This window comes from Pangasianodon hypophthalmus, chromosome 13, assembly GCF_027358585.1.
Source record: "Pangasianodon hypophthalmus isolate fPanHyp1 chromosome 13, fPanHyp1.pri, whole genome shotgun sequence".
NCBI classification, from domain to species: Eukaryota; Metazoa; Chordata; class Actinopteri; order Siluriformes; family Pangasiidae; genus Pangasianodon; species Pangasianodon hypophthalmus.
The window spans coordinates 12,595,847-12,839,639 of NC_069722.1; the positions used below are offsets into that span (position 1 = coordinate 12,595,847).

The 243,793-nt window shown below is 38.3% G+C and overlaps 6 protein-coding genes across 8 annotated transcripts in view; 3 read left to right on the forward strand and 3 right to left on the reverse strand.

Annotated features, from left to right (window-relative positions):
* zgc:171844 (uncharacterized protein LOC100151763 homolog) overlaps window positions 1-8,840 on the reverse strand; it is a 20,457-nt gene extending 11,617 nt beyond the window's left edge. The window contains exons 1-2 of the mRNA XM_026916918.3: window positions 8,587-8,840; window positions 1,873-1,996 (exon numbers count right to left, since the gene is read on the reverse strand). Of these exons, the coding sequence (XP_026772719.1) occupies window positions 1,873-1,996; window positions 8,587-8,665 (203 nt within the window). The 5' untranslated portion in view covers window positions 8,666-8,840. The remainder of the gene's footprint in view (window positions 1-1,872; window positions 1,997-8,586) is intronic.
* A 2,878-nt stretch (window positions 8,841-11,718) lies between these two features.
* mfsd6l (major facilitator superfamily domain containing 6-like) lies at window positions 11,719-17,728 on the reverse strand. The gene is made up of 2 exons (XM_026916093.3): window positions 17,549-17,728; window positions 11,719-15,972 (listed from the first exon to the last, which is right to left on the reverse strand). The coding sequence occupies exon 2, from the start codon at window positions 15,932-15,934 to the stop codon at window positions 14,195-14,197; it is 1,740 nt and encodes a 579-aa protein (XP_026771894.1). The 5' UTR covers window positions 15,935-15,972; window positions 17,549-17,728; the 3' UTR covers window positions 11,719-14,194.
* A 1,956-nt stretch (window positions 17,729-19,684) lies between these two features.
* On the reverse strand, window positions 19,685-35,884 carry pik3r6b (phosphoinositide-3-kinase, regulatory subunit 6b). 3 transcript variants are annotated; one of them, XM_053239038.1, is made up of 20 exons: window positions 35,693-35,884; window positions 32,683-32,772; window positions 32,471-32,572; window positions 32,166-32,257; window positions 30,920-30,988; window positions 30,610-30,742; window positions 30,297-30,366; window positions 29,304-29,487; window positions 28,620-28,764; window positions 28,444-28,530; window positions 27,936-28,344; window positions 27,732-27,831; window positions 24,994-25,128; window positions 24,722-24,832; window positions 23,560-23,674; window positions 23,380-23,447; window positions 23,141-23,231; window positions 22,964-23,019; window positions 21,061-21,164; window positions 19,685-20,127 (listed from the first exon to the last, which is right to left on the reverse strand). In XM_053239038.1, exons 2-20 carry the CDS (start codon window positions 32,693-32,695, stop codon window positions 19,977-19,979), a joined length of 2,235 nt encoding a protein of 744 aa, XP_053095013.1. In that variant the 5' UTR covers window positions 32,696-32,772; window positions 35,693-35,884; the 3' UTR covers window positions 19,685-19,976. The 3 variants fall into 3 exon arrangements, with proteins under 3 accessions (XP_053095013.1, XP_053095012.1, XP_026772030.1); XM_053239037.1 differs by having other exon boundaries at window positions 32,471-32,575; XM_026916229.3 differs by having other exon boundaries at window positions 19,687-20,127; window positions 24,994-25,113; window positions 32,471-32,575.
* A 6,554-nt stretch (window positions 35,885-42,438) lies between these two features.
* On the forward strand, window positions 42,439-87,765 carry ntn1b (netrin 1b). The gene is made up of 6 exons (XM_026916033.3): window positions 42,439-44,133; window positions 65,633-65,821; window positions 75,191-75,340; window positions 76,908-76,961; window positions 79,700-79,774; window positions 85,556-87,765. The coding sequence occupies exons 1-6, from the start codon at window positions 43,107-43,109 to the stop codon at window positions 85,876-85,878; spliced, it is 1,818 nt and encodes a 605-aa protein (XP_026771834.1). The 5' UTR covers window positions 42,439-43,106; the 3' UTR covers window positions 85,879-87,765.
* Window positions 87,766-121,553: 33,788 nt separating this feature from the next.
* On the forward strand, window positions 121,554-206,611 carry usp43b (ubiquitin specific peptidase 43b). The gene is made up of 15 exons (XM_026916965.3): window positions 121,554-122,345; window positions 136,519-136,671; window positions 157,449-157,549; window positions 166,917-167,009; window positions 174,423-174,558; window positions 176,031-176,175; window positions 181,302-181,470; window positions 186,886-186,997; window positions 193,070-193,173; window positions 196,030-196,107; window positions 196,380-196,509; window positions 198,471-198,816; window positions 199,015-199,173; window positions 199,835-200,002; window positions 200,280-206,611. The coding sequence occupies exons 1-15, from the start codon at window positions 121,740-121,742 to the stop codon at window positions 201,419-201,421; spliced, it is 3,642 nt and encodes a 1,213-aa protein (XP_026772766.3). The 5' UTR covers window positions 121,554-121,739; the 3' UTR covers window positions 201,422-206,611.
* Window positions 206,612-210,686: 4,075 nt separating this feature from the next.
* On the forward strand, window positions 210,687-243,555 carry grb2b (growth factor receptor-bound protein 2b). Its single transcript, XM_026916610.3, has 6 exons — window positions 210,687-210,858; window positions 212,168-212,488; window positions 234,297-234,394; window positions 239,848-239,970; window positions 242,331-242,499; window positions 242,680-243,555. The coding sequence occupies exons 2-6, from the start codon at window positions 212,411-212,413 to the stop codon at window positions 242,863-242,865; spliced, it is 654 nt and encodes a 217-aa protein (XP_026772411.1). The 5' UTR covers window positions 210,687-210,858; window positions 212,168-212,410; the 3' UTR covers window positions 242,866-243,555.
* Window positions 243,556-243,793: the final 238 nt, after the last annotated feature.

A 243,793-nucleotide genomic window follows, 5' to 3' on the forward strand; every position in this document is an offset into this window, starting at 1 on the left:
AGAAGAAGACAAGGTCTAGAAAGGAGGATCTCCTGGGAGCACAGAACTCCTTGGTCAAGTTGAAATAATTCCTCTCTGTATCTTTTTGCTGAGATGCAGAATTCACTGAAAGACCAACTTTGAAAGAATAAGGAACCAGCAAAAAAAAAAAAAAAGTTTCAAGGAACAAACCAAAAACAAAACCATAAGCAAGACAGGGTCTTACACCAAAGACAAAATTTGGTCTAAAGAGGAAGGGAACATATCACTAATGAGGGCCAAATCACAAACAGGTGAGAATGATCAGTTGTAACCATGGGAACATTTCAGTATACTGGCGAGAGTGACTTCTGGAAGCAAAACATGGGATTAGAATTTTTGGCTGTGATAGTTGTTTTTTTCAAGAAGGACATGTGTGATGCTGTCATCATATATAACCAAATAAGGAATATTAGAGTTAGAAGACATCTGTCCTTATGCTGCCTTGTGAATGTGACAGACCTTAGGTGCACAAATCCCATCAAAAAATATTGCCTGCTAGATAGGCAATTCCCGAATGAAACCAGTGGTATCCATGGTAACAATATCATGTACGTTGAACAATATAACAATATAATGATAATATCACACTTTCAACTTGGACTCAAGCAGATGTGGAGTAAATATATGTGCTATATACCAGCTATATAGAGGAATGGCAGTAGAACCCCACTTGACTTGACTTGTTGCAGTGTGCATTTTGTGTATTCATAATGTACAGACAAGTGTTAAAACAGATGGAGGCAACATCTTTATCACTCCAATGGTTAATTACATGTGACATATGGTTTCATCTATTTTAAATTCCTTGATGAATGAGGTGTGCACAGGACTGTGTTTTTAATCCTATTCCAGGGGTGGAAATATTTGGCGTATTTTGGCGTATTTATACTTTGCTTGAGTATTATTGAAACTGAATACTTGTACACTTAATTAATTACATTTCCAAAAAAAAGTTACTTTAGTACTTTAGACTTTAGTATGTTACAGCTCCTCACTCCTTGTTTGTGTGTTTGTGTGTGTGTGTCTGTGCGTGTGAGTGGGTGTGCTTTAACACATACCACAAATAGCCAAAAAGCTCAACTGGAATTACAGGTTTTCAGCTGTATAATTATCAGCATGTGTCCACCACCTAATTCATGCTCTTTTCCAGCACGTTCACTAATAATCAGTGATAAAACCAAGCTCGAATAATGTTTGCTTTCATGTGTCTTGCAACACCTAGAATTCTGCTTGAATTGTACTTTAAAGCACATCATAGCGTTTACTCTGTTTAGGTTAATGATTTATACTTTCAATTGAATCCAATCTTCTACTCCAAAACAGAGAAAATGAATAATGTAATTCAATGCAAATAAAATTTGATGTGATTTTGATGTGATGTGCCATGGCTGAGAGGTTTGTTTACGCAAATGGAGATTGTGTACTGCTATACAGCTGTAGACAGGCTTGAGTAATAGTGCTACCTTGCTAGATAACTGGGCTGCTGTATGTACTCAAGTGGCTCTGTACCCTGTCTCAACAGATAGTGCTCTTCCTCTCTCCTGCCCTCTCTCTCTCTTTCTTTCTCTCTCTCTGTGTTCCTAGGAACAGCTGTCATTTTCAAAAGTCAGATATGACTCATCTCTGTGAATGCGTACACACTATGAGGTATAGATGGAGACTAGTGGATTTTTCCACCTTCAGCAGCATTTCATCACAAAAGAATCAACTGAGTCAGCTCAGAGATGCTGAAACTGAAATGCAACATTGACTATATTTAATAAAATGCATTAACGAGAGTCAGTATCAAATAAGCCTGTCAATCAAGTATTCATTGCATTTGTTTATGAAGAGGAGTGAAAATTAGCTCACATGTATCTCAGCTCAGACTCTCTCCGCACCAGCACATCTCGTATCCTCTCGATTTTGAACAGCTCGCCCTCAATGTCATCCACAGTGATGGTGGAATCCGCCATGGACACAATGCCGTCTTCATCTGGGAGGGAGATATGAGGGGAATCAGCAAGGCCATGGAGCCAAAAGTCCCTCACAAAACAAGAAAACTATGCAACAATGATATTGTTTTATATTTCATTTCTTCATAATTTAATTAATAATTCTTCGTAGTAGCAAACATGAATAATGCAATAAGCCACGACAGTGCTTTTAATGAGAGTGAGGGTGTTCTGGCTAATTGCTTTTATAAAATGTCAACAAAAATGATATGACAAAATCCAATCCAATGTTCAATAAATAATTACATTTATGATACATAATATTTGCTATAAACAATTTTTCAGCCACGCAACATAGTCTGTTAACAGTATGCTTTGGTTGCTAAGCACTAAAATGGGCATTATGGCATTATGGCATTATGGTATTATGGCATTCTATGGATAGAACAATGGCTAATATATAATCCTCTTACTGATTTAAAACGTTGTGTGTTAATACAAAATTCAGAATACAGAATTATTGTAATGCGGTCACATGCGTATATCGAAGATTTTACAGAGGCTACGATTGCTGCTATCTGCTTTAAATATTCTGTCAAATATTAAGTATTAGAGCCTCAAAAGGTGGACTCATTTCAAGCTGTTTATGAGTTTTACTGAACAGATGAAGTAAATTCAATCAATTTCCTGAAAATTCTGCATATTATGAATACATGTAAATTAGATTTCTGAATGAAAGCTAAGCTGACAGATAAAACAATGTCTAATCTTGCATGCTTTCATGTTAACAATACATGCTTTCACTCCAGAGGCAGTTCTGCAGGGTATACATAGATATACCCTGGTGGCATGTAGGTATACATGTGTGGCCCCTTTCACACATGCACTTCTATGGGAATTTAACAGCAATTAAAGAGGAGGTTTAGTGTCCACAAGCCAGGGTTGAAAACCTAGGCTGATTGACGTTTTCTGGAATCTCATACAGTTCCCAGCTATGCTAATTATTGGAAGGCTCATGTCTGAATAGAAGCCAACTGACACAACTTTTGAGGCAGTTGAAGGAATAGCTTTGATGGCCTGTGTGCTTTAGTACCCCTTTTGTACCCCTCGAGAACCAGAGACTACAAAAAAAAAAAAAAAAAAACCTCTATCAGTCAATAAACCATGTTTTGCAGTCTCTGGTTCTGTATGCTCTATGGATCAGTCCACTGGTGTAGACCAGGGACATTCCACAAACAGACTGGCATTTCTCCTTAATCCATCTCCACGGAAACAAGAAGGAAATTAGCACTGGTTCTGCCATACGCTACCACTCCATAATTGAACACAGGGCTGAGGGAGGAAAACACATCAAGCACTAGATTCCTCATTGAACCATGACACAGAACCATGTGGTGTGTGTCCATATGTGTGTGTTGTGTGTGTATGTGTTGTGTGCATGTGTATTTATGTGTGATTCAAGCTGTTAATGAGTAGCTAATGGCATACAGCTCTATGTAGCAGTGGTGGAAAGCAACAGGACACATCATAACTTCATTAAAATGGGTTTGTTAGTGTGATTGTTATTTTGTATTTTGTTTCATACTAAATTTCACTAAAAAAAACTTTTTAGTCCCTGGGTATCTATGAACAATATGAATAGGAGCAATGTGAAGAAACTGGTAAAGAAAGTGTTGCCCTGTTGTTCAAAGTTCACTAAAAACTCATGCCGGTAATCATGAGACAAATGAAAAAGGCTCCTGCATATAAAGAGGATGAGGAAAAAGCAAATAATAAGTCACACGGTCACATATACAGCAATCTCTTTGCCTTTTGCCTCTTCTCCGCTGGAGACCTACAAGTCCTCCTACACCTGCTGCATGACAAAGCCGATCTCTCTCACTTTACCTTATTTCTCTCTGTATTTCTCATTAAAGCTTTTTTTTTAATCTATAGCAATGTCACTGGGAAAAAGTATGAAAAGAAAAACAATACTGCAAACACAATATCACAAAAAGATGAGGATAAGCAAACACTGTCTAATATATATTCCATGACTGGTCAGTGTATTTACTGTGTGTGTATGTGTGTGTGTCTAATATTCTATGTCCTCATTACTCTTGTGTACCTTCCAGGCTGATTTCTTTCTGTCATTCTGCTTATCAGAGTAGCACATCCTCCTTGCTGCTCACTCCACACTTTGCCACTTTGGCTCATGTCATCACCTCTGTCTATTACAATATCCCTCTCTATTAAAGAGAAGCATGGATTGTGGAGTAAAGATAGTCCTAATTTGCAAGTGTTTAGAGTTAATAAACACCCTTAGAAATAGCAGCATGACGAAATGTGTGAATAACACATATAACTCCATGAGAAACCATCTCTGCTTGGTGTTTATGCTTATACAAACAGTGTATTACATCTGGTCTTACACTAAGAAGCTGTTTCCCTTGGTTACAGTATGCCCTTTTCCTGACATTCACTCCACAGTCTGGGGTAAAATACCATAATCTCTTAATTAATTTGATTTCATAAGAATCGTATGTGTGAAACAAGCACAAATGGGGAAAACTTTCTGACTGTGAACATGAATGAGGTGTGTATCACCCGAACACTGAAAAGGCTGAAGTCACACACACGAGTGTGCACACATAACTGAGCTGCAGCATCGATGCATCCTGAGTCATCGTACCTGAGAGACACATTCACAGTGTGACTGCTCATCACAGCGGCATTCACTTCAAACACACACGCCCATGCAGAAAAGCAAGACCCCTGTGGACTTCAGGGTGTCTAAACATGGGAATGTTATCATTTTTTAACTCATACAAAACATTAATTTTTAATAGTTATGTATTTATTAATTCATTTAGCTAGACTCCACGTACAAGAACGCTAAAGCCAGCATGCATCTTCTGAAGCAGTGCGGCTTATTTCTGGATAAATTCCAGAACATTAATAGTAGGATAAAATATATATTTTTACAACAAGAAGAGAGGAATGCAAACAGTGTGAACAAGGATAATCAACGATACCATACCATTTCCGTTACACTGGTCCCTCATGTACTCCTTTTCCATAACTTACATTAGCAATAATAGCAATAAAGGTTGTGGCACAAGATGCAATGAAGAGAATGTAAGAAAGAGGTGTGTTTGAAGGATAAACTGATGAAGTTGTCATGCAGTTTCTCCAGAAAAGTTAGCATAAAGAGTGAATATCCCACCTTAAAATGTAACCAGATTCCTGATTTTAAGGCTATATAGATGTATAGATGTGTAGTAAATGTACAGAGTTTTTCTTCTTGTCATATATTAGGTATTTGGTAAGAGTTATTAAGCCCTGTTTATTTTGTAATATTTTTTGCATCTAACATATGTTTGCCTCATTTTCTTTTAGCCTCCCTCTTAGAACAGAATTGCCCTTTTGCTCATCGCCTTCAGCTTTCAGAGCTAATTTACAGTTGAAGCATACACCTCCTGTTGCGCAGAGCCTATCAAAGAGAATGAACAGCTTCATGCTTGCGTGCTGCCTCGTTAACCGGCCACAACATGACATGAGGAATGGCATCTGAGACCAGGTTGTTCCCATCAAATTTCATCATTCATTATTCACTGTACGGTTTATTTGTGTATGTTTGTGTCCTTTAATTAAATTTGTGAAAAAAAAAACACAAATAAAATTTGTGTTTTTATGTGTTTATTACTTCGCTTTGGTTACCAGCCCTTCCCATCAGTGTTCCCCCAAAAGCCAGTCCCTCAAAACACCTGCCTAAGCTGGAACACTTTAACACTACTGCAAGATGGAGAACTTGATGTATTGACAAGAACAATGATTATTGACAAGAACAATGATTATTGACAAGAACAATGACTGATAGGCAAGTAGAGACACCTTCTTGTTCTGCTTAGCTGGATTTTGGTTGTTCATGGCATGTGGTGGTTTTGTTGCCTGTTTAGAGAGCCTAAGGAGCCATAAACACTGAGGTTTTTCCTCTGAGCAGATATTTTATTGACAGCTGTTTGCATGTGTAAGGAAACGAATACCAAAATCTGTGCTAATTTAAATTCACTGACCCAACTTTTACATTGCTAATTACATTGACTATTTGATTTCCTGTGGATTTATGACAACCAGGCCATCAGTTCAAATGAAGTCAGGAAAGCTCTAACTGCTCACCCCAGACCTGTCCCTAACCTTAAAGCTGACTCCAAATCACTCATTATCATATGAATTCTTGAGTGTCGGCAAATGTGAGATAATGTTACAAAAACACGTTGCAAAAACTCATACGCTAATGCTATGTTCTTTATGTCCTTGCATTTTATTTGTGCTTTGGGGCCATGACTCACTGTGGATTGACCAATATAAGATTATGTGTACATTATGTATACAATATAAGATTATGTGTACATCATTATGTGTACAATAATGATGTCAGAACAATTTTTCTGTCGATGGTTGGCTATAGGCCAACATTCTCTGCGAAGGTGCATTAGTGCTTAGGGCAGATTTACACTACAATAAATTGGCTTACATACAGTTGTAACTGCCTGGTTTAATGTTATAAATTCTAATTTATAGTCTCTGTCTTCACTCATATTCAAAGAAGGGATGACTGGTATTGAAGACTAATGTGTGATGAGACATTGAGACATTTTGTGTATTATAACTAATTGTTATGCTAATTAACCTATACTTATATAAAACTAAATGAGCTTCATTTAATAAACACATGATTCATATTATTGCTTTCAACAATCACACAGAGGATGAACTTATTAGATATCTTCTGTTCAAATTAGTAACATCCAGTCCAAGATTAATACATATTTATTCACAGTTTTTAATCTCAGAGTTCTATTGAAACCCTAATGAAGTGTGTAGGCAAATTTCAGTATTCGTTGAAATTTGTGAAGATCTAGTTACATAAAATTCCTTGCTTATAAAGGAGTGGATAAGCAAATGACCAAATGGTGACAACTGTTACCTTTTAATGCTTAACTCGTTAGTTTATGGCTATAAATCAGACAAGTGAAGTGGTTATATTTTGTCAAAGTGGCGCTTCTGACCACTTTTGACTAGTGCCATGGCCATGTTTGGAATTTTGACACAGACAGAATAATACTACCTTGTTCTTTCATCTTTATTGTGTTTCCATTCTTAGCTTCTCTTTATACAAGCCATGTTGTCAGTTTGCAAATCAGACCTGAGAGGGTAAATAAAATAAAAATCTATGAAACTCTCCCCTTTCTGACCTCTGTCTCTAGCCCTGTACCTAGTCTCTGGCAGTGTTGCCAACTCTTTTTAAGGGGAAAGTAGCTACTGCATGCTCGAAAAGTCCCTAGAAGACACTAGACTAATTTGTATATTCACTGAATCATCTTTGATCATGATGATTTGATTATATCCTGATCTTAGAATAGAATTAGATTCTATAACTAGACTGTAACTTCTTATAGAAAGAAGAAGTCTTTGGTCATGGCACCACAAACTATTTACATATTTACAAAATAAAATTAGAACAATTTAGATATTTTCTTCTTCTTGTGGTCAGCTTTTGATTTTCATGCCTTGGAAAAACGGTGAGCTTTGATTACAGTGTGTTTCTACTGTGGCTCTAATTGGATAGAAAAGAAAATAGAGGAATTCCTGAAATTCCCAAAATATACAGAATAGATAATGTCATGAAACTATGATATTGATCCAGCACAATTAGTAATATTTGATGTAATGAAATTAAATGTTTCTACATTAAATAAAAACACTATAAAAGCAGTAAACAGTAATAAATGAAACAAAGTCAATATTTGATGTGATAATCCTTTGCTTTAAAAAAAAAATAGTAGTCTCAGGAACAATGTGTGCAGTTTTATAAGGAAATGAGCTGTAAGTTTCATAAGGATCATCTTGCAGAAGCAGCCACAGTTCTTCTGGAGACTTTGACTGTCGCACTTGCTTCTTATTTTTGCAGCAAAACCCAGCAGCCTTCATCATCATCATCATCATCATCATCATTATTATTATTATTATTATTATTATTATTATTATTATTATTATTATTGTGTCTGAAAAGTGGTCCCTTACGTAATATGCTGCTTTCTTTACTGATATACAATAATTAATGTTTGGAAATCTTAAATGTTTTTGTACTGACTCGATAATGTAGAAATCATACAATAAAAAATCTATAACAAAGTTTGTATTAAAAAAAATAGGGTGCCTAAGACTTTTGCACAGTACCATATATATATATATATATATAGGCTAATAATCCAGTTTACTGACGTACCATATATATATATATATATATATATATATATATATATGTATATATATATACATATATCACAGTGTGCATACGTCAGTAAACGGGATTATTATATATATATATATATGTATATATATATAGGCTAATAATCCCGTTTACTGACGTATGCACACAGCTTAGGCTGTAATAATAAGGACAAGTGTTCGGCTATACTTTTTCCACACTGTACACCCTATTTGCATTCAGATTGGGGCAATCAACACTTCCAGTCGCCTCAGCATTAGGTAGTAACTTAGCACAGTGCGCTGTACAGTCTATACTAGGATGTCATCAGTTATCCTCCTCACACACATGCCATGATCCACAGTTGCAGTTGCTCACCTGTTCTGTGCGCGTCCTCTCCCAGCTCCACTCGCTCCACAGAGCCGTACAGCTTCCCACATCTGCGCTCTTTCTGCATTCTGCCAGAGCGCTTCCGCCTAAAGCACGACTTCAGCAGCGTTCTGCAGACCTGCAGCGTGCCCAGATCACTGGCATTCAAATCAACTTATCACTGTGATTACGCGCATCACACTCGCTTGCATGAATGTGAGTGTGTGTTAGAGACAAGTGAGTGAGAGAGAGAGTGTGTGTGCGTAAAATACAACTACTGAATGGACTCAAAATACTGAAAAACGCCACCTTGTGACTGGCTGCAAATTATACAGCTGAGTGTTAGAGTGCAGATGTTTGCACCCTTAACTTAAAACGATGCAACCACTTCATATGACTTTTACAGATGTTTCTATGATGGTAAGATATTAAGAGTTACCCCCTTTCTGATGAATAGTCCCACATGGATATCTTCAAGACTGTCCTTGTCCAAGACTCACCCTCGCTTTATGTATAATCTGATCTGGATACTGTCAACTTGCTGTAATCATAAAGTCCCTGATGCTCATATTGAACATCCTTTCAGCACAGTACTGTCTGACTTTATAGTATATAATTGTGGAAGAGTAATGATTTATAATCCCACTATCTGGTGTCACTCAGAAGAGGATGGGATCCAGTTTGAGTCTGGATCATCTCAGGGAGATTTTCGTTGCCACTGTCACCTCTGGTGTGCTCATTAGGAATCTTAAATATAAATCTACATGTGGATTTCTGTATTGCTGCTTTGTGAAAGTATGGATTGTTAAAAGCACTATACAATTAAAATTAAAATGAATTTAATAGTGAAACTATCAGAGTAGGAAAATATTTGTTTTTCTGATCCTGTTTGCTATTTGTGTGTGAGTTGCATGCCTGTTTGTCTTTTTATGCATTAAATAATACTTAACTGTTTCAACTTATTGAAGTCATTAGACACTTAAAGGAGGCAACTAAATTCAAAGAGCATATCAATGGGTATACAAACTTATGAGCTTGCACACCAGCTGTAACATTTAGGTCATGTAATGGGTTTTCCAACATAAAAAAAAATTCAAAAAACATGTAATTTTGTTCTTTTGTGTGTGTTTTTTTTAAACTCTAAAAGAGGTTCCTTTTTCTTTTACCCAGGAACCAGGGGAGATACAAACGTTTGCAACCAACTGTAAATGTCTATGGGCCTTTCTAAAGCCTAACTGGTGTTAGGTGAAACTATATCAGATCGATTTCTGAAACATTTCAGCATTGTATGGTGTTTTCAAATCAGTCAGGTGTGTTAGAGGATGACAGACACTTAACACACACTAAACTTGGCAATGTGAACCCCTCCAATGCTAGTGTATTCTTCTCTACACTTACTCTCTTATCAGATACCGTATCTCTAACAATGTCTCCTCCAACAATGTAGCTGGTTCTACAATCTTTGGGGGGGAAAAGGTTCAGTCTATAAGCCATAAGGGTTACTAGACTTGTTCCACTCAGGGAGTCCTGGGAAGTCTTTAAATTGAACCCTACAACAGTGTTGCCTAATAAGAATGTGTTCCAGTTAAAACCTTTTTGTCTAAGAGTGTATCTACAGAAGGTAGAGCCTACCAGATCAGATCACAGTCTGATTGACAACTCAGTTAGACTATCTAATGTTTATTTAGCAACTGTTCCATGCTGGTCTTTTTGCAGAGACTAATAACGTAATTTTATTTTTATAGCCCTTTTTTCAACAGATATTAGTGCCTCAGTCCTAAATGAGCAGGTCAAGGACCACAGTAGCAAATAAAAAACTCCCTGAAATTAAGCTAAAGAAAAAGTACATTAAAAACAACCAAGATTCAACAGTGGCAGTCCAGCTTCCTCTGGCCAGTGCTGTGAATCATGAGTTTAAAACAAGCAACCACAGCCCCAAGTCAACTTCCTGCTGTTAACCAGAAATGAATGAGTAAATACACACACACACACATACATACACACCTAACAGCATTTGGCCTTAAGATGTTTAAACCTTCATTGGTGCCTTGATAAAGCAGACTACCTTTACCCTTTACCCTTCTTCTGTGTGTCAAGCGTGATAGTGGTTGAGATATTAAAGAAATGAAGCATTTCAGTGCACACAATGGTGTGGAAATAATTGATTACATTGTGTCTAAATGTAAACTAAACACATTCTTTATCCTCTTTCTGGGGTTCTGCCAGTCATTTGTCCTCATGTCCACTGAGAAAATGCAAATAGCTGAGCATAGAAAGCAAAGAGACATTGATTTTTCTTTTTCTAAAACCTCACCTATTGTTTGAAGGCATTGCAGAGGTGTCAGCATTATGTAGAAATTGTCAGCAACAACAGTCTGTGAAAAGTCTAATTAAAATTACAATTATATCATAAGTCTGCAGCTTATGTATCAAGTCTGCAGCTGATTTCCTGAATTTCCGTCCAAGCTTTTACGGAAATCACATTTACTTCCCCGTCTCTAAAGGAGCTGGAAGAATAATTGTCGTGTTATAAAGTTTATTCACCATATCAGCATGGCCTTGACCAATTACATATTCAAGTATGCCACCATTGCTCTTAGTGGTTTTAGTTTTAGTGGTTAGGATTCATTATCTTGAATTTAAATGTAATAAAGCCCATTGAAAGTAAGTTAGTGAAATAGACTGGCAAGCTAGTACTTGGGCAAGCATAGTGTGTTTAAATATGGTTTATGGATGTTTGCCATGCCCCAGTACCCTGCGAGCAAATATTATTCCACTATTCTTGCCTGCTGATAGCTCCCTTATCTTTAACTAAAGTGGTACTGCCAGCCTGCTCCAACACTGGTGCCAAGGATCGACAGGAAGAACGCTGGCCTGTTCTGATATGACACCATGCCGTATTATTGATTCAGCATCAATAATAGTGTGCAGACCTCCTAATCTGTGTACCCTCATTAATGGCAAATAACATGCATTACAAAAGATAAGATGAATAAAAAAAATTGGAAATGAGGGATATAATCTATCTAAATGGCCTTAAACAGATGCACTGCTCACTGATAAGACTAATGTTTGGACATATTAAGATATATGATGGGTCTGGACATATTAAGATATATGAATTGAAGAATACATTGATAATTTGGTTTTGCTGTGCTTATTTTATATCCATTTGCAAATATATGACAAGAAAGAAGAAATAATAAGTGTTTTCAAACCATTGGAAGTAAGCAACAAACATTTTCCATTTGAATTTGTATTTCTGTGTGTCATTTTTCATAATCAACTTAGCATAGTAGAGTTTTGTTCAGGTAAAACTGAAAAAAAGTAGTGTCTACAGTTGTGTAGAAATAGTTAAAAGATGAAGACAGTAAATGCCACATAATCCTTCAAATTAAAATTATCATCTGAGAAAAACATCTCAGTACAATTGTGTGGTGGTTTGGGAAAACCTGTTAAATGTTGCTGCAGCTAAATCTTGGAAAACAGCCAAATTATGAAAACATCATTTCGAACAAAATTGAGTGTGTGCCAGTAATATACTCTGACATCTCTACTTTAAGAAACATTTTACCAATGTTTAACAACTGCAGTGGTAAAAACAATCAGTCTGCCTAAAGCTGTCTAAAACTTTGCTAGCTGAGCATGCTTTTCTCATACAATGAATGTCGTGATTTGATCAAGTCTTTGGATACGCATTCCATAGTAAAATGGACATAAGCCTAATCAGTTCAGTTTGTAATCAGATACTATCCATCGAAATGTCTGTGATGTTCCTGTGCTGTTACATCAAAACAGAGAAGAGTGCTTACACACTCAGCAGACAAAATCTGAAATAATAAAAGACTTTTAGCTCAGATGATGAGACGGAGACTAATGATGATCATCAGTGCAAGCTACACTGTATGGCCAAAGGTTTGTGGACACCTGACCATGACCTCCATATGTGGGCTTTCCCCAGAATGTTGCCACTAAGTCAGAAACACACAATTGTATAGGATGTCTGTATTCAGTAGCATTACACTTTCCCTTCAGCGAAAGTAAGAAGCCCACAAGAGATGCACAAGAGAAACATTTCAGTTCAGGAAAGCTTGTAGGTTTCAGAACTATATATAGTAGAATATTTGACCATGTGAAGGGTTTTCCCAGGCTACCACGTATGATTAGCTCTTTCGACTTCACTATTACTTTATAGGCAAGCATGTTAAAATAGAAGTGCAAATCAATTATTAAACTGTACTGAGTAACTTAAGTAAACTATTACCAATGTGCATGAATCAGACAAAGGGTACTTCACAGCCATACCTCTTCTCTAAATAAGAGAAGATATAGAGAGACTTTATACTCTATACTTTATAAATATGCAAACATTAGTTTCTGTTTGCTCTGTGAGGAGCTGTGTTTGTACTGGAGAAGCAAAGGTGGATCAGCAAAAATTCCTATGGAACCATATGGAGAAGAGAAACAAAACAGAACAAAACAGGTAAAAGTCTACTAATGTAAAATCTCAGTACAGATACTCTATTAAATTGTCTATATTTTGTGGCAGAAACAAACAAAACATGATAACCCACTCAATATTAGCTCAGTGACAGCATTACACCATACCCTTGTTGATTATTTTCCTAAAACAGCATGTCCCAAAGTTATTTATTCCTCTTGTACAACAGTAATTTGCTGAGCTAACAATTTTTATCTATTACAGAACATGTCATAATTTTATACATTTAATGTTGTGGACTGTTGTGCATGTCTTAGCACTTAGATTATAACAATTATAAATTGTTATAATCATTCTCTCAGTCATTTTCTCAACAGCCTCTCTTTTTTCTCTTTCAAGAAACTGGGTCAGAAAGCTTATAGTTACAGCTTTACCTCTGACCTTTAAAAAGCAATGACACTGGAGACTACTACCAAAAATGCTAAAAGATTCCTCACAGAAAACTTCACCCTATCAACAATTACATAATCTTACACACACCCTTGTGTGTACATTTTTAACGATAGAAATGATATGCCAGCAGAACTACTGTCCCAGCTACGGTTATAGAAATTTAATCAACACCTTCGGACCAATCAGAATCGAGAATTCAACAGCGCTGTGGTATAAGTGTACAGTATATATTGTCTTGCTCTGTGGTGGTGATATAATTATTTCAAGAAAGCAATTAAAACATATACTATTTCACAGCATATAAAACATACATTATGTCATTGCGTTTTAAATGTAATATGGTTCCAGGCATTTTTGAGCTTTAAGAGGCAATAAAAAAGAAACAGTTATGTAAGCTTTACTTTTCTTTATAAGTACATGAATTAGCATACTTCCCAACAATGTGTAATTTAAGACAATCATATTGGCATTATAGCAGCTGAGACAAATTGCAGCTCTTGCAGCATCCAGCTGTGACAGATTGAGCAACAGAAGCAAAGCAACCGTGATTGAAAGACCTTCTGTATTGTTCTTAAAGCCGTTAAGGGCAATCTGGAACAAAGTATAATATTTCAATATACTGACTTGCTCTGAGTCCTCCACATTGCAATGTCTTAGACTTTGACAGTCACTCAGCTGGTTTTCTGGCATCATATTTTTGTGGAAGAATGTTTATTATTCTCATTAATCCAGCCTCCTCCAATTATTGTTCCTGCTGTCCACCTCCATGGCTTTCTCCAACCAGTCATTGTCCTGCTCAGACTCTGACTCGCTCATTTCACTGGCATCAGCTGCCAGCAGGCGTGAGTAATTTATCCTGCGCTGGCGAGGGATTCTCCACTGCAGCACAGCTAAAGTGACGCACCACACTCCGAGCATCGCTGCTGTACCCTGGAAGAGGGCCTTAATCCCAAACTTCTGTACCACAAACCCACCTGCTACACTACCTAGTCCGGCACCAAGATCTAGATAAAGGGTTTCAAACACTCGCTTCACTGCCAGCTCTGTCCCTGGAGAGGCTATGTCCACAGATTGAGCCTCTAATGACCACCAGAGGGCACCAATGCTGATTCCAGCCAGTACCTGAGAAGGAAGTACTGTCCATGGAGTCCACATGAAAGAATAGGAAAGGCACTGCAGAGACAGACCCATGATACCAATAGGCAGTAGCCGGCCATGGACTTTCAGAAGGCGAGTTAAACATCCATTCAGTGGGGCAAAGGCAGCCTGGCACAGTGGTACAACAGCCAAAATAATACCCATTTGAAGCTCTGTAGCATTGTGATCTTGCATCTGCCATAGGAGGAAGTCAGATACAGCAGAGCCTGCCATGCCAGTAAGAACAGCAGTGATGGCACAGAGCACTGCTTGCGAGTCTCCTCGCACTAGGTGCAATGCCTTCAAGCCAGCCCCAGGAACATGTTCACGTTTGTGCCGGTAAAGAGGTAACAAAGCAGCAAGAGGCACTGTTAGAACCATCAGCAGGGCATATGTGTAAAAATGCAACACTGTTCCAATTAAACAGTAAAGGATGCTTACTAGAATACCAGAGCATCCCATACCACCAGCAGTCCCTAGCAATCTCCACGGTTTAACGGCCCTGTGACGTTCTGTGGCATCCACAAAATCAAGGTACTCATGCAGCCCATCATCAGCTGTCCACATCAACGGAGCAGCCAGAATCTCCCATAGGATTATGATAATCATGACCAAGAAAAACATCTGATGTTGTGTGTCCATGACTTTCAAGCTCCCAAGGAACTCATATTGAATCTTGTCCGTCTCCTGCTGCTTTTGTTCATGCATCGTTAAAGATCTGCTCCTCTTACCTGGTGAAGGCATCTGAACTTTTTTTGCTTCCAAAGATTCCTGCCTGTCGCTTTGGCTGCTTGTGGGGGTCACAGTGGTACTCTGGGTGTTATGTAATGCTGAGATGTTGACTGGCATTGCAGGTATATTTTCAGTGTTATTGTACTCTTGGGTAGGCCTCAGCTTATGTTCTGTTGAGTACACAACAGGTGAAGAGAATGTTTCACTTGTCTTGGGTTTCAGAGTAGTTGAACTAAGCTCATGTACCGCACTTAGCTGACTAATATTACAGCTTCTACTCTCCGTGCTCTTTCCTGTGGGTGGGAAGAGTAGAAGTGCTAAAACAACTGCTGCTGAACAAACGAGAGAACCTGTTATGACCATGCGTCGTTTGTTATGGCGCCTGGCCAGGATGCAGGAGAGAGGCCTCCACACCAGAGCAACTATGTGTTTGACAGCCATGATGGTGCCTGTCATGACAGCAGTGAGGCCAAGGTGCCGGAAATAAAGGGTGAGGAAGGGCAAAAGGCAGCCTATGGCACAGGAATAGAGGAAATGGAAGAGAGCTGCAAAGCCTACAGCTCCTCTGACATCCCACTGCTTGCTCCTCTTCATGGCTGCTCCCTCTGTTACACCAAACAGTCATAAGAACTCTGTGGATGAATGAATAAATAAGTAAATAAGTAGGAGGGTAAGTAACTAAATAAACACAAAAGAAAGAAGGAAAGAAAGAAAGCGGGGCTGCCTCTTTGCCCTTTGATGTCTACAGTGACCTTGTTAATGTAACGTATTTGTTCAATCATTTTAAAAATCTTAAGTATATGTCTTTTTTTCTAGTTATATTTATAGTGTTACACTTCAGTAGCAAATTATGAAACAGAGCAGTAGGCTAGGCCGTCTAAGTCACAGCTGTGTAAACACATCCGTCATCAATTATTTGCTAATTTATATGCGTACTGTGCACGTGTTTAACATTCCGATCCATTGCTTTGTTTCAGTTTAATTGTTGTGCAGCGTATGTTTACATATAATAAACTACAGCTAAAATAGGATTGTTTTCTTTTTGCTTTGTTATATGGGTAACTTTACCCAAGCTTTTACCCAAGCCCAAGCAACCCTCCATTTACCCAGACTGCCCTGTGAACAAACGTGGGGATTTTTGTACACCACGAGTCAAAACTTTGAACACACTAGATTAAATAGAATTGTTAATGACCTTGAAGACATTTTTATAAATGACTGAATGGTTTTTTTTCTTCTGAGACAAATGTAAAGATAATAGTGACATTAATGCCCATGTATTAAATGTATTTCTGCATAAAACTGTATTTTTAATGTTTTCACTTAAAACAAGTAGTTTTCACTAGCACTTAGGAGAAGCATCGAGGAACTCGGTCTGTTTGAGAAAAGCCTTCTGGGTGAAGCTCCTCCATGAAGCTGGATAAGAAAACGCAATGAGCTTCATCAGGAACACTGGTAAGAATTTAACACAATAAATAAGAATTTAAAAAAAAATTACGAAAACCCTACAATGAGCAGGAGCATCCAGACTTTTGATTGGTAGTGTATGTGTTCTTGTCTGCCTACAGCAGACAAGTAGTCTTAAAATAATTATAACTACTTTAATAAATGCCAAACTAATCATAGAATATGGTGGAATTTGCTATGTTCTGTTTGAGTATATAGTTCAGCAGGTTATGTTGTATTTGGTGTTTTACAATCATGATCTATGTGCTCCATTTGAACTTTGAGCACCTGTATAGAAATATAAAGAAATGTTCATGCTGAGATCTTCGCATGGCTTTATGAAACAGTGGCTGCTACATCCAGAGATGAGTATTGTATTTCTACCATCTGGAAGGAAAGTGCTTGAGTTCAGTTTACGGAACTGTTGCAGGAACTGTATTTACATACCGGTTCAGGCAGCTCATGCTGTACACCTGCTTAAAATGACAAACGACCATGATTCACAATGGTGTGACTATGTTTCCTTGTGTCACATTTAACTTAGTGAATAAGATACACTACCTGACCAGGAACTAGCCAAAGCGAAAATCTGGAAAATGTCCACTATACCCAATCTCTTATAAAGGCGGAACTACTTTATCTAGACTATTTCAAAAGTAGGAAAGATTTGCGTGTCGCGCTGTTACCTGTACACCTGTTTCAGTGTGTTTGTACACGTCATGCTGAAAACTGAAAAAAAATTAAATAAAAATTATTATTTACCTTTACCGACTGTCTCCTAACAGTGCAGTGGAGTCATGCTGTTTAGGTGTTGGAAAATAGGAACAGAAAAATCCTCTGTATCCGTTCTGTATGAAAGTTTACTCACTCCGTCTGATAGCGAGTGAGAGACAGGAATGTATCCGGCGAGTGCTGCTTACCTTTCGGGGCGTTTTTACTCACTAGCGCCGCCTGTCTGCGCTCACTAATATCACAGCTCAACATGGCAGAGAGGAGTTGAGTCTAAACCACAACTTATCAAACTTTTCACAGCTAGCGCCTAATGAATTCCACGGACACCTCAATACAGTTTTATGAACATCATCCGGCTATAGGTTGTTAAACACATTATTTAAATGTGTACAGTAATAATTTGGCTATTTATTAGAGCTATATAGCATTTTATCCTTGAATTTTCCACCAGTTTTATATTATTTATAAGCCTGATGAATTATTAAAGTTTGAATTATTAAAGTTTAGATTAAACTCACAGATCCAGTATCCTGGGTTCAATCCTGAGCTCAGGTTACTGTCTGTGTGGGGTTTTGCACGTTCCTAATGTGCTTGCTTGGGTTTCCTCAGGGTATTTCGGCTTCCTCCAACTGCCCAATGCCCCTAGGTGCCTAGTAAGTAAGTGTGTGTGTGTGTGTGTGTGTGTGTGTGTGTTTGTGTGTGTGTAAATGGTGCACTGCAATGGACTGGCTTCCCATCCAACTGCCCAATGCCTCTAGGTGCCTAGGTGTAAGTAAGGGTGTGTATGTATGTGTGTGTGTGTGTGTGTGTGTGTGTGTGTAAATGGTGCCCTGCAATGGACTTTATAATTGCTTCACGAACCCTACAGATCCAGTATCCTGGGTTCAATCCTGAGCTCAGGTTACTGTCTGTTTTGTGTTTCGCATGTTCCCAATGTGCTTGCGTGGGTTTCCTCAGGGTATTTTGGCTTCCTCCAACTGCCCAATGCCCCTAGGTGCCTAGTAAGTAAGTGTGTGTGTGTGTGTGTGTGTGTGTAAATGGTGCACTGCAGTGGACTGGCTTCCCATCCGGGATGAATTCTCCTGCCTTTTTTCTTACCATGACCCTGATCAGAATAAAGTGATTACTGAAGATGAATAAATGATGAGTTGTGAATTCCACCACTGCAAAAATTAAAAAAGACCCCCTGGCTATGCTTACAGACCCTGGACCCCACTTTGAGAACCACTGATCTAAAGTACTTCCTTCAGAAATGAACCAGGATTTGTATAAGGCAGGCAGATTTATCAACTGCATCTCGTGTTCATTTATTTTACTCATTTTAAGTTCTTATCAAAGGGAGAACTTAGCAAGACTCCAAGCAATTATGAAGATCATATTTCAGATTATTATAAGTATTAGAAGTAAGACATGCAGGCCTACAGATAGGTGATGATGGGGCATTATGTGTAACATGGCCAATTTCATGCACAGACAATATTCTAATTTTGTGCAAAAATAAGAACGACTTCCATATACTGTAAGTGCACGCTCTAGCCTTCACAGTCACCAGTTCTGAATCCATTTAAACACATATGGGAGATTTTGGGAATGCTGAGTTTTAGAGAATGCTGTCCTCCACCATCATCAAAACTAAAGGAATATATTTTGGAAAAATAGTGTTCATTCCTCCAGTACAGTTCCAGAGATGTGTAAAATGTATACCAAGGCACACTGAAGCTGTTTTGGTGGTTCATGGAGGGCCAAAACCTTACTAAGATGTTGCTTTTCCCTCTAATTTGAAACCCATATGATGTTACATCAAACTGAATAGCAGCAGAGTGTAAGATGCAGGTGTCCTCCATCTTTGGTTATGAAAAATAAATATTTAAGCATGTATTAGCTAATTTGCATACCATCATACTGACTAATAAATAAAATTAGCATGTCATCGGTCATGTGTGGGTTTTAGTTATAGCCAAAATGTCTAAATATTTTTTATACAAATAGTTTTTTGTGTGTTCTTTTAACTCAGTGATTTCATGCATATGGTTCTTCTTTCTATCTCTTCCTTGTCTAATTTGTGAAGTAGATGAAGGAGAGTATGAAATGAGTAAATATTCACCCCTAATAAAGACCTATTGCAAAGACCTACTAAAGCATATCTTCTAATCATAAAATATTAAGATGTACTTTTATCAAAGAAATCATTAGTAAATCAAAGACTGTATCTGGAGTATCTATAGAAGTGATTGACACAAAACCATATTGGGATGTTACAACTATTTAAATAATCCAACAGACAACATACAGAGGTATTCACAATCAGACGCAGAACAGCAATAACAAGAAACTGTTGTTGTCTAATGTCTGTATTGGGTGAGATGCCACAGACACAGACACACGCACAGAGGTATGTGATTTCAATCCGTAGAGTTCATGATCAATGGCAGGAGTGTGCATGATTGTTGCATTATTGTCACTGAACAGCTCCAGAGAAGGTGTTGATGGGTAAAGAGAAAGTCTTGCTCAGGAATTTGCTCAGTCCCGAGTCGTCCTCCATCAGACTGTGTTTAGACTTGCTCTTCTGAAGAGAGTATCCAGGGTCTGTGCACGGAGACACCTCTATGCTATATAACAGAAATACTAAATTAAATATATAAACACCTTAGCACTGTTGGCTCATATTAAACAAATAATTAAGTAATTAAATATACTACATCATGGTCCTGATATACACAGTACACAAATATACGAAACCTAGATGCTGCTTTGAGCTAAGATTGATGCGTCAGAGACAACTTTCCAGATCAATGTCACCATTGACTTGAACAGAATTCATGAACAGAATCCATGAAGTTGTTTGTGAAAACGGCAGCATGCTGTGCGGCATATGGATGTAAGAATCATTTTTCTCGGGAGAAATTGTGTTTTTATTTTATGAGGGACTTACAGGAGTGAGGTGAGTATACAGTTTATTACTGCTTAATGCTGTTTTAGGTCTCTTTAACATAACTTCAGTTCTTGGCTAATGTCCTTAATACAGTATTTTATATGTAGCATTCGGGAAGATTAATTTTTGCAATTGAATAGTTGGATTTGTGATTAAATGTAGTTGTTAAATGTTGCAGATAAATGTAGTTGGATTTGTGATTGAGCATCATTATCTGAGTAAATCATGCAGGCTGTGTTTATCGAGTTGTAACTAAGCTAGCTACAGGTGTTACTCTAGCTTTTACTTGATCAAATTATAATGAATATGTTGCTGTTAAGCTACAGCGATCAGCCATAACATTAAAACCACCTAATATTGTGTAGGTCCCCCGTGTGCCGCCAGTTTTGTAAAAATGTTGAAGGAAGTTACAGCTGATTTTATCAGGGGAGATCAGCATCTCTCCTTAAATTTGTAATGGCTTACAAGGGATTCTTACCTCTCCTAATGTGGCCGGGTGTTGATGTGTAAATGTAATCAACACTGATGCATGATAGTAAGCAACAGCAGCTAATGCAGCATCTAGATTTATTATATCTACAGTACAATGTAGCTTCATGTCTTTATTTACCTCTGGACATTTTTGAAGGTCCTGCTCGAGTCTTTGTCCAGACATACAGTAAATGTTTTCTTCTCCAGGGCTCTGATGCAAATGTTGGTCACTCTAAGGGTAGACTATGAGAAAATACACTATTAGTAATGCCGTACTACAAATATGATTGCATACAGTAGGACAAATTCCTAGATCAACCTCCCATTTTTTGTTCTTGCTACAACATTGATTTTAACCATTTGCTGCCATTTTTCCTACATACTGTATGTACAAGTCTGTTTGTAGACAAACTGAGCTATTGTGTAGCTCAATTTATAACATTAGGTAAAATCATGTATTTCTTGAAAAAAAATTAAAACATCAACCATATTTAGTTGCAATCAACCATTCAAGCCCTAATGAGCACTCTTGGTAGTTCGGATTATTTTCGCTAGCTAACATAGCAGGTAGATTTACTCAGAAGGAAACTATGGGATTCTAGCCCAAATCAAACCATTCTAAATAAGGCTGATATAATTAAGTAATATCACAAGTAAGACTTGTTAAGTCTTAAGTAAGACTGTTGTTAATATCTCAATATCAGCACAGTTGTGATTTGCCCATTGGTAATCACAGCCACGCTGATATTCAGTAAAACAGCACCATTGTGAGCGTGATATTGCTTTTATATAACAGTTCTATTAACAAGAAATAAATATTGAGTAACTGACATTTTAGACACAAGCTGGATTACATGTTCCAGGTAAGTGTAGTAACGGTTACAGTGTAAGGAACTATTGCTAGAATTGGACATTTATCAAGCAAATACAGTCAAGTAGCTTGATACAAACAGTAAAATGTACCAGTGCTGTTATACTAAATATCAGTATCTTGGAAAGCTGCTTGTCCAATCAAATTATTGGACTAGAAGAAACTGTTATATAAAAGAACATTTATCATTACTTTTTTTGTTTTCAAACACATTGCTGCATCTGGTGCTCACTGTCTCTCCATCATTGACTAGTCTACTACGTGCATCCAAAACATAAAGCACTAAACTGATCTGTGAATACTAATAGGGTCTCTGCGTGGTCATGTCCTAGTGACAGACTGCTACATTATGTGTGTGTGTGTGTGTGTGTGCGTCCGTGTGTCACACAGAGGTGTGCACATTTACATTTATGGCATTTGGCAGATGCCCTTATCCACAGCGACTTACATTTATCTTATTTATACAACTGAGCTGTTGAGAGTTAAGGACCTTGCTCAAGCACATGAGAGAGATAGGAATGCAAAAAACCAAAAACAAACTTCTTGATGACTACAAACAAAAAAACAGCAAAAGTTCTTATTTCATAATTTCACAAATTATATTACACAATAAAAAAAAGAAAAATTTGCTTTTGCTTAATTTTAGCTACAGAATGCTTTACCTCCTTGTAAAAAAAGGAATTTTGAAAGTGCTCAGCTAATATTAGCTAGCTATAGATACATACTACTAGTTTTTTTTGTCTGGCAGTGCTACACACAAGCTTTCTTATCTGGCAAGGTCTAACATGAAAAAAAAAAAGTCCAATGGCCATTTACAACTTGCGAAACTCTGCTATATATCTAAAGTGTGCAAGATGTTCAACCACCAACATTCAGACAAAACAAATCTCATGTCAGCACATCACATGAAGTCTAATTACACTAGAAAACCTTGGACAAGGTAACACTATCAACTCGTGTGTCTCAGGGGTGGGAAAAGAAGAAGGCACACACTGATGACAATAACTGAATTGCAGTGTTGTTCCAGGAACAACAAAGGGGTGTTAATCCAGAAAGGTTCTACCTGAAGAAATTATGCTCAATCCCTAGTAAAGCAATGACTTAATAAACCTCACAACCATTTGACAAATATTTTTAGAGCATATTCATATAAAACACTGCTCATTCTTACCATAGGAGGTCTGGTAGGATTTGGATCACGAAAATCTACGCTTAGACTTTCAAGACCTGTGAAGAAAAAAAAAGTCATGCTTATACATGAATCTTGATTAAAATGTAAACCCCACATACCAAACAAATGATCATAGCAGGGACAAAATAGTTTCAATATTTTTCTTTAATGATGTACTTTTGGTTCCACTTGGTGGAGCTGTACAGATTGACACGCCGCACGTTATTAAAGACATTCCTCTGTCCACTTCTCGATTGCTTATGGAGGCCTGAAAGGTTAAGCAGCACAAAAGCATCCTCTATGTCAACACAAACCCTCAGAACAGTGAAGTATTACAGTAAAATATTAGAAATATTCAGCTTTAGCACTAATAAGTCTAGAGTATTTTTAAGGTAGCGTTTAGAGACAATAGGCACCTTTCTGTAGTTCACAGCCACAACTACACCATACTCTTCTTGCATGTTTTTCTTATATCGTACTGATCCTGAAAATAAAATATTAGTTAATCATTGATGTTATTCAAATAAGCCAAAGATCTTTATAGACAGTGAAACAATTCGTAACTATTTAATGCTGCTGTTCAACTGTATGCTCACCCCTGATTGTGTCTCTAAATGTAACTCTCAGAGGCTTGAACCCAGGAAAGTCCATGTCAAGCTGACACACAAACACCTCCTCCACAACTTTAGAATCCAAACCAGAGAAGGAAATCTAGACACAAGAATAGTGAAGTGACCTTTCAGATACATAGCACTTTGCTGAAGGTCTGTATACATATTCAGTTGATTAGATAGCTGGTTAGTGACATTGAGAAATTTTCCTCCTGCGACCCAGGCTTCGGTTTCATGTGGTCAATTAGAGTGACTAATATGAAACAAAAAACATACTTGATGGTAGAGGAAAAGCAAAATATGAACACATAAGTGGGTTAGAGGAAATGATAAGGGTGACAGATTGGTAGAAGCAGATATAACCTGATATACACTCACATCCACTTTATTAGGAACAGCTATACCCCTGCTCATTCATGCAATTATCCAAATAACCAATCATGTGGCAGCAGGGCATTGCATAAAATCATGCTGATACGTGTCATGAGTTTCAGGTAATGTTCACATCAAACATCAGATTGTGGAAAAAATGTGATATCACCACGTTTGGACAGTTAACAACCGATTTGTCTCTTCCCAATCTTTAACTATCCAGTATAGGTGAGTCTCTGCCCACTGTAGACTCAGATTCCTGAACCAGTCTGACCATTCTTACCTGACCGCTATCATTAACAAGAGATTTCAACCTGCAAAGCTGCTGCTCACCTGATGGTTCTTGTCCCTTGTCTTTTCTGTTGCAACATTCTGTGTAATCCCTAGAGACTGTTTTGAGTGAAAATCCCGAGGGATCAGCAGGTTCTGAAATTCTCAGACCAGTCCATCTGGCACCAATAACCATGCCACAGTCACATTTTTCCCCATTCTGATGTTCAATGTGAACATTACCGAAGCTCTTGACCTGTATCTGCATGATCTAATGCATTATACTGCTGCCACATGATAATAATTCCTAATAAAGTGGTGTATATAGTTGTATATTGAGTGTGTATATATACAACAGGACATTAGGACATTCGTGCATTTAAAAAACCTAGATCTCTAATTGTTTTTCCTCTGGACCCTTGAGCATGCATCTAATACAGAAAAAAAATAGAATTAATTTAGCTAACGCTCTACAGGTTATGAAATGTTGAATGTGCAGTCAGACCTTAACAGTGTAAATGGGTATGTGGACAGGCTGCTGTGCTGTGCGCGTGTAGTATGAGATGATGTCCAAAAGAAAGGAGTTGGGCTCTGAAGACCCGACAACACTGGAGTGCTGTAATCCAAAGCACATACATATATATAAAAAAGTTGTTTCACCAGATAACAGGACATTTTGTCCATATGTTTCTTTCCACTGCAGATTACACATCTCAAATACATGGAAGATGGTATATTATGTGCAATCAAGCCGAAAAGAGTTTAAGGAATAATTACCGTTTCAGCTAGTTTCAGGATCATGGCTCCCAGACTGTTAATGTTGGAGTTATACCATGGATCCACACTGCCCAAGGATGCTGCAATTGTAAGCCTGTCTACATCTGCTGAAGCATTTTCCTGAAAGGAAACATCCTACAGGATGAATATTATACCTCAATTTTTTATATTTGCCAACTGGCATATTTTGCCAATATGTGAATATGAGATTAACTGGTAACACTTCATTTGAAAGGAACCTACACTGGGCCTTCATAACATTCAAACACACACACACACACACACACACGTGTATATATATATATATATATATAAATAAATACACAAATATATATATAAATAAATAAACAAATATATATATATATATATATATATATATATATATATATATATATATATATATATATATATATATATATACACACACACACACACACACATATATATAATGAAGGGCCAAACAGTTCAATAATTATATGAAATCTGAATATATGTAAATACAAATATATAGTTATAACTCTGAATACATAAATTGGAAATTGGAATATATATGTATAAAACAGTAGGCCTATACATCCCGTATACATTTAACAATGCAAATATTGTACTATTATATAATTATTTTAAGTGCACATCACTTATCTAAACCAAAGGGAGTATGTTCCTCTACTTTACAAAAGGCTGGCCGTAGTGCCAAAGGGTCTTCACAGTCGGTTAACAGTGCTAATGCTATGTAGCTTTTCTGCGGAATTCAGCATGACTGAGAGGGCTAGGGAAATTGTCAACAATCTGTTGATGAATAATGATTTTATTGAGACAAAACAAAAACTGATTATACCAAGCATGTTTATTGGTTTAGTCAAATATGGAAAAATTAAAAGCTTGTCTATCAATATGCCTGATAAAATGTATGATTATGTAATCAGAATTTATAACTAAATATTCAGAATTTATAACTATATATTCAGATTTATAACTAAATATTCTGATTTGCACTTATATATTCAGTATTTATAAATATATATTCAGATTTCATTATGTATATGTATATATAATCATGTAAGGTTTTTTTTCTACCTTTATTGTGATATAGCAAGCAACAAAATTCAAGTGAAAAACAAATAGAAATGTTTTAGGGATAAAAGAAAAAGGAATAATTTACAATAACCTGATTTCATAAATGCGCACACCCTTTAACTAATACTTTGAAAAGCACCTTCTGTTTGTAATACAGATAAGACTCTACCAACTTAGCAGATCTTGATTTGGAAATTCTTGAAAAAAATGCTCCAGATCAATTATCTATTGCGAGAGGATTTCCTGTCCACAGCTGTCTTCAAGTCATTCCACAGGTTTTCATTAGAAATTAGATCTGGACTCTGACTGGGCCATTCCAAAACATTGAACTTCTTCTTCTGAAGCCTTTCCTTTGATGAATGGATTTGTACTTTCACTCATTAGCATGCTGGAATGTGAATCTTCAGCTGTCTAACAGTGGCCTGCAGGTTTTGTACCAAAATAGATTTGGAGCTATCTATGATTTCTTCTATCTTCTCTCAAGCCCCAGTCCATTCTGAAGAGAAGCAACCACATAGCATGATGCTGCCACCACCATGCTTCTCTGTGGTTATGCTGTACTTCTGATGATAAGCTGTCTTGTTTTTGCACCAAACATATCTTTAAGAATTATGCCCAAATATTTCTACCTTAGGCTCATCAGACCATAAAACTTTTTGCCACATGATTCAAAGTGTATTTTGTATGTATATTTTGGCAGAATTTGTATGTTTTGTTTTCCTTCTAGCCACCCTACCATCCAGCCCAGACATGTGAAGTATACAAGAGATTGTTGTCACATCCAGTGAGTGACCAGTACTTGCCAGATGTTCCTGCAGCTCTTTTAATGTTGCCATAGGTCTCTTGGTCTCTTCCTGCAGCAGTTTTTTTTTTTCAGTTTTGGTGGAACATCCTGTTCTTGGTACGCATTGTGGTGCCCCAATTTCTCCACTTGATGATGGCGTTACGTTGTTATAAAAGGGTATGCACCCTTGTGCAACCAGGTTGTTGTACGATTTTTCTTTTTCTTTTTTCCCCTAAAACATTTCCATTTGTTTTTCACTTGAATTTTGATGGTTATTATATGACATTAAAGGTGGAAAAAGATCTGACATGATTTATCTTGGTTTCCTTTTTCTTCATCACAAAAACCTGTAATTTTAACAGGGGTGTGTAAACTTTAAATTTTATATTCACTGTATGTATGTACTGTATCTGCTTCACATAGGAACATGAAAATAAATAATACCTTATATATTTTAGAGGACCATGTCAGCGGAATGAATTATTTCCATGTATTCAAACTAAAGTAATAAATTAATTTGCATTTATAACACTGTGATGAAACAACTTGTATACCTTCTACAATTTCACTAATTTAAGAAGTTAGGAATGGTATATTTCATGGAAAAGTCTCAAAATAAATGTCAATAGATGAAAATAAAACATTTGGGTAATAATACTGAATAATCTACCAATCCTTCTGTCTTCTGTTTTTCATGAGAAGACAATATTATACTATATAAAACCACCTCATAATCTTTTACATTGTTCTTTCATAAATTGTCCAGAATTGCTTTATGAAATAGTTATGCACTGCTTATAAAGGTGTTATGAAGGTATCCTTCAACTAAACTATTACATTGTTTTTTTAATCTAAGAAGAGATCAGTGAATATTCACCTGGACTGAAGAAGCTGTATTGGACTGGCTAGTGACAGGAACATAGTATATTTCCAAGTTGACTCTCTTTGTCAGAAATAAATTCCGCATCTCCTTTTTTCTGCACACATTATCAAAAGGGAAGAGTTTATTTCATTAGAATATTGACGACTTTCCCATCTGGGAGAAAGCGCTCAAAATGTAGACAATAACAAGCCTTCATACCGTATAGTGTGATAAGCCTTGGCCAGCCTACCCAGAGTGCTGTCATCACCCATAACCACAACACGAGCAGTAAAGTTTTTCTCTTCTTTAAGAATAGAGCTTCCACTTCCCCCTGTTCCTCCACTTTCCTTAATGGCCTCCATCATTAAAGTCATTCTGTTCCCAGCCTTTGGCCACCTCACACATGGCCTCCTGGAAAACGATAAACTCTTCTGCTGTTCCTGGACCTCCAGTCCACCAGAGGGCTCAACCATCAGAAAGGAGAACTCATTTAAAGGCAAATCTCCCTCTATGCCACTGTCTCTGGATATGGTGGAGATGACGGAAGCACGTCTGCTGTCTTCTTCTTCGAGAAGTGCAGAGTTCCGATGTGTAGAGCTCATTAGAGTGAAGTTTATCATCTCGTTCCCTGTTTGAAAATATAAATATTATTTAATATTAATTGTTAAAAGGATTGAGCCAACAGAGACACCGTAATGAAAGTTAGGTCACATATCTGAATGCTCACATATCTCATCTTCTTTTGTCCAGACATGGAAGCTAACCTCAGGACTGGGCAGTGGAGTTCCAACCAGACTAGCAGTACATGATTGCTCTGAAAAGAGAAATCACACAACAAGCTTAGAGTGCAAAAACGTGGTCAATATCTTCCTGAAATGCTGCATCCAAAATAGTTGTTTCTACCTGTGCTAGCAGAGCAAATGATTTCATCATAGAGTTGCTGTAATCTTGCGTTGTACTGGTCACATTCTGAACCTCCATCCATCATTCTCTCCTCTACAATGGCCACAACATCCTGGAAGTATTTTTCCATGTCTTCACCTAACTCCTGGAACCACCATATTTAATAAGTGAGTAAATATCTTCCTGCTTCATCATAACTATGTCTAAAAGACTCTGAGGCCATGGTTTACTAAAATCCCAAGTAAAAAGGCTAATTTGAGTCTGATCAATTCTGTGTGTAAATAAATGTGTTTGTGGGTACTTTACAACTGCATAAAAAAGTGATGTCTCATGCAAAGATGGTGAATTTAAACGAGGTTTTAAATTAATTCACTTGACACTGCCATGTATTTGCATCTTTCAGGTAGAAATGCCCAAATTGCATATACATTAATGCACAAAATAGACGAGACATGCCAATTTGCTAATATAAAAGACATGTTAGACCTTGTTAGCTTGTATGTTTTTGGGTATCTGCATATATTTTACACATGGAAATATTTTGTAATTCAAGGGCTGCATTGCAATCTCTTATCTCTTCCGCCTCTTTGTTTTTATGCATTGAATCACAGCCATGTTCCATCATCTCCTTGAGACAAATGATGATTAAACACACAAACCACACACACCTACACATATACAGACCTCCAGGGCTTGTGTAAGTTGTCTCCCATGGCATTCTCTCCCCAGTCCGGCTTGTAGTGTGTGCAGTAGAACCCGGCGCTGAGGGCTCAGTGTGTCCCAGTCCAAAGCTCCACACTCTACATCAGCCCTCACTGCATTTAACAGTGTCTCAGGAAACACGGCTGGATCCGCAAATACAAACACTCTGTACGACACACAACCAAAGGATAAGTTATTTGATAAGTTATTTACAAAGCAAGGTTGTGAAAAAAGCATTAAGACATTAAAACCACAATTTAACTGAACATCCTCCTATGTGTACTGAAATCGAAACACTTTGAGACAGGCTGTTATAGGAAAATAATCAACAATTGTGGTGTGATGTGGGCTAACAAATTAGTTTATTATTATCACTCCAGTTACATCACCAATAAATAGTCATTCCTTCACTTTCTCTTGATGTTAATAAGATGAAAATAAAGCTTCAAATAAAACTACAAAACGCAACATTCTCCATTCTTAGACTTTCCTGTGGTGAAAATATTAAAGCAAAGATTTACATTTGACTGCAGCAGATCAAACTTGAAAATGAGGATGAAAAACAATTCTCTCAGATTTTATCACCAGCGAATATCAATAAGTAAGATTACATGTTTCCTCAATCACACTTCTTTTATGCATCATCAATCATCACTTAAACCAGTCTATCTTCATTGATCTACTGTGTTTTCCAGTAATCACTCTACTTAGATGAATAAACCGTGCACCTCCAGAAGAGATTATTTACATCACAAAACCACAGGCAGTTTATTTGTGGCTTATGAACTACTCAGAAAAAGCAACATGTCATCTGACAAAAAAAGATCTGTTGCCTTGCAGTAGTGATGTAGAATTTTATTTATTTATTTATAGCAAAAATGCAATGGGTGATCTGTCGCATAAGGAAATTTTATGAAGGTAAAAATCTATGTGAAGGTAAAGAAAATTAAATTCAGTGGGTAGATTAAGTGCTACCTCTCATGAAGAGGATAATGTTCATTCTTTAGGCTGTGTTCAGCAATGACTCTTCTTTGATACAGAGCACCTGCAACCAATCAGAGAGCACACCTGTTAGGCTACTGCATATAGTATATTATGGTTTGTGATTTATTTTCTCAAGAAAAAGGAAACACATTTCAAGGAAATACGTCATGTTCAGAAACATTTAAGGAATGCTCAGCTGAAGTCGAACAGCATCATTAACAAGAAGGAAGTAGTTAAGGAACAGTGTCTAATATTATAACGAAAAACATGCAGTTAGGCGATATAAAATTTCAGAAATGATTACCTGGGATGTTTTGTTCTATTTTCATGTTTTTAGCATAATTAAGGCCCACGCTGCAGTAAGGCTCCGGTAGTGTAACCAGACGTTTTAGGCATACATATATCCTTTCACACAGCTCGTCTGGAATGTAAGCAGACTGCCAAGCAAAACAGACAAACTGAATGCTTATGAGAACTTGACATTTCTTGTTGCAAACAACAAGGAGAGAGATAACTTGTAGAAATATGGTTTATCTGACCTAAATAAAACTGTAACATGGTTAATTGGGAAATGTCATTTTGATAAGCTGTAAACCCCAAAGGAGAAAACAGACCTGTATTACTGCATAAGCCAGAGTGTGCAGCAAAGGAATGATGCGAATTTTGCAGTCAATCCTCTCTGCCTGGGGAAAAAATACATTTATATAATCAGATGGTAATCAATATGTAAGTCACTCTAGCATCAGTATCAAAATAACGAACAAACAAACAAACACACAAGCAAACAAACATAAATAAGGATTGGCATAGTTCACTATCACCTAGACAGTTATTACTGAATTTTACATATCTTACTTATCAGTATCAAACAAACAAACAAAGAAAGAAAAGAATAAGTAAATGAATAAATAAACTAAACAAATAAATAAATAAATACATGGCGATTGGAGTAGTTCACTACAATAACTGAACTTTAAATACTATATCTTATGTATCAGGAAAAAAGAAACAAAGGAAGAAAGAAAGAAAGAAAGAAAGATTGATTGGGGTAGTTCACTATTATACATGTCATTTTACATGTCAGTGTCCAACAAACAAACAAATAAACAAATAAATGAATACTCATTATTTACTACTATTTACTGCTTTTTCTTATAATAACTACTCATTAATTATTGATTAAATTAAACAATAATTGCTGATGTATCTATACAATTCCTTGATTTTAAGATATAAGATATGATTTTAAGAGCCACAAAATGTTGACTACCAGTGAGATCAATGCAGAGAGAAGTTTGCATATTTTTATATCTTATCTTAAAGCAGTAGTTTGGTGTACAACTTTCCACACTCAGGGGCAATTTGAATTTCTAAGCAACAGCACAGCAACACCTCAGTCTTGCTTCAGTCTTACTTCTGATTCACTGTGCAGTACACACAGATTCACTTCGCAGTACACACAGATCAGGGTTAATTCCAGCAGAAGTACACAGTAACACCTCAGTCATTAGCAATGTCGTACATCAGTAGTAGAGTTTGTATTACATCAGTTTTAGTAGTTCTCCAGAAGGAAGGTAAAGCACAGAATTTGGTAATTAACATTGATGTTAAGTAAATAATCAATAGTTACTATAATGAATAATATAATGAATTACTCCAATCATTATGTTTTGAGCAATTAGCGAGCATTCCTTGATAGGTATCAGTAGTGACTTAAGTGTTAATGAAGCATTATTCATTCATCTCTACTTATTGTCTCCATAGGAAACTGGTAACTATGAAACTGAATTATGTTACCATTTTTTTCCACTGTTTTTACCATTTGTTTTAATATTGAAACCAGATTTTAAAAAGACTAACCTTTTCAAGCTCCTTAACAAGGACCCTCAGTAGCGAGATGCTAGTAGAGGGATATTTCTCCACCTTTTTATGCAGCGTCCATCTTAGCATCCCTTGTCAGGCAAGAGTTTAAAAAGTTATTGTTTTAATGTTTTTTTATGTTGAAATTCAGTGCTAACAATGAAGCTTGAAGCTTCGGTTGCTATGATCATAGGATTATTGCACATAGATTATTGTTAGCCTAAATTAAAATGGTGTAAATTCTCCAAAATTGTAATGATGTAAATTAACATCATTTTAATTGAATTGAAAGAGTACTTAGGTACCTTTATTGCAGGCTGAGCCAGCTTGAGCGTGTGTGTCCAGTTCTCTGAGCATGGCATGAACACGTTGATAGAGGCTCGACTCTACATCTGAAGATACATCACCTGCTGCAAAGTTAGTTCAGATAGTCTTTTCAGCAAATAATATAGTATCTGAATTTATAATTCACAAAACTGTTTTAGGTATTCTGTTGTAGGTCATTAAGAGTAAGCACCTGTTTTCTCCATCGGAGTTCTGACACTTAGAGTTAGCGCCACGTAACATGAAAGACATGAGTCATACTGCAACTCAAAAAACTTTCAACCTGCAACCAGAAAAGACTTTTGGTTTCATATACACTCATTGTAATGTATAACAAAGAAAAGTACTAAAAATTTAACTTATAATTTTTAAAAAATCATAATTAATGGTACAGTCAGCAAAAAAGAAAGCTGTCACTTTATGATAGAAAGATATGGTTTCATATCTGCTGATGAAAAAATAATAGGAAAAAAAGAGAAACCAAAAGATACTATAAAACTTGACACAGAAAACATTAGTGAGGGTTGTGAATACCAGGTGATGGGGACACTTTGTGTACAGCTGTATTTTTTTATTACCTGGTGTAAAATATGTTCATTTTCAGCATTTTAATAGGAAATACAACATATTGTAAAAAAAAAAAAAAAAATGACCTGTTCATTTAACAATGAAACATGATGGTAGTGATGCAGGTGTTAGAGTATTGAGATTTGCAGCTGGGGATCTCCTAGATCAATATTAGTCATGTTCTCAGTAGGAGGCAGGAATGTATTCATTCTGTGCATAACAGCTGAAATCCGTGATGATAATGCATGTGTCTATGATAATTTACTACATAGGCAATGTTCTCAATATAAACAGGATAGGTGAAGACTGGAAAAAGACCAGGTGATGTTTTTTTCTAATCTTCAGCTGCCCAGTTTGGGTGAATCTGTGCCCGTAGCCTCAGATTCCCGTTCTTAGCTGACAGGACTGGAACCTGATTTGATCTTCCGCTGTTGTAGCCCATCCACCTCATGGTTCGTGCATGCTGATCAGCTTTTCTGCTCACCACGGTTGCAACGAGTGATTATATGAGTTACTATATCTTTCCTGGCAGGTCAAAACAATATGGCATTTACACCCACAGAACTGTCGCTCACTCTGTGTTTTTTGTTTTTCACACTATTCTGTGTAAAGTCTAGAGACTGTTGTGTGTGAAATTCACAGGAGATTTGCAGTTTCTGAAATACTGAAACCAGCCCATCTGGTACCAACTACAATGCCATGGTTAAAATCACAGAGATACTAAACATACTAAGCATGCAATAGGTGTCTAACACAATGCCACTGTATCTTTATCTGAATTTATTTAGTGCTCCAAATATTCATATCTGTATTCCTGTTCACATTTAAAACAAAAGTGGGTGTAGTCTATAACGTAAGGGTTAAAAAAAAAATTAATAGCAATTTACAGAATAAAAACTTTATTATCTTGAACTAGAAGCCCTGTGGAACTTTCTGGCAAGCTTTCTATCTTCTGACTAATGAGACTGAGTAAGTAAGCTAACTATGATTCAAAATAACAATTTCTTCCCAAAATCAGGGAACTGTTGTTTATAGTTGACAACAATAGCCATCTAATAATATTTTATCAGTTTCACTTCAGCTTTTGAGTCTGTTAAATTCCAGAAAAATTAGAAGAATTCACTGAACATGCTACCATGTACTTCAAAGCTGGGACACAGTGCTGCTGCTAGTCTAAATGGGCCACTTTCACTCACGACTACGATGCATTTCCATTTTGAAGTTGTATGGTTCTCACATTTCCGGTAGCAATTACATTCATCAGTTTGTCCTTCGTAATGTCATCAAAACGAGTGTCTGCCATAAGACCACGTATTTAAGACAGAATACTTTCAAAGACAAATGAAGAAGTATCATGGGCACTACTAATGTGTTCCTCTCTGCACAGCATTTTCGAAATGTAACAGCTTTAAGCTTCCACAGCTTCCCAGCTCAGAGTGAGCTCAGGAGACCTTTCCACTTTTAATGTCATATTGCAACCAACAAAATGAATTAAATGACTATTTTGTGGAGACCCCAGCACAAATACAAACAAGAAACAAAAAAACACATCGCCTGCCTACTATTTGTATGTGTATTTGTTTTAGTTTAGGATCTGTTGAATCCAAATATATTTGGTTACATCCCTAGCGTAAAATAATTATGTTAGGGATAATTCTTAAATTAATCTTATTAAAAAAAAAAAAAAAAACAGAATAAATAGTATATGTTAAAAGTGAAGTAATATATGAAGGAATACTGAATATCTGGAAGATTAGCACAATTTGTATTATAAACAGTATCGTACAATGTGGTGTTGGCATTGTACAATGATAAAATAGGCACAGAAAGAAACTTTTTGTTAGTTTACTTTTCTTGAAAAGCTAATTAAACATTTGGCTACTTGGGATTTTAGAATATAGTATGATGTGGGACACTGACAAGGACAAAAAGGTGGCCTGTGATATCTGTACTGGCACTAATAATAGTAATCAAATAGAAGTGTAGTAGTGGTAAGTCATCTGAATTCAGGCCACAACAATGAGAATTCCAGCAGAGCGTATCGTCAGTTCCATAGTCCAGACACACAGCAAGAGGTTGTAATTCATGATCTTATCTTATCTTAAATTTCATTCTCATTATCATTTTCTTAAATTTCAATTTTAGCATGTTAAATTTCCCAATTTAAATAGTTATCAACGTTCCTGATCAGACATACGGAATACAAGCCATGTCTTTGTCTCTACAATATAAATATGAGGCATACAAACATGATAATAGAAAACTGAAAATAAACCTCACAAAAGGGAAATAATGCAAACAAAGTTCAACGCAGGGTAGCATTGCAGATTATGATATTGATCAAGGTATTAACTAAGGACGTTGTTGCTATGTTGTGACATTGTTGTAACATCGGTGCAGTCTTACAACCGCAGCTGTATCTAATATTAAACTAATTAGCAGCAAGTTTTTAAAAAAATACTGAGACATATAAATTTTCTGTACTTTACTCTTACTTGCTTTAAGATTCAGTACCATTTATTTGACAAAAGCTACTAGGCTGAGGCTGAAAGTTTTAAAGTTTTAAAAAGAGCCATTATTGCTATAAATGTTGTGTAAGCATGAGGAACAAATGAGAGAAGTGAAGTGTCACATACCCTGGATGAAACAGCAATGATTAATCCAAATCCAGCAGGCTTCAGATACCTTCCTTAGTATAGCTGCCAGTAAGCAAAACTTTACATTGAGCTCATTGTCAGTAAGTTTCTCTTCCTCTTAATATTAGCATGTGTGAAACTTGCGTGAGTATTGCTAGAGATGGGGCCAAGCGGGGAGGCGGACATGTAGCTGGTGGCTGCCAAAGGCCATACACACACAAACTCTCAGACAAACCCATACATGCTCGTCTCCACTTCCTATTCTCTTATAGACTTGCAAGATTGGGTTTCCTGTCTTCTAAATGTGTGGGTGTACATGGTCTGACATGACATATTTTTAGTCTGAACTTAAGTCTTTAAAATGCTGTGAGACGTCTCTGCAAGCTCAAGGCCTCAGTGAGTTGTTTGGTTCCAGAGAGAAAATGCTCAGATGGGAAGTACAAAATATTAAGAAGTGTTCAAGCTTTTAGGAGAGGCTAAACTATAAAATTGCTGATGGTTAAAGCTATAGTAAATCTACATTGGGTTATTCAGTAAAGCAGGTAGGAGGAAGTTACACCTGGGGTTTTTCAGTTCTGTTGAGTAAGTAAGGGTAACTGAGCTGATTTGAGTTCACTTATTTGAGGATGTGGATAAACACTTTACAATGCCTGTAATAGCTATTTCCACTTTTCAAAACCAAACACAGTCACAAGACCTAGGAACCATTTCTCTCTCAGGGTGATATTATTAAACTTGTCATTACATGGGTGTAAATTATATAACATCTAACAGAGGAACATGAACTGAAAAGACATCAAACATATCTATTTTACCAAAACTATCAAAAGGATTCTCTTTATGAGAATAATGAGAATAATGAAGACAGAAGTTACAGTATCTGATGTGGCCTGGGAAAACCCAGGATGTCACTGTGGCTTAATTCTGTAAAACATATATATATTAATGCCATTACAATTTCTTAATAATGTTTGTGATATTCTGTATTGTTTATTGTCTCGTTTAGACAGTATGTTGGGGGTGTGGTTATGTGGGAGGAAGGGAGTTCTTTTTTTGTCTTCTTTTTGGTGTGGGGGAAGCGTGAGTTGAGGAGTAGAAAAGACAGTGATACTCTTTTGTAAGGCATGGGTCATGGCCAAAGCAGTAGCCATGTTGTTTTAAGTTAAGCTGTAAGTTGTTCAATAAAGACCCAGCATGAATTAAAACACACAACTGGTACTACATTTCTAGTGAACGCTATAATATATACAGTAAGTATATATATATATATATATATATATATATATATATATATATATATATATATATATATATATATATATATATAAATATGTAGTACTATACTATACTTACTGTGCAGAAGACTTAGGCACTCTATTTTTTTTAGTAAAAACTTTGTAATAGATTTTTATTTTATGACTTCTACATTATCGAGTCAGTACAAAAACATTTTAGATTTCCAAACATTAGTTTAACAGAACAACATCTAATGTTATAGAAAAACGTTTGTATATCAGTAAAGAAAGCAGCATATTATGTAAGAGACACTCTTCAGACAAAAATCTGCAAAAATAAGAAGCAAGTGAGATAGTCAGAGTCTCCAGAAGAACTGTGGCTGGTTCTGCAAGATGCTCAGTAAAACTTACAGCTCATTTCCTATAAAGTTTTCCTATAAAACTGCACAAATTGTACCTGAGACTACCCATTTTTTTAAGCAAAGGACCATCATGCCAAATGTTTATTTCATTTATTACTGTTTACTGCTCTTATAGCAAAGTATTGGAACAGCAAGGCCAATTCTTTTGTTTTTGCTATACAATGGACACTTAGGTCCCTTAAAGACACTTAGGTTTGAGATCAAAAATGAATATGAGACGATTCATGAGAATTTCAGCTTTCATTTCCTGACATTTACATCTAGATGTGTTAAACAACTTAGAACATGGCATGTTTTGTTTGAACCCAACCATTTTACTGACAGGTGTATCTTGTTGCGCAGGTGGTAGCTCTGAATGTATACGCTTGGTTTGAGCCCTGGGTTTCGCCTGAGAAGACTACAATTGTTGTTAAAAAGGATAAACCAACATGAAGACCAGAGGACTGTCTATGGGAGAAAAGCAAGCCACGTTTCAATACTTTTGCTCACCTAAAAAGTTGGTGGTCTGCGACCAAAGGAGCCATGTTCTAAGTTTTTTTTAACACATCTAGATGTAAATATCACGAAATGAAACCTGAAATTCTGATCTATTGTTTCATATTCATGTTTTTAATCTCAAACCCAAATGTCCTCAGTGTACAGCAAAAACAAAAGAATTGTCCTTGCCATTCCAATACTTTCAGGAAGTACTGTATAAAATAAAGATAATTAAACCAGTGAGGTTAAAAATATTAAATGAGATATATAAAATATAATATTTGCAATATGGTTTGGGAAGAAAAATCTGCCAATAATTTGTTCTAAAGTATTGTTCTGAAGGATTAATGAAATAATCATTGGTAAAATACATAAAGTCAGAAATATAACATTTATTCCAGAGTTCACTTGCCATTATGTGTTTTCATCTGTTCCAAATCAAACATACACATTATTTTCCCATGTTTATTTGAGACAACCAATATATCTATACATTGTCTTCAGACAAAGTTTTTGTCTTCATGTATATTTTGGTGTTAAATTAAATTTTTGCTGACAAGCCAAATGAGTAATGACTAAAACATATTATATGATTATATGACAGCTAGAGACTATATAAAACTCATTTTTATATATATAACGTGTGTTAGTCAGCGTCTAGACCATCATCAGTAGTAGGTTTCCAACCACAGCATATGCTGGCTGGATATTTCTGCTAGCTGAACCCTTCTTCTGGTGGCACTGAGGTTAATAAAAGCTGCTATGCCTGTGCCTCATACCATCAGAACATCACTAATATGTAGGTTAACACAAAAGAATATGGTAACAGTATAATTGTTTGGCCCACTATTAAAAACTATTGCTCTTTCTTACATAATCTTATGTAAATCAAGAGTCCACTAATAGGTGTGTTATCTAAACAAGGCAAGAACGATGATATATAAATAATATATAAATATTAATAATACAGACCCTAAATAATCTGTCCTGAAGGGCTCATATAGTAAACTTATCACCACTATACAAACTACATTTGCTGACTACAAGTTTAATACTGGACCTAGGATTTATTGTAGGAGGTTTAAATCATCGGCTGAATACAAAATGGCTCCTGATAACCTGTTAACCTATTATTTTATCATGTCCTTCAAAGTTTTGTGCAATTGCTAATGGCTTGTTCTGGACTTTCCCTTTTCTAAATAGAACATCAATCCTACCTTGTCTTGTACTGATAACTTCAACTTCCTCTAATCTTACAAGTGTAGTTCTCTGTCAACTAGAAGACACAAGAAAGAAATGTTTGAGAAATTAATGTAATTAATGTCACAGTGTGGTATTTTTGTCAATACTGGGTCTGGGAATAATTTTCGTTTCTACAGTAGAAACATTTGAGTGTTCAGTTTAAGTGTTGTGGATTTGCAAAAGCTGGATAAACGATAAACTCTTCTCAAACTTTTTCCATATTCGAGTGATTTAAATAGGTGAACTAGCACAGAAAGTGGTGCTCAAATGTCTCACTGACACATAGGATGTGATGACGACATATTATTTGTGGTTCACCTGTCATTCAGGAGGTTCCTCATTTAATACTGCTTTGGAAAGTTATTGGTGAAACAGGAATCGATTAAAAAATTCAGAGTTTTAGGCATTGTATTAATAAAATAAAGTCTACTACTTCATTTCAAGCAAGGAAATGTTGACCAGCAATAAGACCAGCAGCAGGCCAAAGTTACATATTGTACCTTTATGCATTATGGAAAAAAAAAGTCATCGTGTAAAAGGGGAACCTCTGTCCACACATCTTTTAAAAAAGTTCTTCCAGTAACATACTACTGCTGTTAGTGGGTGTAGAAGTAAGAAATTTCCATTGCCAGCCAGCCAGCAGTGTATAGACACCTGTGGTTCAGGGCAAAAAATAGCAAGCACAATTCATAATGAAAAAGAGGAAAGGTGGACTTCCACCTGCCATGCAGCTCCTTCCCTCTGAATAACAGGGAGGGTTTTTTTGGAGATAATAACTGATGTGGACTGAGTTTCCCAAAAGCATTGTAAATTTATGACGATCTTAACTGGGAGAGTGTTCAATGTAGTGCTCGTGCTACCATCTAATCACGATCTTTGTGCTGCAGTGCTTTAGGGAAAAGTGGAAACTTAACACAGACAGTACCCTGACCAACACACCCATTTGTGGGCATTCCCAACACTGCCCCCTTAGAAGCTTAGAAGAACTTAGAAGCACACAATTGTCTAGAATGTCTTTGTATGCTTTAATATTAAAATTTCCCTTCACTGGAACTACGGGGCCCCAATTTGTTCCAGCATGATAATGTCCCTGTGCACAAAGTGTGGTCCATAAAAATGGAAGACCTCGAGTAGCGTACACAGAGTCTGGACCTTAACCCCACTGAACACTTTTGGGATTGATTGGAACACTAACTTCATACCAGGCCTTCTCACCTGATATCAGTGCCAGACCTCACTAATGCTCTTATGCCTGAATGAGCATCAATCCCCACAGCCATGTTCCAAAATCTAGTGGAAAGCCTTCCCTGAAGAGTGGAAGGCCAACTCCATATTACTGCCCATGGTTTTGGAATGCGATGTTCAACAAGCACTTATGGGTGTGATAGTCAGGTGTCCACATACTTTTGGTTATATAGTGTATTTGATGTGTCTTATTGCACATCAAATGAATGGTTGTCACAATTCAGTCATTAGATACTTATCTGGACATTTATAATGAAGGAATTTTATGAAACTTGACCTTTTTAATACCTCTGGCCTATACTATTCACTATTTGTTAAATAACTCAATTTCAATTTATTGAAAGAACACACCAACAAGGAGATTATTGTATGAGGTGTTTAGGAGAAATTTAGAGGAACTAATTTTCTTTGAGTAATTAAATCTTGAGTTATGCGAGTTGTGCTTACTTAAAATTTCACACAAATTAAGTAACTCAGTGTTTAGTTTAGAGTTCAGATTAGTAAATACGACATTAAAACACATTTGAGTAGTGATTACTCATTTCATTTAGTCATTTCCACTGTTAGGTTTAACAGTGTAGCCACATTCTTGTCCTGAGCTCTTGAGTTATTGATGATGACTGGGCCATTTGACATGCTCTTCTCTGATTTGTGATGCTTCATTTTCAAACTGGTGTTTGATGAGCTATCCTCCAGCACACCCGTGTCCTGTAGTGGACTGTTTTTGTCTCACCACATGATGTCGCCGTCGCATTTCCACGTGGAGCTCTGAGTGAGTGAGTCTATAACACACAGGTGGATGAGGATCATTTACGCAGTAGGTGGTCAACAAGTGTTCTGTCAATTTATTCATTCAATTAAAACACCTCTACTAATGTTGTATTTGGGTTTTTCAAATACTTCTAAATTAAACTGCAGCTTACTGTTATACTTTTTTTGCTTGTTTTTTTTTCTATTCTATTTATTCATAAGCCATTGCAATGACAAAACAACCCCAAAAATAAAGTTTCTTCTAACATTTGGTTATAAGTAATACTACTTGCAATACTTTGTAATACTTTGCAATGCTTAATAGACAACTAAATCTGATCTGAGTTATAATTCTCGTCATATTTCACCAAGCACCCATTACTCTGATAAGAAAAAAAAAGGTGCTGTAGTGTACCTTGCTTTTTACTGGGGTGGACACATCTTTTGTACATTTATACCTTGTATGTTTTACCAGGAAAAGTGAGTGTATTGGACCGTGAAGACAAGTGTTGTACTTTGAATGAGTTCTAAAGGTAAAGGTACAAAACTGTCACTGGGGTAGTCCCAGTATTTTAAATATGTATTTTAAATATGTATCTTTTACCTGGATACATTTTTAAAAAATCAAGAAACACCCTTACAACTTCATCACATGCTCACATTAACTTTCACTTCACATGTTATGTTTCACACATTTGTGCATTTTCACGTGTAATTTTTTACATTATTCATACTCATTGTGGTCCATGTGGGTTCGTTTTCAGACGTGATTGTCTCACATGAATCATTCGTTTTCAGATGTGATCACATTTTATTCCCATGATGTCACATTGTGCAGTTTCCTGGTAGCACATCTGGATGGAATGCCAGTCTATCACAGGGTGCCCACACACACACACACACACACACAGACTCATTCAGACATTAGCCCAGATGTAAGTCATGCACACATACACACATTCACACACTCATTCAGACTTGTACATAATCACATGTGAAAAACTTTTGCTCACATGTCTAAATTATTTCTCTGAAAGAAAAATCTTTCGAATTTGACTTGAATATTGAAAAGTAAATATTTAGGTACACTTCCTCACATGAGCGTACCACAGTGACAAGAAAAAAGTGTTGTTTAATCCCTTTTTTTGTGAAAGTATATATTTTTTTTTAAATAAAGGAGAAGGAGCTTAGTCAAGGGATACGCTCTGTAGCTAAACAGGGGTGTTTACAAATGTAGTTTACAAAACGCATCTCAGTCATCACAATCAAAATCTACATAAGCTGGACGGGGATTAGTGATATCACTGGGTTGAGTGTTACTAATCACCTGCCCGTGGATGCCCCCTTTGGCGTGTAGCCTATTCTCTGAGCTCAAACTGAGCTGAATGACTGGATTCTGTTCACACAGCGGCAGCAGCGAGAGTGAGACACACACTCAGAGACACACTCAGAGACACAGTGGTGTGAATGAGTGGGGGGAGAGGGAAAGCTATACCAGGAAAAGTAATAGCAGGTTTTCTTTTTCATATCGTTGGCGTTAGGTTGAAGGGGGAAAGAGTGCGAGATTACAACATATCCGGGCGAAAGTGAGTAAGAGAGTGAAAAGAACAGGGAGCGTACCCTGTAATTTGTTTAAGCCGTTGGCCATACTCCTCAGCCCGGTTAAAGCTGTTCCTCCGAGTGCACATTTCCTCTCTCGACTCGGTAGATCTCGGTCGCTTGTTAGCACACAGCAGTCGCGTGCACTTTTCTGCGTAGGCTCCGTGCCATCGAGTGCACTTGGCAAGTGTTAGTTCTGAGAAAACTGACTCCTATTTGATTTGGAATAACTTCTTATGCTCTTATAAGACGTCTTGGTGGTCTGCTTTTAATGTAGAAAACACGTGCACTACAGTGACAAGTCTGCTCTCATCTCCTGATTGCATGCCCGCGCGCAGAGGAACCGATCTGACTGGAGTTTGAAAGCGCGCGCGGAGAAGCGAAACTCCTGTCTTTCTTCGCAAACGGCCGTGCGTTTAGAGCAAAGCGGACTCCTGAGGGACGATGCTGCGGCTGTTCGTGGCTTGGAGCACTCTGGTGGCGCTGTGCGTGATGGTGGAGGGAGCGCGCGGCGGCGGCGGCGGCGGTTACGGCATGAGCATGTTCGCGGCGCAGTCCTCGCCCCCCGACCCGTGCTACGATGAGAACGGCAACCCTCGCCGCTGCATCCCCGACTTCGTGAACGCGGCTTTCGGTAAGGACGTGCGCGCGTCCAGCACGTGCGGCACACCGGCGGCGCGCTACTGCGTGGTGAGCGAGAAGGGCGACGAGAGGACGCGCGACTGCCACACGTGCGACGCGACAGACCCGAAGAAGGCGCATCCGGCCGCGTACCTCACCGACCTCAACAACCCGCACAACCTCACGTGCTGGCAGTCCGAGAGCTACGTGCAGCACCCGCAGAACGTCACCCTCACGCTCTCGCTGGGCAAAAAGTTCGAGGTGACCTACGTGAGCCTGCAGTTCTGCTCGCCGCGGCCCGAGTCCATGGCCATCTACAAGTCGATGGACTACGGCAAGACATGGACGCCGTTCCAGTTCTACTCGACGCAGTGCAAGAAGATGTACAACAGACCGAGTCGCGCGGTCATCACCAAGCAGAACGAGCAGGAGGCCATCTGCACGGACTCGCACACGGACATGCAGCCGCTCGCGGGCGGCCTCATCGCGTTCAGCACTCTGGACGGCAGGCCGTCGGCGCATGACTTCGATAATTCCCCCGTGCTGCAGGACTGGGTCACGGCCACTGACATCAAGGTGACGTTCAGCCGCTTGCACACGTTCGGCGACGAGAACGAGGACGACTCGGAGCTGGCCAGGGACTCGTACTTCTACTCCGTGTCTGATCTGCAGGTGGGTGGCCGCTGCAAGTGTAACGGGCACGCGTCGAAGTGTGTGCGCGACCGCGACGGCAACCTGGTGTGTGAGTGCAAACACAACACTGCGGGACCCGAGTGCGACAGGTGCAAACCCTTCCACTATGACCGGCCATGGCAGCGCGCTACAGCCAGAGAGGCCAACGAGTGCGTCGGTAAGTTCACCTTAGTGTTATCATGGATTACAAAAAAAATAGTTAAGCCCTTATCTTTAAACTCAATAGATCTGAAAACTGTTATAGGGCTATAGAGTTTGAAAACTGTTATATTTGTCTCAACTCCCTTTAGAATTCGGTATGAGAGTCGTGAAGCGCACAAACTCAACAAGAAATAAATTGTTTAAAATAGTAGTGAGCGCACAGAAATGAGACAAATGCGCATAAACATATGGAAAGCATTCTCACGTCCATCTGAGGAAACATTCTGGTCCAAACGCAGCGTCTAGCAAGACAGCAGGATTCACACTGCCAAAACCAATAAATGTGTTATCCAAACCAAATTTACGCAGTGAAAAGTTTACATAAAAGACATTCCTTCTAGAAACACACACACACACACACACACACACACACAGAAGCTCATACCCTATTTGCATAAACAAAACAACAACAAACAAACAACAAAACATGAAATATCAGTCCATTTCCTTGTATGAATTTGACAACAATACAGAAAAAAACTCACTGTAAATCCAGGGAGGCTACAGAAATCACTTTTGATGTTCAGCTGAAACAAACTAAATGCGTTATTAATTAATATATAGTCAATTCTAGTTTCAGGTACAGAATAAAAATTATGATAGAAATTTCTGGTGAATGAATATTACGTGAAGTTTAACATTGTGATGAAACATTGTATGTGCCGCCACTGCAAAGCTGGAAGAGTAATCGCTGATGAGCCTATACATTCGATATTTGCCATTATCCTGCTATTATTGTTGGCCTACATTGTTAAATACCGAGTGACACAAAGGGGGCGATTAAAAACGTAGGAAGTTCTTTCATCCAACAGAGTCAGCTGCTGTAAGCCTGTAAGTTTAGTCTGTGCCTTTTCTTAAGGAAGGAAACCTTCATACCACAGAGGTTTTAACAGGGACTCATGCGTGTCATGTTATTCCATGGCAGGTGTCTTTATCAGATTGAAGCCGAGATTATATCAACTCTGCTGACATTTTTGGCATGTAAGGAATAAACTGCTACTTTCTGCCAAATAAATTACACTTGGGGGAAAAAAAGCTGTGTTTCCTGATAAGATGTCAGATAATATCTGTGAAGGAGAGGAATTAATGAAGGTTTGGTGATTCTCCTGATCAAGTGTATAACATGTTCTAGGCAAGGGAGTGGAATAGACTGTTAATAGATCTACTATTGTGCGATTTTGGCAAGTTACATTACTGACCAGTTATATTACTGACAACAATAGTGAGTAAGTTGTTCTCAGGTCAGCCCTGAGACTATTTAACTAAGACCTGTATCTGTTCTTGTCCAGCAGTCTCTGAAATCTTTTCCCACTTTACCTTGTCACCACTAGGATCTACAGTGTATCTTGGTCATGTGCCATCTAGAATCAGGTTTGCTATCACGGATGATCTTGTAACCGTGTATGTGTGTGTGTGTGTGTGTTTGAGAGAGACAGAGAGAGAGAGAGAGAGAATAAGACCCAGCTGGAAGACTGAAGGCTGCTGCTACAGTCCAGTGATTAGATATAAAAGAGTGAATGGGTTCCTGCTCTGCATTGGAGGGAAATGTGTCAGTGTCTCTCATCGGGAGAGCTGCAGGTATGAGCAGAGGATAACAAAGTAAGATTCCCGTGAACTGGCATATGGGGGCACCTTTATTTGCAGATTTGTGTGGTGACCAACATTCCAGCCTGGTATTTGCACGCAACGTTGTGGACTCCAACAGAGTGGATTGGTCAGTGAAAGCTAGTTTGGCCATACTGTGAAAGTCTAAATCTGGATCCTTAATATGTGCATTAAAGTCTTGTAAAATATCAATTTACTCTGGCTGTTATTCCCCAAACTCTTGACTCATCTTGCATTTATAGATTTGTAGTATTGGGAAACAATGTGCACGGCACAGTATGTTCCTCTGGGACATATAAATCCATAAAAATGTATCAGTGATACGGCTTGCTCTAAACATACAGATTGTGTTTTCATCTAGCAGACTGTTTTCCCATAATCTGAAAAGATAAGCTTATATTTTTTAGCCATATAAGCAATAAAATGTGGTTTGCTTGGTTTTTAGGGTTTATAGGTAATTATACCACAGCACTCTTGAATTGTTGAAACTGATTCATCAGAAAGTGTTGATTAATTTTCTGTAACAGCATGCTGCCAGCTGTAACAATATTACCAGCTGTAATTCAAATTCGGTTTATATTAATGTGCTCTGTCTAATATGTTATAGGTTCTATAACAAACAACTCATTCGCCACTACCCCACCCTGTCGTGGATTGTTCTCCTATAACAGTATGCCCTGTAGTGTTTTATTCCTTACGTAAACTATAACTGGATTTTTTGATACATACCTATGACATCCATTATGACTATTATTAATCTACAGTTGATTTTAACATGAGTTGTGGGATTATAACTTTTAGCTTTTTATTACCTATAGAGTTTTTTTCCCCTGTAACTATACCCTAATTGATATCCATGATGAAACTGACCTCTTTTGACTCGGTTCTGCGTGCTATTATAGTTGATATTATAGTCTCAGCACTCAGTAGAGCAAATACTACCAGCATAGCTCACCATCTCACAGACATGTTTGTATGCTCCTGAGCCAGAGACAGGTCATTCAGTGAACTGCACTCTGTCTGTATACACACTATCAGTGCCAGAACGAGGGATGATCAGCCAACTACATCACACACACGCCTGGCTCAACCTGTATGCTTTCTTAGCTTACCACCCCGGGGTAAATAGAGCTGCAGGCGCCTTTGTGCCTGATAAATTTGTCCCTCAGTCTTGCACAAAGGAAAATAATTTATCCCATATAGAGACCATATCTGTCAGCCTTCATATGAGATCAGAGAGGAGGCAAATAGCAATAATTTTTCATGATATAAGCATGAGATTTTCTGAAACTGTTCTCTCAGAAGGCTTTAATTAAGCATCCTTATCGTCATGTTTATTTGAGAGGACGTTTGGTTACCATCAACTTAAACAGAAGTCTCCGTCCTTGTGCAAAAACATGTCCACAGCAAGCAGTGGAGTTTTGAAGAGCCCGTGATTATATCAGTAGCAAATTGGCTTTTCTCCCAGTCAAACCAGCATTGTGCTCAGTACAGTGCCCTAAAAATAGACTCCAGGCACGGTGGTCTTCAGAATCTGTCTTTTTTTTCGCCATTGTAAACTCTTAATTGGCATTAATCCACAGTTGTTCTGCATACAGACTGCGGTTATAGTGAAGTACACCACTGCTTTGTAAAAGAAAAAATACATAAATTATATTTATTTAATTGAAAATGAATGCATTTGGGGGAATAGAACCTAATCTTTTCTTAGGCTTTCAGAAACTGCAGTTTGTGTGTATGTAAACTGAACCAGTGCGCTTATTTTATTGAAGGAACTGAAACGTGAGGGGTTTCTACTAAATCTGGATCGGCTCTTTGGGAATTGCGGGTCTGCGGAGCATCTGTGGGTTTCGTCGTGCTGATATTGGATCATGAGGTGGCTAAAAGAATTTTGTAAAAAGATGACATCAGGACCATGTGGATCTGAAAGTCTCCAACATAGCAGTTTTCCACTGGCAGACGTTAAATTTAGTGCAGTCCTTTGTGTGTTTCTGTGTGTATTTGCACATGGACAGTAAGCTATCAGTATTAAATTTACAGATGTTCTTATGGCATATTCACAAACTGCATGCATTACAATGGCAAATCCTTGTTTAAGTTGCTGCCTGTTGTTTTATGGTGCAATCACAATATGCTCAATGAGACTGAAAGTTCAGTTCGTAAAGATCTGCAGTGGAAGTGTATTTTCTGCCCGACAACGTGGCTCAAAAAAATCTTTCAGCATTGCACAAAAACAGGAAATGAAATTTAGCAAATTGACATAAAAATGCCTCCCTGTCATCCTTGAACGCTGTCTCGACATGAAAAGAAAATGGGCCCGTATGAAAGGGGGAAAAAAGCACAAAAATGAAAACAAACATACGGAGCAGAGGGTAGGTAGGAGGAACGAGAGCGAGAGAGAGAGAAAGAGAGAGAGAGAGAGAGAGAGAGAGTCAAACACTCTGAGTTGTTAATCGGAAGCAGGTGGCTTTCTGGTCAGCTTTTTGGGGAGTAAATTCTGACACAGATTTGGCGATTCTTGGCCACATGGAAATTTAGACACCTACTAATACCCCATCAGGCCTTCACTGCCAGCAAAGACTGTTCACTAACTTCCTGGCAGAGGGGCTCGGGGCGAGTGATCCAGCCACTGGAGAACATGAGCACATTAGCAGGCTAAGGGAGAAAACATGTACTCAGCGTTTGGGGTATTGAGAGCTTGAATGGCTGAGACAGCTATAATACTGCAAGCTGACACTTAAATATACAAGACAGCTACAAGGTTTTCAGCAGGGAACTTTCTCTATGTTTCTATTTTGTTGCAAGTTGGGCACTGAATAAATCACATTGGACTATGTTTTTACAATAGCATACATTAAAAAAAAAAAAACTTAGAAGAGTCTGAATTTCTAAGCTAACCACAGGCTTTGTTTTAGGATTCTGCATCCCCATATTACTGATTTAGAAGGAGCTGTTTACCATCACTAAGTTCTCAGCCTGAGAACACACAGAGAAAATATAAAGAGGAAAAAAAAATGCAAAAGAGATGTATTTCGGGATTTCCAAATCTAAACCCAGGTGGAACTGAGAGTCCTCTGGGCAAAGAGCGGCGTGTTTTTGCGATTTTGTTTTGCTGAGCTCATAATTCAACACAGACATGACTTACAAGCCAAACGGCTTTGCTGCGTCTTTATGAGCAATCCTGCTTTTTTAAGTGTGGTCAGGAGGGATGGTCCATGTCCTTCTAGAGTGATGTACGAGTTTCACACTTTTAGGTTTGAAGTTGCTTAGCTGTCTAATACTTGTGATCAGTCTGTATTTTGTATTGTGTGTGAGATTGCTGTACTTTTCAGGTACTTTATCTGGCTGGTCACGCTGTCCTGCATTCAACAGATTCTTCACATGAAAAAGTATTGTTTCACTTGTCCTTTATCAGATGTCAGTTGTGATAAACAGTTAATATTTTTGTCTTTGACTATATAAAATCGTACCAGCACAAAAGGTATGATCATGGCACACCTTTGGGCTGATTGTGAAGACAGATTAAATAACGTACATTAGGGAAATGGCAGCCAGTCATGAATGTGTGGTGGTCTGGGAAAACCCGTTAGATGTGTGTGCAGCTGAATTCTCGGGACCAACTAAAAATGATGAAAAATCACTTCTTAAATTTTTCTGTCAATAATATACTTTGACTCGCTACTTTAAGAAAACATATATATATATTTTACTGAAAATATTTCAGTTCAGAGCTATAACTTCTGCTGTACCAAAATTTGACCATGAGAAGGGTTTTCCCAGTCAACCTCTTGAACACACATTGGACACACAGGGAACAGAAATGTCAATTCTGTCAGTATTTTTCCTCGTGATATTGATGAGCTTAAATGTTGATATGTGGCTTTACAAATAAAAGTGCTTGTTTGACTTTATTTACTGAGGTTATTAATTGTGCATTTCACACACTTTCAGTGGTATAAGTGGAATTAAGTGACACATTTCCATTGGGCTCAAGACAACCACAACATTAACAGATTGGGGTTTGTGGTAATTGAAAGAGATGATTCATGCTCACTTTTGTGCTTAGACATTTATGTACTGTATCTGGTGCTGTTTCTGTGTGTGTGTGTGTTAGTGATAGTCGTATGACTGCTGATAGGACCACCCCGCGTGAGTGTGGGTTTGTGTGCCTGCTAGTGCAAAAGGAAGATTGGGAAATGATTAATGGTTAAGTGAGCTGACATATTTCATGCACGCACATGCACAATCACACACACACAAACTTGAGCACACACACATAGTACACATTTCATCACTCTCCTCAACACCACGGACCTCTTGCTGGGTCTCCTGCTGTGTTCCCAACTGCTTTTGCCAGAGACAATATACACACACATCCATACACAGCACATGTACATAGTGTATGTACTGAGATTTCTAGATGAATGCCATCAACTCAGGGCCTTGAATACAGTAAAATTTGGGTATTGGGTCTTGTGACAGTTAAAAAGATGGGTACCAGGGGGATACAAAATCCAAACATAAATTCTCAAAATTCAAGCATCAGTTTAAGGGATTTAAGGGTCTAATCTGAACTTACTGAGACAGCACTAAAGTACCATCAGTAATTTACAAACGCAGGGCTGTATGCAGTAAATGCACACAATAAACTGTGAAATGCCATTTGAATGGTGGTGGCTCGTCCAGAGGGGCAGGTGGGGCAGAGCACAACCATATACATCAGCCAAGATTACCAAATGTTAATCTTTATAAAATCTTCACTCACAACTCCATACATTTTCAGTGACCAACCATTAAAAATGTTGCTATTTGACAGATATAAGCCGATGTTCCATTGATTTGCTCGCCTTAACAGATGTTGTGCAATTGTGGGGCAGCATACTCCGCACCTCGTTTAGCTAAGTAGAGATATTATTGCACCTAGCGGTCAAAAATGGGAACAAGCACGTACAGGCCCATTGGGGCAGGAATCACACTGCCCTATGGTTACTCTATGAAAGCTTTGTTTATTAGCTTGGTGGGGTGGGGGGTGGGGTTTGTTGATGGGAGGACAGTTGACATACCACTTCTGTGTTCGTCTCACATACTTTAACCATGGTGAGGGGAACCACACTTGCTATATTGAACACGGTTATATTTCTTTAAAAAATCAATTTTAACACATTGGCAATATGAACCATTTTTAGTTTATAGTTTTCAGACCTTTCCCTGATTAGAAATGTTGTGATTAGAAAGTTTAATCTACACTCTTCTAGCTAGCCCCATCAAAATCTATGGTCATGAGCTGCTCCTGTATTTAAAGGCAATATTAAAGCATCTTTCATAGATAATGTGTCATCTATCTATAATCACTGTACCAGTATTCATGTGTGTGCAAATAATACATGTTTACTGGAAACCTCAATGATCTGATTTTATTTCAGCCTTCTCATTTGTATATTATCCTATTAGACCAAACTTCATATTTTTTAAATATCGCTTTCTTTATGCTATATCATTTTGCCACTGACAATAATCCACAGTCTTTTTTGTTACTACTGACGTACATATTGAACATAAGTTGCTCTGAATATTGACCACACACAGTTTTAAAACAGGAGATAAATTAGAGTTTGTAATTTGTCTCTCACTCGAGTACAGTGAAAGACAGTAGATGTTATCATCTTGAGAATTTCTTCATTCCTGTTGCACAGCGCAGAAAACTCCACCAACTGTACGTGAGCCAAACTGATGGTGGGAGATCACTGAAGCATGAGTAGTGAGTCCAGTGGGTGTTCCTGCACATCTCTATTTACTGACAGTTTTACTAGCTGTGGAGGAGATGATTAAGAGACAGTGACTCTTCCATGCATCATAGAATGTAAATCTTGTCCCATATCGGAATTTTCCTTTTAGATGGAAACATTTGGTCAAAGGTTATTTCAGCTTGTATACGTACACTGTTATAAAAAGGGTTCATTAATGGTTCTGGACTTCCAAAAAAAGGGTTTTACTTGGAGCTCTTTCTGATTGGAAAGCACTGTTATAGGGTTCTACATTTTCTAAGAGTTTATATATGTCAGTTTACAGCAGTGGTCATAGCGCTTATGTTCCATTTAAATCAAAATGACCTATTTATGCTTTTACTACAAGTAGAAAGATAGTAAAATGACTTTTCCAACATAGAAGTTTATGTGCTTGGCTTGATTTTGTTGAACATTAAAAAAAACTTTTTTTTTAAGCTCCTGTCATCTTTCTTCCATATTTAATATGCACACACACCTGCAAATAGAAGTATTCCCAAATGAAAGGAGTTGTGCTCCTATTTAAATAAATTTTATTTACACTGAAGACATTATTCTTATTTACATTGATATTATTTACATTGCATAATATTATTAGTAAATAATACAACTCCATTGTCATAAAATCATCATAGATATAATGGGTCAATGAGACATCAAGTGAAGGTTAATTCTTTACTTAATGTGCTTACTTTGCATTTAATTTTCTTTCATATAGTATACACATACGAGCATAGGATTTACTGCATTCATGTTATATACTTAAATCATAACCTTGTAGTGCATTAACTTTTTTTTCACTAAAATTTAACTGATCAGTAACTGATCTTCCCATTGCGGGTGTCACAGTGGCACAACAAGTAGCGTTGCCACCTCACCTTTGGCTACACTAAATTGCCCCTAGGTGTGAATGAGTGTGAGAATGAATGCGTGTCTGATGGACTGGCGTTCCAACTAGGGTGTAGTCCTGCCTCACACCCAGGGCTCTCAGGATAGGCTCCGGATCTGACCAGGATAAAGTGCTTACAGTTAATCTTCCCAATGCAAAAAAACAAGCAGCTAACATTGATTTAGACATTATTCCCTAATCTACTGTCATAATTTTCATTAATTGCTTCAATGAAGAACTCAATCAGTATCTGGTAACTAATTAATATACCAGAAAGTCCAGAGCCACTTGATGGATTTGATTTGGGAGAGAAGAACAGCAGGAAAGCTTGAGAGGAGATCCATGAGGAAGAGAGAACTTAACTTTGTCCCCAGAAGACCTGTAAATAAATGCCTGTGTCTGTTTTAGAGAAGGAGGCAGAAGCAGGGGATCCATTCATCTCTTGAAGGCAGTGTGGCTGGAAGAAAATGACACTTATGGTGTGTGTGTGTATGTGTGCGTGTGTGTGTGTGTGAGTAAGACTTTAATCCTGGCTCACTCTGATAAAGTCTAGACACATCAAGTCATCAGTTGGTGGAAAGATGGGCTGCTTTGAATATTTCAGAAACTGATGATCTCCTGGGATTTTCATGCACAACAGTCTCTACAGTTTATACAATAGTGCAAAAAAAAACAAACAAACATCCAGTTCTGGGTCAGAAATGCCTTGTTGATGAGAGAGGTTACAGGAGAATGGGCAGACTGATCTGACCTGACAGGAAGGCTATGATAACTCAAATAATCACTCTTTACAACCGTGGTGAGCAGAAAAGCATCTCAGAACTCACAAAATGTTGAACCTTGAGGCGGATGGGCTACAACAGCTGAAGACCACATCGGGTTCCACTTCTGGCAACCAAGAATAGGAATCAAGCTACAGTGGGCACAGACTTGTAGAAACGGAACCAATGAAGATTGGAAAAAGACCAGCCAAAGTTTTTCCAATATTCAACTGGCCAGTTTTGACAAGACTTTGCCCAGTGCAGCCTTAGATTCTTTACATAGTGTATTTAATTGTGTTTTGTCATGTGTATGTGCAGCAAAAGTGATGTAAGTGGTGTGATGAATACAACACCAGTCAATGATTCTTATTGGAGACTTGGCTCTTATATAATGAGAGCTTTTTTGTCCAGATGCCAAGCTCTATTTCCTCAGGATAACAGTGCTCAGGTATGCTTTTGACCATTTACATATGCACATGGGAATCAGAATGACCTATTCTCAAACCTACACAGGTTTAGACCAGCATTTAGCACAGAGTTATACTTTTGGGTTTCTTCAGCATTATAACCACACTATTATGTCAGAATACAATCATATTTAGGTCTGAAATCCCTATAAAAAACAAACAAACAAACAATAAAATCATAGGTCCAGGGACAATGCTTTTCTCAGAAAAACACATTATATAGCAACCTCAAAAAGTTAGATCAATCACATGTGTTTGTGTGAAATAAATTACTCCACTAACATGAATGAATAGCTTTTAAAGTGCAAGTGGCTCAAAAAAAGCCAGGTCTTCTGTTGGATGGTGTTTATGGTATTTATTGAGCCCTTAAAGTGATCAGTTTGTTGCATTCTTTAAAAAAAAAATACTCAAATCTAGAACCCTTTTTAGTTTGTCCCTTTGGGGGTAACCCATCAGAGGTCTTATGTAGGAGTGTTTACCTATCAGAAAGGGTTCTGAGTAAAACTTATGAAGCTAAGAACACTTAATTTTTCAAAGAACAAAGATTGCAATGGTATTTTATACCATAGTTAATACGGTTTATACAGTAATAGTTTATACAATAGCTAAAAATACAAAACACCTTGAAATATCCAGGACTATTTTCAAAATGTGTTTATTAAGTGGAATGTGGAGTTGATGTGGACTCATTGGAGTGTCTACATCAGTGGTGTTAAAAGTCAAATCATTATTTGTACTTATTGGCTTAGGGAGTAGTTAGCTTAAGGCTGTTTCCAGGCACAACTCAGTTTTGGCCTGCCACAGGAAGTTCTCACCCTCTTCCTGTCCTGCCCAGTTGCTGAAAGCCACCTAGCTACAAGGCTGTTTGGGACTGTTATGGGAGGTATGTGGCAAAAAGGAAAAAAGAACACATATATGGAGTTACACAATAGTCCCCTTGCTTTCTTTATACAATTCTCCTACCACACTTTCATCTACCAATTAGTCATTTTTTAATTTGCCATAAAAATGACTTAAATTGCCTTTGAAACTTCAGAGGAAACTTGCTCCCCTCCTTGCTGTTGCAGAGAAGATTCATATCATGAGGAGGGATTTTGCTCAGTTATATATGACATTCCTATGACAAGCTTGGCGAAAAGGTACCATAAAGACGCCACACTGAGGATGGATGGTCACCTGGTGTTAGTAATTTACAGCTCGGCCGCTTCCTGTTGCACTCCCCGTCCGCTGTGGGCTAGACTGCAGCCGGTGCGTGTGGCACATCAGCGGGGAAATGCTGGAACTCAGCCCACTGTCGCTCCTCCATGCTGAGCCTCAGAAAAACACCTCCAGCCAGGCTAAGTGTTTACTCACTGTTAGCCTTGTGAACATGCTGGAGACCCTCAAGAACTACAGGTACTCTAGAAATACTGCTTCCTGTTTCTGGAGCTAGAACCTGTCAGAATTAGCTGTGATGTCAAGTCAGTTTTTTTTATCATAATACAGTATAGGATTAAATAATATATACACATTCACTGGCCACTTCAATAGAAATAGATACTCCTGCTCACTCATACAATTATAAATTCAGCCAATCATGTATCAGCAGTGCAATGCATAAAATAATGCAGTTACAGGTCAAGAGCTTTAAGTAATGTTCACATCAAACACATCCACCGAGCGGCAGTTCCGTGGGTGTAAATGCCTTGTTGATGAGAGAGGTCAGAGGAAAATGGCCAGACTAGACTGAGTTGACAGGAAGCATATGGTAACTCGAATAATCACTCTTTATGACAAAAGCACAAGATGTCAGCAGCAAAAGATCGCATTGTGTTCCAATCCTGTCAGCCAAGAACAGGAATTTGAGGCCATAATGGGCACATGCTCACCAAAGCTGGACAGGTAAAGGTTGGAAAAACGTCATCTGGTCTTTTTCCAAACTTTAACTTTCAGTATATACACAAAGTGACAAGATTTGAGATGGAATATACAAGTGTAAGCTTAAAAGTTCTGTCAGTATTCAACAATATTTTAGTCCAGAACTAGAACAAGAAAACGTTTTTTGAAAGAAACTCTCACTGACAGTACAATTTAGTCTCAAATTAGTCTTATCCGGGGATGGAGAACAAGACTTTTCTAAGGTAACTCACAAGCCAAAATGAAGTGCAAAATTAACACACTAGCCCAAGAAAATAACTCTGTGGCACGTCACCCTGGCCTCTCTTCCAGCCCTTACTGGTCCAATGTGGTTCTTAATTGAATTGCCTCTGGCTTAACTCTGCCAATAAAAGCAAATGGCTCAATTTAACCTCTGAATTCCCACTAGTTCCTAATATGCAGAAGAGCCTCACACACTTCATTCCGAAGTGTAGCTGAAGCATAGAAGGCCCTCTGCACCAAACCAGTCCCTGCAACCACCCAAGTCAACTTCACGCCTAGTAAACCTTACCAAAGAAGCCCTCCCCAGCTGCAAAGGTCACGTTCCAATAAAGCAGCATCAATGAGGCTTCTTACTGCCCTTCAGGGGTTGTAAATCTACTCTAGAATGAGAGAACAAGGCTGTAGGTGTCATGGACTGATGACACCTGCAGCAGAGTCGAGTCAGTCCACTGCCACGTCCACTAGCCCCCAGTACGCCTCTATAATGCGTCACTTATGGCGTAGGCGAAACAGAGGGAAATTCCTATTTACAGATCATTGGAGTGCTGGGCTCTGAACATGGTGATGTAGTCTGGTTGTAGAAAAATGGAGCTGATGGGCCACACATCTGCAGACTGGCCTGTCAAAGGGCTGATTTACTCTGGGCCGGAGAGAAGCAGGAATGCAGGCTGGGAAAGGAAGAGCCTACGCTGTGCCCCTGCACCCCTCCTCAGGTCCAGATATTATTTACGACCTGTCCATTCATGCCAAATTCTGCAGCATCTGAATTTGCCCGGTGTGTTAAGTAACGTCTTAGGTCATTTAAATAATGTGTGCAGATGTGACAGTTTTGTAGCAAATATTTTTGATATTACCTTACACACTGTTGTGGGGTTCTTCATAGAATCTTTAAGGGTTTTACCAGAGGGGCATGCTGAAGAACCCAGTTCTAAAGTTAACTTTTTTTTTTTTTTTTTTGTAATTTCAAAATCTCTCTGTATAACTATTTCTTTTTCGATTTCCAGAGCATGGGCCTTCAGTCCAGCTCTATATAATCATACCCTGGAAAGTTCATGTCCTTTCTGCTTTGAATGCACCTGATCCAACTCTTCAGCTTATTAGCAAGCTTTTTGTGATCTGAATCAAGAAGTGTTTCTAGAGGAAGGACTGGAGATGGCAAACTACACACATACACACACCACACACACACACACACACACACACACATATATATATAAATACATATATATATATATATATATATATATATATATATATATATATATATATATATATATATATATATATATACATTTGTAACAGGTTTGTCATGTATTTTTTCTTTAAATCCACAGAAAATGTAATGACAGGTCTTTCTGACACACAATCTGATTTGTTTATTTTTGGTAACCCCTCAGGAAGTCAAGCAGAAAGTTTAATTGCAAAATTTATAGCCTATCACCATTGCATATTGGCCTTAGTTAGGAGAAAGCAAATTGCTCTTACTGTAGGTATTTATTTATTTATTTATTTTCACAGAACTAACATTGTGCTAAAAAAAATAATGTGTAATGTATGTAAAGAGGAAACAACTTCTCTGGAGAAGCTGCAGAAAATGACACGGACACTGAACTCAATGAGGCATTAAACTGTCTCTTTGGGCTAGTCTCAAAACTTAAATGGCATGACAAATGAAGTAGAGAGTAGTGGTATTAAACCTACTATTACCTCAGAAGGCTTAATGATGATGGGTTTCCACTATGTTTGTTCATGCACTCTTAAAAATGCAACTTAGTCAGGTTTCTCCTTTCGATTCACAGTTATTCTTGAAGTAAGACTAAATAAGCTGAGAATAAAATGCTATAACCTGCACAAATACATCTAGATGAGCTCATCAGAGAGAAAAATTATAGTGATTAACACCAGCATTGTGTTACTTTCCTGAGGCAAGGGTTTGAAAGATTAATTTTGTTTATGTATCCAGTGAAATGTTGAGAAATGAATACAAAACTGTGATCCTGAGATAATCCCCCTGAACCTTGTGCAAAAAGTAAGCAAAGGGATAAGAAGGTTCACTTGCCTGTACATGTCCAGGAATGACACTTTTACAACTATTTTTGTACGAAACAGGAAAAAAAATTCTCCAGGTAGTCTCCCCCCACCCCTGTCTTTGGGTAAACCTCAGTCTGGTTTCCGAGTAATTGTATTTGTTGAGACGCTGCTTCTCACTTTCTCTAGGCAACTGTGGCGTTTACGAGCGGTTACTCACACAAAAGCAGGGAGGTCTGATTGCTCAGCTAATTGGTGTCGGCAAGAGATCACAGAGCGGGCCTCATAAAATCCAATGCCCCTCTACCCCATTACATCACGGCACACTGGGCCAGGCAAGGAACAAACCTCTCAGACTGCTATTGCTCGTTTCAAAAAGAGTCGAAACAACATATTATGACCTAGTTGTAGTATCACAAAACAGGAGCATCCTAAGGACTTTTGCCACTAAGCTTCGGCTGCTGTCAGGTGTTCCCCTATCGAAAGAAACACAAACAGGTCTCTTCATCTTCTTGTTGCTAAAACATTCAGTTAGAGGTGTTTCCTTGCTCATTAGCCCTTCTTCTCTTTTAATCTTTAATCTTGTCTCCCAGCACAAAATGCACTCTAGTTAGTGCTGGACAGGTATTAAAAGGGGCTAGAAGTCAGATTAGGGATTGATCATTTAACCTTTGAAAGCAATGCTACTGCAGTATATCCCCAAAGGCTATAGGAGGAATACCTTGCGTTAGCTATACTAAAGAGATTCACAGCTTTGCTCTTATCCCTGTCACCTTCAGGGATTTTGCACAGCAAGCTGAAACAGAGCAACCACACTGGCAGGGTTTAATGAAAATGCCACCATCATTGAGTGGAGTAATGAGTGATTCAATATAAGGTGCACACTGTTAAATGCAGCAATTCAGGACTTTTAATCAAATTCTAATGAGACATTTAATTATCAACACTTTCTGGGTAAGTGCCATGTTGTGCTCTAGTTTTGAGTGTGCTCACCTGTCTATCAATAAGACCTGTAAATAGTAATGTTACAGTTGAATATAAAGTACAGCTTATAGTGAACACAAAAAAAAAAAAAAATCCACATTTAAAAATCCTGTAAAATGTTGCTCAGAGTGTGATCCCTCCACTTCCCGACCATATTACTGAATCACTCGTCCCTCCTAAGAGCCAGAGTGAATCGAGTAAACAGAAAAAATTCCCTGCATCTATCACTACCATATTCCCTTCATCTTTAAATGTTTCATAAAATGCCAAGGCGATTCTATGCCAAAGGCATGACCATGAAACAAAAAAAAATCAAATAAATCAGTCTACTCACAGCTAGCCAATATGTTTCTTTTTACAATTGCCATCAAAAGCATTCCAGAAGGTTGTAAAGAAAATTAATTGTGTTGATGTCACTTTGCCCAAGCTGTTGTTGTAATTCCCACTGCCGAAGAAGCAGCAGCTGTGTTTGAAATGTGTTGACAGTGTCTGAAGATAAAAAGAGGATCCGAATATTTCACAAGTGCTACATCTTACATCAATGTTGTTGTTTTTTTTTTTTTTTGGATTATTATTTGACTCACTCTCAGGGTTGTTATTTTAATTGCCATGAAATGATTTTCCATCAAAAAAAAATATAATCAGGCTGTACAAGGATGCATATCATCACTTACTACTTAAAATATAATAATTGTTGACTTGCCTAAGTGCATTGCTAAGTAGCATGAAGTTTGGATAATTTAATGCGTGCTCTCAGAATTTAAATAGATGCATCACCCACATAATACTCTTGAGTTATATTATGCAAGGCATACAAGTGCTTTGTGTGGGCTTCAGAATAAATGTTTCTAATAAAGTTCTGCTTTTATCATTTATTTTTTTTTATTCTTCAGTTGTATTGGTTTATTTGTTTAACTTATCTGCACACCAGTATTTGTTTTACCCAGGATACTGATACAAAACCTGTTGACAGCCTGCCACGCTCGTGCAATTTTCCATATTCTTATTCAAGCAGGGAAATTCAGAGATGTACCCCAGACAGGGACACTCAGACAGGGCCAGACAAGATCTCACCTGCCAGCTGAACCAGACATAGCACAGTCTCACCCAAACCCCACCCCCTCCCTTAACCCGAACTCCAAATACAAAGGGAGATTTGTGGCACTAAAACTGCTTACAGTAAGCACAACGATCTAGCTAAAAAAAATGATAAAAGCAAACAGATTTTGAAATTGCAATGCGATTAAGCATTGCAACAGAGTGAAAGTGTGCTCCAGGATGCGAGTGAGTGTTTCTGACACAAGTGTTAATCCTGCGAGAATTGAAATGTCAGTCTCTCACATCATAGTGTGTCAAGAAGATGAGCGTTTTGTTTAACTTGGCACTCACCACACGACCATAATGGGCCAACGGTAATTACGGACTGCAGGCAGTGAGAGGTTAATTGATCTGGGATAAACAGCTATTTCGGAGGAATGCCTTTCTTTGCCCAAACTTTCAGAGAGAGACTTTTGTCTGTCTGTAGCCGAATCAGAGAACACCTGTAGGTGTAACAGGATCCAGATACAGTGATAAATATTTACATGAATTTGTCAGACACTTTTGTCTGAGTGACTTGCGCCTGAGCCAGTATATAATCCAATCATATGCTTTAATTGTAGAGTTGATAGTAATAAAAGTGCTTTAGAGCAGTGGGCTCTGGGAATCAGGGGATTGTGAGGTAAAGCTAAGGGCTCTGTGATTTTTTTATTTAGTTACAGTGGTGGAAATCACAACCCACCATTACCATATAACATAATAACTTATAGTTATTAGTCAGTTTGACTGGTCATATAAATTAAATGGGTTTAAATCATACTGTGCCTTAATAACTTACAAAACAAATAGGTCTATGAATAATGTCAAATGGACCTGTCAGTGTTCTGTCAGTGGAAAGTTTAGGAATAAAAACTCAGTGGCTCCAATAATTAGCCACTAACTATTGAATTAAGAATATTATTGAACACATTTGAATAGTTTATAAAATAAATGTGTGCTCAGGGAGTCTGTAGATGTAGTTTTTTTTTTGTTTGTTTTTTTTTTACAGCTAAAGGAGTTCATGGTGGCAAAAAAAATTGTTTTTAGAAAAAAACAACTAAATCCTGACAGTACAACAGCCGTCTATGGCTAGGAGACCTAGAGAGAGAAATAGTCCATGCTCTCTGGGTGGGAGGGACAGCAATCTCTCTCTCCTGTCATTCATAGTGACGCTAACCAATAGCGGATGTCTGTGAGCTCATATGTGTGTGGAAGAGAGCAGATAGTGCTTTCCTCTGCCCTGTAATGCAGCATGAGCAGCAGTTCAGAAAGATGCAGTTGGCTGACTTCACATGTCTCGGAGGAAGCACATGTTAGCCTTCACCTTCCCTGGTTGGTAGCTGTCGTGTGATATGGGAGAGCTGAGCGGTGGGTGGAATTTGCCCGATGACCAAATTGAGGAGGAAGTTTGGTGGGAGGGAGGTTGGGTCCAAGTACAAGATAAAGCACATAGGTTATTGTAAGTGCTAGGGCACAGGAACATTAATCGTGGAGCAGAACTACAAATGTTACAGTCTTGATATCTAATAATGTATGTTTATACTAGAGTAGTATAAGTAAACATGAATTAAACTAATTACTTTCAATTAAAAAAAAGATCACAGAGAACACTTGATGCGTACACATATGTTCAGGATCTGTAGGAAGTTCTGAGTCATCAGGACATTCTTGAAGGTTGCGAGTGAATCCACAGAACAGCCTGGCCAGTTGATTCTATCATCTTCAAATCACGGGTGAAAACATTTAGACTTCAGTCACTACCTCAGGGAGGTGGTGGCATCTACAGCACTGTTCACTTGCACAGCCTAGTGAGTGAGATGGACAATAGGCCCTGATGAATGAAGTGGGTGAAGTTGCATTGGTGTAAGATAACATCAAGGACTTGAACTTCATGTGAGCATCTTTGGAGAGTGGCAATAGATGAAGAAGACGGTTAAATGTATATGTTTTTGTGTATTTTGGTTTATATATGGCACATTGCTTTCCTCATTTGGATCATCTGAAGAAGTTTAACGCTTTAAGCTGGTAGGGCTGCAGTCCAGCAGAGTTGTGATAATGATAACCTGGATGAGGAGTTGTATATTCTGGGAGGCACTATCTGATCTTCCTGTCGTTGGTAAAGTCAGGCTAGTCACTGATTATTAAAAATGTCAAACCATATGTCAGCTAACAAAGGAAAAAAAAATCAAATACTCAAATAGTTATAAGGTTTCGGATTAAAAGTTGTATTAAAAGTGCCAAAAAGGAAAACATGTTTACATTATACACACAAGATTACAGTCCAGCTGATTTCATATCATGTCAAAGGTACTGACTTTTTTTGTTTGTTTGTTTGTTTGTTTTTCGAAACTTTGGTGCAAGTAGCTGGAGGAATTTTGGCTTTCTTAAAAGTGGAGAACAAATTGTTAAAGGTGTAATTAAAAAAAAAATCTCTTAAGGCCAGGTACCACACCATTCGCTCATGTCAGAATGAAACTTAACCTGTTGAAAATATGCATCAACTCAAGTTTTTGTATTTTGTATTAGTTTATTTATCATATTAATACATGCACATTAATATATATATAATAGAAAATTAATAAGCACCTTCTGATCAATCAGAATTGATAATTCAGTAGCACTGTGCTATAAGGAGAAAATTAAAAATGCCTGGTCTACTAGCTGAAGAGCTAAAAATAGAATAAACCTTACACGTGCAGTTAAAGGAGAGAGAAAAAAGTATATATTGTGGACGTATGAAAGTTATAGATGAAAAAATAAATTTAAAAAAAACTGAAAACAAAAACACCAGGTTTGCCTGTGTTGCCTGAAGGTATAAATATGGGCATTTACTCAGATTAAAAAGTGATTGACAATGTTTAACCTATTGACCATGAAGTTGATGTAAAAATTACTGTAAAGCAGAATTTGGATGTTAGACTTCCTATTTGTAATTCAATTTTATTCACTAGCAGCAACAGAAACCTGCCAAAACTTTAGACAAACACACTATGACATAGCAGTCAAAGCTTTTTGACCTGGATATTTTACTCAAACTTGAGTAAAAACATCCGCCGTCTCTGCCCCTGTGGTCATCCAGGGTTCTGTGACTCAAAGCTAAAGGCACGGAGGGAGACATTTTGGCCCGTTGCTCTAAATACAGCTTATCAGAGCAGCAGCTTATCGACACTGAGAGACAATTAGCTGGAGATAAACAGCATTGCAGTGTGGTTGAAGTGTGTGAGAAATAGCACAGTCCTCATTAAGAGAGGCTCTGGCCGGCTGTTGTGATAATTGTGTTTAATAATCACTGTTTCAGTATTCACACACGCACACAAACACACACACAGGCTTATTAATATATTAAAACCTGTGTTCAGCTCACTCTAATTGTCTTTAGCTTCGGATTTTAAAATGGCTAACACAATATTGAAGTTAATAAGACAGAAAATCTAGCATGTAATTTTACAGAGAAACCACAAATCCTTCAGTCATGAAGACTTTCACATGGTGGAAAACATAAAGTTACAGCTCTACTCATGAGTGTTACAAAGCACTGACACTGAAGACTCCTTACAACAAAGCTAAATAAACACATCACAGAAAATTTTACCCTAACAATGATTACACATGTTTTATTTTTAATTACACATCTGTTTGGAGCATGTGGAGTGCCAACCAAACAAGTCCCTGTGTAAGATGTTACTATAGAAACAACAGCATATAGAACAAAACCATTCTGACCTATCAGAATCGAGCTTTCAGCAACGTGTTGGTATAGTATGTTTTTAGAATAGTGCTGGTAAATTAATACCAACTGTTAAGACCCGCATCAGCTTTCTTTTATTCGGATTGTTGTAAAAACAAAGCCAGCACTTTACTCTAAAGTACAATTGCTCTGGAACATAGTGAGCCATTTTCTCATTCGCACAAAAAGACTGAGTGTGGAACTGAACGGTGTCTAATATCAGAGGGCGAGACAAAGAGTGTAAGACAAAAGCCTGGATTTTGTATACTGTGGACGTGCTGAGTGGTCCAAGTGCTTGAGGTGTGTGTGGATAAAAAACTTGACAGCTGCCTCACACCTTCTTCCTGTGGGCATGTGTGTGTGCGTCTACGTTTTTATGCTTGTGTAATGACCCCCATGCAGTGAGTAACTGCTGCCTGCCTTCTGAAGCAGGTGTGAGCTGGACCAGAGCACTGTGTATTATATGGGCTGAACAGTGTGTTTTTGTGGCATGTAGCGTTTTAGTCTATCGCTTCCATCTTGGAGCACTAACCTCAAAGCCAAAGCCACAGATGGAGAGGTTAAAAGAGAATGAGCCGTGATGAGGGCCTTTCTCCTCCGCACCTGCACGCATACGAGTTGGTTCTGCTGCGTGAAAGACAGCCTCATAAATAATCACTGGAGCAGAACTACAAAAACGCAGAATTCTTTTCTGCAGAAACATAGTCATTCTGTTTCCCTTTTGACAATTTTTCATATTTTTGGTGATCTGCCCAAAACAGTTATCCGTAACCTAATCTGAAAGATTACACTGTCTTGTAACATACTGTGATTACATTTCAATACTTTTGAATGAATTTCCATTTAAGGACCATGCACTGAATTATAAAACTGGCCATATTTCCATCTGATGAATGCTTTTCCTAGTAGAACACATGCTCGCTGTCTGTGCGCCATACGCCACGTTTCACTCGACTTTTTCTTTTGAGGGAAAATATGCTGCTCAGACATTTCTCCAATTTTGTACTGTTCTCCCGTAAAAACATCTCACTAATCCGATTGCATCACAGCACAAGACTTTTAGTTACAGATAGAAAGTAGGAATATTCTCAAATACAACATGTACAATGGTTAAAAAATATATATATATATTCACCAAGTGATGTCTTTTATTAAGCAATATTTATTAAGCATGTATTATATGAAGCAATGATTTACTAGGTTACAGGAATATGGCTTTACTTAAAGGCTATCAAAAACTTTCATTATAGCTTCCATAAAAGGTTGAGATCTCTAGGGGGAAAAATCTCAATTTCATGCCTGACGTCAGTGGCTGGGAAAGTTCATGGGTCAAATCCATGAGCAGGTGTGTGTGTGTGTGTGTGTGTGTGAGAGAGAGAGAGAGAGAGAGAGAGAGAGCAGGAGACAGAGAAAGTAATGTTCTTGCTTCTTGTACTCCTGCCCATTCATTTTATGAAGCATTTGTCTTTTAATAAATTGCTGGAATGGATGAAATCCCAAAGATCCAGTGAAGTCATGAAAATAATAGAGCTTTCTCAGGACACCAGGATACGTCTCTATTCTTACTACTCTCTCCTGTTGTGCTACTCTTTATTGGGACCTGTAGAGCCAGTAGGAACTTTTCTCAGACCAGCTCAACTCACTGAAACATGTCATTCTGCTTTGGCTAGGGGCAAGCAGTATTATGCTGTGGCTGTTGAAAAATCAATTAGAGGTATTGTTGCGCCAAAACCAGCTATGTTGAGAGGTGTGATTAATGTTGAAGCCTAGCAGGAATTATGAATTTTGGGCTAGCTGTACTATTTAGGGTTATAAATCCTTGATGTTCACAAAATTTACCATTCAGTAGCTGTGTTATTATTCTGTTATTAGCCTTGTACCTTGTATTGTGGAGCGATTTTTAAAAAAATAAATAATTTACATATGCCTCATCTGATATCACTTTAACATATCCTTCTTTTTTTTTTTACTTTTTGTCCCTTCTCTATTCTTTAGCTTGTCACTGTAACCTACATGCACGTCGCTGTCGGTTCAATATGGAGCTGTATAAGCTGTCAGGACGCAGGAGCGGAGGAGTTTGTCTCAACTGCAGACACAACACCGCCGGACGCCACTGTCACTACTGCAAAGAGGGCTACTACAGAGACATGACTAAGCCCATCTCCCACAGACGTGCCTGCAAAGGTATGTAGAGAGGTTTTAATATGTAAAAATTAATAGAGTGAAGGTCAGTCTGGTGCATTCAGACAAAATCAGTGAATTTGTAATTTTAGCATTGGAAGACAAACACACTTTACGTTCACAGATAAAGTATTGGGAGCGCTTGTTAAATAAATGGAAAATATGGATACCAAATAGGGACAAAACAGTGTCAAAACCAGACCTGCTGGAGATAGGGAAAAATGGGGGGGTGGGGAAAGGAGAAGTTCAGCAAGCATCCAACTGTCACCAATATGACACAATCATAATGCATCAAAAAGGTTCATTTGCCTTTTTAACTTTTTATCCCAAACCCCAATATAACATAGCCTATATGCCTACACATAGACTGTGTCTCATTCCACGTATTATAGTACTAAATAGTGTGTTAGAACCTAGTACGTGCTCTGTGTGTGTGTGTGTGTGTGTGTGTGTGTGAGAGAGAGAGAGAGAGAAAGAGAGAGAGAGAGACAATGGCATGGCTAGAATGACATTTTATCTTCTTCAACAAATGGAATGCATTCAGAGTGAGACTTGACCAGACATTTTAACACCCAGTCAACAATACCAACAGGACACCAGACAACCGAGACACACAAAACCAGACAGTCCAGTCCAAAAATGAACACCTGCTAACCAAGCATACGCTAGTTAAAGACTGAGGCTAACAGTTTAGCTAGCTAGCATGACATTTATACAAACACTGTAGTATCAGAATCACACAAACTGACAGGAATATCAACATATCCTTCAGGTGTGTTGGTAAATTACTAAGAAAAGACTCAAATTGAAATTCACACTCTCATTATTCTTAGCATCGACAGCTAATCCAACTTCTATGCTGCCATACTGAGAATCAGTATTATGTCCAGGTTGTGATTACTCACATAAAAAAGCAGATTTTAATGCTCCTAAAAAGGATTTAAACCAAATTTCAATTGGATCACTCTAACCTTATCAGGTTTTCAGACATTTTAGTTAGATATTTTACAAGTGTAAGTACAGCCATGTTTGACAAGAATACTTTGCGTCATAACACTTGCGACTGCTGTAGATGTCATCTTCAAGGAAATGAAAAATAGAACATTGTGTGTTTTCGATGTGACTAAAACAACTAGAAATGTGCTATGTGCTGCTTTTCACATTACACACAATACATCAGTCAGATTTCACTCTGCTTAACTGGAAACACATTTGACTACAAGTATAGATGCATGTGGTTAAAATCTTATCAGGACTCAAACCAGATGACAACCAGGGGTCAAAATGGCTGGGTTCACTTGAAGAACTGCACAAACCTCAGCGGTTATGAAAAACTATTCTGCAACATGACACAAAAAATAAACCACAGTAACTGAGTCAATATCCAGTGCTGGTTGTTAATATATAACAATCCTTTAGAGGGATGTGTGTTATGTGTTAGTTACGTGTTAATTTATACCACAGCTCAGTATACAGCAGCTCTGACAGTAGTGTAATATAGACAATAGGTTAATATTTTAATGTATATATATTAATATTTTAATAATTAATGTAACATTATAGAAACAGATCATTCACAGGGACTCGTACGGTGGACGCTCCACATAATCTAAGACTAATAATAAATGGATTGAGAAAATGTGATGTTAATTAACAAAGAAAAGCAGAAAAGTATTCTGTTAGGAGACATTTATTTAACATTTGTGAAAGAAATCTCAGGTGTCAGCACTTTGAAACAGTCAGTTTTCCAACACAGGAAAGTGTTCAGGACAGAGGAGTTTGTGCTTTCCGTTTTCTCAGTAACATGACAAGCTATATCTATTTTCATCTTATTAACTTCAAGAGAGAGAAATAAGAGAGGCTGGTGAGGGAATCAGCATGGCCCATTGTGTTTTATTCCTTACAAAATACTGTATATGACAATATAACTTAACATCAAAAATCAAGCTCTTTCTCTCCCTCTCTCTCTCTCTCTCTCTCTATATATATATATATATATATATATATATATATATATATATATATATGTACATACATACATACATACATACATATAAGGATTTCTTTAACTGATTGTTTTTTTTATGTTTTTTTTTTATTATTATTTTTTCAAAATAATATCTAAAGAAAATTTTGTAGTATAATTTCAGACAAAGTTCTTGGTTGTGTGCTCATAACACTGAACCCTACTATATGGTATAACGAGAAAAGTTCCTTTCAGTGGGGTTTAATTAAATAAAGAAGGGTAAATTGAAAGACATAATTCATAAATGTTCAGAGGAAACCGGGTCTACCGTCTAATTTCTATAAGGTGTGAACTGAAAGCAGCTGAAAGGCAGCTAAATTATCCCGTGCCCACCTGCACCATTCCAGTTAACCTTATAGTTAACAGAGTATCAGCTAACACAAAGAAAAACAAATCAAAGCGTAGTGTGAAATTATCTTTATGTGTAGCCTACGCACTTCCTGTTCACGCTGCACCTGCACATGGATATACACATATGCACCACACACACACACACACACACACACACACACACACCAGTGTATAGTGGGATTGAGTTTAAACCATATTCCCATGAGGCAATCATTCTTAGCACTGATGAGCTTCTTCTGATAGAAATTAATGCTAGCTGTTAAATGTTAGCTTTCCTGTCAGAATTCATTCATTCATCTTCAGTAAGCACGTTATCCTAGTCAGGGTTAGTCCATCTCGCACCATGCACACACACATTCACACATTCACACCTAGGAGCAATATAGGGCAGCCAATCCACCTACCAGCCTGTTTTTTTGGACGGTGGGAGAAAACCGGAAAACCCAGAGGAAGCCAACCCAATGGTTATTTTACAGACCCCTTAAAGTGCATTTATGATAAATTTACCCAGTGTAAAGTTCCATCATTAGAAGAGAGAAAAGTTGTAATAGTCATGGCTCAAGCAACTAGGATCTCTATTATTTTATTGGATCATATTCATTTAACTTGGAGAAGGATAAAGCACATAAACCGCATGTGAGCACAATGTGACGTGTAACGCAGGAAAAAGGAGAAGGGCTGCATAAAATTCTGAACAAAAGGGGATGTTAACAATCACCTCCTAAACAAAATGCTAATTCCTTCTGTTAAGAAAACCCTTTACCTGACTAAAGCTTGTGTGAAAATGTGATATTTCGTATTTGTAGTCTAACCTCTGTAGTGACCTGTTGTGTTTTTGAGGCTTATGAGGAAAAAGAAATCTTTAATCAACTAGAAAGCTGTATCTGATTGAAGGGATGCCAACTTAAAATGAAAAAAGGACAATGTAAACTTGCAAAACTTTCAAGCAAGAGATCTTGTCAAGCTTATTTACCATTTGCCCACTGGAGCCATCACATATTTTATAGTAAGTGCAGCTGCTGAAGAGTTTGTGAACAAACCGCAGTGTGGTTTTTATCCACCGCCATGTTTGCATTCCATTTGGCCCTGAGCTGGATTCCACATTTTCAGTCCAACTGTGCCCTTCTGCCTGCTATCTTGTTAACCCTCACCACATACACATATACACATACACACATAGACACCAAGGGCAGAAGCTTTATTCCCACTTCACTTTGGCTAATGGGCCTTGGACTGGCTGAAAGCATCAACAAACTTCAACGTAACCGATATAAGCAGTTGCTTACGCAATCACTGGGGTGGCTTAATTTTCCTTGGTTGTTCGATCCCAGACCCAGGGTTTAATTGATGGCCAATACGGCCTCATGCTTCACTGTCATCACGTTATATTCTCACCGGAGGAATGCCGCTGATTCATATGGAGGTTCTAAATGGTTTTCAGCAACGTCGGGTCACTCCTGCCAGCCCAAACATTTACACAGGCTATATTTGGGATGCTCAGAGGGCAGAAGGGAAGGGATATGGCTATGCTAGTTACAGCATTTCTTGCCTCTCGTAATGAGCTTAACATGTAGCCGCCATAAAGCAGCAGCTGTTAATAGGAGGGCTGACAGCTTCCAGTCCCTCACTCTCATTTGTTTAGCCATGGACCGAGGGGACCGAAAGGTAAACAGCTTGATTGCTGCACTCTCCTCCGGTGACAAACTCTGCACTTGTGACGTCGGTATTTATTGTTCGAGTCAGCCAACCATCTCAACGTGCTTGTTTTGGATGGGAAATGGGTCATCATGCCAGAGGTGCGCAGCAGAAAATCGGGAACTCATTCCCGCTAACGTGGCGTATGCGGCTGTCCGCGAAAGACCGAATAGGGAATACGGTTCAGAACCAAATCCCCCTCCAGCAGCAGTGTGGAATGCCTCATGCTTTATTTCCCTGATCAACGACTTCATCTCTCATCAAGAGCAGTGTAAACAGCACGTCACTTTCCACAGCTATACCCTTTTGTTTTAATTTCCGCATCTCTCTCTATTTCTTTTGCCCTCTCTCCCTTCTACCTTACCTATATAACAACCTGACAACTTCTCTTTTTCGTGTTTTGGCATGTTTTCAGCTCTGATGGAACATTTTTGACCACACTTCACTGCCTAGCCAACAGCTCCTTACACCCCACTTTCAGCCTTCATTAGTACTCCTGCTTTGGACTGTGGTCTGAAGTGCTCTGTGGTGGGCTGTGTGGGGGTGTAAGTGCTTTAATATAAGAGTAGGTAGGCTCGCTGGTGGGTGGCTCAAGTACACAAATCCAGCTATGACTAATATGAAGTGTCCACGTCAAGTGTACATTGAAATTCCAAACACCTTGGCTCAAAGTACCACCTTATCACTGATACTCTGAAGCGTGCTTTAATCACATCTGATCACTTCATGGATTTAACTAGAACTGAGAAAAAAACATTTATGACTATGGTCAAAAATTGGTAGACTTTCATTCTGGAAACTGATGTCAGCAAAACTTAAATCTGTGCCGGTTTATCCCATATGTGCTGCTGTTTTTAAAGTGTCTGCTTCACCAGAGGACATTCGAAAAAGGCCAGCCACTCGTGTGGTTTAAGTCATGTTTCCATCCCATTGTTTCTTATCCCATTTAATTTGTAATTGTCCTATATTACTTAATGTAGGTTCTGCTTCTACTCAGACAGGATTTTCACGTCAGAGTTAGCCTGAGAAACATAATTTATGTTCATGCTGGAAAGGGCAACAGTGGGGAAAAAAACAATGCCTATTTCATGAAGTCATAGTTGTACAGTAACAGACTGGGTTTAATTTAGCATGGAAAGTGTGATTTTTTTTTTTTTTTTGCTTCTTCATTACAACCATGCACAGAAATAAGAGATAAAAAGGGTGTCATTGTAATGTTTAACAAACACTTCCCTCGGACTCTTCACTGTACCCAAACAGTGTCAGGATATTGTCTTGTTTAATTCCGTGAATGATGTCTGATCTTCCCGGGTGCCTCCCAGCCCTCACTAATTGCTTGACAGATTTCCTGAGACTGGCTCGCCTCAAGCTGTTTTGAAATTACTTCTCAGTTCCATAAAAACCTACCGGACTGATGAAGAGATCTGGGCCAGGACTTCAAACATGCAACTTTATGGTAAACGTTTGGCAGCACGAGCACACAACGAAATTCTCACTTTTAATGTCCGATCCTCCTAACTAACGGCTTAAGCAGAGCGGCTTTGAAGTTCGCTGCACCGCCCCATTAATGGTGAATGTTATTCAGGCTTTATTTGTAGCGGCTGTGCCTGCCAAGAGCCTTTACGTTGGAAACTCAATCAGAGAGGGCTGTGAGTGGTCTACATGGCAGATCACAAACCTACAGTGAAGCACAAAGGGTTTTAAATCACACACACACACACACACACACACACACAGATGCACATATGCAAAGACCAGTCACAGTGACAATATGCAACCCACACATCCACTGGCATGCAGCATGTAGGCCATACACATGCAAGTAAACTCAAAAAACACCACACACACATGTACACTCACACACACACACATAATTATTAGTGCAGCTAATTAATGTGGGGACCAGCAAAAATGTCCCCACAAGACCAAAGCTGTCAGATATTCCTCTTCTCATGGGGACATTTGGTCCATACCCCCATCTCACACACACACACAGACACACACACACATACACACACCATAAGTTTGACAGACCCTTACCAGATGAACTTGCCTACACTCAAATGTTCACAGGTGCAGGCTATAACTGTTCACCCGGCTCTGCTGAAATGGAGATTTCTGTTTAGTGGGTTCTCCAAATAAAGTTCCAGACTGTGTACCAGTTCATAGAGCATGTCACTCTGTGAGGTTAAACAGCCCCAAGCCTAAGCTTCAATATGTGCACTCATGAAGAGCAGTGCAGTTTCCACTTTAGTTCATCTAGGTAACACTTTACAATAACTATCATTAATACATCATTAATAAATATGAACTAATCATGAAGTCTAACTAAAAAGACATTAAAATATGAAATGTGTCATTTTAACATTGTATTTGTTGGCAAATGATTGTGGTATAAGAGGAATAACACACTCCAGTCTGTGCTGTTACACAAAAATATTCCATGTGTAAAAATCATTTCAGTTAGAAAGAATCAGTGACAGTTCTAACCATCTAATACTTCCAGTACAGACTTAAGCTAAGTGCTTGCATTACATACAGTCATGTTAGATTAGACATCTTCACACACTTGTTAGTGTCAGGGCACGTACAGTACTGTGCAAAAATTGCAGAAACCATATATTTCTTTTATATGAATTTTGCCTTAGATGTTTATTTTATGACTTACTGGGTCAGTAAAAAAAAACATTTTAGATGTACAAACATTCCTTTACCAACAAAAATTTTCAGCAATGAATTTAACATATAAAGCAATAGACCACTTTTCATGAATGCTGGCTGTCAGGGATTACCTGCAAAAAGAGAAGAAAGTGTGAAGTCTCCAAAAGAACTGTGACAGCTTCTCCAAGATCCTTAGAAAAACCTACTACTCAGTGTTCTCAAAAAATTGTACACATTGCACAGTGCACCTTAAAATTGCACAATGTACTATGCATTTTTAAAGCAAAAAGGTTATGACACCAAGTATTGACCTTTTTTTTTAGTTTATTGCTCTTTATAGATGTTTTTAATGTGGAAAACATGTAACTACATTATTTTTGAAGGCATATTTGCTTTCCAGTATTTCTTTACATATGCCTAAGACTTTTGCACAGAACTGTACTGTATATGCATTCGTTGTGTTTGGGTTCTGCACCCCTAGACTACACCCCAGACTGAGCTTGTCACCAGTTTAACAAAGAAAAAACAACACGAGCGTGAACTACAAGAGCTACATTAAGATCTGTTACGGATGTCTTGGCTAAATAATTGATTTAGGGCAGAGTGTTTTGGCTTTAATTGGTTCTTTTCTTTAGTGCTGTCCAGGTTGCCATAGTGAGCATGACTGTAGCTTGTCCATGTTGTAAAATGTGTAAACCATTGCAAAATATGTTTTAATTAAGATAAATGATGGAACTTTCTTTTGACGTGCTTGAGGTCATGCCTGTTTGAGCAAATTTTGTTTGCAACATTTTATAATAAAACATTCTTGATTCGGGTTGCTCTTGAGCTAGTCTAGATTATGATTTAGTGTTATGATTTAGGGTATGGACATATTCACCTATTTAGACTAGGGGTGAGCGATACGGCAAAAATATCATATCACGAATATCATATCAAGGCATTTTCATGATGCATAATATGTATAATGATATATAGGTTTGCTCACAAAACAGTAGGTTTGCATTTTTTTAATAAATAAATAAATAAAGCCTGTTTGATCTTTTTTTATATTAATAAAATATCATTTTTATTTATTAAAAAAAATTTAACACAGGAGGAAAAAATTACAAATGTTTAAAATTACATATTTTTAAGTTTTTAGATTAAGTACAAAATGTTAACATCAAATTAGCTGCTTCCAGTTTGAACTTTTATTTTTATGAAGCATAAAAGCATATTGGGACTTAGTTTAGGTACTGCAAACAGGTCTATAACTATAAAATTTATGACTTACACACATTTATTAACAAGATTTTTAGCTACATACATATAGCCATAGATATAAACCTTTATCTGTTAACTGCTGTTTAACGTAACAAATACAATCTAAATACCTAGCCATTAAATATATATAGAGTCATCATATATACACATTGGATAAATTATAAAGATTATGTTTTTTAGTATAAAGTTGTATTTCTCACTGATTCTTTGCAACTGAAATGATTTTTAGATTTGTTAATATTTTTGTATAATATCTACTAATGTTTTATGGCTTATTTAATTTTGAAGAAATATATTGTAATATTGAAAGGGTACAGGAAAACATGTACATTGTAATCATGAATACACACACGAGCAACTACATGAACTGATTTATAAACACTTGTTAACTTTGATGTTTGGAATAAATTTTGCTCATAGTTATAAATGATCAATTTACAGTGTATACACACATCAATAATAATAATATGATCTGTCATTTACAACAGTATGTTTATGACAAAATCTAACTAGCAAATGATTTGTTCATACCTAAAATTCTGTATTAATAAAAGTTATTATAAAGGGTTATGTACTGATCTTTAACAAGATATACTTACTGTCAGAATCTGAGTATTCTCAGTATTTTTACTTTATATGTGCTGAAATCTTGGAAATGTTAGAATACTGTATATAGAATAGAACAGATTGAAAATGCTCTGCAACATCATTCTATATTTTTCCTATATTTATAAGATTCAGAAGGTTAAAACATACATCCATGGTTTTCACATTGGGATCTGTGCATTAATAAATATGTGTGTTATTTGTTTTGTAATAGCATGCTGATTATGGAGCTCACTATCAGCTAATACAGTTATTATAGTTATTATAGTTATTATTTATTTATAATACTTATAGGCCTAAATGACAGACACTTACATTTGTTGAATAGATTTAAAATGACTACAAATGTGATACAAATTTCATACATATATTTGTCTTTCAAAAAGTTGTAAAGCTAAAAAAAAAAAGGTATAAATAACAACTTGAGTTTTAGGTAGGAAAAGCTCTTTTAATCCTTTTACACACTGTAACTGGTTTGGTTTCTGTGAATAGAAAGTTCAGGGATAAAATAAAATCTCCAGTAAATAAATTTCAAGGTACATGTTTGCCTTCTGAGAGTAATTGTGTAATTGTTTAATTGATTATACACATAAATTTAATCTACTCTGTGAACATATGGAAAGGGTCTATAAAAAAAATAATTCCACTGAAATGAGTGAAAACTAGTGATGCAGCGTAGAGGAAAATGTTTTAGATTTCATAATTGGCCAGATAGAATTCAAAAGTTCTCTGCTGCTGTTTTTTAATCATTTCCTCTTCTCTTTCAGCATGTGACTGTCACCCAGTCGGTGCTGCAGGTAAGACCTGTAACCAGACCACAGGCCAGTGTCCGTGCAAGGATGGTGTGACTGGTATTACCTGCAACCGCTGTGCTAAAGGCTACCAGCAGAGTCGCTCACCCATCGCCCCATGCATCAGTAAGAGAACCCTCTCTCTCTCTCTCTCTCTCTCTCTCTCTTTCTCATGCTGCTGGCAATCACCCAATAACACACTGGCATAAAGAGGAGCAATAAATCATAGTGCTACTTTACAGGAGTATAATGGCTGATATAATTAACAGATAAACTCAAGATAAACTATTAGAAAGCTTCTCAGGGGTAACATTACTTCTTAGCAACCTGACAACCTGGTTCATATTAAACAGAATATGACGCATAAATTCAAATAAATATTAAATGACCGCCATTAACTTGTATCTATTGCTATTGCTATTTTAATAGCTCCTGAAATGTTCTGCACAGGTGTCTTATAAAAATGTGATCACTGCAGTAAACATGTTAACATGATTGCAACTTCCTTACTGCACCTTTAGCGTTAAGTTAAAATATATCTCAGTACTATTTGCACATTTATACAACAACTATTTGTACAACAAGCTTTAACTCAGCACTCCCACGGGAATGCAGTGGATGACACCCTAAAGAAAGTTTACCTAAACACTTACTATTCATGAATTCATGGCCTTTTCATTTCCGGCTGCGTCCCCCGTTCCAATTCCTTGGAGAGACATTCTGCTGTTTGACCTGCGCTAAAGCAAACAGTCCATACAGGACTAGCTGACAGGACTGGGCCTGGTGTGCTCTCAGTGATGGCTCGTCAAAGCCATGAATCTAATGGTCCGCTCTACAGCCATGATTGGTGATATGTTTATTGGCAGTATCAACAAGGCTGCAGATTCCGTCTCCGTAGTGATAAACAGCAGGACCACACAATAGACAGCAGCGGGGGGAAGGTGGAGGGGTGACTGGCACTCATCCCTTCCTAGCTGGCATCGCTCGATAACATAATAGCGGGGACAACACAATGCAAGGCTGTTAGTGTTCATTTCTACTGTTCTTCCATGTTCTAATGCATGTTATTGTCAATACGGGTGAATTTGGTCTTTAGACAAAGCTATCTGGAATATGGAACTGTTCTGATATGTTTGGCAAGGTTTTACTAAAGCGAAATGAAACTCGTGGACCCTGTGGAATTAGGTTTTCCTTCATTTTACTGAGAGAGTAACAAATCTACTGTAAAACCTCAGGAGCATGCCCTAGCGCTAGAGCTGCAAAGATTTGGTTTCTTATATATTTTGTGAGATAATGTGTTTTAGTTTTAATAGGTTGATAAAAAAATGATATCAAACATTTTGCCAGCTGCAGTTTTACTATGGCTGGAGTCCCTAGTGGTGTATATCTTACAAAAGTGAACAATGTAGAATGCAAAGAGTGTGCTTCGAGAAGCAAAACCTATTAAACCAAATACATGCTTTTTCATCAGCGATCAATAACATGGCTATTAAAAAGATCCTTGAGACTCCCTGAGTCTTAATAAATCATAACACAATATATTCAATTCTTAAAGAGGTTTGTTTGAGCATTTCTTCTGCCATTCACTCGAAAAAGAAAAGCTCAAGCAAAAAGAAAAGAGATGTGGCATTGAGCAATTTTTTTTACGTCATTTTCCTTTATTTCCATTTTCCTTTTGTTTTCCTGCTTACAGAGATTCCAGTCGCGTCCCCCACTGCAACGTACACCAGTTCTGAAGAACCATCAGGTTAGTAAAAATAAAAATGAAATCATTTTTAATCTTTTGCAAAGTCTTAGCATTTGGAGAAAAACTGGGATGCTTCATCTAAAATACTAACAGGCCTAATACTGGACGCGACCAAGTGGCACATTGTAGCTCAATCTCATTTGCATTCATTTAACCAGCTTGTTGTTCATTGTTCTGCCTTTTCTTCTTTTTCTTCCTTTTCCACCTCTTCTTCTTGTTCTTTCATCTTCATTCTGACTTAAACTTAAAACCATAACCATAGCAGGACATATAAGGCATGCCAAAAAGTGATTCTCAGGATTTTTCCCCCTTTTACAAAGCTTCGCAGCAGCAGCTGTACATGGTTTTCATTCCCATTTGTTTTTCCACAATGGAAAATGCAACCTGCATACCGAACAAGGGGCCAATCCTTACCAAAGTGCATTCCACACACAGTGATTCTTCATGAAACCTATTCATATTAATATATGACAAGCTGTTCTCATTTGTCTACATTATACTGACACTTATTAAATTATTACTTGCAGGTTCTTTTGACGTGTTTTTAGCACATCTCCAGCTGCTGTTAGCCAAAGGCAGACGGATTCTTAATCTGATTACATGCTTCATTTGCATGGGTTTGTTTCTCAGTCACACTTTCTCTGGACACAATGCTCTCATGCTCCTTTTCACACCTTATTATCTCATCAGGCTGGTCACTGTCAGATCCACAGGAGTCTAGTAACAGTCATTATGTCAACCAAACCAACTATAGATAATACAATCAGCTAGAATTTTCAGGGAAATTACTGCTTGACACCAAATTGTTAAGTGTATAGTAGGTTGAGACATTAACGGATCAGCGGATATTGAGAAAAGTGGATTTGCAGTGCACTAGGGAGACTAAGACCATTCAGTCGTTATAGCAGCAGCAACATGTAGTGAATCAACCTCTGGTGTGGTCCCCTGGTGGAGCAGCAGACTGTAACATGGCCTCTGTCGAGAGCCTCCACAAAGCGGGCATTTGTCTCACAGCAGGGGCCGGGTGTTAATGAGGCCTGTGGGTGTGATGGGCAGCGCTGGGCTTTGTGTCGCCCCCCTAATGGCAGCCTGGGTGTATCAAAGAGAGGCAGGACGGGGGCGGACGGGGCTCATGGGCTCACAAAGCCACCCCATTCCTCCACACTACATTTACATGAAAATGAGGCGTGGTCGATGTGGTTTCATCAAATTCATTTACTTTTCCGATCTCCCTCCCTTATTGCTGCTTACTCCTTCTTTCTTTCCCTCACTGACTTCCTACCAAACATTTTTCTACCATCCTTTACTGTCTCATAGGTCATTAGAAATTTTCTTGAGCCATACTTATACCATGCTCACTATCTCACAGTTCTTCTTCTGAGTCTCTCCATACTTCTTATCCTCTATTTCTTACTCCCTTTCCAGCCCCCAACCCCCTCGTCCTCCCCCTTTAAACTTCTTTTTGGTGTGGCGTTTTTTTCCCGCCCCACCATTGCCCAGGCAACCTCATTCACACGGAATAGAAAGGGCCGTGAAAAGGGAGGGCTAAACGGAGACCTGGAGAAAATAATGAAGTTTGTCCATATTCAGGCGAAAGCTGAAAGGTCCCCATTCTCCCATTTCCCTCTCTCCTTCTCCTCCTCCTCCACCCTTCACTGCACCCCCACCAACCCCCGCCCCCCTCAGAAAACGAGAAACCTCCAGGTTATTACCGCTATGTGAGGTAGCCACACCGGGAGACTTTCTGGTTCCAATTTGTGTCAGTCAGTAGAGAGACGTCAGAGGAGTCATTTTCTTGCTCAGTCTGGCCTCGATGGAGCTCGGCATCTGTCCAAAAGGTGCGTCGCTTTGCCTCAACGAGGCAGCGGTCATCGCTGAGGCCTTGTGTTATGTTCCAGAGCTCAGGACACTTTCAGAAAGAAATGCTAACTTCAGGTGGTATTAATCATAGAGCCTGGAGTCTGATTAATGCAGCCCAAGATTCACTCTACCATGTCATATCTAGACCAGGTTCTACAACTGAAAGGAGTGTAGCCTAATTTAATTCTGCTGATTTGAATTAAATTACGGGCCTTGGAGGGAAGACCTCTCTCAGCAGTGCTTCCCAATCCTCTCAATGGCCTTCCTTTCAGTTTAAATAACCTCTTTACCTCCAGCACTGACATCGTTAATATTGAGCCTGGGACAGAGTGGGGGGATGGAGAAGCTGGACTGAATAATAACAGTGAGAAAAGAACTGAATAGTTGAATTTAAGCCTCTATCTGATCTAATGTGGCACTCATTGGTGTATGGGATGTATAGATTGCACAATACTGAACACCATCTGGGCATGGAATAACAACATTTTACAGCATTGTGCAGTTGTGTAAAAAAGCAAGGCCAAGAAACAGAGTATAAAACAATATTAACTAAAAAAGTAAAGTAAAATTCGGGCGTCTGAGGTGCACTTAAACGTGCAACATCACAAAGCATATTTCACATGCCTCGAGAAAGTGGATTTGATGCCTGATACTTTAGTATGATATGCATGATCTGGTCCCATCCAGGGTGTATTCCTGCCTCATGACCAGTGTTCTGAATCCACCACCCCTGACCGGGAAAAATCAGTTACTGAAGGTGGAATGTATAAAGTCCTGTAATCTGAACCTCATACTGTTTCAGATGAACTGAAGTCTTGTGTTGTCCTTTTCAAAATATCTCCACCTTATTTGTTTTCTTCATCCCTTTCTTTCCACAGACTGTGAATCCCATTGCAAGGCCTCCAAGGGGAAACTGAAGGTCACCATGAAGAAATATTGCAAGAAGGACTTTGGTGAGTGACAAACACTCTAGACACATCATCTTGTGGAGGCAGAGTTTGCTGCTGAATCCGAGGTTTTTAGTGTTCTGTATAAGCATTAGTAAAGCTTTACAGTAAGGTTTACTTAACCAACTTTATTTACTGCATTAGCTAACATTAACAAACCATGAACTTCAGTATTAATAAACTAAGTAATGTTAAGAAAATATCAAAATAAGTTAATATGTGTATAAATTGATATCTGTATAAATGGTAACAATCCATGACTAAAAATAAATCCACATAAATTAGCAACTATTAGATTACAGCTTGTTCGTACTGAGCTCTGGTCTCTGTAAATATTGGAACTTGTTATTCAGCCTTACTTCTGAATTTTACTAGTTAACATTATTTGTTATTTGTTTCACAGAATACAGCGTTATACAGTGTAATAACACAATGTACTCATGCTGAAGTACATGCTTTGTTCATGTTAACTTGAGTGTTAAAAATGTCAATTAAGGAAAACTTAATGTAAAGTGTTACCTAAGCATTATATGTTTGCAGGAAGGCTAAAATTAGGAATGCTTACTATTAAAATTAGAATTGAATTTATTTCAGTGAAATAAAAAACATATCACTGAGCTAGGCACACAGTGACAACAGGTAGGACAAAAATCTTGAAATCGATTACAGACGTTTGTATCTGACACGTATCCCAAGTGCAAATTATATCCACTTCCCTCCCCATCCTAACCTCTACCTGTCTCTCCTCTACTTTGTTGATGGTTTATTCATGGGATCTGAGTTGAAGTTTGTAGCATCAAAGCTTAAGGCTCAGCACGACTCGCCTGATGCACATGCTCAGACTGTCTCACTGCCTGCAGAGGACAAAGGGGACAGCTGGTTCCTGTTGGAATCCCAGACGTGCAGGCAGTTCATGAGCACAAATTCTTGCATACGTATTGATAGAGGTTAAAGGATTTATAAGCGTCATAAAAACACCATCACTCCAGGCAAGTCGTATCTCTCAAACCAACACAGGCCCCGATCTGATCTACGTTTGCTTAAGATTTTTTGTTTGATCTATGAAGGTTTAAGACCACCCCCTAAGGGCAAGTTCATCGAGTATATGAAAATCTCCAATTTATATACTGGCTCTTCTTATTTTTGTTTTCACTGCGAGTATAGTATAATGTATGCTGTTTATAACTGTGTTTAATAAAAAGGAGTGGCTAACTATTAGACGCAACACTCCACCCCCCACCCCCTCAAAAAAGGAGTGGGGTCTAAGAGACTTCTTTAAAGTTGATATAGATCTGAATTATTTGATTCAGTACATTATACAGGACATCACTTGTAGACAGAACATTTTGGACACCTAAAAAAAAAAGACCCCAATACTGGAAACTATAGATTCAAAATGGACCTAAATAATGAAAGTTGTTAGAGCATTTTTAATAAAAAGCATCAAATGTTATCCCTTGGTATTTCTGTTCTGATTGTCGATGACTGATGACTGCTATAGAGTAATCTTACGCCAATGTCAATAAAAGACATTATTATTATTATTATTATTATTATTATTATTGACAGTTGGATAACAACAATAATAAGAATGATGATGGTTAAATAAAATAGTATAAACTCCAGAAAATACAAACATAACCTAGACATAAAACAAAAGCATAAAAGAGGTGCCAGATTAAAAAAATATAAAAACAAATACACACAATCAGGCAAACACACAGCGGCCCCTCAGGCCATTCACAGTGCATCTTGTCTTTAGATCAGTAGCATCATATCAATATTAATGTCTCATTGCCTCTGATTAGTTTTAATCAGTCATTTAAAATCAGCCCACAGCTGTCTCTTTATGTGTACTGGTTTAGGACTGATTGTCCTACTGTTGTGCAAAAATACATATATTAATTAATCACTATTAGCTGAAGCAACAGAAAAAATACAGTGCTGGAAGGAGAGCTGGCGGGAGCTGGTAATGTCAGTCAGCGGTTATATACATGCCACTTATATGGTATGTCTGCTGTAATCCTTCAAACTTGGAACTGTGGATTAATTAGTTCTCTTATGTTCATTCATTTGGGTTTCTTCTCTTTAAGGGACCTATTTATGGTGATGTACTGGAGGAAATGCAGCATGAGCAAAAGGATGCAGCAGTGTGTGGGCTCAGCTCTCAGTCTGGCTCTGATTACAGGGTTCTTCAGTGTATGTGTGTCTGAGAGCCCTGACGAAGTTCCCTTTCTTTAGGCAATAAAATCTCATTCCCAAGTTCTGGCACAAATCAATGTATCAATCCATCATTTGATATAGCGTCCATGATACCATGCCAGTCCTCTAGAGGAAGGCTTTGGCTGGCTGATATAAATTTCCTTACTGCATAATTCAAAACAGTTCAAAGCTCACACTTTCAGTGACACAATCCGTTCTATAGTTCTCTGTTATATTGGTGTAAAGTCAAATAATTTTTTACCTTTGCTTTCCTTACCATTTTAATTTTATGAGCCACTTCCTTCTCTCAGCAATTAGCAAATATAAACAAAAGCACTGGCTTTCCCTTTGTTTTTTGACCCAAAACAAAGCAGTAAGACAAAGTGAAATGCTCAAACGGACTATTCAGGTTCCTCAGCATGCTTTCTGGGCAGCTGGGTGATTTTCGAGACGCATCGCATACAGCAAATGGACCATGCTATTCCTATACAGGGCTGTCAGCCGCCCAGAAAGCTTCACAATTCATCAATCAAAGCCGGGGAGGAGAAACGGTCACGAGCGCTTTCAAATGCGTCCAAATAAGCATGGAAATATATCTTCTGTTTTCCTCATTCATAAGGCAATAAAATGCGAAGGAGAAAATGTGATCCGTCTGAAACAACTTGACAGAAGAAAAAAACAAGTTGTCATATTCATTCTCTTAATGATTTTTTAATGTGTGCAGAGCTATTTTTCATTTAAACCTTTATGGGGGACTGAAAATAATGTCTGCCATCTTGCCTTGTGAACATCCATTTTTTTCTTCTGAAGCGCTGCTCTTTTCTAAACTCTTCACAGTTAAATCTGAGCCTAAGAGTTTTAGTCACGTCTCTTTGTGTGGCCGTGTGTTTGCACACCCTAAAACATCTTTTGTGTCTGTTTGTGTTCTGTGGGTGTCCAAGGCCCAGTTTAAACAGAGCCCAGTCCGTCTCAACGCTCCGTCGCCAGCTGACATCAGGTGCTAAATCTGCCCTCTACTGACAATAAGACGGCGATAGAAAGAAATATTTGCTGCTCATCCTCTTTTGTCCTCTGTCTCTACGGAGACAGCAAGCATAAAGAGCTGCATTTTCTCCCGCCAACCCCTTAGTCGTGGACTGGGAGCGACACACAATGAATCAAAGCGCCGTGTGTGTGTGACAATGTGTCAGTGTACATGTGGGCCCCGAACCGTGCCATACACACTCATGACAAGGCCAGCAGTCAGTGTGGTGATAAGCGTCTGTGCGTAGGGTGGCCCAGCGGGGGTGTGAGCATGAGCTTCATGCTGCTAATCAAGCGCACTAATTAGATTAGCCGGGACTTGTGTGGGGCAAGTGGGTCACGGCCCAGCACACCGCCCAAACACACACAGGAGCTGGCAGGGCTCTCGTGCCACTCATCAACCTGCCTTTAATTCTACTGATCTGTTGGCACAGTGCCTCATATGCATTTATAGCTGTCTGAATGCTTTGGTGATTCCTCCAGCAGCACACTTACTTCTCACAGTGCTGCCCATGAGCTCATCGGTAGCTAATCAGTGGCTCCTGTAGAGCTGTAATGAAGCTCCTGGATCGGATTCTCACGGTGCTCTTGAACCGGGTGCTTGGACCCCGCAGGCTCGGTGAGCCGATGAGGTCGGAACACTTCTGCTCAGTTCTACTAGAATCTTCTCTGTGGCTGGGAAGATAAATAGTGGTTTCCCATCCAGAAGCGCCAAACCTCACCACACTCTTCTCTATTCTTTTTATCTCTCGCTCTGTCTTTGGCCACAAGAGCGGGCTCGAGCCCAGAGAGCCAGCAGGGATGAATGGCGAGCCCGTGGGAGTGCACTCCCCTCACACCGACACTGCTCTTTTCTTCTCTCAAATTGGGTGCAATTTGCTCACAGCAGGCCCCCCACTGCCAAGCCAGGACATTCCACTGTGATAGAGGGGAAGGATTCATGCCCCTGTCACTAAAGAGTGCAACAGTGGGAGGAAAAAGAATAGAAATTGAGCACTTCCCGTGTCAGTTTTACATAATGTCCCTAATGGCGTATTTCTCAAACATGATTCACCTTTAGTTAACAGGTGGGTCAGCATCACTCATTTAGCGAGCGTGTATTGTTTGTTTTTTATTAACATTTTCCTTCTTGGAGGATTTGTGAAGTTCACACCACAAAGCATGGTCTCAATTCCAAACGAGGTCAATTTTCCCTAATTGTGAAATAAGGACTCTTAGCTAGGCCCCCTCTGGGCCCTCTGGGCCTTTCTGGAACATTCCCCCACAAAACCACTTCATCATGAGCACAGATTAGCTCATGAGCTCGGACTCTGTGTGTGCAGAATGATGTGACGCTGGCGTAGCTTTGCACCATTAGGTCGTGTTTGTTTGATGGGGTAATATACACTTGTATTTCCTAAAGATTCTGAAGATTTGATAACTTTTTTTGCCTACTGCCAACGTTACCTATTTTGCTTCTTGTGGTTATGAATAACCTCCAGCCTTCTGGCGTCTCCTGTGTATGTACTTTGAAGCGGTCAATATCTTGCCCAAAACAAAGCAAAGAAGTGAAAAATGAAGCAGGTACTTTATACCTCCACCCCGTCACCTTCTATAAATCTTGATGGAGGAAAGCTGAGTGTTTCCAAGGCTCCATTCACTGTAGTGCAACATTACAGCAGGTCCCGCAGGAGAGGGGAGGAGGCGTTTGCATGCTCTCTGCGGGCACACATTGTCTTTGGCTGTGAGTGCTATGGCAACTGTTGCTGCAATACGGAGCATGCGGCCCAGGACAACAAGGGAAGGTCAGGGGTCAGGGTGTGAGGAGAGAAGGAGGGGAGAGGTTCAGAAAGAGCAAGTTAGCCCACTTTCAAACTTGCAGGAATAAACAGAATGTATAGAGAACACAGGTTAAAAGTATTTTTGAATGTATTGAATATCTAAGATTAGTGCGCTATCATATGCATATCGAGATAAGTTTTTTCAAGTTGTAGTAGAAAAAATCTAATAAATATGGGGTTGAATTTACTTGCCAATTAATACACCACAAAATATTAAGTGTCAGGTTTATATACTACATTTATTTAGTGAAAGTCTATATGAAAGGGCATTCTAAATGTTTGTTAATGCTCCAAACTCATTTTAGAAAATGATTAGTCCACTTGTAAAATGATGTACATATGAAAAACAGTCACACTGTACTAACACTTCTATTCTCTATTACACTCTATTATACTTCTTTGTATCAGTTGCTATACACTTCACTGCATAAGGCATCTCAATGAAGAATGATGCAGGCACATGATTAAGCATTAAGATTAAGCAGTCTTTGAAAATCAAAAAATATTTCAAAAATACAATTCAGTGCTAAATTCACAGCACCTGGTCATAACTCTGGAAACTGATTGAGCATGAATGATAGTAATTTCACAATTCATGCTTTGTATTCACATGCAATAAGTAATGCAATGGTATTGAATATATTATGCTTATATGGAAATATTATAACAAATATGACTTGAACAAATATAAATAGTGATTGCGAACCCACTAACCTATAACTCTATGTGTTCTTCTTTCTAGCTGTCCAAGTGCACGTGCTGAAGGGTGACAAGGCAGGCGAGTGGTGGAAGTTCACCATTAACATCATCTCGGTGTACAAGCAGGGCGAGCACCGCATCCGACGTGGCGACCAGCTACTGTGGGTGCGCGCCAAGGACGTGGCCTGCAAGTGCCCCAAGATCAAGCCAGGCAGGAAGTACCTGTTGCTGGGCTCAGACGACGAGGACTCGCGTGGCCAAAGCGGTGTTGTGGCCGACAAGGCCAGCCTGCTCGTCCCCTGGAAGGACCAGTGGGCCCGTCGCCTCCGCAAGTTCCAGCAGCGTGACAAGAGGGGCAAGTGCTAAAGCAGCCGGCAACAGCAATCAGCACAGGAAGGAGGGAGACGAAGGAAGGATTGGAGGAAGGACCGAGCGCTGCTAAGCAGACTGATATTGCTAGCCTCTGGTAGAAACGGTTGTGAAGGAATTCTGATTTCACAGTTGTCTTCAGCCGTTTTTTTCAGTTTTCTTTCAGATTTTTTTTTGTATTGTGGATTTTGCAGAGTTTGCACCTAATTTTACATATACAGTATGTAAAGTCATTTTTCGAGTGATCAGTTTGGTGTCCCTCACTCTATTTCTTTTTAGATAGCTTGACATTCCCCAGCCCCCTTTTACCGAAATTAGCTACTGTCTCACATGTCTGGATTGAGAAATCAATCCTTTTTTTATCACCAAGCTTGTATTAGAGTGTGCTGTTCTATTTGTGCAAGCCACTTCCTGATTTAGTTATGGCAAAACTAAAGTGATCTTTGTGGGGTTGCCGGTTTAATTTTTTTTGTTGTTGTTGTTAAACTCGCAAGTTCAAAGAGTGAACTAACAGAGTGAACTAACAAGCTCTATGAACCCCACTCTCAAGTAAAGCAACTCTCAAGTAAAGCGTTACGGACAATACCTCATTGTTTCACATAAAGTGTGTTTATGGAAAGTGATATGCCTCACTTAGTGGGAAAATGAACCACTACTCATTTAAGTTGAATGTCATTTTTGCAATGTACAGTATAAAATACTTGGCCTTACTACCACACAATATGTATGTATAAAGAAAGTGTCCTCTTTAACCCATGATCCCTGATTACACTTACTTATAGCTTGTAACAGCTAACATCTAAATATGTTCAAAAATTTAAAAGTCAGAAAATGTAGGTTCTTGTTTCATTAGATATAAGGAACCCCTAAAAGGTGAGTTTAAGATTATAGATAATTACAACTGAAGCATAAATCTGATCTCATGAAGAATTCTAATGTAAGGGTGATTTCCTTACAGCCTACCAAAAGTTTCTACTATGTAGCTTTTCATAACTTCATTCATAAATTAATACAAGACCCCACCGGTCATGCAGTCAAATCTCATCCATAATGTATAGCTGGAAGGTTATAAGAAGCCTTAAGTATAATACAGTGTTAAGAAAAATGCATATTATTGACAAGTTGAAGACCATAATAACCTATTTTGCCTTGTGTCATAAAACATAGCCCTATAATTTGCTTGGTACTTTGTGGAAGGTATTGTCGTTTTATTGTTATTTGTATAGTTGTATAGTATCTTTTATATAACATTAACTAGATTATATTCACATTATTAACCAGAGTGTTTAGAACCATAAACGTAATGTTTCAACAGAGGAGTAAGAGTGTTTGTGTTTGTTTACATTGATTGATCAAATAGAGAAGTTGTACAGTATCTGTTATATGAATGGAGTATTCAAACACACACACACACACACACACACAATTGCGTACACACAGCCCACGCTTAAGTTACTGTCAAACTCTGAACTCTGACAGTGGCTTAGAACTGAACAGTAATTCTATCTGTCAGCTAGAACAGTCACAAAAGGACGCACGGAAACTATTTTACATTTAGAAACATTCTGAACCAACATGAACATTTTGACTATTTCTTCAACTATTTGGAGAATTGTTTTCCGAACCAGGTTTTGGGTGAAGACCTAGCCATTGTTCATGGTCTACCTGTAAATGACATTTAGCTGTATTCTTTGTTTTGTCTTATAATGCATACTAATATATAATGGTTCTCATAAAATGAATCTATTTAATGATGCCGGAATTGACATGCCTTTGTTTTTATTATTGTTGCTACCATGAGATGATCTTGTGACGTTGTAACCGTTGAACGTACAGATAGTGAGAAATTGGAGATTGTTTTCAATAAACACCCCATAAACCCCAGCATTCTATATGTGATTGCATTATTTTAAAAATATGTATCTAATTATGCCTTACTCAACCATGATGTGCACATAGTCAGTTCCTGTAGATATGCAGAAATATAACGATCTGCAGTTAGTGTAGTCTGATGCCGATAGGCAAACAGTCAATTCTCGTTGTTTGAAATGGCACCAGTCCAAGACGAACTGAATATTGATTTAGCCCACCTACCACTCTCGCTTACTAAGATTGTACACAGATGCTTTAAGAATTGCTGCAAATTCTTATAGCCTAAATATCTCTGTTCTCCAACCATCTCTAACCACAGCACACAATGGAATTTACTCAGAAAAAAATAAATAAATAACATTAATTACACCCCAGGATTCCTCACTAGGGCCAAGTTAAACATTATCACAAGTGCCAAGTGGGAGTCTTGTTAACGACATGGCGAAGGGCTCTGTGTGAACCGTAAATGTCACTTGCAAAAAAAAAATCGTAGACCTTTTTCTTTTTTTTTTTTTTTGTAACAAAGCTCATGCTTTGCTGGATCATCATTTACTTTGGCTCCAGTCACCTCTATAAAATGCAGAGCATCCAGGATAAGTTATAAACTGTGAGGAGTTGTGTGTGGAGTTATAGGTAAGTCCATGATATGTCAGTGCACTGTTAATGTCAACCACATAGCTGACTGCGAACACACACTTCTGGTAGGTGCTCAGGGATGAATATCTCACACAACCCAGCTCTTAAAATCCTGTGCATCGTCCACACATGCTGGTTCTATAAACTGTGGAACCTGAGAATACGTGCTGATTTAGGTAAGGTGTGGATGCCAGACTTACTGCTACAAAATCTGTGCGTAGTGACTTTGGAACCTGAGCCATGTTCCTTCAGAGTGTTATCAGTCAGTCCTCTGAATGCCGTAATTGTGTAATGCTGTAGGGCGGCATGGTGCTGCAACAGGTAGCATTTCCGCCTCACAGCTACAAGGTTCCCTGTTTAATCCTGAGCTCTGGGTATTGTCTGTGTGGAGTTTTGCATGTTCTCCCTGTGTTCATATTGTTCTGTTCCAATGGGTGTCTCCCACTGCCCCAAAACATGCAGGTAGGTGTACTGGCTACTCTAATTTCCTTAGGTGTGAATTTGTGTGGATGGTGCCCTGTGATTAGCATCCCATCAAGGATGTTTTCCCACCCAGTGTTCCCAAGATAGACTCTGGGTCCACTCAAACCTAAAGATGAAGGAATAATAATAATAATAATAATAATAATAATCTTTATATAGTACTTTTCAATTTGAGTCAAAATGTAAGTAAAAAGTAATTAATGTGAAGTGCTTTACATAAAAGAGTTTTAAAAAACTAGACCAAGAAAAAACAATAAATACATATAAGGTTAGAAGAAATGAAAACATAAAATATAAAACATTTTTTAAAATACAAAAAATTAAAAGCAAAACAAAGAATTACAGTAAAGATAAATGGTAAAAGATGTTAATACAGAAGTTAAAAAATATTATCAACATTAATAAAACAATCTACAATTAGTAAAAAATGTACAGGTGTAAACTAAAAAACTCAACTGATTTATCACAGTGCGTTTTACATTTATGGCATCTGGCAGACACCCTATTTAGTGCAACTTACAGTTAACTTATTTACATAACTGAGCAGTTGAAGGTTAAGGGCCTTGCTCAAGGGCCCAGCAGGGGCAGCCCACAACCTTCCGATCAGTAGTCCAACATCTTAACCCTGAACTACCACTTCCCTGTTTTATGACAGGAACTATGAATAAGCCCATTTAAACATCAGGATTTAACAGCATTTATAAAACGTGCATTCCTTATATCTATCTCTTAAAGACTTTTCCAGAGTTTAGGGGCTGCAGTTGAACCAATGAATTGATAGTAAACCTGCTTAAGCTGAATGAAGTGCTCAAGATGGGTTGCGCTGTTCCAGATGATCAGTAATATACAGTGGGGTCCACAAGTACTGAAAATCTTAAATTTCTTTTTTCATTTAAAACTGAGGGGAAAAAATTATTTTACAAATTAAAACATGTTTAACCAAAAAAAGGAAAATGTTCACTCACTTGGATATTCAATATTCTGCACTAGGTCACTATTTAAAGTTCAAACAAATCTGTGATACTGACCATGTTAACTCCTTTGTACAAAACGTCAGTTTTATCCCTTCTATTGAAGCATATGTTCAAACAACACTGCGATGGATTTGATCTAACGGATCATCAGGGTTTAGACAAATTTGTGAAGTCCATGCCAGCTTGAGGGAAGGCTGTCATTAAAGGGGGACATACCAGTTACTAAGAATTCCTGAAATCCATGAAAATATTCCTAAGATCTTACTTTTCACTAGAGTTATTGCAGGCAATATAATTTGTAATGAAAGTGTTTGTATTAAATTAGAAAAGAATGCAAAATGGAAGCATTTTCACTAGTGGTCTCAGACTTTTGGACCCCACTTTAACCATTTAGAGCTTTATACACTATTAGTAAAACTTTATAGTCGATACGAAACTTAATAGACAGCCAGTGTAAACTGAGCAGTTAAATCTTTAAGAGAGCCAGGAGACCTTTGGAAAAACAGTGTTAGGATTAAGCTTATGCCTGTACACATCTCTGAGCCATGAGCATCAGTTGCTAAGCTTGATTTAGATGACTTTGTGACTATTGCTAAGAAAAAATTACATCTAAAAAAATTTTTTTTTTTTTTATTAAAAAAAAAAAAACGTGTCTACAGCCATATCCAGTATGCAGGGTGGTATGGACACACACACACATACTGTACTTAGACAGAATCTATTCCGAAGCATTTACTCCAGCCATACTCCCACTATTGTACTTCTGTTAACACACATCAGGCAACTCCTAAAATATTTTCCGGTTGTGTGTAGGGGTGTAGGGAAGTGCTGTATGAACAGGCAAACAGGATCCAAGAATCTCACAGCTCCATGATATATACAATGGACATTCTTTAATGGTACTGCTATAACCTCTATAGCCATTTTGCAATCCATAATCACCAGTGAACCTAATTAGTGCAATGTATAAAATGAATGTCGCTCTTACATTCTCCTCTCGATTTCCCTTTTCAATGGCCTCTCTGTGCAAGGAGAGACTGGCATCATTCTCAACCCTGTATATCACCTTAAAAACAGAGTGCAGCACCACTTGAGCTTCACACCACCATGGGGACCCATGATGGGATCCTTGGCTTGGCTGCAACTGGCAGCTATGATGAGATTCTGGTGAGAAGAACCCTTGTGACCCTGTTCGAGTCCTTCACTGAGAACCTCTTCAAGCTCCTCCACTCCCTCCCCTCTTCTACCAGCTACACAAGAAGACTGTTAATTTACCCTGAGAGCTCCTCTCTGGCTTTCTCACCCTGTGCCTTGGTGGGAAGTAACTCCATGAGAGACTACATTTAACTTCTTAAAGTCTAGAATCCAACGCTAATTTGATGACTTTCATTCGGTTAAAACAGAGGGATGCCAAAGCTAGGTTTTGTATGGTATATTTTGAAGGGGTCTCTCTCTCTCTCTCTCTCTCTCTCTCTCTCTCTCTCTTTCTCTTTCTCTCTCTCTCTCTCTGCTATGTGGGATTGAGATCCTTTTCAGTGATGTGGGTTCTTGGGCCCCTCATCTGCAGCATTAACCCTCTGTAAATCAAACCCTTGCCATCTCGGATGTTGTTTTGTTTGCCCTGGAGCTGCTAATTTTCATGAGAACAACCATCTGTGCTGTTTTCTCACCCGAGCTAGTGTGTTTGTCAAAAGGCACTTGTCAAGGGGTACCTCATGCGGGTGTATCAGAAATTTTCACATGTAGAAAGTAGTGAACTGACTACGGACATGTATAGGCATTTTTATGATAAGTATAGTTCTCTTGCAGTCTTCTTATGTAAAATATATTAAAGAATTATTCCTTAGAATATAGTAGGTGTTGGTGAATGAAGAACACGATGAACAGTGGTGAACATGTGCGTATTGTATATTCTGTCTCTATAATAGGAATACCTTGACATTCTTCTTCTAATAAATAGAAAAATCTTATTTCCTAAACCTGCCATTTAAAGACATGGCCATTTCTGAACATTTGGGAGTCCTATAAGGTACAACAATCATATTATTTTATATGCAAAAATTAAATAAAAAAAAAACAGAATTAATACTTCATTATCTTGACTGAGGGCAAAATAGTTACAATTTTTCCTTATAGCACTTGAAAAATGATCAGTAGACCATTAGGGTACTTAGCATGGTGAAAGGCTTGAACTGAGGAAAATCATTCCTTCGTTGGTTGTGATCATCTGAGTTCCTATAGTTCTGAAAAGAAGTGTAGGTGATTGACCTGAGCAGTGATTAAAGTCAACAGGCTACTGATGTCATAGCCTGTGGTAACAAGCTAGCAACTTAACATGTGTTAGCCTAACACTTCTCACTCTAGGTACTAACTAGCTAGCCAGTTAGCCCCTAGTGTTTTCCATTTTGATTACATCAAGAACCAGAACCAAGAAAGTGGACAAACTGACTAAATCTAATTAGCATTAATTCCTTACCTGTGCTCTACCGCTTAGAAACTGATTTTCATTTGGGGTTAATCAGAATCATTTCACTGATGACAGGTATATGATAATTACTTTTGAGTCTGAATGTGATTCAAATTCATTCTGAGCACAGACACACGCGCCATTATAAAAGGGTGTGTACACTTATGCAGCCAACCTCACAGCTCACATGATTTATCTTGGTTTCATTTTTTATATCATAAAAACCTGCAATTTCAACAGGGGTTGAAATTATATCCACTGCACTTTACTTATTTACTTATTTACTTACTTACTTACTAGATAGACTTCTCTGATCTGGGTATGGATGCTAACATTAAAACTTTGGGGTGGGGAAAAATTATTTGGTAGTGACATTGACATTATTTCGTTTTGTTAGGCTTATATAATACAAGCTAGTTAGAACCAGCATACCTGATGATACCTCACCAAAGTCACTAAAAATAAATATACTTTTATCATGCATGGCATCCCATCCAGGACGTATTTTCACTTAGGATAAAGCAGTTATTGAACAATGAGTACGAGAGTTGACAGTGAGTAAGACAGTGTAACAACAGTGTAACAATAATAAATTGACTTCCAGCACTGCAGAATTTTCATTTATGCAACGTAACCTTACACTGAAGATGGAGAAGGAGAAAGGTTTTAGTAAGTCCTATATACTGAGGAAATTTGAGAAATGATGAATAAAACCTTCAGTTTTCATTGACTCTAACTGTTCAGTTTTAGTTACTAAAATTGTAGTAGTTTTTTGTTAACTAAATCTCATTTTTTCTAAGTTAGGATGTAAAGACTTATTAGATATTTGTGACATAGTATTGTTATATGTGTCAGATTTGATCCAATAGCTCTGACTGTGAATTAATGTTAAAAGCTTGTCAGAACACTATCTTTTATAGGACTTAGGAAAAGAGTCTTATGCATAGCAGCTACTGATAATGGCTTTCTGACCTACAAGATCGAAATATTCTGATTTCAGAACTTGTATACCTTTCAAAGCTATCTCTCTTAAGGCTATTTCAACAAACATTATCTTCTACATGTCAGTAGTTTAAAATCAAAACCAACACAATTTTTATATCCTCCTCACAGGCCTGAAATCCTCCTCTATCATTACCCTCTTCTTTTCCTTTTCCCCCCAACCATTTCACTGTCCTAAACCCCTTGAAAATTGCCGCCTAAACATAAATGCCCTCATGACTTAATGGAGTCTAAATCACACCAGGATGCAGAGAAGAACATGTGCACACACACAGACAAATCCCAGACCATTTAACACCCAACACCTTCAGTTTCTCTCCCGTCCATTTTTCCTTTCATCCTTTCAGCTATTCTCCACATTTCTTTCTCTCTTTCAGCACTAATTTCTTGCTCACGAGACAGGGTGACAAAGACATCTCTTATATGCATAAGTGCAGCCAAGACTAATCAGCACTCAAAAGGAATGTGAGGTTCGGTTCACTTTTTCTCTCATTAACATCTCCATAAAGGGTTAATCCACTTCACCAGGAGGGATTTGTGGGTTATAACTCTCTCCCATTTCACTGCTATCTATATTCTTACATTGAAAATAAACAAAGGCCAAGAGAATTTGTTGTCTTGATTTCCATTGGTGTTAATGATGTTCTCATTGTCAATCAGCTGTCTCTTTCTAAAAGGCTTTAGAGTCTGCACACTTCACATAACCTTCCACAGTGGATGGGGATCAGGAAGATAAAATCATTTGTGTGACAAAGACTATGGAAGATAATAGACTTGTCAAATTGGGCCAATACCATTTTGACTCATCATAAAAGCTTTCTGGGAAACATGGGAAGATTCTACACTAGTACATTAGGAATGTCTGTAAGTCTGTAAGTATATCATAAATTAAAGAGCATCAACTGTTAAATAAGCCTTATTTACATGCCATTGTCCAATCAAATTTAGTCTAGCTACAAGAGGAATGAAGACAAATGACCAAAGAACAAGTGTAGAGAGAAACACAACAGTGTGGTAAGAGGGTGGATTTTTCCATCCAGTGCCTGTCGGCCCCATTTCATCAGAATACATTAATTTCCCTGAGGATTGGCAATGACTTGTAGTGCTCATTGGTCCAACAAAGTGTTCAGTGACTTTGACGTCTGGGATCTTCAAATAAACCCCTGCTGGGAGTCATGGCGACTGGGAAGAGGAATTAACCGCAATATTAGCCGACCTTCATCCTGTTGTTTCTCCAAACCTGGCTACCGGGGGGCCCTCGCTTCCCTGTAACCAGGGTCCCCCAGCCCAACAATGTGGGCATTTCCCCCCCAGCAGCCATGCGCAGGACTGCCGCGTTTGCTGAGCAAACAAGACCTGATTCTGCCAAAAGGGGCTTTGCTCCTTCCCACATTCCGACATCACTTGCTCGCTTTATCTTTTGCTCTCATGCTGCTTTCTTCACCTCTGCTACCACTGCTGGTATGAGAGTATAGTGTGGCCATTAAGAGAGAGTGGGTTTGCTTGTTAGTGGTGTGTTTATTTGTGGGCAAATTGGAAGCAAAGCCAGATTGCCTCATACTTGGACAGTGATATCCTAGCTTAAATGCCTTCATATGTAAACTTAACATATTCCTGTATTGTGGTGGTTTGACAATCTAATCTTGAAATAATGTGTTTAAGGTGATAGATTGCCTGTTCTTCTTTATATTTCCAAACCATATGACTTTAAGCCAATGCTATAAGAGTAAGGACTTTGCTCAAAGTATGGAATCAGCCATGGCTTCTTTGAATTTAGGCGGTGCATTTATGTTTAAAGTGTTTGTATGGAGTCCATATGAAAACTATTCAGAAACTCTAAATTACTCCAAATTCAGGATGGCCATTGTCATAGCATAAGTCTACAGGACAATTATCCAGCTGTATCCACTGTCTTAAATATTAAAAGCAGCTTTTATGTAAAAGCAAGTAATGCATAGTTGACAAATTAAAGACTGGTTGTAAATCTCTGTTAATATAATTAAAAAATTTCTACACTTCAATTTTAAAACAAAAATTTTAATAGTTTGCAAAGATTCAACTTTTCTCTGCTCTGATCTGAAGCAGCTTGAGAAGGGCTTTTTAAGGAAGCATGTTGGGAGCGGAGGAAGCTTGAAACTATGCAGGGCAGTAAGTCCATACGTTGTATGGTTGAGAATTAGTTTCTTGATCAATTAAAAATAAAATCATTATTAAATGAGGAATCTTTTTATTTTAATGTTTTTCTTATGATTACATATTAATTAAATAAAGACATAAGCCATGAGAGAGTGTGTTTTATAGTGATTTGTGTGCTGGTGTGTGTGTGTGTGTGTGTGTGTGTATGTGTGTGTGTGTGTGTGTGTGTGTGTGTGAAAGAGAGAGAGAGAGAGAGAGAGAGAGAGAGAAAACCTGCATTGCCAAATAATCTGAAGAAAGAAAAAATACTCTGTGAATAACTGCAAGTTTGGGTCATTGACACTCAAGTATAATCAATTTCCCCCTGCACCAGATCCATTATGGCCAAACAGAGATATTTCCCACAGATGAAAACACGTCTGGGAAATAACATGAACAATTTGGGGAATTGTATGTAATCAAAACACTGGTAATTGGTTTCTCGTGAAGGACAATGTGCATTTTAGAGGTTTCTCAGAATCAATAAGCATGCTAATTTTGTCTCTTTATTTGTCCGTAAAATCCCCTTGGGCCTAGGACAACCAGCGTTCTGCTTTACTATAATATCCCTGTATAACAGATATTATCCGTAACTCTAATCTACATTGCCCTTTGACAAAACCTGAGGCAAATTTGTCTTGATAGCTCAATCATCTGTTTTCTGTTTTCCACATGGACCATCCATGGAAAACCTCCTCACATGGATTCTTTTCCCTTCCAGCTTCCACAGTAAGTGTGATTTTATTGTTTAACCCAACCCAGAGCTCCCATCCCGTATGGATTCCATCTCTGAACTTGGCAGGAAGCTTCTGCTTTGACTGCACAACTGGTGGGCTGACATGCAGCCCCATCCACATGCCTATCATTACAGTACCTACATGCTTGACTATGAAGGTGAGAAGAAACGTGCGAAGGGAAAGAGGACGAGCAAAACAAGAGCTGAGGAAGAAGGAGGACTAGGAAAAAGCAAGAGTATGAGAGGTGCAATAATAATATCCAGTTGATTTTGGCTCGGTCGTGGCAGGCGACATGCTTGGGTAAACATACGGCTTAATGGGTGGTGAGCAGCACTGTCAGCAGACAGTTAGCAGAGATTGTAAATGAAAGCATTTAAGACTCTGTCATGTCAGTCCAGCAAGGGTGACAGGACACCACTGCTCCATGCAACCACTTATATATACCATATGCATGAGTTGTGTATATGAGTGTACTTCTACATTGCCAATCTACGCAATTCATGCCCGTTTTTGTCAGACACCCAGTGCGGTCAGCATTCCAAAAGATGAACTCATTTAGTATAAATCTGTACAGATCCACTAAGACATATAGAGTGCTTAGATAATAGCATAAACAACAAAAACCTTTTCTATGAGACAAAGTGTCTTGATTGCATTATGGCTTGGCACTGATACTGACATCGAAACTTGCATACTTTAGAGAGAAACACATCCTAGTGGAACATGGAAAAAAACCAGGCAGAGTCATCACAAGTTTGTCATCCAAATGGTAAACTGCCTGCGCATGGAATCGTTTTAGTGTCTTTACCCTATTAAATAAAATTCCATAAATGGGCTCTTGGGTTGAACTCTGACCCCTTTTCCTGTATGGGTGTGTACATGTGACACACAGCCTTCAGAGCTATGTGTTTCACCATGTTATCACACTCTCTCACACTGAGCCAAATGACCCACAGCTTGTTGAGTTTACTTGAGTCCGAATCTGACAGTTTCTTTGGAGAATGTACTGGGTAATGCACATGTTTTTTGTCCATGAGAAATGGAAGACAGACACTGACAAGGTGAAGGAGAAGAGGGGTGAGAAATCAATAGAGTGTGAGACACTGATCTCTAGAGCTTTGTGAGGAAGAGTGTGACGCCTCTCCGGCTTTGATCCACTTGTGACCTGGAAGAAGTGATCCCAATGAATGCTGGCAGATGGGAAAAGGGTGGTGTCACTGTCTCCATGCTGTACCATGAGACTTGGCTAGCCTTGCAGTCAGTCAGGACTTTTTGGAAGTCCTGGAATATTCCAGTTCTGCTTGCTAGATGGCATTATGAGTATTTCTTCCTGGCTCAGTCCACTGTCCACTGGCTCACAGCAGGAAATGTGTTTCATTGAGAAATCACACATTAAGCTTCCTTCTCAGTTCTGCTCAATCCTAGGGCAGATCTCCCGGGATGCATTTATAAGTCAGTTAATAGCTACTACTTATTAATTATGTGAAGGTTTGTTTTCACTCATTTCCTCCCATTTGGACTTGTTTAATAGAGCAGAAGTCTGCACTGGTGAAGTGTTATAAGTAAGGCACTAAACGCCTTTAGCCGCAGATTATAACCCAACTGCGTGGAACAGCTACAAAATCCCAAAAGTATGGTCTGAAGTGTGGGCCAACAACAGAGTGTAAGAAACTTGCCTTTGTGTGGAAATGCAGAATGTGTAGCCAAACAGATTCATTCTGGAGACATGAAAAGACCAAATGAGTGTTATAATGTGGTTATGCAACATCTGAACTTTGGGAGAACTACTACACCTGAAACTCTTGCCTACTAGGTAATATTTTCCCTGCTCACTGCTACTGGTCTCCATGATGGGTTTTCCTTCCCCACCACCTCACCAGCTCTTCCCTGTTCTCCATGACTTCTAAACTCCTGTTGGATCTTTAGCAAAGGGAATTCTGCCTTCTACCACAAAGCAGAATTTGCCCAGAGCTCCAGCCCAAGTTCTGTGAGTTCTTTTCTCCTTCTACTGTTTTGCAATCGCTCTCGAAACCACAGTCATTAATTGAAGGTGTGGTCTGCACTCGCAAAAGTCACATTAATCCTGTCTATAAAGAGAAAGGAAAGTATGGCAATCCAGCCAGTTTAGAACGTGGTTTAGTTACAGGGTCTGCCCTGAAATACTTGCCACCTAACATTTCTGAGATCACAGCAGCTGGCTATTGCCTTAATCCAAAGTACGCTTTGATTTTAGCCAGAGAGAACAAAAGAGAAGCCATTCCACAAGGTACAAAAGGGATAAAAACAAACCCAAAAGAATTATTAGTGCAGGCGAGACAAAGTGGAACAGTACTGATGGAAAGCATGAGGATGTCATAGCAGAAGCAGTTCCCATGTAGAGCCTTGCATGAGAGCCAAAAGCACATTCAGTTTGATTGAGATCAACCCAAGCCTTGAATTTGTTTCCACATAAGACCTTCACATTCGATCACCATGTTTCTTGCATGAAAACAGCATACGATACGATATGATAAAAGAGACACTTTTCTTTGATCTGATGGTTTACACTAGAAAGAGTTAAGAAAATTACTTGACTCATTCATGAATGTGAATTTTTTAACAAATGGCCCTCAGGTTGCTTTCTATCCACAATCTTTGATATGATTTATGGCTCCACATGTTGGATGGTAATTATTAGGCAGACTGAATAAGATGTTAGTTTCACAGGGTCAGAGTACCATCAATAATACAATGCCGCCAGAGCACTGGGGTCTGTATGTGACTTTTACGGGGTAAGCACATCATATGGAACAGATATATTTTGGTCTGAACTGAATTTATTGGACCGGCTCACCTCGCATACCAGATAAAGGAAAGTTAGACTGGAATGTCGTTGTAGCTTTAGCAGCAGCTTGAGATGGGCATAAGTGTTTGTTCAAAAGAGAAAATTAATCTATGAGCATATCTATCATGTGCACAAGGTCTGATTTTTCATGAAGAAGTCATTAGACTGTCTCTCTCTCTCCAGAGATAGCCATAGTGTGAAAATTCCAGCCCCCGTCTCCATCCCGCATCTGGTCTTCAGAAGTGTCTGCACACACATGGACCCATTAGTTCCACCTCCACCAAGGCCCGGCCCTGATCCCGCTGATCTGTTCCCTCTCAGGTGCCTGGTGGGGTCCTCAGAGTCTCCCCAGGGACTCATAACCACACCAGCACCAGAACCAGAACGAATAGTTTGCCGCTTACTCACACCTCGGCTGTTCTTTATGGCAAGTAATTTCTCCCCCTGTACCCCCCACCCATTCTTTAGAAAGTACTTCAAAGCCCCATACTGCTCATCGCCCTTCGCACTATTTCTGTTGCCTTCCTGTCCGGCCATGTAGCACTCCCTATACTCATAACAGGAGGTGAGGGAGAGAGAAAGGAAGAATGACGGAGTGAGAAATAATGATGGCTTTGAAGAAAGAGTCGGTGAGGTGCTAGAACAGGAAACTGAACTTTAGTGAAGGGAAAACTAGAGGCAAGGCAGTGCCAAAGTGCTGGTCTAGCATCTGCTGCTTTTACCGTAAACCTTCCATCCATTTTACTGTAAACCTTCCATCCATTGGTTGCTGTAAGTTTCACAGATAAATAACTCACAGAGGAGCAACTCAATGTTCTTTAAAAGAAAGACCAACAATTTCTTACAAAGGTCAGGTGGGGCAGCACAGTTGTAACCAACCACAACATCACAGGCCTGCACAATCAATTTGTCCAGATCGAAATTTGAAACAGTACATTATTCTGATCATGGAAAGCCTTATGGGAAAAGTCTACCATTTGAGGGTACTGTGGAAATCAGGAAACATTACAGTATATTTAACTCCTGTAAGAGATTTAACTGAATCATCATCATTCTACTGTCCTTATTTGCGTGGTCATGATGTACATGTAAGGTTAGTGGCTTGTGACAGAATATTGGACAGAAGGGTGTGTGTGTGCGTGTGTAAGTGTGTGTGTGGTGGAGACGCTGCTGTACAGATGTGCCAAGGTTAAGTACTTCTGACCTTTAACCTTCTTCAAGCCAAGACTATTTTTGATATGCAGCCAGTCCAACCAGTATTTGAGGCAAGGCGACATGTGCAAATATATGTTGTTCAAAAATGTATGATTTTTTTCCATGTACTGTTAGTAGTGGTTTTAACCAGCAGAGACGTTGAGTGTGTGGCCATATTTCTGTGTGAGTAGATTTGTCTTTGGCACATGTTAGAAGGTTCTGTGAAACTATCCAGAACTATCCAAAAGCCAGAGGCTTGCAGTCCCTGCCCAACCCAACCCCACTATGTTCCCCCCTGTTTCGTCTGAAACCTTTTATTTTCTCTTGGTTTGCTGTTCAAATAAATATCAAAATATTTCATGTATTTTACTTTTTTGTTTTAAATGAATTCCCCCTGGAATGGTAATAAGGCTATTTAATACAACTTGAAAAACACTGATTATAGCCAAATTGCTGATATGCAGTTCTACTTGAATGATTTCTTGAATACCCTGATTAAGCCAGCTGATTAATTTATTTACTTTCAATTTGCAATTCAGCATGAACTTTGGCGAGATTAGCAGAAAGAAGATGAGGACACTTCGGGCAAAAGGAGAGAATCTAAAAGAAAAGAAAGAAAAATAGAAAGAGGAATGCAGGGGAGATGGAGAGGGAGACGTGAAGAAAGAAGGTAGTAGAGGAATATGGATGAAAGAGAAAAGGCTGCAAGCCGGGAGTTGTCAAAAGAAAACCATAAATGAGTTCGAGGGAGCAGGTTATGAAAGAGGAGGACAAGGGTAGAGGGAGATGTAAGCACTGAGACAGAAAAGAGGTGGGGGGATGTGAGGTAGCAGAGGTTATCCTCCAGCTGAGGAAACACTGAGGCTGGCAACAAGAGGTTGTTTGTGGTGAATCTAAAATCTGGGGCCAAAGAAAATGTTTGGGTACAATGCCCTTGCAATAAAACCCTCGCTCACTAGAGGAAATTGGGGTTTGACCTACACAGACTGACTCTCCCTCTCTCACGATAAAAACATGAATAGGGAATGACATGAGAATTATAGCATTTATATAAATGATTACAACTGTAAACATAACCACATTAATCATGAAGTGAATCAAATTAGAAATAGTGTATATACTCACTAGAGGTAGCACAACTACTCATTTTACTAGTCGACCACTAAATAAAAAAGTAGTTGACTAGCCATTAAAGCAAAAGCTGTTTCTGGACTTGCTGTTTATTTTTATTTGTGCAGCTATAACGAAATTCCTTATAGCTTAATAATGGGTGGAGGATGTGGTGTCCACAGCAGCCTGGGAGGTTTTCCTGGCATGAGTAGTGAGATAAATCTTCATGCTAATCTTTGATCTGACCCTAAACTAGCTGAGTGGGATTGGATAGTGATGTGCAACCTGCGGCTCACACGGCACTGGACACAATGGAATTCACTATGCCAAAGTGCAAGGATTGTATTTCAGTTTTATTTAGCTTTAAAGACAACAAAAAGTGAAAAAGAATTTTCCCAATGTAGTCCTGTTCAGTTAACTGTAGAACTGTCTTCATCAAGTCTGAAATATTTTCACACAACAAAGTACATTAGCCTGCTTTCTTTACCATTTGCCCACATCTCCTTACCTGCTACCTCACTGTATTTTCCACCACCCTGTCTAGTCAACATCCCAACAGCGACAACTAGTGAACATATTAGTCTAGTCTAGTCTATGCAACCACTAATACACACTTGCAAGAAACTGAGCCTATGTTCTTAGTCCGGGACCTAGCGAACCAGTATCAGAATATATTTACTGATAGAGACTTCAAAGCACTTCTGTAAGTCTGGATAAGGGCATCTGCCAAATGCTATAAATGTAAATATTACAGACTTTGGAGGAATAACCACTTGGGTTATTCCATGACAAGTTTTCAGGGTGCCAAAATTTCTAATAGGTAGTGTTAAAATATCCTTTCTTGAAGTGCTTTGATAAGGAATGGCCCACTTTATTTAATCTTGCGTGTAGGATGTTTTAAACAGCATGCTACCACCAACCCTGAGGCAGGTGAGTGATGAAGGTATTAGGCTCTGCCCCTCTTCCTTCTTGTGTCTTAGCTATGTAGTGATGAATAGACCCATCCTCCCATCCTAGTCAATATATATGTTTAGAGTCCTGCTCATTCATTACAAGCCAAATGCATAGATGCAAACTAGATGCAAGATACAGAGATGCAGACAACATTCGCCTCCCCAACGCTGCCCTCATCAATTTCCAGACTGCAACAGAGAAAACATACAATACAACAAAGTATACAGGTACCCTTATACCCTCATATACTTTAATAAGTAGTTAGTATAATGCTGGAAAATTCAATCACAGCTCCACCTGTGCATTAACATTGTCTAGACATGACAACACAGACTATAAGGTTACAGAAAAAAGGCAAAAGAACTTTCTTAGCCAAACAAAAAGAACAGAAACAGATTTCAGGACACATTCATCTTCTTTCATCACATACAACTCAGTCCAATGGCTCATTCCTTTAAAGTATTGGCATGTTTGGTAATTATATGCTAATGGGCCAAGATTCCATCTTTCACCAGCTGGCTACAGAGTAGCTGGTTTCTTTACAGGTGGCAAAGGTGATCATGTACTCCCAACCTCCTAAAGTGCTAATCTTGGAACAGGACCACTGCTTTTAAGTATTTATAATATTCATGTTTTAAAAGGTACTTTCCAGTATTAAAAAAAAGATTGGCAGAAGGTTCTGAATGTTATAGTTCTAGGAACTTTTGTTTCAAAAAGCCATTCTGCAAAATAAGAAAGCAATATGTACTTTATATAAAAAAATAGAAGTGTTTTTTTTTAAATATCATTTGTAAATAATAAGGATAATCAACTGGTGCAGTTACATAAAATCCAGGTCCAGATAAGCAACTAACATGAATGAATGGTGACAACAGTTACCTTTTAATGCATAACAATTGATGATTAGTTTGTGGCTATAAATAAGACAATTCAAAGCGGTTATGTTTTGTTTCATAGTGGTGCTTCATGTTACTTTTGACTAACTTTAAATAGATTGGATACATCAATTTTGAATTTGAAGCAGAGAAAAGCACAGCATTGTCTGTTTGTCACTGACATTTCATTAAACAAGCCACATTGTCAGTTCGGTAATCAGAAAGGGTAAATAAAGTGAAAAATCTGTGAATGCGCTTTCTTTTCTGGCCTCAGGTCTCTACCCCAGTAGCTAGATCTAGCTCTCTGGAATTGCAGCCAGGTTTTTTCATACAGTTATCGGCTGTGCTGTAGTATTTTTTCAGTTGAGTTTGCTCAAATACTTTGCTGGGTAACATTCCCACAATGCTGCTGAAACATTTCTAGCTATAGAAACATTAACACTGATCTTTCTATAATGTTTCCATAATGTATTTGTTGTTCCCTACTGGGAACATTGTGTGAGAAATAATCATTATATTTTGAATCAAACAATTAATTACAGGAGGTGATTTTAGAACATTGCAGGAATGGTTTTTTTTTGGATTGTTGAATACCTGTCGAATATTTATTGAACATTTTACGATCATTCTTCATAAGCTGCGTGATTAGCCAAGAAACTGAACAGCTCTGTTACTCTGAAAAGTTTGATAAACATGGCTCAGTGCCTTTGGCTAGTCAGGTGCTGGCTAATACATGTACCATTTGTCGAAGTATTGCATGTAACAAAGGTGAACCAAACACAAGATGACTGTGAGACCTCGTGATGACATTAGAGGCTGAAACATGCCAGGCAGGCACTGGTTCTTTGGCAGAGATGACTCCACTCACCTCACTTTCATTACGGCTTGTCTCTCTGCCAGGCACTCTTAGATATACATAGGACATATATATGAAAATGGAAGAAAGAGAGAACTTAAACATTTCCACTGTTCAGTCAAGTCAATTATACAAAACTGATATGTCTACATAAACCCTTAAGGCAATATTTCTTCTCAATGTTTAAGAAGCATGCATATACTAACAAAAACTTCAGTGTCCTCAGCAGCAGAAACAGCATGAGATCATAATTATAATCACTGATCTTACAGAACTGATTTACATTACAATCTCTTGTCTTAATCACTCCCAATAGAACCACTGTCAGCATCTTAATTACTACTTCATACACCCTACATTATCATTCATCACCTACAGTATTGCTGTCGTCAGTGACACCCTAACCTTTGTCTCTGATGTATATTTCAGACACCCACATCTCTGCACCTCTCCCATCACCTTCCCAGTGTGTGTTCAAACACCAAACCCAGTCCATATGGACAATAAATCCAGTCAGATGAAGGGTAGTAGCCAGCATAGGCTTTGGAGAATGACGCCTGCTGATTTAGAGACCTGTGCGGCTCCTGGGTGTAAAAATAACAGCAGCAGATTACATGGTCGAGATGCATGGCAGATACGCCTCCCTTTGCCCTCTCACCCGGGAGGAGGAGTGAGGAGATGCCAAAATGTGAATTATGTAACCAAAGAATAAGTATGAGCATTGGGAGACACAGTGCTCTTGGAGCTGACTGCTAAGCTGGGTTGCTTTTCTGGCCAAGAGTTGAAGTGTTGGATAGTTTTTACATTAAGCTTGTCTTATTTGCATCCTTCTAGTCCTCTTTTTCCTCCAGAATTTTGTTCTCAGCTTTCAGTTCGCAGAATAACATCTATGCAAATGATATTACCCTTTAAAACATAATGTAGATTCTGGATGCAGCCCTTAAACATTCAACTAAATGCTTTTTTTATTCTCTTTGTTTATGGTTGAAAATATTATTAGCTAGAAGGCACACAGAAGGCATCACCATATAAACAATTATACTGTATTATATATTATACATGTTATATATACATATATTTATATACATCGTAAACATTGTAATATAGTATCAGAATGAACGCCTTAATATAAACCTGTGATTTGAGTTACAGCCGTCACTGTTGTCAGAGCCATGCTGTTATAGAAAATTAATCAACACCTTCTGACTAATCAGCTTCCAGAAATTCAACAGTGCTCTGTTTAAATAAAGTTAAGTTTTCATCACAGCATCTACAGCTGAATTGCACAGGCCAGTAAAAATGGTACTGGTAACAATATTAGCACTGCTCCTGTCATTACCTTATTAAGGCTTGCATCCTTTTTTTCTATATAACAGAAACCTGGGCAACATCTACAGTATAACACAAAGTCATGTGTGTGGCAAGTCATGAGCATGTGGTGAAGTGAATGAAAAGGCCAACAGAAATATAGTGATTTGAGAATGAAGTGTGGTGCAGTCTGGGTCATATCCCTGTCAGTGTACTCTAACTATATTCTCCAGACCCAAACACATTACGGAAACAGCAGTCGTGTTTCCAGCAGGTTCTCTGCTTCTCCTCCTCTACCAGATCCACTTGTAGCTCAGCATAATCAACAACCTTGTTCAAAATACATACAAATTAAATATGGGCAATGTTCATTCTCACAACGTGAGTAAATTCATGAGTAGGCTCATGAATTGTGTAGTACATTTTGTGATTGTGGGAAAGGAAGTTTAAGGTGACTTCATCAGTTATAGTATATTTTATGTAAACAGACTGAAACTGCAGCCCTAATTTTTGCAGATATTAATTATGGACTTTCTTGTGCACTGAAAACTAAGCACCTTGGTTTCCTCTAAATGACCTCACTCTCATTCTTTGCCCTTTTCCAGGTTTTTAATGCTGAAACCAGACTCTTTTCATGTTCGGTTCCGCAGTGGTGTAATGAACTGGCCTGTTACATTGACTCAGATTCCCCAAGAAGGTCTTGAAGTCTCAGAAAGAATGTGAGTGCATGTGTATTTCTAGCTACCCTGCTTACAAGTGTAGGTTAGTGAGACATTTTCTTACTTTTGGTTCAAAGAACGTTCAATTTGTCAAGTTTTCTGGGTGTTCTGAGAACATTTGCTAGTTTTCTGACTTAAGATTATATCATATGGAGTTTGACTGATTACTTTATGACTGTGAAGTGATTTTAAAGTAAGCACACTTGAGTACTGGCATTTACTTCAATCCTCTGGAGTACTGATTAGTTGCAATCTTCTCTTTTCTTCTTTCAACAATCATGCATTTGTGTCTAATCCAATGGTGGAAGCATTTATGTCAGTTATGATCAGTGTTAGCCCATTAAAATCGTTTATGCTTGGATTATATTCTGTCTCGCTTGTATGTTGGATCTGTCAAAATGTATTAATTTAAAAATGTTAATTTCCCGTAGTCCAGGACATTTACATTTATTTACATTTATGGCATTTGGCAGACTTACTGAAATGCTTTGAAGTCTATATCAATAAAGAAATCTGCATACTGGTTTACCAGGTCAGGGACTATGAGTATCAGTATAAAAAATCCTGTTGGGGGGGTTAGTTTAGTAGGGAAAACACACACATGACAAGGATTTTTTTAAATTAATTATAAAGTGTAATTTAAGTTCTTCATGAAGAGGTAGGTCTTTAGTCGTCCTTTGAAGACAGCCAGAAGACAACCAGGGGAATTTCATTCCACCACGTAGGTGAGAGAACAGAGAAGAGCCTTGATGCATCCTGAGAGATGTTTGGTCCAACCCAACAAGATGCAGAGTGAGATGTGATAAGTGCTTTAAGGTTGGTAGGTAGTGTGGGAGAACATGGGGAGGATGAAAACAAGTCATGCAGCTGCATTCTGGATTAGTTGCAGAGGTCGGATGGCATGCTGAGGCAGAGTTGCAGTAGTCCAGTATCAAAATGACAAGGGACTGAACAAGCACCTGAGTGGCCTCTGTAGATAGAAATGGCCAGATTCTCCTAATGTTGTAGAGGACAAACCAGCATGAGCGTGTCAGTTTAGCAATGTGAGGCGAGAAGGACAGTTGATTGTCCATGGTTACCACAAGGTTGCCTGCAGTGACAGATAATGAGATCTGAGAATTGTTCAGGGAGATTACAAGATCTTGACATGGGGGTGCATCTCCAGGGATGTAGAGCTGCTCAGTTTTGATGGGATTAAGTTTCAGCTGATGAGCTGCCATCCATGATGAGATGTCTGCCAGACATGCTGAGATCCATGCAGAAACATGAGTGTCTAAGGGAGGAAAGGAGAGGATAAGTTGAGTGTCATCAGCATAGCAGTGGTTTGAAAACCCATGTGAGGATATGACCTCACCAGGAGAGCGGGTATAGCGGGAGAACAGAAGGAGACCAAGCACTGAGCCTTGTGAAACATGAGTGGAGAGTCCGCATGGAACACATGTAGAACCCTTCCTTGTCACCTGATATGACCGTCCCTCCAGGTAGGAAGCAAACCATTGCCATACTATGTCATGATTTCCAAGACTCATGAGGATGGACAAGTGAGTCTTGTGGTTGACTGTGTCAAACACTGCTGAAAGGTCAAGAAGGATGTGGACTGATGAGAGTTTGGCTGATATAGTGGCATGAATCTTCTCCATGATGGCTACAAGTGCAGTTTCTGTGGAATGTGTCCAGGAAGAGCATTTTTCAAATAAAATGTATCATTCTCCAAAATGAACAGATCAACTATCATGCCAAAGCAGGTAATATAAGTGAAAGTGTGATATTTTCAAACCACCTTAAATCAAAGTGTCATAAATAGCGGCTTGTGACTTCATCATACATCCCGGGAAGTTAATTTAACTACTGCAGACATCACTTATGCTGTCATATTTAAATGCCTGCCTATTACTTTCCATAAGCAGCAATATAAACCCTCTGTCAGATTTTCCCAAAGCACCTTGCTCTTTTTGAAATGTGCTGTCATCATTATGGACACCATCTCTCTTGAGTCATTTACATTTTTCATGTTTCTGAAATTTGCAGATATGCAATTCAGGCACCCAAAAACAGATTATATATATATATATATATATATATATATATATATATATATATATATATATATATATATATATACATATATATATATATATATATATTTTTTTTTTCCAGTTTTCTAACTTCATGATGAATTACACTTTCACATTAGAAATATATAGCATTCATTAATAATAAATTCTATTTAAATATTTGTAAAAATAATAAGAAACACAAGCACTGTACATTGCTTTTACAATAAGACACTATGTAATGACTTATAATACATAAAGTCACATAATGACTTACTGTTTCATCTGGAATTGCCATTATTTTCTCTACTCTCTGTATGTCATATCACTGATAGTTAAAAAAAACAAAAAAAAAAACTGCATCCTGAGCTTTGATCTAATTTCATGGTGTGAGGATTGAATTGGTGCCTGTAATTTCATCTGGGGAAGTCTTAATGTTGTAATGGCTGGAGGAAGAGGAAGAAAGTTATGGTTGAACTTATACCTTCAATTCGCTGCTATCACTCTCTCCCCTCCTACAGTAGCTTCAGTCAACTCATAATGATGCCATTTTCCAATCACATGCATGACTTAATTCATATGAAAATTTACAAAGGTTAAGGCTAGGGCTGGGGACAGGTTTCAGGTTTTCTTACACCAATTATATGAGATTAACATCCAACCACTAGTTTGAATTTGTGCGATTTTTAATTTCTCAAGAGATCAGGGTCTATGTTATGTACAGAATGTTTCTTAGACTAACAACTACAAACCCCATTTGCATTTAGAGACATACAAGTGATAAAGAACATAATGCAAAGAAAGAGATAAATGGTTGCAGTGTTCATCCTTGTTCAGCAGTGGCTCTGTAGAAGCAGAGGATTTGACACAACCTTACTGTAACTTCCTGCTATACAAACTAATAGCACAGAAATTCAGTTGCTGAGCCACCCCTCTTTCTTTTACAGTTCAGATTGTGCCATGTTTGTCACTGAAGGACATTTTTTCAAATCAGAACAAACATATCAGTAATATCTTTGAGACTTCACTTGCTTCATGACCACGGAAATAGCAACTAGGGGAGGATAGTAAAAAAGATTGGCTCATGTCCAACCAAATTAGCTATATGTTCTCATTATATTATTAAGTTCCCCATGCATCTACTGGAAAATGGAGCCCTTAAAGTCTTGTGCAACTCATATCACACTGAGCTAATGGCAACGTGATGACAAGAGTGATGTAAATTCATCTTCACATTAAGTGTCAGAACATCATGCTTCATTATCTCTATGACAACAACTGGGAAAAAATAAACCACTACTGTAATTACCACAACTGCCATCATGATAATCACAATCATCATAATCATCATCATCATCATCATCATCATTTCTTTCCTCTCCTGTGGTTTCAGGATCAGTTAATACAAGTTCATCTGGCTTCAACAACCTTGCTTTACTTGGGATTATAGAGATTAAAAGCTTATTCATTTAATTACCTTCAGAGACTTACTAAGCCAATGGGTTTGTTTCGAAGCAACATATTATCACAATCACAAATTCATGACAATTTGCGAGACCCAATTTGTAAGAAACAGGTCAGCAGTTCTGGCTTTTCTTATGACATTATCATAAGAAAACAACAAAATTGTTGATCAGAACTGATAAAATCCCTGTGACTTTTGGGTCTTTTTAGTTTTTAGTTAATCTTTTGCCAAGCTATAGCTCTGAGGTAAGCATTTATGTTTGTAGCCTGCACCTTTTGGCTGGACATTTTTGATAGCACAATTGCAAATCTGACATTGCCTAAAATTTCTGAATCTTGTTCATACTGGCAACTTTAGCTGTTTTTAAAGTGAGTTTAGTGGCTATAGCCCTCCCTCAAACACTACTGCCAACTCTTCCGTAATGTAGGTCCTTCGGGTGTGAACATTTACCTAAAGAGAAGCTAAACATGCATTAAGCAGAAAATCCAACATTTTCTGCATGTTTCATCATGTATTTTTAAACGTGTCTTAACCATGAATGTAATCCTGTGCCCTGTATAAGTCGTGGGACAGAAATTTTGCACTGTATCTTATTTTAGAAGCACACATAAAAAAATAAATAATTGAATGAAAACACTAATCAAATAGAAAAACATTGAGTCAATTCAGTACATGATTATGCTCCATCTGTGGGTTTTGGCCCAAAATCCATCACATAAGCAAGTCAGGACTGTGCGGACCACAAATAAATGTAGTAGACAAATCCATTTGATTCTGGGCTAATCTAATATATGAGAGTACTTTTGCAGACAATTTCAGAACACCTCAGTGGAAACAAAAGGTCCAAGCTTATAACTACACCCCTGCAATCTGACCACACAGAGCCACATATTAAACCTGCTGTCTGTTAAAGCTCATTACATATGATGGCTTACCAACTTAATTCCTGTGTTATTAGTCACTCATCTCTCACTTAGTCACAATTACTCATTTTCAGGGCTCATGTTTTGTCTACATCCTGCATCTGGTGGAATGAATTACGTTCCTAACGAGAATTAGCACGGAAGCATGAGGGAATACCTCAGAGTCCAGGGATGAGAATGAGGTCAGTGAAGGGCTTCCCTTGTGTGCAGATCTCAACCGGAAGCTCATCTGTTCTTCCAGTGTTGTCATTCTACTTCCTGTAAAGGACTTCTCTCTCTTTATTCACTTCTATATGAGGTGTGGTGTGATGCTGTCTACTCTTAACAAATTGGTTTTTATAAAGGTGCAAAATATACTATATGGCCAAAAGTATGTGGACACCTGACCATCACATCACACCCCTATGTGGTTCTTCCCCAAAACTGTTGCCGCAAAGGTGGAAACACAGAATTGTATAGGATGTCTATATGCTGTAGCATTACAATTTCCATTCAGTGGAACTAAGAGGCCCAAACATGTTCCAACCTGACTGTGTCCCTGTGCACAGAGCGAGGTTTATAAAGTCATAGTTTGCCAAGGCTGGTGTGGAAGAACCTGAGCGTCCTGCACAGAGCCCTGACCTCAACCCCACTGAAGACCTTTGGGATTAACTGGAACACTGACTGCACCCCAGGCCTCCTCAACCAACACCAGTGCCTGACCTCACTAATGTTCTTGTGGCTAAATGATCACAAATCCCCACAGCCATGCTCTAAAATCTAGTGGAAAGCCTGCTCAGAAGAGTGCAGGATATTATAACAGCAAAGGGGGGACTAAATCTGGAACGGATGTTCAACAAGCACATATGGGGGTGTGATGGTCAGGTGTCCACACAATTTTGGCCGTATAGAGCATAATTACATAGCAAAATACCAAGATGAATCCCAATGATGATGATTGTTGTTATTTTTATTATTATTAGTAGTAGTAGTAGTAATAGTAGTAGTATTCATGTTTTTATATCACTTAATGGGGGAGACTAAGATTTATTTTGGTGCTGTCTCAGAGTATTTTTGTAACTGTGGTAATATAAAATAAATTTTATTCTAACAGCTTGCAGATCGTCTTTTCAAATGTATGCTGCTTATTTTTCTTCATGATTAAAAGAGATATGCAAGTACAAATATCCAAAATTAATTACCTACCTATTTGAATATGTACTATTAAAATAATTAGCAGAACTACAACCTCACAAGATGTGTTTTAACTACAGGCTACAGTTATGGGAATAATTTGCACTAGGTAATAAACTGCAAGTTCAATCACATCTGCCTCAAACAATTTAGTTCCTGCAGGTAAATCTGCAACTGCATCTACCCACAAACGACATATTCCGCTGTGACTAAAGCAGTCCTGGAATGCTTTTAATGCCATTTCTGTCAGAACACTGACCCCCTGAGGAGAACTTTTCCAACTAGTGACCTCCAAGTACATATAAATAGCCTATATATGTCCTTTATATAATTTATATAATTTATAATGTATCAAGCTTGTTGAATGGTTCCTTTTAAACATGAAACTTATCAAGTTGGCTATTACAATTTTTACATTGCGGTCTTCAGTTTTAAAGACTTAAACATATCCATCTTTTGATTCCAAATGCACATATTTTTATTTTTATAAACTCCTACATTTATTTCTAGCATGTGTAATATCTTTGTGCGAGCATTTGCCAGGGCAAATTCCTTGCATGTGAAAACACGCTTGGCTAATAAAGCTATTGCTACTGTACAGACAAGAGAAAATATTTCCACATGATTTAATGGGGTTAAAACATTCCAAGCCATTGCATAGTACTAGCTAAGTACTGCATAGTTTAATGGTGAAGTGTCTGATAAAGACTGTGTCTGACTCTGTGTATCCTGCCTACACAAAGAGGAATCCTAAACTATAGATGTTTCTTAGTTGAAAGTCATTCTTTGTTTTACGGGTCCACTTACAGTTAGACTTCCTTTGGCAGTGCACATTTAGAGGTCAGTGTGTGAAAACCCCTGAAAACTGTCATTCAGCAGACTGTCAAAAGGCTGCTGTGTCTACTACAGCCTTACGACTATTTTACCCTCCTTTATCAAATATATTTTATTGTGGCCCTCTTTTCACCATGTGTTCTCTTGAATGGATGACATCCTTGGACCTGGGTGGTCCATGTTAGATGTGACCCTAATGTGACCCTGTCTTCGTCACACTCAGAGCAATGGGATGTCCATAATGAACTCTCAGCTCCGCAGGGCACATTGGGTCACTGCACAGAACAGTCCAAACTATATTGTGTCCTCAAAAAAGGAAGATATGCAACAAGGTGGACATATTGCACTATGAACTGTGACAGACAATTCATCTGATTGTGAAATGTTATATTAAATTTCTAGAAAACCTTTGGCATTGGTGAGTTACCCATTTTTGTAAAACAATTTTTTTTATATATTTAATTCAATGCAATTTATTTCTAGAGCACATTTAAAACAGCTGAAGCTGACTTTAAGATTAAAAAGGCACATCAACATTACAGCACAAGACACGGTAACATAAAACAAAACACACTAAAACATAATGAAATATACAGAGTATAAATCCCCTTATTGAAATTAATAAGTAGACACATGACTAAAAAAAAAACAAGGGTTAGATACGGTCATATGCCACAGAGAAAACATGGGTCTTAAGGCAAGATTTAAATTTGTCAATAAGAATTGTAAATTGTTCAGTTGTCCAGGTTTCAAGTAATAGATTTATTGGACCACCCTGACTTTGTCACACTCAGAGCAATGTCATATCTACATTATATTAAACATAATGAACTGGACCACAGCACCACCCAGTGGCAAGACTCTGAATTGCGTCCTGACTGCCTAATGAAAATTATTTAGAGTCTTAAAACCATTGCACTGCTTTCACCTTCTCCTTGGAAGCACTTTAAATAATGTGTCTTATTCATTCTTATTATTTATTTTTAATTGAGCACTGTCTGCAACTTTTAGTAAATAAAATAACCTCACAGTGCAGTAGAAGTCCCTGCCAACTTATTAACATAAAAATACTTACTATTAGATATTGTATCTTTACAAACAGAACAGTTGATTGAAAGTGGATTCTAATTTTTCAGGAGATGTTGATTACCTTTCTATAATATCAGCTCTGACAATAGTGTCAGCTAATGGTGATAATTTCTGTGAGGAGACGTGTATTTAGCATTATTTAGCAAGTCTCCAGTGTCAGCGCTGTGTAACAGTCAGAGGTAAAGCTGTAACTGTAGGTTTTCTGACATGGAAAGTCTTCAGAATGTAAGTTGTCTAACTTGTTTTGTGGATTTTTCACAACATTAAACACAACTGATATAAATTGATTTTTATATAAAGTGTAGTTCTTTAATTAATATGAAATTGTATTTGCATAAAATCATGTATGAAATCATTTGCATAAACACTAAGTGCTATTATTGGAAAATAATGAACTCTGGCATGATAATAGTAACTCGGCCACATCACACCACCTCATTATTGACGGCTTTGCTATGAGAGCATGTGTTTTATTCTTCACATAGTTCATTTGCTATTGGCTTTTAATGTTTAATTTTGGTCTTTTCAATTCAGTGATTCATTTACTGGCAGATCCAACATTGTAAAAAGTGAGCTATTTTCTTATTATGCACATTTTTCACGTCTGACTTCTGCACAGTAAAAAGGTGAATCAAGAAAGAGCCAAAACTTCTAAAATGATCCAATAACATACTTAACCTACCAAAACTAACATTACAACTAATAAATGGAAGTTTGCAAATGGACAGCAATAATGTATCAGGTATCTGCGACAGGAGGGGAGCTTTGGCAGGATGCATTACATGGCGAACTAGTGAAATCCAAGGCCTATCCATATTCTTAATCAAAATTTAAATAAATAAATAAATCAAAAGCATAGAATGACTACCAAGAGATAAGGGCTGGAAACACAGACTCAAGCCTTGCTCAAGCCTCCATCTTGTATGATTTTATAATTCAGAATAACATTTTAAAACTCCAATATGATAAAAACTATACACATAGTTTACACCAATTACGTACATTTCAGCTTAGAATATCACTTATGGTATTCTTTTATATATTTCAGCTCCCTTTCATTAAGGATGCCAATATTTCTAGAGTTGAACCTAAGTGGTGTGTTAACAATCCAAATGTACTGGTCTTAATTGCATACAGATTTAAGAGGATTGCATGTTTTCTGAGTTTCATGAAAGGCACATTGAGCTGAGAGCCTTTCTCCTTCTCTCCTTTGTTTTCCGCTGCAGGAATGTTCATTTGGAGGAAGTCGTGACAGCCAGCTCTCTGTGTGTGGAGGAAAATATTTGCTCTTTGTGCAGACAGGCATGACTTCATCTGTGTGGATTTGAAAAGGAGCTGGTAGCTACCAGGCCCAATGGTACAGTGATGTAGCTTTCCTCTAGAAAATAAAATAACAATAATAATAATAATTTTGGGGGAAAGCATTGTTGCTGCTGATATGGGCAGGTGGTAATTGATAAATGTCAAGGCATCAGTGATGGAATAATATCATGGTGAATAACACTGGGAATATCAACATTATTACATTCTAATTGTGTTATTTAAATTATTTCCTTGTAAGGATAAAATAGGAATTAATACCAATTTCAGTGTGCACATATGTAAGCCATCTTTATTGCCAGTAGAGGGGGCTTTAACCTTAAATATATGATGCTGTATGTGAGGGTATTTTCAATACATTATGTATATCTAGGTTCCTAGGTAGAACCCAGATTTCTATAAAACCTCCTGGTAGATTACTCCACCCTTGAATCACAGTAAATCTAAATATCATTTGAGTGCACCTGGTCACATAGAATAATTATGAATTTTAGTTCGTAATTTTACCTCTGTACACCATGAAATGAATCAATTAAGATGTGACTGAAGTGTAGACTTTCAGCTTTAATTCAAGGGGTTTAACAAAAAATATTGCATTAACCATACACTGGATGAATTCTATACACTTCAGAATTCATCCTACTACTTCTATCAGCAGTCACATCTTCAATAAACACCAGTGACCCAGTTCTATTGGCAGACATACATGTTACCAGTGGTTTGCATCTTGAGGTAAACCATCTATATTTACATTCATGAAGGTGTTTCTTGATCATAGACTTTGACAATGATACGCCCACCACCTCCAGAGTGTTCTTGACTTGACTAGATGTTGTGAAGGAGTTTTTCTTAACCAAGGAAAGAATTCTGCGATTATCCACTTTAGTTGTCTTCTGTGGTCTTCCAGGACTTTCTGTGTTGCTGAGCTCGCCAGTGCATTCCTTCTTTAAGAATGTACCAGATTGTTGATCTGGCCACTCCTGAAGTTTCTGTTATCTCTCTGATAGGTCTGTTTTGTTTTTTCAGCCTAATGATGGCCTCCTTCACTTGCATCGCCACCTCTTTGGACCGCATATTCCCATGAACAGTTACCAAATGTAAATTCATCGCTTGGAATCAACTCCAGACCTTTTATCTCGTTAACTTGTCATGAAATAACAAGGAAGCCGGCCACAGCTGGCCATGAAACTGCTTCTCAGTCAATTGTCCAATTACTTTAGAGCCTGTGAAAATGAGGAACTATGTAAAAAACGGCTGTAATTCCTAAACAGTTAATGAAATATTTTTTGTTAAACCCCTTACACTTCAGTCACATCTTGATTGCTTCATTTCAAATCCATTGTGGTGGTGTACAGAGGCAAAATTCCGAAAATTGAATTGTGTCACTGTCCAAATACTTATGGACCTATATATTTCTTGCTCTCTTCTGTTAAAAAAAAAAAAGAAAGAAAAGAAAAAAATGCTAGGAGAGTAAAATGTTAGATTAAGGAAGATGTCAAGGATCTCTCCAGTGTTTACTCAGAGTTCTTCAAGACACACTTCCACAATGACTTCCAGTGATAGTACATAGCTAGCTCATCCCTCAAACTCTGTTCACTTAGTGTAGAGTAGAAGAGTGAGAATGGCATTAGCATTGCACAGGTCTATGATAAACACTAGACATCTACACTCACCATCCACTTTATTAAGAATACCTGTGCAGATGTACCTAATAAAGTGGATAGTGAGTGTAAGTATAGTGCAAATGTTTGAATGCCTCCCATGGTTCCTAGGAGGGGAAGGAATACACCCAGGATGAGTTGCAAGTCCATCGCAGGGCACCATGCACACACACTCATCATACCAAAGGGAAATTTACAATAGCCAGTCCACTTACTGACGTTTTCTCTTTGTATACCTGTGTTTGTAAAGGAGGCTGTTCACCTCAGTTTTGTCATGTGTCATCACAAGTTACACTATTTTTGTCCAATTGCATATAAACTAGGGTAAGATCTTAGACAAGTTCTAAGTTTTTTCTGTCTAACTAGTAGCCTGAAAAGTTGGTCAGGTTCTGGGTTTCATTCCTGACACATTTACTGACAGCAAATAAAATTATTAAATATAATACAATGATAGAACAATGTGAGTGAAAGCTCTTGCCAGAAGCATAGAATTGAAATATGATCTTCAGTAGTAATAGTGGAGGAAAGGAACAGGTCATTTGTTCATTCATTCATCTTCAGTAAGCACTTTATTCTAGTCAGGGTTGCAGTGGCTCTAGAGCCTATCCCGGGCCCATCTATCACAGGCCACCATGCAGAAACACATTTACACACTCATTCACACCTAAGGAGTAATTTAGAATCACTAGATCACCTACCAGTTTGTTTTTGAGAGGTGGAAAGAAATTGTAGAACCCAGACAAATCCCACACTGAGTGTAAAATAAATTTCATGGACCCCTTCTGAACATAATCCAACTGTTCAAATAATAGGGTCATTATTGAAGTGTGTACAATATTTTGGCTATAGAGCTTTTTATTCCTGAACCTTTCATTCACAGAACACATTAGGTCTAAGTTAACATTATTTACAGGCCTTTTGGATTAAACCCATTCAGGTGACCAGGGACCCTGCTGGAGCTATGAAGCAGCACCACTTTAAACAGTTAATGTCCATTTTTAATGACAAATGTTTACACATCCTAAGCTCAGTGAAAGTCTGAACCTTTTACTGTCATTTACTGTCCTGTGTGTTTCTTGAGCTACTGTTTAATCTGTTGTATCATGTTTGAGTTTGTGATCTGTTGATTAATGCTTACAAGTTGGTGTAAATCCTTTATCATGTGTTGCATTTTTGTTTTATTTAATAGACATTAGTGTCCAATGACAGGCATTTTATTTACCTTCTCCTATAAAGGATGTTGTATGTATGAATTACCTAACATCCCTGTCTATAAGAATGTTAGACCTTTTCATTTCTTGTTGCTTGGGTGAATTATCCCAAATCAGGTGCTGATCACTCTTTTCTGAAGCATTTGTTAAGCTTTAAAGTATACACTCTAAGAAAAAAAAGATCTTTAAGGGTACTTTGGTTTGACCCTCTGAAGAAATCTTAAAGGTTATGTTTGGGTACCTACAACAGAGAGTTTCCCATTCATGAAAGGTTTCAAGTAGAATCCTTTTTAAGAGCCAGAATGATCGAAAGAATCAAATAATCTTTTTCCAAAAGGAATCGATTAGTAACGGTGGCACAGACAAGAAGTTACTGGCCTAGCGAATCTCACACTATAGCACTATAACACCCGTCCACAGAGTAACACTTACTGCTATTTTAGCTCTATGTGAATATTTTATGAATATGTGTGATAATATGTGAGAGAATATGTGTGTATTTATCAATATTCTGTACCACAGAAAAAGATTTAGAAAGCATTTCACAGGTATGCACCTAAATTTTAATCTAAGGTCTTAGAACAATTGATCATGCTATATTTTCCTGAGGAAGTACTCCGAGAGAAAGTGCACAAATGACCTCTATGTGTTGCTCTAAAATGCCGCTTTGATAGCAGGCTGTCTGGCTGTTCAGTCCCAGCTGCAGTTCTGGGTGTAGACGTCACTGTCGTGCCAAACACTGCAGCGAGATGCTATTTCTGTTTCCATTGCTCACAGGTGTTCTGAAATGTCTGCGTCTTAGTTAAAACAGACCCAAATTAATAGCAAATCGAGTTCATTTCATTGGGTTCAGCCCAAATAAATATCAGTTTGCCCCTTACATCAACCCAGGTCACATTAAATATCAGCCTTTTATTGTTTACTAATAACTTTCAAGGCTTGGAAGGTTTATTTTGCAGAACTTTGGCACTGTTGCGATTCTATAAGTTTAATTAGGCCTTTTTAAAATTAAAAAAAAATACCACGTCACGCTGTGTATTTTCACAAGGGGACTCCCAAGTGGTTATGGGCTTTTATTGCCTATTTTATTGCTATTGTTTTGCTCGAAATCATGATCTCATTACTTATTGTAGCTGTTCATCTAAAGGCATAAAGCATCTGTATATCAGAATATGAAGCACTGATCTTTGTGCTGACCTAAGGGTTACAAAATTCCCCAAACTGCTCATCATTTATGCTCTCCAACATCACATTCTTCCTTTAGCTCACTGTAGCAATGCAGGAAAATAAAAAAAAAATTACTTGCAGTTAAAATTAGCACGAGGTATTTCAGGCTGTAAATATAACCTGAAATACCTTTTACCACCAGGCAAGGGCTGAGAGTCAAGAGCTGCCAAATGCAGAGACAATAATGGCTCTTTCGTGCACACATTTTTAAAGTACCCTGTGCCACCTGGGATGATAGACATTATCCTCTCTTACATTTGCATAGAGAGGGCTAATTAGGAGAAGCACAAAAGCTGAGACAGTTTATTGCTGAGACTCATACTGGCTTATTAAATCAGAATCAGCTTTAAAATATCTTTGACAAATAATGAGCAAAACTGAGCTGACATTATATTACAGCCACTGCACTGCTGGTGAGTGTTTTATAATTGCAAACCAATGAATGCTTAGTTAAAAGCCACTTGACATTTTAACCAGAGTTTCTCAATGCAAATGTAAGGATTTTTTTAATTATGTTCAAACTAATGGCATCCTATGAGGTGTACTGATGGATCTTTTTCTGGCTTCATCAACAGCATGAACATCCCTTCCGACTGAACCCAGTTAGTGACAGAGATGCAGATGGCTGCTTGGATGCTGCATAAGTAGACTTAGCTTGTACAAATATGATGAAAAAGTTTGTGTGAGTAACCAGTGAAGCTAAGACTACGTATCTCATCTCTAACTATAGAAAGTGATTACATTGGCAAAGATGTGGAGTTAGACCAAGGGCGGTGTGATGTGAAGGTCGTCTGTGTGGTAAATATTGCATGCTTAATGCTAGCATGGATTTAGAGAAAATTATTATATTATTTTAGAAATGCTGTTTCGTCAGGTAATCATATGGGTCCACTAGGTCAGAGGTTCTTGGTCATGTGATATAGTCAACTGTAGTCAAGTTATTGTCATCTAATCCATATATGATAAACAAATATTGTACAGTAAAAGATATTATTAGGAAACAATGGATTCGCATGAGTTTATTAGATAATATTTCTAGCTCTATAAAACATTGAACTTTCAGCCTTTTGTGAAAGGAAAATCCTATAAAGTTCTATATAGAGGGGCAAACAAAAAGAGACAGGGTGCTAGATTTAACCCTGATTAGACTGTAAGGTTGTACAATAAATACACAGCATACTTCACTGTAATACAATAACTACACAGGACAACATGAGGATCCAGGCAACTGGGAACATTTTGATAAGAGATTAGCAAACCTGTACAAAGTATATGAATAAAGTCATAAACAGAAGTAAATGAATGTCTACAATTTGTGCTTGGATGAGTATGCTAAGTAACACACCACTAATCAGGATATCCTGAAAAGAATGCAAGCTTGAAAATAATGTATAAGGTATACAGTATAAGTTTCAGTTCCTCTGGTAATTGTGTGTTGTGTGGTATATGAGAGAGAAAGATAAGATGAGAGAGGTAAGGGTAGTGGAGGAAAATATGGGTTTTCTCAGACCAGCAATAAGGACTTGTTGGCATAATTAAACAGTAGAGGCCGCCTTAACCTACCCAGTCCATAATTATCCACACAATCTCGGAAAAAGGTACTAAACCGTACCTTTCGCTGGGTACACCTTTTGTTCCTTTAATATGTAATGTATATTTTACCTAGAAAGATGCATTTAGTGTACCTTTAAAGCTATAGTATGCGAACTACGGTCGATTATGGTCCATTAATGTTTCTTAAATCAGGGGTTCTCAATTTTTTTTTTAGCCAGGGACCTCTTTAACGGTAAAATATATTTCATGGCCCCCCAATAAACAACTGATTCAACTATTCAAATATTAGGCTCATTATTCAAATGTGTATAATAATATTTTGGCTATTTATTAGAGCCATATAGCTTTTTAGTCCTTTCCATTCACACAACACATTATGTCTAAGCTGGTATTATTTATAGGCCTACTTGTGTTAGAGTTATTGATGTTCCTAACCCATTCAAGTGACCTGTTAAACATGCTATAAAAACTCAGTAATAAATATAAGAAGTTTGATAAAGGTGGGCTGTAATTTTCATCACTGTAACAAAATGAAAGGGGAAAAAAACAAAAACAAAACCCTGATCTCATGGCTATGCTTTGAGAACCCTATAGATGTATGTACCCTTGAAGGTAGCACCACAGTGACAGGGAAAGGTGCAGTTTAGTACTGTTTTTGGGAATGCATGGTTATTATTGTTATGTAGGTGGAGAAAAAACAAAACAAAACAAAGTAGTCCAAAACTGTCCAGGTTTTTAATAGCATGTGATTTTAATAATATGTGGACTTTCCAGTTCTAAGACACAATCACGCATGATTCAGTAGTTTGCACTTTGTTTGGACAAATGGTAAGACGATCTCGAAACGGGAGGCGGGAACGTGCAGGAGCGCTCGCGCTCCAGTTCACCAATGAGGCGCGCGCCTCACAACTACCCGCCACTTTGAGCGCGCTCGAGCGGTATTACGGCACCGACCGCACGCAGTGTGTGTGTGTGTGTGTGCGTGTGCGCGCGTGTGTACAAACATGCGGGGATTATCGGCCGTGCTCTCCGGAGTGAGACGAGCAGCGCGTGCGTGAATGACAACCAGAGATAAATGTGCGGCACGTCGCGTGTCTGGTCTAGCTCGGTTTCTGGCTAACTGTCCTCCTCGACAGTGTCTCGAGAGAAATAACAGCAGCCATGGAAAAGCGCGAGCAGCAAGTGAAAGGGACATCGCGGAAATCCAAGGCCACTAAGCACAAGGATAAAAAGCGCGCTGTTGGGAAACCGTTCCGTAAGAAGTCTTTTAAATCAGTCGGGACTTTCGTGGCGAGGATTTTCAAAAGTTTAGGCGCCTGGACTCACAGCAGGGAGCCGCTGGACGCAGAGGACGATGACGGCGGATTCCGGGTCGCAGCGCCTTGTACCAATTCAGCGACTGTGAAAGAAGACGAGCGGGACCGTGTAGTGAAAACTTCAACCCTTCAGTCGCGCTCTTCACTCAAAGACCGGCTTTCGTTCTCTTATGGCGATAAGACACCCGGTGTTCTGGGTCTGAAGAATCACGGGAACACCTGCTTCATGAACGCGGTGGTGCAGTGCCTGAGCAACACCGACCTGCTGGCTGAGTACCTCGGGCTGGAGCACTATAAGATGGATATAGGGGAAAACATGATGAATCACGCGGATAAAGTGAGGCGTGATGACGCGCAGCTCGCGCCGGGAGAGGTGACTGAGCAGCTGGCGGCGCTCGTGAGGGCGCTCTGGACGCTGGAGTACACCCCGCAACTCTCAGTGGAATTTAAGGTGACACGAAGCCTTACTCTTTCATTCTTATTAAAAAAAAAAACACTTTAACCTACTCATATTACTGAACTGACTACGTTTTTATTTATTTATTATTTTCTTTAAACTTCTCCTTCACTAGTATACACCACAGCCTGTTATAGTCACTGTGGAAACTAAGCAAACAGGAAGTTTACCTGGCTGTACTGGAAATGGCGTACTTGTACACTACATACTACAGAAGAAAGCTACACACGGCTGCTTACATACATACTACTCCCTTTTGTTAGTATGCAGTATGCGGAAAGTATCAGTCACGTGACCACCAAGGGTCAAATTCACTTGTGGACTCTCTTACCTCAGAATTGCGTTAGACTGCTTCTTTTTTATGTGCGGGGTATTTTCAGTGACTGTGAACAGAAGTGTGACCATTTTTGACGTTTAACGCCAAAAACTGATGCAATAGGGAGACAGAAAGTCAGTTTTAAGCCAGTCAAGCAAAGCTTTAGCCTTAATGCTGTAACAGGAGTGTAATTACGGTAATTGGGTAATTAGCATAAATAGCTAATTTTTTCTTCTTTATTGTGCATTTAGCACAGAACTAAAGAGTTTTTTTTTTTTATAAGAAATGAGGAGTATTAAATGTAACATATTTCTCAGTAAATTACAGAAATAATTCAAGTTATACACGCAGTAATTTTCATACAGAAAAGTGTACAAAATCAGTACTAAATATACTGAACACAAAGATAAATGCATTCCTGCATATCATTTTGGTGCTGTTGATGAATATGTGGTCCCTGGTTCAAGCCGCATGTCCAGGTGGGTTTCCTCCAGGTCTTCTTGTTTCCTCCCAGCTCCTGAAAGCATGGCCATATAGGTGGATTGACCGTACTATATTGCCCCAGATGGGTATGAGTGTGTGAACTTGTATGCATAGTGTTCTGCAATGGACTGGCGTCCCATTCAGGATGTATTATTTGCCTTCATCAACACTGTTTGCCTTTTGTTTTATAAATTAAATGAGCATGTTGGGGGGGCACGGTGGCTTAGTGGTTAGCACGCTTGCCTCGGCTGATTGGCGTTTCCAAATTGTCCATGGTGTGTGTTATTTGTACATATTATTTCTTCCATACAGGGGGGACAGTGGCTTAGTGGTTACTACGTTTGCCTTGAACCTCCAGGGTTGGGTGTTCAAATCCCAGCTCTGTCCTTTGTGTGTGGAGTTTGAGTTCTTCGGGGGTTTCCTCCCCAGTACAAAGACATTCGTTGTAGGCTGACTGGCATTTCTAAATTGTCTGTAGTGAGTGAATGTGTGTGTGCAGTTGTGTCCTGCAGTGGAGTCCCTGAGTCCCCTGGGATAGGCTCCAGGCTCCCCCATGACCCTGTGTAGGATAAGTGGTACAGAAAATGGATGGATGTTCATGTTGTTGGATTCAGTACACCACAGTATAGTCCTGCCTGTGTATGTAAATATTTGACCATAGTAGTATATTATCTGGGTATATTTGGCATCCTGGAAATATTTGTGTTGTTCACAGTGCCGGAGAGATTGAGGTAGTGTGTTCTCACGTTTAGGTGCTAAGACACTGAAAGTCCTGCCTCCTATAGTGAACAGTCTAAACTTAGAGATAACTAGGAGCCCAGTGTCAGAGGACCTAAGAGAATCTACAGGGGTGTAGGGATGAAGGAGCTCAAAAAGATAAGATAGAGCAAGGCCATATAGGGCTTTATAGGTCATAAGCAGAAGATGTATTGGATATAGGCCAAAACTGGTAGCCAGTGTAGCTTATGAAGTATAGAAGTAATGTAGTTCTGCTGGTTTTACCTGGCGAACTAATGAAACGGAAACAGCAGTAAACAAGCATGGATCAAAATTTCCCCATCAATGTTAATGGCAAGGTGTTGACATTTAGCAAGTAAGGATATAGGGCCAATAAAGAATACTTTTCTTATATCAGCTAGTTTTATCCAAAATCACAGACTTTATTTTTACTGTACTGTGCTCAGATCTTTGGATCACCTACCAAACAGAAGCTAGTTTATGGGCTATTTGGCAAAAAGCCTCAACATTGAAAGATAGATATCTGCCAGACCTGCTGAATAGTTAGTCTAGTGTTAAATACGCATTCTGTCTAATGAGGAAAATATGTGCGTCAGAACAAAGATAAGTAGATGAAACATTTTGCAAATCGCACACTGCAGTAGAGATATAATATCAGATTATACCCTTTTCTCCCCATGATTATTGCCTCAGAAATAACATCCACACATCGCCTACTGCTTGTGGGACAAAGAACAAAAAACCCACCTAAAAGATTCAACACTGCAGGGCTCAAGTAATCGATTTGCCTGTCTGCTAAAATGGGAAAAAATGCATACTGGGGATTATTCACCATATCAGTGTATCATGTTATATTTCACAACACAAACTACCTTCGTAAGCCTTTTTGATTGACTATCAAAATGTGATCTGTCCAAAAAAACATTTTCATTTATTTTAAGACCTTGCTGTTTTGTCTGTCATAGAAACTGAGGTCATCAAGTGCGTCTACGTGCACTGAGCTGGCATTGCTCATAGCGCTGTAGTCTCTCACCACAAACCTTGAACAAATGCCTGCGTATAGTCTACTCTTCTATTGAGAATAAAATAAGTTGTAGTTGATAGTGAAATATAAGCATTTGTCTGAGAAGATATTTAAAAAGGGCAAGTCTCAGAGTTTAGGTGCAAATTGTTGATGTGATTAAATACGTCTTGCATGTAGTAAGTAATTATAAGACAAAAAGTTCAGTTAACATCAGATTTTTATTAATTTGTGAAAGTGGTAATACAGCTTGCGTCAAACCATAAAATGTGTTGAACTCAGATTAAACTCACCATGTTGGGTGAGGAGGTCTGGGGCACAATCAGTGTTCCAGTTCATCCCAAAGGTATTCAGAGGGGTTGAGGTCAGGGCTCTGTGCAGGCCGCATGAGTTCTTCCACTCCAACTTTGGCAAACCATGTCTTCATGGAGCTCGCTTTGTGCACAGAGGCGTTGTCATGCTGGAACAGGTTTGGGCCCCTTAGTTCCAGTGAAGGGAAATTGTAATGCTACGCAGTACAAAGATATTCTATACAATTGTGTGCTTCCAGCTTTGTGGCAACAGTTTGGGGAAGAACCGCATATGGGTGTGATGGTCAGATGTTCACACAGTGTACATCCATTTATCAGACTTTGTGTAGCTGTTCCTAGACCCATTCTTCTGGGTTATATGAGGTCAGATTATGAGAGATGGCTAACATAACATGATATAACAGTCAAGAAAACGTTCATTAGACAAGCAGTGAACTTAAATTTACTCATTTATAGCTCAGAGTGACAGTTCTGTTTTCTGCACCCCATGTTGCTTTCGAATTTGGGTGAATGGGGTGAATTGGAAGAGAGCCATCCTTTTGCCTTTTGAATAAGACAGCTTTTATTTTGGGAGCATGCAAATGCTGTCTGCTTAGGTACCTGTGTCCTAAATTTATTAGAGATGCAGTAAAGTTTTTATGATAACATTATTTTTTTTAATTTATTAATATTATTATTAATATTATATACACTGTAGTGTATAGTATAATCAATTATAGTATAATTGACAAGAAACAGTGTTAGGCTTGCCTGAGCAAACTTTGAGCTTTTATACTTTCATTATAAAGTAAAAAGGAAGGTGGCATCTGTTAGCTTAGTACTGAATAGACGTTTTCAAACGTTTTCTCTTGTTGGGCTTTTTTCCTCTCAGACTGCATTAGGTCACTCCTGGGAGGACAGAATAATTTCACCTGTTTTCTTTACATCTATAGATGACTGCAGCCTTTATATCAAGTTTTCTAGGTTAAGTGCTTTTTTATTTGTGCTGTGTGTTACCTGCTAGAGACTCAGATCTCCTCTGATACATCGTCATATGCAGAGCACAGTGCTAAATGTACTGGCCTGAGGGGCCCCAGATAATGCAGATCATTAAAATGGAGAGAGAGTAATTTTAACATACTGTTAAGGTTTTTGAAGGTGTAAAGGGCTGGGTGATGGGACCAGAGCCAGACTTTCTTTTTTTTTTACTGACTAACACAGCATTATTATAAATATTTTAAAGATACAAATATAACAAATCTGTTAACCCAGGGCTGTACAGTGCCCCATTATTGCCACATATTGTCACATGGAGAAATTCATTCTGTGGTAAAGCAACTAAGGTCACAGTGGTATGTGTGTGAAAGAACTTTGGGTATGCGTATGTGTGTTTGTGGTCTACATATCTTGATCAAAGTAATGACATGTTGGAGTTATGCTAATTATGGGATGACGACATCAGAGTGCACTCTGAATCACAAATTAGCTGTTTCTTGTGACAAAAACGTAACAACAAGATGAATACTTTACTGCTACAAAAACGTCCTGTTTAGATGACCTATTACTACACTAAAAAGCCTAACTATATATCGTTATTGGTGACAAGGTCATTAGTAGAAAATAATAGGAAAGGTTTGATTGATATAGTACATGTACAGAACTAAATCTATTTGTGTTATTCCCCCACCCCCACCCCCCCACCCCCAACCTCCAGGGCCAGTGAAAATTACCTATATGCCTTCTTGTGAGCATGCTCACACCTGAAGAGACCTTTCAACAAAGTCTATATGATGCAGTATTTGCAATAATTTGTCATAGTGCCATCTTTCCCTTTCTTTTTCTCACCTCGTACACAAATCTCAGACCACACATACACCATATGGAGTTATCCTCTTAACAGCTTGTCACTACATTCTGAGCTACAGGTATCCTAAAGCTTTGCAATAGCATGTGGCTCTGTGCTGCTAGCCTGGTTAAGTGATTTTTCCCACATGCCAAACCATGTGCTGTTCAGCGTTATGTGTGGTAAGTGAGCTGGATTTCCACTAAAACTCGGCTCTGCAGTTGGAGTCAGTTTTCCCTCCAAACAACAGACCCCTCGTTCTCTTCACTTTGGGTCAGATTTCCCCCATTTTGTGGTTTCTCATTATACACAGACTGCTTAGCCTGAAGAGCCATGCTGCAAGACTTGCATTCATGCAGCCGGTGTCTGAATCCCTCGAAAACAGACATCAGCTTTGTGCTCATTTCCTTGGCATTGACCATCTGAAGGACGCAGCGTCTGACTCGGACATCTCCTACCCTGACTGTGCAGCGATGCCGACACGGCATGCTTGTCTGGCAGATTTAGATTCACAGTCAAATCACATCCAATGTCAACTGATAAACATAAGAAATCAGTCCAGAAAACAGTCGTAGCTGTTTTCAACTTGGCAGAAATGTGGGTAGCTGAAATCATAAATTCAGGAGCTGAGATCGCACTAATTCAAGACTCGCCAGGAGAATCTTCAGCTGACATTTACCTAGTAGGTGAAATGCCATGTTCAACTATGGCCTTAGCAACATCTGAAAATGGGTCTGGGTCAGTCCCTGCTAAGTCACAGACATGGCAGCCTCTTGAAATGGTGGCAGCCTAAGTAGGATTGGATGGTGCTAGACAGCTCAAAACACCAAATGTACTCTTTCAAACAACTTAGAACAGAACTCACTATGCCACAGTGCAAGCAGTTCAAGAGTTTTGGACTTGGCGATTTGGACAGACAGTCCACACATTATAGCTGATATTACAAATCAAAAGCAGGTCAGGCTCAATCACATTTCTGCCACTGACTGCTCTATTGCATAACTGGTGGTCTCACCAGACAAAGACACAACTCTCCACTGATCTGGTTTATGACATAACACCAGCGTATCTAGTTCTGATGGGCTTAATGAATGCCTTAGACTAGAACTAGAAGTGATCTGTCTTTAAGCAATGACATGACCTTGTAATTTAAACCTCCCACTGTATAGTACACTTTCAACTTACTGTAACTATCATTCATCCAGCACATACCATCATAACAGAGGAGATGATGTAGTAGGAGTGGCTAAACAGAAGAATGTGTGGAGTACTGAATTATTTGATCCTGATTTGTGCTTCAGTTATTATCAGCTTTGCTAAAGCTCAGTTTCTATTTAATCAGCTCTTATTATGTCCTACATGACATAATGAGAGCATTATAAATGAGGCTTGGTGTGTGTGTGGGGGGGGGATTAGTTGGGGTTGAAGAGTGTAAACTGCTGATGCAAAAGATTACTGAAATGCTGTATAAGCAACTAAATAATATTGTTCTTTCATGTTTTTCAGAACAATTACTCGCTCTACATGACTTTCTGATTTTTATCCCCATAGGGGACAGACAGCCTGTCTAGGCTGTGTTCTTTCTTGCTGTGCTGTTATCTTAAGTAATAAATGACCTGTGTTCCTCGTGGTTATGGTTTGGGATGTAGCAGAGGACGTTACTCTGTTATTCTTATTACTGGGTAATGCTATGTTTACTGCTTTTTAAGCTGGCATCATCATATCTTAATTTATATAATTTGAATTTTGGCTAACTGTTTTGTGACCTGGAGCACTCTTAAGTAGCACTCCAGGGCTTGACACTAACCGATGCCCAGTTGTTCTTGGCAGCTAGCTGTAGGCAACGGGCAACGATTTAATGCATTTTATATCCCCTTTGGCAACCATGTTTTCTTTTTTCTTATTTTTAGGGCCATTATGAAAAAATTAATAACATTTTGCAAAAGCTTTAATGATCATATGCCTTGAAAGTACTGGCCAAATACTTGAGTTTCAAAAACTCTGCAGGCAGTGTGTGTGTGTTTAACAGTTTTTGATTTTGAACCTTCTACATGCCTCAGATACATATGGCATGCTGACACAATGAAACAAACTTGTTTAACTGTGGTGTCAAAATGACAAATAACCAGTTCACTTTGCAGAACAATCCACAAACAGTAAATCATAATGCACACACTGATACCACTTACAATGGCAGTTGCCTGAGTGAAAGAAAGTTATGAATTTTGTCCACGTTAGGAGCATAGTATCCTGGCATCTTCGACAGAGGTGAGAAAATTTGAGCAACTTGCAGTACAAACACCTCCACAAAGCTACAAAATGTGCTTGCTCAGTTCAAGAAAAGACATCATTTACAACTACAGAGATAAAAGTTGGAGGCTAAAGCCTTGTGAAAGGGGTGCTAAAATATATGATGAATTAGAAGGCAAATGTATATACCCTATACATCTATGAACACCGCTATGCCACAAATCAGGCTTGCCTGCTATGATTTTTCAGCACAGTTTTATAGTTGTGAAAAAAGAGAAAACTTTTTACACGACTTTTTCCCTGCTAGATTTCCAAATGAAGAGCAGATCAGATCTGATGCGGCAGACAAGCTATAGGGCTGAACATGCTTAAGGGAGGAAGACCTATTTGGCCTCTTATCAGATAAGATTAGTTATTATTTAAGATGTCTTTTATGTTCTATATAGTTTTACAGTAAATGTACCATTTGCAGCTCCTTGAGCAGCTTTATAATTGGATTCGATTGGTTTCTGTGTTGTTTTAAATAAAAAATTACATGCAAATGTACATGTAAAGCAGGAATGTCAGGTCTAAGATGGTCATAGTACTGAAATTTAGTATTTACCCCTCTCTAAAAACCTCAGCTCAACCACAGTTTTGTTATGAGAGAATTAGGTAGAGAATGAGACATGACGTTGAATGTCAAAAGTGACTGTGAGTGTGAAAATGTGGCTCGACACACTTCCTAACTTTATATAGTAGTGTCTCTATTTCCAGGAATGTGGGACCGGAATTGTTAGAGCTAAATTCTTAACATACTTGTAGAGAGATAAGAGTGTTTGGAGGTTACTCGTTAGCAGAAACTCAAACAGAGCAGTTTGTTTAATGGACGGGTGACCTGTGTATACCTGAAGGCGAGGCTGGTCATTTCCTAGGTCTTATATTTAGTTTGTATAATTTCCTATTTGGTAGAACTGCCAATTTTTCATGTTCTAGTTACACTGTATCACCTACGTATAAATAAACTGTGTCACAGCTGAGTCTTAGACATGGATGTGAGCATGTTGTCTTTTGTTTGTGGTTTGAAAGCATACAAGACTTATCTTTCCACAGCATTTAATGTCTAGATAGTGATGGAGTATTGGCTTCCAATTTAAAGCCTTGTTTTACAGTATAGTACAGTTCTCCACTTTAATAGAGTAACATTATATAATATAACCCACAATATAGTCTAGTTGCATATAAAATAAACCCCTCTCTCCCATGTATGTACACAGTAGCACAGTTTGAAGGCTCCTTATTGGAGACAAAAAAAAAAACAGCCTGGTTTACTCATAAAATCATCAGTGCTATGTGTGAGTTTTATAGGCAGTATTGCCATGTACATAGAATTGGGCTACTTTTTAACTACCATGTTTTTTTTAATAGATTCTTTCATTTATGACAAAATGTGTAACAATACGAGACCATTTTAGGGCTGTGGGAAACTGTGTTTTGTCACGCAAATCTGGCAACCCTGGGTGCACCACGTATGTCAGGAAAACATACATCAGTTCCGCCACATCTAACAAAGAAATTCAACACAATAAACAGGACCTAGCATTGGCAATTTTTCAAATAGTGGACCACATGAAAAATGGAAAAAAGTTTAATTACACTCATACAAAGCAACATATTCTATACACTGTTGTCTTTTTTAAATACTAATTAGTAACCAAATGGCATATCAGCTGTATTAATGTACTCCACACTGTTTACTTGATCTGTTCCGAGTGGCTTTGTTTAAGAGAAATTTATGTTACTGAGACATTAGCATTGCTACTGAAAGTTACTGCCCTCTTTTGCACAGCTTTGTGGTTGTCCAATTCCACCGATTTATGCTTCACATGGAATGCACTTATTAGGCAGTCCCAGACACTTTTTTACATGATGAGCTACATCCTTAGCACACTGAACATTAATTTCAGACGGACTGTGAGAGCATTTTGCAGCTGCATAAAGTTACATTTTGCACTGTGACTCCTAATGTACATACATCTGGCACTGAGTGTTGTTCCTTTCCTACACCTAGCGTGCTGGGGCGGAGAGGTTCAGAAGCTTTAGGTCATGAAATTGTAATGTTGTGTATAAGGTGGTGTTTTACAGCACCATTTTAGATGAAAGCGTACTGTCCCCCTCATGCCCTTTGAAACTCATAAGCACAGTGTTTATGCTTCAGAGTCAGGACTGAAGCTCTACAGCTCACTTAAAAACCATGGTAAATGGGTCAAGTGGATCATCTGCAAAAAGCTAAAAATGCAATTCTATCACTTAAATACAGTGTGGCTTTTGGACAGCATGATTTAAAAAAAAAAACTCAAAACATTATTATATTATAATAATACTGAGCAATGCTGGATTAATGCTCAATTGGATTAACACAAATGAATCTCCCACTGACTAAATGTATGTAAGAAAACATTTCTAAATCTTAACTACTTAATACTGCCATTTATCAGATTAAGTCTATTAGATGAAGCACTGGCTGACTCACTTCACCCTTGGGAGAGTACAATTTCGTTCTGTCAGCTCTGTAATATGATACCCTGGAGAGCAAAGAGCAGCTTTTATGATAATAGCCCTTCATAAGTTACACTTATCACAGTCACAGTCACAGTCCCATTGTTCTCTTTCTTAATAAGACTATTTTAAGCAGTGACCTATGGGACTTTATTAAAACATTCATAAAATAATCTTTTTCACCCTCTTGACTTCCAGGTAAAGAGATCTAATTTTAGCTCAGTTAGTATTTCATTAGGTGCCACTTTCCGCTCGGTGCTGTGATTTATTTTAGCCGTTAGTGTGAACACAGTGTTTTTGGATTCCACTGTGTGAAAATTCAGAGGAACAAATCTAAAAGGTGTTAAATTGTCTTTGCTGTGGCATTTGCGAGGCTGCTGATTTACTCTGTGCTCAGAGTCAGCTCAGCAGGCTGTGTAAATGCTTCTGTGAGGAACAGAGTAGCGTGAGGGGGAGGAGGACGTTTACTGGACTTCAGATGAAGAAAGCGTTCTTCCCCAACAGAGCTGCAAATGTCAGACCTTTAGCTCACTGTAGCTCACTCTCAGGATTTTGAGAGAATATTTCTGCCAGCAAGACAATAAAAAATGCCCATAATCCTCATTTTAACTTGACACTGGCTACACTAGATTCTCTATTATTATTATTATTATTATTATCATTATTATTTTAAGGCACATTTATATTACTCCTGGGTGTCTATGACACATATCTCAAGTGGGTTCTACCCTGAAATCATGACTACATATGAATCATCCCAATAAATTAAAAAAAAAAACAACTTTATCTGCCTTTCCAGCTCACAGCATGTTTTCACTGAGAAGAACCATTAGTTATTATTATAAAAGTCCCCAATGTTCCTTAGTTTTTATTAGCTTGCTCAACAAAGTAAAGTATTTTACACATCAATACAAGTAGACATTTTCTTTGTAATTAGACTTTTGTAACATGCTGTTGATTTAAACCTGAGCATAAAGGTAAACTAAACATGTTGATTAATAAAACCCAGAGCTAAATCAGTTGCTTGTGTATATGTACTCTCGGAGCTGTCCTGAAAGATATGATTTGTACAGACTAGGCTAGATCACGTGCAATATGCCTTCTTCCTGTCGAGCTCACTAAGTATTGCCGTTGACAATTTGGGAGGGGGGATGGGCAACAGGCGTGGCCAGATGTCATTACATGCCATTACATTACAGAGGAAAAAAAATACCAGAAGCTGGTTAGCTAGTATTCACCTTTAGTCAGTTTTTTGTATCATTTACCTGTTAACAAGGTCAGAAATGATCGCAAAACTGAAGTTGGGACTGCAAGTAGCCCTGATGAGTTCTTAGCTCTAGCTAAGCTCATTATAAAATTTAAGTAAAATGATATAAACTATATGTGCATGTGCTCTGTGTTGAACAGCAGCAGAGATATTTATTGAATTCTTGTATAGTGAAATAGTCCTGACAACCAACTCATTTTCATTTTTTTATTTAAAAACCCATTCATGTTTAGTGAGCGAAGACATCCACGGCTTTATCTGCTTAGCAAGCATGGACACGGGAAGCTAAGATGCATCAAAGAGAGATGTTTCGCTGCTCTGCTCTGAAGTCACACAGCAGGCTATTAAGGTTCGTATAGGACACATAATAGCCGAAAAGGAAACACGTATTTTGAGATACAATACAATTAGTTTGTTGATTTTAAAGCTTCAGGTAGCATGTTTTCTGACAGACATTTAAATCGCCCAACTTCATAAACATCATGATAGCTGGAATATATCAGCAGTAGACTATTCCCGATACTGTCTTCAACTGTCCCAAGCCTAGTGTAAACTAAAACGTTAGAAGTTGGGGGAGCAGAGGACTGAAAATAAACTTTTCAGTTTCAGAAAAAATGAAGGTCTTAATTAGTCCCTGTGTTGCTTATATCTCCAGGCTTTTTATCATGTTCCATTTTTTTCTACTGAAAACTTTAGATAACATCACAATTTGCATACTAGCATAATAAATACTGTGAGAAAAAAGTGCAGCTATTTATACTTATACGTAGAAGAATAGTATGCAGTTTGGGACACACTGTTTTGTCAAGCAATTTCTTAGTTCTACAACCATAATTTCAATAAACCTACTCGTTATACAACCTTAGTAAATGGCTTTATTTTGTATTAGTTTGCACATGCAATCTAGTTACCGGAGTAACTTTCAGGCTGCAGTATATCATAATGCAAATGAATCAATTAGTACAGACAGTATAAAACAAACAAGATATGTTGTTTTATTAGTATGAAATATGCAAATCTCTGAAGATCCTGTTAGTGAATCAGCTTGCATAAGTAACCTTTAGAGAATCAGGGCCCAAGTGGCTGAAACATATAGATATCTATACATTTACCATAAAGAACCAACCAAGATAAATGAAGTTCTTTGTACTGGAATGTCAGGCATCAATGTAGCAGAAGATGTTCTTACTAGGTCTAGATTTCCATTAACAGCACAGATCAAAGGTCAACAACTTGTCCCATGCCTGCATATCTTGAAGCTACTTCATAAGTTCATAAAGTTTTCAAACTATATTCAATATGACAAATGACCTCCATAATACTGTAAATACATCCTATTGAATGTGTATATAAAAACAAGGGCTTTTTAGTGGTTATGGCAGTGTATGTGAGGGATACAATGTGTCCTTACACATGCCTGCTTGCAGCAGATGACTCTTATAATCAGCTCTGTTTCCCTGAGGTGAATCAGCAGGCCCTGTCATATCTTAATAATTAGTAGCATTCACCTTGAACAAAGTTTACAGAACAACTGCTTTGAAGATGAAAGAAGGGGTGGCACATCCTGTGGTGTGTTTTATTGCGAAGACCGGCTCTATCTCCTTTTGATGATGGCTCTGAAGTAGATTATTGTTTTCCACGCTTCTCTGTGTGTCTGATATTTAGGATTATTAAATTATCTTAGTCTGTAGTTCTTGTTACAATCTGTCATTTCCTTCCAGCTGTTAGCTCAGGTTCGCAAGGTTAATGCAAGCATAATTTCTCTTTGTGTCACTCAGTATTAAAATGGAGATTTATGCAATTGTATCTACACCTAACTTGGTATAATGTGATAGCTGCCGAGAAGAAATGTTAAAATGCTGAAAGATGAAGGTGTTTTTAAATGGATTATTTAGATATTCTAATGTAGTTCTTGGAATTTGGAAGTTATTTAACATGGCTCAACCATGGTATTGACATGACTTTGTGAAAACATGCTAATATACTAGAATAGTCCTTATTTAAGTAAATTCATTAATATGCTAATACAGGGTAGAAAAGCAAAGCTAGTGTATGGTAAGTTTGATTGGTTATGCTAACTTATCCCTAGGTGTGAATGAGTGAGCGAGTGTGTGTGCATGATGCCCTGCAATGGACTGGAGCTTAACCTTGACCAGGATAAAGCACTTACTGAAGATGGGAGGGAGGCTACCCAGGCAGCATTTGGTCCACATGAAAAGGAACTGAAAAAACTAGCTCCAGGTTTAATCCACACTGAATACATTGCGTACATGGTATTGGCACGTGAGATCGCTTCATGTTGGGACAACTGTAATTACAAAATAGCTAACTTAAAAACATGACATGAGACAGTGGGAAAGTGTACAGAGCATGAGTATCACTACCACATCACTACCATTTTGCTTTGCAACTACAGATTGCACTTAGAAAATCTTAAAGATTCTCTAAAAAACACTTTATAGACCGTAAAGATAATATAGTGTGATTATTAATGATCATATAGTCTGATTTTATGTCTGATTTTATGTGATTAATTAATGTTTTTAATTACGACTTTTTAAGTGTCATAGCATCGAAAGCTAAATAAATTATTTTTAAATTAAACTAGAATTTATGCAATAGTATAAAAGATTAATAAATAACAAAAATTCCAGCACTTGGTTATTGGTTTTCGGGGGGTCTCAACTTCAGACACTCACACACAGCTCACACAGCATCTGATGTACACTTTTCTGGCCACAAGCTTCAGAATCTTGATGACTTTTAAAAAAAAAAAAGTCCACAGCATTCCATTGTAATTTTTTTTCAAGAATTTTCCTGTATTTCCTGATTTCTTCCCATGAAAGTAAGTGGTCCATGGCCACATAATGTACCAGACTCTGTAGCAAAAGCAAGAAGTCTGGCTTGTGAGACTAGGCATTCCCTGAATTTCGGTTCCTGTTTCCCCCAAGAATTCGAATTTCAGTGATAATATTATAAAATGCTATTATAAAATGATTGTATTTCATTTAAACATGCTTGTTTTTTAGATACAGAATTGTGAAGAATAATCAGAGCTGCATGATCAGCAGTGAGTAAAGATCACTCAGCTATGCAGCAGAATGCAATTTACATCCACCAGCTGGTCTTTTTTGCATCCCAGTTCATAACAAGCTGTCATTTTCTGTATCAGATCGTTGGCTGCTATTTTTGAACACCACGACTGTTTGAGGAACTAAATGGACAGCACACAAACAGAAAAGAAAAATTATTTATTCATGAAGCTAGACTTTGCTGACAGCAAAATTCAAATAGAAGCTTGCTTCTTACTTTGTGATGTGAATTTGATTATTTGAAAAATACATTCTCATACCTACTAATGAAGGTAAGTGAATGCCTTTCAGATGTACTGAATCAGACGTATCTTGCCTCTTAATTCCAGATGATTGTGTCCAAGTATGGTTCTCAGTTCCGAGGGAATTCCCAACACGATGCTCTGGAGTTCCTGCTGTGGCTGCTTGACCGCGTCCATGAAGACGTCAACTCCTCATTATCGTCTCCAAGTGGAAACAACAGGATCAAACCCAATGGAAAGGTCAGTGTATATATAATGGGTTTTAATTAGACCAATTTAGGCTGCACCTAACTCAGTTTACAAGCGAGGCAGAAGAGAGGTTGACAGAGATAAGTGCCTCAGGACTGAAGCCACACATTTTGGGGTTTGTATTCTCTTTTTGCACTTGGCTCAAATAATCGACTCTGTACTCAAGATTTATTCTGAGCCTGTTTGGAGGAGGCTCTTCATATCAGGTTTATTTTCATACAAGAGCAGTTCCTTCCAGACCATGGATTGATAAGGTAAGGATACAAAACGACAAGGTGTGCTGTTATAGGAAAATAATTAACAATGAAGTTGATTGTTTTCCAATAGCAGCACATCTCTTGACGTAAAAGAAAACAAGCCTTAAGGGTTTGCTATTTCAAATATCAGGCTAGCTAGCAAACATTACCTACCTAGCTCGGCTAACATTACCTTGCATTGCTTAGCTTTACCTCCAGCTTAATTTCTAATACTTACCTGTTCTTAATTTCTAGCATGTACCTTTCTTTATTAAAACAAAATAATGGAAAATGAAAATTAGACAGATTGCTACTTCAGGTGAATGCACCTGGCACTTTATGGAAATTAACAATACTGTATGTTTACTGTGTTATTTCAATAGTAGTTTTACTGTAGCAATACACTAAGGTTCTTTTATACAGTATAATCTGCCAGTACTGCAAATATTTTCTGAGAATACCACGCATGCTGCTGTGTTGATCTGTTAAACACATTCTACTCGGTTGTACACGGCATTTTATTGTAGAAATAACAGAAATTCTTTACAATGCACTTTCAAAAGTTTATATGGGAATTTTATTGAAAAAATAATGCTAGTTATCTCTCCGATAGAAATTTCATTTGATTTGGCCTCAGTCTATTTTGTTTTCTGTTTCGAAAGTAAGTTTTTTAGTTGACTTGGATGAGATATTTTCTCTGTAAGTAAGTACCTAATACTTTTCTCTCTGTGTCTGTTGACTTGTTGCTTTTTAATAGAGGGTGATGTGTGAGAGAGAGTAAAAGAGAGAGCTGATAACTGGGCTAGCATTTCTCATTCTCTGTCTTTCCTACACCTCTAGGCTATGCCTTTGGTTATAGCCCAGCTTTCCCCTGTTTTGGATAGTAATTAGGCAGCGCTGTCATCTGCACTGTTGACGCCTTTTTTTAGATAAACTAATTTATTATTAAAATAATGTTTTATTCACACTTTTTTTTCTCAGATTCAAAATGATACATCAGGGTTGTCTTAGTGCAGGTGTTAAAAAAATTTCAATAAGGTAAAAAGGTTGATTAATTTTCTGTAACAGCAGCTTTGGCAGTAGGGCCGACTGCATGGCAAATCACAGCTCTGTATTACTGGGCTTGGTCTCATTTCTCTTTGTTTCTATATTAACATCTCTGTGATAAAATAATAAAAATCATAAACAGATTAAAAATCTTGTGTACTTGTTGATATGGTGAAGAGGAGAGTTTAGGGATTTTTTGAGGGATTTTTTGGAATTTTTGGAAGGAGTCTCCAGTGTCAGCGCTTTGTAACAGTCAGCAGTAAAGCAGTAATTTTAACATTTTCTGACACTGCAATGTCTTCAGTCTTCAAGCTGCATTTTTTGCTGTAGATAAGGCTGGTGAGGGAGCAACTGTTTATAACTGCTATAACATAATTGATAACTAATTTGTCTCATGTACATTCCACGACATTAAATTGTTAGAATGTTTAGAGTTTACAACATGTCATTCTTTATTGATTAAAAAATTGTTAGTGTTAGAAGTATTGCTGTGGTATAAGAGGAAGAAAATACTTCAGGTCGTGCTGTTATTGTGTCGGGCTGCAGTGCACAACCCTGTCATTCGATTGTGTTCCTACAAAGCATCATGTTTTACCATCTTTTATTACTTATACGATATATACAAGCTGATACCTTGAAATAAGGTTCTATTTGATTTTTTTTTTTCCGGCACAAATATTCTGATGTACAAGGATTTTCTTAGTGAAGGCGTTAACAAAATACCAAAATTATTCCAATAACGTAATGAAATTTTATCTTCTTAATATCTACCCAAAAAAAATTTTCGTGCCACAGAATATACGTGAGATATTTTGTAAGTATTTAAAAAAAAAGTATCTACGTTGACGTTACTGAATGCTACAACTTCTGGATCAAATGCAAGTACACAGCAACTTTGTTTTTGTTTTGGGATTTTTGGCCTGAAGGAAAAAAGCTGCACAGGTGATGCTCTCAGTGGAGGTGAGCGAGTGAGTCAGTCTTGTGACCCATTTATTATTAATTCGTACTGTCCTATCATCCATTCACATATATACAGAGGAATGAAATATCATGCCTCTAGGGTCACGGAAGACTACACAGGGCTTACAGGACCACACATGACCATCTGAATGTGCAAACAGCGTGACAAAGCAAGACAGGAGCAGAGCAAATATAGTACAAGGCAATACAATACATTCTCAGAACACTATGGATAAGTACAAAATAAACACTACAAAGAATAACAGGATCAAAAACAGGATAAACGTGATGGCATAATTGACTCTTTGTGCACACTGAATGCACAATATAAATAGAAAATATATATAGAAGTAAATATTGCATGGACCCAGTTTCCTAAAAGCATCGGGAAGTTAAGGTCATCTTTAACTTGTATTCACTGTGATGCTCGCACTTCCATTTAAAGATCATCTTTGATCACACATCGGGAAAGATGCTGTGCTTTCCCGAAAGGCAGGATTGGGTTTTCTTGCCCTTTTCTGGAGAAGCAGAGGTCAGAGAACATGTCTGTCATCATGATTACCATGATGATAGAACCACTGGTCTCAGAGGCTTCCATCAAGGATAAGCCACTTTGATAACAAAATATCATCTCTACTGATACCTAGTTCACATCGCTTGCTTTAGCTTACAGCAATTCAACAGTCTTGTTGGAATTAGGCCATTAAGGTTAAGATGTTTACACAGGTGAATTTTTATCTTCATCTTCAGTCTAATCTGTTTTTATGATGTTAATGCAAACATAGTTTTAGGTGGGGCAGGAAAAAGTTCTAAAACCGAAATGTGTGATATGGTGTGGTCATGCAGATAATTATGTTCTGTAATGTAGTTTGATACTTTGATAATGTGTTTGAAATAAGTATAGTAATTATGCTTGACAAAAGACAAAAGAACAACCGACGTGGTGCTGGCATACATAGTCCCCTCTGTATGGAGACTTTTGGAATACCCTGTATTTTGAATACAGCAAAACATGCTAGATTATTGTAACACATGGTTAGATGAGGCAGGACATAAGTGTGAAAACTCAATGTGTGACTCCAGAAATCATTGTCAATTTCTATAGCATGGGTCAAAACTCAGGCAGGCTTAACATAGGGTAATCTGTTTACAGAATAGTGGGAAACATGGGAGAGTCAAAACCAGGAAGTACTATGAGAAACTGGGAACAAGGAGGACCTGAACTTAATGGGACAAAGCCATGATAAGATGTTACAATGAGACAAAGAAACAGCAGGGTATAAATTGACAAACTAGAACCTGAACACAGAACAGCTGGACACAATTGGGTAACACAGCAATGACAAGAACCAGGGGCAGATATGGAAATGTAAACTAATGCTCATAACATGAACATGAAACAAAATGGCATGAAAGAAGCGATTGTCACACTGGGAATTCCTGACCATTATCAGTTTCAGTGCTTGCATATATAGGTCTGTTGTTTTCAATTTCAATTTTGACATAGGCACGTATCTTGTTTTTAGTGTGGTTTGTCAGTTCTGATATTACTGTAGGCTAACAGTTGATTAATCTTCAACTCTGTATGACTGTAAATGATTGTATTTCTTCTCTACTGTTCGTCATTTATTATGTATTTTGCTTGCTGGTTGTTACTCTAATTTCTGCATACATTCCTGGTGTCAGTGTCTTTGTAGAGACTAAGTTCTTTGTGTGCATTGTCACTAAATCATGCCAGGCATCCATTTCATGATCCATTTTTAAATCTTACTTTTTCAAACTGTTGCCAGTTTGTTAGCTTGGAGATTCTTCAGAATGTAAAAAGTGTACTATGGCGTCCCACAAGGGTCTCTTCTAGGTCCCTGTTATTATATCCAGCCTATTGGGCAAGTAAATCAAAATCAAATCAAGTGAAAACTGTAAAGGCAGATTTATATTTAACTTATTAGTGATTGTAAGTTGGTCCATTACCGTCTTTACCATGAGTACTTTGACCCGTTTATCTCTTATAGGTAATCCACTTTGAGCAGTGGGCCATACAGTTTCCTAACATGCATATATACAAGTGCAAATTTAATGTAACAAGTATCTAGAATATGTAGCAAGCCCTGTACAGAGTAAACAACACAGGACAGTGTGCAGCCACCAGAGCTTCTGTGCTTCTCATTTTTATCAGTGCGAGAACATGTGGGCTGATAGGGCACCGCTTGGTACTGAAAGAATCCAACTCCCACAGCACTGTACCTTTAATGGGGATTTGCTCATGCAGGGAGGATGCCTACCGCTCAGCTTTTGTCCTTCATGACTTCCTTTCTTTCTCTTTCTTTATTCACTGTTGTTCAAGCTTCCTTGCCAATGTAAAGTTGTTTCCTTTGAACCCCAGAGTGCAGCACATGGAGTGTGATTGAAAAAGGAGAAGAAAATCTTGAGGCCCTCCTTCAACGTTTCACACTGTTGGACTGAGTTACTGCATCTGCTCTACGTAGAGCAGAATCCCAAAGGCACAGGTGTCCTGACAACATTTTTTGCTTTCAGTTTCACTATATCATGAACATGAAGGGCAAAAAGTGAGGTGAAGTGTTGGTCAACTTGTGTGATTGCCCTAGAGTGAAAAAAGAACATTTAAAAAAAAACAACGCTACAGAAATAGGTACCATATTCAATTTTGGCCACTATGATGCCCAAAAGGCTAAAGAACCCTCAGTTGGACTGTCAGGCACCAGAATTATTAAAGCTGCATGGTGACTTAAAATTATCTCAGCATGCACTGAAAGTGTCGTTTGAGCAAAGGACCTGCTATGGGCCAATAATGCAGCTGTTTTCCTATGATATACTGCTCTGCTGTTGCTCTGGTTTTGGAGTCAGGCGCTGGTTAGTATGAGGGAGGCCACTGAAAATCACTTCATTCAGGAGTCAATGCACGTCCCAGCGAGCAGGAGGGGGAGGAGCCCAGGCTTACCCCCTACTCTTGTTTCTGTAATTGTTTTAAACATGCACTGGGTCATTTAACAGGCAATAGACTCCAGAAAATAGGGGACTTTCCCCATCTGTGGCCCATGAGGGGACTCTATCAAGATCTCATATTATATCGATTGCACAAGTTTTAATGTTAAGGTTGACAAGTTCGCCCTTGTTAACATGCAAGTTCACCCTTTTTTGGCATTCACTTTGGTTTGTTTACAAGGCATTACTTTGGAAACAGAACTGGTGTGAAGCCATCTCTAGAAGGAATGAAAGCAGGCTTTTGTGAGGAGGCCAAAGAAAGAGGAGCTTGTTTCACACATTTGAGCTTTGAAAGAGAGAAACAGAGGTGAGAAAGTACACTGCCGCGCAGGGAAGCTTCGAGAGATAGAGAAAGCAATTCCATGTACAAAATTGAGGCAGGCAGGCTCCAGAAATAGTTTCAGCAGTATAGACATACTGTCCTTTTCTCCCTAGATTTCTCCAAGGCTGTTCCAATGATATTGCAATATCTGGAGAGAAATGATTGGTTGACTTTTTCTGCGCAATGCAATATGTAAAACTGTAATTACTAGAAATCTGCCAGTGGATAAATTGGGACGTGTATCTATCTCAGAATATGAACTCAGATATGGACTACAGCTAAAATCTCAGTCAGTACTAAAAGACAGAGAGAAATGAATGTGATAAAGCTGTGTGAAAGACCTGAGCCCAGCTGTGCATGAGAGGAAATAGGCAAGAACTCTGTGGAGAGAACCTGAACCAATCGTCATTGATTAATCCAGGAAACTGGAGCACAGTGCACATGATTGTGGCAAGAGTTCAACATGGGCACAATAAAGAGAACCATCTGGCACAAAGCTTAGGAGATATTTTAGACATTATTATCCCACCACTGGCAGCAGTAATCAGAAATTATAATTGTTTCAGGATATATTGGATTGCATTGTTCATTGTTTATTTTTTTTTTATTTTTTTATTTATTTGGAAATTATGTTCATATTTGCATTGTGTAGCACACTGATGTCAGAGTGAAAACGTATTGTACCTCTGGATTTCCTCTTCCTCCTCTTTGATTTATTTATCTTTGAGTCCCTTCGGATATAAATGACTTCCTGTGAACTTGAGCCACCCAGCTACAAAATCTGACCTAAGAAGAATCAGATCCACCCTCAAGTGCACCTTACAGAGTTTAGGTGTGTGCAGTTTTGAAGAAGAAAGCTCTGCAGTTGAAACTTGAGCCTGGTTTAAGAGAGAGTGTTCTCGTGTCAACACTTGTGTCTATGGGATAATGCTCACTCTGGTGCACTACTATAGTATGCTATAGCTCTGCTATAACTGCCACTGACTCTGCCTAGAGACTTGTTCTTGAAAAAGGACTTTTCTAATTTAACAGCAGTCTACGGGGAAAGCACAGACTGCAGTAATAGACATAATTACATTTTGAGTGTCTGGAACACACACACACCTTTAGACACCTCCTGAGAACACTAATACATTACTTTACAAGCCAAGCAGAAAAAGGCCAGTATATCCAGTATATGGTTATGGAGTGACTTTATGATATACACTGATCAGTCATAACATTAAAACCACTGATCGGTGAAGTAAATAACATTAATTATCTCATTATTATGGCACCTGTCAAGGGGTGGGATAAATTTATTCAGCAACTGAACAGTCAGTTCTCAAAGTTGATGTGTTGGAAGCAGGAAAAGGGGGAATGCAGGCGGACCTACACGATATTAGGCAGGTGGTTTTAATGTTATGGCTGATCTGTGCTTTTCCACCAGACAGTGCAGTCAGGCATGATAATATAACGAATCCTAGATCCTACATTTCCATTACCAAGTGACCCATACTGTATTGTAAGTATCCGTGCTGAATTTCCGTTCACTTATTAACAGGCTTCAATGCATGCCAACTTGGGACATGTGGGTGGAGTTAGAAATAAAGCAGACCATTGAGTTATCCAAACAATCGTCACAGAATCGTCTTGATAATGTCTCTGGCTAGAATTGCTTTTCTACCTTGGCAGAAAACAGAATTTTATTCTATATTTTATTTATTTTATACCACAACAATTTGCCAATGCAGTCTATTTTTACTTATTAAAAATAGAACATTTGTAGACCATTTAATGCTGTAGAAACAGGTTACTTCCTGTTATTACTCGCTTTACAGCAGCGCCAGACTCTCCTTTCTCTCTCTCTTGAAGTTAATAAGCCAAAAAAGCATCTTATTTTACAGAGAAACAGAAAGGCATGCAGTCCCCTATCATGAAGACTCTCCTATGTCAGAAAGCACTGACAGTAGAGACTCCTTCCAAAACTGCCAAATAAACATCACAGAAAACTCCACCAGTATAAAAGTATGGTATATTGTTTTCTACAGTAGGTATAGAAAATTAAGTACAGTAGAAATCATTTAAAGGTACACTTATTATGTGTTAATATATTGATGGATACATGCATATAAAATAAAAGACAGCAATATTCATTTAAAATGAGCACTAAAACAGATATCTCTTCCCAACAGCATTAGGGATCTCAAAGTGAACTGATAGCATTACATCTCTGATGTAGCCTGGAGCTGATAAGAAAATCGGCCTTAGCAGTGATAATTTCCATCCGTTCTGTTACAGGTGCTTCTTGGAGTTATATGAGTGCATATTATTCATTTCGCATATTCATATCCAGCACTGAGCGTCAATGGGGAGAGCTGAAAGGAAATAAATGGCATTCTGTGTCTGGTTCTGAAAGGCTGCCAAGAACTCTTCTCCATGGAGGACTAAGCGTTTTTTCTCTTGCTTGTCTCTCTCTCTCTCTCTCTCTCTCTCTATCTATCTATATATCTCTCTCCCTCCTTCTCTCTCTCTCTGTCTCTCTCTCCCTCCCTCTATCTCTCTGTCTCTCTTCCGCTTTTGCATTAGGCCTGCAAGCATCTCCATAGAAACCAGCTCTGGGCAGGACCTCTGTTCCTCTCAGTAAAAAAGGTGGGAGAGAGAGAGAGACAATGAGACAGATGGGGGGTGGAGGGGTGAGATAGAGGGAGGTCAGGGGTTGAGGTAAATTGTGCATCATCTGTTGCACCCAAACAGGATTGCTGGATTATCCTGGGGTAAAAAAAAACAACTGATCCAGATCTGCAAAGATATTTGTATAATGATTGGTTCATAAAACTGATTCATTAAACCAAGCTGCCCAAACAAGTTTCAAGTTTATTTGTCATGTACACAAAATGTCAGTGACAATTGTACATTGAAATGCTTGTTGAGAGTACCTGAGCCTCACAGCAAGCATTTTAATGTACAATTGTCACTGACATGTTGTGCATATGACAAATAAACTTGAAACTTGGTTAGGCAGCTTGGTTTTATGAATCAAACCAAATATGCTATTAATAGGATCATCTCAGCCCAGTATTTTTGGTTCTAATGGGAATGAGTCACTAACAAATGAGTCAGCTACTGCGTTCAACCTATGATGACTCTCCTCATGTTTCAAGTCTGGGGGGTGGTGATTTAAGCACCCTTAAACTACCATGCTGTTTAAAATGCCAGTGATGCCATAGTGTAGGACAGAGAAAGTATTGAAGCCTCCCATTGACTTTCTCAGCCACTGACTGATGTTGTAGAGAACATCAGTCACAGGCACATTCTGATGGAGTTGCAGTTCTACTTCCCTGAAGTTATTTGGAAATCTGTGTAGACTTTATTGGGTAGTCAGCAAAAGAACCATTCAGTGATAGATGGTTTTTAAAGCAAACTAAGCTCAATTAGTGGTATATCCTGGCTTTCACAAAGTTCCCCCAAAAGATGTTTCTTTACAGAGTGTGAAAAGGAATTGCCCCTAGGTATGAACAAGTGTGTGAATGAGTGTGTGTGTCCATGGTGTATTCCTGCCTCACGCCCAGTGTTCCCAGGATAGCAGGATGGGCTCCGGATCCACCAGTGACCCTGGTGAAGTGGTTACTGAAGATGAATGAATGAATTAATTACTGAACAGGAAGGAGTACACTGATATATAATTATACTTCAGATACAACATCAGTACTGTTTAGACCTTTTATTGTTCTTGAAGAGCAGTTAAAATTCTGATTCGTTACTAAACAATAGAGCATTTCAATCTTTCCACCCTCAGCCCTGCAAGCTCCTCACTCATAGTCAGTCATATTCACTGTAAGCAGTAGCCATGTACTCAAAGTTTCAGCTAAATTCTGGTTAATGCTCTCAGTGAGACTCCAAGTAGAGTCCTTCACTCAGTCTCAATGTCAGATGCTTTGTCCATAGCCCATGAAGCATCTGATACCAACTGTTCACTTTGCTGTATTCCTTGTGTCTTGAAAGATGGCTAGTGGTACTTGTGGTTTGAAAGGAATGTCATACTAAACAGGGTTTGATCATAGTCTTCAGATAGGCACATGCTGGTCCCTTTTTGTCTTTGTAGGCAAGAAGTGTTTCAGGTTTGATGCAAATGGCTACAGGAAGCTAGAGGAGGGAGCACAGCAATGAAGTGATGTGGAAGAACTTGAGGAGGTTGGAAACCTGCCAGGAACAAGTTTCAGTGGTTCAATCTCAAGATGAGGAACTTCATAAACACCTGAGTGGATTAGGTAGTTTTTATTTGAATGCATTTTCCATGGACCATGGTATGTGCTGGATGTGATGCTTAATGACAGTGAGAGATTTATAGAAACAGGATGCAGAGCAATTGTTGGCGACGTGCAGTCGGCAGAGAAATCAGTGTGTTAAAGCTAAACGAAATGTATTTTATGCAAATGAGAAGTGAAGTGAACAAACAGCTGGAGTAAGGGCTAGTGACACCACAAAGCAGGGTTGGTGACCCTTGGTTGGTAAATCCTTTCTTGAAAAACATTTTTGTTTCCTAGTCAAGACTCCTCAACCAGATGGTGATGCCCAAATAAAACTCAAAACTAATAGCTGAATCTAAACAAACCCAAACACACCTTAAACGGTGTAGAGGAATAATCCGCCCAGTCATCTGACCAGAACCAAATAGAGCTGTTCTGGTTCAAGACGTGTCCAGCCAGCTCCACAAACCTCCAGAAGGTCCTGCAAAAGGCACGTCAAAGAATCTCACAGGAACGCTCTGACAAAAAACAGCTGTTCATAGGAAGAAAATGTTTAATAGTTAGAGAAGTGTGTGATGCAAGTGTGTGATGGTTTTCCTCAAATTAAACCTGGTTAGTCCTTGTTATATTAAGATATAGCAACTCGACAAAATCCTTTTTTGTTAGAAACATTTGGAAAATCTAGGCCTCCACAACTTTTTGACAGGCAGTGAATATGTGTACATTATTGTATATGTGTATATTTGGTGCACTTAAATCTATTATTGACCTTGCTTAAGTATCACCCTCTCCAGTCAGTTAAATAGAATTGTTGTCCTGGGAACAGCTGCTGTAATATACCCTGGGTAGAGGTGCTCTTCCTCTTCCTCTCACTCTCTCACTCTCTCTCTCTCACACACTCTCTCTGTCCTCTGAAATGGCTATTTTTAGAGAGGACCTCAGCAGGTAGTCTTGCTATCACTTGAATAAGAGGTCCATTATTCATTTACACTGTGTGTGTTTCTATGTCTTTGTCAATGCCTTAGCTGTGCACGTTTTTCATGCATCTTCTTTTTCCATCTGAGTTGCACTTTTCAGGGGTGCGTGTCCATCCTTCTGTTTTCCTGAACCTAAATTATTCACCAGTTTGCTGATGTGGAGCTATAAAATTCTTTCAGAGCCCATCAGCACGATTGGCTGCACGCTTGTGTGTGTGAGACTGGTGTGTACCATGTAGGGTGGCATAATGACACCAGGGTTAGTTCTAGTAGAAGGTTCAAATCAGCCAGGACTGATGATATCCCTTCTTGGCACTGTGCTACATGATGAGGCCATGGTATGGGCTATGTGATCTTTGCTAATCACTACAGTCTTGCCTCCGTCATAAAAAGAAGTACTGCTAAATGATCATGATGACAGTTATGATTATGATTCTTGATATATGAGCCATCACATCCATTTTTAATGCCGGCTCTCTTAAAAGAAAATGCACCTTCAGCTGAGTCCTCTTTTTATTTATGAATGTTCGTAAAGTGAATGCAGGTTGTAGGAGCACTAACTCTGAATTCTGCTGCTGCAGTAGTCCAATCCAATTGCTCCAGCCTGTGTGTGGACAGGCCTTCAAATCAGTGCATTCAAATCAACAGCCTACTCGTTCAGCACTCTGCTTCATTTGACATGCCGGGTCAAATTAGATGATGACAGCGTCGCCTTTGCCAGCCTACACAATAGCCTGGGGTTTAAAGTTCCTGTCAGTTGGTTTAGAGCTTAGAGCAGTTGGTTTAAATCTTATCTGCATGAGCTTTAACGCTATAGTCATTTCACAGTGTCAGTAAAGCACATTTTCGTGTTCATTTTGCTGTTGCAGACAAACCTTTGATACAAAAACCAGTTTAGAACAAAAGTAAGTATCTTAGGAGTAAGACTCTCCAGTGGTGGACAAATCATAAATTTACTAGCTCCGCAAATAAAAGCGCTGCTGTTTTGCCTAGTCCTGTATTTTGGTTGACTGGAAACTGACTAGGCTAAGAAGTGGCAGCTATCATAATGTAATAATGTTTGATGAGCTAGATTGCTAATTAAGGGCATTAATATAGACCAAGGGAAATGAATGAATACATATTCATTATCTTCTTTTAACAAAGTTTCTAATGTAGCAGATTGTGTTCACGCTCTTGACAAAAAGTTAGCAATCTGTTGGCCAGTGTTTGATCTATTGCATATAACAGATGTTAAAGTCTGCCTCAGGTCTTTAAAACTATCTCTCGATATGTTTAACTATGAGGTGACTGCTACTTATCCTGTTGAGTTATCCTATATGATTGTTTTTCGCATGTCTTTCTATATACCTGCGAGTTTCTGATTCTGAAAATATTATCTGGCTGAGGTATGTGTTGCAGCAGGCGGCATGATTCAGAGCGACTAACACATGCTATAGTTACGGCATCGAGGTGCGTCGCACCACCATGAAGCACATTACATTTATACATATGGAGCAAATGAAAACATTTGTTTTGCAGAAGTCAGTTGAATGCTTGAATGGAAAGAATTTCTCTTGTTGTCAGACTCCATTCATGGGAACAGAGGAGTTATTTCTTATGTGAAGTTTGTTTTCACAAGACAGTAACATTTAGTGATAATCCATTCTTTGTCAATGATCCTCCAGGTAAAAGAACTTGTAACGGTTGTGTAGATTTACAAGAAAGGTATGTGACTATGGAATGTGATAGTGAGTGTGGCCTTTTAAAAGTCATGTAGTGTGCAGTTAGTTCTTGATAAAAGGTGGCAGTCACTATGGGGTAACCTTAAAATCTGTTTTCCAAATGAAAAGATGGTGTCAGTTCCACCATGTGAGAAAGACAACACTGAGAAAATCAAACTTAATCTGACAGTTTGTTAAAAAGACACAATAATTTCCACTTTTAAAGGACCAAAACGGATTCCATTTACAAGCTGAGTTGGCTAAACAGTAAACCTAGAACATACAAAAACACTGGATATATCTTGAAGTCTTATTTATATTTCTTTTAAGACAAAATGTACTTTAAATGCACAAAATAACTCTAACTACTATGGTCTGTTTAGCTATGACCTTTTTAATACTCTATGGCAGAGAGGCCTCATCGTAATCTCCACCTATCCACCTCACTGTCCGTCAATCTTTGTAATGCAATGTATTAACATATTTTACCTTATTTTGAATAATCAAAGAAAACATTATAGCCTTATAATACATTTCTGCTGGCAGATCATTTGACTTCTTAATAGAAATAAATGCTTAAATTGAGTAAAATTGTAGAACAAGACTATTTCAAGTTTGGAATGAGTAAAAGAGGTCTAGAATAATCCTACATTTAGTTTATTGTAATGTTATGATAAAAATAATCCTACATTTAGTTTATTGTAATGTTATGATAGGAAGTATTAAATAATTTTGACTATATTCAAGATATTTTCACTGGGTAAGATGTCAGAAATAAGCCTATTTTAAATCCTGTTTCATTGCTTTGCAGAGTGAAATTAAATATATGCATGGAGATAATTCTTACATTTTGGCATGACTGATTTTTCTTAGGATGGTTCTGCATGAACCATGGAACCCTGCTGTGTTACCGCTGTCCTGTTTCCCATTCTGTCTACTGTATACTATGCTCCATGAATTCAAATGTGGGCCATGGCTATTGCCAGGGGATATTCTGCATGCCTTGCCATGAACTGTGAATGGTATGGGTATGTATGATTTTAGTCCACTTCAGCCAGTCCATGTAATTTGAAGCATGTTCGTGCAAACATGCTGGATTGGAAAGTAATTTCTCCCCGAGAAATGACTCTCCTAGTAATGACTGCTGACACTCAGACTGTCAGATTATGCCCAGTTAACAGTTCTCTGGCTTAACATTTCAGACCATTAGCTTTTGCACAGCGAGACGCATGATGAGTTCTATTTTAGGAAAATAGCACAATTCTGACGTTAGCATTATTCATCTACTCTTACCTGTTGCGTAGTTGTAGGCAAGAGCCACTGGGAAATATGGGTATATGACTGTAAGAAGAAAAGAGGGTAAGGCTATTGTGGGATGTTGCCATGCAAAAATGGAACAACTGATGTTAAAATGCACTAAGGAGGGCACGGCAGCTTAGTGGTTAGCACTGTTGCCTCAAACCTCCAGGGCTGGGAGCTCGATTCATGTGATGATCTCCCTGTGCTTTGGGGGCTTCCTCCGGGTACTCCGGTTTCCTCCCCCAGACCAAAGACATGCATTGTAGGATGAATGGCGTTTCCAAATTGTCCATAGTGTGTGAATGGGTGTGTGAATGGGTGTGTGAATGGGTGTGTGAATGGGTGTGTGAATGGGTGTGCGATTTTTCCCTTGCAACAGGTTGGCACCCTGTCCAGGGTCTCCCCCCTCCTTGTGCCTCGAGTCCCCTGGGATAGGCTCCAGGTTACCCTGCGACCCTGTGTAGGAAATGGATGGATGGATGGATGGAAAATGCACTAAATTAGAACATCTCTTGTGAACATTTATTTAATGAGAATATTGTTGAGATGATGACAAAGCTATTAATGCTTGTAGCAGGTTTTGAAATTGTAACTTTTGATCCATAATTCTAACTCACCACTTGCAAATATGTCAAAACTATAAATATGTTTTAACTGTAACTTTTAACAATATAAGCCTGTGATACTAACATCATAGAGAGGAGTGTGTACACGCTCAGAGATAATTAAGGTCCAGTAGTTATACACTATATACAAATTTTCAGGTGAAAGACACAGTGGATATAAAAAGTCTAAATACCTCTGTTACAACTGCAGGTTTTTTGTGATAAGAAAAAAATTTAAAACCAAGATAAAGCAAGTCAAATCTTTTCCTACCTTTAATGTGATATAGCAACCAGCAGAATTCAACTGACATACAAATAGAATTGTTTTAGAATTAGGATATTTTTATCAGGTGTATTTAGTATAGCATGCTTCACAAACCCAAGGCTGCTTTGAGCTACCCTTTGAGGTAAATAAAAATGTATATCTCATGTTTATACTGTATATTAAGTATAGTTCTTCATTCTTCTTGACTGTTTAATAATAAACCCACACTAAATCAGTGAAATTCTGGTGAGTTTTGATTCAGTTACTGATGAAACATGAGCTGTTGCATTAATACCGGAACAGGAGGCTTTAGAGGAATCATGTCAAAGCTCTGGCCAAGATCACCACTGAGAAGTGACACCTTTGCCAGCCTGCAGGTTTGGCAGTGTATCAAATGATTCCTGAGTGGACCTGCTATCACACACACACCACCTGACTGTCTTTTTCCTCAGGGTCTTTGATGTTATTCACCTTCCTGCTCTCCCTCAAGGAGCTCATTAGCTATAGATCATGTTTATTAGTGGTAACTGGACTGGACAGCAATAATATTGAAACTGTTTCACACGCCCTACAAGCTGCTTTATCAGTTTCTCTTAATGGTGGGAAATTCCCCAGCAATTAATGGCTACGAGTGACTCATGAGTATGATGTTATGAAATGTGAAATTGACATTTTGAACTGTTAATTGGTATGAAAAAAGCCCAGTACTAAACAGGAAATGCAGGTCAAAAAGAAAGTTGTTTCTCATCAAAATATAATTTAATTTAAGGGTCATAATTCTTTTTACTGTAACTGGGAAAAAGTTCAAAAAAGGTTAATACCATGCGAGTGAAAACCTCTGAGAAAGAGGAAAAGGGAGGCAAGATAAGAGGCAGAAAATATTACACCAAGGTTTTTCAAACTTTTTGGCCAAATGACTCCAAATGGACATGATAAATTTTCCGTGACGCCAAGCCTCAGCATTTTGGTCTCACCTTGTTACTGACCATCAGGCTTATAAATCCACTGAGTCAGAGTCTCTCGATGTGGTTGAGGAAATAGCAGAGGTAGCTGGATGGAGAAATTTGTCTATTTTTGTTGCTGAGCTCCTATGCTAGGAGGAACAGTGTGTCAGGATAGTGAAAAAGCATGTACATCTCTTCATTTAAATGTGACATGTTTCTTTGACCCCCAGTAACAGTTCAACATAGTAGTGTACAAAATCCAGCTTTATAGTTAGAGCTATATTCATAATTATGATTTGTAAAATAAATGAATAAACACAAGAGGATATTGCGAGTTTCTCTTATGACTCCATCTGTAACGGACGGTGTGGAGGGTACTGTTGCAACTGATATGCCTTTAGATTCAAAAACAAACTGGGTTTACATTAAAAGACTGCCCTGTACAGAATAAGCTATTCATATGATAAATGTATCATTTAATTGTATTGCATTTTTAGAAGTAGCTCAGTAAAAAACATTATTATTATTATTATTATTATTATTATTATTATTATTATGTGCTTCCGGTGCCTCAAATAACATTGGATATTACAAAAGGTTTTTCAAATTTCTTTGTTGGATGTGGGTAAATTGATGTATGTGTAAGATGCTAAATTATTGGCAAAAGGTATTGGCTAAAGGTATTGGCAAATAAAGTAAAGTTATGTCACTTGCTACATTTCGTAAAGTTATGTCACTTGCTACATTTCCAGCTGTTAAAATATGTAATCAGCCACAATTCCAACATCTCATTTTTTGTGTTGACTTCCTACTATTTGTCTAATAATTTTGTCTCCATAAATGGATATGTATGAAGTAGAAAAACACACTCGTGTGTATTGCCATGTATACTGCACATTTAGGCTTGTACACTAGTTTCATATACAGTACGTATGTTTTTATACAATACACATGATTCCTAATTGCTTGGACAAAACTAGGCACAAAAAAGCTTAACTTGCGACATGCACTTATTAAGTGGTTGCTTTTATACCAATACATTATGCATATCTGGACTGTGAATATTTTGTTTATTATATCATTATATTAGCTATTACAACACGGGACCATTCTACTGCGGGGTTGGAGAGAATGGGGTTATTTATGGTTTGCTCACCTGTACCACACAGTACATGATTTATTAAATGTCCTGACTCGTCCTGAAGTGCTTAGTGATTTATGAACTCTCCTGCTGCCTGTTGCATGAGGATCCTGCAGTCTTAATTGTTAACCTTGAAAAAAATATTTGTAATGGTTTAAAATTTGCTCTTGACTTAAAATTTGCTCCTGAATAATAACCACATGCTGTGTTTATTTGTCAGGGTCCATGGAGAAGTCCATGTGCATGTGTTATTCATTTCACCTCTTTGCAAGTTGGACTGAATTTGCAATTCCGCAATGCAAAACTTAACTTGTTTTGTGGACAATCCACAACAGTAAACATAACTATAAACAGATAAAAAGTACACTATGTTGTGATTTAAAAAAAAAAAAAAAAAGAAAAGAAAATTGTAATCATTAACAAATTGCTGTGGTACACAAGGAATAAAATACTTTTATTGGAAAATAATTCATTTCACATCTGGCACCTCACCATTATGTTATGGATTATATGCTCCACTGTGGTTTATCGCTTACTTAAGGTTTGGAGCAATGGGGGAAAACGATAAAGCATTTTACCCTTTATTAGTGTATTGTATATTTATTTGCCTTCGTAGTATGTTAATAAAAATAACCAATTATACAGGATTATTGCATGATAGTAGTGCGATATGTATTACGGTTTTATCATTTGTGATCGCCTGTGCTTTTCTCAGAACTGACTGGGAAACAGTTTCTGAAAAGCACATAGTGGCCAACTGCACACTACAGTAACATTTTTGCACACTACAGTAACATTTTTGCACACTACAGTAACATTTTTGGCATTTTAACTTAATACATTGTAAGAACATCTACACTTAACTGGCCATTTAAAGCCATTAGAGCGTGTGAATATGACTGAACCCATCACATGAACCCTCACTCTGTATTTCACTCACCACAGGGACAGGAGTCAGGAGGATTTAGTGAGGTGATAAGGCCGGGTGGAGAATGCATGCTCTGAAGTGTTTTTCCTTCCCTCTGTGAAAAGATAATAGCAGAATGTATTTTTGCAGCAGTCCACTTAGCACAGTGGCACAGCTGAAAGAGCTGCAGAATTATATATATGGATATCTGTTGAGATCTCAAAAGTTACTGAATTCACTGAAATAAGGGCTTTAAAATTTTGGCCAAAGGTTTGTGGACACCTGACCATCACACCCATATGTTTGCCTTCCCCAAACTCTTACCAGAAAATTGTATAGGATGTCTTTGTATGCTGTAGCATTACAGTTTCCCGTCACTGTAAGTAAGAGGCCTGAACATGTTCCAGCATGACAAATGTCCCTGTGCACAAAGTGAGGTCCATGAAGATATGGTTTGCCAAGGCTGGCGTGGAAGAATGTCCTGCACAGAGCCCTGACCTCAACCCCACTGAGCACCTTTGGGCTGAACTGGAAAGCCAACTGCGACCCAGGTCTTCTGACCTAACATTAGTGTCTGACCTTGCTTATGCTCTTGTAGCTGAATGAGCACAAATCCCCACAGCCACACTCCAAAATCTACTGGAAAGCCTTCCCAGAAAAGTAGAGGTTATTATAACAGCAAAAGGGGACTAAACCTTGAATGGGATGTTCAAGAAACACATATGAGTGTAACGGTCAGGTGTCCACAAACTTTTGGCCATATAGTATACATTTTAATGCAGAATTGAGTCCTGATGAAGGCTTACCAAACAAAAATCAATACCTGATTACATTTTTGATTACACACTTTTTGATTACACACTTCTATATGACTATAATTTGCTGGAACATGTCTAGTAATGTTCTGTTAATCCATTCAGTACGGTATTGTCTGTACATTGATAATACATGATGATTTCTTTTAGTATTAAGACTTGTGTGGATTTCATCCTTGTTTAATGTATTATTTTGACCTCATTATAAATAATTCATTCATAAACTTGCTGCACCAGCAGCACTGAAAAGCTCATCTCTGCTCCTTAAATTCCACCAGAGACTCTACTGAACCTTTCAACCTCGTGAGCTATTAAGAACAGAGCTGGAGAGTATTTTGTCCCACATTGTATGCTCAAGTGCCACTTTGCATGCATTTCAAGCCCCTAATTATTGGCTAAGGAGAATTGGATTAGAATGGGAGATGAAGAGAGAGAGAGTGAGAGGTAATAAAAGAAAGGAATAGGAAAGAGGAGATGCGCAAGGAAAATGCCAGGGGAAGGTAAGAGAGATTGGGAGGAGCAGAACTTGAAGTGAGAGAAAGCGATAATGAAAGAAGAAAATGCATTTCCCGAGTGCAAAGAAGCCTCTTTGAGAACTTAATAGATCAGGTTTCATTCATGTGCTGCCAGAAAATGACCTTCCTCCACATTTTAGATTATACACCTACGCTATATTTTAAATTACATATATTTGAATTTTGAATGCGCTGTTTTCCTATAACCTGGACTTCTAACTTCTTTTCTAACTTTTGTATGCTAATTTTGTAATCTGCTTTTTATGTGCAATAGCAGCACATCTCTGAATTTGACATGTCCTCTGTTTCCCTCATAGCTGGTGTAGGCACCTGCAAAGCTTCATCAGCTACTCATTGTGCTGCTGCTTTGCCAAGAAATGAAGAGTCCGTTTTATCATACACTGTCAACGATAAACAGATTCCCCTCCTTTCCTCTACTCAACATCTCTTCTTAATTTACATGCCTGTTATGAGTAGCTCAGTGCTCAGCTGTGCCAGTCTCCCTCACTGTCTGTTGATGACCTTGTCTTCTTTATGTGATTTCTCTTTGTGTGTTTTTTTTTACCTGGCCTGTCTTATCTACTTCCAAATGAAAACATGACGATGAGAACTGGAGAGATGTACTTGCTATGTAAGGGTTCAAAAAAGGCCTTTTTTTCTCACCCGGCATCAAAAAGCATCAAAAGTTTGGTTAACAAACTTAAAGAAGTTAAGTGGTACATATCTCTGGAATGAGAAATTGATTTCTATTTGTAGTTAAACTGTAATTGTATTCCATGGCTTGAATTTGTGTACAAGGTTTCAAATAAAATGCAATAATAATCAGGTGTAGAAATTCAAATTCAGTTTTTGGTAGCACAATCCATTTCAAACTCAGAATTCAAATTCAAAAATCAGATTCAGATTCAAAACCGCTATGTCCAGGGACTTCGTTTCGGAAAAGCAAACAAGCACAGATTTGATCGCCACCATTTCAGCCACTGAGCAGTGGTTTGATTCAATGATGTAGTGTTTTGAAACTTCAAATTTAAAGAATGGAATTTGAAATGCATTGTGCTACCCAAAAAATTGAATTTGGAATTTTCCACCCCTCATTATTATAACATTTAGTTTGAAACCTTGCACACAAATTCAAGCCATGGAATTTCAGTTTGATGTAATCAAACTACAAAACGTCACTTACAAATTCAAAGGCATAAAATACAGATTTGGGAATTTTAAATTCAGATTGTAGTGTCACATTTCCTATTCCCTGCTCCTTATATATCAGGGTGTAAATGCATTGTAGGGTTTTAAACAATCTTTTGGTCAAGGATCATATAGTCATGAGAGACCTGATTTCGATATGAAAGTGTAACGACGAAAAAAATGATGATGGTCCTCTTAAATCTATTCCCATTCCCATCCCATGATTTGAATAACATCCTGGTGTAAGTGTGAACATTAGGCCAGACCTTTCTTTGTTCCTATAATGATTAGGACATTTGGTGTAACAGCTCAGCTTCACAGTGTGGAAGAGACGAACCTAAGGTGTTTGGCTTGATCACACCAGATGAAAACTCTCTTGTCCAGCAGACTCTGTAATTTCTTACAAAAGACTGCACTCTATTGATCTCAGGAAAATCCATGCTGTAAAAATAATAATAATAGTGGCAATTGAACAATGCAACATTACTTTTGTCATCTCCTGCTAGAAGCGAATGCTTTTCTAGTAAAGATTTTAGATGTTTTTTACGGAAAAATGATGGTATGTTCCAGACAGTGTATTTTGAACCACCATTTGTTTTGTTGTTGTTTCAGGATAATGCAGGAGGGGAAGAATTAGCTATCTCTGAGCTTCCAGATCAGCAGCCTGGTGTACGTCACAGCTTTGTACAGGAGCACTTCCAGGCCCAGTACAAGTGAGTGTCTGTACTGCACTACAGCTACACTAGCATGCGCAGGTCAAGGGTTTGCCTCAGCAGAGTGTTTCACTTGATACAAGCTACATATACAGTAGGGTTCAAATGTCTGCCTTCTTAGAGCTACCTCAGATGATACTTTTTATTCAAGAAGAGAGTATTTAAATTTTAGACCAGTTGACTTTTAGCTGTTTCATACGAAATGGAAATATATCTGAATACCTTCTGCCATTTTTTAAAAGAGGCCATTTTTCAATTCAGTTGGTCATGTTTTGCTGGCAACTGATATTAACACAGTTAGTATATTTTCCTATGCATCATGTATTATCATTACTCCTGATTTTAGTATATAATAAGTTTAATGAATGACACAGCGGTACAGAAGGTAGTGTTAGTACCTCATAGCTCCAGGTTCCAGGGTTTAATTCTGAGCTCGGAAAATTGTATGAATTTTCTATAACTTATAAAATAAGAACTGTCCCATATAGCTGACTTATTTGTTATCTCTGTGGAACACTGACGAGTGTAAAACATCCAAAAAAAAAACTTAGCCCAAAGTGGAGTTTAAACATTCCTCTTTTTTTTCTGTAAAAGTCATTTTTTAGAGCACTATAGTGGTACCACTTTCTGACACAGGCTAGGTAACAATGACCAGCATTTCAGAGCGTTTCATAAAGTTAAGGATCATAAGCTCAAGGTTTGGGATTTGAGTCCACTCTGGACATATGAAGTGAGAGATTTCAGATGAAGTGAGAGATTTGTCTTTTTATCCGGTTAAAATTGGAGTGTCTTTGAGGCAGTATGTTAACCCCGCATTCCAACAGCATGCTCCACTCTCGCTTTAAGGCAAGAACATCCAGGAGGTACTCGTCATATACCCTCCCACACAGTGTAGTTCAGCCTTAAACTCACACACACAAGAATCAATGATGTTTTCAACCTTCAGGGAAAATAAATGCCCCGTGGCCAGGATTTTTATGGCTTGATATCAGCTTTTTCTTTTTTTTATTTGAGCTCTGAGTTTGGGATTTGTGATACAGTGGTAATGTTTTACCTCATTATAATGATAGGGATTTCGAATTTAAGCAGCATTTACCTGTTTGCACACAAATTAAAGTGTTAGTCATCCACATAGTATATGCATAGTGTCTGTTGCAATTATCTTCAACTGTGTTTGAGAAAGACAGTTCACAATAATCTGCCTCAAATATACACAAAGCCCTAGAGACAGCTCATGAACTCAGATCAGCACACTGATGGATCGTGATAGACAGAAGCCTGTTCCCTTAAACAAGGCCTCATGTTTTAGCTAGCGTGCTGGCATTAGCTGGCTTTGAGTGGGGCTCTGATCTCACAGAACTATATTTTTCGGGTTTGGAACACATCACTTAACCACATGCTACCAAATCTTTATGACTAGATCAGTGCTAGCTCTTTTACAGTAATGGTAAACGTAGTAGTGGTGATATGTAATGTCCGAGAGCTCTAAGAAAAGGTGTGTAACTCGTGGACCTCAGTTATTTAAATTAGAGTGAATATACACTGTCTTTTGAAAAGGTGTTTTTGTTTTTCCTTTCCTTAATAATCTGGCAATGCTTGATAATGCCAAAACAGCAAGCTCCTGCTGGGACTGAACCTGCTTCACTGTGGGCTAATGTGAGTGAATAGTAGAGAAAGAGAGAAACACACACTGACTGAGACACATCGCAGCATGACAGATATTATCAGTGACTAAGTGGGTGATTTAATGATTTAGAGTTTAATGAAATAATTTGAGTTTAATGAGACATGTAAGAGGAGTTTTTTTTCCTGGAGCACTCTTGTGATCAATACCCATCAGCGTCTGTTTCTGTGGAGTTGTCTTCTGACTTCTGCACATTTCGATCTGAGAGGAGCCACCTCACAGATGCAGGCCAGTGTTTCTCACAGATCTGGAATTTAAAAGTAAGAAGGGCATACACTGTTTTTTATTTTTTTATAATTTTTTATAGATATTTTGAGTAGGATGGATATTGTGTAAGTATTACCAATAACCCTAATGCTGCCTCAAGAGAGTCGAACACACGTCAGACATTCTCGCTACAACTGGCTCTACATTGTTACGCAAACAAATCAGATGTCGATAAGATTCACTTAATGCAATTTGGTCACAGTTGCACTGTGTGATTAACGACGAAAGGATATTATGGTGTTATATATATGTAGCTGTAGATATGTGAGTCGGCTCTCAAATGTTCACAAATCATTAACAGAAGACAAATCATTAAATTGCACAGCTGAAGAAGAACTGAGGAATTCTGGGCACACGTTCACCGAGACTGGACAGTTGAAGATTGGAAAAATATCACCTGGTCTTCATTCAGTCTTCAGCTGATGTGCTCTTCATGTGCTGATGTAACTTATCTGCCTCAGAATTCAACCTGTTGTGCATTGTGTGATGCTTTTCTGCTCAGCACAGTTGTAAAGAGTGATTATTTGACTTACTGTAGTCTATAATCCCAGGAGATCAGCAGTTTCTAAAATACTCAGATCTGTTACCAACAACCATGCCATGGTTAAAGTCACAGAGATCACATTTTTTCCCTATTTTAATGTTTCATGAGAACATTTCCTGGAGCTCTTGACCTGTATCTGCATGATTTTATGCACTGAGCTGCTGCCACATGGTTGGCTGATTGGATAATTGCATGAATGTGCAGATGTATAGGTGTTCCTAATAAAATGGAAAGTGAGTGTATATATTAAAAAATAAAATGTTATTTTTTAATGCAAGAAAATAAACTTTGGCACTCATCGAATTATCTGGGCAAGGTGCCCAAGTATCGTCACTGTGGTCCATTCCTCCACAGCACTGTTACTGGAAAGTCTGATTTTATAGTTTTGAAGAAGTTTTGTCATCAGTTTAACCTTCTGATGGGTTACAGACTGTATGACTTGCATATTGAAGTTTTCGCAGGATTGCAAATGCCTATTTTGGGGGTCTGTGCCAACTCAATTGCCAACTCAGATGCTATGAAATTTATGATTTAACCTAGGAAGCTGTTTTTTCATTGCTTTGGAACTTTGGAACTTTGGAAACAGCTTCAGCTCGTGGTTGCGAAATAAGCTTTATGCTTATATTTTAGTAGCAATAAACTATTGTGATACATTGTGTAACCAATTATTGACTCATATTCAGCTGTTAAAGACAACTTCCCATAAATATCTCTCCAGACATCATTTATGTTTTTACTCTCATCCATCTGCTTGAAAGTGGAAAATAAGTGGCTTAGTTTTTAGACTGTGACGTCTAGCCATCCTGAAACACTCACTAACTTTCCTACGTCAGCACACCACCTGAGCGTGTCCAAGCCAGACTGCTGCAAGGCTGAGATTATGTCACACACGCGCACACACACACACACACACACACACACACACACACACACACACACACACAAGCTCCAATTCACACAAACGGGCCACAACTTCCATTTATTTGGGGATTTGTATGGGCTTTATCCTTAGAAATCTTCCTTGATCTGGAAAGGCCCAAGTACTTTATCCCCTATAGTAAATATTCACAATTTTAGCCAGCTAGGATATTCAGCTACTAGCTAGTACACTAATTTCTGTGGTCATGTGCTCATTAATACTTACAAAATGTAAAAAATAAATGTTAAAAATCATAAACACCATCTACACAAAAAAGAATTTAGTCTGAAAAATGTATGTCATCATCTGCCAGTCATCTGCTCTGGTTTCCGTAATGTTGACTGGAACCCATACATAAAGGTTTAATGCATGCAAAATTAAAAAGAAAATGTTAAAATTTGTTTAAAAAAAAAAAAGCTGTCATAGCACAAAGAATTTGGCCTGCAAACTTTTAACATTTACATTAACATTAACGTTAACCTTTAGCTGTGCATGCTCTGCTTCCTGTAAGCCTACCCATAGACCCATAGCTTCAATACATAGAAAACAAAGCAAAAAAGTATACATATAATTTAGCATGCCAAGAATTTACCTCTGTGTATGGCCTTATTCCAGTATTTTAAGTTATCAGCTGTATGTGCTCTGTATTTCATAACCGTAACCCTACACCTAGTGTGCATACGTGCAAAATTCTGTAAAATTGTTGAAAATCATTACAGTGACTTTAAAACATGGAGTTTTATTTACAGACTTCGAGTGCATTACTATCTGCCAGAATCTTAATTTTGGAAAGTGTACATGCTCTGGTTTCCATAACCCTAACCCTAGTCATAAATAATACTCTTGATTATGTTATAGTTCAAATGATATTACATAACACCCACTATTATGAATCTGAAATGATACGTAACACGTATGATTATATCAGCTGTCATTATCTGTGTTGTTCTCTGTATCTGCCATCTTGCACTTGCACTGCCAAGTCACTGAGTTACATCACTGCCAGTGTGACCAAACCTGCTAGGTGGACATGTTAAAAACAGTGCTTATGTCCATTAATCTATTCCCAGTGCACCTGAAAGAGTTTTTCTGAGCACTTAACCAGGATAAAGGAAGCAAAGTTTTCATCTCGTAACACATTAACCATTGTTATTTCACCAATGTGAATTTCTCTTCCTTGGGATTTCCCTCACTACTGTTTCCGACTTGTGCAGTTGTTAATGCCTACTATTGTTTATATCCTATTTAAGATTCTAAGGAAGACATTTGAGAAAGAGAAGAAAATAAAGAGCAATCTGATACGTTGTGGGAGACGTGGGAGCCAGATGCAGCTGAACATAAAAGTCTTTTTAATAAACGTTTTCCAATAACCATGGTCCAAATTTAAAGAAGGGGTGAGAGCACAGACATCACAGCCAAATACACAATCACACCCACTAGCAAGCTAAAAAAAAAAGAAAGAAACCAGCAGTCACTTGTGACTATAGATTTTGGCGGGGTAGGACGACATTAATGACAGCAAAGCCCCAAACAAAATTAAGTCAAGAGGCTTTCACAGTTGACTTATGCTAAAGGCTATTATCTAGTGATTTTTTATTTTTGGCAACCCTATAATAGGCAGTTGAGAGTCCAAGATATAGTCATCCAGCAACTCGTTCTGAACATTATAGACATACATTCGTTCTATACAGCAGGTTATTTTCCTGCCACAACTGTCACAGTATGCAAGCCGTACACAGAAGAGCAACCAGGGTTGCCAGGTTTCAGCAAAATTTCCAGCCCAACTACATCTCTCAAACCACACAAAAAAATTAGGACCTGGAAAGAGGAGGCTTCTTTTTCTAAACCTTTGTGTGGAAAACCACAAGCACACATTTCTGATTAATTAGTATTATCCACGAATTAATCCCCCTTTCCCTCTCCCGATCTTTGCAATATATCTTACAATAGAAATGATGCTGTACATGATAGACAATCTGTCTGCACTTTAGTCTGTGGAAGTTTATTAGATTTAATTCAGATTATTTGCTATAAAACAAGAACTTGGTGGCTGTGGTCTCAGTATCTCAGTTTGGCGTAAAACAGTATGTGTAACCCTGGCAACCCTGTCATTAACTGTCCTGTCCACTGTCCCTCCTAAACTGAAAATGTTCATAGAGCAAGTGTGGGGCAGAATGACTACCCCAGTGGGGCCCTATTAATGCTTGTTATGGTCCCCATTGTTCACCACTAGGTGCAATAATAATTAACCTAATTGGGGCACTGACCTTTTTAGATGCGCAGGATCAGTGGAATATCAGCTTATATCTGTCAGATAGCAACTTTATTTTTAGATCATTGGCCACTCTAAAGAGGTAATTATTATTTAAAATGTATGGAGTTGTGAATGTGCACTTTTTAAACATTTGTTTTGGCTCTGTCCCATGTTTGCTCTTTTATGGACGAGCCACTACTGAAGAAAACACCAAAACTCTCTGAAACAGGGCAACATAAAAACCAGGAAATTACAAGACACCCATATGAAATTTTACATTTTATTACAGTTTAACCACTATTGGCAATTAAATAAGGAAAGAAGTGAAAACCAAGCACAAGTGTTTCATCAAATACCTCTAGACGAGTGCTTTATTAAAGGCAAGTGCACTTGTTTGGTATCCAGTTACTGTAGGACTATTAGTTACTGTAAGAATAGATTTGTTGAGACAGGAAGCTGACTGAATGTAAGACATAAAACCAGTGAAACAACAATAAAAAAATTGTGTAAGGAGCAATATGTAATACGTCGCCACTCACTGGCACCATTCTTGCATTTTATCTTATAGTTGATATTAGACAGTGTTAGTATCACCTGTCAAAAACCACCTATTGGGTGCTACAATTACAGTGATCCAGACTGGCCTTCCAGCTATGTCTTGATTTTTTTTTCACCCAATAAAATAATATAATATTTCTTACTTGGATTTTCTCATTCTAGAGTATTTAACTTTAACCCTTTTCTTGTAATTTAACCAAAAATGTTAATACGGGGTGATCAGAATTTTTTGAATAGCAATATAATACATACAAGACACAGGTCAGAAGGATCATCAGCAGGATTGGCCAGGGTGAAGCAGGAAAGGTCTGCAGTATGTGGGTTTTATTTTCAAGCTATTAGGGATTTGTGCTCATTCTTTCATTTGTCTTTTCCTTCCTGAAAGAGTCCCACTTTAAAGGTAGCAAATACCAGAACGATGACGTGTAGAGACTCGAAACAATGTCAAAGCACATCTTCAGTCTTCTGTCATCTAAACCAGTTCTGCATCATTACATCCACAGTCTCAGATCATGACATCATGATGACTTTAGTACACACTCCAGTTCATTTAAACAGGACTTGGGAAGAGATCTATGGCATAAGGTGTGGCCTGGTCCAAGCAGGACTACACACCCAGTACAGACATCCACCAAATGTTCTTCCAAAACATAGAATTGTTTTAGATAATGCAGAAAAACTAGTTCAGTGAACATTGTTACCCTTCTTTAGCAAGATAGAGGAAACTTGTTTTCCTACTGAAGATCCTTTTTCATGATTGAACCATGAAACAGAGCAGTATCATATTTCTGTAAAACTCGTTCCTGCGTCCGCAGTGGGGTTTTCACAGGGACATTCTTGTGCATACATTCAATACTTGGTGTGTTGAACACACAACTCAGTGCCATTTAGGAAAACATGTACGTGTAAGTTTAGCGTACATCTACAAAACTGGTACTTTAAAGTATCTTATACTATAAGTGTGAACCATTATCTGTTAAACATTTAACTGATAATAAATATATACACTCTCCATCCAATCAGCCAATCATGTGGCAGCAGCACAGTGCATAAAATCATGCAGATACAGGTCAAGAGCTTGAGTTAATGTTCACATCAAACATCAGAATGATGAAAAAAATGTGATCTCTGTGACTTTAACCGTGACATGATTGTTGGTGCCAGATGGGCTGGTTTGAGTATTTCAGAAACTGCTGATCTCCTAGCATATTCACACACAGCAGTCTCTAGAGTTTACACAGAATGGCGCAAAAAACAAAAAAACCATTGAGTGAGCGACAGTTCTGTGGGTGGAAACGCCTTGTTGATAAGTGAGGTCAGGGGGAAATGGCCAGATTGGTTTGAGCTGCCAGGAAGGATATAGTAACTCATATAATCACTGTCACATGTCACATGTCACATGTCTAGGCTTTGACCATCACCTGTCAGACTCTGGTGATGACTGGTGGAGATACTACACAATTCAGTTAAATGAATGGGTTTAAAGTGAAAATACATCCTGACTGAAACTTTCCCCACCTGCATAGATTTAATCCTGCATGAAGAGAAGACAGTGTTTTTGCAGAGGGGGAAATATGTTAGATCAGATTTTCTAGCTGTGAAAATAGCATATTTTAGACCTGACTGTTAAGATTTTTTTAAATTTTTTTTTAGTTATTTCAGGCATATTGTTTTAGCCTCATGGACAATCCATTTACTTTTTTCAGTGCTGATCTCAAGCCTGGAAAATGGAGCGGGTTGCGTCAGGAAGGGCATCCAGCGTAAAACTTGTGCCAGAATCAGAAATATGCGGACGGGTGATCTGCTGTGCCGACCCCGAACAGGAGCAGCCGAAAGAGAAAAAAAAATTGTGATATGTATCATCGAAAGTTCTTCAAGTATCGTGATATAATGATATTTTTGTTCTATCTCTCAGCCTTGATTGGCTTGCTTATTGATATTGATAACAGTGTGTTTGAAGAATGGTGTGATGTTATATGTAGTTAAATACTTTTGCCTTGTAGTTAAATACTTTTGACTTTACATGCCTTGTCATACAGGCAGCTCTAAGTAGAGCACTCGGCAGCTCATCTGTGCAGCTGGAGTGAGTTGTTTGTATGCAGGGAGCAGCTACAGCTGATTGGTGTCTTTTCAGGAACAGAGACTCAGTGGGTGAGCTGCAGCTCTGGTATTGAAGGAGGGAGCAGGCAGCTGGCTGGAGCTGAATAGACCTTTCTTAAACCCTTCTCTCTCTCTCTCTCTCTCTCTCTCTCTCTCTCTCTCTCTCTCTTTCCCTCCCTCAATGCCAGGTGTTGAATATTGATGCTGTTATTGTTCTCATTTGTCTTTTTAGCTGAGGTTTTGTCTTCAGTTATTATTGAATAATTAGTAGATTGATATTGTATCATGTCTGGATCGGATTAATTGGATCATCACATTGTTAGTTAGGGAGAAACATTGCATTATTTTTAAAGCAAAGCAGATGATTGAATTAGGTGTAAGCTACAGAGCTTTTAAAAAGGCAGTAGAATGAATGATGCAATAAACTGAAAACATTTGTATCCGTTCCATCATGTCTGGCAAAAAAAATCATCTTTTCTCAATAGTGTTTTTTACACTCCTTTGTCTGACATCACTTCCTTTACAACTGATCTTACTCCCTTTAACACACCTATACTGGTATGTTACTATGTAAGTAATAAAAGACGACAGGGTGCGCTGTTATAGAAAATAATCAACGATGAGGTGATGGAGCGGAAGATTTCTCCCTGAAGTTGATTATTTTCCTATACCAGCATGTGCCATGATGTTTACACTGCAGCAGTTTCCCAACGATTATACATTTTTGTTTACTAACGAATAATTTGTCCGTGAAACACTTATGTTTTTGGAGCTATAAACAGTTGTTCCTTCACCACCCTCTCCCTTTTTTCTCTCTCTTGAAGTTAATAATACAAAAAAGCAGCTTGTTGTGTTACTTCCTGGTATATTAGTGCACTCTATAAAAAAAACATTCCACATTAACAAGTTCATTAGAGGTTCTTTGTAGAACCCTACAATAGAGGATTTCTCTTTCAGAAAGGGTTTCATTTAGGAAGTAAAAAAATTCTATTCTAATATCCTAATTTTTATATACATTTATTTTGGTTTTTTTTTTCCTAGGTCATCTCTGACATGTCCTCATTGCCTTAAGCAGAGTCACACCTTTGATCCCTTCCTTTGCATCTCTCTTCCCATCCCTTTGCGTCAGACCAGGTGAGTATATCTCAACTCCATGTGCTTATATTCAGTCATAACAGCTGACCTCTTTTGGTGATAATCTTTTGATGTCTTAGTATTTTTGACCTGTTATAGAGCAGGGGTCATTGGGTTCAGTACTGGAGAGCTGGCATCCAGTACAGTTTGGAGATTCCCTACTCTAAGCGTGGTAATTAACTTTATTATGGGCATAACAATATGGCGTATTACATCATATCTTTTGACACAAGGCTCTTGATTCGATACATCTGCGTGTCGAACAATTCATTTAACCGACTGCATAATAATGTAGGCTATTTGTCATAAAATACCGCTTATAGGGGTGTATAATAAAACACGCTTCTCCTAAACACGCTGTTTGTTTCACAAGCCAATATGCTAGCATACTAGCTGTGGAAAAAAACACCCCAAAATTGTAAGGTCTGGTGTGTTGGAGCACTTCGGCTTCTCTGTAAGACTGACTGCAAGGAAAGAAACATAACTGTGCTGAATCAGTCAAATATACATACAATAAACGGGCACTAATTCTGCAAAACTAGACGAAATCATGACACACACACATGCACGAATGCACACAGCAAACTCTGTCTACTGCCTTCAGGCAGCCTTTTCTCGCTGATCCTAGATGTGCAGGATTCAAAAACGCATCTAGGGCTACAGAGAGCTGTGTGACGACTAGCTAACAGTAAAATTAGAAATCGCCCATGCTTCAGACACACCCCCCTTTGAGAGTCACACCAGTAAATGCTTAGTCAGAAAGCTAATGTTTAATTAGCCATGTTTAATTTTGCTGCATTCCAATGCACAGCTTTTGTTTCAGCAAAGAGTCTTGGAGTGGAAGCCCAAGATACGAATTCAGGCTTTTTTGCTGTATCAAAAATGTATTGAGACACCACCTTAACGTATCTAATCGAATTTGAATTTGGTGTACCATTACACTCCTAGTAATTATGGTGTCTTTATGCAGAGAAATCTTCAAACTGGACTGAACTTGGAATTGATGACTCCTGTTATAGTATAACCAAACAGGGTTTTCTGGAATCCTCACCTGTTATGCAGTATGTAGGAACAGAAGAAATATCTATTTATGGTAGCACTCCTGGAGGCTAAGCACACAGAAGAACAGGGCCGAGTTGTCTGGTTACATTCAGAGACAATTGACTGAAAGGGCTCCTCCTAATATCAGAAACAATAGCGTATTCAGACTGGAACCATGAGGCACGCCGCACCCTGTGAGCACTGCGCTTGGGCCTGCAGGGGAAATCCTGACATTTTAGAGGAGTAGTCTATTCACGTGTGTAAACACTCACATGGGCATGCAATTGCTCACAGAACTTCCCACATGCTGTCATACACTAATTTACATATATTGCACAAGTAGATATGTGGACACTCATATACACATACACTCATATATATATATATATATATATATATATATATATATATATATATATATATATATATTGTAGTGTGTATTTAAACTGTTATAGCCGAGCTAAAGGTCACATGACTACACAATGGCTATTCAGTTACACTTATGATAAGCCATAACAATAAGGATAGCATGTGACAGTTTATGAGATATCCCTTCTGTACAGTGTTTGCTCAAGATTTTATTTATGCTAAGAAACAGTGAGCTGATATGTCAGGGCTGTTTTCTCTCACTTTTTTTTGATACCATGCCAAGACAGTGTGAATGACACAGACTGCTCCAGCAGGGAGGTGAGTCTGGTAATTAGAGAGGCTGATTTAGTGGTAAGCTGCCTTAGTGTTGTCAGAGGTGGGCAGCCTCTCTGTCCCACACTCACACCCCTCCTTTTATGGTGCTAGGGTGTGCTTGGCACTGCACCTCTCTCTCTCTCTCTCTCTCTCTCTCTGTCTCACACACACACACAAACACACACACAGAAGGTTAATAAGGGCTTTTCCTCAGACTTCATATCCTCTGCATCCAATTTACTTTCTTTCCAGCTGAGTCTTTTCAAACGTGTCTCTTAATTGAATTTAGCAAATGAAGGGTGCACTGCGTTAACGAAACTATTGCCTGAGATGTATTTGATACTCAGAAGTAAGCTGCATTTAAGGCTTTTTTTTTTCACCCACCTTAAATGAGGGCAGCCAAGCAGGATGCAGCTTTTATCACACACATATAAACCCAGATTATCCTCAACACTTCACTATTTACTCCTAGTCTACTGAAGCAGTTCAGTAGGCAGATCTTTCTTAAGTAGATATGCTTCATGGGTGTACTCTTGGCTCTATGTGGCTTATCAGCAGAAGGTCTTTCAGTCTTAAAATGTGAAAGGATCAAAGTTAAGTACAGCACCCTGCTTAAAATGTAGATGCAAAAAATAAATGAATTGAATTCAGGAAATGAAGGATGCATTGTGGTACAGAAGCTATAGCCTTGATTCCTTGGACTATTCTTTCTCTGGTACATGAGCATAACTTGTTCTGAAAAGTGCTGGGGACAAGAATGATAAAAAAAAAGAACCATCAATGGTCAATTGCATGATCAATTAATAACCAGGCCGAATTGTGCCTTTTTTCTCATCTCACGGAAAAGACACGCTTTATTTAGTTGATATGGTTTACATCATCTCTTCAGTGGGAGCTAGGGGTGGGTGATATGACAAAAAAAATCATATCATGATTCTATGATGCACTATATGTACCACAAAATATAGAGTTGCTAACAAATTGCCAGCAAACAGTAGTGCTGCCTTAAAAAACTTCTTGAATACGTCAGTTAATGTCTACAAACGTTATTGTTTTCAAAAAATAACATTATTTATAAAAAAAAATAAAAATTGACACTGAAAGGAGAAAAAAATTAATATCTGTTAAAAAAAAAAATAGTTTTAAACAAGTACAAAATTTTAAGCTGTTTCCAGTCAGTTTGCAATTATTTCAAAAATCACAAAAAGTTTTAAAATAATTAATTTAAAAAGATATCCACAATATCTCAAAAAAGTGTGTTGTGGCATAATTTATCATGATATCAGTATATCGATATATTATCATATCGGCTAGCCGTACTAAGAACCTACTAGAAGGAAAAAGAAAGTAAACCAAAGAGTGTGATCCTGCAGACTGACATAATGACAGCTACAACCGGTGTAAAGCATGTTTTCTAGAAATAAGTCACAATATGTAAGCATACAATAATTATCATTTGTAACGGAAACATTTAGATTCACAGGTTCGTTTTAAGCCATGAGCATTTCATCATAAGAGACACAATTTATTACAAACTACACTTTCTAAGAGTGCGGAGGACAAAATCAGGCAGATGAAAAAGCAGTGTGCACATGTCGCCAGCATCCTCAGCAGAAGTTGCATCTGTTCTATGGTATAGATTTATAAGAACTGTATGGACTCATCAACTTCATGTGTTCTCACATATATTATAGTGGTGAAACTTCAGTGACCCACAAAAGCCTATCTCCATTTTCATTTCATTTAAGTTGCGCTGCACTCCAAAATCAAGCACAGATGTATGTAGAAATGGTTCAGTCCTCATACCTGAACTGATTTGCCACGAGAGAACCTGATACAGGGAAATGTATAAAAATTTCTACAATGGTCAGGCCTGATCTGCCAGTTGAAGTTTCGGTTCAGTGAATGGAGCTGAGTTTCTCTCAGTGGAATGCCACAAAAGTGAGTCATTACCCAGATTTAGGAACATTTCCCACAGCCAGAGAGAACATTAGGAACACTTCCCACATCCAATCGATTAAACGGCAGCCTTCTCTGTTTATTGTGACACAGGCTTGGTGGGTGTCCATAAACAGATTAGCCTGTTTGTGTGTAATAGGCTTTTGTCAGGTTAATTGCATGTCTGAAGGTTTTCATTTACAGGCTTGGATTGTCTTACCATTTCATTTCATAGATGTGTTCTTATGGAAAAAAGAAACACAGCCCATAAATAGTAGGGAAGTAGGATATGATATGCTGTACACTGCCTTTCTCTGAACACGGAGAATTGTTTTTTTCTTCGCCTGCATACAGAGCCATGCTCTTAAAGAATCAAGTTCTTAAAGAAACCGTGCTTTTATGATGTTTTTCTTTTATATTATAAGCCAAATATTTTAACATAGCAAAGATATTTATATTAAAATATTAATTTAAATGAATTTATTACTATCACATCGAAATGAACCCTGAACTTCAGGAGTGGATAAATCAGTAGTCCAGGCACAGAGAACAAGAAAATTACGTGTCTGAGCCATTAGTGGGGTTTTTTTTCATAGTTGCCAGTTGAAGAAGTAGGCTCAGTAGACTAACAGTCACCCAGGCTTGTGCAATATAATGATTTAATCATCCATACACTATTTTACACTGCCACGGTGTCCAGAGACATTTACTAAAATTATATTATATATTATATTATATATTATATTATATTATATTACTTTATCATGGATTTTGAGTATGTAACTTAAAAATACGCCAAAAGAGCATATTTCTCCGCAAAAATAACGGTAGATGAGCCATCATGGTAAACGGAGAATGTTTTGAGTTTGTTAATATGAAATAAAATCTATCAGCATAAGAAAATGGTCAGAAGCAGCACGGTTTTTGGTCTGAAAGAGAAAAAGGACTGAAAATTTTGATTTAAAAAAAAAATTAAATAGGCCTGCAACAAAGTGTCAAATCAAACACTTTATGTTAATGGTAATGATAATTACAAATGAAGATGCTGTTTTTCTTTTGTGTTCTCCAGTACCGGTCAGTTCTCAGACACATTCAAACACTTTGCGCAGCAGATCAACAGTAAAATGTCAGCTATGTGGACAGTAAACAACTGATTTGCAAAAGGAGTATATCCAAAAATTGTTGTTTTTTACTGTTTACTCCATGTTACTGCAGAATCACTGTGGAGTTTTCACGATTGCCACTGCCGGCCAGCAGTTCCCGACTGCACAGCTGGCAATGTTATTACGCCCTCCTGTACTCTCTTTAAACCTGAAATAGTGGAAATCAGTTCCAAACTGTTACATTGTTAACTGCGATTTTTTAACGGTAAATATTGCACAAGCCTACAGTCACCAGCATTTTTTCCTTTTCATTCGTTCCTTTCAGCAACTAGAGAAAGATTAAAATGTGCTCGCTATTGACTTTCACAAAACAAGTTTTTACTGGCTACGTATATGTAAACAAAATGAGCTTCATGTTGATGTGATGCACCTCAATCCTGTAAATAAAGAGCACGCTACTTCTTCTGAATTCCTCCCGCCTGCTGCACTGCACACATCGACTATTACTAGTCGTATTAATTGGCACACACAGATGACATACAGACATTTCGTAATCAGGAACACACAGCAATATGGAAACACAAAATCCGTCATATAACTCTTCTGCTAGCACAATATGCAGTCACCATGCATTAAACACATCAACAAAAAATATAGATGCTTCTCAGACTCAAATATGTACTCAAAGATGTTATGTATTATTTGAAGTGAAAACACCACGTCATAGCCAAATTTGCTGATTTTTTTTGTCAAGACACAAACACAATGTGCTACCAGAAATACTTTGCTGGAAAAGGATGATGACTATCCTAGTCAAGTCATCCATAGACTATACTAGCCAAGTCCTCCACTATGTGTTTGCATCAGTATTATTGCACTTAATTAGCTAACTATCTCTCCATAATTTATTACAATATGTTACCTTTTTTGGCCTAGACAATTAGGTTTCTGGACAAACAAAAAGTTTTTTGTTTTACTTTCACTAGATAATGGAATTATTCACACACTGGGTTTCATACACTGTGTAGAGTTCAAACAAAAGTGCACAGGTCTTTAGAGCAAGTGTTTTAGTCATGAATTGTTTAACAAGAACTCAGTCACTCAGTTCAGTCACTGGTGCACATGCAGATTTTAAATAGCCATTATAGAAAATAACAGGAATCTATAAGTTTATAATCTATTTAGAACCAAACAAAAGTCACACTATTAACATATTTTAACATTCAGTACTAAAGGAGAAGCCTCCTTAAAATGTGAGCAAGATCAGTTTTAACTGTATCACTTTGGCTTCCACCTCCCAAAACTCTTTCATCTGGTTTTCTTCTCTTTGTTGTCCTCGGCTGTGTGCTGAGCTGCACATTTCACTGCAATGACCCTCTTGAACCCTATCACTTTCCCCATGCTGTCCCCCTTTAAAGCTGCTGACCCACAAATCCTCACTCCTCACTGACACAACACATAGCTCCACACTGACACAACACACATATTGCCCCTGCTGTGTGACCTCTCAACTGTGACCCCTCGAACCAAGTGTATACTGATACACCCAACAATACTCAAAGTCACCTGGGACAACAGCAATAGTTCTGTAGAGGTCACACATGTTAAATATTTTTTCCATTTGCTTGTTTTTGTTGAAATTTGTTGATCAGGTTCTCTTTGAGGAATTATTATCATTTATTTCCAAAAGAACATGGAGCTTTGATGTCTGTCAGCTCATCCACAGAGTGGATGCTCCCATAGGTGTGGCATGTGTAGAATGTCAATGAAGAGTGATCTGTGAACATTAACTAGAAAATATTTGAGTTTTATTTTAGTTGCAGATTCATCCATTTGTCCAAACCAGATTTGAATGACCTGTTGAAAAATCTAGCTTGTTCTGGCAAGCTACCAGTAGCCAAAACACAGGTTGAGCTAGTGAAACTGGTAGGCCATCTTTGTCAGCTGGTAATTGGTGGAAGATGGAAACAGTTTCTGAATTAGCGCTACGAATGCAAGATTGTAGGCAAGTTGTAAAATAACATCAGTAAGGCAATTAGAAAATCTCAAACGTTAATTGATCAATTTGGTCAACTTTCCAGTTGGGGAAGATGTTATTAAAGATTTCAGCAGCTCAGGGCTGTTAAATATCTTCACATATTAGAGCTGGTGAACTGGTTTGGCAATAGTACTCAATATTTTCTGCAACATCAGTAAAATAAGTCTTCCATATAGTGATGGTACTGTATATATTTGATGACCTGTTTGTAAAATGTGATACACAGGAGTTGCATTTAAGGCTCCTATTCACTAAAAATGAGGGCAGTCAAGCAGGATTTGAGTTTTTATCACACATTTGCATATACCCAGATTATTCCTAGTCTAGAGAGCTCTCTTTCAAATATAAATGGTTCATGGGTGTAGTCTTGGCTAAAGTCAATCTGTTGTCAGACTCAAAAGGTCAAAGGATGAAGGCCAAGTCGAAATGCATGGGAATAAAGTTTCCATTATTTTTATTACAAATAAAACGTAATACAATTTATGTATAGTTAATGCTAAATGTATTGATTTATTCAATTGACGTGACCTTTTATGATTATTATATCGTTATATTACGTTGACTCTGTGTGTGTTTCTGTGGGCACGTGTGTGTGCGTGTGTGATTTAGGCCACTGTGTGTGACTCTGGTGTTCAGCACTAAAGGGCAGAGGTACTTAAGAGTGGGACTGGCTGTGCCTTTATTCGGCTCTCTGGCTTGCCTGCGCAGAATGGTGGCAGATGAGGGCAAGATTTCCCCGGACCAAGTGAGCATGCACACGCACACATGCACACACATGCATGCACACCCACACTCACACACACACACGCACATGTATTATTCTCCTTTACTTTCATTGGCTTTATATGGGTTAGATTGAGTTCAATGTTTAAAAAAGTGGTATTACTCCACAGAACATCCAGTGCTTTGCTCTACATTAAGAAGAAAAGGCTGTAGTTCTAGATAAATCAGGCTTTATGTGTACACGTCCAGGCCCACCAAGCTTATTGCCTGGGCCAGGGACAAACCCCCAAGTGCCCCCAAGGAAACTCACTCGTAAACAACCTCATTCTAATGCCATATTCAATATTCCTTTAAGAACTTTGTCATACAATCCCTTGTGTTAACCAGTCTTATACCCTTTTTCTTTCTCCTTTTCTTTTAAAGCTGGCTAAAGTAACTAACAGCCAGTGACCCTCTACATATGACAAAATGTTTGTAATTAGCCATGAAAGTTTCAGTATGTGTGGCAAAAATGTGGCAGACCAAACCATTTTACAAAACAGGAGAAATATCCATTTATTTGATGAGTTGCAAACAATGCATATACTTACATCATAGTTTGACAAATAGACATATTTCAAGCTATTTTATTCTGCATGTCAGTGGACTACTAAACCCTCTTGGGCTTTCAACTCAGCCTGGTTCCAGGACAGCTTCACTGCTTGTCCCCTGCCCATGATGCTGGGGCTGTACACCTCAGCAGTGTGGTGTTGACACACAAGGTATGACTCCAAAGCAATTATTTTGAGTGTGTGACAATGGCCAAAGAATGAGCCATGTGACCAAACAAGGGATCATTAAGCATACAGCACCATAAGCTGAAAATCCAACACAAGTCCCTGTTTCTCTCTGTCCCCAAAATGGTCTGTTCCTCTGTGAGTGTTTATACCTCAATCTCTAAAAAGTAGAGGAACTAATTCAGAAGCCCTGTCTCTCAGGTTGATGCACTGTGAGCACTTGTGTGTGAAGGTATGTTGAGAATGCAGAATACATTGTGTACTGCACAATGTACAACGTGACCGGGTTCCAGCTTCCTCCACCGCTGACTGTCATCCTTTCTCTCTTACTATTCTGCTGTCTTCCTTTGTTTATTGTTCGTCAAGTGTGCCAACTGTGCCACTGCCTCCGATATTGAAGTGACAAATCATTTAATTTATTTCAGTTCATTAGTACTTGGTGTAGCAGCTGGATACAACCATTGAAACAAGATGGAGGCTGAAGTTTAGTCATTATTGATAGTGCCTTTTGCAGAGCTCAAATGAATAAGCATTAGATTTAGTAGCTCCAATAAAGTCTCATATAAGTAGGAATTAGCAGGCAGTGAAAAATATTTACTAAGGCCATTAGTTAAAAGTGGTTAAATTATTTCACACTCCATAATTTTTGTTCTATAGTCTTTTAGAGTAAAAGGCACTTCTACTAATATGTCTGCTCTGTCTCTTTCTCTTCCTCTAGGTGATTTTGACTGAAATTTACACTACTGGTTTCCAGCGCTCTTTTTTTGATGAGGATGACTTGACCAGCATCGCAGAAAATGACATCATTTATGCCTTCCAAGCCCCACCCCTTTACATCAGGGGAGGATCCACTAGAATATCAGGTAACCACAAAAATATTATCTAACATTACTTTTCTTACTCAACCCAAAGGTAGTGTCTGCCCAATATCTGCCCAAGCCACAGATATTATGGCATTTTGCCATAAACTTATCTACTTATTGTTCATTATTGTAAGTGGATCTGTTCTGTCAGTGAACATAGATTACATAAATAATCTAGACTCTTAAAGCAGAATATACACTCTCAGAAGTAAAGGTACTTTTTCATGGCCTTTTGATGTACCATCAAGGGTACATTATTTGTACTGTTAGTGTGTATATTTCACCTGGGAAGGGGAATTTTGTGTATCTTTAATTAGCTTTTACACTAAGGCTTTAAAGGTACATTAGCGGCCCAATTATGCACCTTAAATTATTTTTTAAGGTATACTATATTCTCATTTCCAAGTTAAATATGCATAGTAAAGGTACAAAAGCTGTACCCTTGATGGTACCACCTGGCAACAATACAAAGTACAGATTCAACAAGACAAAATGAAGATACCTTCATTTCCGATGGTGTATGATGTTTCTACAGTTTGTAGGTAGTCTATTCAACTGTAAGCACTATTTTGATTAGTCGGGCACCACTACTTATTCACTTGGGCCATATAAAATGAGGCAGCAGGGCCTTGAGTTTGAGACACGATCTAACATTGAAGATCAAAAGCAGTTTTCAGGAAGAATAGCAGCTGTTCATAGATAGATGAATATATATATATATTCATCTATCTATGAATGGTAAACATTTATCTGCACTGATGAAATTCTATATATAGCAAAGTTAAAGTGTAAAAAAAACTGCATTACATGAGCATTATCGCTTTTCTAGGCTGTCAAGGTTATACAGGTACACGGCCGACATTAGTACAATGACAGAAATGTCTCCTGAGTGTGATCTCAGCACTTATGAATGGCTTGTAGGTCTTGCGCATGCCGTTGCTGCAGACATCCTTCCCTGTTTTGGAGTGGAACAAAAGCCATCAGTATCATTCATGTCATTTAGTATTTTAGAAACCTCTGTTTAACCTCTAAGTCTTCAACTACATAACGTGCTAACTTCTAAAACTGAAAGGTATGTGACAAATATATAACAACAGTATTTCCTATTATGACACTTTCCAGGCTGACTTAGAAAGTGTTAGAACTTGGCTTTGTAGCTCGTTGTGCATCTGATATGTCCAAATCACACAATGGTGATGATATGACCAAATACACATTACAGTGTCATCACAATATCATGAGTCTTCATTAAAATTGTTAAAATTTCAGAAATAGAAGTCACTTTAGATAAGAGCCGGAGATAATGTGTCAGAAATCTATATTCATGACATTACGACAAGTTTTCATAAAAATTAAATACACTATTTCTGTCTGTGTGCCAACTTATTCCAATAAGTATTTACATAAGTATTTATAAATGTTTATATAGTTTTATATCAATTTTATATCATGAAGGGCTTAGGCAGGTTTTATGTAGCTCTATGAACTACATATGAACTATCCTTTACATCAGAATTAATAACGGATGCCTGTTAGAATACTGAAAAAGATTTCATGAATGGCTTATGTAGGTCTTGTGTCTGTATGGACATTGCCTTTAAGTGTTACAAGAAAAACAATTTTGTATGTATTTTAGTGGAATTAGTGGATTTCCATCAGCGCTGTCCGTGTGACCGTCCCCATGCATCGCTTGTCCGTGTGGTGTATGTGACAGCATATTCTTTCTGTTTTACACAAACATTACGCATACATGCTGAAGCCACGACCTAGCTGTGTTTTTCTCTACTGTCTGCACCACACAAATTACAAATTGTTTTGAACAGACGCAGACATACACACAAACACAGACGTCCTTCTCTTCTGTGTTTGTGCTATTCATAAGTGCTACGCTTCACTGAAAGACAAACACTCACAAACACAATGCACGTGGTGATGGCGAAGGGGCTTAACACTTGCTGAAAGGCCCCCATAATTACAGCAGGCTCCACTGTATTTACATGCACGTCTGAACCTGTGGCACATGTTTACTAGGAAGAGACAGATACAAGGAGGCTGGAAGATAGAGTCAGAGAGAGAAGGATAGCATTCTAAGTGTGCTAAGTGTTGTTATTCTTAGCCTCTTCCACCTTCAAGACTCTGGTGGTCTGAAAGCTGTTCCTGTAATATTGCTTTGCTCAGTGTGTGAAGCCAGCTTGGGTTTTGGGATTGTCCTTTGGCCATTTCTTTGTGGACTGAGACACAGGATAGCCCAACAGGGGGGCGAGGTGTTTAATTAAAGATCTGACAGTTTTGGCTCATGCTGACACTCAGCACAGAGGAGCTCTCAGGCAGCTGTGAGGGGATTTGGATTGACGCTCAGTGTTAGTCACTGAAAGAAAGGGCGAGATGATGAAGGTGATATGCCTTGAGCTGATCCATTGATCCTTCAATGTACTTTCATTAGAGCTGTAAGGTAATTAATATTATTCATCATGAGGTTTTAGATGCAGGTAACACGATTTGCTTGGAAGAAAGTGTGTAGCCTATCTATAACTTTTTCAACCACACACACACACACACACACATTACCCTCAGTTTCTTATTGCACAGCAATATCTTCTGGACTGTACTCTTTTACCACACAGGACTGTTTGTTCACTCTTAAAGAAGTAATGTGTCATGTTTAGAGCCCTCTCAATTGCAGTGAAAACATTTGAAGTTGAAGTTAATAAGACAAAAAATGCAGCTTGTCATGTTACAGAGAAAACCTCCTGCAACCTCCTGTCTTTTATGGCGAAAAGGCTAAATAAATACACTATATGGCCCAATGTACAGTATGTGGACACCTGACCATCACATATGGGCCTTCTCCAAACTGCTGCCTCAAGGTTTGAAGGACACAATTGTCTTTGTGTGCTTTAGCATTGAGAATTTCCCTTCACTGGGACTAAGGGGCCCAAACCTATTCCAGCATAAAAGTGCACCTGTGCACAAAGCATGGTCCATGAAGACATGGTTTGTCAAGGTTGGAGTGGAAAATCTCTAGTGGCCAGCACAGAGCCCTGACCTCAAACCCACTGAACACTTTTGGGATGAAATGGACCACTGACTATGTACCAGGCCTCCTCACTCAACCTCAGTGCCAGGGGCAAGGGCTCTCCCCTCATCTGAAGGGAGCATCCCGTGCTCTTCTAGGAGAGAACCATCTTCAGCCACTTCACATTTTGTTAGCAGTAAAATGTTCAAGTGCATGTCAAAGGTCCAGTTTGGATTGTGCCAAGAAAATACGTCATCTGCAAATAACAGCTGTTACCTCTATTGGACATCTCTCCAACCTTGGCTGCGTCCTGAGACAAGACACACCCTTGACAGTGTCTGATACCCATCTTAAATGGTTTTGAGTTAATGCCAGAAATGTGGACACAACTTTCTGTGCTCATACATAGTCTGTATTGCAAAAAAATAGCAACCTAGGTAACCCGTACTCCTGCAAATGTTTAGGTACATAATAAAAGGCTTTCTCCAAATCCAAAACAAACACATCAGTATCAAAATAGTTGAATGTTATCTTCTGTTGATGCATGTTGGTGTGATCTGTATATTTACCAGTACTGACCCTTGTATTGTGCTGCTCTTTTGGTTTTTTACTGGAACTGAGTTTTGCACCTGGTTATCATCTTACACTGTTGCAGTACTTCCATTTTATGCAGTCACATTTAAACAGCTCTTTTATTGTCTTTAATGTTGCATTGTGTTACTACAGGAACATCCATTAGGAACCATCATATCATTTCTCAGTATATGAGAGTATAGCTGACATGACAATAAAAATTGATATGTGTATCTAGGTGTATACATGGCCACATACAATGAAAGATGAATGAACCTCAATCATTTTGATTTCAGGTCTATTGTGAGGCAGAAATGGACAAAAGCTAGTTCTGGCAGCACCGTGACCTGATTTAAAGCTATCAGATCACTCTATAGCAGTATACAAGGAGACCTTTCTGTGTTTTCACGAACATGCTTCACCTCTCACTCCATAAAATCGGTCCAAAATGACTTGGAAGTTAATGATGCAGAAGGCTGTGCTTGATGTACTGGAGGAAAGTGCAAACCGTAGCTTGTTTATAGTGATTGTGAATAAATATAGAGTGCCACTTATTTCCCCTCAGTCCAAGAAAATGAATGACCCTGATGTCTTGGCGTTATGCTTGTATGAGGAATGTGATCAACTCTGCTATTCATGCAGTGAGCTCTTGAGTGGAGTTTTCCTCTGAGTAGGACGTTTTGCTGTCAGGAGAAGGTGGTATATGGTCTGGTGGTATGAGATATACCACCATATACTTCCAGATATTTTGTTTTCTATATACTGAACCTGGACAAATGAAGATTGAAAAAACATAGTCTGTCCTGTTTCACTGTAGCCTCAGATTCCTGTTCTTGGATGACAGGAGTAGATGTGGTCTTCTGCTGTTGTAGCCCAGTCGCCTCAGTGTTCAAAATTTCGTCCATTCTGAGATGCTTTTCTGCTCACCATGGTTGTAAAAAAAAAAGTGTTTATTTGAGTTACCATAGCCTTCCTGTCAGCTCAGACCAGCCTGGCCATTCTGCTCTGACCTCTCACATCAAGAACTATAAAATGTTGTGCAAGAAAATGTTCTAGTGGAGGAAAGTATCAGTAGTTGCTTCTGTTAACAATCACCAGAATGCAGGGAGCTTGAAATATTATGATTCAGTGATATTCTGGGATTAATACTTTCTTCTCATTTTAGTGCACCATTAGTCTTGGTGTTGTTTGTTTTGGTAGTGTTTCTTATTGTCTCCTCTGTCTCATCTGTTGGTCGAATTCAAGGTTGTTAAAAATGAGACAAATGGTCTCCAAAGGATTTTTTTCTGTTTAATAATATAATAAATACATTCTTTCTGCTAGATAAATCTGCTGTTATATCACTGTGCTTACCTAAATTTAAGGGTCCACCAAGCAAACTTTATTCTAGGCAGCAGTTCTCCCCCTTATTAAGCAGAGATTTCACCCTTTCTGTGACTAATGAGAGCAGATGACAAGTCTCAAATGGGTCAGTTAACAGAAGCAGTCTTGAGATGTCCTGTATGATATCTAATGTTTCTCCTCTTCCCTGTTTCAGGCTACCACCACAGTCTCCCTTCTTCCCCATACTCCTCATCTGGGCCCGAGGCTCAGAGACTGGCTGCATCCGGGGCACTCTCCTCCGAGTTCCTCAACCATGGAGGTGGAACAGCAAAGATTCTCCTGCTGGTGTGTAATGCAGCTGGAGTAGGCCAACAAGCTGTGAGGTGAGTCCTGTAGAACTGCCTTGCACTATTCAGGTCCTAGTTTACCGTATACTGGGTTAAATATGTGCAAACCTTATAACAAAAAAGAGCAAGCTGATTTATAAACAGGATCTGCAGAGGACTGAGTCTTTCACTTAAGCAAAATGCATCAATTATTTTGTGTTTAAATATGCAATTTGACGCCTTTCTACCTGTATTTCCAGCGCAAATACAAGACAGTGTTAATATAGATTAGTATAGTCTCTGCAGTGTTATTTAGCAAATCTATCACTTCAGAAAGAGAGATTGTATGCGCAAATTAATACCACCATTAGGCAAATATTAAGTGTTTGTTTAAAATCTGTTTCTCTTCAGTATTTCAAAAATAATGAGGAGTTTCATTCATTAATTTCAGGTTCCTGAAATTATGACTTAATATTATGTATTATTCGCTCTTCTGGAAGTCTCTTTGAGATCCAGATCCGTTGCAGCTATTCAGAACAATTAGAGCACGCAAAAACCTAAATATTCCTTCTTTCGTATGCTTTGCATGTGACTTAATTTAGACACTTGTTATTTGTAAATCACCACAACATGCCGACTACCTGCATGCATGTGCTCATTGTTGGGAATCTTAGTAAATCAGGGCTCCCATCCACTGGGGGAAATACAGTATTATATAGCTCTAACCCTGACTCTAGAAACTTGGTAATGACATGATGTGACACATTGCCTGACGTAACAGCTGTGAAAACTCTCAGCCCTCGGGCAAAAAAAACTGAATATGGATTGACAGACTTTTATCCCAGTTTCGTTGTCAGCTCTTGAGAGGTTTCAGATAAACTTGACATAGTAGCGTGAGCCATCAGATAGCCTTTAGTCAGTGGCAGTCAGCTAAAGATCAAGAGTCTCCTGTCAGTTCCTTTCTACTTATAGTAACAGTGGAATAAAAAAGACCAAGAGAAAGAAAGAGTGAGATCAGGGTAGGGGAGAGTGTTCATCAAGTGGGTGCAACTTCAAGTGGTCCTTTCATGCCATTTATCTACTAACACCTTTCAGTATATGAAAAGAAAATCATGACAGAAAGATATGGAAAAGACAAAGAACTGACAAATCTTGCTAGCATCAGTAAGAAAAAAACGCAGATTAATGTGTAAGGAAGGGACAGAAGACGCTCATTAGTCAGCTTGCATAAGTCGTGTTTTCCAAAAAAAAAAAAAATCATGATCTGTAAAAAAAGTGTTAATTCTTACTTCGAGTCTAAAGATGAGGACACTGGCACTGATATGAACACATTAATGCTAAAACTTGTTATAATGTGCTCCAGGTGTATTCCAGAAAGTTAATAGCTTTCAGCTTATGATTTTGGCTCTTTTCCCAGAGTTTCTACTTGAAGGTAAAGTCCTCCCTGAAACACATTAAATATACTTATATTTTTATAACCTTTATAAACATTTTGTTGTGCATAATGAGAGTAACTGGTGCTAATTTGTTGGTTAGTGTTGCTTTTTTTTTTTTCTTTTTTTTTTTTTCCCCTCATTATTCCTGTGAGCGGTTTGAGGTCGTCTCTGATATCACAGGTGGACATTGCTAGTGCAGTTACAAAGGTGTTTCATAGGAGAAAGATTTTCAGTGATCTCAGATATCAGTGATAACAGTGAGATTTTGCTGTTTGCTCCTAAAACAAAAGAGCAAGGGCTTCATTTCTCACTTTTCCAGCGATATTCAATGTCACGTTAATGAGAAATCCAGCGTAGAAACAGTGGAGACAACAAAATTTGGACACCAATTTTCAGAATACAGAGCTCTAGGACACAGGTGCACTGAGTTAAGGGACATGGTCGGAAACCGACTTGGCATGACTAGTTAGTGATCTACAAGATATCAAGCACAATAGCTTTGATGTGATGATATCAGTATTAGTATTCTGTGTTTGAGCCAGAATATACTGAAGGAGGTGAGAGAACTGAACAGACTCAAGGATTGAATCACTGCTGCATCAGATCAGTGGGTTGTCAAATGGCATTATGGGTAATATAGGAAACCATTTACCAAGGTAAAACATGGTGATGAAACAAGTTTAAACCAAAAGTGTCAGCCCAGAATTCCCTTATAAAATAATCAATATTTAATGTGGGCCACATGTAGGTACATCAGGAGCCACAGGACAGAACATGGCTTGATGTAGATGCAGGTTCACTTTACTAAGGCTGTAGCTCATCACACAAACAGCTCCTGGGACCACCTACTAAATGAATGCCATCTGCATGAGGTGTAAATTGCCGTTTAAAAGCCGTTGTGAAATGGTCAACCACAGAGCCATCAAAAACACGTATGGGTGCTGTGGGTATAGCAGCTAGTTAGCATTAAATATGGGTGGTTCGGCGAGTTTCTAAACCAACCATTGTCTGTGTGTGTGTGTGTGTGTGTGTGTGCTTGCACTTTGCACATTGCTTTAAAGATGTACAGCTATACTCCCAAATGAGCATACAGGTATTTGACACTGCAAGCATTCGGAGATATCCAGACACATACATGTTTATGTGTGACCTGTGTTTATGTGTGTGTGTGTTGCGCAGAAAGCTTGTTTCTCTATACAGTTTTATTTTGCTGCCTTTTGTTAAATGGCAGTCTTTTCTTGCCCCCCCCTGTAGAGAGCCTAATGCCCTCACTGCCACATTAGACAACAGGGGAGAGGAAAAACACTGCCGGTAACAAATGACCCGGTACCGATTCGAAACGCTGTGGTTAGAAACCTCTGCTTTAGGGTACTGGATATGACAAGGTCATTGTGTGAGAAATCCTACACAAAATGAGGTTTGAAAATGAGTTTCTGTTTAGATACAGCAGGAGGTGTGGCATATCTGCATTATTGGCTGTTGTGGAAATCAGACAAGCCCTCCCTGACTTGCTGTTTCAACTGGAAACACGTCAACATACGGAAGCAAATCACAGCTCCGAAGTTATTTCATGGGCACTTTAAGGAGAAGGACAGGAGCTGGGTTCAAAACACCTGTGAAAATCATTCCAGATTCACACATCTATGGGCTCATCTCCAATATTAAAAAGTTGGCAGGTCAGATATATATAATAAAATACATAATATAAAAATATAATCAGAGTAAACGCCACTGGACATTATGGCAGCATAAAATAATTTTCAGAAGATTAAATAGTTATACTGCACAAACCTACCCAGTTTGCTCGAATGTATCCCAGTTGGCACCTGGCAACATTGGCTTTACTGCTCCTAGCAACACAAATTACGCCAATTTACACCTGGTTTATGGGAGGCAGAGAAATGTAGTGCAAAACCACAAAAAAGGCCTAGAAATTTGACCAGTGAGGTTCAGTTCTCGGGTTTGTAATCATCCTCAGTACTCATTTCTCTAGCCTTTTTTTGTGCTGACCTCCCACATGTATATGTATGATGTGCAGAAATACACCTTGTCTGTTGTCTTGTACACATGCTTAAACTGCTCTTTAGACTCAAGCAGCAGTTTTGTTGATAACACAAAGTTTTACATGCAGAACATACCTGCAGAAAATAGGTCCACACACTAAAATACATCAGGCCCAATTTACACATAGAAATAAAGACCTTTTAATAGAAAAAAAATGCCATAGAACAATACAAATCAAAAGAAAATCAACATGACAGATAGCCTCAGGCATGGTGACGTTTAGAAGAACTGACAGTGTTTAAGTTTTATAGAGTGATCTTCTGTTCCATCTGTCCTCTCCCTTTTTCCACCTCACTCCTCCTCTCGCTCCCTGAAATCGCACAGCGCGAGAACGTGTCAGAGAGGGCTTTCTTTCAAAATCACTGGAGAGCAAGATGGAGGGAGGGGAAAGGAGTCAGAAGAGTTTATGGTTTGTTTTAGTTCGTGACAGCGGGAAGCCACTGCGACTGTTATGCCAGCGTGAAATTACCCAGCCTTTTTCCCATTCCTTTCAGACGGCCTTGCTGTGCTCAGCCAGGAACCCTTTTTCATACATTTCCTCTTTCAGGCAAGCGATAACGCAAGCTTTATCAGCCTGATAATGATTCGGCAAATGCCACCTTGATTCCTCAGAGATTCTTAACCATCATTATGAGACTTGCTATACTTGAGGCTTCTGGATGCTTGGCACTCAGGATGGAGATGTCAAATCTTTGAGAATTTGCCTGGGAACACTCGCTGTTTCCCCAGTTTAGAGCACTACCAAAGAGTAAGATAAATTATTAAGTAAATAGACAGGGCAGTTCTGGGGAAATCTCTGTTGTACCTGGGGCAAAGAATCAAACCAGTGAAAGGAACATTAAAGCTTAAAAGAGCAGTGAAAAAGATCTGCATGGGGCATTGTGTGTGACTGTATTGGACTGTATCAGCTCTGTATACTGCCAGAGACAACCTCCACAGTAGTTATCATATGATAACTGAATGTAACATCAATTGTTTGCATTTAGTTTAGCACATAGAATTGAATAGGTCTTGCCTGACCTTGGACCAGCCTATGAAGACATACTGAGGACATTGCACATAATGAGACACATTACTGAAAACAATACACAAGCAGTGATTTTGGGATTATACTGGGAAAAAATGTGTTTTTGACAATGTCCAATGGTCTTTCCAATACAAAGTGTTGAGAAGATTTAAATTTCGCGATATGTTTATTGAAGTGACTCAAGAAATTTTCGATAGCCCTAGAATGAGAATCAAAATAAATGGGGTTCTTTCAAGTGGAATGAGGTAAGGATGCCTGATGTCCCCGTTTATTGCACCTCTGAGCCAGAAAATAAGATAGAATAAAGATATTAAAAGTGACATTGAACAGAAATTGGCATTATTCACAGATGATGCTTTGGTGTTTCTGGAGCAGTCTGTTCAGTCATTTTAGATCATAGTGGCAGTCCTGGAAGATCTTGGATCCGTATCAGCTTATAAACACAATGTGGTCTCCACACAGGTCCAGGTTTTGTATTTTTTCCTGTATTTTTCTTTTATGTTTTTTCTACCCACTAGCTATTTTTACCTCATCGCACCATAGCTACCAATCTGAGAGGGTGAGGGTTAGCACAGGTTCCTATCAAGACACAAAGCCGTCTACTGCATCTTTACGAAATGCTCCTTATGCAATATCATACAGCAGCTGAACAATCATGGAGATAAGCACAAATCCTCCTTCTTCAATAACAGACATCCACCATTAGCTAGTGTCGCTCCAACTGCAAGTGAGAGCAGTGCTTCTGTATCCAAAATGCGGGACTAATTATACTTGGTCTCCCAATCATATATGGCTGTAACGTTGTCAGAATTAAAACTCCCAATCTCAATTGTTGCAGGTGTTCAGTAGGTACAACCTACATTAAGCTTCAGCAGAGATTTAATACTGCTACAAATGACTTCTACCTATGCACAAATATTAAACTTCACCTCTGTTTCCCCATAGGTTTGGTCCTCCATTCCTGATGAGAGAGGACAGGTCAGTATCATGGGATCAGCTGCAGCAGAGCATCCTCAGTAAGCTCTACTACTTGATGATCAGTGGAGCACAGCCACAGGTACACAGTTCACTTTTTATATAACTTAGCTTTACTGACACAACCATGTGTTTGACACTGGCCTGTCAAAGTATTTCAGACATTCTATATCAGGGATATTCTACTAAAATCTGTGAACGTCTGGCTAAAAAAATTCTTTCCTTACAAAGGTCTGTGATAACTAACATGACTGAATAATGGCAACCTTTTAATGTTAAACCATTAATGATTAGTTAATGTGTGGCATTTCTGGTTACCACTTTTAACTTGTGGCATGAACTCTGAATCGAATTTGATGTGGGGAGGATAAACTTCTCTGTCCAATCGTCTTTAAACATTCTGTTTTTGTTGTTGATTTTTCTTTATACAAGCCATGTCATGAGTTCACTTCCAGTCAGAATACAGACAGAAATACTTTCCTTCTCATAATATTTTAGTTCTCTCTGTCAGGAATTTATCCAAACACAAGGATGGCTTTTTTTAACTTAAAGTATTTCTCACAACCAAATTCAGTAAAACAAAGTAGCTCGCTCCACTCTGTGGCACTCCATGAAATTAATTATGTCCTTGTCTTTATTTCCTTTTTCTTTTCCGCTCGCGCCTCTCCGATTGCCATTCATCATGCAGCGAGTAGCACGCTTCTTATCACTCTGACAAGGTGTATGCCAATTAACACATCACTATTGGAAAAGTCGAAGGGACTTGTAAATCACGTCAGTGTTGTGCACTGTTGGAGCCTAAGGAATTGCCTTTTCTTCATCTCAGCATTATCATATACACTAAGTTGTCAGTTTATTAGGTACACACCCACCTTCACGCAGGTTATACATTCCAACAAGTAATACGTCATGTGATTGTGGTGGTAGATCTGTGTTTCTAGCATCAGTTAGTGTTCAACTGAGTGTTGGAATGCATAAAACCTTAGTGACTTTTAACATGGTTGTCATCCTTGGCATTCCACGCTCTGCTGTTTAAAGGTTTTATTAAAAAAGGTATGAAAAAAAAAAGCTATGAACCATCAGTAGTCCTTTGGGTAGAAACAGCTTGTGGCTCAGGAGCTCAAAGGAGATTTGGGAGAATCATGCCAGCAAACACAGAAAACTAGGCAAATCCTATCTAAAGTAAAATTGTGAACAGAATGTCATCACAGAAGATAGCACTTGTATGACTTTGTTTTGGAATGGTCTATAACAAATAAAGACCATTGTTGAGTGTCCATGTTCCTCAGCATAGAACAGAAAAGGCATTTCCACTGGACACAGGAGCATAAGGGCTAGACTACTGAGGAGTTGGGCAGGTCAGACAAATCCAGCTTTCATTCTGATTGACAGACAGCATGAGTCCATGGAGACATTCTCTTTGGTGTGAACAATATAGGCTGGTGGTGGTATTGTGATGGTGTGGGGAATGTTTTCCTGGTGCGCATTAGACTCATCATCCTCCTTGAAGGATTTCTGAAAAGCAAGACATATGTAAATACATTTTTGCTATTTAAAAAAAGTTTGCTGACTGAAAAGTGTTTTTAAACTTTGGCAACCCTGTCATTAACTGTCTATATTGTGCTCCTCCCCTAAGCAGCGTGATTCCTACCCCAGTGGACCTTTATCATAATTTGTTGCAGTTCATTTTTGGTGACTTGATGTAATAATAACTCTGTGGAGGTTAAGTGGGGCAGTGAGCACGCTGCCCTATGATTACACAATATCTCAACAGGCAAGCAAATCAACAGAACAGGGGCTTATATCTGTCAAGTAGCAAAATTAAAAACAAATAAAACTTAAAAAGTTTTTTAAAAAATTCATTTGAACTGCTGATATTAATGGACATGTCGACAAGCCACCACCGCTGATAATGCAACATGTCACATGGCAAATCATGCTTGCCTAGTTCCAGAAACATGACAATGAGTTTTTATTGCTTTACTGTTCTCTAGATCACCCTTCGAGTATATTTGGGACAGTTTGGAAAGGGCTGTGTTGGATCAGGTCTTATTGGAAAGTTATGAGCTCAAATCCCAGCACCACCAATTGCTACTTTATGCAGCTTTGGATAAAAACAACAGACCAATGAATAAACATAGGGTTCATGCCCGGGTGAATTCATGCTACTCTGATGGCAAAGGTAGAGAAATATGATGCTAGTTAGGTATAGCTAATAATGTGTTCTTGTCCAAGTAGATCTGAGAATATTTGTAAAAGTAACTCCATGAATATTGTTTTTTTGTGGAACTGGAGTGAACTAGTGTTTTTTCCCCTGTTATTAATTCAGCTGTGTTGACAGAGAGTAGGCATGATGTATACATATGAACACTTGTGCATTTAACGGCTCACGTTAACCTAAATTTCTATAGAATATACAGTATATACATACACTAAATGCCATGTAATTGGAGCCTGAAAAGGCACGTGCTAATTACAGTATCTTATTTCAAACACGTGACTGAGTGGGGCTTTCTATTTGAAAAAGTTTCTGACATACCTTGTTGGGTGTGGGTGTGTGGGTGGGTGTGTGTGTGGGAAAGTAAAAGTTAGAAAGAATTCTCACTCAGAGGTAAGTATCTTCGACTTTACAAATAAGACCGGCTTTACTTTGTCCAGCCCAAACTTACTACTAAAACTAATTTTGCTGGAAGCAAACATTTGCACTATATTACTTAACCCAGAATATGGGGTTAATGGATATAGCACGTGATTGATTTACTGTAATGGACCTACTAGTTAACATAAGGCTTGGTAGTATTTTGTTCTGGCATTTCTCAAAAGTAGAGTTGATCTTTCTCTAAAGAGATATCTCAGAAGAAAAGTAGCACTCCTCTCACAAAGTTAGGACCTCACAAAATGTCTTCTGTTGTACATCTCTTGTACAGCATTTAAACGGTTTGAATGTAAGAAGTCAGATTTTTATGATTGATGAGCAGACAGTTCTAACATTGCTTTAGCAACTTTTCTATATGGGTTATATAACAGCAAAGCATTCTAAAGGCCACAATTTGCTACATCTTGATTGTTTTATTAGTGTGGTTGTGCAGTCCTGAGAGAGTCTTGTACATGATTGTGCAAGTACAAAAAAAAAGCTGTTTTTATGTAAATTCTGTTTTATGTCACCAGACAGTCGTAAAAAGCATTTCACTGCACGTCGTATGGTGTATGGTTGTGTGTGACTAGTAAAATTTCATTTCATTTCATTCTAAGCACTGGGTCGTTTACAGATTTGAGGACTCTAATTAAGGAGAGGACAAATAACATGTTAAAATTGGTACACAAAATAGCTGAGCAGTTCAACCTTGATTCTGGAGATTAGAGTCCAGGTCTTCTGCAGCATAGATTAGATTAGAGATAGAGTTAGATAGGTTTAAAGCAAAATCCTGTAGGATATTTGGGCAGCCTGAGTATTACACCCATTTTAGGTGTACGATATTCAGTTCTCAAGTATTAGGTGAATGCAGATTAAGAGAAAAAAATAATTACATGTATATTTTCTTTTCAAACACTTGGTGTACTTCTGTCACTTTAATAACAGTGCCTAGTATGTCAGAAAAGGAGACTCCAGTGTCTTGAGATAGTTCTTTATTGAGATTAGATACTTCATTTTAGCCCACTCTTCCACTACATGGGTACCAATCCATCTTGAGATTGTTTTCTATGGGCCTGAGGTCCAGTGAATTTGCAGGCCACTCAAAGTGTTTAATTTTTTTAACAATCTCCAGCACAATTCTTATGCATCTTCTGTAGACTACGTAAAGTGGGAAACTTTTGCAAACTATTTGAAGTTCATACTTACACAATAAGCTCCCTTAATGAAATAATTAGTCACTGTCAACTCAAAACAGCATCAATCCTGTCAGGATCCTGCCAGTGTCTCAATATGAAGTAGGTCTTGTCAATGTCAGTTCCATGTATTTCATGCATAATTCACCTAGAGTTTATGGTACATTTTTTTGCAGTTCCAAATATGTTTTCTTTGAGTTGTGGTAATTTTGCAGGCCAGTCAACGTGTCCTAATTTTTCCTTATGCTTGTCAAACCAGGCACTCACTGATTTGGGCCATACAGTTGTCATCCTGAAACGTGGGAGTGTCAGTGTTGCGTTTTGCTTTGACACGAAGCTCAAAGGCAGCCTCAGTGTTTGGCTAACAACTGAAAATCTGGTTTTATGCAAAGTTATATTCATCTAGGTGTGTAACTTACTGACAGTAAGGAGCTGCTATTGGTGGATGCCACAAATGCCACAGCAAAATTCCATTGTTTCCATCATGACACCTTGATTACACAGTGCATCCGCATCCTCCATAAGCAGTCAATGAACTCCCTCTGCTGGATGCTCTGAAAAATACATGCAGATGTCTTACGATAATGTAAACATACTGGATAAGGACCATTAACAATGCAGTCCAAATGATCAGGGTTTGATATCCATCTCTTTTTATTTTAAATATTTTTTTTTTCTGCTAAAGGGAACATACGCTTCTCAGCCATCCTTATCTCTGTCTATATGTATGAGGCACACCAAATGTGCCAGTATCCCTGTACCAGCAGCTTTTCTGACACTATATTGCTCATATTTCAGCTTGAAATATCAGCGCTTTATAAAATAAATGAAACATTTCTGCATTTGTCTTTTTAAGAACCTTTTCAGAGTCCTTTCTAGTCTATTTTTACACACACACCCTCTCTCCCAGCAGGAGTCTTTTTTTTATCTTGAAGCTCAGCCAGCAAGATGTAGAATTTCATTTAGAAAGGAGAGGAAATCAATTTCATTCTTGGATGGAGTGGTGTTTCATTTTCAAGAGTTCAATAGATCCACACAGAATGCAGAAGCACACCGGCAATTTTAAGAACAAGTAGAATATCAGACTTCAGACAGGGCTGGATGTAAGTGCAGGTTTATCAGGAAAACCAGGGCAAACAATCAGAACAGCAAACCAGCAATCAGAGCCTATCCTGGGAACACAGAGCGTGAGGTTAGAATACGTTCTGTATGGAGCGCTACTCCATCGCAGGGCACAATGCATACACACACACACATTCACACACAGGATGAAATCAGCATTGCCAGTCCACCTACTGGCGTCTTTTTTGGGAGTTGGGAGGAAACCCGGAGAACCTGGAGGAATCCACAAGGACACAGTGAGAAACTCCACACAGGCAATAACCCAAGCTCAGGATCAAACCAGAATGAAACTGTATGGTGGTAGGACTGGGAGATATGGACAAAATCTTATATCACGATATGGATCATTTCATATCTTGAAAATATATATAACAGTATATTACATTTTCTCTGAAATGACGAAAAAATTATCAATACAAAATAACTCCATGCATTCATGACTGGTCTGTGGTATATCTTACAAATAGCCTTTTTCCAAACACCAGAATTACTGTGTCGGAGTGTTGCAGGGAGTTTAGCTCTGTGTCACGCTCCAGCTTGCTTGTTTTTGTTTGTGTTACATCACACCGCTAGTAGCTGCTAGCTCCGACCCGAGTGACGTAAATCTGCTGCCAAAAAGTGGCCTTTGCAACATTGGCGATATAGACAATATAAGAAAATATCTATCAATAGACATTTTTTCTATTTTCTTATGATATGTATTACCATATGACACAGCCCTAGCTGGTGGCAACAAGCTAGGAACAGCTTCAGTGCACCTTGGCATAGATTCTACACGTCTCTGAAACTGTACTAGAAGGATGAACACCATGCTTCCAAAAGATATTCCTTCAGCTGATGTTTTGATTTGTATTGTAGTAGAGAGCGCTCGCATCAGTGAACAAATCAGTCCCAAATGTTCTATTCAGAGAAAAAAGCATTCAGTAAGCATTCGTGCCCTGTGGATGGGGGCGGGGTCATCCTGGAAGAGACAACTCCCATCATGATGGAAATGTTTCATCATAAGGGAAAGGTTATCAGTCAGAATAGCTTTATATTGATTTGCACTGACCCTTCTCTCTAAGGGGAAAAATGAACCCGAGTCATGGCAGTAAAATGTCTCCCACAGCATTACAGAGCCCGTCTGTATACAACTGTCAGTGCAATTTATATAATTATGTAGTTATTTATTAAATGACTTTTTTTTGTCTTTATTTTGTTGCAGAATAACAGAGTCCTGTTTAAGATCCGTGTTGTTGGGGGATCAGTGTCCTGTAGCTATTTGAGTCCACAGGATGGACGTCCACTTTACCATCCTGCAGTAGACAGGTAAGAGGGTGCCATCTTGTGTTAATGATTTACGGGAGATTTTGGCTCGGAATTTATAATATTTTTTTATTAAAAAACAGATACAGTCTAGAGTTTAGTGATCAGTAGATGGAATCCTTGCCATCAGAGGGGCTTGAATGAACATATCTTTTTAAACATTTTTCATATCTGACAGAGATGCCTATTGAATATACATTGAAATTCACACACTCTCTGTCTGTGTCACTCCTTTTATCAGTATTTTCCACAACCCCATCTATTACACTACACACAGGGAATGTTAGTGCTGTAAACTTTTGCTGTATCCCCATTTGAGGTTGTTAATTTATAACCCCTCCACACACTGACCTACCTGGGAGCTGTGTACAGGAATTAGCAAATGGAAGAGTTGATTTTTACCTGAGAATTAAAAAAAAAACTTCTGCATTCTGACAGTTAGGAATGGCAAAGTATTGATTTTTCTATCTACATTCAGATCAGGAACAAAGCCATGCAGTGGAGCAAAGAACTGAATAATAATAAGTTTAGATTATGTTCTTCAGGAGCTCAGTGCCTTAAGCCAGTAAGCGTCAAAGTCAAAGCCAGTGTCTTTGGAAAGCTGCATTCAAAGAGCTAAACTGGACGTGGGCCAGTTCTTTATTTACTGCCACAGGGTCCAAGTAAATTCTTTCCTCTCACAATAGACTTGTTTACACACTTTCTGTTGTTTTGTGTCTTTGCAGAGGGAGTAGGTCAGTGGTTAAATTACATTGTTAGTGAGTTCAAACCCGTGGACTGCCAAAGAGTCAGTGCTGATCCCTTGAGAAAGACTCTTGCTATCTATAGAAATTGTCTGTCTATTAAATCCCTATAATACTTATAGTGTAAAAAAAAAAATACCATCAGTATTAACAAAGTTTAATGTTAGTGGTTGCTCCTGGTGGAAGGCTTGCAGCAGGATGTAATTTGTTGTCATATAAACTATTATGTAAGGAATAAAACTTGGGACATGCTGTTATAGGAAAATAATCAATTCCGGTGCAGTATGAGGGCCATTACTACCCTGAAGTTGATTAGTTTTCAATACCAGCAAATCCCGAAGTGTTTTACTCCTCTTATGCAACAGCAATTTGCCAAAGTTTACAATACATTTCAATTAAAGAATGACACATCATACTTTGTATTCGTTTATAATGCTGTGCACCATCAGTCAATGAAGGACAATTATGTTTTACATACATATAACAAATACAGTAATTATTCATAATGAACCTTTCATGAGAACTGAATAAAACTTACAGTATAAGGTAGAAGACAAGAATGTTTTGTTTGATTAGTATTCTATTTTTGGCATAAAGCACGAATAAAGCATAAAGAAAGCACTAGTTCTCTAGCGCTGATGTAGACTGAACCAAATGCTGACGTAATTAAATTAATAACTGATCATTTAGAAAATGACTACAGCTGTCTAATTATATATTATCACCCCAACCACCAGACACCATGCTCTTCTGGAAATAGAAGGGACACATCTTCTGCATTGTCTAAATGCTTTAAGAGTATAATTTAATAACATACATTTCCAGACTAACAGCATGTTTCTGCTTTTCAGCATAGTCATTATTTTGGTACAAAGAGGGCTGAACTTCTAAAATTACATCATATATAATATTGAGTTATGTATTTTAAAAAAAACTATAAAAATGGAGAGTAATTTGGTGATTACTAGATCTCTTGATAATAAGAGTGATGAAGATGTGTGATCCTAGATTTTGATGGTCTTCAGTGTTAGGCTTCATTCATAAACATTTTACAACAATGCTGTAAAATCTTACATAATGTATACTGTGACGAGGAGAAATGACGCTTTGGTTTGGTTGAAGGGTTGACTGCTCTTGCCTGCTTCTCTCGCCTGCTGTTTTTTGGCTTCATCGGCACAAGAATCAGAGAATCAGAGCAAGAGCCTCTTCAAAACTGGCTCATGAAAGATCTCCAGCAGGGACACACATGGCATGCATGATGAAGATTTGCTAGTTGCTTTTTAAAGGACACTGAACAAAGCAGGCTGAGTCACTGCTCAGTATTATCAAGCAGTTTATTGGTATTTTTGAGACTCACAGCCGAATACTTTTTTGTTCTTTTTTTGTTTGTTTGTTTGACATCCTACACAAGAGCAAACTATTCTTGGTCATGTTACTTAGATTATAATGAAGCTGGACTAACTGGCCTAAAATCTCCAGGAGCTAAAGAATGAAGTCTAACTGTTATTATTATTATTGTTGTTGTTCATCGGCAAAGATTGCTGCAGTTGCGGGTAATTTTATTAAAGTTGGCAAACAGCAACAAATCTGAGAAACTCTTGGCTTAAACTTGGTGAAGGACAGGCAGCTGGTCAGGCGATTCACAAACAGCATGTCAGAGGCAACGGCAAGATCACAAAAACCATGAACAGCTGCTACAAAGGCTTGGTAGAGCAGATGCAAAATCACAGCACTAAGCAGATACTTTACAAAGAGTGAGTGTATGGAGTGTGCTTGTATAGATGGATGATAATTGAGTCCAGGTGTGTGTGATCAGTAATCTGGTGACTGTGAACGTGACGTTGAATGAGACGGTTGGGTGTTGTAGTCCTTGGCGGCCGTGTTTTGTATATTTGTAGGCCGTGGTGTGTTCTGGGAGATAACAATTATTACTACTAATAGTGTAATACAATTAACTAATAGTATAAAAAAGTATAATAGTAATTACATAATATTAGTATTTGTATTATTGCTGTTGTTGTTCATTTTTCTTATAAAAGTACTAAGAATCATCAGCATTATGGGTGAAAAGATATGAAAAATTAGTACTAACTTGTGTTTTCCTCTGTTTGCTCAGAGCTCTAAAGCTGTGTGGCTCTGGCGGTCCTCCACATGTGAAGCTCATTGTAGAGTGGGAACACAGAATAAAAGACTGGTGAGTCAGTCCATTATCATCTAATCATCTAATCACTTTATAGCAAAAAAAGAAGAGTGCACAGTCACATTGGGACTGTTTTAAACTCTAAACAATGTATTCAGTTGTTCCACTGTGACACATTGAGAAAATAATTAGATACAAAGTGGGGCAAGATTGAATTCTTTAAGCTGTTCTTGTTCATTGTGAATATGAATACATAGTTACCAATAGTCTGTTCATATCAGTGCTAGTACAGGATGATAAAATGAGTATTGTGTGTGTGTGTGTAGTCTCTTTGGTAACATCCAGGAAGAGGTGGTGAAGGATTGTGAGAGTGTACGTACCCAGCAGCAGCAACATGTTCAGCAGCATAGCTGCACACTGGACGAGTGTTTTCAACTTTATACTAAAGAAGAGCAGGTAACACACAGTCCGAAACAACCAGCAGTTCTTCTCTATGAGATCTTAATAGACCCTTTGGTCTCTGGTTCCAGCTACACAGGACTAATCCCCATAACACAACTAAACATGTCTAAAAACTAAAATGAGGTTTGTATCAAAATTGTTTATAATCCAGTAACAGACCAATATGTGCATAGACTGTTGTGAAGATGCATTTACAATGCAAAGAAAATAGAAGAAGTTCGAACATAAAAAGTTTGTCTAATCGTGAAAGGACAAACTTAGGATGACTACAAATGTGGAAGTGAAACTAAACATGAAGATAAAAAACTAAAGAAAGCTTTAAAGAAAAGATGACGTTAGATAAGAAGACTGTATTAATCACGCAAGAATGACTATAGCGAAAAGAAAGAACATGATACAGTGACAAAATGAAGGTCTGACCAAATAAAACTAAACCAGACTCAAAAGTAAGCAACAAAACAATTACATGACTAGATTTAGGCTGTGACTACTTTATGCCGACTTCTAGAGATACACATCCAGAGAGATAAAGGTTGCCTTGCAGCTGATTATTTGGTGCAGAAACACCAGCTTTCTTATCGGCTCATCTTACATTGGAAAGAGTTTTCACTTTTGAGGAAGTGTGACTCAGGGCTTAAGGCACCAGGCTAATGATTAGAAGGTTGTGAGTTCAAATGTCAGCTCCTCTAAGGCACCACAGTTGGGCTCTTGTGCAAGGCTCTTTCCTCACTCTGCTCCAGGGTGCTGTATCATGGCCAACGAAAATGATTTTATAGTACTATACACATGTACATATATATATTTACATCTGTGTCAGAAGAAAGCCAAACCTTGAGTCTCACGACCAAGGCCTCTAGCTGCTCCTCAGCTCCTGAACCTCAAACTCCAACTTCTCCTGTTTTCTATGAGCAGCCAAAAGGAGATGCTGGTGAGTTATTTCTCACAACAAGCACCCATGTGGTAGATGGTACCAGTCACCTAGAGTATCCTGATCATATATATATATATATATATATATATATATATATATATATATATATATATATATATATATATATATATATATATGTGTGTATAGTACAATAAAGGAGATATATATATATATATATATATATATATATATATATATAAGAAATACTCTTTAAAGACTTTAGAAAAAAGGTCTAGTATAATAAATTAGAAAATCTAGAATAAAAAAGGAAATGATTTGACATGAAAAGAGATCAAAAATGAAGCAACTTTCATTTTCATTTAAAAGAAAAAAAAAATCCAAAAAGAACTATTTAATCTTTAAAGCAGGGGTCCATGAAGACTAGCTACGGGGGCCTGTGATTTTTTTTTTTTTATTTAGTTAAGGTGGTGTAAATCCTAACCCATCATTATCAAAGTTATTAAATGTATGCTTGACTTCTTATAATTATTAGCCTATTTGACTTGTCACTTGAATTGAATGGATTTAATCCAACCTTAATTAACTCAGAAAGGAGTGGGCCTATAAATAATGTCACTTGGATCTAGTGTGTTCTGTCAGTGGAATGTTCAGGCATAGAAAGCTCAACAGCTCTATAATAAATAAAGCAAATATTTTTATTATTTAAACAATGTTCATGAAATATGTTTGTGAAACCCTACTCTAAAAGACTTATGTTTCGCACTTTTGCGTTTACAAAACTGTAGTATCAGTTTCCCCGTGGTTATTGAATACTGAATAAGCGTCACTAGTATACTTTATCTAATATGCTTTAAGATGAATAACTAAATAATAAAACTATATTTTAATAAGTAACACTCAAACAGCTACCAATCTGTTAACACAAGTATCATTGGAGTTGGTCAAGGTTGTAGTACTGTCCATATCCACAATACTCCCAAAAAAACCATATCATGACCTAATTTATTGGCATATCGGTATCATAGCATTATATTGCCCATTAAATTGCGCCCTGTGCGTGCAGCTGGCTCCAGACGATGCGTGGAAGTGTCCTCACTGCAAGCAGCTGCAGCAAGGCATGGTTCAGATGAGTCTGTGGACACTCCCAGACATCCTCATCCTCCACCTCAAGCGCTTCAGGCAGGTGGGCGAACGACGAAACAAGCTCTCCACTCTGGTGCGCTTCCCTCTCACAGCCCTGGACATGGCACCCCACATGGTCAAGAGGAGTAACTGCACCCGCCTGCCTTCCACATGGAAACAGCAGCTTCATCAAAGGACTGAAACAGGACAACATCCTGAGGACTTCCTGTACGACCTGTATGCTGTGTGTAACCATCATGGAGGCATGCATGGAGGTCACTACACAGGTTTGTGGACTGATGATTGATAGCCATGGATCAAATGAGTATGTAGTAGAGTATATGGTGAATTGCTTACCACATTTATTTGAAAGTGTCTGTGTCAAGAAATGTGGAGTTGTGGACATTGACTAAGCGTGTGTCAACAGGCAAACGTGTACGCATGAGAGCATACTGCCGTTAATCTCAGTATTTCCTTTGTTTCAGCATACTGCAGGAACTCAGTGGATGGCCAGTGGTACGATTATGATGACAGCAGCGTAGAGCCGGTGCCTGAGGGGGAAGTGTGTACACGTGGGGCTTATATCCTCTTTTACCAGAGACGCAACAGCATCCCTGCATGGTCAGCTAGCTGCTCACTCCGAGGTCAGAATTCATCTCTATCATCACTATATTGTAGAAAGATTAAATCATTCAAATTAATGATTCCATTATTTGTCATTTTTCAGGTTGGTACTCTGACCAAACATGAGTTTGTTTATACAAACACACCAAAGATTAAATTGATGAATAATGAAACTGTTGGTTAAATTTGTGCATGCTCATTTTACGATTAGCTTTGACAGTACACAATTTTGCGGAATAAGGATTGATGTGTTTAGGAAAGTTAAGAGTATGGCATTGAATAAGTTATACCAAGATGGATCTATTTACAATTATGACTGACACATTTCTTTTAATAATATGGAACATTAGAGGAATATTTGCCACATTCCAGGCAACAAAACCCAGCCTTTAATTATGATTTTAAATCAAAACTGTGATAGGGTAAGACATGCAGGTGAAAATGAAATATGACTGGAAGCAAAATTATTTGAGTCAGGACTTGTGAATTGTTATCTGTAAATATGAAAAATAAAATATAGTTGCATGACAAGGCTAATAGGCAGCACTTTTATCAAGACAGCACTTTTACCTGGAGCTGTTATGATTAGCAGACTCCCTTCCTTCCTTCCTGTTTTTTTTCTGTTGTCAGTGAGGAGAATTGATAGTCCAGGCTACATTGACATGATCTCTTCTTCCACAGGCTCTACAAGCTCCTCCATGTCTAATCACTGGCTTGTCCGTTTGACATCTGTGTCAGAAGAAAGCCAAACCTTGAGTCTCACGACCAAGGCCTCTAGCTGCTCCTCAGCTCCTGAACCTCAAACGCCAACTTCTCCTGTTTTCTATGAGCAGCCAAAAGGAGATGCTGGTGAGTTATTTCTCACAACAAGCACCCATGTGATAGATGGTACCAGTCACCTAGAGTATCCTGATCATCTTTTTGATTGATTTACTTTATAATACTGAAGAGATTAAAATATGGTTTAATGGTTTACTGTGTTGTAATTTCTGCTAGTAAAAATGTAATATTTATCATAGTTTGGGCAGGTTTGACAAATGTCTTTATTCAGAGCATTATCAGTAGTTTTCAGTTAAGCTGAGAATCACTACAGGTCCTAATTTTGTCCTCCATTCTCCACCCATAGATGGATTTGAGTCAAGACCATTTGTCCGTGGCACCCAGGGCCGTAGTGTAAGCCTGCGTTCACCCACCAAGAACAAGGACAACCTGAGCAAAGTGCTTCCTCTACGTTGGTCTTTTGGTTCCAAGGACCGTAAGAAAGTCACTTCTGTCCCTCAGACCACACCACCACGGCCTGGAGAACTGGTGGAGTACCTGGAATCTGGACGGAGGCCACGGTGCACCAAGGAGCCCATAGTGAGCCTGGTGGCTAGTCCTGCACAAGGTAAAGCCCAGCTTCCTGTGGAAGACTCGCTCAGCTCCCCTAGTGGCAGCAGCAGCTTTAGTGGAGCGGAGCGAGGAAGCTGTCGTGAGCCAGACTCACCTCGAGTACCTGAAGGCCAGAGCCGACCAGCTTCAGACAGAGGCACTACTAAAGGCAGAGATGAAGGTTTACTAGCCAGGAAGGCTTCAAAGAGGAGGCAAGAGCAACACGGAAAGACTCAAGATGGTCAGTCTCGTCGAGAATCCGCTGCTGGGCTTCAGCCTGGGACTAGCACAGGTCAAAGTTTTGCAAACAGCACAAGTGAAAGCAAAGATTCCACATTAAAGCGAGTTTGGAACCAGCCAGCTGGAGCTACCAGGACTTTGTGTAGTCAAAACCAGCAAGATGATGTTGCAGGGAGCAGGAATGAGGAGACTCAGGGCATCCCAGCATTCCTTATGCCAAGCAATGTTAAGAAAGACAGCCAGTCGAAGGACATACGTGCCAAAGAAGCAGGTCAAGGAAGAACGCTAACAAATAAGAGCTCGAACAAGCTGTCCATGTCCAACGGCACTCCAAATGGACTGGTAGTGGAGGAGAAAAAAGGCAGTGGCACCCAGAGGTGCAGCAGTGCACGGTACTACAACAAGACTCTGACCAATGGAAGGGAAACCCACAGTGGCGGTGGGGGGGATATTAAGCGAGCGCTGAGCTCTTCCAGCCTTCAAAGCAGGCTGGATCCGAATCTGAGGAGGACGGTGTCCCTCCAGAGGAACGGGCTCATGGTTCCTCCTCAGAAGGGACACACTACTGATAAACCGTCCTACAATACACTGCAGAGGAACAGATATAGCACCACTTCACTAGGCAGACAGAGACCAGTGCCCGAATCCTGTTTCTGATATCAGGATTGCTGAAGTGTGTGAGTGTTTGGTTTAGGTGCAAATAATTCCAGTTTGAGTGCCTCCCCTGAAGAGAAGATACTTAGGGTACTTTCACCAAGGCTCCTGTTGAAGGCAAGAATACAGATACAACAAAATTGCATTTTTAAACAAATCATTTTTAATTCTGTAACAGACCAGTTAATAATGTTTTTTTTTTCATGTAGCCCACAAATTAACAAGAATTTGAGCTAGATTATTATTTATTTAGTTTAGCTTTTATTCAGTGCATCATCTCTGCTGTGTCATCTGAGTCTGTGTCATACGAGTGCTGTGGCGCTAGACAGGAAAAGTAATGGAATCATGAAAGATTCACATTCTTCTGAGTCACATTATGTGTCAGGCTTATAATAACTAGCTGTTACCTAAGGAATGAAAACATAACGGGACGTGCTGTTATAGCAAAATAATCAACGACGATGTAGAATGATGTTTGCTTACAAGAGTTTTATTTATCTTATTCCACAGCAATTTGCCAACGATTACAATTCTTTATTTATTACAGAACAATATGCCATACTTTATATCGGTTTTATATTAAATAGTTATATTTAATGTCATGGAACATCTACGAAAATGGGTTAATTCCTGTTATCACTTACGCTGTGGCAGCTATAAATAGTCGTTCCCACGCTTTATCTTTAAATTTATAAGTTAAAAAAAAATGCAGCTTGTTACAGAGAAATCATACAGAGCAAACTCATCTGTCCTGAAGACTTTCCCGTGGCACGTCTGACTGTTACACGGTGCTGACACTGGAGACTCCTTCCATAAATGTTTGTTCTGTACATCCCTGGAAATGAGCTGTTACTATAGCAACAGTAACTTATTAGAACAAGCACATTAATTTAAATATATATTTGGCAGCGCAGCGGTATAAGAGAATATAATGTGAGCATTAGCCAATCAGGAGGGTTGATAACAGTAGCTAACGACATGATATCAGATGTGATCACAGCTTTTTGGGCAACTTTGATGTACAGCTTTGTTATCAAAACTAAGAAATCCTAATTAGTTTTTATCCACTCCCCTTTATTTTATCCAGAATAATGGACGTAAGTAGGTTTGCTACCCCATACAAACCAGGACATTGGAATTATATGTTGCTGTGTGAAAGTTCTGTGAATTTCAGATATTCATCCATAATGTTTTGACTAAATCTGATACAACTGAGATTTAACCTTATATTTTTATATGTTTAAGGAATATTTTGGTGTAATATTTCTCACATATATACAGTGTCACGTAAATAACATGTTCATAATATTAACTCATTTTTGCCAAAAATGTTAGCTAGAACCCTATATTTATAAGGTTTAAATTTTGCAGTGATTCCATTATAAGTGTAATACAAGCAAAACTACCAGGTGTAATAACTTTAGAAATCCAACATTATATTTTATAGCATATTTTGCCTACATACATGTGTAAAACATAGAGATGCACTGATACAGATACTGGGATCAGGTATTGGAATAAATCCATGGTCATTTATTTATACTCGTAAAAATGCTCCAATACCAATCTCTGATTCCACGTGCTACCATGTGACGTAAACCTAGTGTATGTTGCAGTGTTACTGAACAGACAACACAAAATAGCAATTAATGATCGTCACGTGAATACGTGTGAAATCATCAAGAGTACTACAGCATCTTCCTGCAATACGAGTAACCTGATAAAACATTTTATGATGTTTAAGCAGTATCTTTAATAGAGATACAGCGAGAACGGCCGACCTGATTGCGCAGAGCAGTAAGTGTTGTCATTAAAAAGCTGCTGTAAATTGTGCACACAAAGGTATATACTTGAGTGTGAAGCAGTGAAGTGAGCATGCAGAGAAACTGTCACACATGAGAGCACTTCAGTTTTGCGAGCACTGAGACACACACATTCTCTTTCCTATAGTTCTCCGGGGTCTACACTTTGCTCGTGACTGAAGGTGCAATTCACAGCGCCTTGCACTTTTAATGAGCACACTTGCTGATACCGCTCTGCGTGCTCAGGCCAGCTGCCCTCATGCTCTCTATTAAGCATACAATTTAAACACCATAATACACTATATGGCCAAAAGTTTGTGGACACCTGACCATTACACCTATATGTGGTTTTTCCCCAAACTGTTGCCACAACGTTGGAAGCACAGAATTGTATAGAATGTCTTTGTATGCTGTAGCATTACAATTTCACTTCACTGGAACTAAGGGGCCCAAACCTGTTCCAGCATGACAATGCCCCAAAGTGACAATGACAATGACAGTGCCTGCACAAAGTGAGGTCCTTGAAGACATGGTTTGTCAAGGTTGATGTGGAAGAACTCGAGTGTCCTGCACAGAGCCCTGACCTCAACCCCACTAAACACCTTTGGGATGAACTGGAATACCAAATGCGCTCCAGGCCTCCTTGCCTGACATCAGTGCTTGACCTCACTAATGTTCTTGTTTCCGAATGAGCACAAATCCCCACAGCCAGGCTCCACAATCTAGTGGAAAGTCTGCTCAGAAGAGTGCAGGTTATTATAACAGACGGCAAAGGAGGGGGGGACTACATCTGGAATGGGATGTTCATCAAGCACATATGAGTGTGATAGTCAGGTGTCCACAAACTTCTGGCAATATAGTGTATCTTAAACATAAAACTCAGCACAAGGAGTTCATTGGTAGCAGCACACGACAGACACAACCGACACAAACAGAACTGAATAAAATGTCTGATTGATGAATACTAAGTAGGTTATTCATTTTGGTTTCAGTATCAGTATCGACAAGTGCCAAAAATCACGCACTTGTACTCGTACTTGGCTGAAAAAATGGTATCAGTGCATCCCTAGTAAAACTGAAACATTAAAATATTTGTTCCATTCTGATTTTGTTTTAAATTGCACTTTTAGCTTTGATTTTCACATATATTCTTGCATATTTTGTATATCTTGATCTATTTCTTATAGCATTTGTAACCTGAAAAAGCACATGAGGAACTAACAGCCCCTTTCACAAACATTTTCTGGTACTGTGTGTATACATGGTTCCAGACAAGCAAGGATTTGAAATATGCTTCTTTGCCAAGCAGAACCTAAAACGTTTCAAGACAAATTTAAAAAAATGCTTCAGGGAACTGCACAGTGGAAGTGAATTTGTGGAGATGCTCTTTGGTGTGGTGCAGGAGTCATGGTGCTCTCTGCATTTTTTAGCTAATAATTTGTGGTTTTAAATCCAATATCCACGCAGTTATTTTTTTCAGAGCACAGAACCAGTTACTTTCCTAATGTACACTAGTTGGATCAACAAACACTTGGTTTGTTTCTTTTAAAATATACCATATGTCAGATAAGTATGCTAGAGGAGCTGATAAGTATGCAATTAAATATACAACATTTATGCAATTAAGTGCAGCAGAACAGATCAATTCTTACTAAAGACAGAAACAGCAGTCAGTGTCTATTGGCAAAACAACTCAAATGTTGATTGTGATATTATTTAAGTGCCTTTTTATAATGTTCTTGAAGGAGCATTAGTATTAAAGTTTTCTATATAGACACATGCACACTCACAAATGTGTTCTAGATGGCATGCACAGTTGTGTATACACTGGTATACATATAGACTCAAATATAGACTCATCTGTATATTTACTCCGCACATAGGACAGTATGGCACAAACAATATACAGACCACACACACACACACACATCTCTATCATCTCTCCAGTTCCCATCCACATGCAGTTAGAAAGAGCAGCATCTGCAGCTGATGTATGAATTAAGTTTTCTACTTTTTCATCCTTTATTCTGTCTGTGTGGTCAACATAGCAAAGATCTCAGAGTTTCCCAAATGCCGTACACACTTTTAAATAGCAACATCACGTTGAACACTCTGTACCAGATAAGACAATCTGTTGATTTTTGGGAAACTGGGCCTTTGTTCACTAAATTAAGCTAATCTAAGCTGTAGATCTGGTATAATATTAGTATTGACAAACTGGATGGTGTACATTTTTTCACCTTGTTTGAATTCAGCAGCAATATGTAGATATATAGTGAGAGAATTTGCACTTAACATGTAGCCAAAAAGGCAGACAACAATCCTTTTCTTTTTCTTTTTTTTTTCCCCAGTAATTAGATTATGTGTGTGTGTGTGTGTGTGTGTGTGTGTAGAGATTTCTGAGAGAGAGATGTCAAGCTTTAGTCCTATCTGCCCTGAAAAGCTAAGGGATGTTATAGTGAGTGGCACTGAAGAGGAACCAAAATATATTTAACTTTATTTTTTTCACTGATGGATTCATTATTTTTGAGCAATGGTATCTATTTCCATACAGGCTTCCTTCTGTACAGGCTTTCCAAGGAGTTTAGGCTTGTTTAAAGATGCAGTAGATAAGTGGCAGGGCTATTAGTTTTTTATTTATAGTGAGCCAGTGGACAAGTATCCTCAGTTAGCAATCACCAGTGTTTCTTCTTCTCTTATCCAACAACCCAATGAAGGACTTTTTACATTTTGCTAGCTACCATTTTCTTTAGCTTAATCAATTAGATTTCTGGGCACCTAGTTTTTCAGTCAAACCAGTAAAAACGCAACAGTTTCTGTTCGAGTGACCAGAAGGTTGTGAGTTCAAATCCCAGTACTGTTAGAGAGCCACTGCTGAGCCATTGAGTGAGACTCTTAACTGAATTCTGCCTTACTTCTAAGTCACTTTGGATCCAAGCGTCTGCCAAATGAGTAACTGTAAATGTAGTCATATACACTGTTACACAACTCCCTGGTTAAATGACTAAATTCTGGTTTTAAGACTACAAAAAAACATCAAGCATTTCCCGTTTCAGATCAACAAATATGATAAGAATGAATTCTGTTTGCTTTTGAAGTACTATAATGAAGGAACATTGTTGCTGTTAAGGGTTAAATGTTGTGGATATATTTTTATGCAAACTTTTGTATTCAAAAACTTTTTAACTAATCTGTAATTAATGTAAATAAAGTTGTAAAATTGTGTAATTAATCATTTTGCTCAGATACTGATTAAATGGCAAAAGACGGAAATGAAACAGATGTAATCAACACACTGGAAAGAAATCTACATGTTTGTACTGTCACTTTATATAGCACATTGTACTTTATTTTTAATATAGCAAATTAAACACTCTATTTGTCACTGTAATGTGTAGACAATGCCTTCATCAGTTTTTTTTTGTTCTTTCTTTAAACAAGTCCCTATAACTAACAAGTTTTGTTCTTTCTTTCTTGGGGTAACACTGCCCATGATGAGCAGTTTCATCTGCATGCATCTTCTAAGCTGTGCTTTTCTGATTGCACTGCTTTTATATTCCTTGTACTTTTATTGATTGGATTCTGTACACTGGCAGTAAATACACTACCGTATTGATATATAGTGTAGTGAGGAGCACTGGGAAACACTTCAGTACTTTGTATTACTGCATAATTTAATACATAATAGGTTTATTCATTCATTCATTCATTCATTCATCTTCAGTAACAGCTTTATTCTGGTCAGTGTGGCGGTGGATCCACTGCCTATCCTGGGAATGCTGGGAATGAGGATTGAATACACCCTGGATGGGTCACTTGTCCATCAGAGGGACATTGCAGGTTTAGCTTTAATACCAAATAATCATGTTAAGGAATTGTGAAAGACACTTTTTTCAAAATGTTTACAGAAACAAAGTAAAGGCACATGGTTACTCTCTTCTCAAAGGATTCTTTGGATAGTTAGGGGTTCCTAGCTTCTAACTGGAAGTTGCAGGGTTCTACTTAGGACCTTTACGGTTTCCTCCAGAGGGGCAACCAGATAACGTTTGTGTAATTATTTGTCATAAATTAACACATGCCAGATGAATATTGAATAGTTGAAGTTTGGAAAAACATCACCTGTTCCAGTTTCGATTAGCCTGTGCCCACTGTAATCTCAGATACCTGTTTTTGTCTGACAGGAATGGAATCCGGTGTAGTCTGTTGTTGTAGCTCATCCTCCACAAGATTTAGCATGTTGTGTGTTCTGAGATGCTTTTCTGCTCATCACAGTTGTAAAAGGTGGTTATTTGAGTTACTGTAGCCTTCCTGTAAGCTTAGTCTGGCCATTCTCCTCTGACCTCTCTCATCAACAAGGCATTTCCGCCACTCACTTGGTTGTTTGTAGTGCCATTCTGTGTACACTACAGGGACCACCACCGTTTCCCGTAAAAATCCCAGGGGATCAACAGTTTCTGAAATACTTCAACCAGCCCCTCTGGCACTAACAACCATGCCACTCTTAAAGTCACTGAAATCACATTTTTTCCTTTTCTGATGTTTGATGTGAACATTAACTGAAGTGCTTGTCAAGTATCCGCATGATTTTATGCATTGCACTGCTGACACTTGATTGGCTGATTGAATCATTTCATGAATGTGCAGGTGTACAGGTGTTTTTATTAAAGTGGATGGTGAGAGTATATAAAACCCTGCGTTTATTACAGGAACCTTGTTGCATCACTGAACTTCCTTCCATACAGTAATGGTGTTTTTAAACAAATTTGCCCCATTCGATTTGACGATTCACTTATAATACATAATCCATGATGAAGCAATGGTTTATACTCAGTTGGTTTTCTTTAATTCCGCTGAGACTTGTGCCACTTGCACTGGCTGTTAGCTAACACGCTTGAACACAGAAACATATGCAAACACAAAGGCATGTATTTGCAAAGTTGTCAAGGATCTTCAAAGCGTTTGTTGAAATTGCCCCATTGAACTCTTCACCTGCTGTAAATTTCTCCTCTGCACAAACTTCCCTAGGAGTTATTTTACATCTTTGATACTTTACTGTTAAAACAAATTAAAAAATTACCACTTTATCACTCATATTTCTCTAGAAATATGAGTGATAAAGACTTGATACCTGGATTACAGTCCTAAGAATGCAAAATCCAAAGTAACTCTTAATGGCACATCTACACAATGTGCTGATTAGCACTGAATGGAGCATTCTAAGTGGTAATTTATGCTCTAACCCAGGCTATGTATTGCAAAAACAAGCAACTGTGTGCATGGAGTATGCTACTTGTGTGTGCACTGTCTCTGAAAATTAGGTATTTCATATGAGTCCCATGGACATTTCAATGCAACTGTTTTTCCGACTATAGGCTTCTGAAGTTTTAGGATTTTACAAAAAGAATAAACCAAATTCATAGTCAACTTCCGTAACATGAGTCAGTATCCATACAGTCAGGTTTAATGTGGTCAAATTCATACTGACAAACCAGATAACATGCAAGAATCAAAATCTGAAGAGAACACAATACTCTGCAAGAACTGGGCACCGCAGAGGAAACCACTAGGATAAACTAGGAGAAAGCAAAATGTCTAGACCAAGGAGTACACAGCTTAGATGTCTGAGACAAACACACAAGATTTCACAAGCACATAAGGATACACAAAGAGCTTAAATAGGGCTACGGTGTCACAACCAATCACACGTGGGTGTGTGAGCGGAAACAGGAAACACTGACCACATAGTTAAGTTGGAAAACGAAAAGGTACAGATATAGTAGTGGACTGTGGTTAGCAATAAGGTCAAAACGGGTGGATGTAACATTAGTGGGGTATTAATCTATAAGAAGAACCAAATTCAGTTTGTTCTGGTTTGCACCAGTTCTTGTTGGTTGAAGGGTGTTTCCAACCCCCCTCCCCCATTTTCACCTAATTCTGTCAACTCCTACTTCCCTCCTACTAGCCGGGGCAGCATAACACACTCGTAGGAACGCGCCGACTGCCCTATTCCACATACATGAGCTTACAGATGCCCCTGATTGGTCAATGTTGCCCTGATTGATAGAGGAGTAATTAATACTGTCCCTCCCACCCAGAGAGTATGGCCAGTCTCGCTCTCTCCATCATCAAGACTCGGATTTGTGATCAAACTCAACATTACGCTTTTCTGTTGCACCGCTCATGATGTGAGCCCCCCTTTTTTTCGTCATTTTATCAGATATAATAATCGTTAACATTATAGGTACAGTTTGTAAATTTTGTCGGAAAAAAAAAATCTAAACAACCAGGACTCTTCCTAGAGCTGTCTGACTGGCCAAACTGAGCAATCAGGGGAGAAGGGCCTTGGTAATAGAGCTGACCAAGAACCAGATAGTCACTCTGGTTGAGCTCCAGAGATCATGTGTGGAGATGGGAGAAACTTGCAGAAGGTCAACCATCACTGCAACACTTCACCGATCTCGGCTTTATGGCAGAGTGGCCAGACGGAAGCCTCTCGTCAGCACTAGACACATGAAAGCCTGCTTCAAAAAATTCAAATTTCAAATTTCATGCTTTCATGTGTCTTGCACTGAGAAGAGTCTTGGCTGTTCCAAACTTCTTCCATTTAAGAATTATGGATGCCACTGTGTTCTTGGAAACCTTCAATGCAGCAGAATTTTTTTGTAGCTTCCCCCAGATCTGTGCCTCGACACAATCCTGGCTGAGCTCTGCAGCCAGTTCCTTTGACCTCATGGTCTGGTTTTTGCTCTGATATGCATGTTCAGCTGTTAGACCTTATATAGACAGATGTGTTCCTTTCCAAATCATGTCCAATCAATTGTATTTGCAGCAGGTGGACTCTAATCGAAGTGTAGAAACATCTCAAAGATGATCCAGAGAAATGGGATGCACCTGAGTTAAATTGCAAATGTCATGGAAAAGCATAGCATTGAATACTTCAAATACTATCAATGTGATTTTTCAGAGTTTTTTTTTTTTCTTTTTCATAAATTTGCACCGTTTTTATCACAAATCTGGTTTTTGTTTTATCATTATGGGGTATGGAGTGGAAAAATTTCTGCTGCATTGAAGGTTCCCAAGAGCAGGGGGAGCTTAATGGTTATACGTTGGACGACTGATCGGAAGGTCGTGAGTTTAAATCCCAGTGCTGCCACTGTGGGCCCTTGAAGAAGGCCCTTAACCCTCAACTGTTGCTCTGGATATGGATGACTGCCAAATGCAATAAAAGTACAGAAAAAAAGTGTAGATTGAGGTGGAAAAAATACACTTTTAGGCTGCAGCATAACAGTATGTGAAAAAAATGAAGGGGAGTGAATACTTCGTGAATGCACTGTAATAACGCCTATGAAAAGCTTTTGCAGAACTGTAAGGTATTGAGGCGTTTCTCATTGTTTCCTGACTGTAGCAGTGTAGTAAGCAGCGGCGGCCGCCAGGGGGCAGAGTAATCACACAGCCGTGTCTCCAGAGGAAGCGGAAATGTTCTCGCTCAATCCAGCAGCATAACAAGCGTCTGGTGAAAAGCTCCATCTCGGTGCTCCTTTAACCCGTTTACTGGAAAAAAATAAGCGCAACAAATTGAGTATTGCTCAAAGTTGGATTTAACGAGAAGTAAAAGAAGAGTGAAGGTCCTTCATAAGTGTGAGTATAACCCGTTTTTTTTATAAGATCTTTATCGAGAAACTGCCGAGGCACGGAATGTTTCCTCCACGCCTCGGCTCAGAGCGTCGAGTTAGCAAAACAAGCTGCTTCTGCCATTACGCAGTCCGTCTGCTAGCTAGCTCCTTTAGCTGCGCGTTTTGTTTCCTGAAATCCTCCAACACAGCGCGCTGTCTGACTACTCATTGCTCGACATGAATGAAGACTCCTGTGGGGTCAGTGTACTCATTATTTAGTTAGTATTCCCAGGCATTTTCTCGGTGCATGCCACGTTAGCTGAGCTAGCATGGTGGCACGGAATGCTTTAAACATGTCTAGGTTGGTGGAGGCTGGTGTGAGCTGGCGTTTGTCAAAACACACACAGCGTACGTCAGGTTCTTATATTAAGTCTATTTATTAGTTTGTTTATTAGTCTGTTTTAGCATTTTGCTGGTCGAATAGTCGCGTTAAGTTACAGGACATTTTGTTAAGCGTTCCTCAGCTCATGTCGTGTAGCTGCTGTTGTGGTGAGAAACGACTAGCGAAGCTTCCAGACACCTCTCCAAGCCGTCCTGGTGTAGTTATATAATGAGCAAACCAGTGTACCTACATGACTGAGCTTTTATTCAGAGTTATTAACATATTATTTAATGTAACATAAGTGAGTGAAGGCGGGACAGTATACTTTTTTGTGTGAATGTGGTAACTGGTGTATTGAGTACACCAGCTGTTCCCAGTCACTGAGAACCAACTGAGGAAAATAACACTTTCCTCAGAAGTATAGACAAAATATAAGTCGTGTTTTTAATTCTTTCTAAGCTAAAACTTCTACTCTTCGTTGTAAAGTTAGCTGTACTCGTTTATTTAATAGACTCTATACATAAACATTCTGTCTTTATGCACTTTAATAGCAAAGCACTCATCACTGCCTATGCGCCATGTCGTCATCGCATTTTCTTTCTTTTTTGGGGGCTGTGAAATGCTGCGCTGCTATTGGTCCAGCACCAGCCTGAGCGCAGCCAATAAGATTGTTCCTGTTGGTTTTTCTGCCCCGTTATTGGGGAGCGTCTCTGTATGCGGCTCTGTGATTGGTCGCGCGGCGGTGCACGAGCGAGGCAGTTGGTCGCTGGAAACGTCAAATACGCGGATTTCCTTCCTCTTTATGGGGAGTGTTGGATTTTTTAATACCGCTCGTCTCGTGGGCGCGGCCCATTGACTGATCAGGACTGACTCGGAGTCTGTCGGGTCTCAGCCTCGGTGTTGAGTCGGGCGATTTGCGGCGAGGTGTTTTATGTGTCTGGTTTGTTTGCAGGAGCTTCACCGGGTCGTTTATGTGAGAGGATCGTGCCGGAGAGACGCGGGACAGAGACTGGAGGAGAGACCCCGGGAGCCGCACACAGTTGTGTCCTGGACCTGTGCTCGTGTTTATAGAGTCGAGACATCGTCGCCTTCAGCCCATCACAGGGAATAAACTCGGGGGCAAAAACAAACAAACTCGATCGAGACGTTTTCCACTTGCTTTGGTGTAGACACACGCAGGTGTTGGAGCTGAATCATGGAGGCCATTGCCAAGTATGATTTCAAAGCGACTGCTGATGACGAGCTGAGTTTTAAACGAGGGGAGATCCTAAAGGTAATGATTTCATCTCATCTTTCATCTCATACTCTGAGTTATACTTACAGTGCACTAACAACTCCCCCAAGCACTACTGAAATGTCAGAGTGCATCCTTGCTTACTTTTGTCTTCCCTTCTGTCCAGTTATCGAAAAGCTGTAGTTTGTGAAATTTTAGATCACAGCACTGTTGAATTCCTGAATCTGACTGGTCAGAAGGTGTTGATTAATTTTCTGTAGCAACACCGCAACTCGAATGATGTTTATATTGAAGCGCTTCCTCTAATTCAAGATCAGTTCTATAGTAGCAACTCATTCACAGGGATTCACACACTCCACATAAGTGTAAGGCTATTCATAAAAAGATGAAAAAGTGTTAACTAAGAAAGAAAAACATCTAATCGTTGATATGGTTAACCTTTTCTATAAGAACGTGTTTATTTAACATTTTGTAGAAGGAGTCTCCGGTTTTAGTGTTTTGTGACAGTAAGTTTTCCACCGCAGAAGAGTCTTCAGGACAGATGACTGTGCAGTTTCCTTTTTCTTGGTAAAATGACAAGCTGCTTATTAACTTCAAGAGAAAAAAATAGAGAGGCAGGCGAGAGAACAGCTGTTTATAGCTGCACCAACATAAGCAATAACAGGAACTTTCTTACAGATGGTCCATAAAATGAAATGTAGCTATAAGTGGTTAAAAGTATGAAGTTTATTAATGGATTAATAATTGTATTTGTTGGAAAGTAATTCAGGACAGTAGAGTGTGATGTGGCCTGATGCGGAGCACATGGTTTCCTTACTTATAAAAAGTAGTTTATTTTGTGCTGGACACAGGTGTGTCCTTGTCACTAAAAAAAAAAAAAAAATCTAGTGCATGGACACATGCTCACATGAGTTTAATAAATGTCCCCAGTGAAGTATGTTGTTAGACTTAATGTCCAACAAGAGGCTTAGTTTTGAGAATTTAGCTTCAGGGAGATGTTTGGTTTGTGTTTCCTTTTAACTGAACATCATCCAGGAATAAGCTACACGTTGCAGGGTAGATTTAATATTCTTTGCACTTCCTTACCGTTACTGCTGCGGCTTGTCGAAATTAAGACTGTAAACCAAGAATAACATTTACACACCTTAAATTAGTCGTGGGCTTCCAGCGACTAAGTCTTTATTTAAAGCACTTTCTTTAATCTTAGTACAAATGTCTGTCTCTTCAGTTCTTTTCTCTTCTGTCTCATGATAAAAATATTTCACAACACACAATATATTATTGTATTCAAGTTTGCCAATAAATCGTTACTGCTGTATTGAAAAGAAGCTGTGGTGGGAAAGAACTTGGATTCAAATGATAGTTTTATATCTACAGAAATGATTTGATTATATTTAAGTATCAGCATCTGATCTTCAGGGGTATAAAAGTGCTGCTGTTCTTGATACTCTCTGAAAAGTATTTTATTAAATCATTTATAATCATAATCATCGTATGTTCATATCCCTTAGTTTTAGCCTGGATGTTTATTGCCATCTCTGTTGAGCTAGTCTTTGCCCTGTTTGTTCAAAACTAAACCCTGCCTAAAAGACCTCAAGCCATCTCTGTTTTCAGCCCAGAGCTCTGAGATTTAAATGCAATCATTATAATCCCTCTCATCAGGCATCATAAGATCTCTGATAAAGAAGAGAACATAAGCATTCCTCATATATCACGCTCTTTATCTCTGTTTGCTTGAAACGATGGCCTGATCTTTCTAGGAGTAAAATGAAGAGGAGGCAGAATGAGGCAGGTTTTTTTTTTCCCTTCCCTCTTTCACAGATGTAAAAGCGTAAGCAGGACCACATAAATGCTTCTACACATTTAAGAAGCGTCACTGATCTTGTGATGGCACCAATTTCTGAAGTAATTTCAAAAGATTACAGAAGTCATTCTGAAGTAATCGCTAGCGTCACTTAAGGTTTTCCCGTGGGACCCTTATTAGTCTTTTATCATGTGATGTTCATCTACTGCAGAACTTTCATTTAGCCCACACACATGAAAGGAGGACAAATGCTTTAATAAGCCTACAGTGGCATTGTGCGTTTGTGAAACAAACCGGAAACTGAAACTATGAAAGTAATGCATTTTTGAAACTTGGGGGGGAAAAACATTATGGGGAAATCTGATTAGGGGGTGGGGGGTTAGTGGGAGAGAGAATCACACCTTCAGCTTTAATTAGATATGGCACAATACGACTTTCTTTTCCAATATTAATACAGATACTGAAACCTTGAATATCAGCTGAGACCGATATCCGTCTTATATTGTTTTCTTTAAAAACAACTAAGCTTTAATTTTTTGTAACTAAAGCATAATTACACTTTCAGACAAAAATCACTTAGCTTCTAAATATAACTACAATAAAGTATAAATATAATAAAAGCTGTCCTACCAAGAAAAATCAGTCAAGTATATTTGTGTAATGATTTCCTGTTCCAACAATAGATTTCTTTTCCAATTCAATCTTTGCCAGTTGTTTCAGGATCCGATCTGAGATATGTTTTTATCTCATATCTAATACGTATCCTATCTAATAATAATATACAATTTTATTTATTTATTTATTTATTTATTGTTGGAATCAGCCCGATAACGATACTAGGGATCGGATGAGTGCCGTCTCCATTTTTAATTCACTAAAATTGCTTCAGTTTTTCATCTCATAAAACTAAAACTTATAATAACCAAATGTCTAAAATATGTCTATAGCTCTTGATCAAAAGATTAAAACTAAACTGATATTAGCTGTTAGAATGAACGCTGAAGACAAGAGGGGCACCTGCATTACACTGTCAGTCACTAATCATTTCATTACATTGAGTCTCTCCATTAAAATATGAAGTGCAGCGCTAGCATTTTGATATTAACCAGCTTTACCCGGTCCATCCTCAGCTGTTGGAAATATCATTAAGATCCGGGGATTAGTTTTACCCTGTAGGACCGCTGTCTCTTCTGTCAAATTCTTCGTCTTTGTTGCATGTCTTGGTAAAGGGGAATATTCGACAGTGTAAATTTGACACCTTTCCTTTTTCTTACACTGTTTTTTCTTTTATTTCCACTGAGTATGTTCTGGGAAAAGTGCTGTAAAGTCACATTTTGAACAAGTTTGACCATGTTGGCTAATGGCAAGAAACACCACAAAAGAGGAAGTCTGCTGTATACGCTGCTAAGAGTAGTGTAGTTCAGACCAAAGATTGGAGCTTGGTACGTGTATTCTTTATTCACGTGGTTTAACAGCAGTTATGTTTTTTGCTGTTAAAGTTATGAGAATCAAGCAAATGGCCTTTTATAGAGTTGCTTCAGTTTTTGGTTTGTGTTCTCATTGCATGGAGAAATGCTTGACATTGTGGCTTCATTCATTATGAAGTTACAGCACTGCACATTAGCTATAAAATGAAATGTTTGTAGACCTTTTTAATTATAAGTTATAAAATGGTGTTCGTTTTGTGCCAGAGGTATTGACTGAAATTATGAGACACACAAGCAGAATATTAAACCTTATCTCTATCCCCCGAATCATCTTGGTATAATTTCAATTTTGCCTTTGTTAAGAAAAGAACACGGAATCTTATAATCAAAGTCTAAGGGCAGTTGTTGAATTAAATCAATAAACATTTAAATATGCAACTAAAATGCAACCTCGAAACTACGACCTTTGCTCCTTAATAAAAATTCTTCTGATTAATTTTAAACACTGTGGACAAAATACACAGTATAAAACATAGCTGGTTGCTGTCCCCACAATATAGAGGTGTTATAAACCACACGTTAGTTTTCAACACATTTGCTTGTCCATTTAAGAACTACACATTTAAAGATCCTCTCAACACATCTACGTTGCACTCATATGTAACACATGCAGTGCGATTTTTACACAACACAATGGGTGTTTTTGCCAAAATCTATTGTAACAAGTATGCTAAAACACATGCAAGCTTTTTCCAGAAAGTAAAGAGATTTAATTTTTATGTAAGAATTCAGTCTTTTTTCACCTGTTTCACTCTGTTTCACTTTCAGTCTTTTTTCACTCTCTTTCAGCTGTTTTTAGATTTTATATTTAGTTGGTTGATTAATGCTCTTACGTGTGCGGCATACATCTAGAGAAAAGCGTGTAGTGTAAAGAATGTGGGGTGTTTGTCCGGCTTCAGGACTGTAGTTTTCATTTAACTGAGCTACAGAAACTGCAGTCCTGAAGCTGGGCAAATAAATCCCATGTCACATGTATAAGCCCATGTTTAAGACTACAAGTACACCCTCTAATAAATCATGTAATGTATTATTGTCATTGTGTTATGATTCACTTCGCCATAGTAATGCAAGGCTTGATGATGTTTATGGTTCACTAGGAACGTGAGTAAGAAATGAAAACATGTTAGGGTGTGCTGTTACAGGAAAATAATCCATGACTGGGTGGTGTCATATGGTGTGATTTGGCAATGATTACAGTTTTTAATTTATTAATTAAAGGCATTATATTAGTAATGAAAGGCACATTACTGGATTATAGTGTATAGTTTTTATAGTTACATTGAATGTTGTGGAATATCTGCAAAACAAACTGCAGCTTTTCATTTTACAGAGAAACCAGGACAGAAACAAAAAGCATCCCCATATCAAGTTTAGTTTAGTTTATTCGTTTATAAAGCACATTTAAAAACTACTGAAGTCGAAACCAAAGTGCTGTACAAGTTGTATAAAGCAATTCTATACACAAAAAACATTTAACAATACAAAATACCGAAAGACAAATTTATAATCAACAAATATATAGAGTCCTTTGTTAAATTTGTTTACCCATTTGTTTACTCATTTGTTTCTCCAGTGATTATTAGCGTTAGACTATGTAGATAATGTGCCTAAGAAGTCCCTGTGAAACGATAACATGCAAACAAGCATATAAATATAAACCTTGTTTTAGTTACACATTCTCTATATCTATTGCTCTTCAGTATAGCTTTGCCATATGATAACTGATAATAAGTGTTGTTCATGTTTAGGGTTAGATATGTTCTCGAGGTTTCATGTTCACTCCAGTTGTCACAAATCTCAACATAACATCTTGAAGGTTCAGCAAGGGCAGCTCGATGCTTTTCACTGAAAGGGCAGCTGTTCCAGCCTTGACCCATTTTACATTGACTTAATCCTAACCCTCAGGGTTTGGTAAGACTCTGAACTCTCAAGCATGCTACATTTGTTTTGCTCTCCAGCATTTGAAGTGAGAGCGATTCAGTCAGTAAAGTTTAGCCCCCAAGAATCATGGTCCTGTGGTTTCACGAATGACGTACTAAATCACGCCAGTGAGGGAAAAGCATTGGTGTTGTGGGTAACATGGCTGTGTCCTTGTTCCTAGGGGGAGAACATCACATCTTTATTTCTCATACAGGCATATTTATTCTTTGACAGTTTTATTTCTTGGAGTATACACAGTCATTTGTTTGCTTGTTTTTCTGTCAAAATAATTAAGGTTAGTCCTGACTTTTACTACAAAGGCCTCATTCAGACTTGGTATTAACTAGGCTTGTCACTATCGATTATTTTGTTAATGGATCAGTTGACTATTTCCTTCACTTAGTAATAGAAGTCGATATCATATGGAGCCTTAAAACCTACTTGTACTGATAATTAACAAATAAATGCTTCTTTTTATCCTAAAATTCCAACTTTTTAATGAAATATAAATTCCAAACAATTAATGTTTTTTTTTGTTTGTTTTTTTTTTTTTTTTTTTAATAATGTATATACAAAAATTATTTTGTTTTAATAATGCATGGCTTTCCTGAGCAAAAGTACTAGAGTATTTGTAGCATGACTGTTTCTTACTATAAGGGAAACAACTTTATTAAATCTTTATTAAATAATCTCAGTGATTTGTTGTAGCTAAGTTAAAATCATCCATTAATGAAAATAGATTGTAGGCTTTAATCTTGCAACTTTGCAGCGATGGTTAACTGAACATTATTATAAATTCACACACACAGTGCTTAAATTATCATTTAATAAAAAAACAATGTTTCCGTTTTGTTTTATTCACCCTCCGTTCTCTTCCATCCTGTACATGCCTGATATGAAATGATAAGAAACCTGATAGGAACTTCTAACGGCATTGCTCGCAATATGTTAGATGATTTTCGTGCAACAGTCTGCAATCGCTCCATTTAGAGAAGCAAACAAGTTCGATCCTGTGAAATCATTGCAAGTGTACCTGAGACACCGACACGCCTGCATGCTTCTGAGTTAAAAAGCTATAAACTTTTGTGGTAAATAACACTTGCTAACCTTGGTTGCTACTGAAGTATAAATGAGTGCATTATGTGACGCATAAGAGATTTTTTTCTCCTGCTGTAAGAAAAGCGGTGCAGAGCAGGAATTCTGCCTTTTCATTCAAGAAAAAGAAAGAGACAGGACAAGCAATGGGCCATGTGAAGAGCTTTAGCTAGAGACTTTGGTTTATCAAGTAAATAGTGTTAAATCAGAGTTTTGAATTGCACAGATCAAAATGCAGTCCTGCGCTTTTGCTTGTCCAAATTCTACTTTTTTGTAAAAACACTTGTACATTCAGTGTTGTGTGGAGAAACTTGCAGTAATGGTAGGTGCAGGTTCATGTGTGTGGCTCCAATGCACCTACTGTTTGAAGGTGTATTGGTACACTGATAATACGTGATGCATGCCTGTGTGTGTCGATATTGTATTTCGGTAATCATTACACTCATGTACTTGTGTGGAAGAATTTAGATTTAAATTGTTTAGACACCTTTTAGAATTGAGTCTGGCTCACAGATTCATCCTGAACTGCTCAGATCAGCGTTTCAGTTAATTTTATACAGTGAACTGTGGAAAACAGCTTTATTTTGGACCTTGTAGACTTTTAAAAAGGGAACAATGGAAAATGCTTGCTTAGTAAGCTTTTTATTTGCCCCACTTCTCTTTTCCTTGAAAATGTCTCTACTAGGAATTAGGTGTCCTGAGTTTTGCGTACAATTGTAATGGCAACAGCCAAAGCCCTGAAGACACATTCTTAGAAAACAAGTAGCTGTATACCGGTAATGTGACGCTGGTCGAAACAGAGCTTACATGTTAGCTGTGTGGGTGCTGTATACCTGCTTGTTCAGCATAATTGGATAAGAATCTTTCACAGTAAGAGGCCAGAGCATTAAGAAAACAGTAAAAATGTTAGCTGTTTGGCAGATTGAAGCCTTCAGGATTCTGTAGCTTTTAACAGAATATCCCTGGATATTGTTGGTTGTGTAAGTATTTATACCCCATCACTGTAGAATTCCCAGATCTGAAGGTGTGGCTAAATTTTCTCTAACAGCATGGCACCGCTTTGTGCATCAGGCCATTAAACACCACCCTGTCGTGGATTGTTTTCCCATAACAGCGTGCCCTGTCGTGTTTTGTGCCTTATATTATTGTCTCTTTAGATCAGAATCTTCTTGCACTTACAATGTTATTAAAATAACATCATATATATATATATATATATATATATATATGTGTGTGTGTGTGTGTGTGTGTTTGTATGTATATGTATAGAGTGTTTGTTTTCTTTTGGAAAAATGCCTACCCGAGATAGTGAATTCAAATCAAAATCAGTCAGGCTGCTGCAGTTTGAACCATCGGCAGCATTTAAAAAAAAAAGTACTATTTTTGTTAATGTTCTTGCATACTTACTGGTTATAAATAACTGAAAGAATGTTGAATAAACCCACGCTTACTATTTCCTTTACTGTGTCGTCATTCTCTTTGAGTTACTATTTTGTCCTGTGTGTGATTTAGTATGATTGTTGGAGGACATGGGTCAGATTCCAAACTGCTTTTTTCCTTGTATTATTCACTTTAACGTCCTGGCACTGGCACTGATGGGGTTTTTTTTTTTCCCCCCCAGGAATGAATTGTTACTTTATCATACCCAATCCAGTGACAACGGCATCTACTGTAGATTATTTAAAACACTTCCTTGAGCTTCAGGTTCTCTCTGAGCTCACCATAGAATTGATTGACTGAATGTGAGCAGTGTGGTCAATGATTGATAAGAGGGAATAAAGCTTACCTTGTTTTCTACCGATTTGTAGTGAAGTCACAGTCTTGTTCATTTGCTTCTTCAGTAAAATATGACTACTGCTTTATTTGTTACTACAAGTCCAGATGAACCGGGTTCACAAGTGAACTTTTCAGGCTGTACAGTATGGACAAAAATGATATGCGATGAAGTTGTTGGATATTATGATGTTTCAGGACATCAGTATTTTTAGGCTATTATATTAGTGCAGCATAAATCACACCAAACTGTGCAACAGCCATGCATAGGCTCCAAATTACTTTTCCAGCTTCACTGCTTTTTAGGCTACACTGTTAATGACAAAAGTAAATAAATCAGTGCAATAAATATGCAAAATAATAAATACGCTATATGGCCAGAAGTATGTATACACCTGACCATCACACACACAAATGCTTGTTGAACATCCTATTCCAGATTTGTTTACTGGTTTTCTGTTATAATATTCTGCACTCTTCTGAGCAGGCTTTCCAGTAGATTTTGGAGCGTGGCTGTGGGGATTTGTGATCATTTAGCCACATGAGCATTATTGAGGTCAGGCACTGATGTAGGGCTAGAAGGCCTGGGGTGCAGTCAGTGTTCCAGTTCATCCCGAAGGTGCTCAGTGGGCTTGAGGTCAGGGCTCTGTGCAGAACACTCGAGTTCTTCCACTCCAACCTTGGCAAACCATGTCTTCATGGACCTCACATTGTGCAAGGAGCATTTGTCATGCTGGAACATGTTTGGACCTCACACTAACCTGACTCTAAACTGGGCAAGTGGGACTGGACCAGTGGACAAATAGTATTTATTAGTTGACTAGACTATGCAACCCCTTCTTCACTTTTTAATGCCCCATTGACAAACTGGATGAATTTCAAACAACTCCTTATTCACTTATGAGTGCTACCTAGGGTAGGTTTTCCTCTTGAAAACTCGCATCACAATAACAATTAAAACATAATCATGCAGCCCTACTAGCCATGTTGATCTATAAATTCTTGTTTTTTTCTTCCTTTTTTTTTTTTTTTTTTGAATAAATAAATGCGTCATAGCTTATCTTTAGTGTTGGGTAATAAAAGTGCTGGTTGGTAACACCCAAAACTGAATTCTCTCATGAAAAGAACAAATTGAGCAGAACTGCAGCTGCGCAACACTTGGTTAGTATACTGTCCATAAAGCAGTGTGTCATGTGATACTACAGCTGGCTGCTTTGGTTTGTCCAATATATCTATATTTGTAAACAGGAAGAAGTATGCTTTGCCTCCCACATCAGCCCTTAAAATGTCATTAAACGTTCTTAAAAAGTATGCAGTCTGCTGTCATGTTTCAAAGTGGTTCGTATGGGTCAAAAGTGAAACGGAGTTTAAACCGAGGAAAAAGATTTGCCACAGATCTTACTCATTGCTCCCTTAACATGTATTTTTTCCCTGTAAAAATGTTCCTGTGTGAATAGTGGAGAAAAAAAATGCATATTAATATATTTCTGAAAAATGTGCAACCTTTAACCCATATCAGTAAAGATGCTTTGCAATAATCGAGCTCTTCCGGTTACCAGTCATCTCTGGTTTCTTTCTGTGGTGATTCAGCCTAATTACTTCACCTGTTTCTCATCGATTACATGTCCTTACTGTATTATTGACAAGGTTTTTCTTAGCTCTCAATTTTAACACATGTACAGTGCATCTGTGTAAATGACTAGCGGGAATTTTCTTGCATCATAAAAGGCTCAGTTTCAGCACAGAGATCTTGTGGTTTTGAATCATGCTCAGATGGAAAAAGGAGAAGGAACTTTTTTTTTTGGTCCGTTTGAGCCGAACTGTTTAAAAATGCCCTTGGGTTTGCCCCATGTTGTCGTGTTCACAGAGCAATTAGATGAGCCAGTGTGCATGAGGTTTTCACTGTATATACATATGACATTAATGCCTGATGATATGGAATTGTCAAGAGTGTCTTATAAAGCCTTTTTAAGTTTCTCAATTTAAAATAAAAGGAACTGGGATTGCTCGGTTGGATTAAAATCATATACAAGAAAATGTGCTCAGTGCAAGAATACAGAAGTAAATACAAAATGGAAATTCATGCAGATGTATTTTCTGAACCTGCATGGTTAGTCATTAGTGACCTTGTCTGAAGCTTAGTTAAACTTTGACTTTACCCGACAGTGTTGAGTTTTATTCCCCCTCCTCTGCTTGGTTGTTTTTGCCCCTTTTGGTGTGTGTGTGTGTGTTCTTTTATTTCACGTTTAAACAGAGCAATATTACCTGCCAGCAGTGGTCTGGTCCTATCAGACCGGCTTCACTTCACACTCAATCTCTCACACACTGATTGTTTCTGTTGACCGGTTCCCCAGCGCTCGCAGCGCTGTAGTGAGGCATCATTAGTTTTATGGAATAGCTTACTGCAATCTGCATCATTTTTTAAACCGTTAGTGAGATTGTGTGACTGCAGCAGTAAACCCAGTGACATGCGCGTGCAAGTTTGCAGCCGCCCTTGATACCACTTTGTTCTCACTTCCTGTTTGGTGCCTCTTCCACCCCCATCACCTTCCTGTCTTCATGGAGCAGCATGCACCATCTTCACTCTCTGTCTGACTCTTCTAGAACTTTCCTGTTAGGTTCTCTGAATGCTTGTTCTCTGCCCTCTTCCTCCCATCTTACCACCCTGTTATTTTATGTGTTTTATTTCAGTAATCTGAGCTGATTGCACTCACATTTTCCTTGTCTCAAATTTCTGCTTCTGGTTAATTGCTCCGTTTTCTCCGACGGAGATCAAATTAGCTTTCTGTAAATCTCCTAACTCATGTTTAAGCCCTCCCTGCTTCAAATCTTCTCTACAGGTCTCGATGTTGATTAATTCCTGAAGAGAAAATGAGAGGAAATGGAAGGGGAAAAAAGTGCTCTGTGGCTTCTTCGGGTCAAGCCTCAGAGTTAATTCTTAGTTTAATTCTTCCATCCAGTTAAAATAAGAAGCACTAATTATTCCTGGGAAGCGGTCGTTGTACCCCAAATGCCCGAACACGTTTTCCTTTATCTGCTGTTTATCCCGGTCTGAACCCTGCTGTGAGAAAAGCTGTCTTCCCACAGCAGGATAGGAAGCTTTTCCACATGGTGTGTGTGTGTTTAGGGACTGCGCAGCAAGACCGATTATTTCTTAATTAAAGTTTTTCTCCCTCCCCTCAAGCAAACATTCTTAATTCTTCTCCCCTCCTTCTATCTCACATTGACCCAGAAAAGCAGAATGAAAGCTCTAGGCTGCACCAGTACAGTGTCTTGCACAGCAACAGCACAAACTAACAGTCGGTTTTCTGTAGGTGTTGAAGTTTTACTGTAAAGGAAATAGCTTTTCATCATACAAAATAAGGACGTTTATTGACATCTTTATATTTTAACTGGAAAAATGAGTACAATGAGATTATGATTTGGGTTGAGCTCTTTTCACTCCCTTTTTCAACCCCCACAGTACTGATGCTGTAGCTGGTGAAGCCTCTAAACACCAAGCAAAACATTTTAAGACTCGGCACAAATTCCAACCGGTTTAAGAAACGCTACAAAATCACATGTTTGACTTTCAGTGTAAAACAGTAACAGTAAAACAGTAAGTTGTAGGTTACTTTTTGCTTTCAGAATGAATTTTACTCGCAGTAGATTAATCCTTCAGTGTTTATACACAGCACAATATCAATTACATGTAAGATGAGATACCTCTTTGTATTGCTTTGATGCATTTATTGAATATGTGGATGCTAATTAGCATTCGCAGTGTAGATCCCAGTCATTAGCAATTGCCAGTAAAATGGTTATTTTTGTCCTCAAATGATTCATTCATATTTGCTATGTTAATTTATTTTCTTCAACATTTTTTTGACAAAAAGTATTTTTAAAAAGTCTTACAACTATACAGATTTGCTTGCAGCTATTCATTTGTAGCCATCCTCTTTTTTCTGTGTATGTATGGAGAGCATCTCTCAATGCAAAGTGTGGGTGTGAATTTATATATATATATATATATATATATATATATATATATATATATATATATATATATATATATATATATATATATATATATAAGCGCAGCTCCCCCTCCTGCTGTGGTCACTGGGCCCTGAGCTCATCAACATGAATGTGCAGCACTGAGCTACAGTGACACACTGACGTATGCTCATGATTCTCATGATTCTTTGAGAAGGAACAATCCCATTAGCAGGCCATGGTAGCTACATTTCCTTGCAGATGTTTGTGAATGATGGCTCGTGTGCATTTTGATTTACTGGTTTGTACTGCACAATCCTGAGGAAATTACTATTTAGTATTAAACTTCGCAGAGTTGAAAGCCGTTATTAAGAGCTGGTTAAATAAATAATTAGTCATGGCGTTGTTTCTTGTTTTCTCCATAGAGAGACTCATAACCAGGTGTGGGGGAAAATTGCTTTTGATAAAAGCGCTCTATATGTAATGCCTCACTGACAGGTTTTAAGTGCAATCTCACTCACTCACCTCATTTATTATTTTCATACGTTTAGGTGCTTGCTTAGTAATTGGGGAATTTAATATTCATTACATTTAATCCAAATAATGTAAGTAGGCTGTCGTCCTGCTGCAGCTGTGTGCACTCTGTCATTAATTAAAATCCAAATGTAGGGAAAGTTCTAATGGCCACAGAACATAGCAGGGAAATTCCTGTAGAATTAATGACCTTTTATGACGACAGTGCGGTTTAAAAATACTCTGAAAGTCAGTACAGATATTTGCATGTTAAATTTCTTCTTTTTTTCTTCTTCTGCTTCTCCTCCTCCTTTTCCTTCTCCTTTTTCTCTGCTTGTCCTCCTCCTGTCTTCTTCTTTTGCTGCTTCTTCTTCTTCATCTTATTGTTGTTGTTGTTGTTGTTGTTGTTGTTGTTAAATATTTATCACCCCACATATTTTAATAAACAGCCCCATGCTGATCAGGATGTGATTTAAAAGGATGTTTGTCTTTATTTACATTCTTGGACACAACTTCAGGTTTAGTTTTTCTTTTTCTCTTTATATTTAGAGACCTTAATGGTATTGTGTAGAAGTAGTCCTAATTATCCTTCTGTTAAACATCTGGAGCATCAGTTTAGCTATAAATAGCATTTAGACAGAAGGACCAGGCTGAAAAGGTCATGGAATGCAAAACCCTCTAAACTTTTACTAAGCTTATTTGAGCCTTGTTTTGTTTTTCTTCTAATCTTCATTGCTGTTTTAGGAAGGAATAGTTTCTTATTAATTTAACACTATTATAACAAGAGAGAACACGTCCCATTACTGACCTTCTTTTTATTTCCCATTTTATCACATGATGCACTTCCTTTTTATTTTTCTTATGTTGACTTTGAAACTCTTAAGAATAAGTTGAGATATACACCAATCAGCCATAACATTAAAACTACTGACAGGTGAAGTGAATAAAATTGATTATCTTGTTACAATAGCACCTATTAAGAGGTGGGAGATATATATATATATATATATATATATATATATATATATATATATATATATATTATACATACATACATATATACATATATACATACATATATACATACATATATATATATATATATATATATATATATATATATATATATATATATATATATATAGGCAGGAGGTGAACAGTCAGTTCTCAAAGTCGATGTGTTGGAAGCAGGATCTGAGCGACTTTGACAAGAGCCAAAATGTGATGGTTATACAACTGCATCTGCATCTCTGAAGCAACAGGTCTTATGGGCTGTTCCTGGTAGGCAGTTGTTAGTTCCTACCAAAAGTGGTCCAAGGAAGGACAACCGGTGAACCGGTGACAGGGTGATGGGTGCCCAAGGCTCACTGATACTCGTGGGTAGCAAAGGCTAGCCCGTCTGGTCCAATCTTACAGAAGAGCTACTGTAGCTATATATTATGTATATGTATGTATATGTGTGTGTGTATGTGTATAAAATATATAGATTGATAGATATAGATATTCATTTATTCAGTTGTTTATTTATTTAACTTCACAATAATTGTTCTTTGAATGGAAAAGTTCAGGTAAAAATGAGTCACCCTGCGTTCGTGTAAGTGCGTAGCATGACTGGTTGAAAAGTTTTGTAATCTTCTTTTCTGGAATCATCAGTAATAATGTACTTGGTTGTTTTGATGACCAACATCCTGTCTATGAAATCCGGCATCATCCGTAGTCCATTAGGTTTTGTGTGAGTGTGAGGAAAAAAAAGATTCCAAAAACCTTGTCATGTTTCTCTGACAAATTGAGACACGCAAACGAAGAGTACAAATAAGATGCAGCCGAAGAGAGAAGTAATGGCACCCTGAATAACGTTCTGCTTCGTCTTCTTGTCCGTGCTTTGACGTGCACGTTTTTTCAGACTAGTGTGAGATTGCCACTTAAGTCTAATCGAAGCTGTGTTTTAGATAAATTGCAGTAATTTGCAGCAGAACCTTGCCCTGTTTTTCTAGTACATATTTAAGCATCCTTACAGACGGGGCGATGAATGAGCACAAGCAGCACTGCTTATGAAGAAGCCTCTTGTGTGGAAGATGTCCAAGAATAGTGTTAAAACCAACATCCTGTTTATGAAATGAGGCTTAATCTCTCATTGTCCATCAGATTGAACCATGTTTAATTTGCTGTGCTATAGCTCTCGAGCTGTGTCTTCTTTTACCAAAGCTCTGCTGTGTGTTATGTTTTTCTTCAGATGTTTGAGATTTCAGTTGTTTGGGGTGATGTGATTTGCTCAGGACAGCTCAGGCAGTGATCATGGCTGAACATGAAACTATCATTTGTTCGTGCTGTTCTTTATCATTATGACTTCATGGTAAGCTTATTAATGCCTGTATTGTATGGTGTAATGGCAGCACTGCTCCAAATCTGATTCCTCTAGTTGTTTGTGTGGCAGGTCTTGTTCTGTCTTGAGGCCATGCTTTGGGGGTTGGGTTGGGGCATATGGTCTTGCATAAGTGGTGGTGGAAGATGTTGATTAGTCACTTGAATCTGTTGTTCTGTTTTTTTTCTGTTGGTTTGTGCTTCATTCTGAACAGGCCTCAGAAGTCATTGAGGCCGTAGTGTCTGTAAACACAATGCTATTTCATTTTTTGTCATCTACCTTATAAGTTTTGTCTTACTTGTTGGTTGCGTAAAGCTGCTTTTCTCTCTTAATTCAGCACAGAGAAGCTTAAACCAAGCTTTGGGACTTTAGTGCTAGACGCAGACCTTCTAACATTTGCACACTTTATGTAATCAAGAAAATCCGCATTTTAAAATCGGAGTACAGTAATATGAGTTATCATAACACCCCCAGCCCCCCCCGTAAGAACAACATATGAGCCGATCAACATCTGGAATGATTGATAGTTGCTCAGGTATTCAGTTAAAACTCTCCGATATTAACTGACAACCTGGAAGCCTCACCCCTTCATCTTACATGAGTGAACTCTTGTCTTCTCTCAATTAATTAAAAATAGCGCCCTTGCTTTCCCTCAAGGTAGCTGAATGTTTTGAGTTCATTAATGTGAAATAAAGTTTATTAATGTATGTTTGACTTGACTACCATTTGACAAGTATATAGTCAATCTATAATTAATAGGAAGGTCACTGAACAATTTTGACCGTCAATAGTTACAGCACCACTTTTTTTGCTTGACAGAATAAACGGGCCTAGAACGAAGTATAAAATCTAATGTTGCAAAAAAATTGAATGGTAATGATGACTAGAATGTAATTAAAACAGTTGCTTACTCTCCACAGCCACATTCAGACAGAATGGTCACGTGCCCCTGAAAGCATCCAGTGGTTATAAAAAAAAAAAAAAAAAGGTTGGCAAGTCTGTATGGGTTTTTTTCCCCCCCGGTTTATCCCCCCTTTCAGCCTCATTCATATCAGCTTTTAGCATATAAATTTAAGGTAGTACTTCATCTCTTACTCTTCATCTCTGTTTCCTTCATCAGGACACAACGGAAGCCCATTGAAGCAATTTCACACCTAGCATGCTTTATGTAACCTAGACATGGTTTTGAAATCAACTTCCTTAGGCTGACAGCTGGCCTGACACACATTTGCTGTGTTTGCTTTTGAGCTAGACACTTATTTAACTAACCCCAAAAGCCTTCCACACTTGAAATGTTTCTGATTCGTGTAATGCTGTGTGTTCTGTATAGAAGGTTCTCCAAGTGCTCATGAATGAAGCTGCAGAGAGGCTGGTACTAACATGCGCAGCATTGTGAGAGGACTTAGCAATGCTTAGTTTTAATTGTGAGTAGCAATTATAGTAAGCCTTGTGTAGTGTACTTTACTGTTCATTATAGTGTACAGCTGTGCTGAGGCAACCTTCTGTTGAGTCATGTGCTGCTCTGTTGATAGTGCTGTGTGAAAGATACAAGTGGCTCCCTTGTTCTAATGGCGTTTATTATGTACTTTATTATAGTAATTATTCTTTATGTTATATCCTGTATTTTTGTCCAAAGGTTATGCTGAACGTTGTCTCAGCTATTCATCCATATGGAGATCTGTTAAGCAGAAAAAAAAACATTTAAAATAGTGCAGCTGGCTAAAACATTTTACCAGATTTTGTTAATACTGTCAAATGATTGATCCTCATGATACCCTGATGTGGCTTTTTTATTGTTGCTCTTGGTAGCAGCAGGAGGCCCAACCATCTGTGGACGAGATTATCCCTGACTTCAGGCACAGAAATAGAAACTGTCTCTGCAATTGCAGCTTAGCAAGATCAAACGATGGGAAAAATGGAGAGGAAAGCAGTTTCCTCAGCATCCTCATGCACTGTCTGGGGGTTTGTGGTTAACTGTGGTGTATAGTATGTAATACAATTTTGAAAGTAGCATATTAGTATCTTCTCTCATTTGATTCTCAGAAAATTTATGACTGAAAAGACTCCTTTTTTCATTTCTGTATAATAAACAATCCAAAACAATGTGCATTTTTGTCTGCAATAAACTAAATAAATTAATAATTGCTATAAACAGAGGTTTAAGATTGTACACAAAATGTACTCCAGTTTCACCAAATCTTAAAAACAAATTAATTTATTAATTCTCTCATTGAAACATAATGAGTTCTGTAGCAGAAATAGTGCCCCAGTCGGCTAAAATGCCTGATTTCTGCGGGTTGTTTCTAGGGCACCCTAGATCACAGAGGAGTGGGGCTGGTGTCACTTGAAAGCTACTGAAGAGCTCTTTTTAATGGTTATAACATGGTCATGTAACCATATAGCATATAATACCTTTTGGCCATTGTAATCTGACACTCTCTGTCACTTCACAAGTGCAGATTATTTTTTAATCTCACAGGCTCTCCACTACAGAATCACGTGCCCTCTATATATTTAAAGATTAAATATTTAATATTTATGGGTTGCACAGATTGGGACCCCTGGTGTTCAAACAGCGCAGTTGCATTACATGCATAATTATTGGACTGCTGACATCACACAGTTCCACAATGCACATTTTCACATCTTTGCATTGTGATACATCATGTCCCAATGTATCTATACGCCACTACTGTCAGTGAATACATTAATAAACAATAGTGTAGAGAAAAGAAAAGCTGAAGCAATGCAAGTCTTAAAGATCCTTGGGACAGGGAAAGCCAGCTGCAGTGTTGGTTCTGCGCTGTCCCTGGTGTCTCTAACCGGCTGACTGCTACCACGGCTAACAACGCGGTGGCACAAAGGTTAAGGCTTTGGGTTACTGATCAGAAGGTCAGGTTCAAGCCCCAGCACCACCAAGCTGCCACTGTTGGCCCCTTGAGCTAGACTCTGAACCCTCTCTGCTCCAGCGGCACTGTGCCGTGGCTGACCCTACACTCTGGCCCCAGCTTCCTAACAAGCTGGGACATGCAAAGAAAAGAATTTCACAGCGCTACAATGTATATATGACAAAGGCTTCTTCTTCTTCTGCTTCTTCTTCTTGCAGTTGGTTATGAAAAGTATGACAATGTTATTACAAGCTTAGCTGATAACATAATAATTGTTAATCACTGTGCATTTATTTCCTTTCTAGCTAGCTATTGACGGAAATGTTCCTGTGAGGCAACATGATCCATGTTCTGATTAAATCGATATGTGATTTCAATTCCCAAAAGAAATCGGACACATCATACCGGTTCTACCAATCATGCCATCAATACTTGGTTGCAAATGCTTGTTTTAATAGAGTGTGATGTTAATGTGATAAAGGATAAAGATAAACACACACATGGTTCAATTACGGAAAGCAAATTTTGGCTGTAGCGTGCTTTTACCTGGTAACCAATTAATGTGATAATACATAGCAAGATACTTTTCATAGCAAGAATGCTTTTGATGATATCTTGTTATTTTTAACTTCATGGTTAACTGCTAGATGCTGGAGATAAGCTTTAAACCATTACTGGGGAAAATGTTCACCAACTACATGGCTTGGTCTTTTCAGAGATTTTTGTTTTTGTTTTGTTTTCCACCTCAAAGCGCTTTTCACATTATGGCTGTCATAAAGAAGAATTCAGATATGGCTTAAAATGAAAGAAAATAGAACAAAACGCAAAAATTAAACACTAATACAAAGATTAGTAAGGAAGAAATCCACAAATTAAACAGAAATAAAAGAAGTACAAGCTGAAATTAAAGTAGAATCATAGCAGATAAATGTATTCTAGAAATTGAAATCAAGCTAGATTAAATAGAAATCAAACTAGCTGGAACTGAAATAAAACTGACTAAGTCTGATGAATATTCAATGTTAACATGTTCCAGGTCTTTGCTGCTCTTTTTGTGTTGCATACGTATAGAATGTGGTGAAGAGCAGCACTGGATGATCTTAAAGCACACTTCAGAGCACACTTTGTTATACACTCAGATAGTGAAGGTGAAGGTGCTGCATCATGTGAAGATTTAAAACCTGGTAATAACATTTATAGTCAGTTATACAAACAGGGAACTAGTGCAGTGATGATTAAACTGATGTAAAAGGTCCTCTTTTCCTGGTGTGTATTAATCTGTGTGCAGCTAGGATATTATTTAGGTTTCAGGTAGCCTTGTGTGCAAAGCATTATAGTAGTCTAGACAAGAGAAAGCAAAAGCCTTGTACTTAGTGTTTGGAGGCCTGTATAGTCTTAATTGCAAATGAGTATACAGGATTTGTTTCTGAAGTTCGTTTTTCCTGTTGCTTTGAGTCTTTTCCTCTAATCAGATCATAAACACTACATCTTTAGAGGCATGTAGTTGCGTATCCTCACTCCCTGTTTATCAGGAATTATACAGCTCTCTAACAGGGTTTTGGGTTTTAGTAATTCTTTAGAGCTGGACCTGTTTGTACAAGCATGAGAATATGTTTTTGATGGAGACTACAAAACACTTCTGTAATTCAGTGCTGTTCAGTGGCTCAGATTAGCTGTGACCAAATTTAAGCAGTGATGCACATCATCCCCTTTAATGCTTAACTGAGAACATTGACATGGGTAAGGTCTCATAAGTCTCTTCTTTACCACAAGGGAGATTTTGAGCAGATTTCCTGTATTCAGGTGGGCGTCTAGTCAAGGTGAAACCAAATTTGTGGTGCCTGTATCTTACGTTCTACCCACCAGAAGCAGGAGCGTCATCTTGTACGACGAGCTCCAGAAGTCTTTAATATCTTTGTCAGTCAGTCCTGTGAAAGCACAGATGCTTGAGCACTGAACTACCACTGCTCTTATTTCAAGACAACAGTCATTGTGTTTCAGGGCATGTGGTCAACATTTGTGTGTTGATTTGGTTGCAGCTTTCCTTTTGTTATTGTGGCTAAACAGGACGTTACCACCACCAGGCAATGCGCCAAGAAATCAAATTGTCCCAGGGCAAAAATAGACATTTTAACCCTAAACCAAAACAGAAACAATGTGCAATAGTGAGAGTAATATATACAACAACGTTGCCTAGCTTTGACTGTGGGTGAGGAATCGACACAGCTCTTGAGGTTGTGATTCAGTTGTGTGTGTATGTATAAAAGCCAAAAGCAGAAGTATTTTCCCAGAACTATAAGACATCATGTCATGGTTTGCACTAATAAAATTGCACTAATATTGTGTAGATATGAAAGAAAACTTGTGTGCAGCAATGAGGCTTCTTATTGAACAAGGTGTTATAGCTCTAGGTATCTGGATTTAGGTTTGTGATGAGTATTCTCTTCTGCTTTGTGTCTCTTCTGAAGTAGTTTCTTCTGGTTTGCGAGGCACTGAAGTGCTAACCATGGTGAAATGTTGTCATTGTCGGGTATTTTCTGAGCTGCCAGTGGTTAAACTGCAGTCTCGCCTTTCCAGGTCTTCTTTGTTTACTCCATGTTAAGCTGCTTGGAGATACACCGTGTTTAAACTTTACACCCATCACGAGCACAGCACTCTTAGTGCAGGAAGCATATTGCAATGTCCATTTCCTCCATTTGCATTTGAATATTTCTAAAAACCTGAATGTACACCCAACCTACATAAATGCCCTGAGCAGTTGCAACTACAGTTTTCTACAAACCTCTGCCTACATAGTGCAAAGAAATATCACGAATAAAGCAAAAGAAGTGACCAGAAAATACAGATTTTTGGCAAAGAAAGTACAAAACACTGACTATTTTGACACAGATACACACTCTTTACAGTTAGAAATTATTGTTAAAAAGTGTTGAAGCGTTTATATAGTTTAAATGGTTTTGTTAGTGTGATTGGCTGAAGGTGATTAAGATCACCCAAAGGAAATGCCCTGGAATGGTATTTTATTTATAAATTTGTGATAGTTCAATTTCAATGCTGGATTTTTATGAGCAAGATTAGCTGCATGCTGTGAGAATTGTTAATGATGTGTATATTTTTTAATCGTCTTGTTTTTTAGTCAAAAATTTATATAAGCAAAAGAGTATGTAGAGTGTACAAGAGTGTTTTTGCTTTATGCAATGGCTCAAATAAGAGATTTGGCTTTTAGTTTTGCCTCACTTTTTCTGTTCCACCAAGAATTTTGATGAATAATCACAAATTTGTTTTTTATTTTTTAGCGTGTAGATGCTACATTGATAAGCCGAACTGCTGTCACATCATGCAACTCCTATGACCACCTACATCCACTGGTTTCATAATGGTTGGTTTCACAGCAAGTCATAGCACTTGCCTTTAAAGTTGTATACGTCTCATAATGTCATAGGCGTAAGTCATACAGCAGTGAATAAACAATAAGGGAGTTTTCCACCATGCCGTACAACTCATGAAGCTGCTCGGCTAAGCAGAGGAAGGTTTTCGTTTTTTTCTTTTCTCCTCCCAGACTCACTACTACAAAGCAAGCTGCAGTAATTGTATTTTGTACTGCATTGTATTTTGGAGAAGAAAAAAAAAGGTTTTAATAGCCAGAAATGATTAAAATGCAAGGCCTATGGTCAGTCTCGTATTTACTCACTTGACTCAGAACTGCGTGATGGGCTTGTGGTTTGTGGTCATGAGTCAAAACACCAGAGAAACTGATCGTTGACATGATGTCACATAAAATGTGCATGTTATCAGTGCATACATGGTAACCCATGCATTAAAAACAGATACACCACACCCTACTTGTGTGTACAGCTGTTTGCATTACTTATGATTTTGACATGGTTGTATCTCTCGCACAGAGCTCTCTGATTTCATTCCTTTCTTTTTTTTTTCCCCAGGTGTAATGTTCATGTACTTGCAGGGATATTTCTGTATGCTTTCTTTACAAGCATTAAACTAACCTGTAATACCGCTTGTTTAACTGCAGGTATTAAATGAAGAATGTGACCAGAACTGGTACAAGGCAGAGCTGAATGGCAAAGATGGCTTCATCCCCAAGAATTACATAGAAATGAAAGCACACCCGTAAGTACAACTCGCACAGCCATTCTGTCTCCTTCACCCCACCACCGGCGCTATAAATGCACTCTACACATCACTTTATGAGCTTAGCCAGGTCTGAATATCTCTAGTGAGTACATTGTGAGGTTGAAGTAGTGTGAAATCTTTTAGAGTGTTTAGTCATGGTATTAGCAAGTAGACTTTATCTCTTTGGGCGTTCACAGTGAAGATCCAAGCAGAGCTAAATCACAGCACAGCTACACTATATGAGCAAAAGTGTGTGGACACCTGACCATCACACTCATGTGCTTGTTGAACATCCCATTCCAGATTTAGTCCCCCTTTGCTGTTATAGTAACCTCCACTCTCCTGAGAAGGCTTTCCACTAGATTTTGGAGCGTGCCTGTGGGGATTTGTGCTCATTCAGCCACAAGAGCATCAGTGAGGTAAGGCACTGATGTCGGGTGAGGAGGCCTGGGTCGCAGTCGGCATTTCAGTTCATCCCAAAGGTGTTCAGTGGGGTTGAGGTCAGGGTTCTGTGCAGGACGCTCAAGTTCTTCCACTCCAAACTTAACACGCCATGTTTTCATGGACGTCGCTTTGTGCACGGGGGCATTGTGATGCTGGAACATGTTTGGGCCTCTTAGTTCCAGTGATGGGAAATTGTAATGCTACAGCATACAAAGACATTCTGTACAATTGTGTGCTTCCAGCTTTGTGGCAACAGTTTGGGGAAGAACTACATATGGGTGAGATGGTCAGGTGTCCACATACTTTTGGTCATATAGTGTATGTGTTTTGTATTTCCTAACTATTACTGGGTGTAATTCTTGTTATGGTATGGATATGTGAGAAAACAAACCCACACAGAACATGAAAGAGAAAGAGAAACATGAAACAACAGAAAACAGGATCTCTTCTTGGCGTATCCACACCGCTGCATGCGACGTCACTCATCACCTGAGAATCACTTACTGTTCGTGTTTAGTGTCTTTTCTCTCATCTGGTCTTCCTTCCAACTTCCTGTCATTGGTTAGTCAGGAATCAAATTCACAGGAATTGACACAGGGACAAAAATACAGGATGTGTCCGTATAGGGGAAATTAACACTTTTTAGCAAAATGTAACTTTATTTACAAAACATCCTCTACATGATTATCAATTTTTTGTAAACACACACATCATCTCTTCCACTCATGATGAACTCATGTTAACAATTCAGATGCGTTCCTTTAAATGACCTTTGTGCTGTATCTTTTCCTGGTACACCCAGTGTCTCCCATTAATTACCTAGACTGTTGCAGCACACCACAGCCTAATTTGTCCCCCCACTGTTGCATAATGAACCAAAAATATTTTTACACTTCTCATAATAACATAAAAAGATATGTTTTGCGCCGTTGCTTTGGCAAAGCATCTCTCACTCCAAGTCAGTCAGACCTCTCCCCTCCCGTGTTGTACGCGCGCATGCTCGCACGCACACTGGATCCACCTGGCTGCATCCGAGACACCAAGGCATTTTGAGCACACAACATCTTTTGAGGTGAGTAACATTAACCTTTCAACTATTGTTGATTATTGTTGTTTACTTTCACTTCACGCTATTACTATGACAATCTTATTTAATCTTGACAAAGTGTAAATCATTAGAAGGATTTAGCATTCTAGGTTCAATATTTGATGACCGTTTATGATAAAAAAAAAAAAAACAGTTACAGTGACAGTAAATTCTCAATTTCTGTTAGGAGTACACATCAAACATGCAAAATCAAACTGGTAGTTACTGATATTTCGAATAAAATAACAAGACACATGTATATTCAATCACGTCTCTTTTCATTTATTTGTGATCACAGGGCTTCGCTAAACAAGGTCCATTAGTCCAAAAGTGTGCACATTTAGAGAAATATTGATGGATTCCCACATGTTTACTTCACATTTCTTTAGACAGAATCATCATTTCTATACATTTTCCACTTAATTTTGCGATCTGATGAGCATGAATGTCGTATAACGCTCTCGCTCTGTCTGCATACCGGGATAGATGACTATAACATGACGAATATCCCATTTAAACGTCCACCTTCTGTCTCTGTACATCACTAACAGATAGAAACGTTTCTACAGATGAAACATGAAGCCAAGAAATTATTAGATTATGAAAACATATGGTTTGTATGCATGTTTCATGCAAATTTGGGTATTTTTATAAGAATAAAGGATGTTTTATAAGAATAAAGGATGTTATATGAGAAATACTAAGCACGTGTTGCGTTTAGCCTAATATAGAAAGCTACAAATAATATATTTCTATCTCATTATATAATTAAGACCCACGTTAGATTGCAATCGAAAGTTTTTACAAACGCTCTTTGGTGTTCTAAAGTGAATTGTGAGCAAAAAAAAAAACATAGTATTAATGTCATAAATTGTCTTTTGTAGCTGGATACTAATTATAGCTGTTAATAACAGTCTGATTAACAAGTGCAAGTGCAAAATACAAAGGTTGCTGCTCGTGGCTCCTTCCAACTACGCACATAACGTATGTATAAGGTATGTTTAGAAACTTGACTCTTGGGAGTTTACTGTTCAAGACTCGTGAGCAGCAACCTTTTTATTTTGCACTTGCACTTGTCATACCAGTGTCAGGAGTCATCTGTGAGAGAGACTTCTCCACAATGGACAGAGAGCATGGCAGTATGACTGAAGTTGCCGAGATGTGTGCCAAACATTTAACCCCACTGCACGTACATGATAAACTGCATATTCTGCTTAACTAAAACAAGAGTACAAACATTGTGTTCCAAATGTACCTTTTATTTTCATTCATTTGGCTAATTGTAGCTACCTTCATTTTCAGGTTGGATCAGACTTTCGTAACAGGCAACAAGGAGAGCACCTTCCTGAGGGGCCGAGCCCAGAGGAATTACTACAAAACGGCATTAAAACTGTTTTTCTCAAAGCTCAGGAAAATGTAATGTTTATATTCAGGGTGCAAAGTTTGCCAGTAGGGATGTAGGGAGAGCTGATCAATACCATGTCCTCCTCATCCAGTGTATTTTTTTTATTTATTTTTTTTTTTTTCTTAAAAAATAAACCAGTTCAACACATGTAACCACTTTTGCTTCATTTCTTTTAAGGCTCAAACATATGCTCTAGTCGATTTTGTGTTTTGACTATCTGTGAACCACGTTAAACGCCGTCTCGTTTACCGTGCTTTGTGGGTGTGACTTTTTTGCCGTATCTATATAGCCAATGTGTTTATGGTTACATTACTACTAGAGCAGAAAATTGCTTACAAGAGCACAAAGTTCTTCATAGATCTAGCCTCTTAATTTTGCTCTCAGAGTGCACCAGGTTGATGCATTTAACTTTATAATGTACAAACCTTTCTTACGGGGGAGCATACCCCCAGACCACACACCACAGTCTCACAAACCCCTGTGGGGGAACACTGGATACAGCAATACATTCTTCTTTTGTCAAAGGCATTCTTAAAGACTATCCGAAAAAAATATGTATAATATAAACTAATAAAAAATTTTGGAAGATCTTTTGCTAAAAAAGTGTTAATTTCTCCTATGTGTGGTGACTTTTGGGACACCCTGTAGTATCCAACTGTATTCGTGCTGATGGGAGAATGTAAGGACTGTGTAGGCTCAGTTGTGTGGTACTCTAAGAATACCAAAAATATCAGAATAAATGAAATTTGATGAACATAACGTTATACAATGATATACATTTCTGTGCAAATATAAAGCAAACATGCCTTCAAAAATAATGCAATTAAGTGTTCTCTACCTTTTAAAAAACTTGTATAAAAAGCAGTAAACAGCACTAAACTACAATGTCAGTATTTGGTGTGACAACTCTTAGGCTTTAAAAACGCATCATTTTGTGCAGTTTTATAAAGAAATTGGCTGGCACTTTTTTTTTTCTCTCCCTTTTCCCTTAAACATCTTGGAGAATCTGCCACTGTTCATCTGGAGGCTTTTACTGTCAGACATTTTTTTTTTTCTCCACATAATCCCTGACAGCCAGCATTTGGTGTGCCTTTTTTTTTTTTTTTTTGGCCTGAAATGTGGTCTGTTGCATAACATTTTAGGTTTGGCAAAGGTAATGTGCCACTTTATGCCTAGATCAGTGACAAGTGAGCCAGACCAAAAAAACATCAGTTCAGTGACCAATCATCATCAACTCATCAACAACTCTTCTTAAATGTGTTCTTTCATCATTTATCCGAAAGGTATTAATAAAAAATGTAAAAGTTTTGATTGCATAAGCATTCACTGCTCTTGCTGTGAAATCCCTAAATTAGCTCGTTTGAAAAGACAGGGTTACAGAGACTAATTCTTAGTTTGCTACTGAAGAATTACATATCATTAGCTCATCTTATTAGCAGCTGAGTTTATTGCTCTGTTTTGCCCACTAATGGAATAACAGTCTCATTTTTCTGAATCTTTCAGTTCAATAATGGTTCAGAAGATGATTTTTACTTAGAACTTGGATTGTAAGGTCATTTGTTGGACCATTATCAGGCTGGATGTGGCCATATTTTTTGACATCCCTCCTCTAAATGATGCATCTTAAGCAAGAGCTAAGAGTTCACTAAGGTCGAGTGCACATTAACGCTTCAGAAAACAATTTAAAACTCATCTCTTCTTATGTTAATGTGCCTTTTTTAGTCACGTTAAACATCTGTGTCTAATTCGCTCTCCCAAGTGAATAAATCTGATTTTTTTTTTTTTTTTTTAAAGAACGAATAAGCAGTTTAAAAATCCTGATGTGATTTCCACCAGCCTACCTTTATGTTCAGACATGTTTGAATATTAGCGTCACTAGCAGCCAGTTTTCTCCAGGAAGATGGGCATGGGGGCGGTGGTTCTTTCCTCTACTAGTCAGCCATTTGTATGTTTTTGTATGACTGTGCCAATCTTAGGCAGAGGAAAGGGAGAGGCTACCACAGGACAGCTGGGTTCTATGGACCTTCTGTACTGCACGGGCATGCTCCCAGAGGTGCCAGTGCACCAGTTATCATCCCTGTGATGCAAATATGTGGAATGGCATGCAGACAGTTGTCCTGCGTGACCTCACAGCCACTTCCTCATTGAACTTTACAGTAAATGTTCCAGAAATAAAACACGCTAAAACTGTGGGTTTTTTTTTTCTCACCTAGAAAAGTCAAGCTCTAGATACAAACATTGTTTTTGATTTTTAAAATATGAACATGAGTCTAAACTGGTCACTGACAATCACCAGCAGTCAGTTGACGCATGTTTGGAATTACTCATTCATCCTAAAAGTAATAGTTGTAGGTATTACAGTGAAGCCCTCACAGCCTATTTCAGTTTGATCAACATGTTTTGTACTCAGAAAAGATGATCAGATTTCCAATCATTTGTATTTAATATAGGAGTCAATCTCTTAGTTTCTCTGTCTCAATATATATATATGTGTGTGTGTGTGTGTGCGCGCAGGTGGTTCTTTGGGAGGATTCCTCGGGCGAGAGCAGAGGAGCTGCTGAACAAACAGAGGCACGATGGAGCTTTCCTTATTAGAGAGAGCGAGAGTGCGCCTGGAGACTTCTCCCTGTCTGTGAAGTGAGTGACCGTGCTGGAGTTCATACCTCATTTTAAACCATCCTTTTCATTCTCGCTCAGCTTTTCATTTCATAAATATTCTCTTTTTGTCTGTCTTACCTTACTATTTGACAGTTTTTGCTTAAAACTGAGATCATGTGGAGTGCACTTAGGGATGGTGGCCACTCGGACAGGGGCTCCCGTCTAAAGCTCTGTTTGCGTGTGTCTGTCTGTCTGTCAGGAAAGACTTGGAGTGCATACAATGAGTGGAAATAATTAATTTTGCTTTTGTTATTTAATATACTTCGAGTGCATATGTAGACACAGACACTGTTGATTTTGTACTTTTGGTATAAATATGAACAAAAATGTATGTATTCGTAAGCATAAAAAAGACGTTTTTCAAAACAAATCTGCCGCGGGGGGAAGTATTTCAGACACCACAAATTGCCGACATTATACTTTGTTGCAAGCCGTTGTTGGCAGTTACAGCATAGAGACATTTACGGTAAGAAGTAATTACGTTTTTGCAGCATTGTGGTTCAAGTTTGGCTCATTCCCCTTAGCGAATTGTCTTCAATTCCCCAGGGTTACGAGGGACCCACTGATGAACTTGCAATTTTAAAATCCTCCATAAATCAGTGGGGTTCAAGTCAGGAGATTCTTGAGTTGTTTAGCTGTATGTTTCTTCTCTCTAGATTCAGTTTCTTGTCCACTGAGATTAAATTCTAATTTAATATGTTCCTGTACATCGCTCCATTCATGTTTCCTTTGATTAAATGTAATGCCCCGGTACCGTTTGCAGAGAAGCAGCCCCATGTCATAATATTCTCATACTTCACTGTGAGGATGGTGTTCTTGGGATCATACATACAACCCTTGTTTCTCCAAACAAGCTGAATTATTGCCAAAGAGTACTGCTTTTGTTTTGTCTGACCAGAGTATATTGTTCCAAAAGTTCTGATTTGTTTAAATGCGTGGGGTGTAAGAACAGAGATGATTGTGGTGCAGTTCATTGTTCTCTGTGTAGTTGTTCCTCCTGCTTTCAGGTCAACCTGCAATTCTTCCAGTGCCTGCTGGCTTCTGTCTTACCTTTTTTATCATTAGGCTGAGAGCACTTTGTGAAATCTTGCGCGGCGCTTCTGTCCAGGGTCGAAACTTTCCGAGCCAGTTGTACAGACAGGGATGTTTAAGGTCTTGCTATGGCTTTGTAGCATTTTTTCATGCTTATGTATACTTATACTTTCATGCTAGTATGCTTATGTATACTTATATGCGAGTATGCATAAGTCAAACAACATTATCCAATTCAAATTTACATACATAATCACTGGAAGTATGTTAACTTAGAAAAACTGAAGTGTTTTAACACTTAATTCCCCTCACTGTAAATTTCCATGTACAGGAGGACTGTAGGCCTTTAGCTGACCTCTAGTGGTCACTTCTCCCAGCCTACCCTTTACCCACAGCCCAGCTTTCAGTCTCGTCTTTAATCCACCTCGGTTTCATCTGCGTGTGTGTGTGTGTGTGTGTGCGTGCGTGCATCCATGTGTACTGTCGGCTGCTGTGTCTTCTGTGTCACGGCTTCAGTTGTTCTGGCCTTTCATGTGCAATTTCATATGCAAAGCAGCTCTTGATTATCATCAGTGTAATTACCTGCTTTATTCCACCGACACGCATGACTGGCTGGAAGAGGAGAGAAATTCTGGGTTTTTTCTGTGTTCCAGGATAAGGTCATTCTGCAGTCGACCATTTGAATACATTTTATTACAAGATTATATTATGGCACTATAATTGGAGTGCTGAAGATAAGGTTGACATGTTACCTCCTTGAAGGCACACTGTAAAGTTTTTCAACCTATTCCATTCACTGCGTCAGTAACATTTGCGTGATTAGCAACGATAATGTTTTTACATGTTTCCCTGACATGTTACTGTGAAGAGGACGGAAAACCTGCTTACTCAGAGCTGACTTGTAATGGAAGACTAAGGGCAGCTTTTAAATTCCATCAATAACGATTTGAAATACGCAGCAACTATGTAACTCAAATTCAAAACTACAACCAGTCCACACTAATAATACTATGCCTTAGGATAAGATATACATCAGAGAAAGTCTTACACGTCTTACCAAATCTGTACTTTCCATTCTCTTCTTAATGGAGCAAAATGTGACAAGATTTACTGATAATAGTCATCATCCATATGCTGCAGATACAGTTGATTAAAAGCTAGGTTTAATTACGTGAAGGAGTATGGCTCGCTCAAACTTACCTCCCTCTCTCTCTCTCTCTCTCTCTCTCTCTCTCTCTCTCTCTGTCTCTTTCTCTCTCTCTTTTTTCTCTTTTTCTATCTCTCTCTCCCTCCCTGTGCCCCTACAGGTTTGGCAATGACGTGCAGCACTTCAAGGTGTTGCGTGATGGGGCAGGAAAGTACTTTTTGTGGGTTGTAAAGTTCAACTCCCTCAACGAGCTGGTGGATTATCACCGCTCAACCTCAGTCTCTCGAAACCAACAGATTTTTCTACGTGACATTGAGCAGGTGCCTCAGGTAAGTCAGCAACAAACTAAAGTTCCAGCATTGAGCTGTATTACCTGATTATATTTAAGCGCTACTAGAGTGTTGAGCATACAGTGCATTTACTGCTGATTTTAGAGGAAACTTGTATACTTGACAGTTACTGTCATTTCTATCATTATAACTCATACATTTCTCTCGTTGTTTGTGCAGCACCCCACATATGTGCAGGCCCTATTTGACTTTGACCCTCAGGAGGACGGCGAGCTTGGTTTCCGCCGCGGTGATTTCATCCAGGTCCTGGACAACTCGGATCCTAACTGGTGGAAGGGTGCATGCCACGGTCAGACAGGCATGTTCCCACGCAATTACGTCACACCTGTCAATCGGAACATGTAAACAACAGAAGTATAGGTCCCTTCTTTCCAAACACACACACCCCTCCTCAAATAAGCCTAAATGTCCCCCTCTGCCCCTAACACCCTGTGTTTTGCAGAGTGAAAAGAGAAAAAATGGAAACTGAAAAAAAGAAAAAAAAAAGAGGAAAAAAAAGGGTCAGGAGAGTGTGTGTTTCTCCAGTGACATATGGGCAAAAAGAAAATCAATGCTGATTCCTGAGAATTATTGATTGCATCACTATGAACGCTTGCAGCCAGGGTCTAATGAGCCTAAGCTTAGTGCAACACCACACAAATTAACACCACAACAATCCTGTGTGTAGATCTCCCCCAGCTCCGTCTGCCTCCCCATCTTCTCAAATTCAACACCTTTTCATTGTAGTGCATTTTCTTTTCATTACGTTTTGGCTGCATGTTTTAATCACATTGTAACAGGAAATTTTGAGGCCATTTTAAGTTTAACAAAAGAAAACAAGATTTAAAAAAATCAACCACATATTAGATAGATACCATTTTTAAAAAAAAAATGATAATTGATGCTAATTACAAGTTGCAGAGTCTGAAATAACAGGCACAAGAACTTTGTACATCAGTTTTTGGCCATGAAAATATACATAGAGAGAATCCATTTTTAAGAAGATATATATTATATATTTGTATGTGTTTGTCTGTTTTATCTTTCCACACATTTTTTTTGTTCAGATGTAAATTATGTTCAGTTGTTTTTGGATGAAACGGAGTAGCTCTGGGACATGCTGAATCGTCAGTATAATTTTGATGAATTATAATCTGAGATTTCTCAGATACATCGGCATGCTATTTAACTCGCCACATATTCCGTTTGGAGAAAAAAAAAAAAGTTAGTTTTGGAGCTGCATATTCTTAAACGTAACTGTTTATCAGGACTCTTTCAATGACATGCAGGGAAG

Coding starts and splice junctions, on each gene's coding strand:
- mfsd6l (XM_026916093.3), bottom strand. CDS start 15,934: ATGAAGAGGAGCAAGCAGTGGGATGTCAGAGGAGCTGTAGGCTTTGCA.
- pik3r6b (XM_053239037.1), bottom strand. Junction 32,258..32,470: donor TGGCTCAGCCTGCAATAAAG/GTACCTAAGTAC, acceptor TTGCCTGACAAG/GGATGCTAAGATGGACGCTG. Junction 30,989..32,165: donor TTGTTAAGGAGCTTGAAAAG/GTTAGTCTTTTT, acceptor TTTTTTCCCCAG/GCAGAGAGGATTGACTGCAA.
- ntn1b (XM_026916033.3), top strand. CDS start 43,107: ATGCTGCGGCTGTTCGTGGCTTGGAGCACTCTGGTGGCGCTGTGCGTG. Junction 75,341..76,907: donor ACCCATCGCCCCATGCATCA/GTAAGAGAACCC, acceptor TCCTGCTTACAG/AGATTCCAGTCGCGTCCCCC. Junction 76,962..79,699: donor CAGTTCTGAAGAACCATCAG/GTTAGTAAAAAT, acceptor TTCTTTCCACAG/ACTGTGAATCCCATTGCAAG.
- usp43b (XM_026916965.3), top strand. CDS start 121,740: ATGGAAAAGCGCGAGCAGCAAGTGAAAGGGACATCGCGGAAATCCAAG. Junction 196,510..198,470: donor TTTATACTAAAGAAGAGCAG/GTAACACACAGT, acceptor CTGTGCGTGCAG/CTGGCTCCAGACGATGCGTG. Junction 198,817..199,014: donor GCATGGAGGTCACTACACAG/GTTTGTGGACTG, acceptor CCTTTGTTTCAG/CATACTGCAGGAACTCAGTG.
- grb2b (XM_026916610.3), top strand. CDS start 212,411: ATGGAGGCCATTGCCAAGTATGATTTCAAAGCGACTGCTGATGACGAG. Junction 234,395..239,847: donor ATAGAAATGAAAGCACACCC/GTAAGTACAACT, acceptor GTGTGCGCGCAG/GTGGTTCTTTGGGAGGATTC. Junction 239,971..242,330: donor GACTTCTCCCTGTCTGTGAA/GTGAGTGACCGT, acceptor GTGCCCCTACAG/GTTTGGCAATGACGTGCAGC.